Source organism: Mustela erminea, chromosome 14 (assembly GCF_009829155.1).
Source record: "Mustela erminea isolate mMusErm1 chromosome 14, mMusErm1.Pri, whole genome shotgun sequence".
Classification (NCBI taxonomy): domain Eukaryota; kingdom Metazoa; phylum Chordata; class Mammalia; order Carnivora; family Mustelidae; genus Mustela; species Mustela erminea.
Window position 1 is genome coordinate 80,440,683 of NC_045627.1, and position 254,234 is coordinate 80,694,916.

A 254,234-nucleotide genomic window follows, 5' to 3' on the forward strand; every position below is an offset into this window, starting at 1 on the left:
AGTTAGTCCTATCTTTTTGGGTGGGGCCTGTTTAGGCTTGAAGGTGACACTACTTTCTGTCTTCCATTTGTTCATTCTCCTGGGGCTGCCATTCAGCTCCGAGGGTGGTTTCTGTATCCTCCTTGCCCCAAGCTCATTTTAGCCTTGGGAATAATGCATTTTCTTTCCTATTTCGGTTCCTTCTGTGTTGGATGAATTTGCATCAATTAGCAATGGGATTTTAATCAGTTAATAAGCATCTCTGGGGGGAATCATACAGGCCCTCCTCCCCAAGAAGTCCACGTGTATCCAGGGAACATAGAGTAAAGATTGTAGAAAACCAAAAATCCAAGAGCCATCATTTTAAGGAGCATAAGAGGGGCATAAGGTTGAGAGCGGACAGCTGGGGTTCAAACACCAGCTCTGCCATTTAGCTCTTAATTCTTTGGGGGAAGTTACCCCTTGCCTGTTCTTCCATCTGAAAAATGGGAGTCCTGTTAATACCTCCCCCAAGGGTTGTTGGGAGGAATAAGTGAGTTAAATTTTAAAGCGCTTACCATGGTAAACAGGTAGACAGTGAGTATTCTAAGTGCTTGTTATGTTAAATGAGAGAGTCCAGGCAAAGTGCTACGAGAGTTTAGAGAAACAGAGCTCAAGAAGCTTCTCAGAGAGGAAAAAAGTGTTATCAGAATCAAAGGATTCTGTCCTTGAGGGAGGAGTGGGGACGATAAAGGGAAAGATGGCAGATAGCAGTAATTGGTGACCTTTGTCCCTTCGGTCCTAACAATTATTGAGAACTTAATGGGCCAAGATCTAGGCTGAATACAGTAACTGATAGGATCTTCATGCAACCCTGTGAGATAGGTACTGTTGTAAATTCACCATCCCCATTTCAGAGGTGGGGATACTGAGGCTTAGGGAGGTTTAGTAATTTGTTCAGATTCTCACAACTGCAAAGGGACGGAGCCAGGATTTAAACTCCAAAAGCTGACTGCAGAACCCCCTCCCCACACAATGTTGTCTCCCCTCCTGCTGTATCTGTTGGAGCATAAAGTGCTGGATGGTTGCTTCCCAGGAAATGCTTGTAGAAAGGTGGTCTGTGTCAGAGCACGGGCCAGTGCTGGCCATCTATCCTTCAGTGAAATGTCCCCAAATACTCTGCTCCTGAGCCTGACAGGACTTCTCTCCTTTTGTGTTCTGCCCCCCTCCCTTTTTAAAAAAGATTTTATTTATTTGAGAGAGAGAGAGAGAGAGAGAGCACGAGCATGAGTGGAGAGAGGGGCAGAGGGAGACGGAGAAGCAGACTCCCCGCTGAGGACAGAGCCTGATGTGGGGCTGATCCCAGGACCCTGCGATCATGACCTGAGCCAAAGTCGGACGCTTCGCCCACCGAGCCACCCAGCTGCCTCTTTTGGCTCTTTTGTCTGAGCAATTCTAGTTACTCTGCCTGTGCCATTGATGGTTACCACTGTAGGGACTTGCTACTCTATTTTCAGACTTTTTCTTCTAGGTTTTGTCTGTTCCTGTCTTCCTGCAGAACTTATGAGGGAAAGGCACCCACTTAGATGTGACAACCGAAAATGTCTCCCCCGACATTGCCAGATATCACCCAGGGGACTAAATCATCCCCAGTTGAAAAACCACTGCTCTCATGGTTAATGGCACAGGCTTTGCAGCCACCAGGACACGGGATCACATTTTCCTTTTGTCCTTTAGGGTCTTAGAGGGTAGGGCGCGTGTCTTAGGCATCAAGCGTCGCCGGTGGCTAGATCAGTGGCTTAACTTTTCTAGACTTCTGTTTCTGCATCTGCAAAATAAGAATAATCATCACATCTCCCTCAAAGCATTAGCTGTGTGGAGAGAGCCAGTGTAAGCAAAATGCTTAGGGGGGTACCTGGCTCAGGTAGGCTTTAAAAGATATGGGTTATTGTTTTGCCCACAAGCAAACGAGCTCCATTTTCCAACAGCAGGCACAGACTTGGAATACACTTTGTTTTTCTCAAAGTGACGAAGTTGCTCTTCTTCCTTTCATTCCAGAATGAAGAACGAGGCTTTGCACAAGTTCTGATCTCCAAATACCTCACATTAGGCTCTTCTGGACGCTAGAGGGACATGAAGTCAAGGAAGGTAAGAAGGCAAATCACATCCCAGCTAAGTGGGGCTCAATCTTCTCTGCCTAACAGAGTCTCTGCCTAACTCTTACTTGAGGGACCTTGAGTTGTTTATTTATTTATTTATTTATTTTCTTTTAAAGCTAACTCTGAGGAATAAGGGTGACCATAATGGTAAGATACTTATCAGACCCCTGTCTACCTGAAATGAGTTTCAGCTCTGATTAGGAAGAAATCTTGCTCATATCTAAGACTGATGGAGATTTCTGTTTCTTACTTGTTAGATATTCAATAGCTTGGTACAAAACTTTTTTTTAAAAAAAGTTCTCTTTGTCAGATGGAAAGCGTAAATTTCTACTGTATTGACTTATGTGTCTACATTGTGTGAGTGTATGTGTGTGTGTATTTAAGTTTGTTATCTTTTCTTTTTAATATACAGTTGAATTTCCATCTTTGGGATGTACTGCCTTCTAGGTGTCTTTCTTCCTTTTCCCTTAATGTGAATCAAGCTAAGACATTTTGTGATTTGTATCTCCATAAATCTTAGTCATTCCAAAAGTCATGCTTCATGTTGACATCTTAAGGATGCTCAACAACGTATTACTGTTTCCTTCACATTGAGCAGAAGCCCAAAAGAGCAGCACAATTTTTGAGTCTTTGGCCACTGGAGAGGAAGTCCCACTGCTTATGGCTTCTTTTCCGAGCAGAAAGCTGAGGCAGCTGCCTGTGGTTAACGAGCCTTCTTCAAGTTGACAGAGGGATTCATTGGCTGGGGACCATTAGAGTCAAGAATCTTCCAGTGGACATGCTGATCCCCTTGTCTGATGCTGTCTGTCTCAGCCTGATTTCTTTTATCCTAAAGGGAATGAAATACCCTAGAATCTCTGGCCCAGAGGCCCAGAAGGAATTTTATACAAGAGCCTTCCAATGGTCTGTTCAGAACTACAAAGTGAGTGGCTTTCCGTCCATTCCAGGCTACAGCCAGAGACTTCCCCTGAAGCGGTAAGCGGAGTCCTCTAGTCCTTCATTCCATGAAAAGATTACCATGGCCCGTATTTAATCACCAATATCAGTGCTGTCCGGCCAACCTTCCTCCCTCCTCTCCCGCCCATCTCCCAGGCACTGAGAAAGCATCAAGCACAGGCCTTTCTGGTTCTCCTCGCTCTTGTTATATCACAGTGGAATTCTTTGTTGCCTTGTCTAGGTCTTAACCATACTGTGACCTTCTTGAGGATAGATCTGTCTTACTCACCGTTGTGGTCCTAAGGGCCAGGCTAGTGCCTGGTTCATAGCAACTGCTCAAAAAAAATTGTCAAGTGAATAAGCAGTGGCCGGCGTGGTGGCCAGAACGTTCTTTCCACACTCGTTCCGGAAAAAAACATCTTTTTATTTGGCTTTCCCAAGCTGTCACAACAAGGACACAAATTGTTCTGCTAAGGGAGGAAGACAAACTGACCCCATCCGCATCACCAAGAGAGTAGAAAATCACTGAATTTCTCCCTTTTGAGTTTGAGAGAAAAATTTTTGGAACTTTTGGAGGGAAAGGCAAATGAAAAGATAAATGCTATATTCTCTGCTGATTAGGAAAAGACCTCCCTGGAACCACAAGTTACATTCTGGTAGCCGGGGCTACAATTAGAGATGGCAGACAGGACTCTGGGGCTTGCTGAGGTCTTCCTCTTTCCAGGGCAAAAAGCATTCATTTTTGTTTCTTCTTTTCTCATTGACGAGGAGCCCCCAATTCTGGTCTTTCTTGCATTCAGGGAGGATGAAGCCTGAATGCAGAGCCATGTCTCCTAGCAAGGTATTCTCCTTTTGAGCCTTAGCCCCTAGCAGCCCCCACACTGTCCTATGCTGTTCCAGAACGGTCTCTCTGATGCAGGCAGCATCAGAAGGAGGCTGCTGTCCTCACGTTAAACCCCTCATGGACCTTTTCACCTTTCAGAGTCTGGGGGTCTCCACATAAGGACACCCACCTCTCAGGCTTCTTCTTTTTTTTTAAATAGATTTTTTAAAAGATTTTATTTATTTACTAGAGAGAGAGAGACTGAGAGAGAGAGAGAGAGAGCATGAGAGGAGAGAGGTCAGCAGGAGAAGCAGACTCCCTGCAGAGCAGGGAACTTGATGTGGGACTCGATCCTGGGACTCCAGGATCATGACCGAGCCAAAGGCAGTCACTTAACCAACTGCTGAGGTACCCAGGCGCCCACTTCTCAGGCTTCTTGTGCAGAGAGAACATGCCTCCACACAGGAGGCCTGTGGTTAGGTAGTGTTTGTTTGTCCTGGGCACGTCCCTCCTCTGCCCTCTACCTAGCACATCTTTGCTTTCTTCTGAACCTTTCCCTCCTTGTCTTGGTTGCCTATCTTTCTCCTATTCCCCACCCCCCCCCCCCAAAACTTTTTAAAAAGAGATTTTATTCTTTTTTTTAAAGATTTTATTTATTCATTTGACACACAGAGAAAGATCACAAGTAGGCAGAGAGACAGGCAGAGAGAGAGGAGGAAGTAGGCTCCCCGCTGAGCAGACAGCCTGATGCGGGGCTCCATCCCAGGACCCTGAGATCATGACCTGAGACAAAGAGAGAGGCTTTAACCCACTGAGCCACCCAGGCACCCAAGAGATTTTATTCTTTAGAGGAGTTTTAGGTTCACAGCAAAATTGGGTGAACTTTCCAAGAGCACCTTTCTGTGCGCTGACCCCATACTCACACAGCCTACCCACCCTCCACTATCTGCAGCCCACAGGGGATGTTTGTTACAGTGCACAAACCCACACTGATACTTGGGCGATACATTGTTATCATCCAAGGCCATCGAGTACATTACAGTTCACTCTTCTATCTTTTTAAATATTTATTTATTTGACAAAGAGAAAAAGAGAGAGATCACAAATAGGCGGAGAGGCAGGCAGAGGGAGAGGGGGAAGCAGACTCCCTGCTGAGCACAGAGCCTGATGCAGGGCTCTATCCCATGACCCTGAGATCATGACCTGAGCTGAAGGCAGAGGCTTAACCCACTGAGCTACCCAGGTGCCCTTAGGGTTCATTCTTGATGCTGTATATTCCATGGGTCTGGACAAATATGTAAGGTCACACTTCTATTAATTGTTTTACTGGAATAGTTTTGCTGCCCTGACCATCCTCTGTGCTCCCCCTAACCCTGGCCACCTATATTCCCTTTTTGGAGCTGCGTCTCCTGTCCTGCCTACCAACATCTGCCCTCCGATGTTCCTTCCTCCCTGCACACTTAACAAACACGAAGCCAAACTCTTGTTTTCTCTCCTCAAATCTATTCCTTGCTGCCTTCCCTACCCCCAACCAGCACTCAAAGGAGACATTGACTTCTCTCTGTCTCCAGGACTGTCTCCTCCATCCAAGCCTCTATCTGTTCACCCTGGAATTCTCTTCCAGCTTCTCAGGGGCTCTGGGTGGTCAAAAAGTCTTAGTCCCTTTCATCATCTGAGCTTGATTCCAAAAGTGAAAGAAAACACAACTCCGAGTCCAGGCCACTCTGTTACATATCTCTGGGATCCCTCAGACCCTGCCACTTCTTGGGCTCTGAAGATTTCCGACTGTCAACGCTCACATCTCTGTGCTGAGGTCTCTTTTCAGAACTGGGGGAGGCAGTGTGCCCATCCCTGCAGAAAGGCAGAGATGAGAGAGCATTATTAACCCCTTGCCCTGCAGCCCTGCAACACTCTAGTGAAAGGACTTGGCGTAGAGTTATCCCAGCTCCCCTGCAGCTCTGGGGGTGGCCGAGCTGAGCCGTGTTTCCCAGAGTGCGCACACGGATTAAGGATTAAGTTGGAGCTGCCCACGGACGTTACACCCGCTCCCACACCTGCTCTTCCTCCACCTCCCCTGTAAACTACTTACCCTTGAACCCTCCTCTCGGGGTCTAGGAGAACCCAAACTAGAATACAGCACAACAAAAATTGTAATACAAAATGCTGTCCCTAGGCTGGTTCTAGGATTTAGGTGGAAATATTTATTCTGAATATGCTTCAGGCTGGAAGTGCTGGTCATGGGAACTCGGTTGAAGGCAGAGGATGAATGCCATCCTCTCCGGTCCCGTCCGCTCCTCTCTGCGGTGCCAGCTGGAACTGGGTTTGGAGACACCACAGCAGTCCAGTCTGTTTCCCCGCCCTCGCCTCTTCCCTGAGGCCTCCTGCCCCATCTTTCTGCCTTCGCTCTCAGCCTCTTTCCCATTTAGCCTCCGTTCAGCAGCAATAGTGACCCTCCTTCAAACACCAGCCAGGTCATTTCCTCGCCTACTTACAACTCCCCAGTGGCTCCCCACTGCATTAGAGCAAAACCCAAATTCGTGCAAGGGCCCTACAGTCTGAGCCCCTGCCTCCTTTCAGAAAACTCACCTTGGACTCCCCCCCACCTGCCCCCGCTAGGGCCATATTGGTCTACTCCTCCCTCCGCAACACCCCCGCACCCGCAGGCATGGGCTGACTCTTTTAAAGCTTTAAATGCTATTGCTGACCTACAACTTAAAAATGTGAAGTTTGTAGCTTTAACTTTTTGTAATGAAAACTAATAACACTGGCTGAAGGGCTGACTTGAAATGCTATTTTATAAAATTCGGATGTAAATAATCAGTCAAGGTCAGCAGTTTGTATATGTATGAGAGATGGCTTCCTCCCTGCACCCCCCCTTTTTTAAAAAAAATTCGAGGTGCTTCCTGTGTGCTTTTATGTTAGAATTGTTCTCCCTACTTCCTACACATTGCCACCTTTGTTTTAAATAAACTGTCCTTTGGAACACAAAAACTCACATCTGGCTGGCTCCTCCTCCCTACTTAGGTCACAGCTGAGCTGTCATCCTCACCAAGAGGACTTCATTAAAGACTGTGTGTGTTCTTTTTTTTTAAGGTTTTTTTTTTTTTTTTTTTTTTTTAGGATTTTATTTATTTGACAGAGAGCGAGAGAGCGAGCACGAGCACAAGCAGGGGGAGCTGCAGAGGGAGAGGGACGAGCAGGCTCCCCACCAAGCAGGGAGCCCAATGTGGGGCTCCGTCCCAGGACCGTGGGATCATGACTCGAGCTGAAGGCGAACCCTTATACAACTGAACCACCCAGGTGCCCCTTTTTTTAAGGTTTTATCTATTTATCTGATACACAGAGAGAGCACGAGCAGGGGGAGAGACAGACAGAGGGAGAGGGAGAAGCAGGCTCCATGCTGATCAGGGAGCCCAGTGCGAGGACTGGATCCCAGGACCCTGGGACCATGACCTGAGCCAAAGGCAGATGCTTAACTGCTTCATCGACTGACCCACCCAGACGCCCCGTGTGCGTTATTCTGTCTTGGTCCTTGTTTGTATCTTGTGTGCAGAAACTTGTATTTACCATTACTTTATCTGTTTATTGGGTATTTGTCTGGCTCCCCCTGGAGCAGAAGTCCCAAGAGGGCAAAAGCCACTGCCATCTTGTTCATTACTCTGTCCTCAGCACCTAGCACAGTGCCTGGTACTCGGCAAACTCCTCACCAATTTAGAAGAATGTGGCTAAAAAGTCACATACATAGGCTCTTCTGACCTCCCCAGCTGATAGTTCTTTCCCCTAAATGCCTCCAGCAGCCTTCATCAACATAGTTCTTTGGGCAATAAATCCCGTGTGTTTTATCACAAACCTTCTTCTGCCATTGCCTCGAGCTGCTATTTGAATCTCGTGTTGTGTCTTCATCATTCCTGGTGGCTGTCCTAGTTTGCAGATTGAGTGACTGTTGACTTCGCTTTTCTCAAGCCCCTCTTTACTTGAAAGTGGATTTGCTAAAAACAAGGACATTCTTTTACGGAATCATCATGTTACAGCGATCGAAATCAGGGATGTTAACACGGACACACTTATTACCTCATCCCCAGACCATATTCAAATGTCATCAGTTGTCCCAACAGTGTCCTTTGTCGCTAGCCAACAATCTGCCCTGCCCCTCCATGAACCGATCCAAAATCACACTCCACATTTGGTTGTCTGGTCTTTTTAGTTTCCCTTAACGTGGAATAGTTCCTCAGTCTTTATCTTCCTCGACCCTCACAGTGTTGAAGAACACAGGACTCTTTGGTAGGGTGGCCCTCCGTTAGCTTGTCCAAGTATTTCCTCATGACTAGATTTGGGCTCGGCGTTGCTGACAGGGATACCTATGTAATGTTGTTCCAGAATGTACTTAACCAATCTGCTCTTGGTGGAGGTTTGTGTTGTTTCAAATTTTTCCTCATATTATGAACTTTATACATGCTTGTAACCAAACTTTACACATTTTTATCCATGTCTTTAGGATGTATTTCCAGAAGTGAAACTACTATGACTAAGGGTTCTGCGTGTATTTATGATTTTTGTTATGTTTTGCCAAACTGCCTTCCAGAAAGGCTGTGCTAGTTTACACTCCCTCCACAGTGAGTGAAAGTGGTGGTTTCTAGATTTGCCAACACTGGATTCAAAGAGTTTTATTTTTTTTTAAAGATTTTATTTATTTATTTGACAGAGAGAAGGAAATACAGAGGGAGAGAGAGAAGTAAATCTGTGCTGAATGGGGAGCCTGATGAGAGGCTCAATCCCAGGACCCTGAGACCATGACCTGAGGTGAAGGCAGATGCTTCACCCACTGAGCCACCCAGGTGCCCCTGGATCCAAACAGTTATAAAACATCCTTCTTTCAGCAGTTTCTACTGCTGAATTTCTTGTATGTGTGACTGGTTGGTCCCAAGAGCCTAGAAGCTGTTTAAAGGCAGGGCTTGTCTGTGTTGTTCATCTCTGGGTCTCCCACAGTACCTAACTAGGCTTTCTGCTTCACAGTCATTCAGTAAATGCCAGAGGAAGGGAATAACATGATTGAATGATGACGCCTTATGGGATTGTTAGATTCTGCTCTGACGTGCTGGGCTACCAAAAACAGCATTCACACTGGAATCCCAAAGTCTGAGCCCTTTCTAGCCTAGATTAGCGAGTGGTCCAGCCTTTTAGTAGGTTCTGTTCCAGGGGCTCTGAAGAGCCCCAGAGAATCGTAAATTTTGTCCATGTTGATCCCAGGCATACTCTTCACCTGAGACACCCACCCCGCTGCAGACGACTGCACTAGGCTTCTCGGCTCCCTTTTTGCCCTTGCTCCAGAAGCTTCTCGGGGCTGCTGCCGGTCTTCTTGCACAGCCCTCCGGGTCTCAGCATGGTCACCTACCTTTCTTTCAATTCCCCAGCACCAGCTAAGACAAGTGATGGTTTTAAAAGGAAGGCATGGGGATAACAGATGGGAATTACAATGCACACAAAGGCAAAGATCAAACACAGTGTGGGCTGTCCTGTTCATGTGTTCTGTCACCTTTCTAGCTTCATTGGGACCCATTAGAGGCCATTTTCCTCCTTTGCTCTACCCTCCTTCCCTCAGGTTGAGGCCTCTGCTCCCGCAGGAAGCACTAGGGATCTTGCTCTCATCTCTTCCCTCAGCCCAGCCTTCCTGCGCCCCTCCCTGGCTCTAAGCTTCCCCCAGAAAGAGAATGATCCCCAGCCTCGAGCTGCCTCTCTAGGAAGACGTTCTTTCAGAGAATTAGGCAGCACAATAAATCCTCACTCTTCCCAATTTCTCCATGCCAGAGTAGGAAGTGGACTTCATTTTCAAACAACCAAAAGCCCCTCCAAATGTTTTCCCCAAATAAAAGAGCTTTCCTCCCCCTCAGATGAATTTTTCCTCCATCCAGTCCATTACAATGACAACAACAAAAGGACTTACTCTTTGCTTAAAAGGTTTGTGATTCTTTTTAGTCATCAATCTTTCAGAGCAGGTGGTGCCAGGACACAGAGCATGTAGCAAATACACCAACGTTACCATGTCCCAAGCCTTATCATGGGCTCTACCTCTCAGCTCCATTAAGGCTGCTTGGGACTAGGGGCCCCAAATCCTGTGCAAGGAGAAGCTGCTTTTCATTTCTCCAAGGGTTTGAGATGCTGGAGGCAGAGGGTGAGAGGTTGAGCAGAGATGGGACCGGAGACCGTGCAGAACATAAAGACACTGTTCAGGTTTTGCCCTGTCTCTGGTGCCCCCAACCCGCACCGGGAAAACTGACGTCTCTCAGGGAGGAAGGAGGCTGTGAGGGCTGGGGGAGGGGAGCTTGTGGAACCGAATCCCCCAGGTCCGTGGGGGCAGTGCAGCTCCTAGTTTGGAGTTTCCTGATGGGGAGAACCTGACGTGGCTCAACCGTTTTTCCTTCAGAGGAGTCCTGCCCCACACCAAGCCAGGCAGTCTGCCTGTTGTCCGCCCTCGCTCCCCTCATCATCAAGCTTGCTGACCTAAGGTCCTCTCTTTGTATTTCTTCCTCCTCTCCTTTGCCTCTCCCCCTGTCTGTTATCTCCCTGCACCTTCCTGGACTCCTGCCATATTCTCTCTTTCCTACAAGATGGCTGACCCTTCAGAAACATGCCACAGTGTTCCTGTCCTTCAGGAAAACCATGCGGTAGAGTAGAAGCAATGCTGCTTAGAGAATCAGGGACTGGTCTTGGAGTCCCACCCCTGCAGCTTTCTGGTTAGGGGGTCTCTTATTTCTCTGGCCTGTAATGTCCTCGTACTTAAAATTGGACTAATAATATCTACCTACTTTTCAGGTAGTTTGTACCTCATTGTTTGGCACATTAATATTCATCATTTGCTCTGATCCCAGTATTCAACTCTTACTTGGATTAAAAATTTTTTATTCAGGTGAAATTCATGTAACGTAAAGTTAATCATTTTGTTTAAAGAATTTTTTTTCCTAATTTTTAAAAGTAATTTCTACACCCATTGTGGGGTTCGAACTCACAACTCTAAAACCAAGAGTTACATGTTCTACCGATTGGGCCAGCCAGCCGCCTCAAAATGAATCTTTTTTTTTTTTTTTTTAAAGATTTTTAAAATTTCTAAGCAATCTCTACACTCAGTGTGGGGCTTGAATACACAAACTGGAGATACGCTCCACTGACCGAGCCAGCCAGGCACTCCCAAAATTAATCATTTAAAAGTGAACAGTTCAGTGGCATTTAATACATTCACACCACCTCTATTTAGTTCCAAAACATTTTCATCACCCTAAGATAAGACCCAATACCGGTTAGTCAGTTTTCTCATTCCCTCCAGCCTAGCCCCTGACTGTCCCCAATCTGTATTTGTCTCTATGAATTTCCTGGATATGCCACATAAGTGGAGTTATTCACTATTTGTCTTTTCGTGTCTGGCTTCTCTCACTTAGCAAAACGTTTCTGAGATTCAGCCTCCCTGGACACCCTTGTCCATCATTCCTTGCTACGATTAAGTAACATTCCATGGTCTGGGCCCAGCGCGATTTGCCCGTCCATGCATCTGCTGGTGGACCTTCGGGTTGTTGCCACCTTCTGACTGTCGTGATTGTGCTGCTGTGAACGTTTGTGTACAAGTGTTTGTTTTTGTTTTTAAGATTCTATTTATTTAGTTGATTCTATTATTTATTTAGTTGTTTCTATTTATTTGTTATTATTATTATTTATTATTATTCTATTTATTTAGAGAGCACAAGCAGGGGAAGCAGCAGAGGGAGAGGGACAGGCAGACTCCCCGCCAAGCAGGGAGCCTGATGTGGGCCTCCATCCCAGGACTCCAAAATCATGACCTGAGCCGAAGGCAGGTCACGATTAATCAACTGAGCCACCCAGGTGCGCCCCGTACAAGTTTTTGTGAAGACGTGTTTTCTTTCTTTCAGGTACGGACATGGAACTGGGTCTGCTGGACCACGTGTTAATTCTATTCAGCATTTTCAGGAACTCAGGGGTGTTTTTAGGGAAGAAAAAAAGGACTGTTAATAAAACCAGGGCTGGGGCACCTGGGTGGCTCAGTGGGTTAAGCCTCTGGTTTCAGCTCGGGTCGTGATCTCAGTGTCCTGGGATGGAGCCCCACATCGGGCTTTCTGCTCGGCGGGAAGCTTGCTTCCCCATCTCTCTGCCTGCCTCTCTGCCTACTTGTGATCTCTCTGTCAAATAAATAAATAAAATATTTTTTAAAAAATTAAAAAAAAACAAACCCAGGGTGATGGACTAATGCTATATCTGGTTGTGCTGGTAGTAACACAAGCATATGCCTTTGTCTACACTCATAGAACTGAACACCAAAAAAAAAAAAAGCATTTCATTTCCTTGTAAACTTAAAACGTAGATGACAAGAAAATGTTCATAGAGTTTTTAGAAAAACCATTGTTTCATTCTTACAGGAAAAGATTGGTAATAATAAATACATTCATCCATAAATGACAAGTTAGATGAATTATGGTCCAGTCATTCAATGGAATGAATATCCCGAGTCCTTAACAAGAACAAGCTAACCTTTCCCCCCACCTCCCCACAAACAAAGAGGGGCCAGGTTCAGCCTGGAGAGGAGGGGAGTCCTTGGAATCCTAGATGGATCCTGAAGCACAAGAGGGTTGTAGAGCTTGAGATGTGAGTAATGGAAACATTCTATGACCCAGTAACTTCACGAGCAGAATTCCCTTTGTAGTATGTGGGAACGGTTTGCATTACATACCTAGTGGCTCACAACACTCAAGGACAGATTTTAGGCCACAAAACAGGGAACCTGAGGGTAACTTCTGCCGTTTGGAGCTGGCTGCAGCTCTCCAGAGTTCAGGCTAGATGGCATCCTCTCTCTGTGGATGGAGGACACTATCCCCGCTCTGTGGAAAGTGCGCTCTAACCCGCTAGCTCCAGCCCAGCTCATTTTTACAGCACAGTAACCCGTGACTTTGCTTTTACAGGAGGGGACCAAGCTGCTTCAGATCAGTTGGGCTAAATTAGGTCTCATATTCTATTTTATGTAATTGTCAAAAATGCAATCAGTGCAAAACATTACATTAAAAAAAAAAACCTGAGGATTTGATAGATTCCATTTAGCATGTAACTGACTAGCTGTGACTTCAAGGAGGGAGCAAATATGCTCTCTTTTATGGAGTCAATTAAATATTCACATGTCTGCAATGGCTTCTCTTAGGACAGTTAAAGCTTCATACTAATGTCTCAGAGATAATTAGGCCCAGAGTCTCTGGAGCAAGAGAATGTTGATGTTACTACAGCATTAAGGTCGGAACTGCTGGAGCTCCTTCCTCCTGTGAGTCATCTGCTTTAAAGGCCCCTACCGCTGCATTCAATTCATCTTACCTCTTCCTTCTCTCTCTCTCTCTCTTTTTAAGGTTTTATTTATTTATTAGAGAGCACACATGCACAAACAGGTGGTGCATCAGGCAGAGGGAGAGAAAGAGGGAGAAGCAGACTCCCTGCTGAGCAAGCAGCCTGATTGACGTGGGACTTGGTCCGAGGACCCTGGAATCATGACCCAAGCCAAAGGCAGAGGCTTAACGACTGAGCCACCCAGGCACCCCCTTCCCGCCCCGTTCTTCTCATTAAGAAGCAATTGCACCTTTGCTGTCATGATTGTAACCACAGTTCACTGTGGGCATCTGTGCTCAAACAAATGAACCTGGCTTTGGTCCCGTCTTTGCCTGATAGATGCTAGTCATAAAAAGACCAGAAGTGGATTTTTTTTTTTTAATGATGGTTTAGATTCTTTTCTTCTCTGTATTAACAGAAAATCATTGGCATCTAGTAAATTACTAGAAAAGAGGCTGTTCTTCCTCCTCACACTCTGAGTTAATTTTTATGCTTTTGCTGTGCAAGTTCCTTACCAATTTAAACATCCTCCATCTAAATCTGAGTGCTCAGCACTGAACAAAACCAAATGTCCAGGTTTCTGTGCGCCATTTTTAGAGGGAATATCTTGGGTTTCACTCGGTCTGAAAAGTCTGAATTAAAATTGGTTTGCTTAGTTTTTAAAAAAACTTGTGTGATTCGTTTAACTACTGGGTTGATTGCAGAAGACAGCTGGATTTGAGGATGTAGGTACAGTCAGATAGCTTGGAAGATCCCCGGATGGAGATCACCTGTAACATTCTGTGATGCCGACCTCTGATACAAGGGGGGGTGGGTCTCCTCCCTTTCCCTCTGAATCTCTGATCTTGCAGGGATTTGGGGATTTTGATAATTAACTAGAACGGAATAACTAGCATCCCAGAGGTCTTGGTGGGACTGAGGCACGCCATATTTGCTCCAAGTCAACCAATATTGCCATATGCTCACTATGGATAAGGCACGATCTAGGTTCTGTAGAGAAGGGAATCCAAAGATGACATAGACACCTTTCAGGCCTTCAAGTAGGGAAGGCAGACACTTACCTAAATAACTAGTGTCACCATTTACTTATCAGTTGACCTTGGGCAACAGCACTAAATCTCTAAGGTTCAGTTTCTTCTATGTACAATGGAGGCAACAACTTTGTAGCTGTTCAGGGCACAAATTGGTCTGTGGTGGGGATATTCCTAACTGAACATGGTGCGAAGAAGGGGGCCTTTCCTTCCCACTAAAGACCATGTTAAACGGCCCTAGTGCCAGGAGCACAGAGACCACATGTGGCTGGCACCATCAGCAGACCGGCAGTATTAGCAAGAAACTTTTCTGAACATGCATCAGAACCCAGTAGGTAGGTGTTCAGAAGTCTCGAGGTCATAGTCATCTGACAACACCAGGGTGAAGCCTCCCAGAAGATTTATGAAGATCACCTGGTTCATCGTGAAAACAAGGGCTGCTAAGGCCCCACGTGTTGCTTGGGGATAACTTGTATCCTAACTGTGATATTTCTACTACTACCACCATTTCACAAATATTATTGGTTAGGATGAATAAACTTTTTTTTAAGTGGCTTGCTTTTAAAGAAAAATATTAATAGAAGAACGATTGGTGGTCTACAGCATGGCAAATTTTTTAATGTCATATTTGGTGGTGACCACTGGAACTATCAGTGAGGAGCCTTCTCAGGAGGGAATGTAACTGAGAACTTCATACTTCCAATCCCACCTACAGCTCTCATTTCTCCTCTCTTGGAACCTTCCAGATGCCTGAAATCACTCCTCCTCTTTGTTTCCAAAGCCCTGGTGTATGTGTCCAAAATGGTCCTTATTGCATTTCCTCTGGGTAGTTTGTCTTCTAGTTTGCTTTCCTTGCCCGTGGGGAGTTCTCCACTCGCCCTTGTATTCCCTGCAGTGGTTGGCCCATGAAGGTAACCGCTGAAGAAGGAAAGAATAAACAGGAGAATGAGAGCGCTGTCTCCAGCTGTTTCCTGCTGATTAGAAAACTGTGTGGCCAGGAAAGGCTTGAAATCTCCAGATCCAGTGCTTATTCAGAAGGCCAGTTTGATTATTCAGGCAAAAGCAATCTATATTTTAGGGAATGCCTGGGTGGCTCAGTGGGTTAAGACTCTGCCTTCAGCTCAAGTCATGATCTCAGGGTCCTGGGATCAAGCCCTGCATCAGGCTCTCTGCTCAGCAGGGAGCCTGCCCCCCACCCCACCCATCTGCCTGCCTCTCTGCCTACTTGTGATCTCTGTCAAATAAATAAATAAAATCTTAAAAAAAAAAAAAAAAAAAGAACTCTGACTGATCAGCTTTATCTGTGCAATGCAGGTGCCAGCAGAAGAGTAAGACTCCCTGGTTCTTTTTTTGCATTTTTGGTTCAGCGGATTCCGAGTGGATCTGAAGTCAGTGTTTGACATATTCCCATCCCTCTCAAACTCACCCCCTTTTTCATTTGGATTTGCATTCTTGCTTTCAGCCAGCAAGATGCTCTAACTTACCTATTGATATTTAATAGCCTGCTCTTTCTTGAATCAAACCCATTTCTCTAGAGGACTGCTGTTGTTAATGCAGTTAATTGAAAGGAATGAAGCTTTAGTGGTAGAATTATAGGAAGCTATAATGGTGCAGTGGAAAACCCCCTTAAGTCTTAATCACTTAGCCAACTGCCTGCTTTGCTTTCTTACAGTACAATTTAAGTTCACTCTGGCAGCCTAACAGGACAATTGCAGCCAAGTTCTGCTGGCTAGCCTGAGCTAGCCAGAAATTAAGTGCATAGACTCTGAGTCAGACTACTAGGTTCAAATCCCACGTCTTCTACTTCTTCATTGTGTGACCTTAGGCAATTTCTAAAACCTCTTCTAACCTGGTGACTATCTGTGAAACAGGGCTCTGTTCTCTACCTCATCTGGATGTTGTGTTCCATGAAATAGTCCATGTAAAGCACTCAGCACAGGGCCTGGCCCACAGTTGGATCCAGTAAATCTAGCCCTTATCATTCTATTCTCCCATTGGAATGTCCTAGTTTCCTCACAGAGGCACAGATACTGGAAATACAACCATTTATTTTGTAGGCAGGTTGTATCACCATGTAGCTGAGAAAGTAGATAGGTTTTCACTTGCTCAATGACCATGCAGAACGCACTTACTCTCCCTGAGTCTGTTTCAGATCTGTAAAATCAGGTGGACAGGCCAGATTTTCCAGAGTTGCAAACTCAAAATTTGTAGAGATCAATTAGGTAAACTTAGGCAATCACTGGGGACTTGGGCTGGGAGAGAGATCATAGAGTGGTGGGGAGTTATGACTAACTGTAGACCTTTACTACTCAAAAGTGTGGTCCACTGACCCGCAGGATTGACAGAACCTTGGTGTTTGTTAGAAACATCAGAATCTCAGGACCCACCTAGTGGAACAGAATCTGCATTTTAACAAGATCCCCAGGTAATCTATATGTACATAAAGTTTAGGAAGGCTGCCATGAGGCACAAACCACCTAAAAGGCATTCAGCTTTAGTTTTGTTTTGCTTTTATGTTAGCCACAAAAACTTTGGGCTACAGCAGGCCTTAGGCTCCCGGTTAAGTAGCAAGTGACCATTGTAGTTGTCGAGCTCTGATACGCTGCCAGCTCTAGGATTCTCTCTGAGAAATACCCTATCGTTATAAGTTAGGGCTCTGGGTGCATATATAGTCAAGATGAAGCCTGCGTTGCTCAGGACAGTAATTCCTGGAGTGGAAGATTCCTAAAAAGTCATCTGCAGGCAAACTGTGATTGTCCCGGCTCTGCAGACGGGATAAGTCAGGCCCAGGGAGACCCACTGACCTAAATCCACACACCAGGAAGCGGTGGCGGCGGCAGTGGTGAGTATATAGCATCAGGAACAGGACATTTCTGTGCTGTTAAAATCTGCGCCCATTCTGGTTTCCAAGGCTTCGAAAGTATTGGTTTCTGCACATTCTCCCATGTGTAGTAATTGTTCTCCGTTTCTCCCAGCACCTCCCTGGCACTTCCTGGCAGCCCTGGGGACAGAAGGTTTCCTCCTTTTTAGCAGAGAGGGCCCAGAGCCGCTTCTGAGCGGATATCCGGCCCGCAGGATGCAGAGGAGGCAAAGGCCTCATTGTTCCTTGGGGCCAGCCGCCCCTCCCCCACCTCCCGTAGGCCTCGCAGACCTCGGGGGACTCCCCATTTCCCAGGAGTGGGACCTTCAAAGAAAGCAAGCAAGAGAGGCGGAATAGTTCTGAAATCTCATGTTCTGAGCATAGCGCGGAGAGGCGCTCAGAGCCCCAAGATAAATAAACCCGTCATTTGAAAGCGTCTTTCCAACAAGGGCTCCGCGTGGTTACTCATTACCGCTCTCCACGGCCGACCCGGGCGATTCCGGTACCTTCTTCTAACCCGTAATATTTGACTGTAATGAGGGTCGTGAATTCACGGGCCCCGCTTGCCGGAAGGCACTTTATTAGCTGAACGAGCCGCTTCCCACGCCCAGATCCCCCGAGTGCCCGCCAGGCGCGCGGGGGCGGTCCCGAGCCCAGGGGGGCGCGGTCCGCGTGGACCCGCCGCCGCGCAGCCGCCCCCGCGGCCACTAGGGGGCGCTCGGACCGCACGGCCACCAGCGCGGGGAGGCCGCCGACTCGCAGACCCCTTCGCGCCCTCGGAGGAAACAAAGTACACCTTTGTCAGCGTCCCGGCACGTGTGCGTGTGAGACGGCGCACACGGGCCGGCCTCAGCGTGCGCAGCGCCCCCCAGGCTGACCTTCCTCCCACTCGAGCACGCCCCGAGGGGCTGCCAGGACCCGCACCGGCTCCTGCAGGAACGCGGCGCTTCGCCCGCCGCCGCCGTGGCCTGTGGACTTCGCTTTCCCCGCTCTCGGCAAGGCGGGAAACGGGCCAGAGGGAGCCTGGCCCCGGGACTGGGGGCTACGGCTCGGCCGGGCCGCCTTTGATTCGCCCGCTGCCCCTCGCAGCCCGGGCCTCCCCGGGCTACCCCTAGCCTCCCCGGGCCACGTGCGCTTTCAGTCCGGGTGCAAGTCCCCGCCCGGGCAGGTCTCCGAGTCAGGAAGCCCGCGCGCCACTCCGGCTCAGGCGGCGCGCCCGCAAGACTACAAGTCCCAGCAGGCCCCGCGCCACGATCGCCGAGGCAGGAGGCGCGGCCCGCCTGGCGCCTGCGCAGTGCGACCACCCGAGCCTGCTAGTACCACACCCCCGGGAGGGACGGAGGGGAGGCAGAAGCATCCGAAGCATTAAAGCATCGGAGGGAGCCGGAGGGGTGGAGAATGGAGTGACAGAGAAACGCGGAGGGTGGGGGGTGGGGGGGAGACTGTTGAGGGAGGGGGGAGGGGGGACACAGAGGGAGGAAGAAGCGGCGGCGGCGGCTCCTCTTTGCAGAGGGGGAAAACTCCGAGGGATAAGAGCAGGAATAATGCGGTAGGCAAGGCGGGCTGCTCGCTCCCGGCTCCCGGCTCCGGCAGCAGCGGCGGCAGCCCGAGCAGCGGCAGCAGCAGCGGCAGCACCCCCAGCAGCTGACAGCCCCGCCGGCAGGCTCCCTCGCTGACCGCCGACTGTCAATGGAGCTGGAAAACATCGTGGCCAACACGGTCTTGCTGAAAGCCAGGGAAGGTAAGAGGCAGGGCTGGTGCGTGCCTGGCGTATTCGCCGCGGGCCAGGGTGCGGGCGTCGGGCGGCGTGTAGGCTGGGGCTGTGCGTGTGCAGGATGCCCGCAGTGAGTTGGTCGCGAGCAGGACACCTCGGAGGGCTGCTCTGCAAACGCTTCAGGGGTCCTGCCCTTGGGCTCCGAGAATATGGACTCGGGTAGAGAAGCAGAAAGGTCGAGGTTGCAGGGATTAAGATGCTAAAATCTCCCTTAGTTTCCGGCTCTAACCTTACAGACCCTGCCATCTCGGCAGCTGTTGAAAGGTCAGTTGGAAAAGCATTCATTCAGGAAGAGATGGGCAAACATGCAAACAAAATAGCTTTTCGAGTCGGCCCGGGATGGTTCTGTGAGTGTGAATCGGTGTGTGTGTTGGGGCGGGTGTGGGGGGGTGGAATTAGCAGAAGCCAAGTCTTTGCTTGCGCAGGCTGAGTTGATATAGGCTATTGCTGGAAACCATCCGCTGGGAATGTTTCTTAGGGAAATCCCGTCGTGTGGAAGGAAGCCTTTTAAAGGCAAAGTGAGATGTTAAGGAATTAGCCCGTTCATAGAATTACGGGAGATATGGCTGTACAAATCACCTAGAAAATAATTCAGAATTTCAGAGTTGGCTCCCCCCCCCCTTTGGTGATGGGAGGAAGAGATAACTAAACTGTCTGATCTCGGTTCAGTTAAGAAAAGAAAGGTAAGTGTGCTGGGTGCTTAGATGCGTTTTGGGTGCTAATTATTAGATTTCCTGCGTTTAGCTGGCAGGAAATATCGTCAAAACGAAGTGGGTAAGAGCCTAAGTCAAAGCTGTAAACACACATTTTAACTCTTCCATGAGACGGAAAAAAAGAGAGCGAGAGAAAGAAAAGAAAAGTGACCCAGAAACTTAGATGCTTCCTAAAATGATTGCGTGTAAACATACATATTTAGGAACACCTGGAATTTATGTAACATCTCTTTTGCCAAGATTTGAGCTCTGGCGTGCAGCCGTTTTACAAAAAGGGGAAGTGGTTTTTCCCTTTCATGGGAGGAGGCTTTCTTTGACACCCAAGGTAGAAGGCAGCCTAAGTAAGGTCTTGACTTCAGAGGGCTACTCAGGGAGCAGTCCACGAAAATGCCTTACCTACTTAATATTTTCATTCACCCACTTTGATGAATGAAGGAAGAATTTCTGGCCAGCAATAAAACGATTCATGTTTACCCAGGCAGTTCCATCCCCTTGTGGCTATGTACACGCTGTGCCGGTGGGTGATGCGCGGCCCAGTAACTCAAACCAGCGTTCACGTCGTGATTTTGTCGTCACTTGTCGCTCTAAAGCCTCCTGGAAGGTTTGCTTTGAAAACCCCAGCAGAGTTTAAAATATGCTGGTCCGTCCCCCCTCCCTTGCTCAGCTTTAATGTGAACAGATTTGTAGGAGTGGCTGTTACTTGAGGACTTCAGGTTTCTAAGGCCTGAGCTTCTTTCTTTCTACCGAACCTGCCGTTTTAGCGAACTGGATCAAGGTGGGGACGAGTGGACTCTCCCCTGGACAGGGCTGTGCGTCCGGGAGGGAAAGAAGCGGAGAAAACAGCCCCCGCTCTCGCCGCCGCTGCAACCGCCACCTAGTGGTGGGACATGGTTGTACATCTTAGGGCTTGGGGGCTGGGAAAGTTTTCCACCCTCCCTCCATTCTGAAATTATTTCTTGGGAAATCACTGGATATGATAGTGCTGGAGGCTTTGCAAGTTTCACTGGTTACTCCTTTAAGGAGGAATCCTGTTCCTTAGATCTATGCTCTATACGTTCGTTCTCCTGGGTTTTTTCTTCCCTCAGCCTTTGGTTGCTTCTTTTATTATTTTTTAAAAAATTTTATTTATTTATTTGACAGAGAGAGAGATCACAAGTAGGCAGAGAGGCAGAGAGAGAGAGGAGGAAGCAGGCTCCCTGCTGAGCAGAGTTTGATCCCAGGACCCTGAGATCAAGACCTGAGCCTAAGGCAGAGGCTTAACCCATTGAGCCACCCAGGCGCCCCTGGTTGCTTCTTTTAAAATGTTTTGCTTGGAGTTGGCAAAGTGTTGTCAATTTTCTCTCCCCAAATCGGTCTCTCTAGTTTTTCCTCTCTTTCTTTCTTTCTTTCTTTTTTTTTTCACTGCCTGATATTTTTGTTTGGCAGGCTAACAGATTGTTTTTTTTCAGAACTTTAGGGAAGAGAACTGCAGGCTGGAAGCATCTATGGAATGACTGAATTACAGTGATCAAAAGTGCTGGAGAATGTGCCTTTCACTTCCTTTGCCTTTGAAAGTCTTTTCAGTTTCTGTTGGAGAGTTTGGGAATCATCTCATGGTGAGAAAATAGCTTCATGCCTTTGAAATGGAGAGGTCCTTGTCTGTAAGGAAAGGGAGAGACATGAATGAGAAGAATTAATCACTGACATTGACACTTCATTTTCTGAATTTGCGTTTCTCTCCATCTTCCTTTCTTACATTTAAAGAGAATCAACGATTTTATGTGCTTCCACTTTCTTCTTTTGGGTCTTTATTAAATCTTTGAGCACCTATATTCTAGTTAGTATGGAAGATTTTAGAAATAAAATCAGTTTATTTTTCTCTTTTCAGTTATCATATTCTTGAAGTCATTCTTTTAAATTAAGGAACCCCACCCAATCCCATTATCCAGATATTTGGAAATGAAAATATTTCAGTCAGTTTAGTGAAACATCTAATGTAAAATTTATAGTATACTTAATAATCTGAGTTGTTTAGAATGTTTAAAAGCCCTTCTTACATGAAGTCTCTTATGAAAGGTCACAGATGAGAAATATAATGGGCATATGTGAAATTTAATTTACTTCACTTAACAAAATATACTGTAAACAATTTAAAATGTGGCTTTCAAGTAAAAGTCACATTTGTCCTGAACAATAGAGAAACAGGCCTTGAAGAAAGACAGATGCACTTTACAAATGCTGTAAAGGAAATTGTAATTGTCCATGTTGGTGGGTAATTCTGGGTCCTATCTCTCATTATTATTATGCATTCTTAAAGGCAAATGGCTTCTTAGTTCACCGTAAATTCAGATTCTTACCGTAATATGTATAAAGGGAAAACATGAATATATCAATAACATAGGAAATCTGTAAGTGGTTTAGAGTAAAATGAGTCATTGTAAGTAATTATAAAACATAGCAAACAAATCACACCTTTGTGAAAGTTTTTTTTTTTTTTTAAAGATTTTATTTATTTATTTGACAGACAGAGATCGCAAGTAGGCAGAGAGGCAGGCAGAGAGAGAGAGGAGGAAGCAGGCTTCCACAGAGCACAGAGACCCATGCGGGGCTCGATCCAAGGACTCTGGGATTATGACCTGAGCCGAAGGCAGAGGCTTTAACCCACTGAGCCACCCAGATGCCCCTATGAAAGTTGTTTTGAAATAAGAAAAGATAGATCTGATCATCTAAGTTCAGAATATTAAACCTCCCAAATGTACCTTGTGGGCTGTTTGTTTGTCCTGGTCTTATGAGAAAAGTCTCATGACTTGGTCACTCTTAGAAATTTTAGATTACTTTTCTAAAAAGTGATTAAGGAAAAAAAAAGAATATGAGACTGAATTCATGCCAATTTATGGAAATGATCTTAGTGATTAAGCATTTAATGAAAAGAGACCCAGACTATCTATCTATCTATTTACATTTTAGAATCTCAGAAAACTGGCAAGCAACCTGGTGTCGAAATAAGAGGGAGAAAGAGTGTTTGCAGAGTGTCTTTTGTGTGTTTCTTTCTGGTTTTATTGTTGCAGTAAAGGTTTTTATGTTTTTCTCATATTCTAGATGTCTTGCCTCACTCTTGAGTGATCAGTGGTGAAGAAGCAGTTTTGCAAGGGCTCACCTTTCTTCACAGGCGAGCCATAGCCATATCTGATCAATAACGATGACAGAGGGAGTACCTGAGCATGATCCTAGCAGGCACTGAGCCCAGGAAGCCAGAAGTCAGAAATGTAATGACTTTGCCATTGGTCCCAAATTCTGAGAAGCAGAATGTATAGGAACTTTTCTCTCAGAGAACTCTGTGGCTTGTTGGCCTGGATCTTCCTGATGATCAAGATTAGGGGCCTGGTGAAGCTCTTGCCGGCAGAGGTTAGGGAAGGTGGGAGGGGGGTGGGAACCTACATCCAGCTGGTGAAGGGCAGCCTCTGCCAGGACCGACTCCGTATTCCATCACACGGCTGGAAGCCTGTGCTCCCTTCCCTCTCCCTTGTACCCCTGGTTCATGACGATGAAACCGACATGTCAGTGTATTTCATTATGAGAACACTGGAATGTCTCTGAAACTTACCGACTCCTTCCTCACTGTCACCGGCAGGCAGGCATACTTGGTTCTCCCTGGGGCTTCTCCCTTCAGTCTTACCGAGCTGAGAGCTGCAGGGTTCACCCCTGGTAGGAAACTGCCTGCCCTGTTAAGTACAATGCCCTTAAATGAAACCTGCCTTTTATTTTTTCCAAGTGTCTTTTCAGTACTGATGACTTTGAGGTAGAGAAAACAAAAGCGGTGTTTTCAGAATGGCTCGCTCTCTTTCAGAAAGATTTCAAGTGATGATTTTAATTAATCCAGTGGCTTGTTTTAAAAATCATCAGATCAATGCCCACAAGACTCTTCTCTTTCAGTAGCTTAGCTGCTGCTTGTCAGATTCTAAACTCCAAAGTGCCCAAACTCTTCCAGTGCCCAAACTAATCCTTGTTGAAATGATGTCTTCGGAAGCTGTAGCTCTTGTCATGGCTTGGTAAATGATAGCCTTTGGGTCTGGGCTGAAGACTTCAGTAATGTCTAAGAGGATTCAGGGAAGAGCCCAATATACGTCCAAATCTACCTTTACCAAGGGCTATTCAGCCCATACCTGGGAACTTCCAGTGTTCTTGGGAAACCATCCAGGACTGTGGGCAGTATTTGTTTGTATTTTATTTTATTTTTAAAATTTTTTAGAAGATTTTATTTATTTATTTGACAGAGAGAGAGATCACAAGTAGGCAGAACAGCAGGCAGAGAGAGAGGGGGAAGCAGGCTCCCTGCTGAGCAGGGAGATGCATGCGGGGCTTGATCCCAGAAGCCTGAGATCATGACCTGAGCTGAAGGCAGAGGCTCAACCCTTTGAGCCACCCAGGCACCCCTGTCTTTTAAATTTTTTAAGTAGGCTCCATGCCCAGCGTGCAGCCTGAAATGGGGCTTGAACTCAGGACCTGAGATCAAGACCTGAGCTGAGATCAAGAGTCCGATGCTTAGCTGATTATTGCCACCCAGGCACTCCTGTGGGCAGTATTTAAAGTTCATATTTGTTGCCGAGATATTTGTGGCTCAAGGTAAAGCATTATAATATTTAGACTTTTTTTGAAATAAAAACCATCTATGGTTACAAAAGTATATTAACCACAGTCGACCATGCAACTGAGCAGAAACTTGAGAACACCATAGACCGTGACCACAGACAGGTGACCCCACAGAAAAGGAAATCAGGAGGCGCGCCTGGGGGGCTTAGTCCGTTAAGCTTCCGACCTTTGGTTTCTGTTCAGGTCATGATCTCAGGGTCATGGGGTGGAGCCCCTCATCAGGCTCCGTACTCAGTGGGGAGTCTTCTGGAAAGTCTCTCTCTCTGCCTCTCCCTGACTCCTGCTCTCTCTCTCTCTCAAATCAATAAATCTTAAGAGGAAGAAAGAAGGAAAGAAAGACAGAAAGAAACCAACCAAGAAGAGTTTCTCCGGTCCTGCTCCCCCCACCCCCACACCTCACACCAAAATAGAATAGTGAAGAAAAAGGGTTTTAAAATGTGATTTTAAAATGATTAAAATGGATTGTACAGGCTTAGATAGTAGGAGTGATTGCTACTTTAAAACATTCTGGGGGTGGTGGCTCAGTCGTTAAGTGTCTGCCTTTGGCTCAGGTCATCATTCCAGGGTCCTGGGATCGAGCCCCCCCCCACCCCAAATCAGGCTCCCTGCTCAGCGGGAAGCCTGCTTCTCCCTCTCCCACTCCCCCTGCTTGTGTTCCCTCTCTCACCGTCTCTCTTTCTCTGTCAAATAGATAAACACAAATCTTAAAAAAAAAAAAAAAAACCCACATTCTGTATTACTTCAGTGAAAATTTTTATTTAAAAATATCCTAAAGATTGCAAAAATTTTAATCAGTAAATCAAACTTCTTAAAACCGGTCTTTTTGGAGTGAAGACCATGTTGTTCCATTGGTACCATCCAAACACTGGAGGATCCACTCCACTTTGTACCCATCATGCTGTGTTTTAAGAAGAAGGCAGTTGTGGCATCTGGGTGGCTCAGTCAGTTAAACATCTGCCTTCGGCTCAGGTCATGATTCCAGGGTGCTGGGATCAAGCCTGGAGCTGGGTTCCCTGCTCAGTAGGGGAGTCTACTTCTCCCTCTCCCTCTTCTAGCTCAGGCTCTCTCTCTCTCTCTCTCTCAATAAATAAATAGAAGCTTTACAAAAATAAAAAAATAAAATAAGATAAAATAAAAAGAAGGCAGTTACCTCTAAAATTAGATCATAACATCCCCCTCCTCAGTTCCTCGTTTAGAGAAAACCGTTCTCAAATTGTCTTTGGGGATTCTTACAAGGGTGGAACCATTCATTCATTCATTCATTCACTCATTCATTCAACATCTGGCTGTTGAAGGGCCCTGTGGGGGGGGGTGTCAGCCTCACAGAAGTGCCATTGCAGGTGGCTTTGGGCCTGTCAACAGCATCATCATCTCACGCTTTTAAACTGGTAAATCAGATTTGAGTTGAACTAGATTCCCCCCCACCCAAAGCTAAAGTCGACAGTGCTGTGACCTGCTTCGCTAGGTCACCATATTGACTTAGCTGTTCCAAGAACTTGGAAAATAGCCTGAGGGACCAAAAATAGGATTTAAGAATAATCCAAAGGTCACACTTGAGGGATAGGCCCGAAATGTGGAAGACAACCGCTAATTTTCCAAGACATTGTGTTTGATCATGGTCAGCTCCTACAGATGGAAAACACTAAAAACAAGGGCAAGAGGACCATTTAGTGGGGAAATGAGAAGATCTAAGAGGAGAACTGGTGTGCCGGGGGAGCCTTCCAGGTGGAACTTTGGAGGTCTTTCTAGGGCCGTGGCCTGGGTGCGGTTGCTGGGCCACAGTTCTGGAGTGAAGGTGCTGGAGGGCGCCTTCCTTTCTAGCTTTTTGTTGGGATTGATTTGAGGAATGCAGCCTGTCACCGGGAATGACCTGGAAGGGTTAAAGCTCTCTAGTCCTCTAAATCGGTGTGCTGTCCAACGTGGTAGCTACTAGCTACATGTGCTTCTTTATATTTTAATGAATTAAAATGAAAAATTCAGTTCCTTAGGCAGGCTGACCACATTTCAAGTGCGCAGGAGCCTCATGTGGCCAGCGGCTCCCTTGTTGGACTGCACAGATACGGAACATTCCCAGCACAGCCGGAAGTTCATTTGGACATAGCTGCTTCAGAGTTCTACACATTCAATTGAAGAAGAGGGTGATAACCCCCTAAACTTCTGACCTGAAAACAGCGGGGAGGTAAGGGAGGGAAGAGGGAGAAATGGGGCAGGTCTGGAGAAGAGAGAGGGAAAGAGACAGAGGCAGGGTGGGGAGCTGGGCGATGAGGGATTAGGACTGAGTCACTTTGGAGACAAATTTAGTTCAGGGACACTCACAGATACTGGTGGTGGTGAGCCAGCCATATTTTTTCTTTTTTTTTTCATATCTTGTTGGGAAATTTGCCTAGGTTGAGCAACCGACTTTCCTGATTCAAATTAAGTGTGTATTATAGATACCGACAGAGCCCTGTGTTCCTTCTTGAAACTCCTGATGTGAGGATATTTTGAAACAGTCATTTTATTGAGAAAAAGACATTGTATGTATGGTAGATCCACGGAAGGAAGGAAAAAACAAAACAAAAAAAAACCCCCCCAAACAACCCAGCTCTTTCTATGGACTTCAGAAAGTTGTTTTAAAGGAGGGTGGAAATAGGTAAAACAATTTTATGGCTTTCCATGTCTTCTGAACAGCACAGACGGAAATAAAATCATAAAGAGAGTTGTCAAAAACACAGCATCTTTGTGTCCACTTTAAAATGCTTTCTCCTTAAAAACTGTTTCCTGTGAGATTTAAAAGATTTTGAAGATAACCCCATTAGAGCACACTTAGAAAGCGGCATAAGCATTTGAAACACTCAGATAGTTAGTTGCCCTTCTTCGGTGTCTGAAGCAAGGAACTCTATTTGAAGTTGTGCCAAAGAATCAACTGGTAACATCCTCCTGAGAGAAGTCAGTGATAAATTAGGCTAATTTCACAGGGCCTGCTTGGTCCCTAGGAATTTGTAATCTTTGGAGTATCAGTCTTTTTTTAAAAGGCAGCAATGAAATGAAACTCAAAGGACAACTTCCAGGGAATGTGCAGAAAGCCAAAGAAACTCAGATAAACAGATAAGATGATTCCCATGTTGTGAAGTGGCAGAGCCCGGGGGGCACACTGACTGCCCCCAGTCTTCTCAGTTGGTCTACTCTCTGGTCTCCACTTGCTAGAATGGAGATTCCTCTGGTTCACAGTGAGACGGAGATGAAAGGAAGTCACTTGAACTGTGGACTTTCGCAGAGCAACCCTCCAGAGTCCTTTAATGTTCCAAAATAAATCTTTCCCCTCCCGTGTAACGTAAGCCAAAAAACAAACCTGTCGCTCAGCGCAGTATGGTTTCTAAATGTGAATGCCCATGAGGTTGCAATTACAGAAGAGAAAGAGGGTCTCTGTCCCATTTCCTGGGAAAGGGGTGTAATGGGAATGTAATTGTCCTCATGGATCCTGATTTCAGGTCAATGCCAATTTGAGAGCCCTTGGTTGTGCTAATTCTTACTAGGTTGTGAGTGACTATTGATAGATGAATCCTCCCATTAGGTGTTTGCATTTTAAAGTACAACTGTTGGGGCACCTGGGTGGCTCAGTCTGTTAAGTATCTGCCTTTGGCTCAGGTCTTGATTCCTGGGTCTTGGGATCGAGCCCCATGTCAGGACTCGGCTTCTCCCTTTCCCTCTGCTCCTCTCCAGCACTCGTGCTCATGCTTTCTTAAATAAATAAATAAATAAAATCTTAAAAAAAAAAAAAAAAACCCAAACAAACAAGTAGAACTGTTTATCAACTCAAATGAATCTGTGATTGGCTGGTGTGTGTGTGTGTGTGTGTGTGTGTGTCCGCGCGCGCGCGCTCGCACGCACGCACACAAGGCAGCTCTGGTCCTTTCTTTAGCCCCGTTACTGGTGTTCTTCCACCTGCATGGTCTCCCCCATCCCTCGCACATACCAACACATCAAAAGAGACGGTCAGCCTCTTGGCATCTCCTCCTGGCAGGGCTCCGAGAGAATCTTGAGAAGCCGCAGAATTGTCCCCAAGGGACAGGGCATTAAACCAGATGGGTGGTGGTGGGGATATGTCGTTGGCAGCATGTTCCTCCGTTTCCTTGCCAGAGCCCATAGATGGGCTCCAGGCAGGCCAGTTCCTGCTGGCATCAGCATAGCACGTGCAGATCATATCTGCCCCCTGTCCGCCCTTCCTTGGATACCTGCTCCCCCTGGGAAACCCTTGTCATGAGGCGTCTCTGCCTGATGGTACCTTAGGTGTGTGCCCAGATGGTTGCAGTTTTCTTCACTGAATTCAAAAGAATTGGACTAGGGTGGGAGAGGAGGGGGGTACCCACCAGAGTGATTCCTCTGCCCGATTGCAGGGGGTCCCCCTCTCCGTTTCAGAGAGAGTGTGTGAAGCAGCGTTTTCCCCCCAGAGAGGCTTCTCAGTGTTAACCCCTTCCCATTTTTCAGTGGTAAGTTTATAGATGTTTGCACTTAGAGGCCATATTAACGTGTGTGTGTGTGTGTGTGTGTGTGTGTGTGTGTGTGTGTGTATGTATGTCTACGGGATGCATTAACTTAGCAGCTTTCCTTTTCGAGGATCTTTGCCAACCCAGAGTCTCTTCTTAGGGGTCCCTGTCAAAACCGAGGTGCTGGAGGGGAGGCAGCATGGTGTCACTGCCTGGTAGTGAGGGGACAGGAACTCAAGCCTTTGATCTGCTGCTGCGGAGAAGATGAGCCTCCAGACTTCACCACTTCAAGAAGAGAAGAGGGGTGAAGGACAGGGTTGCCCAAGTACAGACCAGAGAGAACCCAGCCAGTGTAATTGGTCAGCCTATCTGATAAAAGGTCTTGTGAAACCTCATTTGAAAATGGAATTCCGTCTTGGCAAAGGTTTTTACACCACTTGTAAAATGAAAACAAGCTGGAGAGGTCAACAAATGGCCCAGGAAAAACAGCTTTGGGAGGGCTGGTGCAGAAACGTGCTCTGCTTCATCTTAATGTTGTCTGTTAATGCATTCAGGAAGAGCTTGTGGGGATGTTCAGATAACATCTGTGGGAAGGAACTCCAACCAAGCTCTAGGAAAACTAGGCGGTGGGGTGGGGACAGAGAATGGGGCTCCAGACTTGACTGGCAAAGGATGTCTCAAGATCCAACTTTTCTCAGGCCTGGTGCTGCCGTGCGTCCCTACCCCCAAGTCTCTAAGTCACAGATTAGGGAGGGTGTCTGTCAGAGGCGTGTGTGCCCCGTGTGTTCAAGAAATGCCGGGCTGATGTTTTACCTAAGTTACGTGGAGGAGAGGAGGAGAACAGAGAAAGTTAGTAAGATCCTCAAGAAATGGCCTTGATGTCACAGTAGATGGTAAATTAGGAAATGATTCAATGTGGTTAAGAAAGATTAACTAAGGGTATAGGGCAAATTGGAAAATGTTTCCCAAATGTTTGTCTTAACTGTGAAAAATGTCTGGCAAACTCCCCCACCCCCATCCCCAATTTGGAAGTGGTTTGTTTTACTTGTTTTGGAAGAAATAAATATTTGCATTAGACCAAAACATTCGGGGCAAACAGTTCTCCTGAATTCTGAGGCTCTGTGTGGGTTGGAGGAGATGTCTCATGCCGGTAACGTCATACCTTTTTTGGCTAAATCGAAGGCACCTTAGGACACAATCTTCACATGTTTTTCACATCACGACTAGAACGGGGTTGAGCAAATGGAAAGAAAATAGGAAGCCAACGATCCTTCCAGACCTAGGAAAGTCTGTCGGCCTGCCGTGCGAGGGATGCGATCGTTATAGAAAAATTGCTTTTCTGCCTATGGCCAAAGAGGCTGGATCCAATTAAGACAAGGAAAATGTATGTTAAGTTGGAGGAAAAAAAAAAAATGTCTAAACAGTCAATTCTGTAATCCTCTCTGGAGAGGAAGAAGCCAGCGTGACGGGGCTTTATGGATGAAGCCAAACCCTGTGATATATAATAATTAGCAACCACTGGTTATTTTGCCACACACTCATTCTGCAGACCACTAACCATTGCTTGGGATGGAATGCACCGAGCCTAGATATTTGCCCCAGATGTCTTCCCATCAGTAGTATCCAATTAGAGGGATTTTTAAAATTAAAGCTTAATTCTCTATAACATATAACAGAATATAAATTAAAGAAGGACAAACCTGATTTCCTCAGTGGTTGCACGGGTTAGGAAGGTGTGGCTTAGTTTCTGGGTACGCTTCGAGTCTACGTCTCGGCTTACATTTTGGTAACTGCTGGGTGGCTGATGGTTTTATATCATCGTGTCTGGTCTTCTCACTCGTCTCTTTGGCAGCTTGAAGACATCTTGGGAGTGAGCGTGAGGGGGTCAAGGATTTCAGAGTCAGGTTCTTCTTGGGCAGGTGTTTAGAAGTGAACGTGTGTCTGCTCATAATTCCATTTGCCCAGGGTGCGGGCCCTTGTGCTCTGAATACCCACTCTCAGTAGGAGAGCTCGGGGACTCCCCAGAAGCAAAATTCTGATGGGAACAGCCTTGGATTGGCTTCTGCATCTTGCCAGAGTCATAAATCCAGCATTGAGTGTATACTTACAGTGTACAGGGCAGGTTCTGATAAGAGAAATGGTGAACAATGGAGTCCCTCCCATTTTTTCTAAAAGAATCACTTAAAAATGATAAAGTCCTTTGTGTCCATGGTTTTCATTGATCTTTGTAATCCTGTGAGTGTGTTTTGCTCTCCCCCATTCTTTTATTTATTTATTTATTTATTTGACAGACAGAGATCACAAGCAGGCAGAGAGGCAGGCAGAGAGAGGAGGAAGCAGGCTCCCTGCTGAGCAGAGAGCCCGATGCGGGGCTTGATCCCAGGACCCTGAGATCACGACCTGAGCTGAAGTCAGAGGCTTAACCCACTGAGCCACCCAGGCGCCCCCTCCCCCATTCTTGTAGGTGAAGAATTGGAGGCTCAGAGGGGTGAGTGACTTCCCATACGGTCCTCTGCTAGCTCCAGAGCCCGGACCCCGCACCCACCCCTCTCCACGCTCTGCCCCAGCTGTCGCCCTCTGCAGCTTTACCAGCTCTTGGGAACATCCATACTGACACACACGAGACGTTTGAAAAAGAATCCAGTGCGCGGCTGGGACTCACAGCTAAATAGGGGTCATTTTCTCTCATTTTTAAGACTAAAAAAATTTCCTCCAGACAGTCTACCTGTTTGCTAGAGAAGCGTTCAAAGAGCAGTGCAAATCAGCAAGAAGAAAGTCAAAAATCTCTGTCCTTCCAGGTGTCTCGGCTGCCGTCCTGCCTCTCAGGGGTAGTCACCGTCCCCATCTAGGGGTCATTCTTCCCGATCTCTGTGTCTCTGCACGTGTGAGCACACTCGTCCGTTTACACGAGTGGCAGACTGTATACATGCTGTTTTGCAGCTGTTTTTAGGCAACTACATGTTGTAGGGCTTCCCCACATCTGTGTGTCTAGTTTCCCTTGAGATGGATGGGTGCTGCGAAAAAATTGTGAAGCACTTTGGAAACCAAGTATCGTTTCAGTGAAATGCTGGGGGTCTTCTGGCATAATCCTGAGGGTTATCCGGTTCCAAAGGGGTCTGTGGTTGCCATTTGTCTTGTTGGCCTGGTTTGATCGTGTATTTAACCAAGCCCCTACAGTGGGCCATTTAGGTCTTACAGTTTACTTATTTGTTTGTTTGTTTATTTATTAAAAGATTTTGTTTCTTTATTTGACGGGGTCGGGGGAAGTAGGCCCCCGCTGAGCAGGGAGCCCGATGCGGGGCTCCATCCCAGGACCCTGAGATCATGACCTGAGCTGAAGGCAGAGGTTCAACTCACTGAGCCACCCAGGCGCCCTTGTTTATTTTTCTTAAGTAGGCTTCATGCCCAGCATGGAGCCCAATGCAGGGCCTGAACTCATGGCCCTGAGATCAAGACCTGAGTTGTGATCAAGTCAGTCGCTCAACCGCTCAACTTACTAAGCCACCCCAGGCCTCTCAGTGTTACAATTTTTAAATATATTGTAAACAGTGTGGGAGTATCCTGTACATTGTGTAATATCTTGATACACTTATTTAAAGATTGAGGTTTTGTTTTTTGCTCTTTTTTTTTTTTTTCCTGAGGTGGTATCTGCCTAATAGCGTTTCCTCACCCCCTACCCCACACTCCACTTTGGGAAAAATAATAATAATTTCTAAAGTGGATCCTCCTCTCTCTCTGCCTGCCTCTCTGCCTACTTGTGATCTCTGTCTGTCAAATAAATAAATAAATAAATAAATAAATAAATAAGAAGGGGCTCCTGGGTGGCTCATTGGGTTAAAGCATCTGCCTTCGGCTCAGGTCATCATCTCAGGGTCCTGGGATTGAGACCCACATCAGGTTCTCTGCTCCGCGGGGAGCCTGCTTCCTCCTCTCTGTCTGTCTCTCTGCCTACTTGTGATCTCTCTCTCTGTCAAATAAATAAATAAATAAAGTGGAGTTAAGTAGCCCTAGGGATGTACAAATACATTTTCTTATGAGAAAGGAGCATGATACACAGGAGGACGTGTGATAAGACGTTTTTGAAAACCTTGGGGTGTAATACCCCTCATCTCTGAGAATACAGTCATCTTTTCTGTGGTATTCAAAGTTTGGATTAGGGAAATCAAGTTCAGTCAAAGACTTCCTTGGCAGCGACCATGTCATGGCCCCTGGGTTTTGCATTTGTGGGCTGGGCAGGGAACATAAGACTCTGATAACAAGCCCACAGCTTTGTAAAAACGGTCTGGTATTTATTTCGTTTGATTATCCCCCCAGCCTAGACTTGGCCAGTCCTTCTCCATCTTTTTCTTTTGGTTTGTGAAAGAGAAATCAAGCTCAGAGAGGTAAAGTGATTTTCCAAGGGCACACAGCAAGGACCTACTTCTCTCCCTTCTCTTCTGGCGCTCACCCAGTGCATCCGTTCCCGGGGTCTTTGTGGACTTGCACAACGTCAGGGAAGTACACTTTAGCTCACGGAGGCCGTAGATCTGTAAGTGTATCTGGGGGTAGGCAGGCTCTTCCCGAATTCCCTCAAAGGTGTCACATGTGCTCCCTTTGGGAGGCCCCTCAATCTCTCTTGCAGGCCTTTTACCCAGTACGGCGTTCTCCTCTGTGGAATTTTCTGGGTTCTTCCTCTAGTAGCTACTTTGACTGAAGGTTTGCATGTGATTTACCTGGCGAGGGTTCTAGGAGTCCCACCTTGAGAATCAAAAGCACAAGTAAAAACAGTCTAATACAAAAACAAGTCACTGGCCCTGCCTCCCCTTTTTGTCTCCCTCCAAGAGAAGCTTGGCATGAAGCCAGCGTCTGAAGCCTTGGGTCTTCAGTATTTTTGTAACCGTTGGAGGGGAGGGTGGCATTTTCCTCCTGGAGGCATCTGTGGATCGTTGGCTCATACTCCAGTGCTCACTGCTGCCTGAGAGCAGCAGAGTGGACCAAACTGAGAAAAACGGCCCGTTAATTGGATGATGAGTCTGATGGTGGCGGTGAACTCACTGTCATCTCCGTGAGCTCCTTTCTTCTGCGTGGAGGGACTAAAGGAAGCTCAGGCAGAGAGTAGTGCCCGTCTCCAGCAGAGGACCAGGCCCCCAGTCAGGACTGTCCTCTGTCCTCTGAGGCAGCTCGGCAGCTCTGATGCCGATTCTCAGGCTGCATTTGTTCCCAATAGGATGACAAAGTGCCATACCACGGGCAACTTAGAACCACAGAAATTTATTGTCTCACAGTTCTGGAGGACAGAAGCCAAAATCAAGTTGTGGGTAGGCCACACTCCGTCTGGAGGTGCTAGGGAAGGATCTGTTCCAGGTCTCACTCCTTCCTTCTGGTAGCTTCAGGCGTTCCTTGGCTTCTAGATGTCTGTCTTCTTGCTATCTCCCTTCACACGGTCTTCCCTCTGTGCCTGCCTGCCTCTGTGTCCTAATTTCCCCTTTTTAGAAGACACCAGTCAAACTGGATTAGGGCCCAGCCTAATAACCTCATTTTAACGTCAAATTATTTATTATTATTATTATTATTATTATTTTAAATTTTATTTATTTATTTGACAGACAGAGATCACAAGTAGGCAGAGAGGCAGGCAGAGAGAGAGGAGGAAGCAGACTCCCTACTGAGCAGAGAGCCCGACTCGGGGCTCGATCCCAGGACCCTGAGATCACGACCAGAGCCGAAGGCAGGGGCTCAACACACTGAGCCACCTGGGTGCCCCTCAAAAATTTTTTTTTTAAATTGAGGTGTAGTTGACATACAATATTATATTAGTTTCAGGTGTACAACATAGGGATTCAACCTTTATGTACCTTAGAAACTGACCTCATTTTCACTTACTCACCTCTGTAAAGACCCTCCTTCCAAATAAGGTTAATGCTGAGGTTAGGGTTTCAACCTATCTTTTTTGCAGGGGTGGTGGGGGGCGTTGGACATAATTCGGCCCATAAGAAAAACCTCTGCCCATGATCTGAATCAGAAGCTCGTGGGCAGTCCCTAGGAATTTGTATCTTACAAACTCCCGAGGATCAGCCAAGCCAGGCATGGGAACCACCGCTCTGAAGATTTTTGTGAGTCTGTTCCGAGATGATGCTGAGCCTCTGTTCCAGCCCAGCTCTCCAAACAGGACTCTGCACCTTCCCTGGGATCTGGTTTCTGTCCTCTGCTCAAATCTTTCTTGGGTTGGGGAACTCACACCCTCTCTCAAGCGGCCCCTCCTATTTTGAACTACTGAAGTAAGAAAAATATTTATTAGACAGGCTTCTTGTTTTACCCACTAAATTGCAACCTCCCGGAGGGCTGGGACTTGGGTTTTTTCTTTCCCTTTATCTCCTTGGGCCTCAAGAAATGCTGATGGTAAACCCAAATCTGCAGTCAAGCCCAGGGACCCCTGGGCCAGTGAGTCCTGCTTCTGCCCTTTGGAGGCATCGAGAATAAATGCAGCACACTTTGCTGGGGGGCGGGGGTCCTTTTTATCCCCGCGCAGTGCAGAAAGTTATTTTGTTTTGTTTTTAAGATTTTATTTATTTATTTGCGAGAGAGAGAGAGAGAGAGAGAGCAGATCATGAGCAGGATGGGAGGCAAAGCAGGCTCCCCGTGGAGCAAGGAGCCAGCCCTAAGGCTTGGTCCCGGGATTCTGGGATCATTACATGAACTGAAGGCAGGCACTTAACCCACTGAGCCACCCAGGCACCCCAAAAGGTGTTTTATTATAGCATGGGGACGGACCTGTGGACAGAAAGAATGCCTGGGGCCCTTCTAATATTAGAAGACAACTGTGCTTCCCACGTTAAAATTGAAACCAGAACCCTGGCTTCTGGATTCCCAGCTCGGTGCTTTCCTTGCCTGTCACGTTCAAGTAACTGACACATTCAGCCTAGGATCAGAATCTATTACCAGCTGAGGAGATTGTGTTGCTCACATCTACAAAGGTCAAGGACATAACCATTAAATAATTTCTTCCTGAGCGGGGGTCAAGACACCCACTTTCTTCCTTTTCGAGGTAATACGGGTATCTTCTCTTGCTCTTAGGTGTCCTGAGCCAAGATGTTTCAGTTCCCCTGAAAGCTCTATTGATGCCTCTAATGAAGAGGTTGAAGGGGAAGGAAGAAGGTGCCACCAACATGCTGTGTGAGCTTTGGCACATTGCTTGACCTCTCTGAGATGTATAAATGTACACCTTGCCCAAGTCATTTCTAGAGCTCTATTCACTTCAGATCTGAGAATTTGCTGCATTTTCCACTGATGGTAATTCATCTGTGGGTGCTTCATAATAAGATTTGATGTTAATTTGAAGAGCAGCCATTACACATTAAAATGAAAATTACCCCAAGGAAAGAATTAGAGCTGGGAGGGGTTACATGTGTAATAGAAACAAACAGGAAAAAACCCTACCACTGCTAATTTAACTGATGCCTGCAATCTAAGAAAGGCAAATGCATGATTCTAGTATTTTCTTTAGTGGATTATAGAAAAGAAAATTAAATCAGAAGTCAAAAATAAACAGTTTGATTGCTCTTTACTGTATTGTCTTAATAAACAGTCTTCCTGGAAAATTTAAAAATACACAGTGTTCTGTCTGGCCAGAGAAAGCAATAAGCAAATATTGTTGAGAAATGTGAGACTTTTCCATCTAGGCACGAGTGACAGCAACATTGCCATGTGGACTTGGAGACATCCCACAAGGAGTTAGAGGTTGATAAGCATTGCCTGCTTTTCAAAGCTTGTGACTGGGGACACAGCTGTCACCCACGGGGTTAGAATAGGAGTGGGCACTGCTGAGCATTCTTGCAGACTCCGGGCAAATCCTGACCCACTTCTTCATTTGCCCACAACATCTGGTCTAGACGTCCGCCTTGTCTTGACTGGCCACACATATTTTACAGTCGAGGGGGCTGCTGAGAAGATTGGCGGTTCTCTTTCCCTTAGGTTTTCTATGGCTGTATGTGGCAAAAAGTGGTATCTCTGTCATCATCACATGGGGTTAATGCCCTCATGATTACAGAAACCCAGTGAAGAATACAAATAAAAGAATGTCGATATAGACCCAAGTGTAGGTAAAAATTTAGTTTATAGTAATAGAAGCATTTCAAATAAAAGGGGAAAGTATGGCTCACTCAGGAACTGGCGCTGAGATAAGGGACTAATGAATCATTGGGGAAGACATAACGTTGGATTCCTACCCCATGCTAACTAAACAAATTACAGAATTGAAGATTTAGATTTGTAAAAAAAAAAAAAAGAAAGAAAGAAACTATAAACATTCTAGAAGAAAGTATAAGTGAATATTATAAGAAAAAAGGCTAACATAGCTGACAATGCAAAAAAAAAAAGAATCTCTGACAAAAGTGATCACAACAAAAATTGAAAGTTGGGTGACAAGACTGGAAAAATTGCCTTAATCTATTAGATACTCTCCTAGAAATCAATCAAAAGGAGGAAATGCTCCATAGAGAAATGTCCAAAGACCATGAGGAGGCATTTCACAAAAGAAAGCATAGCTAGAAAAGAAGCTCTATTAATTAAGCAGCAATCTTGGTCGCAAATGACCGCAATCCAGTTTGAGCTAGCACAGGCAAATGAGAACTCATCTGGGGGGCAACTGGGGTGTCTTGCATGTCAAGGAAGGGTGGGTAGTACAGGGACCCGGATGGCCTCAGAAGCACCGTAACCCAGAACTTGAACACTTCTAGCACTCTCTATCTTCTCTCCCATCTGCTTCGTGTTCTCGCAGCCTCCTGTTTCCTCACCACTTTCTGTGTGTTAGGGGAACATGTCATGGTTTCCTATTTTACAACTTGCACCAGTAGACGGAGACTGGTCTTTTCCTCCCAGTTCTGATTTGAAAAACTAAGGAATGACTCCACTTGACCTGTCTTGTGTTGGTGGATCTCTCTGGAACAATTTATGTAGATTGCAAGCTTCAATTCTTAGATTCTTAGTTTGAAGTCCGTAGGGGTGAAATGGTAACAACACGATGGCTCTGGTTACAGCTAGAGAGGATGGGGTATTAAGTGGAGAGGTAGTTTCCAGGGGAAGAGGAGAGGCATTATATAGGGATTCACTATACAAGAAAAGATATTCAGCCCACCCATAAACCGAATCTTGTGTATATGCAGAATCTTAGAATGGCAAAAATGTAACACATTGATAAGGAAGTGTGGGTAGATAGGTTCTTTCAAACATTACACTCCCTTTGCTGATAGGAGTGCAAATTGATGTCTTTCTCAAGGAGTCTGACAATATATACATCAAAAGGCTTAAAATTATATAACCCTTGACCTTGAAATTCCAATTCTATGATTTCATCTTAAGAAACACAGTGCATGGGTGCTTGGGGGACTCAGTGGTTTAAGCCTCTGCCTTTGGCTCAGGTCATGATCTCCGGGTCCTGGGATCGAGCCCCGCATCAGGCTCTCAGCTCAGTGGGGAGCCTGCTTCTCCCGCTCTCTCTGCCTGCCTCTCTGCCTACTTGAGATCTCTTGTCAAATAAATAAATAAAATCTTTAAAAAAAAAAAAGAAAAAGAAAGAAACAGTGCACAAGGGCGCCTGGGTCGCTCAGTCAGTAAGCATCTGCCTTTGGCTCAGGTCGTGATCCCAGGGTCCTGGGGTTGAGCCCCTCATTGGGCTCCTTGCCCAGTGGGAAGCCTGCTTCTCCCTCTCCTACTCCCCCTACTTGTGTTCTGTCGCTGTCTCTCTGTCAAATTGATGAATAAAATCTTTAAAGGAAAAAAAAAAAAGAAACAGTGCACAAATGGTATATAGAATATTATAAATGGTAGAGGGTATTTTTGACAAAAAGAGGAAACAATTTCACTGACCATTTTAGGGGATTGGTAGTATGAATTTTTGCATATTCAAATAATGGACTGCTATGTAGCCATTAAGAATTAATGGAGATCTAGTCTTACCGACCCAGAGAAATGATCATGACATAGTGAATGGAGGTTGGTATAACCTGGATTTTGTATAGTGAACCTACAACATACAAGTGGAAAAATCAGGTAATCTGGAGAAGGGGGATGGGAATTAGTGCCTTGTAAATGTAAGTTTGCTTGCTGGGACCATAAAGAAATAAAATCTTTCTAAAAGCAAAGCATGTAGGGCGCCTGGGTGGCTCAGTCGTTAAGCGTCTGCCTTCAGCTCTGGTCACGATCCCGGGGTCCAGCCCCACTTCGGGCTCCCTGCGCTGCGGGAAGCCTGCTTCTCCCTCTCCCACTTCCTGTGCTTATGTTCCCTCTCTCGCTCTGTCAAATAAATAAATACAATCTTAAAAACAAACAAAACAAAAAGCATGTTATGCCCTCTGGATCTCACCAAGGGTTGCCCTTAGCATTTCACCATAGGAAGTCATAAGATTAGTCCAGCCATTTTGTTTAAATGATTCTTGAAATTTCTCCTTCAACCCGTTTTTGTTGACTGACTGGCTTGACTGAGTCTGAAATACATATCTTAGCACATTTAGCGCACTTTTTGGACTCTGCTAAATGGCAACACATCTCTTTCAAGTATGAATTTGATTTTTGGGAAAAGCTTATGTTCCATTATTGTTAGCTTTGGTGCATAAAGCAGGTTCCCCGTCTGGGTGACCGTTTTGGAGTTGGTGAGTCCAGGGCGAGAATGAAGACTGGGAGCCTTCCCCGTGCTCTGGCCAGGGTGGGGGTTTATCTGAAATCGCCCAGGCACTGTGTGTTCACTGTTAATGGTAACCGCTGTCGGTTGCTTCTTTTATCCTCACATTACCGTTTGTGGGAAGTGAGTATTTGATTCTTACATGACAAGCTGGGCAGTTTGGTAGAGAGACAGCGTGACAGTCTGGAATCCTGCAACCAGGGACATGCTCAGTGGGTACTGGGTTTCTGTCAGCCCTGTCCAGTGGACTGACGAGCCGGAATATTTCGGGATGCACAAAATCAGAGTCTGTTTCACTGATACGATTCGAGTACCACCTCCTGGGTGTGTGACACTAGCAGGGGTGCTTCTAGAGGGTAAAGATTAAAGAGAGTGCTCTTCCCTTTCAGGGAGTTCTGATCTAGTTGGGCAGCGACAGGCACATGGCCAATGACATTACAAGGTAGAATCTGGCTATAAAGACAGTCCTGATCGGGGGCATTTGGGCTGGGCCATGAAGGCTGGTGGCTGTGGGCATGAAGCCACCATTAAAGTGGCTCCCCTCCTCTGGGTGCCAGGGCTGATCTATAAAGGGGACTTTATAGATCATGTACTGTTTATTACAATCTGATAAGTCACGTATCCCTGTCATTTGCATGCAGCAAACCCACAGAGGCTGAAGTGATTGTCCAGGGTGAGGTAAGCGTTGAAGCTTGGATCTGACCCTAAAGCCAGTGTGGTGGGAATTCCATCACGTGATGTTACCATGTGGAGAGTGGTGAGGCCGGACTCCTGGGAGTGCAGAGGGCAGAGCCAGACGGTGGTGACTGGGGGACTAGAACATGCCCATTGTTCACCTGGAGCATGGAGTGGCTGTAGGGGAGCATGGAACAGGAAGGCTGAGCCAGCATATGGGAAAGCCAGGCTGAGAAACTGGGCGTTACATTTTTAGGCAAAATGGAACCACTGAGAGTTTTTGAGCAGAGGAGGCTGATATTGGCTGAGCCGGGAGACACCGAATCCGGCAGCAGAAGCTGTGAAGCCAAATGGGCAGTGGTTCTGAGAAGTATGTGGTCCTGCAAAGAAGAGGGGTGAGGTGGGTGGGAGTGGCTTTGGGGAGGCTGATTCTACAGAACTCGGCACCTCATGGGACATGGAGATGTGTGGAAGGACCAAACTGTTGAGTCTGAACCCAGGTGACTCGGTAGAGCAGCCAGGAGATGCTGCTGGCTCTGGGAAAAGATGCGGGCGTGGTCTGGGTCTCACGGGGTGGAGGGATGGCCAGCGAGGAGTCGTGGAGGCTGGAGAGAACCTTCCGGCGGGAGGCGAGGGTTGGGGGGGTGGGGGTGTGGGGGTGTGAAGGCACAGCAGCAGCTTCAGAGAACACCGGAGCGGATGGCTTCGTTTTTCCCTGCACAGCACCCTCTTCTTCTAACAGCCCCTCCCTTTGTGCTTTGGGGCTCCACCCCTCTTCGGTATTCAGTCCCTGAGGTTGGGGGGGATGACTTCTCATTGGCTCCATGGGTGAGCATGGGACCCAGCCGTGGCCAATCAGAGCCCTGCTTTCTTTGACCTCCCTCTCCATGGGTTTAGGGACGAGGATGTGATTCACCGTCCAGAAAGGCATGCCCTTCTGCTTCTGGTGTTGCCAGGCTGGTGGAAGGGGAGCCTGGAGCTACTGGTAGTCATTGCCTGAGAATAAAGGCAGCGGGAGAGAAAGAGGGAGAGAGAGAGAGATTGATTGGTCTCCCAATCAATGGTTGGTCTCCAGCTATCCTATGAGCGACATGGACCACCCTGGGCTTCCTGTTGGGGTGAGCCAGTAATATGACACTTACCAGTCGAAGGGTCCTGGGTCATTCAGGATTAGAAGCTATGTCTTTAGGGGATACCTGCCTTAAAGGGCCCAAGAAGGCAGGCCTGGAGGGAGGGGATGTGGATCAAGAGAAGGTGCCCTGAGTCAAGGAAGGCTGGGGAGCATTTATTCCAGGCCTTGCCTGAGCATAGGAGCAGGTGCATTTGACGTTGGCCATACCTAGTACAATTCCCAGTGTGGTTCCCTCTGTGGGACTCTTAACTGTAGGAAAAAAAAAAAAAAAAAGAAATCAGGAAACAAGTAAACAAATAGGCTGGTCACCATGGAAATGGAAACCCAAGGTGTTAGGAACAATAGCCGTGTGTAAGTCCGGAAGTGGACGCTGTCTCCACAGTTGCTTTGACCCCAAACCTGCGTCCCTGTGGGAGCCCGGACATATCCATAAACTCGTTACATAGACAGCTTCCCCTGGAGAGGGAAACGTCTCTGATAAGCCTTGGTTTGATCATCATTAAAATGGCAATAAAATTAATATGGTGCTTGTGCATCCCAGCGCTCTCTTCACAGCTGCTGGTGGGGACTCTCTTTGTCCCAGTCCCTCAGATGAGAAAGATGGAGAGAGATTCCTTAAGTTGCCCAAAGTCACAGCTATTAGTGGAAAAGGCGAGACTTGTACCCAGGCCCCAGTGTCCACGCCCTTTCAGTAGCCATGTTCTGCCACTTCACACTGGTGTTCCAAAATTTTGGTAGAAGCAGTTAATACTGATTTTGCGTGTCTTATTTTATTGAGTCCCGACCACAGACCGATGAGGCAGGCGCAACTGGTTAATCCCACTTCATAATGAAAAGGGAGGCACAGAGGATTTAGGAATCCTGCCCAAGTTCCACAGTCAGTAGGAGGCAGAAATATATTTTGAGGTTATTTTTTCAGATGGATTTGAAATGCTGATGTGCCTGAAAATTATTTTGGAAGCCCAGGATGTGTGTTCACTGTAATTTCTAAATCTGGCTCTCATCAGTTGTGATGTTCTTCATGTGTGGATTTATATTAAATCAGGGGGGTGAACATTGTGGACAGAGGAAAGTAACTTGATTTGTCTATTATCATTAGAAAACCATGTTCAGGAATGCACTAACATGTAAGTAATTGGACAGTGTTAAAGCAAAGGAAAAAGCTTTGAAAACAAAATCACACCTTTAAAATCTATGCAAATTCTTTTTCTTGGTGAAGGAAAAACCAAATGTACTACTGTTTGTGGGCTGGCTGGACGTGTTACAAATGCTGTGGGGTGGGAGTATGTGACAATTTTTTTTCCATTGAGGGCCCATTATAAGACACACTCGGGCTGCTTAAACTCCCCCAAACTCGTGAATTGGTTCAATAACAAAAAGCATGAATCATTTTAATATGAAGGTGCAGGAACATCTGCCTGAGTAATTTCTGACTTTTTTTTTTTTCTTGTTGAAAACGTGTTACATTTGGGATTTATTGTTGGAAATAAAAGTGGATCTGGGGACCGGTGGCCTAGAAGCTTCATGAAGACGGGTCCTTATTATTTACTGCTTATTATTTACCTGCTTATTATTTATGCCCTTTGTCATGTGTCTGTATCCAGTGGGTCTGAATGAATACTTTTTAAATGAATGATGAATTTAGGAAGGCCTGTATTCTGCCCCAGGCTAAGCCCACTCCTCTTGAGGAGGTTCCTTAGACTGGCAGATGGCCAAGGGGTAATAGAAGCTTACGGTAAAGTTCCAGCTGGTTTGGGGGCCCAAGGCGGAGCTCTGGACTGCTAGACAGGGTGGCCCAGTTTGGGAGCCCGAGAACCCCCTTCCTCCTGAGACTCAGGCCTAGTCTCAGCTCTCATCACTCTGTCAGAAAGGGCAAAAGTCCCTCTCCACCAAGGAGGGGATTGGGCCAGGGGAAAACGGGCAAAGATTCAGGAGGCCTCGGGGCCTGGCTTAGAGCTGGCTTAAGCCTCAGCCAGACAGGGGCTCCCGGCCTGGCTGTTCCCAGAGGGTGTGAGGTTGGGCCTTGTGGTGACCTTCCCTGGGTGACCCTGCTTCCACCCTCTGGGACCTCCAGGTGACCTTCAGCCTCAACCCTGGGGAGCCGTCTTAATTAAGAGCTAACTTTGTTCTGGTTACTTAAGGTGTGCTTTGCCCCATGCTAAGGACTGACTGCAGTCTCACTGGTTTTTCCTTTAGCACTTTTGGTTTCTTTTCTTTTTTTAGAGACAGAGCATGAGGAGGGGGTAAAGGAGGGGAGAGGTAGAGGGAGAATCTTTTTTTTTTTTTTTTAAAGATTTTATTTATTTATTTGACAGAGAGAAATCACAAGTAGATGGAGAGGCAGGCAGAGAGAGAGAGAGAGGGAAGCAGGCTCTCTGCTGAGAGAGCCTGATGCGGGACTCGATCCCAGGACTCTCAGATCATGACCTGAGCCGAAGGCAGCGGCTTAACCCACTGAGCCACCCAGGCGCCCCTAGAGAGAGAATCTTAAGCAGGCTCTAAGCCCAGCACGGAAAGAGCCAGACTTGGGGCTCAGTCTCAGGACCGTGAGATCATGACCTGAGCTGAGATCAAAAGTCGGTTCCACGCTCAGCAGCCTGAGCCACCCAAGCGCCCCTCCCTTCAGCAGTTCCTTTTCTTGCTGTTTTCCTGTCTGTTACACAAAACACGTTAGTGCCTGCGTGCAGCGATCTACAGCTCAGAATGGTTTGTCTCCTCCTCCTTACAGGGATCCTGTCTGGATGGGACTGTCGTAATCCCAGTTCACAGCTGAGGAAATTTGAGGCTTAAAGAGTATAAGTACCTTGTCCAGCATCATGTGTCTTCTCAGTCACCTAAAACAAGCAAGGGAATGTGACTCTTAAACCTGTTTTCCTTCTCCACTGGGTCTGGGGCCCAATCCCCTGCGTTGAGTTTCGGAAGGAACGTATAGGCCTTTGTTTTGCAGGATTATTTATTCAAGTGACTGTTTTTTGCTCAGTCACAGGGGACTATGAGCTCGTAAAGGGCTTTACGCTTGATGTATCTTGTATATTTTTATTGGGAAAAGGCCACCGCCCATCATATCTCTCATAGATCTGTTTCAGCAAAGCTGACTGTAAAGTGTTTTTCTGTAAAGTGAGCTCGTGTAAAGTGAATTACAGTGAAGTGAATCCTAGTTCCTGGTCGGTTTCCTTCCTAAAAAAATAAGCTTGCTCCCAGAAGGTGTCCCAGGAGGATGGGAGTCTGGGATCTGCCTTTGGCCACATGCTCACCTCCACGCCTGCTCCTCCCCTACCCCCCCTACCCACCAGGCCCTGGGTGCTGTTCTTTTGTGCAGATAGGAACAGCGCCCAAGAGTGCCAGGGCCCTGGTTGTAGCAGGAGTTATATACCTTCTAGTCTGGGACTGGTCAGTTGTTCAGCCCACACCATATCTTAAAGCCTCTGCCTCCAGCTTGGCTCATGATCCCAGGGTCCTGGGATGGAGCCCCGCATTGGGCTCCCGCTTCCTGCTCTCTCTCTGCCTGCCTCTCTGCCTACTCTCTCTGTCAAATAAATAAAAACTTAAAAAAAAAAAATTAGAAAATTTCATCTCGTGTCCCTGATTTAAGATTTCTTTTAGAAAATTGGAAGTTCTAGCAGTATTAGGTAAGAATTTTTGCATTGCACTGTCTGCCATATTAGTTGTCTGTCTGTCTGGGGGCAAAGTTCCAGGCTTTACATTTCACACAGACCACAGGCTTCCCTCTGGCCTCAGGCGCAGCACCTTTTACTGTGTTATGTCACCTGGCCAACCCCTGGGCTGGGGCCCCTGTCCTTTTCTGTGGTGTATTTGCCTTGCAAACTTTAAGTTATATAATAACAAGTTCCCCCTTAAAAAAAAAAAAAAAAAAAAGAACAGTTTGCAGCACAGGGTTTACTTAACATGCAATTTCAGCAGGCACTGAGTTTGCTCATTTAATGCGGAGACCTGGCCCCCAGAAGGGCCTGGGACTACCCAGCAGCAAGAGTCTGTTGGAAGGAAGGACAGACAGGGAGGGCGCTGTCTGGGTGTCTCCAGCCCCCTAAGTGAAGGGCTTCCTTTAAAGAAGTGACAAGTAATGCACGACACCAAGTGATCAACACAGTATTCAAGGGGGAGACCCTTAAACTTCAGGGGGACTGAAGGAGAGGGAGCTGGGGAGGGGCAGGTGTGCCGTGGGGACATTCCACGACAAAGGAAAAGCAGGAAAGTGAGCTGGGAAATACCCAAGTCCGAGCCTGAATGATGCTGTTTACAAGTTCTTACAGGAAAGACTATTATGAGTGAGCGCTTAATGGGTTGTCTGTCTGTCAAGGGGAGAGAGGGGCTGGGGGTGAGGGGGCGGGGCTGGACTTGAGAAGGAGTGACTCTAAGCGTTGCTTCTTGCATTTCCTGTCTTTCCATTTACAGTCTGCTTGGGGATTAAAAGGGTGGTGGTGGGGGGTGCCTGGCTGCTGAGCGTGGGAGGAAGGAGGTGTGTGTGTTTCTGTTTCGCTTCTGAATATTTTCTGGACCCAGAGAGGGTTTTCTGGTCTGCTGAGGAGAAGACACCCCTTGTAGGCCCTGCAGGCGGAGGTGATGGTGGGCGGAGGGTGAGATGTTATCGGTTTCCTGGGTGGAGTATGGACCGGAAGGAGGGGTGCCTCACCCTGAAAAATCTCAATTAAACTTTGGACCGGCTTACCCAGGGAGGTGGCATGACTTCCTCTGGAGGTCTAAAATAAAGAGCAGAGATTCAGTTCCATCTGGAACGATGGGTGTGGCCCTGGCTGGCGCTGGGATGGACCCAGTGATCTCCCCAGCCTTCTTTGTTCTGAGACTAGACACCCCACCCCTCACCCACCCTAGAGAAATTTCTGGAACTAGGAAGGTTTGGTCTCAGCACATTAGGATTGCTGCTAGAGAATAAAGACCCTTAAAACTGGATCCTTTGGCTTCTTGGGCAACAAGCAGGAAAACACCCACCTTCTGTTAGACCAGGCTCTTGAATTTTAGTGTCAGTGAATAGAGCAAAGAGAGTCTTTTACCCTTATTTAAAAGTGGACTGCACAGTTGTTGACTCTTTCAAGGCCTGACATTAATATACCGTAATTCAGTTTGCTGTCTGGAAGTGGTTTGCCACATTCTTTTGGGCTCCGATGAGAAATGGTGACCCCCACCCCCCCTAAAGAAGGGTGATCTTATGGCTGGTGTCAGGATTTATAGCGTCTTCTGTCATCCTTAAAAGGGTCCCTGTTGGGGCACCTGGGTGGCTCAGTGGGTTAAAGCCTCTGCCTTCGGCTCAGATCATGATCTCAGGGTCCTGGGATCGAGCCCCGCATTGAGCTCTCTGCTCAGCGGAGAGCCTGCTTCCCATCCTCTCTCTCTGCCTGCCTCTCGCCTCTCTGCCTAGTTGTGATCTCTGTCAAATAAATAAATAAAATATTAAAAAAAAAAATGGGGTCCCTGTTTGGGCAATAAATTACATAGTCAGTCTACCATGAAAGAAAAGAAAAAATTCAGTAGAAAACTGTTTTGGGAGGGGGCATGGAAACTAAGGCCTTTGAAATATGTGATTTTCCACTTAAATAAACATATATTATTCTTTTTTGTAACCTAAATGACATTACAGCATTCAGAGCCTGACTTCTTGCTGGAAGGAGAGGAAGGAAGTTTTGTGATTGAGAAAAGCTCATTAAACACACGCATACACACACGCACACACGCACAAAACAACTAAACTAAGAAAACCAAGTAACATAAAATAAAAGAACCAGGAGCTTCCCAGCCAGGGGTTCTACCTGTGCTATGGCTGTGGGGGCTGGAAGAAAGCTTGGGGCCCCCAAGGAGCGCGGCTTTGAAAGGAAAGAGGATGCAGACGGGGCCCTGACCTGACGTTGCACAGCTGGAACATCCCAGAATGCAGACGGGCCCTGAGGTCAGAGGGAGTGGGATGCAGCCAGGCCTCTTAGTGCTTTGCTGGGGCCACTGAGCCCATCCTTGACCATGGTTGATTGCAAGAGTGGGGATTAGGGATTGAAAAAAATGTAAGCCCTAGGCACTTCTGTTAAAGGGGAAACTAAGGCATATGACAGATTTTAAGTTTATTTGAAAATCAATTCAAGTCAGGCAGTGCCAGATGGGAAGTGGTCGGGAGGGATCCTCTCAGAGGAGCCGGCGGAAAGGCTCCCACAGAGAAGGTATGGAGCACCAGGCACTAGGAGACAGTCATTGCACTGGCTGTGGCTGAAAGCCTGGTTGGCTATTTATGATTGGCTGTCCTGAGCATTTTCTTTTCATAATCTTGAGGCATTTCCAGATTTAGGTTTTGGTGTGCTTACTATACTGCCACTCAATCTAATGGCCTCCTCGTTTGATTAGTTTAGCAATTCCTAAGTGGAGTGATCTAAAAGCAAATAGTTCTCCATTTTTAGTCTCAGCGTCCTCCTCTGTAAATTGGGGATGGTACCACCACCTAGCTCCAGGGCTTCTGTGGGAAGCGAACGGAGGAGAGGAGAAGGCATTGGTAAGCTGGGGTAAGGCATGCCAATGCGAGATGATGGCTCTGTGGCCCTTGTGTGGTCACAAGGGCTGGTGTTTCCTATAGGCAAGCGGGAGGAGTGACACTGAGCCACCTTCGTGTCAGGGACACGTGACAGACGGCCTCCAGTGCCGTCTCTTCCCAGCCCTGTCAGCAACTGACAGGTTCAATGAGGCTTTGCCAGAATGTTCAAGTAGCTTTTCCTAACACGTGTCTTTCTTCAAACTCTGTCCCACCCTGCCGACCACAAACTTCGCTGGGAGCATCTTTTGCCAAAACGGAGCTGGCACAGCTGTAGAAAGAGGCAGTGTTCTATATGATTGTGAACGACACAGCGGGCAGCGCGTAGGATATACTCATCCGTTCACCCGGCCTCCCAACAAACAGCTACTGAGCCCTGCTCAGGTCCCAGGCACTGGGGCGATTGGGGTGGCTGGCTGGGTGGGCAGACGTGGTAGCTGCCCTGATCTGGAACTTGCCTCCTTGAGGCAACAACCTGCAAAAACAGCACAAGAAACTTACAATATGTTATAAGTTACAGTGTAAAGTAACTTACGATATGTTATAAGTTACAACGTAAAGTAACTTATAATATGTTATAACTTACAGCGTAAAGTAACTTACAATCTAGTAAAGAAAAAAATGAAGACTAAGAGACCAACAATTGAGCACTAAGCTTACTGCTGGGTGGGGAGCCTGATGGCATAGGGTCTTGGCTGTGAGGGATGAAGTTTAGGCGGCTAGAGAAATGGCATAGGTCTTCCATAGCCAAACCCCCGGGAGCTGTGCATCACTGGCCCTGGGGAAGTACTCTCGCTGAGCGCTGGTGCCTGGCTGGTGATGCCTGGGTTTGTCGGTTATTGGGCACGCGGTTGGCTGGAGGTGGTCTCCAGCGTAACAAGGACTGCCTGTGGCAGTCTGGTCCTCCGTTGTGTCGGCCGCACGCTCGGAAAGGTTTGCCAAGCCAGTATCATGGCACCCAGGGAGCTCTCTGCTGGTGTCAGGAGGCTGGGTGCTAAGGGGGGGGGGCGTTGTCCCATGTAATGGGTTATGTACCCATTAAAGATGAAAATTATTGGGGCACCTAAGGGGGCTCAGTTGGTCGGGCATCTTCTCCCTTCGGCTTAGGTTGGGATTCTGGAGTCCTGGGATCAAGCTCTGTGTCAGGCTCCCTGTGGCCGGGAGTCTGCTTCTCCCTCTCTCTCTGCTTCTCCCCCCACTCATGCTCTCTCTCTTTCTCTCACACTCTCTCTCAAATAAATAAAATCTTAAAAAAAAAAAGGTACAATGTCTTGTTTAAAAAAATGAAAATTACTAAGATTATGTAGAAACATGAAAAATAACATAAACTTTTTTCTTTTTTTTAAAGATTTATTTGTGAGAGAAAGAGAACAAGCTGGGGAATGAGCAGAGGGAGAGGGACAAGCAGACTCTGCACTGAGCACAGAGCCCAATGCAGGGCTCGATCTCATGACCCTGAGATATGACCTGAGCTGAAATCAAGAATCGGATGCTCAGGGTTCCTGGGTGGCTCAGTTGGTTAAACAACTGCCTTCTGCTCAGGTCATGATCCTGGAGTCTGGGATGGAGGCCCACATGAGGCTCTCTGATCGCCAGAGAGTCTGTTTCTCCCACTGTCCTCTCTCTCTCATGCTCTCTCTCTCTCAAATAAATAAATAAAATCTCAAAAAAAAAAAAAAGAATCGGATGCTCAACTGACTGAGCCACCCAGGTCCTCCCACAACACATAAACTCTTGAATACAAGGAGTCCAAAATGCAAAGATGACAATTGCAGTACTCCGAAATCCTGTGGTAGTGAGTGACAGAAATGCAAATGTGTCTGGGAATCTAGGGGTGTTCCTGGATTTCTGGATCCAAAGAATCAAACAAGATCCTGGGGTTTTTCTGTCCCCATCTCTCAGCAATGTTGGTCTCTCCTCTGCTTCATTCTCGGCGGGTCAGGAGGTCTCATAGCTGCTCTCGATGCAGCTTCAGTGCAAAGAGAACCACTTTTCTGAAAAGCAGCAGGAATGCCTTGGAAAAGACTCCCTTTGGTGATACCAGGTCACTTGCCTGTGTGGTGGCTGGAGTTGGAGGGAAGGAAGGATGGTGTGGGCCACACAGGAGGGCTGTTAGAGAAGGAGTGCCAGGCAAGTGAGAGCCACAGTCGTCCACCTCAACCGTGTAAGAATAAGATGCCTCCAGGTACGACCAAAGATTAAACGGTAACTTACATGCCCAGGTGGTATGAGCTTGGATTTTAAAGTTGTCTTCAGTGACAAAAGTCACAGTTTATTTATTTTTTATTTTTTTAAAGATTACTTATTTATTTATTTGACAGACAAAGAGAGAGATCACAAGTAGGCAGAGAGGCAGGCAGAGAGATTGGAGGAAGCAGACTCCCTGCCAAGCAGAGAGCCCGATGTGGGGCTTGATCCCAGGACCCTGAGAACATGACCTGAGCCGAAGGCAGGGGCTTTAACCCACTGAGCCACCCAGGCGCCCCAAAAGTCACAATGTTTAAATGAAAATAATCTGATTCAGAATTGTCCTTCCTGTCATATTTTGATTGGGGCCAAAGTAGACATATGTCTATATACTTTTAAGCCTTGATCCAATAATCCAGGTTTTAGCAAACCTTTTCTTTTCTTTTCTTTTCTTTTCTTTTAAAAGATTTTATTTATTTGACAGGCAGAGATCACAAGCAGGCAGAAAGGCAGGCAGATAGAGAGAGGAGGAAGCAGGCTCCCCGCTGAGCAGAGAGCCTGATGCAGGGCTCCATCCCAGGACCCTGAGATCATGACCTGAGCTGAAGGCAGAGGCTTTAACCAACTGAGCCACCCAGGTGCCCCTAGCAAACCTTTTCTATAAAGAGTAGGTAGTAAATATTTTACTTTAATGGGCTGTGTGGTCTCTGTTGCAATTACTAGACTCAACCATTGCAGATTGAAAGGAGCCATAGCTTATACCTAAACAAATGGCCAGGCTGTATGTCAATAAAACTTTTAATTTTAACAGATATTGGGCCAGATTGCCACACGCATTATCTTGTTGACCCCTCATATAGATATCTGAAACTTTTACTTATTTGTTTATTTTAAAGATTTTATTTATTTATTTGACATAGAGAGAGAGCACAAGTAGGCAGAAAGGCAGGCAAAGAGAGAGGGGGAAGGAGGCTCCCTGCTGAGTAGAGAGCCCGATGCGGGGCTCAATCCCAGGACCCTGAGATCATGATCTGAGTCAAAGGCAGAGGCTTAACCCACTGAGCCACCCAGGTGCCCCTATCTGAAACTTTTATGTTCCAGGAGGCCATAAGACACTCCTATAATCTGTATATTTGCAAACCACATATCTGTAAGGGATTAATATACAAAATACAGAAGGAACTCCTATAACTCAATAGGAAAAAAACAAATAATCTATTTAAAAAGCAGATAGTGGACAATAGACATTTCATCAAAGAAAGACATACAGATAGACAACAGGTACATGGAAAGATGCTTGACATCACTAATCGTCAGGAAAATGCAAATCAAAACCAAAATGGTATGTCACTTCATACCTGTTGGGATGGCCATTATCAAAAACAAAAAATAACAAGCGTTGGCAAGAATTTGGAGAAACTGGAACTCTTGTGTGTTGTTGGTAGGAACGTAAAATGGTGTAGCCATTACGGAAATATGGAAAGTAGAGTGGCGGTTCTTTTTTCTCCTTTTTTTTCCCCCATAAAATTAAAATTGGAATCACCTGATGATCTAGCAATCCCGCTTCTGGGTATTTATCCAAAAGAATTGAAATCAGGATCTCAAAGAGATACTTATACTCCTGTGTTTATTACAGTGTTATTCCCAATAGTCAATAGATGGAAACAAACTAAATGTTCTTCAAATGATGACTAGATTAAGAAAATGTCATATATATAGGGAGGCCTTGTGGCTCAGTCAGTTAAGTGTGTGACTCTTGATTTCAGTTTGCGTCATGATCTCAGGGTCCTGAGGTCAAGCCCTCTGTTGGGCTCCATGCTCAGCACGGGGTCGGCTTGTCCCTCTCCCTCCACTCCTCTCCTTAGTCTTTCTCTTTCTCTCAAATAAATAAATGAATGAATAAAATCTTAAAAAAAAAAGAGAGAGAAAATCTCATATATACATGCAATGGAATATTATTTGGCCTTAAGAAAGAAAGAAATTCTGCTACATGTAACAGCCTACCTAGCTTTCGAGGATATCGTGCTAAGTGAAATAAGCCAGGCGCAGAAGGATAAACACGGCATGATCCCACCTATATGAGGAATCTAAAGTAGTCAAATTCATAGAAACAGGAAGGAGACCGGTGGTTACGAGGAGCTGGGAGGAAAAGGGAAATGAAAAGTTGGTATTCAATTGGAATAGAGTTTCAGTTATGCAAGATGGGAAAGTTCTAGAAATATTCTGACAGCACTGTGCCTATTTTATAGTACTGGGTTGTATACTTAAAAAATTAAGAGGGTAGATCTCATGTTATTTATTTATTTGAGATTTTACCTATTTATTTGAGAGAGAGCGCATGAGTTGTGGGGGTGGGGGTTGCCAGAGGGAGAGGTAGAGCATCCACAAGCAGACTCCTGGCTGAGCCAGAGGCTTGATGTGGGGCTCGATCCCAGGATCCCGAGATCTTGACCTGAGCTGAAGGCAGATGCTTCACCGACAGAGCCACCCCAGGTGCCCCTCATGTTATTTTTTTAAATCACAAAAATGTATATAAACTGAATTGTGTTAACGGTTTATTTTTTGTTCCTCATGTGGCTGGGAACATTTGGAAAACATAATATTGATCCCATCACGAAAGCAAAGGATTAGAATTGCCCTGTCCGAGGCGGGGTGAGTAATGTTCTATCACGAACTAAGCAACTGGAGAGGTCACTTGTGGTCACAACGAAGACAGGGCAGCTAGAGGCCATGACAAGGTGGCTTGGTTCAAACACCGGCCAGGATAGCTTTGTCTTGCCAGTTTGGGCAGTGCATGCCATTCTGTCACGAATTTGGGATTAGAGCGGCGTGTGGAGTTGATGTTTAAAGCTCCCTCCTGTGCCCTCCAAACCAGGTGGTGCTTGGGATTAAAAACATTCATTGTTTGGTCAACAGAAGGCCCTTACAGCTCTGACGGGAGCGCCACCTGAGAAGGACCTTCTCCTGCATCTGCATTTTAGCATCTCAGGCTCTGCTGCATCCAGGTGCTGTTTTAGTGGGCACAGAGGGCCCCCCTGCGGTCTGCTCCAGATCTGAGAAAGAGTCTGGGGTCCTGGGGCCAGAGATGGGATTTTGGACCCACTTATTTTCTGCACATGGGATCATATGGTGCGTGGAAGCAGCCTGGAGCGCGGGGTCTGTGTGACCCTCTGAGGCCTCCACTCCTGGGCTCTCTAACTCATGAGAGGCGGAAACTCTGAGAACATTCCATTTGAATAAGATGCATTTTTAATAAAAAGCAATGGAAAATGGTCAACCTGGCTTGAGGAAAGGGAATGTACTCTTTCATGTAAAACAAACAAACAAAAAATGTGACTATGGGAAGCATCCAAGAAAATAAGATGACCTGAAGGCTGGATTTAAAAATTGGCACCGAGGGAGATCTCATTTTCCCAGTCGATGACTCCCCTTCAGCTGCACTCGCGGCCGTGGAGCAAACTGAAACAACTTCATAAATTAAAGTCTATGCAGGCAAGAAACGACGCCTGGACTATCACACAGCAGATGAAAACCTTGAAGCCTTTGTGTTCGGCTGACATCCTTGGTTTGAAGGTTAATGGTGTCTAGAGAAGGTCAGGTTATACACACACGCAATTGAAAAGAAAATCCCCGTGGATAGTCAGAGAGAGATCTAGCTGTGTTTGCTTGCTGTCCTTCAGGCCACTTTTGTTTGCTTGTTTGTTTTTCCCTCTAGAAATCATGTCTTTGTCCTGCCGTGATTAATTTAAGCAGCTTTTGTTTAGATGGGGTTCATGGAAACTTCTCCGAGAGCTCAAAGTATGTTGGCAAGTGATGCCTTGTAACCAGCACCTCATTTTTTTTTCTTTTATTACGTAAGAAATAGAAGGATGTGTTTGGGATGGAAAAGATTCCAGTTGTGTGTGGAGCAGTGTACGTACCCTTGATAGCTCTACCTTACCTCCTTCCTGGCTGCTTAATGCTTCCTGCTCGTTTTATTTTATTTTATTTATTTATTTATTAAAATATTTTATTTATTTATTTGATAGGCAGAGATCACAAGTAGGCAGAGAGGCAGGCAGAGAGAGACGAAGGGAAGTAGGCTCCCCGCTGAGCAAAGAGCCCGATGTGGGGCTCAGTCCCAGGACCCTGGGATCATGACCTGAGCTGAAGGCAGAGGCTTTAACCTACTGAGCCACCCAGGTGCCCTTCCTGCTCGTTTTAGATCTTTATCTTACGTTCACTGTTTATGTGGCTGTGAACACGTGTGTGTACATGTACACGTGCACATGTACATACTTAGTTTTAATTTAGTACACTGGGTCATGATGTGTGTATTCATGGACAGCTTGCATTTTTTGCTTACCATGCCCAGACCTGCTCCGGTCAGTGTGTATGTGTATGACTTTTTTTTTTTTTTTAAGATTATTTATTTATTTATTTATTTGACAGAGAGAGATCACAAGTAGACAGAGAGGCAGGCAGAGAGAGAGAGAGAGAGGAGGAAGCAGGCTCCCTGCTGAGCAGAGAGCCCGATGCGGGACTCGATCCCAGGACCCGGAGATCATGACCTGAGCGGAAGGCAGTGGCTTAACCCACTGAGCCACCCAGGCGCCCTGTGTATGACTTTTTAATGTGGCAGAGCGTCCCATGTTATAAATGCATAATGTATCAAACTATTTGGCTACTCTTCCTTTTTGCTATTAAAAGAGGTAATGACAGTGTGAGATCATGAATGTGCCTCTGGAGCTGATTTGGTGTCTGTCAAGTGTGTGACTTGGACACAGGACTTCATGGACTCGCGGAAATGACCTAGGGCAAGGGGTTGGCAAACTACCACCCTTGGACCAAACACCCCCTCCCCCCATTTCTTCTATGGCCTGCAAGCCAAGAATAATTTTCTTATTTTTAAATGATCAAAAAAAAATCAGTAAACAGTATTTCCTGATACATGAAAATCACACGAGATTCAAAGTTCAGCGTCCATAAATAAAGTTTTGTTGGAACACAGCCATGCGCATTTGTTTACCTATTGTCTGGGGCTGTTTTACTGCTACAATGGCAGAGTTGAGTAGTTGTGACAGAGACCATCTGGCCCACCTAAAATATTTACCATCTGGCCTCTTACAGAAAACATTGGCTGACCCTTGACCTAGGGCAAATAACTAACGTCTTCATGTCTCAACTTTCTTTTCTGTGCGATGGAGAGAACAGTCATAATACCCACCTTATAAGGCTAAGTTACTTCTTACATATATCAAAGAAAGATCCCACGTCGTGTAAACCAGATGTGTTGCTTGTGTAGGAGACGTACATACGTAAATTACATGTAAAATACTTAGGACTTTTTAAGTGCTCAGTGAAGGTTAGCTGCTATGTTTGGTATTTTCCTAACTCTTTATCCACGTATGCGGGGATAGCCCAGCTGCCCAGGAGTGGGCTGGATGGTGAAGAGCATTTTAATAAGTGCTACCTAACCTCCTTCCAGACGCTTCTCCAAGGTTTGTCCTAGAAGCGGAGTCTCTGTCTTCCCACGTGCCTGACACTGCTGGACACAGGGGCTCATGGAGTAGATAAGGAAGCTGAATCTGGGAAGAGCTCTTCGGAGGCAGACCTGCCCCTCAGAGCACTGTGCCCAGACCTCTGGGCTGTGGTCATCGCTGGGAAGGTGTCTCCTCAGATCCGCCCACGCTCACTGTCCTTTGAGTGAGGGTCTCTTCTGGGCTGAGCCCTGAGCCTGTAAATTCTCATTTTTAGTTCTCACTCCCACCTCTGTGTCGCACAGAGGAAGAAGCTGGGGGGCTCAGGGAAGTGCAGTAACTTGATCCACATCCCAAAGCTGCTAGTATGGAAGTGGGGTTTGAAACCAGTTGTAGGAGGTGTAGACGCCAGCAAACTTGCTACTCGATTCCTCCGCTTCCGGGAAGGGAGGAGGAGAGGGAAGACGCACCGCATCTTCTCTCCCCGCTTTTCCAAATCAGCATCTCAGAAATGGGTAAGAGCTACGGGAAAGATCTGCCGCGAGCCTTGCAGGAGGAGCCTTAGTCGCGGCCGACGTCATCTCCTTTCAAGCTAAGTGAAGAGGATTGGTAACAGGGCATCAGTGTTGTTCACGCTCCGATGTGCGAGTCTCTGCTGCTCGGTCGTGCTGAGAATGATGTAGTTCTAACGGATAACCCTCCTTTGGGTGAAAATGTCTATTTTTAGGCGTCTCCCTGTGCTCCTGTCAAGGGCCTTTGCCCCAGCATTTCTCATGACCCGTTAGCACGCCTGCGAAACATGAAGCGGATTTACCCAGATATTCTTGACCTTGTGCACTAGGGAGATGTTTCTGGCTTTGTGTGTGTTTTCAGTGACGAACATTTGCATTCTTTCCTCCCTGCGCATTTTTTTTTTTCCCCTCACATCGACATTAAAAAACAAGAAAATGTGGCTCACCCCAAAATGTAGAACTTGGGATCTTAACTCGCATGGACAGTAGTTCTCTATGAGGAATGCGAAACATTTGACAGAATTTCCTGAAGGAACAAAGAGCCACGATTCCATGATTAAAACCACATTAAAACAAAAAGCAGACTACAACCAAAAGACCCGGTAAGAGCGCTTCTTATTTAATCAAAAAGGCAGCCCAAGTGGGTTGTTTATGGCCTCACCGAGGCCTTTCTTTGATGCTTAAACTTTTTAAGAACACACTCAGAACTTCCTCTTTAGCCTGTCTTTACTCTGAGTTATTTTCCCAAAAGGCAGCCTTCCTTTCTGCAGCCTGGTTACGAATGGTCATTGGAACAGATGAAAAGGCAGAGCTTCCACTCTGATAGGCTGTGAGCATTTATCTGAAGTGGTAATTGTCAGGTTCCCTTGTTATTCCCTTGCTATCTGATGCAGCCATGATGAAAGGGGTCTCCAGGGAACAGGAAATAAAAGGAAAAACCTTCTTTTAGAAGCTATGTGCTCAAAGCGGGGTTCGCCAGCCTCGACCCCACTGACATTTGTGACTAGACAGTCCTTTGGCATGGGGGGCTGTCGCGGGCATGGGAGAAGTTGAACAGCATCCCTCGATGCCCGGAAGTGCCAGGAGCACCCCCATCGTGATAACCAGAACCGTCTCCAGACACTGCCCCGTATCCCAGTGTCGAAAGCCACTGGCTTAGATCCTGGTCGTCTTGAACTCGCTTCTGCTTCTGTCTGTGCACCCTCCGCTCTCCCCCGAGGGAGCTTTGTTTTCTTCTTCTTCTCCCACCCTCGCTGCCTGGAGGTACTGCTACATGTGGTGCGCCAAGCTCGTCCCAGGCCCAGGTAACTGAAATAAGGCGTAAGACCTGGAGTGCGGCAAGTTCTCTCCCTGGGGCTTCCTCTTGCCGCTGGTCTGCTGGGTGTGAGGTCCTGCCAGGAGCAGGTGTGTGCAGAGCGAGATGCTCCGGGGACAGGTGTGCAGAAGGGAAACGTCAGGTTGCCGTGGAGTGGAGCCCGGCAGCTCCGGCCTCTGGTTCTGGTGACATGGGCAGCTGATGGGTGCTCTGACCCCCAGCAGCCCAGGCCCGGCATGGGCAGAGAGCTGCCTTACTGTTTCCCCTTTTGGAGACGAAGGGCAGATATGGTGAAGTTCCCAGGAGGGGCTTGGCTGGATCTCAGTAAGCAGGAACACAGCCCTTTCCTGGGTCCAGGGTGTAGGGAAGCTCTAGAAATCTCTCTCCCTGGGACATGTGGCTCCTCCAGCCTCCAGAACACGGAGACCTAGTGCAGGGGGCTACATTGGCAGGGCAGGCAGAACGTGAGGCCTGAATTTGGGTTCAGTTCTACCCTCAGTAGCAACATGACCTTGAGCAACCTTCCCTTGTTCCTGTAGTACTCTCCACATTTCGATTATTCTCCTGTCTTACAGGCAAAGGTGATACTACGAAGAGACAGAATTGTGACCTTCCTGAACTTGCTTTTTTTTTTTTTTAAAGATTTTATTTATTTATTTGGGGAGCACATGAGCCGGAGGAGGTACAGAGAGAGAGAGAGCAAGAGGGCGGGCGAGCATCTCCAGCAGACTCCACGCTGAGTGCAGAGCCCAATGCAGGGCTCGCTCTCAACTCTGAGACCATGACCTGAGACAAAAATCGTCAGATGCTTAACTGACGGAGCCATCCAGGCTCTTCTGAATTTGCTTTTAGTTGTGAGTTCCTAATTAAGGGGGTGTATGTAAGGGGCTTGGGGGTCTTTTGGTGGGTTTTACCTTATGTTTATGGGGGTCATAGAGACCCCAATAAATAGCGTATCTCTTCCTGAACAAACTGATTGAAGGTTTGAACCTTGGAGCTTACCCAGATTTATTTATCAGGCAAGTCATCCTCCTCCCCTGGGGCCAGTAAGTACTGTCCCCAAGGCCAAGAGTCCTTAGGGAACAGGACCAACAATGGAGGGCAAGGGTCAAGGTCAGTGTAGACTGCAGAGGCCCCGCCCCATGCCCAGTAGAGGATGTTGGCCTGCCTTTCCTTGACTCTGGCTGTCATTGCTGCAGGCTGGCCACAAACCCTTGTTGTCCCAACCTCCAGGGAGGGAGCTCTGAGCCTAGCAGTGCCTTGGGGTGACAGCCCAGGGATGGCACCGTGGTGTCCCCAGCACCCAGGGCCCTCTCAGCTTCATAGGAGTCCTCAGCTATAGAGAGATTTCATACAGCCCTTGTTGGAATCCTTAGATTCCAAGGAAAAGGGGGAGTGGTGGTGGCCGCGGGGGTGGATGGGAGCCACCGTGAGCTAGCACCAATTCAGCATTGCTTCAGGAAATAAGTCACCTCAGGTCACTGATGTCTACTTCTCCAGCCTCAGTGGTCTCCTGAGCCCCCTGAACTGGACCCACAGCAGGCCTGTGGAGAAGAGGGACAAGCCTGCCCCCTTGTCACCCTTTTAATCAGAAGCTTGGAGTCTGCAGCGTAGCCTGTCTACCGTATGTGCTCAGTTGACTGAGTCGAAGCCCCGCACAGACCTGTTCCCTGTTGTGTGCAGAGGGCAGAAGGCACAGCCTCTCCGAGCTGGACCGGCCGCCTGGGCTCCAGCCCCCGCACACACCCAGCTCATCTGGAGGTCAGAGCTCACCAGAAAAATGGTGTGAGTGGCCAGTTCTCTCTTCGCTGTGGCTCGAGGCAGCCCAGCCCAGCTCTAGGCTGGATGTGAGACCTGAGAGTGAACTCCTCTATGAATAATGACACAATTCTACAAAAATGCAGCATCTCCCGGATACAACTTCTGGAGCTTTGCCTGGGGGAGGAGGGCCCGGAGGGTGTTTTGCATTCTGGTTATTGGTGGTTCTTTGCCCCAGGGATGTGGGCCTGTGTGGTATGCATGCTTTTTCACAGGGCACACATTTTCAGATGCTCGCATTGACCATTTCTGGGAGTCTCCTGGGGAAAAGGAGAAAACACAGGATGAATGCTGTGACACCTAATGGAAAATATTACGCCTTTGTCAGCGGGCTTGCGTGCCTCCTCTGACTCTCTTGCCTTTAGACCAAACCAAAGCCCAGCTGGAGAGCATGAGCCCACATGAGCCTGCTGGGCTGGTGGCCGTCCCCTTTCAATGACACTCTCTTAATTCTAAGTGCCTTTGGAAAGATGCTTTCAGAATTGTACAGTGTTTCAGTTTGGGGTCAGGGGAAGGGACTCTGAAGGTCATCTTGGCCAAATGGCCTGTTTTACAGGAAGATGAAACTGAACTTGAAATCACTCCATTCACAGCGCCGCTGTCTCACTGGGCTCTCTGATGCGTGTTTGGAAGTTGATTCTCATTTCTCTAATGGAAACTTCGGTCGACATTCTCCACTTTAGGCTGGTTATCTTGGACACATTGTCCAAGAGACCTGAAGGAGAAGCTAAGGCGGTGATTCTGAAATGGGAAGGAGAGGCTCCTCTGCCCCAGCTCGCCAGAGCTGATAGAACTCCTCTGGGTCACTGGTAAGCCTGGGAGGATGGCACATCTCAAGTGGCCGAGTCCACTGGAAAGGCTGCTGTGGACAGGATGGGCTGTCTGACCGACTTGCATGTGTCTTGGTTTACATGCTGCCTGGGACTCCTGGAAGATGGGCTGTGGCACAGTCAGTCCCAGAGCATGTCTGGGGCCCCTGGAGAGAGTATCCCCTTCATTGGCTTTTATTTTCCCCACTGATTTCATTCGAATGTAATTTATATACTATAGAATTCGCCCTTTCAAAGTTCACAATTCTGCACATTTGAGCCAAGGTAGGCAGTCATGTAACTGCTCCCACAATCAAGAACGTTTTTTCTTACCCACTGAAACTCCCCCCACTCCTTTCTGGTCACCTCCTTCCCCACCCCCAGCCCCTGGCCACTATTGACTTGTTTTCTGTCCCTGTGTCTTGTCTTTATAAGAATGTCATTTAATGGAATCACATGGAATGTAGCCTTCCAAACTGTCTTCTCTCACTTGGTGTAAGGCATTCAGAGTCGTCCGTGTTGCTCTGTGTATCGGTTCCCTTATATTTCTGAGTATTATTCCATTGTTTGTTTATCTCTTCCCCAGTTGAAGGACGTTTGGGTTGTTTCCAATTTTTGGCGATTATGAATAAAGCCACTATAAACATCCATGAACAGCTTTTTGTGTGAACATAAGTTTTTATTTCCCTTGGGTAAATATCTAGGAGGGGGATGGCTGGGTCATATGGTGAGTGTATGTTTAATTTTAAAAGAAACTTCTAAGGTGTTTCCCAAAGAGCGGTAGCATTTTGCATTTTCACTGGTGATATGTGAATATTGATTATGTGTTATTATGTTCTAGTCTCCCAAACTCATCAGAACCAGTGTGTGCTTGCCTTTAGGTGTCGAGGAACAAGGGCTCACTCTGCTTACCTTATCTGTTTTAGTTTGGGCTCCCCCGGAGGTAGACTTTGAGGCCGTGATTGGAGTGTAAGTGGGTTATTTGGGGGGTGGTCCCAGAAAACACCAGGGGTGTGGAGGAATGAGGAAAAGGAAGGAAGCAACCCAATAAAGGGCATGTTCCTCAAGCAAGTCACCATTTTGGGCAGCTCGCTCTCCATTCCACTGGGAACTCTGAGACACAGTAGAGAGCCTGACTTCTCTCCCACTCAAAGAGCCAGGCCCGCGCCCCACGCTCCCTCTTTCAACATGACTGTCTCCTTGGGACTTCCTTCTCCGCTTCATAACTTCTGCTGTTGTGTGTCTCAGGTTCCCACTCACAACTAAGTCTGTGGAGCTCGCCTTCCCCAAAGAGAGAGCTTGGTTGAGAGTTAGTCACTGCCTTTCTCGGGCAAAGTCCTCCATGTAGGTAATGCCATGGAGACTCTGGCTGTCCTTTGGCTGCCCTAGGGTCAGGTGGCCTAGTCTGTCTGTGACCAGGGAGATGTGTCAGAAAGTTTGGAGCCCCTGTCAGGTAGAACCTCTTGCACTGATGGAAATGTTCTCTATGTCTGTTCTGTACTATACTAGCTGCTAGCCCTGTGTGGCTATTGAAATGTAGCTAGTCCTCCTGAAGAATGGAACTTTTCATTTAGTTAAATTTTGATTAATCAATTTTAGTTAAATTTAACCAATTAATTAAGTTAATTAAATTCAGTGAATTAATCAGTCCATTAAGTTTACTTAATTCATTAAATTTAATTAATGAATTCATATGGTAGCTGGTGGCTATTCTATGGGGCAGCACAGTTCTAGAACATGGGCCTAGAAGGGGTGTTGGCCTCTCCTCTTGAACATACAATGTGATGCAACATTCTTTTTGAAAGCTAATTAAGACCTGATTCAGATCTTTATGATTTTTTAAAAATTTAATTTATTTGATAGAGAGAGAGAAAGAGAGAGAGAGAGTACAAGCAAGGGGAGCAGTAGAGGCAGTGGGAGAGGGAGAAGCAGACTCTTTGCTGAACAGGGAGCCTGATACTGGGACTCGATCCCAGGACCCTGGGATTGTGACCTGAGCTGAAGGCAGATGCTTAACTGACTGAGCCACCCAGGCACCCCAGAATCTTTATGATTCTGATTATGAATCTTTTTTTTTTAATCTTTTTTTGCTGTCTGCTTCAAAAATTGGGAATACTGTCGTTGCAGGCAATGAAGTCAAACCTGACCCAATGATACGTTGGTATGAATTCTGTTCTGCGGCTGCCTTTGATATATTTACATTTTATTCTCAGAAGCTCACTTTAGGGACACCTGGGTGGCTCAGTGGATTAAGCCTCTGCCTTTGCCTCAGGTCATGGTCCCAGGGTCTTGGGATCGAGCCCCGCTTCGGGCTCTCTGCTCAGCAGGGAGCCTGCTCACCCCCCCCCCCCCCCCCCCCCCCCGCCTCTCTGCCTTCTTGTGATCTCTCTCTCTGTCAAATAAATAAATAAAAATCTTTAAAAAAAAAAAAGCTCACTTGGGCACCTGTGTGGCTCAGTGGGTTAAGGCCTCTGCCTTCCCCCTCTCTCTCGCCTGCCTCTCTGCCTACTTGTGATCTCTCTCTCTCTCTGTCAAAATAAATAAATAAAATCTTTAAAAAAAAAAAAAAAAAAAGCTCACTTTAATTCTGTAACTCACTCTCACATTTGTACTATACCTAGTTTGTGTTGTCAAACATGTGTGTGTGACTGATATTCCTTCTCACACACACGGAGACGCTTGGCAGTTGATCAGGCCCACCAGGAAGTAGGGCTGTAGTTGTTGGAATTCGGAAGCATGAGTTGTATTCCTGACAGCAACCAAGGTGTGAATTTGTGAAGTCAGAGCCAAATTAGGTTCTGTACCATCTGAAGATTATATATGAGTGTCTTAACCTTTTGTTTTAATGTTACTTTGCCTTAGCTTCAGGAAATGACCAAGAAACGCCTGATTTAAATTCTTTTGGGGCCATTATATAATGAGATGGAGCTTCCAAGGAACTCTGGACAGGGAGTCAAGGAACCAGGGTTCTTACTCAAGCTGTACAACTGATCTGCTTGCTTCGTGACCTTTAACAAGTAACTGCATTTTCCTGAGCCTTGCTTTCTTCATCTCTGTAAATACAGAATTTTGAGTAGATATACATTTTATAAATGTTCCATGGCACAGCACTGCAGGAAATGTTAATAAGCATACCTGAGAATTAGAGTTCTATGGTCAAGTATTTGGGAAATACTGCTTCCTATGTCTTTTTGGATATTCCCAATGCAATTCTTATATCTAAGGCTCTGACAAGTCCTGCAGAGGAATAAAATATTCTCTTTCATTGTATAAACCTGGTATTCCAAGGTTATTTGAGCTTGTTAATGTTGTTTTATTTTTGTGGACCAACTCTTGGCATCTCCTAGATACTGTTCTATAGATCCATCAGTTTGGGAAACAGGAATAGGTGATTCTTAACACTGTTCTGGCCTAAAAGTCTGAGCCCTTGGCTAAAGAGGAAGTTGTCTTTTCCATCATGCTCTCAGCATTTCTTTTTCTTTTTCTTTTTTTAAAAGATTTTATTTATTTGACAGAGAGAGTACGCAGAGAGGCAGGCAGAGAGAGAGGAGGAAGCAGGCTCCCCGCTGAGCAGAGAGCCTGATGCAGGGCTCGATCCCAGGACCCTGAGATCATGACCTGAGCCAAAGGCAGAGGCTTAACCCACTGAGCTACCCAGGCGCCCGATCTCTCAGCATTTCTTATCCAATCTTCATTTCTTGATCCCTTCTCTACCCCTTCTTCTCCCAAGTATTAAAAACCTCATTGATTACTAATTGTAGGTCTTTTCTTTGTTCCTTTATTTCTAATACTCATTCTGAGAAAGATGGGGCAGCTCATTGGGAAGAGACTCACAGAACAGCATTGCTTTTCTCAAATGGGACATGCTCCGAGAGGCTCTTTTTTTTTTTTTTTTTAAATCAAACTCAGCTGTTTGCGGGCCACGTCGAGTGCTCTCTATTGGTGCTTTCAGTTTGTTTCTGTGTCCTGGTGCAGCTTGGATCTTCTGAATTTTGGCACGATGACTGAGGTTGGGTCCATCTCTTTGTGTTATAAGCGACAGAAGCTCAACTCCAGGTAGCTTAAGTGAAACAAACCAACCACCAACCAGTCAACCAGTCCACCCCAGGGAATTCGTTGGCACACGTGTCTGGGAAGTTGAGTCCCAGATGGGGTTCACGTTCTGTCATCTAGTAGTTGCTTGTTTCTTATCTCCCCACTTCCAAAGCTCTGTACGGGTGCTGCTTCTCTCTGACAGTTGGCCTCTTTCTTTGCTGCAGTAGCTTATCTCTTTCCCCATCATGGGAAGGATGGCCTGCTGCTGTATGTTCTTTGAGACTTGCCCCCCATCTCCCAAGCAAAGACCCCCCCAACCCTGTCCCAACAACACCCATGTATCAGTCTTCATTGAAGCATGCTGATCAGCTTTGCTTGGGTTTCGTGTCCATACCCAGAATTGATCCCTGGGTCATGGTTTGGGATTCTAGGAGTCCTGTGCAGGTGGTCGGGCAGTGGGTGGCCATGTAGCATAGCTAGTTCAGGACAGGACAGTTTTTTAGCCAAGAGAGGGTCCTTGGATGGACTTGTTTCAGTCCACCCAAGGACTCCCCCTCGAGGCCAAGGGCACCGTGAGCAGCCATGGTGTGGTGGGCCTCTTTGATCTCCAGTTTTTGCTATTGGGCTTTGAAACTACAAACCTGATCAGACAGACAGGGGGTCTTCAGGTTTGAGTCTGCTCTTGAGTGAGAGGCCGGAGCTCGACCACATGTGTCGTGGCTGTGAGGCCATTGGTGTGTCCAACATTTAACAGCAGCTTTCTGGAAATAAAAATGTGCTGACTTACAGCTTTTGCCTCTTTTCCATGGTGTCATTATTCCCTCTGTGGCCTAGTTCAAGCTACCAACCTGACCTCACTCAACAGGGACACGGGAAAAGATGCTCACAGTTGGCCTGGGTGGGTGCGAGCCAGGTGCAGGCCCACCCGGGACATTACCAGGCAGTTTAGAAGAGATTGTCGTTCATAGCTCGGGCTGTTGAGGGAAAAGATAGAGCAGGACCAAAACAGAAGAGGTAAAGCAGAAAACCCGTATGCATTCAGCCGATGGTGGAGTGGAGGCCAACAGTGGATGCTCCTCTTGAAGGTGCTCTGGGGAATCAGATGACCTGGGTTGAATTTCCACCCACCACTTAATAGCTGTCTGATCTTGAATAATTGCCGTAACCACTCTGTGCTCAGTTTGCCCATCTGCAAAATGGGGAGAATATTGAGGTTCCATTGAGATGATGCGTGGGATGCCTTTGGCAGAGGGTCTAGCTCCCACCAAGTACTTAACTATTAATGTTGCTACTACCGACTATAAACAGTCATCTGTACAGGATCCTACAGATCTACAGAGAAAGTTGCAGGTATGTCCTAGGGAGCTCCGTGTCTAGTTGGGAAGGCAGACTGAAACACCTACCCTCCTGTTGGACTACTCCGTGTTAGGCTAGCGGGGGCTCACAGCTGCCTCTTGGGGAAATCAGCAGCCTTTACCCATCTTACCCTCCCTGCCGGCACCCCAGGACTTCTCCTGTCGAATCAGGCGTGCATGTTTGGTCCCAAAGTGCTCCCCTCCTAGCCTGTAATTTGGGGGGCCCTCCTCATGTGCCAGGCTCTGTCCTTCCTGCTCTCTGTTCTTCAGTTTCTTTTGACCTGTTAACTCTTCTGTGAGCTGGACATCACAGCCTGGTTTTGCAGGTGCAGGAATTGAGGCTCAGGATAGAGCCGGCCTTTGCGGAGGCTCCTGGACAAGTGAAGCAACAGAGAAGGGATTTTGATCCAAAGTTGGTGGTACGGACTGAATATGTGTGTCCTCCCAAATGCATATATTGAAGCCCTAAGCTCCGATGGGATGATATCGGGAAGTGAGCCTTTGGGAGGCAATTAGGTTTGAATGAGGTCATGTAAGCAGGACCCCGTGATGAAACCAGCATCCTTCCAGGAAGAAGAAAGAGAGACCAGAGCTTTTTCTTTCTACCATGTGAGAACATAGTGAGAAGTCAGTTGCCAGCAAGACAGGGAGAGACCCTCACCAGGGAGCCACGTTGGCTGGCTACTGGATGTGGGATTTGCCAGGCTCCTGAATTGTGCAAAATAAATTCTGGCTGTTTAAGCCCTGCCCAGTCTGTGTACTTTTTATGGCAGCCTGAGCTGACTGAGGCCACTGGGTTCAACCCCCATCAGAGTAACCGGGTTCCACTGCGGCGGAAGTAAGGAGTCCCTCCTCTGGAAAGGCATGTGTATTTCCAGGCATTCCAGATCCTCTAGCAAATCCCTGGGCTTTGCTGGTCCCATCTAGAACCACTAGCTGGTCCCTTGGAGCTGCCTTTAATTCGAGATGGCCTCTGAAGCTGCTCAGGCCAGGTCTAAGTGGCCCCTGCCCCACCAACCGAGCCACCAACCTCCACCAAATGGAGAGGTTCTCTCCCATCCCCAGCTGACCTTGGGACCACCTGGAGACAGGGCACCCCTGGCTTCTCCTAGAGGACATTCTGAGGTGAAACAGTTGTGCCCAATGTCTTGGGGAAGTTTATTTGCGGCTGCTGTGGGCTTGAGCAGTCTGAGGCCTTAACCTACTTCTAGAAACAATGCTGGTTGTTTGTGCCTGGGAGAGCCCTTCCCAAGTGCTCAGCTGCCATCCAATGGGCTTTCCCTCCCTTCCTAACTTGTTGGTTTTTAAAGGTAAAGCAGTTTAAACAGTAAAGCTGTAGGGCCGGCCAAGGGAACGCGCTAGCTCCAATCCTGTGGTGGCTGGGGTAGGAGGCCGTGAGGGTGGTTAGGGATGGAGCCAATGAGGCCTAGAGGCTGTTTCTTGCCGGGCAGCTCATTGAGAAACCAGAGGGCCTTTTCTTTCTTTCTTTTCTTTCTTTTTTTTTTTTTTTTGTAAAAATTTTTATTTTTTTTTATTTTTTTTTTTTTAAGATTTTATTTATTTGACAGACAGAGATCACAAGTAGGCAGAGGCAGGCAGAGAGAGAAGAGGAAGCAGGCTCCCTGCTGAGCAGAGAGCCTGATGCGGGGCTCGATCCCAGGATCCTGAGACCATGACCCCAGCTGAAGGCAGAGGCTTTAACCCACTGAGCCACCCAGGTGCCCCGCAGAGGGCCTTTTCTGCGTCTTTCCTGTGAGGCCTGGATTGGCCAGTTTTGCAGGGGTTTGGGGTAGGGGTGGGGAGATGTGTTTTATTATGTAGGTCTGGTTTCCAGGGCCCATCCCACCAGTTTACCAGTCTGGGAGCTAGGTTCATAACTGCTGGCTACGCTGGCTGCCGGCCTTCTCATCCTGGCCAGACAAGGGGTTCTCACCTGGGGTTGGACAGCCCTCCCCACAGGTTGGCAAGAGGCTGGAGGCCGAGCTGACGTCTGACTGAGGGATTGAGGGTGGTGGTAGGTCAAGAGGCAAAGTTTTAGACCAGGTCACCTGAGGGTGGCCTTTGTGCTGTCTCTTTGGATGCGGAGTGACAGAGCAAGGCTGTTCAGGGACCTTCAGGCTGCTGCGGGTGGCTAGTGTCAGGTGGGAAAGGAGGGGTTTAGTTGGCTGGCGGAAGCCCAAGCCACGGCCTGCCTGCCTCAGTGAAGAAGTAGGGCTTTAGCACTAGGGAGCCATAGAAGGTTTTAATGTAAGAGCAACGAGTGGTTCAGAAAGCTGACCCTGTGGCCCTATGTAGCTTCACAGGCTACAAGAGATTGGACCCGCACCCTGCAAAACCGGAGCCGGTCTTTTTCTTCCTTTCTGTGGCACCCGGCTTCTATTCCAGCATTTCTCAAAACTTCTGTCTCCTGTCTAGTCTGGGTCTAGGTACAACATCCATGCTCCAGACCTTCTTGTTGGCGATTCCTCTAGAGCGGCTGTGCTTGGGATGTGACTCTGACCTGCAGGGATCATGTGTACATTTTTCAGCTCAACTTTCTGCTCTGCCCACCACGTTGAGCTCCCCCGAGGGCTTTTATGCACCAGGATGGAATGAGTTCCATTTTGGCTGGGGCTGGTCTGGTCTCAGGAGGGAGTCCTCATCAGAGCCCAAATCAGTCAAATGGAGTTTCCTGCACAGGTACATCAGACGTCTCAAGACAAGCTCCATGAGAACTCAACATGGGCCAGAAAATAAGGGGCCAGGGCTGGGATTTCCCATATTTCAGGGGCTGCTTACTGACTTAGCACGTGCCCCAATACGGCAGCCTCATTCCCCAGGCGTGTGACCCCGTGGCTCTCATATCCCCACAGCTGAGCGCCATGAGCTCTTGGAGTCCCTGGGACAGAGAGCGCACCTGTCCTGTCCAGGCTGTGGAACTCTCTGGGGTCAGGGGGCTATCCCTGTCCCAGCAGACACATGATTGGCGCTGCTAACTGACGAGTCAAGATGGGCGCAAGTGGAGGTGAGGGGAAGGGGGGATGGCTTAGGCCACGGTCTTTCAGCTGCTGTTTGTAGAACCTTTCAAATTCACCCTAGTGCTCTTAGAGGCGGCCTTTGCAGCATAGGGAGAAAATGCGTTTGACTTGGGTTCCACAGCAAGTAGGTCCAGTAATGACTCCTGGGGGCCTGAGTTTTATCCTCCATGAAATGAAGAGGTCAGATGAAATGGCCTCTGGGAATGTTCTCAGAGCTGTGGTTTCGATGGGGAGCTTTGCCTTGGCTCTGTCACACAGACAGCTGCATGGGCCAGGGAGGCCATTTGAGCATCAGAAAGCAGATCGCCTCTCCCCTCAGCCAGGTCCCAAACCCTAGATGTGGCCTTGCCTGGCAGGAAACGGGGCTCCCTGGGGAGATGGATAAAATCTGACTGAATTTCTGCAGACAGGAGGAAGAGGGGACAAGGTGCCCTCGTTTGTGCTGACCCCCAGGTGAGTGTCGTCCTCTCTGAAGCCCGCCAGGTTCTGGGGCCGGCAGGGTGTGTTACGAGGTGGCAAAGAACAAGGCAGAGGTAACAGGTGCCAACGCCGCCCCCGTTCTGCTCACTGGCCTTGCCCACACTCCCATGCGCCTTCCCAGATGGAGAAATTCTATTTGTTGTTTTTCTCCCGCCCACGCCGAAGCAACAGATGGAAACACAGCATTAGCAAAGTCAACTTCCAAACAACCTTTGTGTTAATTAGGTAGAAATAATAGGATTATTTAAAAAACAAAATCCAACGTAGTGCTTTTCTAGTTTTTGGATGCAATATGTTTCTGTGCCAAGAAGTGAATTCACTGTCGGGAAGTCCGGCTGGGCTTCCCTCCATCTCTAGGCAGACCCCCTGTGTGGACCTGCCTTATTTAGTGCAGCCCATTCATGAACTATCCCCAGCCCCACTGCTGCTTTCATTGCCCGAGACGGGGTGTGACGTTATGGCCAGAAGGCCAGAAGGACTGGGCGCGGATCCTAGTTCTTTTGCCAATTCGGACGTGACTTCAGGTGATTTGGTTAATTACTCTGAGCCTTGTTGTTACTTCTGTGAAATGGGGATACTAATAGGGTTGCTGAGATTTAAATCAGTAAGGCATGGCACCTGATATATGCTGAGTGTGGGCCGATATCATCCGAGTTGTGTGGCAGTAGCTGTCACTGACATCATGTCAGCGTCTCAGGACAGGGAGGAGAGGTGAGGGCTTGATGGGTCACACTGCCTCTGTGATCCCTGTGGAATGCTGTCTTGGATCCGTTTCCAGGCTTGGAGGTTGAAAGTGGGACTCCTCAATTTTCCTCAGAGGCCTGGGCCCCAGCTGGCCTCATGCCTGGGTGACTGGGAGCTGGTAACAAAGGGGGTGCTTTCCTCTGGTGGCTCAGCCTTTATGGACCCAGGAGACCATCCTGCAGAGGGATAGGGGGGTCTGGCTTCTCTTCAGGCCAGAAGTGGGACCTTGGTCCTAACATTACCTCACTCCACACTCTTCCGGGCGAGTGTCTGTTTGTTCTCTCATGGAAACACAGAAACAAGCTGGCATCATTTCCCAGCAAGGAGGGACTTTTCAGAGGAAGTTTGTAGGCCTGACACCTTCTCCTGCTCGCTGTGGCGTGTGGCCTCTTCTCTGACAATGCGGTGCACTTGCTTGAGAACAATAGACAATGGTCGAGGCCTGCTTCCTGTGAGCAGGAAGAACGGGCACAGGTGGGTGTCCGGAGGCCCCAGTCCCCAAGGAAGGGATTTCCTGAGAGTGTCCCGCAGCTCCTACCGCATGGCCAGGGATCCCTGTGCGACGGCCCTGTTGTGTGAGTGTAAGGGCCCATAGGATCCAGGGGCCCTGTGCTGAGACTTCACGAGCTTTGACCCTGTCACAGTGACAAGGACTGGAGCGGGCCTCTTCCTGGGAACCATCTTGGAAGAGGCTGTCCAGCGCCAGGGCTGGGATGTCGACCTTTGGCAGGGAGGGGGCTCGCCCTGCCCCGCCTGCTCTGCCGGCTACATCTCAGGCCAATTTCCCTTCCTTTTCATTCCTTGAGTGTGACTTCCTGGGTGCTGGTCCCACCACCTGGAACCCCTTCCTTCCTCTCCCTGCCCTTCCTGCCCCGGGTTCCTCACTGACCTTCAGAGTCTGGTGTCAACTCTCCAGAGGCCCCGTTTGCTGTCCTAGGTAGCTGGGTTCCTTTGTGGACCACTGGTTCTTAATCACAGCCCTTACTCCTTCCTTCTCCCCCCAGTACCCAGCGGCATTGGTCATGGTGCGTTTGTTGTTTGGCTTCGCGAATTGTCTGCCTCCACGGCGGGTCCCTGAGCTGCCCGCTGCTTGCTCTGTGCCAGCACCAGCTGGGCTCACAGGAGCCCTGCAAGCTTCATGGGAAGGCGTGAATTAGTGGGAATAGGGGTCTCTAGGAGATTCTCAGAGGTTTCTTCTGAGAGGTATGAGGTGGAGAGTTAAGTATGGTTTTTCTAACTCAAACCAGAGGCGTTTTCCTCCCAGCAGCTCAGACTGCAGTGTGCCTGGTACATTAGTTCAGATGAAAAAAAAAATTCACTTGGTGCTTAGGAAGGCTCTGGAAATTTCATCTGCGTCTGGGCGAATTGGCACGCTAGACCTCTGGAGCAGGACAAAAGTGGAGTTTGAACTCTACCCGCCCTCAGAGAGGGAGGCTGAAGTGATAGGACAAAATGCATTTAAATGTCAGGAGTGTTATTATTAGTTGTAATCTTATCTTTGTTAATAATAATAACAGGACCCGCCTAGAAGTTGCTGAATAGCAGATAGGCGCCTTTCTAAGCTCGGGCTGTCTGATAGGACTGTGGGCCCTGGGGAGGCGCCGACTTGGTTAACACCACAGAGGGACGCAGTGTGGCCCGGAAGCCCCACCCTGGCCACATCCTCCACGCCCGGTGGGGACGCCGGCCATTCAGAGCGGCGCGGGGAGGCCTGTGGCCTCTCAGACCCTGGCCTTGCCTCTTAGAGGCTCTCAGCCCCTTGCCTCCAGCTCCAGCCCAAGCAGAGGGTCTGCGAGGCAGGTCTCTGTCGGAGATCTCTGCCTGGGCTGTCCCTTCCATTCCCTTCTATTGTTTGCCACCCCCGTGACTTGCCCAAACAATGTGTTTCCTACAGATTTTGTTAGCCGGCGTTGACTTCTTTGTGTTGCTTCGGTAAACAGACACGGAGCATATACAGATCCGTGCGCTCGACAAAGAAAAATATCTGTGGAGTCCTGGACCAGCAGCTGCTCTGAGTCACCACTCCTGGAGCGGGAGGGCCTTGGGGAGCCCAGCAAGCCGTCTCGCGCCATCCCCACTGGCCCCTGTGGGCAGCGGTTACGCAGCCAGCCGAGATGATGGCGGGGAGTTTTGGGTCTCCCATTGGTCAGGGAGAATCTGTGTCCCAGAAGTAAGTCAGTCAAGCTGGAGTCCCCACACCAGCACTTCTCTCAGCTGTGTGCCTTATGGGAAGCTGCTCCCCCCCAATACACGTGTTTCCTCATCTGTGAAAACAGTGCCTACCTCAAGGTCATCGGGGGCTCAAGGAAGTTCATGTTTGGGGACCATCTGGTGCAGAGCCTGGTGCTGCTGTGTGCTGGCTGCTCTTGTGGGTCTGTTGGAGCCTGTTTTGTTGTCTCTCCTCAGAGAGGGAAGGGCTTCCTGCGGACCCACTTGACCTGGAAGTGGAATCACAGAGTCCATCATGGTGGCTGATGTTTTCCTTCTGGATGTCATGGTGGTGGTCTTTTTGCCAGAAACTGTTTAGAATGTTCTGCACTGGGCGCCTGGGTGGCTCAGTCAGTCGGTGAAGCATCTGCCTTCAGCTCAGGTCATGATGCCGGGGTCCTGGGACTGAGCCCTTTGTTGGGCTCCCTCCTAGGCAGAGTCTGCTTGAGTTTTGCTTTCCTTCTGCCCCTCCCCCTGCTCTCACTGTCTCTCTCAAATAAATAAATAAATCTAAAAAAAACCCCTAAAACCCAAAACTTCTCAAGGCCTGACCCTATCTGTGTCCTTTGTGGTCCAGCTCATAGGACAGAGTAGCAGGAGGCAAGACCCTTCTGGAGGGACCTGGTGGGAAAGTGGCTGGGCCATATACATAGGTATTTTGTTTGGTTTTGCTTTTTATTTTTTTTTAAAGATTTTATTTATTTTATTTGACAAACAGAGATTACAAGTAGGCAGAGAGGCAGGCAGAGAGAGAGAGAGAGAGAGAGAGAGGAGGAAGCAGGCTCCCTGCTGAGCAGAGAGCCCGATGCGGGACTCGATCCCAGGACCCTGAGATCATGACCTGAGCTGAAGGCAGCGGCTTATCCCACTGAGCCACCCAGGCGCCCTGGTTTTGCTTTTTTAAGACTTAATTTTTTTAGAGCAGTTTTAGGTTCCCATCTTGAGAGGAAGCAACACAGAGCTCCCATGTACCCTTGGCCCACAAATGTGCACAGCCTCCCCATATCAACGTTCCCCAGCAGAGTGCTGTATTTGTTAGCAGGTGAGGAACCTACACTGACGCATCATAGTGATACAAAATCTGTCATTCTCCTTAGGGTTCGATCTGGGTATTGCGTATTCTCCGGGTTTGAACAAATGCACAATGACATGTCTCCAACATTAGAGTGTCATGCCGGGTATTTTCACTGCCCTAAAAATCCTTCAAGCTCCACCTGTTCATCCCTGCCTTCCCCCAACCCCTGGCAACCACTGATCTTTTCACTGTCTCCATAGTTGTGCCTTCTCCGGGATGTCATGTCATCGGAGCCGTGAGATGCGCAGCCTTTTCCGCATTGGCTTCTGTGACTTAGTAATAGGCATGTAAGTTTCCTCCATGAGTTTTCATGGCTTGCTAGCCTATTTCTTTTTAGTGCGGACTCAGCATTTCATTGTCTGGACAAAGCACAGTTTCTTTATCCATTCACCCACTGAAGGAGGTCTTGGTTGCTTCCAAGATTGGCAATTATGAATGGAGCTTCTGAAAACATCGGCAGGCAGGTTTTTGTGTGGACGTAAGTTTTCAGCTTCTTTGAGCAAACACCAGAGTATGATTACCGGATTGTAGGTAAGTAAGAGTTTGCTTAGTTTTATAAGAAACTGCTGAGCTGTCTTCCAAAGTGACCTCCCCAACGGCGCTGCATGTCCTCCCCAGCATTGGGCGTTGTCCAGGGTCCTGGATTTCCGCCATTCCAGCTAGTGGGTAACGGTAGCTCATTGTCGTTTTAATTCAGATCTCCCTGATGATTTAGGATGTGGAGCATCTTTTTTCTGTGTTTCTTTATCATCTGTATATCTTCTTCAGTGACTGGTCTATTAAGGTTTTGGCCTAGTTTCTAATCAAATTGTTCATTTTCTTACTGTTGAGTTGAAGAGTTTTTGTATATTTTGGAGAGCAGTCCTTTATCAGATGTGTCTTTTGAAAATATTTTCTCCGAGTCTGTGGCTTGTCTTCTCATTGTCTTGATACTATCTTTCATAGAGCAGAAGTTTTTAGTTTTAGTGACGTCTGGCTTCTCAGTTCTTTCTTTCATGGATCAGGCCTTTGGTGTTGTATCTCAAAAGTCATCGCCATACATGAGGTCATGTAGGTTTTCTCCTGATGCTTAGAGGTTTTCATTGGCGTCACCATCATCCCCGGTTGGGATTTTTGAGTAGTCTTCGCTCAATCCCATATATTCGCTTTTCCTTCAGCTAGTCGAGCCGGGCGAATGTCACCCACGAGAGAGCACTGAGGTGCTTGGTGTAAAGTGAGGCTTGGGTTGCCATTGACATCTGGTCGGGGACTGGTTCCAACACAGCCAATGGCTCCAAGGAGTGGGTCCCAGGCACTGGCTGGTGCCCAGATGGTACAGGAGGCCAGTGGGTTCCCTTGGGGCACAGGAACACAAACCACATTTATCTTTGAGACATCCGACCCTGACAAGGCTGGAAGATAGGATCCAGCAAGTGATAATCGTGCCGGGGTGGGGTAGCACATCAAGGGGAAAAGAACTTGTGTGGAGAGATATTCCAGACGGGACGCCGGTATTGGTTTCGTGGCTTCATTAGGCATCTAGCCCACTGTGCTCCGCTCAGAAGGTGATCAGTGCATTGATTCCGTAAGGGGTGCCTGGGTCCTTAGGAACCAGAGAGACTCAGGACAGGTCTCTTTATGTGGCTGTTCTCTGATGGCTCCGTCTCCTTCAGTGACACCAGCCTGCCTCCTTAGCACAGGCTGGGTGGGTCCTCTCCAGAGTGCTGGCTGTCACAGGAAGTTGTAATTTTTGGTTTCGATGTCCCCTTGGCTGAGAGGCTCTTGCAGCCTTTAAAGGAGCTGGCGCTCTCTGGGTGGGCGCTGAGGCCTGGGCTGCAGCTCCAAGAACACAGACAGAGGAGTCAGCACCCAAGGGTTCTTGCCTTGGCCCCCCGGCTCTTGCTAGGTGCAACCTTGGACAAATCTGGCTTCTGTAGGCTGCACGTTTTTTTTTTACAAGGAAGTTGCTATAGAAAAGCAAAAACTTTTTTTTTTTTTTAAGATTTTCTTTATTTGACAGACAGAGATCGTGAGTAGGCAGAGAGACAGGCAGAGAGGGAGGAGGAAGCAGACTCCCCTCCAAGCAGACAGCCTGATGTGGGGCTTGATCCCAGGACCCTGAGGTCATGACCCAAGCCGAAGGCAGAGGCCTTAGCCCACTGAGCCACCCAGGTGCCCCAGCAAAAACTCTTTTAACATAAAACTTCTTGGAGAGAGAACCTGGGATTTGAATTATGGTTCAGCCACGTGCTAGCTTCCTAAGGTGCTCTGCTTCCTCACCTGTAACATGGGCTAACGACAGTCCCTGGCGAAGGTGAACCGAGATGGACACAGCTGCTGGTGCCATTGGTTAAGACTCAGGTGGTGGCTCTTCCCATTACCAACGTCGGGGGTGTGACCATCACTCAGTGCAGAGCGAGGCTCCTGATGGTCCCTGAGGTTACAGCCCAGATAAGCACCCAGAGCTGAGTTAGAAGGGCTCACGGGTGATCAGCATCGTTGGTTTCCCTTCTGCAAGTCGTGGTCTGGACTGGTTGTGGGTGACATGACCTGCACCTGACCTGTTCGGGGCAGCCTGGGAGAGGCTCCTTTACACTGGGCTGCAGTTGGATCTGTGACCACTGATCATGTTACTACTTCCTGGAGACGGCCAGTCCTTTCAATTTTGTGTTTCATTTATTTAAACTTTCCTGTGAAGGAGATTTGATACAGAGGAAGAAAACATGCGGTGAACCCCTTATTTCCTGTGATAAATGATGATCTTTGGAACTGGGGTCAAGTCTGAATTTTCCAAGACAGGATGGTTGGTTGTTGTGTTTTTTTTTTTTTTTTTCCCCCTGCTGTGGTTTTAAAGTCACAACGTGCTATTCTTTTGGCTGCTGTTCTTTCTGGCTGCTGATCCAAGGAGATGCCAAGAAATTAGATGGGTGCTGTTGGAAGGCATCCAGAAATTACTCATTGGAGTAAAAATGCAACATCTGTTGGGGGACAGGGCTGAGCATATGTAAAAATGGGCCTTATACACTTAGGATCCACATCAGATAGGAGAAGAAGGCCTCCTGGCACACTGCTGGGTAGTCCTTAAGATGCGGACAGGAATCAGATTGTCCACAGCTGTCCCAGCATCGACGCTGGTTGAGGATGCCCCTGGCTGGGGTTCGAAGGAAGTCTTGGTGGTCTTCTTTCTCTCTTTGCTAGGTTAACACTGAAGACGCATTTAGCTCCAGAGATGGGATATGCTGGGCTTTGGCTGGGAAGGTGAGCCGCTGAGAGCCCGTAGCAGAGGAAGCAGTTTTAGAGTGGAATTGGAGGGTGGTTTGGGTTTTATTGAAGGTGCTTTGACATTTTAGAGGCGCAGCTGGCGGAGCACAGTAGGAAACTCCAACGGGATGTGAGATCAGCTGCAGACTGTCAAAGTCAAAGCAAGGGGAGGGACTTCTGGGAGGAGAAGTTCTCCTTTTACATGTGAGGAAACCAAGACCCAGAGAGGGTGAGTGGAAGGTCTCACAGCACACAGCTAGTAAGGGCCAAGCTGAGACCTGAACCCAACTCTCATTAACGTGTAATCTTGGACTCTCCCGTGAACGGCCTGGAGCTTGTTGCAGCTCACAAGATGCTTACAGTGACCGATTGCTATTATGCCGTTTGTCACTTCTGTTCCAGTTTTTATTCACAAATAAAGGTAATACCATATGATGTGTGTTTTTTTCCTAAAGGACATAATCACATTACAGGAATGTTTTTTACAAAGAGCCAAGTCGACCCACCGTTAGCATTTCGGCCCATTTCTTGTCTGTCTTCGTTTGTGCCTGGGCAAGTGCGTGAGAAGAGCGAGAAACAAAGGCCCATAAAGTACATATACAAGCAGATATAACTGTAGTGTTATCAGACCTGTTATTTAGCATGACCTGGAAGTTTATTAGAAATTGAGTTTGGAGTCTCCTGATGGCCCGTATTTCCTGCCTTGTCCTTGTGACTTGGGGAGATTGATGTTCCTCGGCCAAACCTCTGGATTATATGACCAGGTTTTCGCCTCATCTGGTGAATAAATTTTTAACCTAAATGTCCTCACGTGAAGAATAAGGTGGGGATCCTGAAGGTGGCTTGGTTGGAAGCCTCTCGCTGGACACTGTCCATGGGTTACTGACATCCGGATCGGCTTACCCAGACCCACAGGCGAGCTCCCAGACCAGCGCACCATGGTGTAGAGATCAAACAAGTGGCTGGCTAGGAGCGCTTTCTACTTAGCAGTGGTTCTGCACACTAGTTGTGGAGAACACGAGGGAGCTGCCAGACCCGAAAATAAAAATACTGATGTCCATTACGCTTTCCTAGGAAGGGTAATTGATGATGTTGAAATTTGATCCCTGTGAATATTCTGGAAACAAACAGAAGTGACAAGGGGGAGGTGGCAGCCTGGGGTCCCCCCGTGGCTGGTTCTCATCTCTCTGCTCCAGGGTGTTGGGGAAGGCCTTCACTATACCCCCACTTTTCTCTCTTCTGTGACTGAATCCACCATGACTAACTTCCGCTCTCCAGACTGGCATTCAGGAATCTGTATTCTCTTAAAATCACTTTACTGAGGTATAATTGATAGAGAATAAATCATACATACTCATATTCCACAATTTGAGAAGCATGGGTCAAATGCTCACACCTGTGAATCCATGACCGCAAACAAGCTGGTGAACACGTCCATCACCCCTAAGGGTTTCCTGATGCCCCCCTGACCCCTCTCTCCCCTCTCATTGTCCTATTTTCTGTTATCTTGCTTTCTGATATTTTTTGGGATTTCTAGAAATGGAATCAGACAATAAGTACTTTTTTGAGGTCTGACTTCTTTCACGCAGCCTAAGTGTTTTGAGATTTATCTACGTCATTGTGTGAATCAATGGTCCATTCCTTTTCTTTGCTGAGTAGTAGTCCATGGATGGGTGTACCACCATTAGCTTAGCCCCTCATCTGCTAGGATGTTTGGGTCGTTGCCAGTTTTTTTTCTTATTATAAATCAAGCGACTGGGAACACTGTATATAATTCTTTCTGTGGACATAAATTTCCTTTTTGCTTGGCTTCCTGAGGTAGCATGGCTGGGTCATATGGTACACATTCAGCTTTTCCAGAAATTGGCAAACTGTTCTCAAAGCAATTGTACCACTGTGCAAGGAATCCTCTTTTTTTAAAATAAGCTTCCCCAGTGATTGTCCTATAGTCTTTTCCTTCCTGAGGTCATCTATGTCATGGCCGTGGGGTTGGCCCTGGTCGGCAGGGCTTGGACGCCTGTCTCTCCCACCTGTTCTGTCAGGGACAGCTTAGCCTCGGCACCCCCGTGCAGGCTGCCCCTCTGCGTGGGGGCGCTGACAAAGCAGAGGGGGAAACTCAGACTCTTCTCGTCCACACAGGCCTTCAACCCACCCACACCCCAGGAGATGCATTGGCTATCCATGGGGTTGACAAGCCGTGTGGCAAGGAACTGCCGTATGCACTGCCGTAGTGTCTCACACAGAGGCCTTAAGGAGGAGGCCAACGTGGGTGGCCTCCTTGTGAATGCTTGGATCTCTCAAGGGTCGTTTCTCAGATGACTTCCGGAGGCACGGGAGCCGCCGAAGGGACAGTCTGTAATCTGATAGGCCTGAAGAGGTGGGTGTTCTTCGGAGAGCTCCTCTTTCCTTTCCCCCTCCCCTGCCTCCTCCCAGTGCTTCTACCATCACCCAACACTAATTGGCCTCCTTGGGTGCCAGACCTTGAGCTATGTGCTCATCGGAGAAGGATGAACATGGTGGCTTTGTCCCAGGTGGGGCTCAGCATCCAGGGAAAGAGGACAGGAGGGGCAGATTTTCTGATGAGAGGAGGCCCAGAAGGGAGCAGGCGTGGTGCCGCCTGTGGGGGTGGCGGCGGGACGGTTAAGTTAGACTTGACTCTGGTGGCAAGAGCAAAGGCTCCTTGTCCCCGGGGATGCAGACCCTTCACAGAGTGCCATGATTCCTGAGGAGTGACGCATGGCGGCCTGCAGCCCCCCGGCATTCTGCGGCTGGTGCTGGCTCATGCCTGGGGGTGAGGATCGTGTTCCAGGCCAGGAGCCCATGCTGACACACGTGTCAGTGCTGCTTGGTGTTTCCTGGCACCATATTGTGGGGGGACAGTGAAGGGGAAGGAAGGCTGTGTACTTTATTCCTTTTTATGGCTGAATCCTAGTCTGTTATGCACCATGTTTTGTTGACCCCTTCATCCATCAACGGACGCTTGGCTTGTTTCTACCTTTGGGCTCCTGTGAGTGATGCTGTGGATACGAACGTGGGTGTGCAAGGATCTGGGTCCCTGCTTTCAGTTCTCTGGGGAGAAGTGGAATTGCTGGATGATAGGGATGTTCTGTGTTTAATTTTTTGAGGCAATGCTGACCCGTTTTCCTCACAGATGCTCTGGAGGCCGTGGGTGGCTTCCCGTCACCCGCAGGGTGAAGCCTCCGGGCCTGCCTCCTGCCCTGAGGACTCTTCTCAAGGAGTGATTTGGATTTGGTCCCTTGGACCAGGTCTCTCCTCTCCCCCGAGACGCCCCCTCACCTCGTCCTGGACCTACTGCACATCCTGCCCTCGCTGCCCCCTTTGGAGGAACATGACCCTCGCTGCTGCTCCTGGGGCCGTTCTGGGATCCATGATCCCAACTGACTGGAGAGCTCGGGTTGGGAATCTCTGCCCTGAGATCGCTCTTCCGCTCCTCTTCCCTTGCTCTCCCGCTCCCGCGGGGGTTCAAGCCCACGGAGAGCAACCACGGACTGTTCCCTGTGGCCCTGCCCGGGCCTGGCTCATCCGGATGTCTTGTGCCCGGCCCGAGCCTCCTGGCTTGTGTGCAGGCCACTGCTCTGCCGTCAGCCTCCCTCACGTGGCGTCCTTGTCACACGGAGGAATCTGGCTGGCCACAGCCTGAGCGCGCTGAGCTGAGCCTTCCGTGCTGGCAGGCCGCCCCGGGTTCCCAGGCTGGTGACTGGCTGCCTCCCCTCCTGGGTCCCTGCCCATCTGGAAGCATGCCCCCGAGCCCTGCCATCCCTGAACCGGGCCGTCAGGCCACCCAATCTCCCGCGCTGCCGTGGCTCCAAAGCCGGCTGAGCGCTCCAGGTGGGAGCCAGTGACAAAGGAGCAAGCAGCCACTTACTGAGCTTCCGGGGGGCCGCTGCTCCTTAGGGGCTGTTTTGGGGTGCAGAGAGCAGCCTGAGTGGCCTCCCACCCAAGCCAGAAGCCTAGCGTCCTCTGGCAAGCCCGCTCAGCTTCTCACTCATGCCGCCCACTCTTCCTTGGAAACTCGTGGCCGTGCCTCTGGCTTAGGTGATTGTGGGGGCTTTGCGTGGTCCCCGCATGTCTGCTCAGCTCCCACCACAGGCGGCCTACCCACGCTGCAGCCTTCCCAGAGTGACAGCTGAGCTGCTCCCTCCAAGATGCTGATTCACTCCCTGGTACCCCTGCCCCCCCCAATTGGGCCCCCAGCTCTCCCTTTCCCTGTCCTGTTTGCCCTGCGCTGTTTGCAGGGCCTGGAATAAGCCTTCCATCCCGGGAGGCATTCTCTGACTCCGGCCCTGATATCCCCACAACTTGTGCACCTGCTTCCCTTGACAGCCCTACGCACCAGACTGCCTTACAATGAATGGTCTATTCTCCTGTCTCCTTCGCCGACCTCACCACGAATTGTCTCGTGTCCCCAGCTCTGAGGCCGGGCCCTGGGCACGGTGGGGGCTGGAGGAATGCACGCCGAGGGTGGATACACTGAGAAACAGATGGACGGAGGGGCGGAGGGTTTGCCTGGTGGATGGGCTCTTGCGTGGATGGACTTATGGGCAGATGGACAGGCAGACAGTGGGTGGGCTGAGGCCCTCTGTGGGTACAGTTTTCCCCTGGGAATGGGAAGGGTGGGCCCAGAGGATCTGTGACCAGGTCCTGCTCTCACATGCAGCAGCTGGGCACAGAGCTGTCAGTAGGATCGAGGGTTGGTGAAGGCCTTTGAGGCTTTTACAAGGCTTTCTGGAAGCATTTGAGCTGCTTTTTTTGAGCAAACAAGACTGTCTAATCTTAAAGACAAATTCTTTTTTTTTAAAGATTTTATTTATTCATTTGACAGAAAGTGAGAGCACAAATAGGGGGGAGCAGCAGGCAGAGAGAGAGGGAGAAGCAGGTTCCCCACTGAGCAGGGAGCCCGATGTGGGGCTCGATCCCAGGACTCTGGAATCATGACCCAAGCTGAAGGCTGATGCTTAACTGAATGAGCCACGCAGGTGCCTGTAAAGGCAAGTTCTTGTAAGCAGGCAGGTCTTGGGTGGGGGGGCTAGGAGGGGCCAGCATTTATTCCAGTTGGCCAGGTCTGGCCAGGTCTACTGAGCCAGGCTGCTGACCTGGGTCCATCTGTCCACTAGGCCGGGACAGACACAAATACCCACTGGGGAGGGTCCTTCTCCAGGAGGGGCATATCTTGGGGCCTTTCAAGGTTGACAAGAGGCCTGGCCTACTTCCAGTTTTTGTTTTGTTCTGAGTCTCCCAGTTCAGTAAAAAAAATAATTCTAAACGAACATTACAAACCTGGGTGCCTGGGTGGCTCAGTGGGTTAAGCCTCTGCCTTCGGCTCAGGTCATGATCTCAGGGTCCTGGGATCGAGCCCCGCATAGGGCTCTCTGCTCAGCAGGGAGCCTGCTTCCTCTTCTCTCTCTGCCTGCCTCTCTGCCTACTTGTGATCTCTGTTAAATAAATAAATAAAATACTTGATAAATAAATAAAAGAATCTAAACTATCTTACTCATAGTTTTATATGGATTACGTGCTAAAATGGTAATATTTTGCAGATATTAAATAGAATATATCATTTAATCTAATATCTGCAAAATATTATCAAGTAATTTGAGCTGTTTCTCTTTTTCTTTAAAGTTTCAATTTCACAGAAGGCCCATGTGATTTTTTTTTTTTTTTAGATTTTATTTATTTATTTGACACAGAGAGAGAGAGATCACAAGTAGGCAGAGCAGCCGCCAGAGACAGAGGGGAAGCAGGCTCCCTGCTGAGCAGAGAGCCCAATGCGGGGCTCAATCCCAGGACCCTGAGATCATGACCTGAGCCGAAGGCAGAGGCTTTATTTAACCCACTGAGCCACGCAGGTGCCCCCCATGTGATTTTTTGATTGGCCAGTGCTGGTCAAGGCCCTGGCTCTGATCCACTATCTGGGTCCAAACCTCTACTCCATTTACTAGTTATCTGAGGCTGAGCAGTCTTCTGTTCTCTGTGGGCCGCAGCTTCCCCCGGGGTGAGGTACTGCTGGGGGAGGAGCCAGTGAAATCACACAGACGTAACTCCAGCAGTTCTAGCACTTGGTACATGTTGGCTGCCGTTGCTCATTCAACAGAGAATTCCTGATCTTTCTCTGACAGGCTGGGGTGTGTGCTGAGCCTGAGAGACACAGATTTGAACCCGAAACGTGCCCCCACCAGGCGCATCCGCAGCTCAGGCCGTGAAGAAGCAGGTTTACACCTGAGCTTTGCTACTATGTGATCCTGAGTCAGTCATGTTGCAGGGAGGGGGGACACATGGTCCCATCTGCAGAGGGAAAGGTGAGACGTCCAGCTCAGAGAGACCGTGATGACTCTGAGGCCATTGGCACAACTGTGCCACAACAGGGCAGGCACTGTTTCCAGAAGGCAGGCCTTAGAGCTCAGAGCAGCCGCCCTGGATAATGGCATTTGTAACCCCAGCCCCAACAGCACTTGACCAGGGAGCCCAGGGACAGGATTCTGAAGACTGGCCACTCCTAGCCCTAGGAGTGTGTGTGGCTCGCTCCCTCTCCCAGGCTCCAGCCTCTCTCCTCATTTCCCAGCCCGAGAGAAGGACCTAAAGGGCTGGGGGTGGGAGTGGGAAAGAGGGGATGAGGATGGGAGGGGGGCCTTGGCCTCCCTTTCACGGAAGCCTCAAGGTCAAGTACACTGTATCATCTCCAAATGGGACTGTGCTCAGCCACAGGGATGGGGGACTCTGTCATCACAGCCCCCCCCTGCCTGGAGCACATGATGAATCAGTCGTTCTTATAAATTTTGTCTTTACCCTCTGACGAGAACTGCTAGGCAGTTTTTGTTCAAAAAACACCATCTTGGGGGCCTGCGTGGCTCAGTCCGTTAAGTGGCTGACTCTTGGTTTCGGTTCATGTCATGATCTCAGGGTCCTGGGAATGAGCCCGTGTCAGGGTCTGCTCTCAGCAAGGAGTCTGCTTGAGAGCCTCCCCATCTCACTCTGTGCTTCCCGCCCCCGCCCTTTCGGGTACTCTCTCTTACTCTCTAAAATAAATACATCTTTTTTTTTTTTTTTTTTTAAAGCACCATCTTTTTTTGTAAGATGTAATGTTCTTTGTTCTTTGTAAGGTTTGTAATGTTCTTTTTTCTTTCTTTCTTTCTTTTTTTTAAAAGATTTTATTTATTTATTTGACAGATCACAAGTAGGCAGAGAGGCAGGCAGAGAGAGAGGAGGAAGCAGGCTCCCTGCTGAGCAGAGAGCCCTATGCGGGGCTGGATCCCAGAACCCTGGGCTCGATCCCAGGACCCCAGGATTACGACCTGAGCCAAAGACGGAGGCTTCAACCCTTGAGCCACCCAGGTGCCCCTAGATTCTTTTTTTTCCCTGCGAAGCGTTCCAAATCCGGCGTTATTTTAACTTACAGCCCATCTCCATTTGGACCAGTCACATTCTGAGTGCTCGGTGCCTATCTCTGTCCACGGGCTTGTGTGTTGGGCATTGCAGTTCTGGACCACTCTGCCAGCCAATGAATGAATGCTGGGAGTGGCCATTTGGAGCCCAGGGAAGCGTGAGGGTGTGGTAAAGGGGCATAACAGAGATCGAATGGACCCAAGCCTGTGTAGTGGGTTCCAGAAAGCACTTGCTGGGTCTCTCTCCCCAGTGTGAGTCCTGGATTAGAGCTGCCTACCTGCCTTGGCAAAGGAGTGTCTCCCTGGGGGCTGCCCCTGAGAAGTCCAGCATCCTGCCCACTTTCTGGGAGGGGAGGGGCAGGGCTTTGCAGAACGCAGACATCCCGGGCTTTCGGCCTCTGAGCTACGAGGAGGCCTTGCTTGTCTGCGTGGGGATCTGGCTCCAAGCAGTGTTGCTTTTGGCCAAAGGCGGTTGCAAAACTCCTGGAGCACAGACCAGGTACGATGTGTTCTTCAGAAAAGGTTATGAGGTTTCAGACATAACAGAGGTCCTGAGTATACAAATAGAGGACGTCCCAGGGCCGGTGTCAGAAGTGGAGTCATCAGACCCATACATCACGGGGTCAGCTTTGGCTGACGCATTTAGGGCACCTTGGGCTTGGAGGTGGCCTGTGGGGGGGTGGGGTGGAGACTAGAAATTTCTGAGCTTAGAGGGGAGGTGTGTGGCGGGGGCAGTAGTGAACTAGTGTCTTCTCAAATGGGTCTCCAATGAACAGGGTTAGGACTATCACTTCAAGCATTTTCTGGGTTGGTCCTAAGGTACAGTGCGAAGAGGGTCGAGGTGAGAAGAACTGCCTGCACCCCCACCCCCTGATGCCCCGCCCCCCCAGGCTGATTTCTGCCTTGGGGGCCAAAATTGGAGGAATCTATGGCCAGTCTCTGCCCACATGGGGTTTCTGAAAAGTGAGTCTGTGTTGGAACAGTTAAGGCTGGCCAGGGGCAGCTTTCCTTCTGGTGATTTATGTTGCTGGGAACATTTTCTACAGAGGACCCTCCACTGGCCAAACAAGCGTTTGGTTGAAAGGTCCAGCCAGGAGGATGGGACACTGGGCCCGGGGAGCCCTGGGGAGCCACTGAATGCCCCAGGCCGTGTGGCTTGTGGGGGCCACGACATAATTCTTGAAATCCTGCACAGGGATGGGGCAGTAGGGTGGCAGCGTGGGAAATGGAGTGGTGGCGGGCCAAATATTTGAGCATTAAGAAAAACCCTGCCAAGGTTGTTTGATAACAGCCACATTCCTGGAGGTAGGAGTAGGGCAGCAGGAAGCTGTGTTGGGCTGAGGCAGAGTCAGAAGCAATCCATGTACCGTCCCTGTGTTCACGTCCTCACGGCTTGGCTTCCTGGTAGAAAGTCCTAGGGTAAGCCTGAGTGTCAGCTTCTCGGTCTGCAAAACGGGGCTAATAATAACCCCTCCCTTCCTTGAAAGTTCAGTTTCCATGCCACCCAGGTGGAAGCACTTTGGGGAGCAAAGCACCCCACAAATCCGGGGGCTCCCCGTGTGGGTGTTTTGTTTTTATTCATGCCACAGCTTTAAGTTACCATGTTGTTGGTTTATCAGGACTTTTAAAATGTTTCATTATGATAAATTTCAGAAGTGCTCAGAGATGGAGAGGCCAGGGTACAGAATCCCCGTGCCCTTGTGCTTCAACGATTCTTAATATTTCATCAGTGCGATTTCGAGCTCATATAATAATAATCCCTTTCATTAATTGAGTTCCCAAAAGTGCTTGAAGTCCTTTGAGCTAAAATCTCACTGGCCCAATAACAAAAAAAAAAAAAAAAAAAAAAATCTGCCCCCTCTTGGGAAAAAAGACTGTTTTTGTCTGTTAGGTGTTTTGGACTAACTGCAGCCTATGATTGACTCTTCTGTGATGTCTAGCTGTTGGGTGGACAGTGTGGAATCACATGCAGGGCCTGGACAGCCCCGTGGTCCCCTCACCCTCCCTTAAACCACGAGGGCAAGGCCCATTCTCTCAGGAGTTTGGGGGCCTCTGTTGACGCCGCTTTCCAACTGGCTGTAATTTGAAGGGAAAATGTTGTTCTGGAGTCTAAATGATTATTTACTAGAGAACCTTGGGAGTGGCTGGCGGGAGTAATGAAGGAGCTGGGGAGTCTGTTGTGTCGGTTGGCCTGCCGCGCAGGCGCCCCCCACCCCCACCCCCCAGCCCCGCCTCCAGAAGTGGTCACTTTGGGGGAGGATCGAGCATGTCCTTGCCTGGGTGTGAAGGGTTTGGGGGGAAAGGTTGGGAGGCGGGGAGTCAGAGGGGAAGGCTGATTGGGCTTGCTCTTGTCTGTTCTGGCTCAAAGTGCCTGCGGGTAATTGAGGCTTCTTAACCTGTGGTTCCTTTTCTCATCTATAAAGTGGGGTTGATGATGTACTTGGCCACCCTTACTCTGGGTGGGTGTGAGGGTCAAATGTAAGCTCCAGGAGATGACCGTCTGTTTCGTTCACTGATCTGTCCCCTGTGCCTAGATCAGCATCTGGTACATAGTAAGTTCTCAATAAATTCATGTTGACTAGGAGGGAGAGAGGGAACAGAGCAAGGGAAGGAAAAAAAACTACAGCCATTGATCTGTTCCTCACAGATCTTTTATTTCAGAACAAGGAAATGTTATTAAAAGGCCCCTGAGAAAAAAAATGCCTGTTTCTTCTGGGCTTGGAATGCCTTCTTTACTTTTTCTTTTTTTTGTAGAAATTATGTTCCCCCCCCCTTTTTTTTTTAAAGATTTTATTTATTTATTTGAAAGACAGAGATCACAAGTAGGCAGAGAGGCAGGCAGAGAGAGAGGAGGAAGCAGGCTCCCCGCTGAGCGGAGAGCCCGATTCGGGCCTTGATCCCAGGACTCTGAGATCATGACCTGAGCCGAAGGCAGAGCCTTTAACCCACTGAGCCACCCAGTTGCCCCAGGAAATTATGTTCTTATCCCAGGTTTTTCTCCAGTGACATTTCATCTTTTAATTCAAATGTTTTGCATTTTCTCTGGCAAAATCCGCAGCCGCCTCCCCTGTGTTCCCACACCGTTGTTCACACTTCTGTAAGGCCCAGAGAGGACACCATCGTTCTGCTTTGCCAATGCTGGTGGCAAGCTGGTCCTTAGATGCGTACCTGCGTGGCTGGCAAGGTCATCTCCACGTCGCTGTAGGGGACCCTGATACTCAGAAAGGGGGAAGTGACTCTCCCAGTGGGTGGCCCTAGTGAATGGTTGGATTTAGATCTAGACCAAGCCTTGTCTAATTCCAAAGTGCCGCTCAGGGCCGCCCTTCCCGGCTCTGAGCCGTCCGTCCCTGCGGTTGCTAGGTGCGTCCTTGTCCTTTGCTTTTGGTTCTCCCTCTCCAGGCTTGGCGCACCCTGTAGGTGGGAATGGAGCCCGTGGCTGTGTCGGCTGCTCCCCGGGTTAGCTCAGAGCTAGGGATGTGCTAGGGGTATAGTAATCGAATGGGGCTGCCTCTCTGTGGATGGCCTGCAGCACTCCAGGCTCTGGACAGCTGTGTGGGGTCTTTTCCCTTCCCCACCCCGACTTCCCCAGGAGTTTATGAGCCCCGTGGGGGAGGGGCATGGCCTCCTGGAGCCCATGGGCAAGAGGGTTCAGCACACGGTAGTAAGATTCCCATGGGACCGGCAGGTCCGCCAGGGTTGGGAGGGGAAGGAAAGAGTGGAGGGGCTCCGAGCACCCCAGCGTCAACTCTGCAGACGAGGAGGGCTTTGTCTAGCTGTCTGTTGTAGTTGTAGTGTCCGTTGCAGGATCCAGGACAAAGTAGGATTAGTAAACACGTACTGAGTGCGTGAGTGACCGCTGGGCCCTGCTTCCTGACTTCCTCCAGGGCTGGCTGGGTTCTCTGGCTACTGAGGGGCAGGTAGGCCGGGCTGAGGCACTACCCGGTGTGACCCCATCCCCTGAGTGGACAGCAGCCCTCCTGCTCCTCACTGGTGTCACAGTTCTGCCCGCCTGGAGCGTGTCCCCATCACCCGGCTTGCTCAGCTAAGCATATCCCCTCGTCCACCCCCAGCTGCTGGAGCCCTCGCTGGCCCCGGGATTGTTTCCCAGGGTGGCTGGGCTATCTGCTCTGCGTTCCCCTTTCTCTTCTCACGAACCCGCCTCAGCTTCTCAGCTCCTGGATACCCCTGTCCCAAGTGGCCAGCAGGCTGGTCCTCTGGGGAGGGGGACACAGTGGACAAGCCACTAATCCCCGGCCTCGGGCATGCCCTAGAGCTTCCCTTTAAATGGCGTTCCGACCCCCAGCAGCACCACAGGTCACATTCCCAGAGAGCCTGCACATGAGGGCTGAGTCTGTTTATTTTCCGAGATTTCAAAAAACTTGACTTCTTTTTTTCCCTTTGACCTTAAACAAAACTTTTTTTCCTCCAACACTTACTTGTATTTTTAACTCCATGAGAAAATATGGTAAGGGAGCATATTTTCTTTTTAAAACTATCATTTTGAAAGATTTTTTTTCATTAAAAAATAATCTTTGGGAGTTGGAGAAAGAAAGGTGTGTTTTTTGTTTTTGTTTTTCATTAAAAAAAAATAGTCTTTGGGGGATGGAGAAAGAAAGGTGTGTTTTTGTTGTTGTTGTTGTTGGTGGTGGTGGTAGTGGTGGCTGTGGGGGCTGCTGGGGGCTGTTCTGTGCCCAGAGTTCTGGGTCTGCGCCGTTCCAGGGACCCTGCCCCAAGCCTCCGAAGGGGCTCTGCAGGACCAGCCTACAGCTGTTTTGGTCATTGTTGTGATCAAGGATTTCTGGGCGCCTTTCCTCCCCTGAAGGCCTGGGGCTGGACCCAAGGAGGGCTGTGAACAGGCACTTCCCTCCTGTGGCAGGAAGTGCTTAATGTCTTTGCTTTTTGAGATCCGGTGCTCCCAGCTGGGCAGGGCTTGTGCTCAGCTCCCACCGAGGGGGTCAAGGATGGCAGTAGCCCATGGCGTGTTCACATCTCTGGATTCTCTTCTAGGGGTTGTAGGATCAGAGTTCCGGAGAGGGTCGATGACTTGGCCACGGTCTCACAGCCACCTGGGTGAGGATGGACGGAGTCCTGGACGGGAGCGGCTTCCCTGCTTCCTTGGTCCCTGTGCTGCCTGCCTCCCCCTCCCAAATCTCCCTGCGGCCCAGCCTTGGTTTGTTATTTGACTTCCTGGAGGTGTTTTGCTTTAAATAGAGAGCCAAGCTTTGGTCTCGCTGGGATAGCCTCGGTGTGGTTCTCTAGTTTTTAGTTTGTACCGCTATGTTCTTTGTTTAGCCACTATCAGGGTCAGGGAGGTCAAGCACATCTTTTCAGAAATATTTCTAGAATTTGAAACTGAGTCCAGTGATTACTTAACGATTGAGAAGCTGCTGTGTGCTTGAATAAAACAGAAGAGCTGGTCTCTGCTCACAAGGAATGCTTATTAGCAGAGGAGTTTGGATTAGGATAACCCCAAAGTGCTGCACGGCTTCCAGAAGATTGTTTCCTGCCTCTTCTCAGACCTCGGTCTCCTTCTGTCACCTCTGCTGCCACTTTGCTGGTTCAGTCTCATTCCTTCTCTCTCCTGCACCTTTGTAGTAGCCCCTGACATGCCTCCTGGTCTTGACAAGATTGTGATAGTTCTGAAGCCCGCATCTGACGTGCCTCCCTTCCACAAGCTGGCTCCTGCTTCTCCCCAGACTCCTCTCCCTCCCAGGTACCCCGAGATCCAGCCAGCCCCAGGGGTCCCTCTCTGCTTGGAGCGCTCTCCCACCCTCTGCTTGACGGGCACCTGCCTGTCCTTCTGTGTTTCTATAGGCTTCTGTTCGCGCAGGTCCCGTAGATCTCCTTGTTGGGCATAACCCTCTGCTCCGGTGTCTGTCTTGTCTTCTGAACTGGGCTCCTGTAAGGAGGCAGGGGGCTTTCATCCCTGTTCTCCTGGCAGCAAGCCCAGGGCTGTGTGAGTCTAAGATGGGAGTGTGTTTATTTAGTAAGTGCACCCGGGATAGATGGGGAGGGTTGTTGCAAAGCAAGAGGGACAGGAAAGGTGGTCCCTGGCATGGGTAGAGGGAGAAGCTTTGAGAAAGTGAGACTTGAGTTGGCCCTTAAGGGGTGAGTTGACATTAGATTGGTGGTTGGGTTTGGGGTGCAGGGTCTTGGGGGGTGGGAACAACATGACGGGGGCTGCCGGAGCCACCTGTGGCAGGTGGAGACCTGGAGGAGCAGCCGCAGTGGTGAGCAGCTCTGGGCGGTGATCTGACGGGGACTTTTTCTCCGTCATCTGTACATTTCCTGTGGATCGCTCTCTTCCACTTCTGTGAGCTGGCATCAGAGGCAAAGGAGGGATCCTTTGGACTTCCCAGGTGGCACCCAATTCAGCAGGATGCCCAGTGAAGCCTGTGCACCCTGTTAGCTACGTCTCTGGCATCCTTGGAAAGACAGGTGTCTGGATATGAGCCCCTTTTGGGATCGGCCGTTTCGGTTGTACTGGGTGAGTGGGTGTGAGTGAAGGCCTCAGCTGCCCAGGGTGTGACCGTGGCTTCTGTGGGCGCTGGTGGGCCCAGAGCCGCTTTGCCGAGCCAGGAAGGAACCGTCTTTGAGGACCTCTTCCTTCTTCCTTGCCTTTCACAGGTGCCTGGTGCCTTTGCTCAGCGCTTATCCGCTCATTGTTTTCAGGCTGTGCCTCGGGCCGGTCGCTATGCTGGGGGTCTTTCAGAGAGTTCTAAAAAAAATAAATAAGCCCCAAACTTAGTTTTTACCCTCAGGGAATAAGTGGGTTTGAAGTTGTGCACAAACTGAAGGATGCGATGTGCCAGGATGGGGTGGGGCTCTCCAATCATTTTGACTTGATGGTGGTGAGAGGACATTGCACAGACCCAGTTCGAGACTCCGCTGGTGTTTATTGAGCACCTGCTGTGTACGCGTGATCTCTTGTTGGACCCTCACAGCGCAGCCCCCTGAGGTCAGTGCTCTGCTCATCTGCTCACTCACTTGCTGGTCGGGATTCTGGGGCTCCGCCCGCTGAGGAAGCAGACTCTTCCCCCAGGAGCTTGCATCCCAGTGGGTCCGTGAGAGGCCGTGGAAAGCAGCAGAGAGCTGTTCTTTCCTACGAGGGCCACGGCTCCAGTGAGCCGAGGAGCTCCGGCAGAGGCCAAGACGCCGATCCCAGTGGTGGTCTTTCGGACCACATCACACTATGTTCTTCCAGTTCAAGAGTTTCCGGACTTGTTTTTCAGTGTCTTAGAAACATGTTGTTCAGGCAGAATTACTCACTGGAATGGTTCCTAAGGGATGCCAGGGGCAGCCTGTGGGGCCCTTGTGAAGCCATTTGGAAACCGTGGTCTAGCCCAGCTCTCGTGTGGTCAGTGAGTCTGGAGGAGAGAAGGTGCCTCCGGCCTCATGATGACATTGTGACGGAGTGCCTTCCTGTGTGCCACTGCCCATCCCTCCGCCCCTGGCTGAGCAGCCCCTTCCTCTCCCAGTGCGCCCAGCTCCAGTGACAGCGAGCAGCCCAGTGCACATGCTCCCATGTCAGGACTGTGGATTTCTCCTCCACCTCCAAGTGGCGTTCTCCCTAAAGCAAAATGCCACCCAGGAGTGAAAAATCCGCCTGCCCTCCGAGCCCAGCCACCAGGAGTGCTTGCGAGTTGGCAGCTGGGTTTTTTAAATTGTGAGGTGCACAGGAAGTAGGCCTGGGAGGGAGGAGAAAACAAATACTCTGCTTTGTAGCACACACCACGGATGCTTAATTGAAGATGCGCATGTCACCTTCTAGAGGGCAAGCTCCACGATTCACCCCCGAGTCCGGGGTCGGCACTGCTGGCGGCTGCTCCAGCAAGAGGCAGGAGCCTGCACCCCAGAAGAGCAAGGACACACGTGTATAGTGGGGAGGGAGAGGAGGACCGGCAGTCCTGTCTGGAGAGAGACATCAGGGTGCAGTTAGCCAAGGGCAGAGGCTGCCTTACTGACCCCTACACAGTGGCTCAGCTTAGAAACTCACAGTGCCAGAAAGGGAACAAGTTTCCCGCAGCTTCCTCCCCATCATGGGATGAAATAGCCCATCAGGAGATCGTCTCACCTGCCTTCTGTCCCGAGGAGGTCCGTAGCACCCGTGTTCTAGAACACTCTCCCTTAAATTACTGTATTGACAAGAGATTTACAAAAGCCTCCCGGGCAGTTTTTCTGGGCAAGCTTCTCATTGAGGCGTGTGGTCCGTGTAGAAAAGTACAGAAGCCATAATGAACTGGGTTTTCCCCAAGGCGCACACATCCTGGACACAGACCCCCCAGAGCCTTCTCCAGTCGCCGTCCACCCCAAGGGGGTTCTGGCACCGGGGGTTGATCTTGCCACCTTTGAATGCGAGAGCGGTGGAGACTTCTCGTGACCGCTGTCCCACATCTGGCTTCTTTCACTCACCCCAGTGTTTGAGTTTTGGCCCCGGGGTGACATGGAGCTGCAGTTGGCTTGTGCCGCATAGTACCCCACTGTCTTGCACGCACATTGGATGTTCACGGCAACCCCAAGGGCAACACGGGGTGGGGAGGGTCCTTCCCGTCCTGTAGAGAAGGAAGCTCCCAGCTGGGGAGGGGAGGCTGCCTGGTGAGGTCACGCAGTTCTTTGGAGGTAAGCTGGGGCTCCCCAGGTATCTCTTCCCCTCATCTCCACACCCCGTAACAGTACAGTGAGAACCTCCTCCTCTAATTTGATGGAGTATATTCTGGAACGTGTCCCCACACACCCACCCCCCCGCCAACCCCCGGTCTCACGTAAATCCTCTGGTTGCGGTAGGAGTTCAGTTCCACGTAGTCTTTTGTTCTATAGAGATGGAGACTGTCCTTTGCTCCTCTGCGAACTAACTCACATTCCCTCGAAGTCACCCCTGGATGGCTGGCTGAGGGATGCTGGCCTCCTTGAACTCACCCTCCCTCCAACCCTGTAATTACCCATGTTGCTCACCTCAAGTCCTTCCTTAGTTAGCTATGATTCTCAAACTGGGAACCCAGCTAGAAAACCTCCCGGGGTTGGCTTTCCTGGGAAGGCTGCCTCCGGCGGTCATGTTGGGAACCTTTTCCTTGGGCCCTGTGTTGAGGTGGAAACAGGCAGAAGTACCTACTTTGTCCTAAAAAAACACTGATGGTGCTCTGCTACGAGGACCTGTCATTTTCTCCTGCTGCGAACGCCATTCCTGCAAAGCCCTGACTCCTGGAAGCCTGCTCAGGGAACGTTCTGTGCTCCAGCTGCTCCTTGTTCCTTGTCTTTAAATGGGATGTCTGTTGTCAGGGAGACCCGCCCCACCACGGCCTCCCCATCACAGCAGCGAACTGTGTTCATAACGCTGGCTATTTATTTCTGGGCCCTAAAGGTCAAACACCCTTTCATTTCCTGGAGAAGTCTGGAATTGTGTCCCTCTGAGGAGCTGAGGCAGGATTGTAGGTTGAGCAATGGCCCAGATGGGAGCGGCTCTGGGATACATCCCATCTGACAGCTGCTAAGGAAGTGACTTGATCTTTCTGGGAGTGATTTGTCCCTTTGCCCTAGAAATTTTGCTATTGGCTCTTTGGTGCTCCAAAAGCCCCTGGCTCTCCTTTGGGTTACTTTGACCATGTTTCCTTGCCATTTGAAGTCTGGGTTTTCTGAATTCCCATTCTGGTTTTGCTTCTTAGCCAAACCTAAATAGTAAATGTGTAGTGTGCACAGCACTGTTCCCCCTGCCTGTGCCAGTGGCAGACGTTGCTAATCAATTATGGCACTCCTGTCCACTGAGCCCAAGGCTTGTATTACGTCCTGGCATTCCAGGCAGCCACCACCATCTATTTGGAGCTCCCAGGCTTCATGAAATCTTTTTGCCATTGTAGCTCCAAGTGGTACAAACAGAAATCCTGCTTTCTGCCAAGGAAACTTGATTTCCTATGAAAGGCTCACAAATGAATGAAAGATGCCCTTTTTCTTTTTCTTTCTTTCTTTCTTTTTTTTTTTATTTTTTTTTAAGATTTTACTTACTTATTTGACTGGGAGGGAGATCACAAGCAGGCAGAGAGGCAGGCAGAGCGAGAGGGGGAAGCAGGATCCCTGCTGAGCAGAGAGCCTGATGCGGGGCTCAATCCCAGAGATCATGACCTGAGCTAAAGGCAGAGGCTTCACCCACTGAACCACCCAGGCACCCCAAAGATGCCTTTTTGAAGGGTTTGTTATTCCCTGGACATTTCCCCTTTCCGGGTGAGGGGGCAGGGAGTGGGTGGTGAGGCAGGTCTTGGCTAGTGGGCATTTTGAATTCAGGAGTACACATTCCTTTGGGATGTCACTGCCTCCGGAATCACACTTTCAAGGAGGTGAGAAGATAGTGGCATCCATACGTGGGCTCAGTCCCAGCCTCCTGGGGTCTCATAACCATAGACGGTTAGTGGAGTCCTTAGAATACCTCAGAGATAAACATGTGACTTGTTGCAAGTCCCCAGTTTGGAACAGACTCACTTCTGTTTCCTGGGTGAGGCACCACGTGGTGGAAGGGAGGCTCTTACTGGGAGCAGGGGCAGCCTGAGGGTAGCGGTCACTCTCTGAGTGGCATTGGTCTGAGTGCCTTGTGCTCCTTGCCCTGCATGTTTGTTTCCAAGGCAGAACTCCAGGCCCCCCGGAGTCCTTCGCGGCTCTGCTCAGGAGAGCTGGTTGTCCTTTCTCTCTGGCGGCTGAGGGCGGCATTGGGGGCCCCTTGGAACGCTGGCAATTCCTCCCCCGGTCCCACCTTTGTTACCTGCCCCCCCAAATCCCCACCCGGTGTGCTGTGTTTTTACAGCTGGACTGGCTGGGGTGCGTCGGCCTCCAGCCAACCCACCTGGTGGTTTAAAACCAGACTTAATCAAAACGTAAATACTTCTTGGGGCCAGAAAGCAGGTCTTTCCAGGTGTTTGAGCAGAGGCAGCAGAGTTCAGGAGCCCGAGAAGTGGGTGGGACCTGCCAGGCTCCTTCTCCACAGAGGTCTGGGGTTCCCTGGGGCCTCTGTCAGGGGCCTCTAGAGGAGCCACCGGTCACCGCGGCGACCAGTGTCCCACCTGCCCACTGCGACTTGTGGATGCTGTCACTAGGGCAAAGGTGGTTCTGGTGGTGACAGTATCTGCTCCCTTCCTCCTTCCCTGATGCCCCCTCCCTCTCCCCACTCTCCCTCGGAGTCAGTGACAGGAGGCAGCATTTTACAAGGAGGAACTCAGAGAGGCTCAGAGGTGACCATCTCAGGATGGCTCTGTGAGTAGGAGGACAGTTGCATGCATTTATGGAGGGCTAACTTTTCACCTAGTCTGGACTCTGAGGATCAGCAGTGACCAAGGCAGATGCCATCCCTGCCCTTGGGCAGAGGTAGATGGACAGTGGACCAGGAAGCACATAAGGTCATGTCATGTGGAAAGAAACAATGTATAAATACATAAACAGGAATAATTCCCGATAGTGATGAATACTGTGGAGTTGATGAGATGTGGCAGGATTCGTTGGGGTCGGGGGGAGGCGGGGGGCGGTCTCTGCAAGGGGAGGTGTTCCCGTAGAGCGGGGCGGGGGGGCCTCCGTGGGGGGCATGTGAGAACAGGTGTCAGAAAGGAGTCATCGTGGGAGATGGGCTGGAGCAGGAGCTCAGAGCTGGGCAAAGGAGGACATTGGACTGTCCCATGGCCTGCGGGTTTGGGGGTGGCAGGGGCCCAGCAGAGAGGCAGGGGGTGCAGGTTGCGGGAGGCGTTTGGATGCCGGAGGTCATTGGAGGACTGTAAGTGAGGGAATTCCGTGACTTGATTTGGGTCTGGCCAGGTCTGGCCGCTGGGTGGAGACGGTCTAAAGGGGCGAGAACAGGGAGGTGGCAGAGCAGGAAGGCGGCCAGTCCAGGTGAGGGGCAAGAGAGGATGCCAGCCTGGTCCAGGTAGCAGCGGGGCAGACAGAGGGAAGGTGCAGCTGCGTGCTCTGCGTGAACCCCACACGCTTATGGATAGACTTGGTGCTGCATGTAAGGCAAGGAGGGGAAAGTGAAGATCTGAGGACCAGCACCCAGCACTGGTCCTCAGTGTCCCCAGCTGTCTGCTCTGGGCCTGCTTCGGGCCCCGTCCCTGTCCCCGTCCAGGGGTGGGGGCCTGACCACCGCCACCCGAAGTGCTCCCTCCGCACAGGCAGATGAGACTGCAGGGAATTTGCAGACGGAGCAGTTCTCTTAATGAGAGTCGCTTGGGCAGCTCCTTCCTTCTCCCCCCCCCCCCCCTCTCCTTCCTTTCCCGGAAGACTTGCTGCCAGGCGCAGGTCTGGTGGCAGTTACAGGGAGGCGAGACCTTTGGGCCTGGGATGGAGCTCTGCCAGCCCTGCCTTTTAGGGCAGCTGGGCCTTCACAGCTGCCACCTCCGGGGACCCACCTGAGCGACTTCATGGCCTCTGCCACCGGCCTCTGCCTGCTAGTTTTGGGGGGCTGGGGATCTCTTGCATCAGGTCTGGACAAATGCGAAGGATTCCCTTAGGGTCTGAGGATGAAAATGATATCAGGAAGTCATGTTGCCAAGTTTCCTTCAGCAAGGAGGGCAAGTGGTTATGATTCGGGTGTCCAGGAGAGGAGGGCGTGACGTGCCTGCATTTTCCAAACCTCAGTTCGGGGCGCTGGCCCTGAAAGGTGACCATCCGTGTCCTTATGGGGGACAGGATGCGAAACTCTGGGACTGAGCCAGTGGGGCGTGGTGTCCTTTCTGTGTCTGCCCTCGTCCCCGTGTGAAGTCACGGATGCAGGGCTGGCTTCTGCCTCCGGGTCTGCTGCGGGCGCGCGGCGAGTGTGAGTAGGTAGGGGAGGGAGTGCATGAGTTGCCCCTGGTTCTCCGCACGTCTCTGTGCCTGCATGGGTACTAGTCAGGTGCTCAGCCCCTCACCGTGTACAGCCACGGAGCCCTCGAAATGTGGCCAGTTTGTACTGGGATGTGCCATAAGCATATAATATACACTGGAATTCCAAGACCTAGGATGAAGAAAGTAAAATGTCCCATTAACACTTTTTTAATGCTGATTACATGTTGCAGTGGTAACATTTTGGATTTATGGAGTTAAGTAATGTACGTTATTAAAATTAATTTCACTTGTTTCACTTTCCCTTCTAAGGTGGCTCCCAGCCAGTTTAAAATTGCCCACGTGACTTGCCTTGTTTCAGTCGGAGCCTCTGACCTTCTGGCTCCAAGGCCTTGGCTGAGGGGTTTGGTTTTTTTTTGAAAGAACTGGGTTGGAATCCCGACTCTACCATTCCTGACGGTTACCAAAAGCAGGACCCCGAGTCTCAGTTTCCTCACCTCTGAAATGGGGCCGGGCAGCCAGACCTCAGGAGCTGGCGTCGGAATTGAAAGGAGGAGACAGGAAGTACCTCGCGTCTGTGGGCCCGAGATGTTTCTCGGGGAGGCGGGCTCTGATTCCAGGGGGTTTTAGCCAGGCTCTGACTGACCCCCGCTCCTGGGACTTAGGTTACAGGCTGTAATGATGAACTGGAGGGGGCGTGAAGTAAAAAGGCAGATAAAATCGCGGCTCACCCATTCCTCAATTTTCCTCCTCCATCAGAGCCGGACCTGCCTTGTCTAGTCACGGGGTGGACACGGGGTGGAGACAGGTCGGCCTGTGAAGAACATCCCCCAGGAGTAGCAGCGAATGGCTGTTATTCATGTCATTTTCTTGGCCACTCCCCAAGCTTTCTGCATCCAGCACTTTCTCCAGAAGCTTTGGAAACAGAGACTTTAGGTGATGGGTAGCAAGTGAAGGCACATTGCCTGGACGTGCTCTTTGGCCTGACCCCAAGGTCAGGTGCGGCCAGCGGTGAGGGCTGGCCCGTTCCAGCCTGCACAGGGACGCAAATGATGAGGTTCAGACTCTGGCCTGGAAGCGTGTTCCCCAATCCTGCCATGCTTGGAGCAGCACCCAGAGCCTCGCAGGGAGCTGGGGCTCCCTGCTTCCAGGCCCAGGGCTCTCAGAAGCAGCAGGAACCCCCCTGGGCAGAGCGGGGAGCAGGTGGAAGAAGGGTCAGGCTCATCTCTGAGTCCTGAGTGGAAAGAAGCATAGCACGACCTGCTTCTGGGGTGACACCTCTGCTCGATCATTCCTGCAAACACTTATCTAGTTATGTGCCAAGCAATGTCCCTGACACCGGTCCCTGGTGAGCAGGAGGGATGCGGTCCCTGTCCTCTTGGATGGGAACCTAGTGAACACATAAGTTATAGCATCGCCTTTAAGGGTAAGACTGGGGAACAGTGGGAGAGAAAAGTGGAGATGTGACTCTTGGACTGATTGCACTAGGGTTCAGGAAATGCTGTGACACTAATTGAGATGTGACCACTCGGCCAGTGAAGTGGGGGTGACTTGGGTCAGGGTGTTCAGAGCAGCCTTATTTGTAATGGTAGAAATTTGGAAATAATAACCTATGTGTCTCCCTGTGCAGACTGGTTGAATTGTTTTGACAAAACCCGTGAGGATACATATTAAAAAAATGTTACTCTCTTTAAGCTTGAAATGTGTCATTAAAAGCAATGATACTGGGACACCTGGGTTGCTCCGTCGGTTAAGTGTCTGCCTTTGGCTCACTTCAGGATCTCAGGATGCTGGGATCCAATGCTGTGTCAGGCTCCCAGCTCAGAGGGGAGTCAGCCTCTCCCTTTGTTCCACCTGCTTCTGCTCTCTCTCTCTCTCAAATAAATAAATAAAATCTTTAAAAAATAAATAATGATACTGGGTATATATCTGGCAGAAGGATGGTATCTGCAAAGGCCCTGGGGCAGGAAGAAATACGTTTCTCAACGAGGAAATAAGTGAAGACCTGGCTTTGGCCCAGAGGCCACCCCACTTTGGGCATCTTTCTGTTCAAAAGTCTTCTGCCTCTGGGCTGGGGAGAGGCCTGTACAGAGCCTCGGGAAGGCCTTTCTAGGAGTCCTTGGTGTGAGTTCAAGGACGGTGTGATGGTGGGGGAAATTGAACTGTTGGGGCAGTGCCTGCCTAGGCCAGATTTATGGGAGGGGAAAGCCTTTGGGGTGAGTCAGCCCTCTGGTTGGAAGAAAGAAAGCCTAACTGAGCTTCTGCCAAGGATCCATGGTGATTCCTTTCTCCTTTTGTGGAGGAATTTGCCTGCTAAACAGGCCGTCAGAGTGGAGTGAATCACTGTTTCCCCCTCTTTGTTAATCACAAACACCTCTGAGCAGGTCTGTTCAGCCCAAACTGCACGCACTGATGGGCTTGGATGCCTGGACGAGCAAGCCAGGCAGGTCCCTCAGCTCCGTGTCCATGTGTGCCTCTTCCAGAACTCACCGAATTGGGTCAGGGGCTCTTGGGCCCTGGGAACCAGGATTGCAGACAGAGGACCACAGACCTGTCTGGCACCTTGCTCTTCTGAGATAGAAATGGAGGCCCTAAGGTGTCCAGTCTGAGGTCGCACAGAGAAACAAGGGGCCTGGCTGACATCTGCCCTCTGGACCGCTTTGTCTTGACCCTGATCTTGGGTCTCTGTGTCCCTAGCCAAGATGAGTCCTGCTGACCTCTTCTGGGGAAAGATGCACTGTGTCTGACTCTGGCCGCTGAGCCTGGTGGGTGGGGTGGGAAGCGGGCATGTGAGGTTCTGGCTGGGGCCACCCCCTGCAGGTGCTTCCTGCCAATGGTCCGCTGGGGAGCACTTCCCCCCTCCTCCGTGTGACTCGCCGGCTGCCATGGCCTCCAGCCTGTATTGGGTGCAGGGCAGGGTGCTGGGGGCCGTGACCTCCACCCTGCCAATCCCTCCTGCAGGCGTCTGTGCCAGGTGGTGGTTAGAGGGTAATGGGGAGCTGTCTGAGAAAATGCTGTATGACCTGTGTGACTCACTCCTCCCCTCTGGGCCTCTTTGTCCCTAGCCGCTCAGTGAGGGGCCCCTCCCAGCTCTGACATCCATTAGTTCTGAGTCTGGTGGAGAGAAGGGGATAATTACAGCCCTCTTTCACTGAGCTGTCTTCACTTTGCCAAAGGCTTTACACGCATCATCTCGGGACTTCTGTCTGTGAGGCACAAAGGAGTCAGTTGCAATGAAGAGGGGTTGGGTAATATGCCCAGAGTGGCACAGCTAGGAAAGGACACAGCTGGAATCTGAAGCCAAGCAGTCTGGCTCTGGAACAGATGGTCTTTAAAAAAAATAAATCACCTATTTGAGAGAGAGAGAGAGAGAGAGAGGATTTGCTAATGAGGAGAGGGGCAAACAGAGAGGGACAAGCAGACTCTGTGCTGGGTGTGGAGCCTGACTTGGGGCTCGATCTCACGACCCTGAGATCATGACCTGAGCCAAAATCAACAGTCAGACACAACTGACTGAGCCGCCCAGGTGCCCCTGGAACGTAGGATCTTAATCACCAGTGTGTTAGGCTGAATAAGGATCCTTCAAAGATGGTGACACCCACGCACCACCTGTGAGTACGTTGCCTCTGCATGGTGAAAGGGACTTTTCAGGAGTTACGGATCTTGAGATGGGGAGGTTATCCTGGGTTATCCAGATGGGCCAAGGTCATCACAATCCTTATAATAGGGAGGTTGAGGGAGATTTGATGGCAGAGTAAGAGGTTAGTGATGAGGCTGCTGGCTTTGAAGACCAAAAAAGGGACCACGAGCCAAGGAATGTAGAGAAGCTTCTAGAAGCTGGAAAAGGCGAGGGGACAGAGTGTCCTCCAGAAGGAACCAGTCCTGCACACATCAGGAATTAAGCCCAGTTTCAGACTTCTGACTTCCGGAAATTTTGCATCATAAATTCATTTTATTTGAAGCTACTAGATTTGTGGTAATTTGTTAGAGCATCGATAGGAGGCTCAGACCATCATATTTGATGCACTGTCTCCAAGTGGCAATCTCTGGTTTTTGCATTCAAATTTGATTCTAAATTCCTAAGAGTAGAAATCTAATCGGCCAGATAGAGCTCTCCTTGGCCATTTCACAATTACTGAAGCATTTCAGAGGAAGACTTTGTAAGGCCAGCTGCCTCATCGCTGCAGAATAGTAATCTGCCGTGAATGGAATTAGGAGGAGGAGGCAGAGAGGGAAAGTAGTCATGGGGGCGTGGGACCCCAGCATAGACTCTGCCCTCTGTAAGTCCCCACCTGAACACTCCCCTTCCCCAGACATCGTCTTTAGTCTCCTGGGAGTGGTCACCTACAGCGGGGTCTGTACCGTATGCCCAGCCCATCTTGGTGGGCCGCACACTTTCCTAGCTGGGGCCACAGTGCGAGGCAGCAGGTGGCTGTGCCCCAGACCCTTGCAGGGAATGCAGATGCTATGGCTCACTCCCAGTACCAGTGTGCTCGTGGGAGAAGTAGCCCAGGAGCTTGGCTGGGTCAGGAATTTAAAGGAGGCAGTTCTTTCTGCAGAGCTGCTGCCTTGAGCTGATCTTTAAGGACCCCTAGAACCCAAGGTGAAGCCATCTAGTTGCTTCCAGGAGCGCACAGCACCAGGTCCCTTTACCTTCACTGGAATGTGGCTAAACTGCTTATAGACCCATCGTAAGGATGCCTAGGACCGGAGAGCTCCTCCACCCAGCTCCTTGTCTGGAGAAACTGAGGCCCAGAAAAGGGAAGGCACACTCAGGCAAATGTGGCCAGGATTCCTTAATGGGAATTCCAAGATCTGAACCGATAGGGGATCTTTCTTGCTCACATTAAGACAGGAAATTCACTCGTTCCTTCCTTCAACAACATTTTATTGTGGACTTGCTTGGTGCCAGGCACTGGGTACTGTCACGGTCCTGGCTTCCAGAAAATAACCTAATGGGTCAAGAAGAGTGGATGGTAATAAGCAGGACTAATAGATAAATGAATAAAACTATTTCAGGTTGTTAGAGTTTATAAAGTGAATCCACAAGATGTGGTGATGGGATAATGAAAGTGCCCAGGAGACAGAGTGATCAATGAAGGCCTTAAGAGGAGGTGACTTCTCAGTTGGAAACCAGAGGTAGAGTCATGGGAAGAGTGTTTCAGGCAGAAGGAACAGCCAGGAGATAGCTCGGAGTAGGAAGAGCTGGTGTATATAAGAAACAAAAGACAGCCCAGTGCAGCTGGAGCAGAGTGAACCCAGAGATGAGGCCGGAGGAGGACAGGTGGGCTCAGCCTGCAGGGCCTTCTAGCTCATGGCCAAGAGTTCAGGGCCATGGGGAGCTACTGGGGGGACTGGAAGTCATTTGCATTCTTAGAATGCCACAGGCTGTAATGGACAGAAAGCAGATGGAGGCAAGGAGGCTGCTGCTATTACCCTGTGAGGTGTGATGGTGGCTTGGCCCAGGTCCATGGCCACGGAGGAGAAGGGAGATGGCAGAGTCAATGTGTCCATGCTGGACATGATGGGACTTAATGGATGGTTGCAGGTAGAAGGCAGCATTAGTTAGCTATAGCTGTGTAACAAATTACCGCAAACTTAGTAGCTTAGAATGACAACAGATGTTTGTTGTCTCATGGTTTTGGTGGGTCAGGAATTCAGGGGTGACTTACCTGGGTGGTTCTGGCTCAGGGTCTTTCATGAGCTTGTAGTCAAGATGTTGGCAGGGGCTGCTATCATCTGAAGGCTTGACTGGGGCTGGAGGCTCCACTTCCAAGGGGCTCATTCACATGCTTGGCAAACGAATGCTGGCTGTTCGCAGGAGCTCTCAGCTCCTCCCTCCCCAAGCCTCTTCATAGGTCTGCACGAGAGCCCTTCAAGCAAATGATCCAAGAGAGAGCTGGGCAGAAGGCACAATGACTTTCATGACATAGCCTCAAAGTTCTACTCCGTCACTTCCACCAACATCCTGTTGGTCATATGGGTTCAGTGTGGGAGGGGACCAGGGAGGCTGTGACTACCAGAAGGCAAGAATCACTGGGCTATCTTGGAAGGCTGCTTACCGTAGAGACCAGGAAGAAGATTGGATCAGGGATGACACCTAGGATTTTGGCCCACGTGGCTGGTGCCACTCACCGAGAAAGAGAGGCTGCAGGAGAAGCACATTTTGGGTGTCGGTAGAGGGGGTCAAGAACTCTCTTCTGCACTCCGGTTTGGGAGACTTCGGCCTCGGCAACTGGAAACTCTTCTCTCTCTCTAATGGCCTCTGTGCTGCACTGGTTTGTGCTACACTGGTTTGGGGCTTATGTGGTCTCAGGCTTTGGGGAAACTTTCTGAGGGCCCAGTTCTCATGCGTCGCTTGAGCTAACTCCATGTCAGCCTCACGGACTGGGAGTTATGACCCAGGCATTCTTAGGTTCAAATCCCCGCTTAGCCACTTAGTGGCTGTGTGGCCCTGGGCCAGATACTTGTCTTCTCTGGGCTTGTTTCCTCATGTGCACAGTATATGTACTTTGCTCTGGCATCCTGAACCTCAGAGGAAATGGAGCTGAAACACTCAGCTCAGGGCCGGGCTCTCCCTTTCCTATCTGTACCCCAGAGCTCCCAGCCCTCCTGTGGGCTGTCATATCTTCATCATCACATACCCAGGTCGCTGGGTGGGTTTTGATTGGGAAGGATTTCTAAAGAGTCTCTTCAGCTTCTTTTAGGTGGGTGATGCAGACATTCTGGGGGCAGCAGAAGGAATTATTACTCATAGGGAAATGCAAATATTTTTACGAATATCCTATGAAAAATCAGGGCATTTTTTTTTCCTGAGCAAATAGTCCTGTTTATTTCTCCAACAAAATAGCCACAGCTGGGCTGCAGGGGCCAGCTTCCGCTGCCAGTGGCTTTTCTCAGGGGTCAGCTTGGCCCTCCTCCCCCACCCAGCCTTGCTCTTCTGTAACCAAGAGAAAACACACTGAAGACAAAAGTGACCAAATTTGGGCTTTGCTGAGAGAAGAGGATAACTTTTGCAGTGAAAAGTTAGTTTTTGTGGCCAAACTTTTTCAACTGTGAAAACCGGTGTGGACAAAGTATAGTAAGCCCCAACACACATTTGAAATATGGTTTTCCTTGGAAAGGACGTTTTAAAGAAGGTCATCAGTGTTTGCAAGAGGATGAGGTGTCTGCCTTCCCCGAAAGGAAATTGCTCTAAACTCCTAAAGAGACATAGAGGAGTAGAGAAGAAGATGATAAGCCCCAGCATGAGGCAGCGCGGGGAACCAGGATGGGGAGCAACAGGGTTTAAATCGTGTTAGTGCCCTCCTGCTGCCTGGTGCGGCTTTAGACACAGGCTCTGTCTGACCCTCACAGTGGGCATCTGGATATTCTTTAAACCAATCGTGAAACTGGCCCAGAGAGGTTGGCGAGGTGGCCTGTGGTCACTCAGCTCAGGGACAGAAGAGCCAGGAGCCCAGCCCTCCCTGTTGGATGGGAGCCCCGACCTTTTCTTTCCACGCTGTCCAGGGAGAAGGGGTCTAATTTCAGGGTTGGGCCAGCGGATGCTGGGATGGGGGGAGACCTGAGGGGAGGGGCAGGGGAGACGGTCTGCGCCCTGCCCCTCCCAGGGAAGACTGTTGTGTTTCCATTTTGTTTTTATGTTTTTTTTTTTTTTAAAAGATTTTATTTATTTATTTGACAGACAGAGATCACAAGTAGGCAGAGAGGCAGGCAGAGATAGAGGAGGAAGCAGGCTCCCTGCCGAGCAGAGAGCCCGATGCAGGGCTCGATCCCAGGACCCTGGGATCATGACCCGAGCTGAAAGCAGAGGCTTTAACTCACTTTGTTTTTTTAAAGATTTTATTTGTTTATTTGAGAGAGAGAGAAGGAGAGCAGAGCGCGGGGTGGGGCGGGGGGGGGGGGGCAGAGAGAGAAACAGGCTCCCAGGTGAACAGGGAGCCTGACACGGAGCTCCATCCCAGGACCCTGAGGTCATGACCTGAGCCGAAGATAGACACTTAACGGACTGAGCCGCCCAGGCGACTCCTGCGTTCCCATTTTGAGGGAGGAAAATACAGGCTCAGAAAAGACTATGTGCGTGATGAGTTTTTTGATGTGTGTGTTTATTTTAAAGTCCATTTGGAAACCATCTCTGCTCTTTGGGCCTGTCTCTCTATCTGTTGTTCTGTCCACTCATCCGTGATGTGCTCTGTGTCAGGCATCGCTCTGGGTGCTCGGGGGATAGCAGGGGAGGGGACAAGATCCCTAACCTCCTGAAGCCCACATTCGTGTGGAAGGGAGGGGCAGAGACAGGGAAGAAGCAAGGAGCAGAATAAACAAGCCACGCAGAATGTTACAAGGTGGTGCGTACAAGAGAAATGAAAAAGCAACAGAAAGGGAGGGTTGAGGAGAGGTGGGCACAGGTCGTAGCACTAAAGAGGGTGATTGGTGAGTGTTACTTTGGAGGGAAAGAAAAGTTTTGGAATGAGATAGAGGTGGTGGTAGAACAACATTGTGAATGTTCTAGATTCCACTTCATTATTCATCTAAAACTGGTTAATTTCTTACTATATTTATTTCACTTCTGATTATTAGGAAAAAAAAAAAAAAGGCAGTCAGGGTCGACCTCATGGAGAAAGCGAGATCTGTGCAAAAACTTGAAGGAGGCATAGGGCTTAACCCCGAAGGTGTTTTCTTCCCAGGAGCGGGAGGAGAGTTCTGGGCAGATCAGCTCAGGCAACCACAGACCAGTGCGCCAAATCCAGCCCGCTGGCTGCTTTGGTAATAAAGTTTTATTGGAATACAGCCCATGTGTTTACATATTGTCTGTGACCCAGAGACTTCATCTGGCCCTTACAGAAAATGTTTGCTGATTCCTGAGCTGGAGCAGAGGGCCTCAGTGGGGACGGCGCCCGGGGTGTTTGAGGACTTCAAGGAGAGTGTAGTGGGAGTGAGGGACCAAGCCAGGGAGTCGGGGCTGCTGAGGTCAGAGAGGGAACGGATCCAAATCATGTAGCCCCTGCCTGCTTCTCTGTGGCGTCCTCCAACGAACACTGGACAGACGCTGACATCATGCTGATGGGAAAGTTGTATGTGTGTGCATTGGGGGGAGTCGTGGTTGGATAGAGAGATGGCTGAACTCAGATTCAGAAGATCTGGGCTTGAGACCTGCTGTCTGTTCTCAGCTCTCTTATGTGTAAGAGTCGTGTGGCAATACTGGGAATAGAGTGATGACGGTGGTGGTGATGGTATTGTGAGTGGTGGTAGCGGGGGAGATGGTGGTGGTGATGGTGGTGGTGGTGGCAGGGTTGGTGGTCATGGTGATGGTATTTTTAGTGGTGATCACGGTAGTAGGGAAGATGGTGGTGGCGATGGTGGTGATGTTGATGGTAGTGATGGTGGTGGTGGGGATGGGGATGGTGTTGATGGTGATGATGGTGGTTGTGGGGATGGCAGGGGTGGTGATGGTGGTGACGGTGATAATGGTGGTGGGGTGGTGGTGGTCGTGGTAGTGCTGGTGGGGCGGATGGTAGTGGTAGTGATGATGCTAGGGGGATGGCAGTGGGATGGTTGGTGCGGATGGTGGTGATGGTGACGTTGATGGCAGCAATGATGGTGATGGAGATGGTAGTGGGGCTGGTGTTCTGGCGGATGGTCATGCTCGTGAAGACAATGGCTGCACTTAGTCAGCCCCTACTGTATGCTAAGAGCTTTGTACACTTGGCTCTAATTCTGAAGCCAGCAAGACAAATTGGGTAGCAGCAGCAGCCTTGACTTAGCAAGACCACACGGCGGGTGTGTCACGTGGCTCACGTGGAGGGGTTACGCCTGGAGATGGCAGTGAAGAGGCCTCCAGGCAGTGGGCAGGAGAGCCCCGGGGAAGTAGCCCAGCTGTCACTCAAGGGCAGCAGCCTTTGGTCAAGGCGGCCCAGCCTTAGCTTAGCGCTGCCGTCAGCAGCAAGCCTTCGTAGGAGGGACGATCTCCCAGCCTCTCTGCCCGGCAGCCTCCTTGCTCTCGGGCTTAGCATGCTGGAGAGAGGCCATGTCTCCCTGTCCCCATGGCGACCACTTACCAGGCCTGGTGTTGGTTTGGGTTTTCCTAATTTGAGGTTGCGGGATCCTTCTGGTTGTGGCTGAAGTTCTTCTGCTCTGGAAACCCGACTGTGGTGAGGCCATGAGGGGGGCCCAGAGGTGCTGGGACCTGCCCACAGGCCACAGGCCCCACAGGCCCGGTGCGGGCCCCCAGGCTTCATACCACTTCAACACCGCATTTCCTTGTGAGAGCACAGTGGAGGTTTCAGGTTCTCCAGGCAGCGGCCCTGAAACATCCTGGGGTCGGGATAACGGTGAGTCTTTGCCTCCCCTTGTCCTCCAGGCCCGGGGTGTGCTAATGCTGCACTCCCGTGTGCCCACCACCTTGGTTTTTGCCTGGCTTCGTGGTGGGGGCTCTCCTTGAACAAAGGGAGCCTCCAACAAAGCAGCTGAGTTCAGCGCCCAGGCAGGTTACCGGCGCCTGGAACAGCCCGCGGGCGCTCCCCATCTCCTCTGCCGCCCTGTTGTACGGACTCGGGCAGGTCGCTCGCTGGCCTGGCTGCACCTGCCCCAGACGGGCAACTTTTCGAACAGAGCCTGGGCTTCAGCTGCATTCTGGGCCTATCCCTTAGGTCTCCAACGTGGTTAGAAGGGCCAGTGTCTACCTGGGGTGAGGTTGGTGGTTGTGTCAGGCTGTGGGAAGTGGGCGGCCTGGGGTGGGGAGAGACTCAGCTTCCCTCGCTGGCCCACCCTGGGGGTCCCGTGCCAGTAGGATGGCACTGAACACACTTGAAGACTAAGCTACGTCATGCTTCCTGGTCCAAGGTACCTCGGGCTCGGCCCAGCATGAGCGGCACAGCCCCCAGGTCAGGACATCCTGGGCCCCGGGTGCCTTTGGTGGCCCCTCCTGTGCTGTTTCCGTCAACATGTTTCCAGCGGCTTGTAGTTATGGGGGCGTCTCCTCCTGGCCCCACCACACCCTGACTGCCCAGTGTGAGCCCTTTGGGCCAGTGTGGTCAGGGAGAAACTGAGGGCAGGAGTCGTTTTGATCCAGAGGCATCTAGAAACTTCACAGAGGGGGGTACCCCGAGGCAGAGACTGCGCTGGTCTCTGGGGAGATGGGGAGGGCCGTGGACAACAACGGGGTCCTGTAATTGGACTCTTGCCTTGTTCGGGGCTGGATGAGGGGAGACTTTGAGCCAGGGAGATGGCGCACACCTACCTCATCAGCTTGGGCGCCCTGCGGGTGGTGGCAGAGTTGGCAGAGCCTGGGGGGATGGGACAGAAGTGTCAGTGGTGTGGAGGGCAAGGGGTGGGGGCAGCAGGCACAGAGGTAACCCACCTCATCAGAAAAACTGGCCGCCTCCGCTTTGCCTGTGACCTCTGAGAACACTGCCAGCCTCCCCGTGGTGGTATTTTCTGGAAAGCTCGCCTGCTGGCAGCACTTTGGAAACCAACTCCTGAAAGCTCACCTGGGTGGAAGGGAGTTGAACAGATTCTTTAGCCCCACAGACGTCACAGGCAAAATTGTAACACCACCTTCCACTCGACCGGCCAGGGGCGGTGAGTCACCAGGCTCTTGTGGCTGGGAACACAGAGAGACGTCCTACCCACGTACAGTCTCCAGGATACTCGAGAACTTCCCAGACCTTGATCAAGGTTAAGAGAGAGGCTCCTCCAGTTTTCATGCTCCCCTCGCCCCACGAGTGTCAGAAAGACCTGCTTTACAACAGCATTTGGATTTCTAACAAGGTCGGGCCCTTGTGTTACTGTAACGCGGACCTTTCTGAGCCTCGCGGCTCCCAGCAATCCACAGGCCGTTCTGTGGAGGGTGGGCCTAAGGCAGCAGGAGGAAGGGGTCCTGTGGGAATCCTGGGGCTGCTGTAGTCTGTGCCCCTTCCCCCCACCTCCTGTGCCTTTGACCAGCAGGCAACACCCCAAACTATTCTAGAAGTGCTAGTAGTTGTTTCTGTGGTCTTGCTCGTGCTGCCTCTGGTGCTGTCTGGCCCTGCCCTGGGGGCTCCTGCTCCGAGGGAGCTCGAGGCCAGCGAGGCTGGGTGCTTGCTTGCTGTATCACCCCAGGCCTCTCCTCTGCAAAGGCCACAACTGAGTGGATTGTGCAGAATCTGGGCTGGCCCGTGACTTGCGGCCTGGAGAGAAGAGATGAGTTGGCCAATCAGATTTGCTCCTTGGGCCTTTAGAATCAGGGCTCTGGCAGGCAGGTGGTAAGCTGGGCCAGACAGTCCTGAGGACTTGGGGATCCTTGACAGCTGTGATGCATTTCTTTCTTTCTTTCTTTCTTTCTTTCTTTCTTTCTTTCTTTCTTTCTTTCTTCCTTTTTTAAAGATTTTATTCATTTATTTGATAGAGATCACAAGTAGGCAGAGAGGCAGGCAGAGAGAGAGGGGGAAGCAGGCTCCCTGCTGAGCAGAGAGCCTGATGCGGGGCTCCATCACAGGACTCTGAGATCACGACCTGAGCCGAAGGCAGAGGCTTTAACCCACTGAGCCGCCCAGGCGCCCCTGTGATGCATTTCTGATACTAACTATCCTGGAATGAACACGGACCCCACAGATGAGGGGTGCAGTCCCACAGTCTGCCTTCCCTCCAGACTCCGGCTACAAGTTTGGGGGGTGGGGTGGGGGTCCCAGGTCGCATGTACTTTAGACAAACTGGCTACAAATTCAGGAATTCACCCACTCAGGTCTGATCATTCACTAGAATGACTCACAGAACTCAGAGCACTTTTCTTGCAATTTTATCAGTGCATAAGGACACAAAGCCAAACCAGCAAAACAGAGAGACGCCTAGGGCGTGCGAGGGATGTGTTACCCTCCTGGCAGCAGCCAGCAAATTGTCCAAGCCTGGTGCCCACAGTTTTTATTGGGGTTTCAGGACTTAGGCATGAGTGACTGGATCGTTGGCCACGTGCATGAGCTCAGTCTCCAGCCACCCCATGGCTCCTCAAAGGTCAGGATACCATCACCAGGTTCAGACCCTGCCCAATCATAGGGGTGGCATTCTGGCATGGCCAGTCCCATCTTGGGCCATCTCATTAGCATAAACTCGGGTGCATTTTGGGGAACCCACCATGAGTAAAATCAACACTCTATCACTTGGAAAATTCCAAGGACTTAAAGGACTTGGCGGTCACCTCCCAGGAACCAAGGACAAAGGCCAGTCAAATTTCCTCACGGTATACCCATGGCCAACTGGGCCTGAGTGAGCCCGGTATGGTCTGGAGAGGGGGCACGTGGCGGCGTGAGGGGCAGACACCCCAGCCCCAGCTTCTCTGTGGTCCACGGCCTTCTGACTTCCCCAAGTCCAGCTGCTCTTAGCAGCCTTTGCTTGGATTCTTAGAGACCTCTGCGGCCCCGAGAGCAGTGCCCTTCCTTGCAGGTCACCTCAAGTGAGTCTCTCTTCCTGCTGCCCGTGGCTAGAACTGCACCGCCGATACCGTTTTTGTTTTGAGCCGACAAGTCTATCCTAGAGGAACACGCTCTGTGAGAAAATGTCCTCCGTCCTCAGGGCCCACACAGCGTCTCAGGTCCTCTGTGGAGACCCTGGCAGGCCCATCTCATAGATGGTTCTTTCCTCTCCGGGATCTGTAGAACAATCAAGGTCCAGGGGCCATCAGAAGGCAGAGACGCCCAGTAGAGGGAGTGTGCACTCCTGATAGAGGAGTGGTTTGAGGGAGGTCCTGCCTAGCCTACTAGGGAGCCAGGCCAGGGCCTAAGGGCACAGAGTGGGGTTCCCTGAGGCCCGCTTATGGACCCTTAGAGGCCAGCACTGAGCATGTTGGAAATAGGAGGGCTTTTATACCGTTTGCTCCTCGCCCTGGCTGGTGGCCCATAGCTGATGCTGTCAAGTGTCTGTGGGAGAAGAAACTCAACTCAAGTCAGGCAGGAGCTTGTCAGTCAGATCCCAGGATCCCTGCATTGGGGGTGGCTGGAGGGACCAGTCTGTCCCAATCCCACTGTTTCTTCTAATCCTTTTTAGAAGTCGGCAGGGCAGAAATCTCGGATCAGAGAGAGACGTTCCCAGAGCGAGAGGAGTCCCATCTTCTGTTTCCCGGGTGATGTTCAGGAACTTTCTCTTACTTTAGGGCAGTGGTTCTCAGGCTTGAGTGAGCATCAGAATCACCTGGAAGGCTGTTAATACACAGGTGGCTGGGGGCCACTCCCAGAGTTTCGGAGTCAACAGGTCCACAGTGAGGCCTGAGAATCTGCATTTCTAACAAGTTACCCAGTGACGCTGATGCTGCTGATCCGAGGACCACTGTGACCCTCTGATCCAGGGCTGTGAAGGAAGGTTTTCTGAACAAATGCAGGGAGGCTTCCTCTGCTTCTCCCAAGGACCCTTCCTCTGATCAGTGGCTCATTTGCCAGGAGGGAAGAAAGAACTTTAGACTAAGAGTCCAACCCCAGGGCTCTGGCTCAGGTTGTGATGTGCTGCTTGAGTCATTTGTGGCAAGGTTCTTGCCCCTCTGAGACTATGTTCTCATCAACAAAATGGGTTCAGGGACAAGACCTGCCTTCTGGACTTGATGTGAGAATTAACTGTGATGTTGTCCTCACCGATTGTCCCCGGACCCTCAGAATATAGGAAGGGTTGTGTTTCTGGAATTTCCAGATCAAATGTATCATACCATAAGGTTAGTGAGAGTCCCAGGGTCAATTGCTTGGCAAAGGTCGGTCCCGCTTCCTTCTGAGGATGGAAAGAGAAGGCCCAGGGCTCAAGGGAGTCCAGCCAACAAGAGCACAGGCTGTCAGGGTGCCGGCTGTTGCTGGTTTGGTCAGTGTCCTTTGAAGGAGGGGCCTCTGTGGGCAGCTCCACTCCTCCCGGCCAGTCTGGCCACAGTCCCTGGGGGGGCCGGAGGCTTCTCCATGCTCAGAGCCCCTTATCACTGGGATGCAGCTGCCATGGAGCCTGCACCCTGGAGGAGCTCAGCCCTTCCCCCACCAGCACTGTCCCCCACAGTAGGCGTGGGTCCGCCTCGCTCTGCTCCTTCTGTCCTCAGAGCACGAACCCCCTCCCTCGAGCCCAGTACAAGCAACAAGAATAACCGTAAGCCAGTTCCTCCCCCACAGTGACGGCTTTCTCATGGCAGCTTTTTCAGAGCGATCATTTTATTCCTCCCTGGGGGCATGCACGGGAGCAAAAGGAATGCCAGGGTACAAAAGCGCTTGGCCCATGCAGAAGAAATGGTAGCTACCTCTTACTTTTCCTTTTGTCCCCACACTCTAGTCCCTGCTAGGACTTGCCCTCCTGCCAGAGGAGCCCCCAGTCCTCTCTGTTGGCTACTCTGCCTCCTGCCCTGCCACCCCTGTATCACACTTGCCTTAGTCCTCCTGGGGTACACCTGTAAGAGGCCATTGCCGGTGGCCCAGGGTGGGAGAAAGCAGAAACGTTTGCTAAACAATTTCCTTCTTGGAAACTGCCCTCTTCTTCTTATGGGGCCAGCCGGGGCTGAGGCCCCAAGTCAGGGAACACTCGTATCTCCCAGTTGGCCCCCTTTCTGCGGGTTTCGCCTTGGACTCATTCCCATTCCAGGAGCAAGGCTTGCCACCTTGATCCCATGGTGACTTTCCTCGGAGTGGTGAGCCGGCAGAGTTTAGCCCGTGTCCCTGGCATCTCGGCCTCGTCCCTCCTTGAGCAGGACAGACCCCTTCTTGTCTAGCCCCCCGGCCTCTGTTGCTGCCATCCCCTCCCTGGTTGGAGCTGCCCCTCCTCCGTGCGTCCCCCCAGCCCCTACCAGGCCACACTCGGAGCAGCAGACTTGCTCATCTCTGCTCTTTGAAGCCTGGACTGAGCTGGATGTCCCTGAGGGCAGGGATCATGTCACCGACTCGTTTCCGGCCCATGAAAAGATAAACTATGAGCGGCAGTGGGTCAGATGGTGAAGCAAATAAAACCCAAAGCTGCTCAAGACGAGAAACGGCTGGGAGTCAGTGCAGGGGGGGCCCCCGTTCATCTGCATTAATTCCTCTCCTGAGCCTCCGGCTTCTCATCTGTGAAATGGGTTAATGCCACTTTAATGAGCACCAAACAGGTAGCGCCCAGTTTGGGGCTAACCTCCAACGGTTGGGCTGGGCCGGGGCGGAGGTTGTCAGTGGTTCCGGCAAATGTTCGTTTACCCAGTCAGTCATCCTGACTTAATGAAAGCTTGTGATTAACTGGACAATGTGTGGGCTGCCCCCGCCCCGCCGCCGGGAGGGACACGGAGAAGGTCTGGCTGGAGCAGGGAGCAGGCCGGGTGGGCTTGACAAGGGAGCTCTGCCCCTCCAGGGCAGCCCCAAAAGAGGCATTAAGTGGGGGCTTGAGGAAGCAGCAGGGCTCCTGCAGGCGGAAGGTCAGGGATTTCTTCCGTGGGGTCATGGGGTGGGGGAGGGGAGAGGATGATGCATACGGAGGTCAGAGGGACGACACTTGCATCCGCTTGGAGAATGCTGCTCCAGCATCTGCAGTGGGCCAAGGAGAGAGCAACAGAGAGCACAGAAAGTCAGGTCCCTGCAGCCATGTCGAGCAGGGAGACTGAGGCTGGACACGTAAAGCACTAGATCGGAAGCTGTCAGGTGCTGATGAGAGCTGGGGCTCGTGCTGGGAATCTGCTAGTGACTTCACATGTAGAGGTTGGACACGTCTGTGAAAATGGGCTGAATGTGTTGGGAGAATGGATAAGTGAATCTGTCAGGTGTGTGTGCAAGAGAGAGACAGACTGCTCATCTGCCCAGGGCCTCCCCGATGCTGTTTGGTGGCAGTGGAGAAGGCAGAGAATGGGGCCCCCTTCAGCTGCTCAGGTCGGAGAAGGCCCTCTGGGGTGGCCTTCATACAGGACATGGGACAGTCTTAAAGCTGGATGCTGGTGTTAGACTTGAAGCATGGGGGAGAAACACTCTCACTGGGTCGGCAGAAGATGCTCCTGCCAGAGGGCGCCATCAGTGCAAAGGCCCTGAGAGCAATGGCAGGGAGGGAAATAAAGCTTGAGGGGATGGTGACCGCATGGCAGAGGGCTTTGAACCTGACCAATGAGCATGGGTAGTGGAGGGGCAGACCTGGGAACTGGCCGTCCCAATGGCTGGGGCCTCCCTGAGTGGTGGAGAGGTGCTGGCTGTAGCCCCCTTCCCAAGCGGGGGGTGGGGTGGGGCTGGGGCAGTTGGGGCTACAGGGCGGGGACACGTAAGGAACTTCTGCAGCAGGATGGTGGCCCTTGCTACCTCAGACAATGACATCCGGTAAAACTACTAACCCAGCAGCAGACTCCAGAGGCTGGTATCTGTCTGGAGGTGGTGACCTCTTGGAGGAGGTCATGGTGAAGACAGGGGACCTTGCTCCAACCTGTCCGAGTTATGGAGGGGCAGGGTTTATGTCATGTTCCTTTTCAAGGAACTGGAGGCCAGGTGAGTGGGGAGGCCATTCAGGATCCCTGTGGTCATTTGGGGGGTCACCCTGCTGGGAGTGTCCCTGTGTTAGTTTCCTATCGCTGCTGGAACACGTACCGCGAGCCCAGTGGATTAAAGGAACACACATCACTGAGTTACGGAAGTCTGCCGTGGGTTGCAATGGGTAAAACTAGGGTGTTGGCAGGGCTCTGTTCTTTCTGGAGGCTCTCAGGGAGAATCTGTTTTCTTGCCTTTTCTGGTTTCCAGAGGTTGCCGTCTTTCTCGCAGCTCTTTCCACCTTCAAAGCCAGCGGTGGCTGTCTGGTCTTTCTCACCCAGCATCGCTCTAAACTGACTCTTCTACTCCTTCCCCACGTAAGGATGCTAATGGATACGCTGGTCGACAGAGACCATCTGGGATAATGTTTCGCCGTTATCCCTACTTCCATCTGCAAGAGTCATTCCCCTTTGTCATGTGTCCTAACATATCCACAAGCTCCAGGGAGTAGGACGGGGACACTCTGGGAGCATTGTCCTGCCTACCACAGTTTCTGCCGTGTTCTGGGGGCTGAGGCGGTGAGGAGGAGGAGGCAAGAAGCCCCAGGAGGGCTGGGAAGTCTGCCTTCTCACCCTGGGGCAGCACCCGGCTGGCTGTGTGGGACCCTCTCCCTCTCTTCCTAACTCCAGCTGCAGTGACGCATCGCTCCAGTACGAACATCTCCCCCAAACCCTGCACCTCTGAGTGGTCGAAATGCTTGTGAAATAGAGCGACGTTTCTCCTCCTCGGCACTGGTGTTTCAAATCAGATCACTCTGTGCGGTGGGGGGCTGTCCCATGCATTGTGGAGTGTGTGACCACATCCCTGGGCCCACCCTTCTCATGGCCCGTGGCACCCCCAGCCTGGCTATGACAACCAAAAATATCTCTAGATGTTGCCAAATGGCCCCCAAAGGACAAATTGCCCTGGTTGAGAACCACTGACATAAAGCCTTTGATGTCTGTCTTCTTGCTAGATTGGAAGCCCCCGGAATGGCGACACCTCGTGTCTCTTGCCTTCCGCTGTGTCCCCAGCACCTGCGGAGAGCTTGGCATTTCATAGATGCTCAGCATGTTTTGGTTGAGTGAATTCATGAGTCGACGTTAATTTCCCTAATGGATAAATTAATCCATAAAAAGTTTGCACAAATTAGACCCCTGGTTTGTGTAGACTGGCCACTTGGGAATCACCTGGGGAGACTTTTCAAAAGTCAAATCCCTGGGTTTTGATCCCGGAGAGTTGCGGGACAGCCTGGTGGTTTCATCTGTTCCACAGAAAGATGGAACTGCTGTGTGATCCAGCGAGTCCCCTCCTGGGCATGGACCCACAAGAAGGGAAAGCAGGGACTCAGATATCCATAGCAGCATCCACCACGAAAATCAATTGGTGGGAAACCCAAGTGTCCATCAAGAAATGAATGGATAAACTACATGTGGTTCCCGCACACAGGGACTATTATTTGGGCTTAAAAATGGGATGAAATCGGATAGACGCTGCAACAAGAATGACCCTTGAGGACCTTATGAAAGTGCAGTGAGCTGGTCAGAAGACACACACTGCGATTTCACTTACTTTCCCTCCAGTAGCGAAATTCACGGAGACGGAAAGTAGAACGGTGGCTGCCGGGGGCTGGGGGAGATGAGGGAATTAGTGTTGAATAGGTGCAGAGTTCCAGTCTGGGGTGATGAAGAAGTTCTGGAGGTGGATGGTGGTGATGGTTGTACAAGATGAATATACTGATTGCCCCTGAACTGTGTGCCTAGTAACGGGTAATATGGTAGATTTCATGTTGTATATGTTTTATCACACACACACACACACACACACACACACACAAGTGCTTTCTTCTAGCCAGATCTGGGAGCAAATAATGTGGGAATGGGAGGGGACAAGGACTTAGATGTGTGTGTGTGTGTGTGTGTGTGTGTGTGTGTTTAAGACTTTTTATTTATTTATTTATTTATTTTTAATTAATTTATTTTTTTAAGATTTTATTTATTTATTTGACAGAGAGAGATCACAAGTAGGCAGAGAGCTAGGCAGAGAGAGAAGGGGAAGCAGGCTCCCCGCTGAGCAGAGAGCCCAATGCGGGGCTCAGTCCCAGGACACTGAGATCACGACCTGAGCCGAAGGCAGCAGCTTAATCCACAGAGCCACCCAGGCGCCCCTTATTTATTTATTTGACAGAGAGCACAAGCAGGCAGAGAGAGAGGGAGAAGCAGGCTCCCCTCTGAGCAAGGAGCCCAATATGGGGCATCCCAGGACCCTAGGATCATGACCTGAGCCACAATCAGTCCCCCAAGCTACTGAGCCCGCCAGGCGCCCCGACTGAGATGTGTTCTGATGGCTGTTCTTGACCTCCCTGCCTGGTGGAGGCTGAGACAGCAGCATCTGACTTTGCCTGTGTCTCTAGAGGGCAGCCCTTTTCTGGAGGGTGCATATTTTAATCCCACTGGAGGCCAGGCAGGCTGGCTGCATGGAGGCCACAGTGCCTGTCCACAGGAGCAGCTCCTCCCCAGCTCCTGCTGATGCTTGCCACGCAGGATGCCTGGTTATGGAGAGAAGTCTGAAATCTGGATTTATATGGGAAGTTTCCTTGTGGCTTCCGACCTGGACAGCTGGTTCAGTGAACCGGCAAACAAGCTACGTGTGGGTCAAGCAGAACAAGTCTCCCGGCGTCTGGGGTGGTGTCTTCTCTTGGAGCCTGTGGGCTGGGGCCCCATCTAGAGAGATCCCCGTTCCTCCTCCTCTTACTCAACACTCCGTCACTTCTGTGGCCTGACAACAGTTGTTTTTTTTTTTTTTAATCCCTGAGAATTTCCCTGGGTTTCAGTGAACCTCAAAGGAAGGTCTATACACAGGCCTAGGGTCTAGAGTCCACTCAAGTTGGGGTCTTGGCTCTGCCATTAATGAGCCTTTGAAGAAAGCCACTTGCTTCTTTCTTCCCCATGCCTCAGTTTCCTTTTCTGTCAAGGGGGAGTAGTCATAGTTCCGCTTTGTAGACTAAGAGGGCTCCAGGGAGTGCACGTGAGTGGCTTGGCTCAGGCCAGGGTTCGGGGAAGACCTCTGCTCTGCATGCCTGTGTGTTGGCCCTGGCTAGAGGAAAGAGCAAATATGGAACCGGACAGGCCATCAGCGGGCGAGTTGCTCAACTTTGGACATTTGTTTCTTCATCTGCAACGTTGGTTCGGTGATCTGTTCCTCAAAGAGTCATTCTGAGGATTAAATAAGATAATGTTCTAATGGACCTGGCCATAGCAAGTGCCCAGCGTACCCTCGTTCTGCCCCTGGAGTCTGAGGCCTTTGCCTTCTGCCAATACTGGAGAGAAAGGAAGGCAGGATGAGCAAAGAGCAGAGAAAGGACTGCCTCTCCCAACCCCCATCAGCTCTTCTCTCTCCTACTTCCCCACCTCCCAGGGTGGGGGTTCTGGTCCTGGCCTCAGAAGCTAACCAAACTCGCTGATGGGGACCCTGCCTGAGCTCCCCAGGGCGGCAGGGTTGAGAGTGAGGACCCACGGAGACCAGCTTCCTGCCAGGCCCGGGGCGTGCACTGGGCCAGTGTGGGTACAGACTAAGCTCTTCCTGCATCCCTCAGTTTGCTGGCTGGAGACAGGGGCCCAGGCCTGCTCTGGGAGGGTTAGAGACCAGAGGCACTGCACACCCACCCAGAGCGGGGATCAGGCCCATGGTGCCCAGGCTCTGCCCCAGATCCTGCATCTCTAAGTAGGGTCCCAACCCCACAGGGGTTGAGGTGTTGACTGCGTGAAGGAACGTAAAAGGCCCTTAATATCCCAAGATACTGAGGGGCCTAAAGGGCTACATGTCCTTTAGCAAGATGGTATCTAAGGCCGCTCTGGGGGTGGGGGTGGGTGATGGCATCTCCGTCCCTTGAGATCCCAGCTATGCAACACAGAGGGGCCTGTGGGTCTGAGGTCCAAGCACTCGGTGGGCTCAGGGACATGGGCCAGAATGGACGTTTCCCCTCGCTGTTTTGACGTCTGTCCATGGTCCCATGGCTAAGGAGGAGCATTGGTGACAGCAGTGTCCCGTGTGTGTACCTTATTCAGCTTTGCTGTTCACCGCATGGCCACTGTGTGTGCAGGACTTCCAAATGTGTGTGCCTTCATCGCATGTGTGTTCATCATATGTGCATGGACATTACACATGCGTGTCCCTAGCATGTGTGTGCCCATCACACGTGCACACCGAGGAGGACGTGAGGCAGGATGGGGCCCTTCCCGAGTCCTTCCAGCCTTGAGAAGGCATCCTCCATGACCCTGGGGTTTGTGGGGAGGGAGAAGAAGGGGGTACAGGAGACGACTGGAAATTGAAGTGTCTGCTCCTGACATCCGGCCTCCAGTTGGGGAAGGGGACTCTCCACGGGAAACGGGGGGACAAAATGAGGCAATGAGGGGGCTGCAGTCTACTTACTTGTATATCCATTCTGCGAGGACTTCCTGAGCCCGAAGGCAATTTTAAGTCCAGCCGCTCTGGCCCCTGCCGTGGGCAGGTTGGAGTCTGGTCTGGGGCCAGAGGCTGGGCACCCAGTGGGTCTGAACGGCAGTGGGAGATGATGACGAAGAACAGGGCACCCGGTGTGCTCAAGCCTGGATGACTCGAGGGGCTTGTCTGCTCCTGCTGGTTGAGGGGCCCAGGCCCGATCGTGTGGGGAGAACAGAGGCTTGATGCTGGCCCGGAAGGAATGTGTGTGCCTGCTGGGGCTTGGGCTGTGTCACTGACTTGACCTTGAGCTCCCTGGCTGTCTCCCAGCCCCCGAAGCTGGTAGACAGACTCTCTGGGGATGGAAACAGGCTCTGGAGCCTTGGACAAGACCAACATCAGCCCAACATCTTTTCCCCCATTTCTGCAGGGGGTGGAGGAAAGCGCAAGGGGAAAAGCAAGAAGTGGAAGGAAATCCTGAAGTTTCCTCACATTAGCCAGTGCGAAGACCTCCGAAGGACCATAGGTAAGCTGTCCTCCTGGGGTGGGGGGTGCGGGAAGGGGCTGGGAGAGGAGCAAGAAGCCCGTTGGCCAACAAACTGTTTATACGGTGAGTCGGATACCAACCCGTCGATGCAGCAAAGTGATTCCACATAGGAGCTGCAGGCTGACGTCCTCGCTGATGGACGTAAAGATGAAACTAACCGGGTGCCTGGGTGGCTCAGCTGGCTAAGCGTCCGACTCTGGATGCCGGCTCAGGTCGTGAACTCAGGGTTGTGGGATCGAGCCCCGAGCTGGGCTCTGCTCTAGTCATGGAACCTGCTTAGGATTCTTTCTCTCCCCCTCCCTTTACCCTCCCCCCAAGATCCCCCTTTAAAGAAAAAAGAAAAGGAAAGTAACGTTCATTGAATATTTGGTATGTGCTGGGCAGGATTATCTCCCAGTTACCCTTGGAGGCAAGTACTGGTTTTTTCACTCCATCTTTCAGATGGGGAAACTGAGGATCTGTAAGTGGCCTGAAGTTGCACAGCTCATGGCAGGGTGGTGGAGGTGGGCCAGGCCTGGCACTGAGCGCCCTCACAGCCTCCTATCCTTCTTGCCCAGAGCTCGTGGGCTCTGCCCTCACCAAGCAGGCTTTGGGTGCTGAGGGTGGGGTGAATATCTGGGTTCCCTTTCCTCTCGCTGGGCATGCTGGTGCTCACGGAGGGGCCCCCTTTTCGGTGGGACAGCCCAGTCCTCTTTATTGGGCACCCACACAACGGAGGGGCCTTGTTTCTCATGGGGCCAGCACAGCCAGGGCTCCCAGGGAGGGGGTGGACATGCCCCATACCAGAGGGGGTCCTGGCCCTTCTCCCCGTATGCTGTGTATGTGCCCCTTGCCGTATGAAGGCTTCTTATCTGCTCCTGACCATTGGAGGTCGTGGACATGTTAACTGCTTCTTATTATATGGACATGCTTTGAGGACTGGACATAGGGTGGCCTTCTCCAGAACTCTGTGGGCCTAGCTGCTCTTGGGACTTCTTCCTGGGGATGTGGGTGGACTGCCCAGTGCCTGCCGTGAAATGTGAGACCACTTGTGACCGCTAGTTTTTCTGAATGGCTTTCCCAGGTGGCCTGGCCTCCTCCTGCAGTTTTCTAGGGGGCAGGACTTAATGGTGTCCCACACCTGCTCAGTCCTGGCCACTTGGCCCACCCTCCGGATTCTGCTGCTTTGCTATGACAGCAGGTGACAACTGTTTGCTCTGTGTGCCCCACATGCCGACCTTGGAGCTCCCTTAATTAGAATTTATGAAATGAGGGGAAGCCACCTGTACCTTGTGAAGGCGGATGTGAGCAGGTAAAAAGACGGAGAAATGTCTTCAAGATCCACCTTTCACCTTAACACCTCAGATCAGGTCCCCCACCGTGTTCTGGGGGCAAGTGGAGCCGGCCTAAGGGATCAGGTCAATGCGTTTAGACAGACTTGGGTTCAGATCCCACCTGACAAGTCACTTAATCTTACTGACCCTCCATTTCCTCAGTTGAAAGAAGTGATGATGAACCCAGTCCAGTGAGATCATGTGTAAATGGGGCTTCACTGGAAATTTCCCCAGGAGCCCAGGGCACCCTTCCCTTAGCACTAAAGCTTTCCTTCTGGAATGCCCAACAGCCACCACTCTGCTGGGCCCTTCCCATGCTGGGGGTATCATGGTCACTCTTGTTGTTGGGGATCCCTGGGGCAGGGTAAGAGAGAAGAAGGGCACATGTCCTGGGCCTGGGAGCATTTTACCAAGCTAAGCTCCAAGTAGCTTTCAGAGAGAAGAGAGGAAGAGCCCCTTTGGAGTCTGGCCATTATTTCCCTAGGGCCATTTTGTTCTTCATGCTAATTTAGACTTGGAGAGAAGAGGGTCTAGGGGTCGGGACTTCAGTTGCCATGTTTTCATACACCCTTGGGGAGACAGGCCCTCTCTTGTCTGGGGTGAACAAGTTCACTGGAGACCAGGATGCCTGTTCTGGGTGCTGAGCCCGGTTTTCCTCAATGGGCCCAGGGAATGGCTCCCACTCACGCTTGCAGCCAAAGGATTGATGCAAGAGACCTCTCTGGGGTGCTGATTTGGAGGAGAGCGCTTGAAATAGGAGGAAAGACCCCCTCCCTGAAGTGGGGAGCTGTGCAGAGAAGTGGGGTAATTGTGTGAGACCCAGCTTACTTGAGAGGGGCCTCGCCCACAAAGCTCGTTCTTGGGAAGCCATTTGCTTCTCTGCCTTTGGGTCGACCGCCCACAGGCGGCCATCCCAGGAATGCCCTGGGGGCACATGGGCCCAAGGACCACTTCTCAGAGCGGTCAGACTTCGTCAGACTTAGCCTCCTGGCCAGGGTCTTTCAGAGCACACTGTCCTCTGCTGTGGGAGCACCCTGCCTCAGCTGTTGGTTGCTGTGTGCTTACCCCAAGTGTGAAAGGCTCTCCCAGAAGGATCTTTTCAATTCGCCACCGTATAGCTGGTGCCGGGAGGTACACAGCAGAGGTTGGGAGAGTGAGTGCACACAGAAGGAAGGGGTGTGCGGGGTGTGCATAACACCGAATTTATACAATGTTTCCAATAAAAGGAAGAGTTTTGAAAGCTGTGTAAGGGCTTTTCCATAACTGCCAGACAGGTTAAGGACATTGGAGTATTCTGCTATATTTGATTCATGTGTTCCTTAAAAATATAAAACATAGAGGTGCCCGGGTGGCTCAGTCAGTTAAGCGTCTGCCTTCAGCTCAGGTTATGGTCCCTGGGTCCTGGGATGGAGCCCCAGTTTGGGGGAGTCTGCTTCTCCCTTTCCCTCTGTGTGCTCGCGCGCTCTCTCTCTCTTTCAATTAAGTAAATCTTTAAAAATATATGTATAAAGCATAACAATATGAAATGTAGGACTTCAGTTCCAGACACAATGGAGTAGGTACACTGTCCCTTACCCTCCCTCCAAGGACAGGCAAAAGCTCTGGACATTATATGTGAAACAAGTAGAGGAAACTGATGAAAAGTGGAGCGATGAAGGCAGACTGGCTGGGGACTGGGGACCGCGAGGACTGACAGGCCAGCAAGCCCCTGGGTTCTCCTTACCGCCTTCCACCTTGGAGGCTGGAGAAACTCCCAACCCAGAAATGCCAATGGGTACAAATAAAAACGAACCCCCTCCCAAGAAAAACAAAACCCAGCCTGTTCTTTCTAACCGGAGACCTGGGAAGGAGGCATGGGGCTGAACAGGCAGCGGTGGGTGCCGCTGGCCCCTGGAGCAGTCACTCTTCTGCGCTGGTCCTCGCCAGCGGCGCGGCTGCCTCGCTTTCCCGTTCGGCAGCTCGCTTAGCCCGGTTCCAAAGACCCGCGGGTTCCTCTCCACTCCACTCCTATTCTGATCCTTCGAGGTGAACCAGCCCTGCGCCTTCCAGCTCCCTCCTTCCAAAGCCAGACCCTCCACACCCCACACGGCATCCCTGTCCCCCCACGAGGCTCCCAGGCATTGCCCGAGAAGAGCCACAAATGTCCCTCAGCTCCCAGTTGGCCTGGCCCCGCTCTCACTTCCGGTCTGGGGCGTCTGGGAGCATAGGATTCAGCCCTCAGCCTGGCTCGGTCGGAGGACCCCACCCCACGGGCCCCATCCCCGCCTGTCCCCGTATGTCCATAAACAGGCCTCTTGGCAGGGCCCGCTCCCCGGGGAAGGTGGGGGAAACGTGCGTGCCGGCGTGTGCAAATGGATTCTTCTGTTCTCCTGGAGGGCATTGAAAAGACTCTGTGTGTGAGGGAGCAGCGCGAAGAGGGGCCTGGGGAAAACAGGAAGGGGGCCGTAAACGGCGGGGCTGCCGCTCGTGGCAGTGGGTTCCAGTGTTGGGCCTCCCTGAGCAGTCACGGTCCATCCCCCCCAGCGTTTGCCCGGCCTCCGCTGGGGTCCTGATGGAAGGCTTTTCTAAAATAAAAATCTCATTTCTTTGCTAGACCAATAGACACACCGAACAGTGGCAAATGCCGCATTTATTTTTCTTGGGAACACATGAGCTCACTTTCAGAAGCTCTTTGGGAGGTTGCCCCGGCGGGGCCTTCGGGCCAAGGGACAGGGTTCCTTTGGGCCCAGAGGTGAGTGTGAAGTGGGGTGGTAGGCAGGCTCCTGGTCAGGGGCAAGAGTGTGAGGATCCAGGACGCTGCCCACTCTCGACGGCCCAGGACAGTGGTCAGGGAAGGCTGTGCCTTCTCCTGCCCTTGGCACTGCTCCGCACAACCACAGGCCCCACAAGCCAGGGGGGCCTTTGATGCACAGAAAGTGTAGCCCACGAAACCTGTTGGAATGGCAGCTCTCGGTCCCGCCTGGAGTAGGAGTCAGACTCCCTACCATGGCTTGTGAGCACCTGGGCCATCAGGCGAGGCCTGGGGACCCCGTCTTAGAGCAGTGCTCTTTCTCGTCTACAACAAAACCCATGGGATTACAAGGGAAACCGGTACATTCAGATTCAGTCCTTAGATACTTTTCAAATTTTACCATATTGGAATATGTGTCCTTCTTTGTTAAGACTTTAAATCATAATGGCCAACCGCTGGCCTCTCAGCTCCTGTGACTTTGCACTTGTGCCGAGCAGCAGTGCCGTCTCCAGAGGTCTGCAACGGTGGTGTTAGGGATGGACGAGCAGTTTCTGTCGTCGTCCCGGGCGCCCCTAATGTCACTGTTGGTTGTTGTCAACATTCGGGACTGGAGGAAGTGCTGGTTTTCAGGTAGAGGTTGGTGAAAAGAGAGATGACGTTTTTCTCCATCCAAACCCCTGTATTCATGTCCGTGGGTTTCTTGGCCTTGACCGTTCCACCCTGCCCTCCGTGAGTCGGCCATCGCCTTTTTTCCCAGTCATTCCCTCCTGCCCTCGAGCCGCACAGCTCACCTTTCTGCTCTCCAGATGCCCGCCATGTGGTTTCAGCCCAGAGTCTTTGCACCTGCCCTTCCCTCCCCCTGGAATGCTCTTCCCTACATTTTTCCAGGGAGCCGTTAGGTCTCAGCTCAGATAGAAGCCTTTGCAACCAGCTTTTAGAAAGGAGCCCCACTCTCCCTCTCACGTGTGCAATTTCTTGATGTTCTTTGCCTGTAACTATATCTGAAATCAACTTTTGTTTAGTCGTTGACGTGTGTATTTTCTGTCTCCCCAAAGAGACTGGGCGCCCCATGACAGTAGTGACTGGGTCTTGTCTGGTTCACCACCAGAGCGGTGCCTGGCACACAGTAGGGGCTCACTAAATATTGGGTGAATCAAGGAATGAATGAAGTGTGTGCAATATTGGAAACCGGGGCTCTTTTGAGAAGATGTGTGACATGTGCGTACCGTGCCCAAATTTAATCTATCCAGCATTTTCCACTGAGAATACTAGAAGTCCAGACTTAGGAAGCACCCACTGTAGCACCCCTGCCCCAGCCCTTACTCTGTAGATGAGGAAATTTCATACACTTACGAGCCCAGGCCATGGTCTCACATCTACTTGGCGGGGGAGGCCAGCCACCGTTACCCAGGCCCCTGTCCCCCGAGGCTACAAATCATCATAGGGATGTGAGGTTTTCATAGAGTCCCAATGTCAGAGAACTCAAAGCATCTTATGCAACCACACACTTTAGACCTGAGTAAGTAGGCTCCAAGAGTAGAAGTGACCTGCCCAGGACAGTCTGGGCTCCCGGCCCTGAGCTACGGCTTTCCACTCCCCAGCGTCTGAACAACCCATAAACATTTTAGGCCTCAGCATCCAGCCAGTATTTAAAGCAGAGAGAACCTTTTGGCACCCAGAGGGATAGACATTTCTGTTGGTCTTTTTCTGTCTTTATTTCAGGTGAATGGGCTGCATGTTCTTTTTCTTTTTTTTTTTTTTCCAGCCAGTATTTACTGAGCAGTTATTACCTGCCACCCGCTGGGGAGCCAGACCTGGTTTGTCCTCTCCGGGAGCTCACTCACAGAGCTGATAACAATTCGGGAGACTTGCCTGATGGAGGACAGGATGCTGAGCTGGAGAACAGAGTTGAGAGTCTCTACCCATCAGGAACATGCCTGGAGGAGGTGGCCTCACTCTGAGCCTCCTAGGGCATCTCTTAGTGGGGTCATGTCCTTTCTATCTTAAGATCTCCATGGCTGGCATAGTGAATGGATAGATAAAGTGGCTGTGGCTGGACGTTGTCCCCCTTACCCAGCCCGGAAACCAGCCCTGTGACTGTCAGCGATGACTGCTAAGACACACAATCCTTGCCAGACAAATCTGCTGGCAATGTGAGCCTGGACACGAGTAGCTGACTTCACACAGTCCCGGTGGACAGTAGACAGAGCACAGGAGGAGGAAGGGGTTCTCTAATGTCTGCTCTAAGCAACATCAAATAATGACATTATTAGTTAATAAGCTAATTGTTCTCATAAGATAATTAGGGAGCCCAAATCAAAGAAGTTCTCAGAACATCCAAAACGGAGAGGGCTGGAACGTCATTGTGAAGATAAAAGATTGTTGAGGTCTGCAAATATTCCTCAGTGACGCAGAAAGTTCTGTTGGGCAAAAGTGTGGCATTTTTATTTATTTAGTTCAGGCTCATTGCGTACTTTATTCTTTCATTAAAAAAAAAAAAAGTATGAGGGGCTTGAGTGAAAGAGTTGATTATTCTACCGTTTGGCAGTATTTCTGGAGGAACTGTCCAAAAGCCATATAATAAATCAAGGCCCCCTCCCCACCCCCTGGCGGGACTGACGTCCACGAGGAGGCCATTCACAGAAAGTGGCTGCTGTGCTGCCCTGTGCTCTCACAGACGGATGGGGGACATTTGGTTTGCCTTGTGGGACAGCCTCTTGCCAAAGCCTTAACTCTTTCCAGGAGCAGAAGCTCGAGGCTGTAGGGGGGCGTTCCTAGAAGAAAATTTAGATCCTTAACTTAAAAAACAAAACAAAACAAATACCAACAACACACCCCCCTAAGCCCTGTAATAGCATGAAGATGGCCTCGGATTACCTAGTGCTTGATTATTGACTCAACATTGCCCATGGTCTTGGACTAAGACACCAGCCTACAGATACTTGTGGAGGCCCTCCTGTGTGCTAGGCATTGTCGTAGGCACAAGAACTGTACCATTGGCCACAGAAGCAGGGTGGCCTCGTGGAGCCCCCATCATTGACACCGTGGTCAGTGGTGGCTCTGTCACCCCCAGCTGTGGGACACTAAGCACATTGTTGAATTTCCCTGGGCTGTAGTGGTGTTGTCTGGAAAATGGAAACACTGATCCCAGTGCCGTAGAACTGTTGTTAGGGCCGGCAGAGTGCCCAGCACATGCAACTATTTCATTGTCATTGTCATTGTCATCGTCATCGTCATCCTCGTCACGTGCTAGTGGTATGAGGGCAAAGGTGAGGACCCTTTGAGAAGGCTTTAGAATTTCCCAGAGACGCGGAATTGACTACAAATGATGAATAGGGCTAGCTGTTTCTGAGCTGATTATCACCTGGGTCCAGTCCCCAGGGACCCCTGCCTTGGGGTCATCTGAATCCTACCTTTCCTTGAGCCCTTGCCTCCACACTCCTTTTCCTGGAGGCCCACCCTGATTCCTACAGCCCTCAACCACTCTCTCCTCGCCTTGGCCCCACTACACTCCTTGGGAAGTCACACCCTGCCCTGACCCCTGGCCTGCTGGGTCTCTTTGAAAGGACATGTGGATGTTCTGGAAGGTTCCACCTCAGAGTCCTAACGATGGTTACCCCAGGGGAAGGCATGGAGGTCAGAGAGGATGTCAGCTTTGTCTGTAAGGTGGTTTTTTAAAAAGGAGAATGTATTGGCATGTTCTCTGTGTACTTAAAAGTTGAACGAATACTGAATCCCCCACCTGATTCCACAGTGGGGCATGGGGACAGTGACACCATTTCCTTCTTTCCTGTTGACTTTATGTCCCCTAATGAGTCTGTGGGCTCTGGGAGGATGGGCAGAGCCTCCTCCTCTTCGCAGATCTGCGGGACTGTGGCGGAGGGGCTCCAGCTCTGTTCTGCTTGGGAGCCGGTGCGCAGGAAACACCCCATAGCCTAGAGTCCAGCCTCCTCCTGGGTTGCTCAGCTCTGCCCTGTGACCCGCAGGGGCCTCTTAGTCCGGTCTCCGGTGGTCGGCCTGCACACGGGTCCTCAGGAGCATTTTCTTTCTGCCTCTCCTGTGTGGAATGGGGTGCTTTGGGTCTCCACTCCATGGGGATGCAACAGGGACTTGTCCTTCCCTGCAAACAGCCTCCCCTTCTGTGCGCCCTTCCTCAGGGGCAGCAGCTCCCTCTACTCTGCCCCAGGGACACAGAAGCGTCTGGAAAGGAATCTGGACTCCTGGGCTGGGTCCCACCCCACCTGAGGGCCTGCGTGACCCAGTCCCCTTCAGGTCTGCTGGCACGTGAGCTCTTGATTTCACCGTCAGGGAGACCAAGTCTTTCTGCAGACGTCATTCTTGTCCTTGGGGGTGATAAGGGCTCGTCACGTCTGTCGTTCTGCCACTTACCATGCTCTGATAAGGCACAGCATCTGCTCGTCCTTGGAGGGCAAGATAAATTTAGATGTGGCGGATTTAGAACATCAGGTGACCTGTTTGCAGCTGTAGCTCTCAGGAGGGAGAGGGCAGCCTGGCTTGTCTGCCCACTGCATTCCTGGTATTAGTCTCACCTCTCCACCAAGACCAGCCGCCTCTTGAAGGCAAGGGGTCAGGTCTCCTGTGTCCAGCACAAGCTTGGGTACATGTGAGAGGTTCAGTGATCCTAGCTGGTGGGCTTCACGTTTGGTGAGGCTTAGACTAGGGTACCGATCAAGGTTTTAACAATCTGGGATTGTTCTCAAAAGCTGTTCTGCTGGGGTTGGGGCGGGGAGGTGGGTATGATCCATAGCAGGTTCTAACTGATCAGGGTTTCTTTTTACATCTTGTGTTTGAGCCTCTTTGTAAGATTTTATTCCAGGGTTAAAACCAAGTTCAAAACCCACTGCTCTAGGCCAGGCCTCCCATTTTCCAGATAAGTAAACTGAGTCCTGGAGAGAGAAGAGATTTGCCAAGTTCTCCCTGTGACCTGACTCCATGGCAGGCTTTCCCTTGCTGTCTTGGTTTGCTTTTGTTACCATAACCAAGTGCCACAGACTGGGTGGTTTAAACAACAGATGGGCTGTCTCCTAGTTCTGGAGGCTGGGTCTGGGATCTGGGATAAGCCTCTCTCCTAGCTTCTGGTGGTTGTTGGCAATCTTTGGCTTTCCTTGGTTTGTAGAGGCATCACTTTGATCTCTGCTTTCACCCTCATGTGGCCTTCTCTGTGTATGTGTTGCATGTCCGTGTTTCCCCTTTTTATAAGGACACCAGTCACTCTGGATTAGGGCCCACCCTAATGACCTCATTTTAACTCGATTACTTCTATAAAGACCCTATTCCCAAATAAGGTCACATTCTGAAGTACTAGAGGTTAGGAATCTTTACTGGGGAATACAATTCAGCCCCTAAAACCCACTTTCTTAATGATCTGTGGAGATCAAGTTCAAGGGGCCAGAGGACCCCAGTTCCCACCAGGTCTGAGTGTAGACCCACCTCTCCCTGGCCAAGCCCACCCAGGCCGACCGCTCCCCCACAGGCCACAGGACTGCCTAGGGAGGATCGACAGCTTTTGGAACCAAGGATGTGGCACTTTTTAATTCCTTCTATTCTTGTTGCTGTTATTGTTCAAGTCATCCTAACTGGTAAATTACTTTGCTTAAAAACACACAGAAAATTTTAAGGAAAGGTCACCCATAATTTTACCACTCAGCCAGCTGTAGTCACAGCCAGCACTTTCATGTAATTCCTTCTAGCATTTTCCGCATGCACATACACTACAGGTTTTTTTTTTTTTTACCTTTTTTCTTAATGCAATTTCAAAAGTATTTTCCCACATCATTAACATTCCGCATAAATGTGATTTATGTTTTTCCATTTGGTGCCTATTTATTGAGCGTCAGGCACTGGGGATATATTTGTAAGCAAAACACAGAAATTCCTATCCTTGTGGGCTGCCCTCCTCTGGGGGAGTGGGCACACCAGGGGACAATGGGGAACCGGCCTGTTGCCCTCCAGCCGGCACTGGTCCAGACCCCCACTGTATCCCTCCCGATGGCTTTATTTATTTCTCGTGGGCAGAGGCTTCCTTTAAGCTATCTAGAAAATAAGCCCTTGCCCCTCTGCCCAGCATAAACCTGATTTTTAAAAGCTTCATATTGATTTTATATATATAGGCGTATCTACACGTGTACATACAGATCCAGAGAGAGAGTGAGAACTATTTGTTTCTGTTTTCTCTAGTTTTTGCCACTCCCAGTTGGCGTTCAGATTAACATCTTCATACTTCATTGTGGCATTTTGATCTCAGGCTCAGAGGTGAGAAAGCCCACGCTGTCTTTTCAAAGGCCGGACACATGAGCCTAGTGGCCTCTCCGCCTCCTTTGCTTCCTCTGGAATGTTCCATTTGCATTCTGCGCTTACATCTGCTGACGCCATTAACCTGAAATGTGCCTGTGATGGACAAAGCACATGAGGTCCGTGGAGCACCCGCGGCCCCGCTGCCCAGCCCTGAGTGATGGCAGTCACAGGCCTGAGAAGGGCTTTTCTGTCTGTTTCAAGGCCCGTCGCCGAAAATGGGAAAAACAAGCTAGTTTATACAGCAACGGGGGACCTCAAACCAGCACAAGAGTCCAGCTGACCCGCGGCCGCCTGAGCAGGACAGCGTTCTGCCCCATAAAGAGACACTAGGACAACACTTTTAATGGTCTCTGCCCAGACTCTATTTACAGAATTTATTTCCCGGGCTCCGTCTGTTCAGCAACGCCTTGGCAGCACGTCCCCCGGTGTCCGCCTCAGTGCATTAAACACCCCTTGTTCGGGGCACCTTGGAGCTAGCACCCAAGAGAGGGAGAAGAAAAAAATGTGGGTAGAAGGGTATTTGGGGCCAGGATAAACGTTTAAATTAAAAAAAAATTAAAATAACCAAAGAACAACAACAAAAAATTTATCCCTTCAAGAGCTCCTGTGGGTCTGGGTTGCTGCCGGCCCCGAGCTGTGGCCCTTTCCAGCCCATGTCAGAGAGGAACATGCAAAATCGAGAAGCATTTGGAGCACCGCTGGCAGGTGTTTCTGTGTTCCACAGTTGTGCTGTCCTTTTATCATCTTTAAAAATTGTTTTTAGAATTATCTCTTTTTTTAAAGATTTTATTTTATTTATTTGACAGAGAGAGAGATCACAAGCAGACAGAGAGGCAGGCAGAGAGAGGGAGAAGCAGGCTCCCCACTGAGCAGAGAGCCCAATGTAGGGCTCGATCCCAGGACCCTGAGACCACAACGCAAGCCGAAGGCAGAGGCTCAACCCACTGAGCCCCCAGGCGCCCCATTCCTTACAAAGTAAAATACATCCATTGATAAAACTGCCAAAATGTAATCTAAAAAGTGGAAAATAAAAATTGCCAGTAAGTTCACCGCCGTGAGCATTTTGGTCTGCGGCCCTGTCATGGTCTGTTCTGCTTACGGAGAGAGAGTTGTCCCCCCTGTCATGGGTCTCCCTGCCCCGAAACCAGACATCTTTAAAAACTGACATAGACGGCTATAGGATCCCCCACGGGACTGGGAGGCAGAAGACTGAGGTGTTCAGGCCTCCCCCACTGGTGCTTTTCAGTGTGGTCATGTGACCCTTCAGGAAGACAAGTGCGTAAAGGAATTTTCCTGTCGCCCTGAAGAGCGGCGATCCGTTCTTCTAAAGCTGCCCCTGTATCTGGTCTTGGTGAAAATCACTGCCTTCCCTCCTATGGCCCAGAGACCTGGGAGCTTCCCTTTCCCTGCCTGCCCTCTCCTGCCCAGCACACATGGTTAATCCCTTTCCAAGGCAACTCTGCATACATACTATCTCTGGAGGTGGCTCCTCTCTCCCTACCCCTACTGCTTCCCTCACCCTGGCCACCTTCCTCTCCTGCCTGAACTCCCGGGTCTCCCCTGCCCTCAACTCCATCCAGACTCACCCGTGTCCAACCAGGCTCCACACAACAGCCAGGAAGCTCATTCTAGAACGTCCATCTGATCGTGCCACCACCTGCGGCAGTGACTTTCTGTGGTGGTCAAGTTGGAGCCCTAAGGTCTTACTGAAGCGGACCACGCCCTGCCTTACCTGCCCTTGCTTACTGCTCCAGCTTCCCCGGCTCCTACCTGTCCCCCTACCCAGCCACTCCCTCGCATTTCCTCCCTTCTCCAAGCCTTTCCCAAACGCACTTCCCTAATTCTGCCTGGTAAACCACTCAACCTTGCAGGTTACTTCCTCCAGGAAGCCTTCTCTGCGGACCTCCCCAGCAGCAGTCTGATGACTCCTTACCCTTGCAGCAGTCTGATGACTCCTTACCCTTGCAGCAGTCTGATGACTCCTTACCCTTGCAGCAGTCTGATGACTCCTTACCCTTGCAGCAGTCTGATGACTGGCTTCCATCATCCACTGCCATGTCCGGCCCCCAACACCAGTGTCTCTGTGCCAGGCCCTTTTACAATCTTAATTTTCTTTCATTGATTGCTCAGATGTTTTTGTTCTCCTCTGGGGATGGAATACAAACAATCTTAATCTTCCCAAGTCCTAGAATGATGGCTGATGGGTCTTCTTTTTCTCTCTGAGTCCTTTTAAACGGGCCCTGTCCTCTCCCCTGCTGTGCCCTGGCAGACATGAGGGGGAGGCACGGGAGAGGTAAGAGGGGGTTCATGACTCCAGCCACCATGCTGGCCCCTCCGGCTGTCAGAGCCTGACTGGCCAGGCAGAGATGGGCCAAGAAGTGCTGCTCCAGGACTCTGGCTGAGCTCAGCTTGGGGCAGAGCAGGGCACAGAGAATGGCTTTGCCGGAAGACTCCCTCATCAGGTCTTGGAGTGCGGGGGCTGTAGGCCCTGTGCTAATGCCTCAGGGACAAAGCTACTGAAGGGCTAACCCAGCTCCGTTAAGTTGGGGTGGGGACAACAGTGAAGTGCATGAGCTCTGGTGTCAGAGGGAGCTGGGTTTGGACCAGCCTCTATTCCTTACTGATTGTGACTTTGGACAAATGCTTTACCTTCTCAGTCCTCAGTCTCCTTACCTGCAAAATGGGAATAGGCCTGTCGCAAGGATCAAATGAGGAATTGCACAGGGAGGGTCTTGCTGAGGGCCTGGCATGCAGTGAGCCCTCCAGCGTGGCCACTGCTTCGTCATCACTGCTGTTCGTCATTGTCCCTGTCAGCAAGAGTCCTGCTCAGTTCAGAGCTCTGTTTCTTGGTTTCCCTGTGAGTGGCGGTTGCCAGGTCCTGCTGGGTTTAAGTTTATCTGTTCATTCATTTGTTCATTCATTCTGTTATGTGCGTGCTCTGTGCCAGGGATCTGGGGAGCTGCCAGGTGGTGGAGAACTGCTTTCAGGAGTGGCTCTTGGCAACACGGGCTGGGCCACATTTATTGCTTTATGTAACCCGGATATGACCCTTTCCCCCTTAGTCCCACTTCTATCCCTCAAAGCTCTACTGACTAACTCCCTGCAGACCTAGAAGATCAGGATGGGACCCTCTCCCCACAACAAAGGCCATGTGACCCGTCCCCCTGCCTCTGGGCAGGAGGGACTCTAATGAACTCAGACACGTGGGGTGATAGCCAATCCCAACCATGAACCCCTGTTCAGCCTTCACTCTGGGCAAGGCCCCCCAGGGGACCCCCAAGGGGGTTGTAAGGACAGTTAGGTCTCTTCAGGGAAGGGAAGTTGGGAAGACAGGGCAGAAAGCACACACATGATGCTGAGTGACAGCCATGTGAAAGTGGGCAGCTGTCACATGTTCTTCCTCAGTGGCAAGGGCCCAGAGGCGGGGTAGGGAAGGGAAACAGAGGCATCTGTGCAGGATGGAAAGGTTCACGTGAGCAAGTGGGAGAAAAAGTCCGCAGTGAAGCATCAGACAACCAGCAAGCATTTCCTAGGCACTTACTATGGCTGGGAACTGGACTCTTGGCTTTACAGACGCACACTCATTGAATCGTTATAAAACCCTGTGGACTGGCGGCCACTTCCTCCACCCTCTACTCTATGGATGGAGATGCAGAGACTCAGAGAGATTTGTAAATTGCTCGCACTTACAGAGCTCTGGAAGCAGCAGAGTCCAGATTCAGACCTGGGCCTGTGGATTTCCACCACGGTTGCCGTGCCTTCCCCATGAAGATAGGACAACACGGGGCATGTTTGGGAAGTGATGTGCACACTTGATGGGCTTTGTGCAGCAAAGTCATGAGGGAAGAGGTCCAGGGGAGGCTGGCTCAGGTCCAAGACACCTTCTGTGCCTCTGGCCCAAAAGGTTAAGTCTTTGTGCCACAGGTAGTTGGGAGCCACTGAATGTTCCTCTGAGAGCCCCCATAGCAGTCCTCAGGGTGAGAACAGAGAGCAAAGGGAAGCCATGGACAGACAGAGAAGGCTGGGCTTTGGGAATGGTAGGTAAGTCATTCACTTCTCCAGATACTTATCATTTCCTGTGTGCCAGGAAGAAATGAGACAGTGTTTCTCAAGGACCCAGCCCGGGACCTGGAATGTGCCATAAAGGGCCTCCACTCCTGATGACGCTGTGCCCTAGGAAGCAGGGGCTGCTGGAGCTTCTGTCATCTGCGGCGTCAGGCTGCGAGCAGGTTTCTCTTTGTGACGCTGGGTCACGGGATGCCTTTCACACCACCCATGAGGTCTCTGAGTTGACAGCTGTTCCTGCCGCCCACCTGTCTCTCCCCTCCCCTCTTTTTGGGGGTGGTTTCTCACACCCCTGCTGTCTGTCCTCTCTCCACAGGGCCTTTCTGAAGTCGGCAGATGGGCAGGAATGTCACCCTGGCTGTCTCTGAGAGACCACCTCAGGTGTCACCCAGGTGGGGCTTGGTGGCCGGGCTACCTGAGGGTCAGGATGCGAGTGTGGAGTGCAGAGGGAGCTCTCCACCCTGACTGTCCCCTGGCTGCCTCCTCTGGCCAGCCAGCCATGAGACTTACTCTCTTCAGGCTTTTTCTACCCTCTGTCCCCATTTGGCTTTAACACGAAAGGAATCATTCTCAGCCATACTCGCCTGTTGCTGTGTTAACTTCTCACCCATTCCCAATCTGCACTCCTCCTGGATAAAGGGATAAAGTCCCACAGTGGCTTTATCAGCCTCGCCAGGTGGAAACCTCAGATTTCCTAAGCCCACTTGGTTGGATCAGCACCCTCTTCTCCAACCCACTGGTTTGACACGCATCACCCTGCTAGGACTGATGCAGTAGCCTCTTTGTTGGTCCACTATTGATGGCTGGTTTCTTCTTCCTTCTTGCCCATCCAGTCTAGCCTTCTTGTTTGTTGTTCTTAGCACTTAGACGTTCCTTGACTTTTCTAAAGACATCAAAGTTGAGACTTCTAGCAGATATAAAGGGCCTATCCACTGCCCATAGGACAGAGTCCAAACCACACAGCCCTAAGGCGGGGCCTCTTATCAAGTCTGTCCTCTGCCCCTCTGAAATTGGTCTCTGACTTGCTGTATAAAGCCACCCAGAGTGGTCCTCTCCCCGTAACCCTCCACCCCTGGAAACCTTTGGGCTTCTCGTGGTCTTGAGTAAACTTCTACCGGCATGGTAGTTTTCAGCACAGTGCCAAATCCTTGCTCTTTATTTCGAAGCTGTGCAAATTTGGACACTTCGCTTCACCTCTCTGAGCTACAGACATAGAACAAAAATGATAGTAATAGCTGTCACTGGTCAGGTTCTTATTATGTTTGCCTCTTTGTACCTACCCCATAATCCTAAGAGAGAGTCACTGTTTCTAGGCTTACTTGGCGTATAAGGAAATGAGGGTTTGGGGCAGTAAAGCCCATTGCCTGAGGTCACACAACACAAAGAGGCAGAGCCAGACTCAGATCTGTCTGAGCCTCGTCCTTGCCTATAGATATGCGGACCATGTCACTCAACTTCTCAGAGTTGCTGGAGAGTTTAAATCGCATTGGTGTACTTAGAAGCACCTGCCCAGGGCCGAGCCCCTGGGGCCTTGGTAGACAGCTTTTCTTCCTGCTTCTCGTTTTTGCTCAGGCCACATTCTCTGTCCTCCTCCCTACCTGGCCAGGCCCTACCCCCAAAGTCAATGGACCCCTGCCTGAAACAACCACCCACCCCCTTCACCCAGGCCCTAGAATATTCCACACGTGCCACCACCGGACCCCAGCTACAGGGAACAGCAGTAGGCCTTGGGTGTCTGACTGCTTACCTAGAGGGCGTGTGACACCGTTGTAAGCCCCGCCTCTCCGCTAGGGCCCGGTCCTCTGTGGGAGCTGGGAAGGGGTCCCCAGAACCAGCCAGTGAGTGGAGGAACCCGTGAGGGAAGGGAAGGGTGAGTGATGAGAGGCCAGTGTCGCGGCGGGACCCGAGGGGTTGTCCCTCTGGAGCCATGCAGCTGGACCCGGAGCTGCTCACCCCCCGGCCTGGCAGCCCTGTCCTCACACCTCCACGATCTGCAGTTTGGGGCCTTTTCTTCTCTTATTTCCTGACCTTGACCTCCTGGCTCAGAGTTATCATCTCCTGGGACAGGGAGGAATAACCCCATGGGGCTGGCGTTATGGAGGGTGACCAGTCTCCTGCTGCCACTGGTGTCCTGCTTATGGGACCTGATTCCGAGCCTTGGCCTGGGGGTCCTGACTGCTCCACTCCGGGAGTGGCCTTGAGTCCCTGTGAGCTGCGTGGGCTGCAGTGACAAGGCTGTGGCACGTCAGCTAGATGGCTGACTCGTGGGCTCCGTGGGGGTTCCTTGCTGCCCACCTGATCCCCGGGCCCTGGTGGGGGGCAGGGGGCCTGATGGAACCCATTCACCAGAAATCCACATAGAATGAGCTAGCCTTGCCTGTTCTCTGTGCCCCTCTGAGGACAGAGCTGGCCGGGCCTTCTCTCAGGCTTACACAGGGGGTGTTGGCTAGAATCTTCCACCCAGGACTAGAAGGAAATTAGCCTGAGCTACTGTCTATGGGACTCATTCTCCCCACTTTGGCATCAAGGGGGCAGTCATGATCTCTGGGAGCCATTTCATTTCTTTGACGGCCTAGTCCAGAGGGCTGAGGTATGGCTACCTCCCGGCTTACCTGAGCAGAGCCTGTTTGTGGGCTCTCTGTTGCTGTCCAGCCTTCTGGAAGAGTCTGCAGGGCTTCCCTCCTGTTGATAGGACCCAGCCTGACATGTGTGACCCCCTTCTGTATTATGTGCATGTCCGTGCATGTGTGTGTGTGTGTGTGTGTGTGTGTGTGTGTGTGGTGGTCTGTCACCAGATGGAGTATCCTGAAGGTAGGCTCCCGGGTGTCTTGGAGCCCTCCCACCTCGACGGATATCAGGGAAAAGAAATGACTCAAACCTGGAGACGCTGACCTGGCAAGAGAAGGCAGTGGTTAGAGTGTGGAGTCTCCCAGGCCAGAAGCTAGACCTTCCAAATTCTTCGTGGGCTCTGATTATCAGTCACGCTACCTCTCTCAGGCTCAGAGAGAAGGGACTTGTCAGGGCCCCTGGGTGCTGAGTGGGAGAGCCTAACCCTACAGTCCAAAGAGGCCTTGTGTGTGCAGGGGGAGGGCGAGCTGCCTCTGCTTCTGTCTCCTGCTGAGTGGGACCCAAGGGGTGTAAGGCCTTTCTAGGGGGGTGGAGAGTCTCCCCAGGAGCAGCTTTGACCTCTGCCATGTTGCTTTGCAGCAGGAAGTGAGCTCGCCCCTCCCAGTGGCCACTGAGTTCACATGTCTGTCCTGGTGGCTCCTTTCTGGTGGGGGTGCCAGGGCCTGGTGCTGGGGATCTGAGTTCTGGTCCAGTTTCCCTGCTAACAAGTTAGAAGTTTTCTGTAACATTAGAGCTGCAAGGCCTCCGCCCTGTGCTAGCCCCACTCCCTCACTTGGCCGGTGGGGAATCTGAGACCCTGCAAAGGGACGGCTAGAGCAGGCTGGGGCTGAGGATGGCAGGAAACAAGGAGGGACCAGGTCTGTTGGCTTCGTGGCCAGGCCCCGTGGACCTGGAGGCACCCTGGCTGAGGAGCCTGGAGGGCCCCAGCAGTGGCATCTCAGTGCCTGGGGGGTTGGGTTGGAGTTGGGAGAACTCCTGGGCCTGTAGCAGGAAGGAACACGCTGCTGGTGCCTGATATCCTGATGTCCTCACACCGTGCCTTCCATGTAACCGCTGGGCAGGTAGGCGCGGCCACACGCTCTGGTGGGAGCAGCCTCCGATTTAGAGAAGGCCTTTCTCCTGGCTCTAAACCTAGGGGACAGGGACAGCTTGGCGAGTGGAGACGGCAGCCTCACTTGCCCCTGTGAGCGCAGCCCGGAAATGCCCGGTGTGTCTATCCCTTGCCCCATCGCCTTCCAGCATCCACCATCCCTGCTCTGGTCGGGAGGGCAGAGTGACGCCCCACCAGTGTGCCCTTCGCTCACCCGCCAGACTTTGCTTGCCCACCCGCACGGACAGGGGCTGAATCTCAGTTCTTCCCCAACATGTGGCCAAAGCCTGCACACAGTAGGTGCTTGTTGTCTGTCTATTTCCCAAGTCAGCCTGAAGCCTGGCTGTCATCTATCCCCACCACCACCCACCCGCCTGTCCCTCTCTTAGTTCAGACTACTGGGAAGCCCACAGGCGAGTTTCAAGCTGAAAGCACAGCTCTCCCTCCTCAGAGGTCCTAGAGGGGCTCCTCTAGTCTCCCTTCCCGCTTCACTGCGGGACAAAGAAGTCTTGTCTTTCATGGAACAATTGAAACGTGCTTTTATTGGGAAAGGCTGTGGATCCTTTGGGGATGGAAGCAAGCCATCAGTAACTCCGTACATTAGAAGTGAGAAAGTGAAAAGGCTTCCTGCGCCCCCCGGGAAGCAGGTGTGTCTGAGTTCTGTTCCTCCTGTCCGCAGAGTGGGCCCACGGGCGGCCGCCCCGCTGGCCTCGAGGAATGCAGGAGAGGAAGGTGATGTGAGTGGCCAGTGTGCTGAGCAGCGCCAGGCCCGGGTCCCCCCCAGGGCTCTGCAAGGTGGGGTGACTCAGGCAGGAAGGTGGAAAGCGCCTCCATGGATTTGGCTGGAGGACAACCAGCCCGGAGGGGGCCTGAGCTTGCCCGGCTGGGCACTGCCCCATGGTGGAGAAGCTGGCCGAGCGCTTGGCTAGACAGACCATCGGAAGGTGCCCCGGAGGGGAATCAGACGCCATCCGTTAGAGCCCTGGTGGCCCGCCAAGTACGTTTGTAGCTTTGCTGTGCTTCTCCCTTCCTGGTAAAGAGATGCCATGACTGAGCAGGCACAGTGAGCCAAAACGGCGACATTGTCCAAAAAAGGAGATGGTTCGATTGAGGGGTATAAATAGGCGTGTGTGTGTGTGTGGGTGTGTGTGTGTGTGTGTGTGTTGGGGGCGGAATGGTGGGCGGGGGCAGGGGGGAAGATGACAGGGCGGCTCTGCTCACGCCCTTGGCCACCACAGGAGGGCTGCTCTTGAAGTCCCGGCCACCAGCAGGAGACAGATTTGTTGAGAGTTGGCAAGAGATGAGAGGTGAGCAGTCCCCCACCTCCTCCACGCTCCTCCCCCCGCCCCCTGCCCTGCACCATCAAAAGAGAGAATTTAAGAGAATGAGCTCTAGGCGGAGAGGTCAAACACAGTCCGTTTGCGGAGTTCAGAGAGGCGGAGAGGTCAAACACAGCCCGTTTGCGGAGTTCAGAGAGGAGCTCTTGCTGGAAGGGCGCGAGGAGGGAGCCGGCTCGGCTAGCAGCGGGCCGGGGCTGGTCCTCTCTGGGCTTCAGCTTGATAAAGCTGTAGACAAAAAAGGACAGCAGCTACAGGCAGGGGCATGGCTCTGGGAGGTGGGCTGAGGGGATGCTATGTCAGGCTGTATTTCCAATGGTTCTGGAAGGAAAGAGTGTCTTTAAAACCAGACTAGGCTCCTTCTTGGCTCTTCCGCTTAACTTGCTGAATGGCCTTGGGCAAATCTATCACCTTCATGAAGCAGTTCCTCACCTGGACCCTGGTCTAAATCAGTAACACCTCCTGGGGGCTCCATGAACGTCCACTCAGACCCCTCTCAGGACCCCTGGCGTGCAGAGATGGTCATCAGCGGTGTGCGTGGGCTCTCTCTCTACCCAGTTCTGCTGACAGGCTTTCTGGGGTCTTCGGCCAGCAGCCAGTCATTTCCCCAGTTAGGTCTGAATGGTGAGAGCTGGCGCTTCCTCCCGGGACTGATTCAGCTGCCAGCTCCTCCTATGCCTCTGAGTTCCAGGGTGTCCCGTGATCCTCAAAACCACCACCTGCCTGTGGGGCTCGCTCGGGCCACATGCCACTGGCTGTTGGCTCGGAGTGCACCTGTCTCACTCCCCGCGGAGGCTGGAGGCTGCTGTGAGCTTGCAAAGCTCTCTTCACACTCCCTGAGCGCACGTCATCACCCAGCAGTCCTGCGGGAAGTGGTATTTTTGTTCTCATCTTACAGATTGGGCTTCTAGAACTTGCCTGAGTCACCTATTTACAGGCAAAGCCTAAACATGCGTGCTTAATGGCTGCCTCTCAGACTTGATGCATGGTTGTGACCACCACCACCCCCCAGCCTCTCACCTGGGATGGGGTGAGGACACAGTGCTAACGGGGCTGGAGGGTCAAGCTCATTCCTGCTGGATGCACTTCCTGCCAAGCAGGGATCCTCCAGCTCCAGAACTTTCTGCATGTAGGTCTCTGGCCCCCTGGTCTCAAGCAGCCGGCTGCCTACACCTGTCTTTTTTTTTTCTTCTTCAGTCTGCCATTTGGCCATGGAAGGTTGAGGTGGTAGGAGAAGTGAGTTACCTTCCAGTCCGAATTGACATGAATTTGCCAAGTAAAACATTTTACTTATGCCCCAAAACATTTTGCTTGGTTACTTCCTAACAGGCCAAGTGCACCATTTTCCATCAAAACATTTCCATCATAAAAAAGTGTCTCTGACCCAGAAGCTGGGTCCCGCTGCATCCTTGTCACAGCTCACATTTTATTTGGGATGCAGTGTTTCCAGAAAGTCACCGCCTCTTGCCTTGCATAAGGACTGAATTCCCTGATGGAAATAATTTGCAAGAATGTCTTCAGCTGTCGAGGTGGTGCAGAACTCCTTCAGAAGGTCTTCTTTGTCCAGCTCAGAGAAGGACCCCTTTTCTGTGAAGTCTGTGCCACGTTTTCACTGTTCTGTCCAGGTCTCTCCAGGGTGCCTTGAGAGGAATCAAATCCCATTACAGCAAAAGCCATTTCAGGTTCATGGAAATGTTTGTGGAAACAGTTGCAGACTCCTTTGCTGACAGCCACTTCTTACGTGTACTTTTTTTTTTTATGGAACATGCACCCAGCACAGTGGAAGAATTTGGACGAGGCTCAGAATATGCTAGAATGGAATTTGGCTGTGCCCTCTGTCCAGGTCTCAGATACGGCTACTCGAGAATGTTCTCCTGCTCACGAGGCAGATACTCAATGGGCTTCGTTGATGTCCCAGATGCTGGGTTAATCAGAGACAACCCAGGTCCCATCCTCAAGGAGCCTGGTGCATGGGATCAGAGGGCGTATGTGCATTTCTTTTCTTCAGAGAATCAGAACGCTATCAGGAAGGGGGACAGGCAAGCCTCTTCATGCGTGTGATGTAGCACGCTGAACTGTGGTTATGCATTTTTTAAATGTTTTTAATGTATATCCTAAAAAAATTAACTGTAACCATAGCAGTAATTTCTCCACAGGTGGGAGGGAGAGTCAGTTAACACCCAGGTTAAAGAAAAATATCAACTAAATACTATCATGGTGGCAACTATTGCCATTGATAGAATATGGCGACAAAATTCGTGGCTCATGAAAGGCTGATGGTCATGTTTGTCCTGTGCTGATGGAATGCCAGGGGCTTGGCCTCTATTGTCTTCCAAGCCTCAGGAAACTCTGGAAGGTGGTAGTGTTACCATCCCAACTGACAGCCGATGAAACTGGGTCTGAATGAGGTGAAATGATTTGCCAAAAGTCGTGTGACTAGTAAATGGAAGAACTTGGATTTGCACTCCGAGCTATCTGACTCCTGATAATAAATTCTTAACCGCTGTGCCATATGATAAAGTTCTGCAGTTGGTCAAATAAAGAAGTGATTGTTTCCTCGCTAGGGTGGGAGGAGGGTGGCCTCGACTGGGGGTAGGATGTAGCAAAGGAAGTTTTGGTGATAAGACAGAGTATCCCATGGATTAGATACTCATGATAGTTGGCTGATAGTTTGAACCCCATATTTTTTTTCTCACATAAATGAAGTCTTGAAGTAGGCTGTGGGTTGGCTGTTCTGTGTCATCAAGGACCCAGGCTCCTTCTATCCCTCTGCGCTACCCAATACCTCATGGCCTAAAATGGCTGTTGCAGGTCCAGCTATCACATTCGTATTCCAGGCAGTTAAAAAAAAAAAAAAAGAATAGAAGGAAAAGAATAAATGTATGATTCTCTCAATGCAAGAAAGGACTTTAAGGAGCTTTCTGGAAGCTGAACCTAAGAGCTTATCTTCATCTCATTGGCCAGCTCTGGTTATGAGGGAGGCTGCCTCCTGTGACCTGGGCATATGTGAGTGGAGGACAAAAGTCCTGTCTTCAAGGTGCTTCCAGTAGAGTAAGCTGCCTCCAGTTTGAGGCGCTGGAGGAGATAGAAGCTGGGTGGAGAAGAAAAAGACACCTCCAAACTAGAACTTGCTTTTGGAGTGGACCCCGTAAGCTTGGATTGGATTGTTTGGGGGCTGTTTTGGATTGTTCAGTACGTTTATTTGGTGTTTATTTGGAGTGTAGAGTTGCAGCGATCAGGCTGCCTGAGGCGGCTCCTGCCTGCCGTCCCATCAGCCCCTCCAGAAATAACAAGAACCACTCCTGAGTACAAACTAGTTCAGCTCCCCAGCCTTCTGCCCTGCGGTGCAATCAGGACTGGAGCCACAGAGCCGGCTTTTCCCTGCAGCCCAGGACTGAATCCTGGGCTGTGATTTACAGCCCAGAGGGGTGCTCACAAGCCCCAGGGTGAGCGTGGGGTGTTCGCGCAGCTCACGGGCAAGTGTGAGACCTGGAGACCGTGGCCTGTCCTCCTGCCTCTTCGCCTGCCTGCAGGCCCTGGGGCTGTGAGAGACCTGGAGACCGTGGCCTGTCCTCCTGCCTCTTCGCCTGCCTGCAGGCCCTGGGGCTGTGAGTTGGCTTTTTCCCCTTCTCAGCTCGCAGGAGTGCAGGCTGGCTGGTTGCCAGGAATATCAGGTTTGGAGAGCTCTTTAAAAATCACTGATGCTCTTGCGAGTTGCCGGAGTTGTTCTGGGACTTGTTCATAGGTCAATCCTTGTTCATGGGAAGCCCTCTCTGCTGGACTTTGGGTTCTGGAATGTTCTGTTTTCACTTTTTGGAAATCAGGTTGTCAGACCGTGGAAAGAAGCTTAGGGCTAAAATGGGGTGCGAGGGGTGGCATGAGCCCTCGCACCCCCATGCCTCCATGTTCTTGATCTGGAAACTTGGCCACGGCCAGTTGGAGGCAGAACTGGGGAGAGCCGGCTTCTGTACTCCTGTGCTCTCTGTTCTGTAATTACCTCCAAGCAGATAGTATTGTAAAGAGGCTGGAGAGATGCTTTCATATGGCGTTAGAAAATCAAACAGCTATTAATATGCTAATTACAACCATTCATATGTACCATTAAAGCAGGTCCTGGAGAGCTTCTCCTTGGCAACACTATTAGATATTCTGTTCTTGAAATAGAAAGCCCATATTACTTTTTTATGAAAACTCTAAATCCAGAGCTTCCTTAAATTCAGCCTTTTCCTTGAATTTAGTAGGTCTAGCCCTGGGCTCCTGAAATGAAGGCCAGATGGGAGAGAGAGAGAGAGAGAGAGAGAGAGCCGATGGATCCTCCGTGGAAAGCAGGCAGGAGCTCAAGATGTTGGTAGACACTGGGGCCCTGTAGGTCCCAGGTTGGTTACCTGCTGATGTCATTATATGTGTAAGCATTATTTTTAGCAGTGGCATCACTCCTAAAACCAGTTATACTAGATTTACTTTTAGGTTGGATGATGTAGGTGCTCTTTGTAAATGTCTTTTTCTCCCCACACCACTTTTGTGCTAGAAGTACCCAGTTTAGGAGGAAAACAAAATGGCACCCACAGTCAAGGACAATGCAAATATTTGCTTGGGAAACAGAGGGCTGAGTGCCTTATTTGCTTTGAGGGTGCATCCCAGGGAATCTGTACTCCTTGACTTTCTGAAGAGCTGTGTGGGACAGAAGCCCTCTCTGATCTGGGGGCTTTCATTCACTGGCAAACGAGATAGTGAGCTCTTGTTCCAGTCATGGATTAAAGATATCCAGTGAAGGTAGTGGGACTTTTCTGAAGAGTAGGCTAGAGATTGTAGAAGAATAATATGTTTTTATAATGTATTTTATAAATCTCAAAAATATTTAAGCATCTACTAAATTAGGCACCAGAAATACATTGGGGGAATGTCCCAGTTATCACCACTGAGTGATGCAGTAACATAAACATTACGCTCATGGATTCTGTAGGTCCAGAATTCAAAGAGAGTAAAGCAGGGATGGTTTGTTTCTACTTCATGTTGTTCAAGGCCTGAGTGGAAGACTTGCAGGTTGGAAGACTAATGGGTCCCCAGCGTCCCTCCCCACGTGGCTTCACCATGTGGCCTGGGCTTCCTCACAGCATGGTGTCTGGTTCCATGGGTAAGCTTCCCAGAGATGGAGAGCTAGCCAGGAGCTGTGTCCCTTTTGTGATCTAGCCTCAGAAGTGACAAAGAATCACCTTCCCCACATTCTATTGGTTGGAATAGTGACAAGCCCCTACCCAGATACAAAGAGAGGGAACACCCACCCCAGCTCTGGGGTGGGGTGGGGGAGGGTGTCAGTCAAATTGTTTGAAGAGCATATGGGATGTAGTTATATTTCAAAAAGTAAAGGAGAGACTTGGAATATGAGCAAGCAAGAAGAGGCTATAAAGAATGGCAAAGCAGATTTTAAAAATGGAAGAAAACTTAAAAATAAAGATGTAGGGGCACCTGAGTGGCTCAGTGGGTTAAAGCCTCTGCCTTCAGCTTGGGTCCTGATCACAGGGTCCTGGGATCGACCCCTGCGTCGGGCTCTCTGCTCAGCAGGGAGCCTGCTGCCCCCTCTCTCTGCCTGCCTTTCTGCCTACTTGTGATCTCTGTCTGTCAAATTAAAAAAAAAAAAATCTTTAAAAATAAAGATGTAGTCATCAGAATTAAAGTGTTTGAAGCTCCTTCTCTCTTTTTCAGAAGGAAAGTAAAGATGTTGATTGACCTGATTTGTTAAGAACAGACACAGTCCCTGAGACTCTTTTAACAAAGTCAGAACTGTTTTCATAATAATCCAATACATAATAATCCGTAACAATGTTATTCTCCCTTCTCACTCATATTCTCTCACAAGCGTAGAGTTTTCTAGAGTCTATATGACACGTGATGAGTCATCACTCTGACAATTAACAGAATATGTGCTTGCGTATTCCTGTGTTGTAGATTTTTCTCAATTTTGTTTCCTAATATGGAAACTATTGATGTAACCCACGTAAACAAAAGCAGTTGGTGGTGGGAGGGGGGCTCGATAATTTCTGGAGGTGTCAAGATGTCCTGAGTCCCTAAAGTTTGAGTTGCATCGTTGTAGGAGAGGGGACAGAAGGAGAAGAGAACCAGTGAGAATCCCTGTGAAATCACATTTCCTGAGCTCTGAGAAACAAGTGGCGGTGGATGGTTGTTCTTCATTTTAAGATAATTCAAGATAGAAACTTTTAAATCTAGAGGACTGGGGTGCCTGGGTGGCTAAGTGTCCACCTTTGACTGAGGTCATGGTCCTGAGGTCCTGGGATTGAGCCCTGCATTGGGCTCCCTGCTTGACAGAGAGCCTGCCTCTCCCTCTCCCTCAGCTTCTCCCTCTGCTTGTGCTTGCTGTCTCTCTCTCTCTGTCAAATGAATAAATATAATCTTTAAAAATAAATAAATAAATCCAGAACACTGATGAAGAAAGGTGCTAATGTGTTGGTGCAAGGCAAGAACACAGATGGGGAATTTCAGGACTGGGTCGTGGTCGCCCTGTTTTTTAACGACACCTACTGAACAACAGCGGTATTACAACCCAGCTCTATGGACCAAAGTATGAGCAAGAGTCCATACTGTCTTAAGACCAAAATGGACGTAGAGGAGGGCAAATCCTGTCGGGCAGAGTAGGAGATTATGATAGGCTTAGGCAAAACAAATTCTTAGGCAAAACAGAGGACAACTGAAAAAAGACATAATGACAATTCCATTGCCTATGCATCCTCTTCCTCGGTTTGGTGGAAAATTAGTGGTTTCAACAGGGCGAGCCTAGAGTAGAGCCTAATGTCAGAATCACCTTGAAGCTTTTAAGAAGTAAATAGTTCTAAGGCTTTACAGACTCAGAGTCTCTGGGCCCAGACCTTTATAATTTTAAAATTTCTCCAGGAACATAGTCATGTCTACAATATCTGGTCCAGAAATTGTCCAGACCATGTTCATGGCTCATACCTTCTTGATTTCTGGGGTCCTGTCTGATTTTCCAGGTTGGGATATCTAGAGTCCTGTTTGCCTGATGCCTTGTGAGAGCAGCCCCCTAACCATGGCCACATGTCTCCTCTCTGCGCTGCATGGATCCAACTTGTGAAAACTTTGGGCTCTTCCAACTCCTTCTCGCTCCTCTGATCCCAGGCTTATTTCCATTTGCACCCCAGAACCATCAAGAGGGAAGCACCTGAAATAGAACTACCAAAAGACAAACAAACAACAAAACAGAACCGCAACCCTCTGTGTGCCAAGGCTTAGCCTAACCCACCACTGACCCCTTTTGTCACAAGTTTTCAGCACCATCTATGGGAGGATTTGTCTTCTCATGGGAGAACCCTTCTCAAAACGGACAAAAGGAAAAAGGCTTTGCTTTCCTGAAATTTGCATGGCCGGCCCTCCCTTTAGCAACCTGCCAGTTCTGGGCTGTCTCGGGATACCTCTATGGCATTGTCAACAAAGACCCAGCCCCAGGACAAGGAGCTTCCACGCCCACAAAGAACAGCATGTGGGTGAGACCTGGCTAGGGAAGGGAAAATTCTTAATAACCAGTGGGGTGTGAAAGGAGTGGGGGCCAACCAGAGCCTAGAGCCCAGGCGGAGTGAAGTGATGCCAAGCGCTTTGCCCTATCCAAGGTAATGAAAGTGATCTGTAAGTGGTGTTTTTTTTTTTCCTTTTAAATGACAGAGCAGGGCTGGCTGAGGAATAGGATTTGACCAATTTAACCATAAATGTAGGCGAAGCTTGTTTATGCTGCAAAGATAAAGCAACAAATGGGAGACGGGGTGGGCTCTGGCCTTCCACTGCATTTGGAAGCTGTTCCCTTTCTCTGGGCAAATTCCCTGAAGTCTGAGACCCTCAGCACGAAGGAGAAGTGTGTCTAGAGGGACCTGTGTCGTGTCTACAAATTGGCCCCCAGGAGATGGAGGCTGAGGCCCACATGGGAGTGTCCTGTGCTAGGTGGTACTTGGGGTCAGGGAGACGTTGGGAGAGCTATGGCCAATAACAGGGAGGGGGTCCCTCCAGCCCTGGTGTGGAATGTTCCATTCTGGTGCACTATTCTTGGCTGTTCTCCAGAGACCTGTGTCCAGGGGCCAGAGACTGACTGAAACTCGTTCAGTGTTAGCAATGGCAGCTCAAACACCGTCCTCCTCTGCTGGCCCCCACCATTTACAGCATGTGTTTCTTTCCATGCAAGCAAGGGACCCCACCACTCAGCTCCCTGCCTGCCATCGTGGCCACGTGGCCTATCAGGCCTCCTGTCCTTAGGGGCCATCAGCATGGTGATGGGTGCCTGGGGGTGCACTTCTTGACTCCTACCTCAGTCCCATGGGGACTGGATTTTGGACAGGTGTTGAGGGAGCCTCCTGAGCCAGGCTGGGAAGTGTCTGCTGAGCAGATTCCCATCCTCCCGGGGTGGCTGTGTCAGTGACACCCCAAAGGAGAGAGGCTTCGGTGTGGAAAGTGTGTAAGTCTTGGATAGTGCCACAGGTGGCCTGGAATGGTTTGGCCCCTTGTTTCCAAGGCCCCAGCTGATGTCCCCATCGTGCAGTAGGAAGGAGCAAAGGGCCAGCTTTCCCCAGTTCCGGGAGCACCAGCCGGTGTCCCGCGGCCAGCAGTGGTGAGGGCTGGGAGGCAGCCTACTGGGGAGGCTGCCCAGAAGGCATGGCTGGCCCTGCCTTGGAGGCTGTGCCTACGGTAGTGTGTGGCTGTCACTCCCACGAACAGCAGTATTCACACTCCCAGTGCTGTACCTTGCACACAGCAAATGCTCAGCTTATGCAAGCCGCTCAGATTGTGCGACTTGTCTGGGGTCACCCAGATGGTGAGTGGGGGGGCCAGGATTGAGCTGCTGTCCCTCTCATGCCCCAGCCCTCCTACCCTGCGGTCTGGCCACCTTTTCCCAGGGCCTCCACAGGCCTCTTAGGAAGGCAGGCAGGATAGACGGTTAGTAGCCCCCATTTCACAGCCCAGGAAACTGAGGCCAAGTGATTTGTCACAGATCACTGAGCTTATAAATGGCCAGTACTGAGCCACAGACCTTGCTCTTTTGATCACCCGCCTGCTATCGGCCAGCTCAGGCTGCCGGAACAAAATGACAAGGGCTTACTGGCTTAGACAACGGGATTTATTTTCTCACAGTTCTTGGGGCTGGGAGTCTGAGGTCAGGGTACTGACAGGATGGATTTCTGGCGAGAACTCTTTTCCTGGCTTGCAGATGGCTGCCTTCTTGTTGTGTCCTCATAGGCCCTTTGCTCTGTGTGCACAGAGAGGGGAGAGCAATCTCTGGTGTCTCTTTATCTTCTCCTAAGGACACCACCCCTCTGAGGAGGGCCCTACCTTATAACCGGGTTTAACCGTTGTTATTTCCATAAAGGCCAGGTCTCCAAATATAGTTGTACTGAGGGTTAGGACTTCAACATGGGATTTTTTTTTTTTTTTTTGGTGGGGAGGTACAACTTGGCCCACAATATACCCTGAGCTCCTTTCACTGTTTTGGGCCCCCCAGGCCATAGCAAGAGACAACTGCTACTACGCATCAAGGAAATCATTTTGGAGGGATTGTGTAGGAGCCTAGAAATGGGGCTGGGGCAATCCAAGAAGGCTTCCTGGAGGAGGTATATGCACACACATATGTTGGACTTGGGTAGCATGTGTGCTTAGGGAGAATCTGGCCCATTTCAGGCCACCCCATATGCAGTCCCTCCCAGTAACTGAGATGAGCTGTGGCTGTTTTCCGGGAGCTGCTTTCTCTCTGCGGCTGTGGTAAGAGGGGACCCTCTGGTTCCTCCTTGGCCCAGCAAGGGAACTATAGCTTGATGCAGTCATTCAAGTAGGAGGGCCCGCTGGTCTTTAACGTGGAGGGAAATGGGGGAATGGAATTCCAGGTAAGCAGGGAGGGGCTTAGGCAGGCCAAAGCATGGCTGAGGACCCGGGTGGCCCTCCTGTAGCAGAGAGACATCTGCAGAGCCGGGTGGCCGCACGTGGTGGCTAGCCCCACTGCCATGGCCCCACTGCCAGGGAGGCCAGTCTTTCCGTCAAGATGGACTGTGATAGGACAGGATTGTGCGGACAGGTCCTTGCTGTCGATTTTATTGCCTTCCTCACCTTGCATCTGTCCCCCTCTTTTAGACTCACATGCCAGATTCAACTGAGGAAGGGAATGCTCGCTGCCAGGTTTAGAAAATTTGAGTTTCTGCCGTGTCTTTGTTTCTAGAATGAGGACAGTGTTCCCAGCGCAGGGGTTTGGGTTCATGCACCAAGTCCAGAAGAGACATGGGTTCCAGGCAGGGTTGCAAGGAGGCTTGGCAAGGCTGGGGGAGGCTGGGGGAGAACGGGGGGTTGGGGAGGCTGGAGAGGCTGGGGAGGCTGAGAGAGGTTGGGGGAGGCTGAGAGAGGTTGGGGAGGCTGAGAGAGGTTGGGGGAGGCTGGAGAGGCTGGGGAGGCTGAGAGAGGTTGGGGAGGCTGGAGAGGCTGGGGAGGCTGAGAGAGGTTGGGGGAGGCTGAGAGAGGTTGGGGAGGCTGAGAGAGGTTGGGGAGGCTGAGAGAGGTTGGGGGAGGCTGAGAGAGGTTGGGGGAGGCTGAGAGAGGCTGGGGAGGCTGAGAGAGGCTGGGGGAGGCTGAGAGAGGCTGGGGAGGCTGAGAGAGGTTGGGGAGGCTGAGAGAGGCTGGGGAAGCTGAGAGAGGTTGGGGAGGCTGAGAGAGGTTGGGGAGGCTGGGCGGAGCTGCTCCTGTGGTGGAACTTGATGTTTCTCCGCAGTGCTCGGGCCTCCCCCAAAGAAGTCTGTGAGCCCATCCACTTGAGCGGTGCAGAACCTGTCTTTGGCCTCTCTTGTGCCTGTCCCTCAGCCTGGCTCACCTGGGCCCCTGGTGGGCTCCAAAGGTGTTCAGGAAGTTGCTCTTCAGAGTGTAAACCCCAGGCTGAAGGAGAAGGAGAAGCCCCTCCTGTAGTTCCATGCTGAAGGACTTAAAGTGGTTGCAGCCGTCTGGTTCCGAGCATATGTACCCTCCCGGCATCTCCCACCCCTGTCTTCTTCCTCTGCACCTGGCCCAGAGCCCTTTGCTTGGGGTCATCCTCTGTTCCCTGTTCCCAGGCCCCATGTCACTCTGAGTCTCCCCTCCTCCATGGTGGACGTCCTGAGGGTGTCTGAGCCTGGGGCTCGCCTCTTTCTCTGCTGGGAAACGGTGGCTTCCTCTTAAGGGAAGAGCAAATTGCTGCCTTCCCTTCAGTTCCCAAGGGTGAGCCTCTCCACTGCCGCTTTATGACCTTGGGCAAGTCCCTTAGACTGGCTGTGCTAGAGGGAAGTACTCTCCACCCCACAGGGTAGCATTAAGTGAGAGAAGGGAGTCTTAAAGCATTTGGCTCCTAATAGATGCCAGATACATGTGCACTTACTACAGCAGGCGTGTGCCCATGCCCGGGTGGCTGCATGTGGGCAGGTGACCCCACACGTTTGTCGGCGGACGGTCTTTGCTGCTCTCTGGCTGCCTAGATGGGGAGGCCTCATCTTCATCAGGATCAAAGTCATTCCCGTATTCAGCAAACCCTGGTCACCATTCATCCATCCTCCCATTTCTGAGAACCTGCTTCGCACCAGGCCTCGCTCTGGGGAGCACAGCCCTGAACCCAACGAGCAGGGCTTGGGCTCCATTTCCAGGCAGAAGGTGGGGAGGGAAGGAAGTCATCAAGCGATCTTACCCCGGGCAGATTTCGAAGATCCCCTGTGTTGAGTGCCTTGGAGGGGCAGTGATAGGAGCCCAGACTCGGGGCCCATGCTGGTGCCTAGCCCTGGGTGAGGCTCAGCGGGGGTTCCGACTGGAAAGGCGGCTCCTGGAAGTGTGAGCCCCAACTCTAGGCCACCCCCACTCTGTGCTGTGACCACTGGAGGCAGTGATACTACAAGAAGGAAATCCATATTTAAAGACAGGAATGTCAGTTCTCAGGAAGCCCTTGGTTGCCCTGTATACAGTCTGGTGGTTAGCCACTTACACAGAGCCTGGGGTCAGAGCCTGCATGGGCTTCTGCCCCTCGGGTGCTTGTAGCTCACCCACCTTCCCAGCCCTCCTAAGTAAATGCAGTATCAGCCCAGGGGCTGGTGTGGTCAGCTTGGGATTGCCCCTCGCCTGTGCCCTTTGGGGACCCTAGAGACACACGAGTGACCACAACACTTGCATCTTGGGAAAACAAATGTGGTTCTCAGTGCACTCCCTTGAGTTCCTGGAACCAGAGTGTTTATTTTATGTAATATACAGCAAAACCAGTTCTGTTGACTTCAGAACCTTCCAGCATCTGAACTGTAACTCTTAATAAAATATTCTTTCAATGTGGATGACCCAGGATTTTTAGGGGAGGAAGACTGAATTGTGTTCAGCAGGGAGGAATAACATTCTGCCTTTCGAGTCACCATCTTTATTTTTTTTTTTTTAAGATTTTATTTATTTATTTATTTGACAGAGACCACAAGTAGGCAGAGAGGCAGGCAGAGAGAGAGAGGCGGAAGCAGGCTCCTTGCTGCGCAGAGAGCCCAATCTGGGACTCGATCCCAGCACTCTGGGATCATGACCTGAGCCAAAGGCAGAGGCTTTAACCCACTGAGCCACCCAGGCACCCCTCGAGTCACCATCTTCAGAAAAGAACACAAGTGTTTTGAGACATGGGTGCTGTTACTCTGTCAGGAAATAGTCCTCTCTCTGCTTACGTGTAGGGGCTGTCAGAGGAGCCCGGGGCCCTTAGAACCACACGGGGAGTCGGGTGGGTGCGTTGTGTTTGAAGCGACACAGCGGTCTCCCGCTCTGTGGCAAAGGAGCGTGTGAAACGGCGCCTGATTTGTTAGACAAGGCTGGGCGGTGAGCAGCGGTTCGGGTTCACCCTCTCAGTGGCAGGGTGTGCTCACACGCTCTCCTGGTTGAGCAGCGAAGGGGCCGGGCGCAGGGGAGTAGGTTGGGAATGGCCAGCAGCTGCCCCTTATGATAACAGTGGCTGGACAGTATTTACTGGGGGCCTAGGACGTGCCAGGCTCCATGCTAGGCGCCTTGATGGAGGTAGGTCATTTTACCATGATCTCCGTTTGAGGACCAAGAAAATGCGTCTCGGAAAAGGCCAGACGGTGGGTACATGGTTGGTCGGATCAAGTAGAGTTTTGGCTGCTGTACCAAAGATGCAGACTAAGCCAGTGTAAACGAGGGAGAAGCCTATTTCTCTCTCCTGGAACAGGGCGTGGGTAGGGGTCTAGGGCAGCGATGGAACTTCTGTGTGACCATTCCTTTCCAGTCTCCTCTGTCCCTCAGGTGTTGCCCTCTTCCTTCTGGTCCCAGATGGCAGCCCACTGTGTCTGCTTTCTAGAGGCACGTCTGGCTGTAGGAAGGGGGATGCTGAAGGAAAAGGCACATACCCTTTCCCTTTAAGGGCATAATTTCTAACTTGGAGCCATGATTTCTGGGCACATTCCTTTGCAAGCTTGGTCACTGAGCCACACCTAGCAGCAAAGGTGGCTAGGAGATGAGTTCATCCTTCTGCCTGTCACCCTTCCGCTGCTTCTCATCCTGGAGGACTTCTGGGGTAGCGCCAAGGGAAAGAGCCAAAAGCTGGACCGGCTTCTTGGGTGCTTGGGATGCTAGGTATTTCTGGTGATCTCTTGATCCTCTGGCCTAACACAGCCCGGGCACCAAGTAGCTGCTCAGTCAGTCTTAAAGGAAGGGTGAGAGGGGGGGTCCTGGCTTATCAGATCCAGCCCAGCTAATGTGCTGAACAAATGTGGCTGTAAAGATAAGGGCACTGGAGACTTCTGTGGCCAACCACCAGAAGGCAGCCAGGTCCAGAAGGATTCCCTTTGAGGGTGGAGCTCTGCAGCTGTTTTGGTCTGGACTAGAGCTTCAGGGTATCCTGTTGGCTTAACCCCAACCATGAATGACGTCTGTGAGCTGTGCTTCCATTAGAAATGTGATTCTGAGCCCCTTTTGGAAGGAACTGGATTCTCTCCTAGTTGTGGGTCCCTTGGGCTATGCAACATACATTCCTGATTGGGTTCCAACTACGCGTGGGTCTGGTTTGTCTGCCACTGGCCCCCATGCAGCCCCTGTCTGCAAGGAAAAGGTCTCTGCCTTCCTCCTGTGATGCTCTGGTCACCTCCTGGCCCTGACTCAGAGCAAAATGCAGTCCCAGCCTGGCCGGTCAAAGCCCAGGTCCCCCCAGTAAGACGTCCTCAAAGGCATTCTGGTCCAGCGTGCTGAACAGGAGCTGTTGTGAGTTCCCCATCCCTTTTTACTGGTTACATTTTCTGAACAAAGCTGCTTTTCCATGCAGGTGCTCAGAATGAAAAATAAGTAAGCATTGGAGGTTCCAGTGTGGAATTTTTCTATCATCCGAACATTGTTCTTGGCAAGGAGCAATTTAAAACAAACAGCCATTGTGGGTTACATTTTCAGACCATTTAGAAATAGGGGTGTTCTCTGATCATCCCAATCTTTTTTTTTTCTTTTTCTTTTCTGTTCCCGGCTATCTGTCTTGTGCTGAGTAGCTGAGGAGGATACCTCTGAGGCTTAGCGTCGGATAAATATTTGTCGAAATGTCTACTACGAGCCAGGAGCCAAAGGGAAGAGAAAAAGCATTAACAGAGGGCTGTGCTCCAGGCTGAGCCGGAACTTGGGCGGTCTAGACAGCTACAAGATATGTGGGGCTCTTAAGAAAGAAAGAAGGAATGACGGGACCAAAGAAAAGCATGTGTCTTTGGGGCCTGTGTGCTTTGGTTCTGTACTTGGATGGCTGAGAAAGCTTTAGTTTAAAATAAGTGGGTTTTGGCAAGAGGTGGTACGGCACACTGGCAAACTGATTGTTCCCTTCTACTTAGATAAAAATGAAAACGCATGAGGTCTTTTGCTTTTTTTCTTCTTGACAATTAAAAGCGTCTAGTTGGCTGCACACAGAGACACAGCCCCTGACGACCTGCGTGAGGCCTCCGTCCAGCCTCGCCTCCAGGTCTCCAGGCTGACGGAAGCAGCTACACTTCACGGCACTCAAAGTGCCACATTCCAGGAGGGAGTTTTGAGAGGCTTGACTGGGTCTCTCTCTGTGCCAGACCTGGGGGTGGGCTCTTGGGTGGGGGTCTTTGAGTTTTACTAGAGGACTTTGGCTCCCTTTTGACACTATTCTAGGGCCTGTGAGCGACTGAGGCAGCCGAGCAAGTCCTGGGGTGATGAATAAGTTGAGACCCTTTCCCCACCCGGGCCTCAGTTTCCCCATCTGGGAGGGGAGAGTGTCGGACTGGCTTTTCTTCGGGTTTTCTGCCAGGTCTCAGAGCATGCTCTGTGACGTGTCCTTTCTCCAGCTGTGATACTACTGCATGGTGAAGAGTGGGGGGCGATATCAGTGCTGGAAAGGGGCTTCATTTCCCATGGGCAGACCCATTCATGGACTTGACACAGCACAGGGCAGAATTTGGATATAAGTGTGTTAGCGTATCACCACGAGCAAGCGAATGGACAGGTTAGGTCGCTAATGTATTCTCTCCATTCGCTCGTGCAATGTCACTGTGTGCTAGCTGCACGCCAGGCTTCGTGCTCAGCGCTGGGGTTCTCGGGGAACCAGGCGGCCTGGGCCCTGTCTGCCCCGGGTTGGGTCCTGCTCTGCTTGGAGTTCTGTCCTGTTGACTGAAAGACTTGCCTCCATGTAGGTCCGCGCCCAGGAATGTGCTATGAAATGCAGTTCCAACCCCCTCTTAAAAGCCAAGCATTTACTTCTAGACACCGAGGACTTAAAGACTTCTATCTTCAAGGAGCAAAGGATTTGTTTTGACAAAAGAAGTGTAAACAGGATCCTAGTGAATGACTTTTCTCATGGCTGCTCCTGCTTTAATCAGTCGTATATTTATTGGTGACCTCATAGTGTCCACACTGTCCCAGACTCTGCAGAAGGTGCAGAGGGGGTGGCAGTGGAGAAAGAATTTGCAGCTCTACAGAGGAGCCAAGGCCAAGTCTGAGGACAGCAGCCAGAGGAATGAGACAGCGCAGAAGTTACGTGATCACAGGTGTCCCACAGGCGTCAGAGCTGTAGGAGCTCAGAGCCAGGGAGGGGACAGCACACTTGGATCAGGTGTTCTGGAGGAGGAGGGGGTGGGGGGAAAAGAGAGCATTCCAAATAATTCTCCTGCGCCCGCCCAGCCTGTGGAGGGTAACTGTCCGGCTGATCGCCAGCCACTGAGTTGTCACGGCTTTTCTAGTCCTTAGTATGTGGCTGGAGCTCCCAGATACGGTACACAGCAGTCCCGGACCCACGGAAGTGGAATGACCACCGGTCAGGGTATGTCTATGTTACAAGGGTGCGCCCTCCCCCGTGGGCTCCCACAGGTCGCCAAATGGTGTCATTGGTGAGATGTCATCCACCTCTCAGGGTCCCAGGTCCTTACGGGGTCCTTACCTGCTGCTCCGGGTCCCTAGAAACTCAAAGTTCCAGAACAGTTGTTCTAGTATCAGAAGGAGCTGAGTTCAGATCCTATCTCTGTCATTTGCTGCTCTGAAGGCCTAATCCTTCTCACTGCCTCATTGTTTGGCTTCATCTGAAAATTCTGAGGCCTGCAGGAGACAAGCATGTAAAATGTCTAGCCAGGGGCCTGGTATACAGCAAGTGCCCCATTTGTGTTAGCTCTTACTGTTTCTGTGATTATCACTATACATCAGGTGGCAAAGTGGGAAAGCCACTGTCTGGCCCGAAGGTCATTTCTTTCTGAAAACAAGCTCTGCCAAATACTATAAAAAATCCATATTTAAAATCCAGACACCCCTGACCTATAACACAGCTGAGCAAAGTCTGAATTGAGACTCTAGCTTTGTCTGTGTTTGTTTCTGCAGAAGCAGCGTGCCTCTTCCATCTCTTATCTGCAACACGGGCATTGGGGGAGCTCTGTGCACCTGCAAACATGCCTGTCTCCGCCACCATAGCCCCTCTTGGGTCTGGGGCTGACTTAGGCAAAGACGGCTTGGTGGGAGTTGTTGACATGGTCTCATGTTTAATTACCAAAAACCTGGATCAGTTTCTAGTGGCCCAAGGCCTCCCAGCTCTGTTCCTCGGGGAAACAGACTTTGGGTGTGTCGGGTGACTGGTATTATAGGTTCATGAGAAAGCAGCTGGGGGAAAACAGAGGTTTACCTGAGAGAAAAGTCCAGAAGCAGAGAGTATCTGTCACCTAACATTTGTCCTCTGTGTCCCAAGAATGAGGGCCAGGGAACAGGTCTTACGGGAGGACAGGTCTGGTCTCAAATTAAGAATGGACTCTTGGGGCGCCTGGGTGGCTCAGTGGGTTAAGGCCTCTGAGACCTTCAGCTCAGGTCATGGTCCCAGGGTCCTGGGATCGAGCCCCGCATCGGGCTCTCTGCTCAGCAGGGAGCCTGCTTCCTCCTCTCTCTCTCTGCCTGCCTCTCTGCCTACTTGTGATCACTGTCTGTCAAATAAATAAATAAAATCTTTAAAAAAAAAAAAAATGGACTCTCAACGTGATGCTGGTAAAGAGCGCTGGACACTTGGCAGGTGCTGTGCTTTCATTCCCCAGGAGGACACCGACTAAGGTTGGCAGAGTCCCTACTGGGGCTCACTAGAGCTGGGGTCTTCAGACCCCGAGACATCTGGACCTTCGGGAGATTGTCAGTTGCCTTCACCTTCCCGGACATTCATTTCTCAAGTGCCTTTGGCCAGCACAGCTGTGAGCCTCACTGGGCCCTGGCCTATGGCCCAGGAAGAAGCAGGGCCGCCTCTCTGCGCGGAGGCTGCTGTTTGCCTTGGCCTGCGCTGGCCCCGCCACTTCCTGGCCCCGCCCTCCTGCGGCTCTAGCTTCATTAGCTCATAGCTCCAGGTGAAGCCAGTCCCCAGGGCCCTGGATGGCCCCGCCGCTGCCCTCACCTTCCAGGCCACGGCAGCTCACAGTAGGGCTGGGTCAGGCGTTGCTACTCAGGGGTAAACTGGAAGAGCCCTCGAGAGAGACTGAGATACAGAGAAGGGGACTAACAACCCCAGGGCCTCCCAGCAAATGGTGGCAGGCTGCTACAGAAGCCAGGGCTTCCTGGAAGCCCGGGTTCCTGGCCCTCAGACATCACCTTCCTGGGCCTTCTAGAAATACTACCTTTAAGCTCATGCTTTCTCTGTTCCTGCTCTGGCCACAGTGCAGGTGTGGGTGGGAAGGCAGCTTTGTGGGCTGAAGGACTCCAAAGGTTATGTACTCTACTTGGAGTTCTGATGTTGGAGAAAGGCCCAATTCTGTGGTGTCTCCACCCCACCAGGCTCCTCACAGTCTCCCTGGGGAGCTACCAAGTTGGGAGGTGGGACATTGAAGCTCCTGTCATTCATCGGGCTCATTCTGGAAAAGGGGAAACCAAGGTCCAGGGACAATGATGGGTCTGAGGTCATGCAGGGATCAGAGGAGAAGCTGGAGGCAAAGTCCAGTCCCCCGGCTCCATTCCCATGGCCCTGGCCGAGCTTTCTGGAAAGCAGCAAGTCAGGCAGCGCCCCACATTCAGGCCCACCTCACATCTGGGGCCTCTGGACCCACCACGGCTTCCCCTCCAAGTGCAGCTCACAGCCTGGCCAACGTCACCTCGGGCCCAGGCACCGCAAGCCCCTTTGTTTCCTTTGGACTGAAGCCCCGCTAGGAACAACTCTATCATCTGGTGACACAGGGAGACCTTCATTTGTGGCAGATTCAGCGCTGGGGGTGTGTCAAGGGAGTGTGGGCCTGAGACTTCTCCCCCGTTGGGAAGCCAATGGCCTCCACATGACATTGACTCATTTTTTCGCTTGTTCCATCACTGGTTCATTACCACTGCACCTGCGCCCTGCTCCAGCCAGGCTCTGACCCGGGGGCTGGGGATGAAAGGTGAGCTAGACTGTGAGCGAACACAGAGCTGGAATCACCCTGGGAGCTTTAACACCCCGACACCATCTCCAGAGATCTGATGCAGTTGGCCTGGGTATTTCAGTTTCTAAAACTGCCTGTATCTGTATGGAAATGTCTTTTCAAGGAGAAAAAAGCTTGTAGAAAGACTGTGGCTGTAGAATATAGCGTCCTCAGGATGGTTATGAGCATAGTGGAGCCACGGAGGGCATTGGGTCACCAAGAAGGGAGAGCACCATTGATGGAACTGTCCCAGTGGCTGGTACCACTGCAGGCCTGGTCCCAGCTCTCCAGAAGGTTCCATCACAGGCCACTCAGGGTGAACACAGAGTGCTGAGAACCTGGCTTATGACCTAGGCCCCGCACCCTAACCGGGGTCATGTCTGGTGGCTCAGTGGTTTTGCAGCTGTGTTTTTAGAATAGTTGCGTTCCTCCCATTTGTGCAAATACTGAAAATCTAGAGAAATAGAAAGGACCAGAGGCCACATGTTGGTGTATCTCCTTCCTGCCTGAACTTTTCCAGAGCCCGCACTGCTGATGGAGCAGGTGCCCTTCTGCCGACCTCTCGGTCGTCACGCTCACCTGGTGCTGGCGTGGAAGGAAGGCTTCCGGTCCCCGGGCGGTGGGCTTGCAGTGTAGGAGAGGGCTCAGAGTGCAGGGGTTCAGGCCTCTCATCTGCAGATGGTGGGTAAAAGAGCCAGGTCTGGAGCTGGCTTTCCTCTGGGCCCCCAACTCATTCTAGCTATTGCCTGCAGTTCCTCTGTCTGCCTGGGTCCACTGAGGCCACCGGCTCCTCCACTTATCCACCCGATTCTTAGTTTCATTACCACTGCAAGGGAATTTCTAAATTGTTTGCTTTTCTTGGCCTTGAGGATGAGGGAGAGGTCACTGCCTGACTCTGGGGCCCCATTATTGCCCAGAGGGCCCCGCGGTGACAGCATATGCTCTGTGTCCTGTCCAGCTCAGCCCCCACCCCGCTCCTTCCCAGACTCTCAGTAAAACTCGAGACCAGAATGAGGGGGACAAAAGGCACAGGAAGATGGGGCTTGGCTTGGGTGTGTTTGTGTAATGTGCCATATGTCATTTTCTTTTCACATGAAAACATCTCTCTTGAAGCACTAGGAGCCCACTCAGCTGTTGCTAACCAAATACCAAATGTTTCCCTTCTCCTCCCTTGCTCCTTCCAAGAGGTGGGCTGGGAAGAATTGCCATTATCCGTGATGCTATCTTGCCTTTCAAACGTCAGAGAGCTTTTTCCTTAGAGCAAACACTCAATTGTTTTTTCCAGCTTTGGCAGGAATTTTTAAGAGAAAGCTGTTTTCAAATCACTTTTCTGTTTATTGTTTTAGACCTGGAGTACAGCAAAGTGAAGGGCTCATGGGCCCTGCCTAATCCAGTCTCCTCACATCTGTTTTGCTAAATTGCCTTAGGACCTATCAGCCCCTCCCCACCCTTCGAAAAAAATGAGAACCAAAAAAAAACAAAAAGAAAAAGAAAGAAAGAAAGAAAGAACAACAGCAATAGCCGACCCCTGGTACGTTGGAAAAACAATGTTAAAATAAAATGAAAATGAAACAGCACAAACTAATATAAACCTCCAGTTGGTAGAAAGATGGTTCCAGAAATCGCTTTTGGACCCCCCCACCCCCCATGTACAATAAACATGTGGTTTCATTTCCAAGGGCTCCGGTGTGAGCCGTGTTAGCGTTTCCATTTCCTCAGGAAGCCGCCTTTCTTGCTCTTACTTCTGCAATGGAACGTGCATTTTCATTGGCCCCAGTTCAAGGAGTGCCTGGGGCAACAATGAAATCCGTCCCAAGCAGGTTCCAGTCAGCGACACCCCAGCCCCCAAGCCAGAACTTCTCCTTGCTCCCCATCCGCAAGCAGGGGACTGACGCCAACTCTCCCGGCCGGGGGAGGGGGTGGCGGCCTCGCTCACTTGGGTTTGTGGCCTTCTGAGGGGAGCCACGCTGTCCTCGCCGCCTGTGTTCTGGCCTTCAGTTGGGAAAATCTGGTTGCCCTCCAAGCGTCCGCATACCACAGCTCTTAATTAAGAAAGTATGTTCCCATTTCATGTCACTCGAAAAGAATGAAAACAGTGACAGCATTTATTTCTCTTCACTATCGATAACATTCCTGTTTCTGAGTCCACCGGGGGTTGGGAGTCGTGAAGGAGTTGACTGGGTTGTGAGAGTCTAACCTCAGCCATGTGCTGTGGGGACATGTGGCTTCTCTGTGAGAGGGAGACTCCCCAGCAGAGCCCTGGCCCCTGCCCTATCCGAGCTGGGAGGCCATGGCTCCGCGCAGGAGGGGCGGCTTTTGCCTTCTTTGGTGATGTGGAGTCAAGTCCCCTTTCACTAGCTACCTCCCATTTTCTTCCTGAACCTTCGGAGAAGTAAAAGCCACCATTTCTTGCATCTTCTAGAGGAGCTAAGATCGGGCCTAGGGGCTACAGCTTACGTGGGGCCTGCTGAGTGCTGAGACTGGGCAGGCGCACTCCTGTGGTGCTCATCCATGGCAGCCATGGACAGCCTCACCCGGAGTGCCCGCCTGCGGGAGACGAGAGGCGGCTGGGCCCCACAGAATACCACAGACTGGGTATTTTAAACAATGAACATGTATTTCTCACAGTTCCGGATGCCGGGAGTCCAAGATCAAGGTCCTGGCAGATTTGCCGTCTGGTGAAAGTCTGCCTTCTGCTTCATAAATGACCATCTTCTTGCCATGTCCTCACTTGTCAGGAGGGGTGAGGGAGCTCTCAGGAATCTCTTCTATATGGGCATGAATCCCACTCGTGAGCGCTCTACCCCCATGACCTAATCACCCCCAAAGGCCCCGGCCTCAGTGACCATCACAGCGGGGATTAGGTTTCTTTGTATGAATTTGGGGAGACACAAACATTTAGTCTATAGCAGGTATCCATTCCAGTAGTCCTGAGGTAGTGGTGCCATGAGAACAGGCCGGGAGACAAGGAGAGGCTCTCAGCACAGCACCCAACACCATGAGGTGGCAGCGGTGAGGACAGGGCCCTTGTCTTGTAACTTGGTGTCGTGCCCGACTATGTGGGGTAAAACCGAAAGTGACTTGGCTGTGCCTAGACCTTCAGGACATGCTTGTAGCAGATCTACGTGCACATGCCCGCGTGCTTGCCTGTGTATTCCCAGGCAGTTATGTTCATTACCAAGTACATTTATTTGCTGACACCCTCAGTCAACACTACATTCTGATTCCTGTCCCTTCTTGCCTCATCTCCCATCCCCAAGCAACTATCACTTTCTGTTTATTTTTTTAAGCCATTCTCTCTCTCTCTCTCTCTCTCTTTTTAAGATTTTATTTATTTACTTGACAGACAAGAGATCACAAGTAGGCAGAGAGTCAGGTAGAGAGAGAGTGGAGGACCCAGGTTCCCTACCCATTCTCTTTTTAAAAAATTTTTGTAAGAACATTTAACAGGGGATCTATCCTGTTAAAATTTAAAATTTTAAGTGCAAATACACTGTTGTTAACTAGGCATGACATGGTACAGCAGAGCTCTAGAATTTAATCATCTTGTGGGACTAAAACTTTATACCCATCAAGCAACCTGTCCCCATGGCCCCATCCCCTAGCCCCTGGCAATCACCATTTTCCCTTGTTTCTAAGAGTTTGTGTATTTTAGATACACATAAAAGTATATGTGGAATCATGAAGTATGTCCTTCCATGGTGGGCTTATTTGGCTTGGCACCTCAAGGTCCTTTCTAGTTGTCCCGTATGGCAGAATTTCCTTCCTTTTTAAGGCTGAATAATATTCCATGGAATGTTTATGCCACCTTTAAAAAAAATCATCTATTGGTCCATGAACATTTAGATTGTTTCCACATCTTGGCCATTGTGACGTGTGTCGCAATGAGCATGGAGTGAGTGCAGGCATCTCTGAAATCTTGGTTTCCATTCTTTTGGATAAATATCTAGAAGTGGTAATGCTGGATCCTCTGGTCATTCTATTTGTAATTTGTTGAGGAAACTTTGAATACTTTAAGCCATTCTTGAAGGTCTACTCACTTGCTCCTTGTGGTGGTCACAGACCTAGCCCTGAATTCTTTCCCTAAACACACCTTCCACACTGCTTGGCCATGCCCTCCTGGCCTTCCTGGCTTCTCACATGGGGACTTGCCTCCTCTGTAGCTTCTCCTTTCCCTCCCCGCCCCCCAACTTCTGGCCCCATTTCTCAGGCTTTGACCTTCCTCCTCCTTCTTCCCCAGCACTCGGCCTCTGCTCGCATTGCTCTCAGCAAGGTGGTCAACTCCCAGTCCATGCTCCAGGGTGCTTTCCTATGGGTACCACCTCTGCCATGCGCCCACCATCACCAGAGCATTCTGTGCCGTCTATGCTGAGACATCTTCCTGACCATTCCCAGCAGGCCTGCCTTATGCAATTTTGTTTCATGTCCATGAAACTAGCCCTGTCTGTGAACATGCCTCCTTCCTGTCTTGACTGCTAAGCAGACTTCTTAGGACAACAACAAAGTGTGTGGTGCCTTGGCTGCTCTAAGGGATGCTCATAACAAGGCCCAGAACACAGTGCCCATTAAGGGTTCAGCAAGCAGCTGCCAATTTGCTAAAGGGATTATCTCCTAGGAAGAAATGGTTCTATCTGAAGACATGGCTAGAATTCAGTTCAGTGTTAGAGGAAAGTGTGGCGATCCTGCCTTCCTGTTCATGGGCATGCTGAGGAGGTGTCAAACCCACACCAATGACATACGTGGTTTTCTTAAAGTCAGTTCAGTCTAGGTCATCACCAAAGCAGGAGTCCTACCAAAGGGACTGTGCCCTCCCTATCCATACATCAATGGCTCCCCAACCAGTGACCTCCTCTTGGCATGTCTCAGGCTCTCTGCTCTCCACCCCATTGTCATCCACCTTTCTGTGGACTACTTGAATCACATGTGCTCTAAAATCAATAATCCCTGATGGGACATTGAATCCATCCAGTCTCCTTGACCTTGGAGCCCGGCTATTTCCTGGGCCCAGTTTGCCTTTGCAACATGTTACCTCCCACTATGCTCCTGTGTGCACGGTGAACCCAACCCCTCCTTGGGGCACTCTTCCTTTTGATCAAGAGCACAGCTCAGTGTCCTAGAGCTTACGAGGGGCTTCATAGACCCTTCCCTATTTCTAGTCACTTTTGTCTAAATATGCTTCAGTTTGCTGTGTCCACTAGACCTCTGTTACCATGGCCAAGGTCAAATGTCACATCACAAAGGCCACACCCCAATTCTTGGTCCTAACTGACCACCAGCTGTTAACTCTAAGCCTCTTACTGGATCATTAACCTGCCAGTAAATATAAGGTGTGCTTCCTCCCACTCATATAGACCCACACCCCCCAGGTGATGAATTCAAGAAGAAAGTCTTAAAGTTGAAGAAACCTTCTTATATCAAAAATCAGGAGACCTCAGGAAACAGTTTGTTAAATGATGGACCCAGAAAAGTCAAATAATTACATGATTGGTGGATACTTTGGGATAGAGGAGACTGATTCCCCCCTCATAACTTATATGACAGTTTCTTTCTGGCTTAGAGAGAAGGGCCAATGAAGCACATAGCCCAAAGCAGGGTTCTCATGTTCTAGAAGAGCTGGAGTGTGTGTGTGCGTGAGTGTGTGTGTGTGTGTGTGTGTGTACAGTGCATGCATGGCTGTGTGCATAATATCTCAGGGTTCCCCTGGCCTGAGAGAGACATTCAGAGACAGAGACAAAGCTCTGCCCTTCTTTCCGGGATGGCCCTCCCCACCACACCCAACAGATCACACTTCAGAGAGGGATGTGGGGGGGGGGCTGCAAGCTGGATTTAAACGATAGGAAGGCTTCGGTAGGAACCAAGAAAAAAGGGTCTGCTCTGAAGATGTACTGGAGACCTCCCCAAGCTTCCAACTTGTGTCATCTCACTTTGTAGAAGCGACCCACACCTTGGGTTTGCACATGGCAATGTGCATCTCCTCCCATCACGCTGATCAACTTCCAGATTCCTAGTCTCCCTTCTGTGCCCTCGTTCTTCATTTCTAAAGGAACTGCAAACGTCGCACTCTGATTTTGTTGTTGGTGGCGGTGACGATGCTGCCTCAGAAGATAGGCCCATTTATCTTGATAGAAGCCCGGAAGAAAAGAATCCAGAGAGATGATTACTGACTCTTTTATCTCTTTCTGGGCTTCCCGTGAGTGGCTTTCTTGCCTGGGATCCTCTGTACAGCTGGGAGAGGCGCGGAACTGAGGTGCTGACAGCTTGTGTTGGAATCACATGGTGTTTACTGTGCTGTGAGTTTATAACGGCCTTGTTTCCATACTGACAGCAAATGCCATATGGAGAGAAAAAATCCTGTCAGATGAACCCGTAAGGAATCACAAGATGGTACATGAAATCTCTTAATTGCTTTTGGAAATGGGGAGGGGCGCATGGCTCAAATCACATAAGCCGAGTGGGTCTGTCTGCCATAATTGAATAAAACTGGAGGTTGACGCTGGGTAATGTGCTTCCATTCTGTGTTTGTGCTGGGGAGGTTCAGCTGACTGGGAGAGCGTGAGGAGGTTTGTTTTCCTCACCTGGGGTGGGGGGGGGGGGAGGGCAGGAATCAGGTCGAGTGGGAGGCAGTGAGAACGCAGGCTCCATCTACCCGCATCACGCTCACAGGTGCGGGCTACAGACCTGTCACCTCTCGGCTCCCTCCTCCCAGATTCCCTGCTGTGGCTGACGATAACACTCATCTGACGTGACATTTTATTACTGTCACTTGGGATCTTGTCTGCTCACCCACACACTCTACCCTTTCCAGCGGAATCCAAGCTCCCTGAGGGCTGGCACTGCAGCCCGTTCCCCGCCGCCCCGCCGATTCTGGCCCACGCTGAGGTGGGTTCAAGGTCCGAGGGAACGGCTCTCTGGGAACCGTCTGCGCGGGGAGAGGTCACCGAGTTAAGGCAACAGTCCCGACCACTCGGGGAGCGGAGCAAGATGGGAACCCGAAGGCGGCTCTCCGTGTTGACCGAAGTGTCGGTTCGGGAGAGGACGAGATGTTTGGGAGCCGCCTCACACGCATGGTACTTAGGACTGCTGAATCCCACAGAAAGTGGCTGCCCTCAGGCCGTCCACCCCTGAGAGGAGAAGCGGGCTGCAGAGCTCTCCGGCCTGGACGCCTCCTCCCTTGCTGTCCGAGTTGCCGCGGACACGAGCCCAAGCCAGCTGACTCCCCACTCTGTCGGCGAAACGAAAGGGCCGGCACCAGGCTGGCCTCGCTGAGGCGGGCTTCAGGGGCTCCTGCCATGTCGCAGCGCCGGGTTTCCTTCTTCTGCGTTCAGCCTCGCCTTCCCGTTTCACTCGCTGTGCGTTCTCCCTGCCTCGCGGGAAACACAGCTGTGGCAGCACTTGGCTGACTGAGCCTAACACTCGGGCATCCCAGGGAAGAACAGGCATCTCTCCTTTAACCTCTAGAAGACTCCGACTCACTCAGGTCATGTGCCTTGAACCTATCATGGTGGCCTGGATACAGAAGGGGGCTCTGATTGGCTGGGAGCCAAGTCACATGTCTGTTTCTGAACCTATCACTGTGATAAAAATAGGGACTTCCGATTGGCTAGGGCTGAATCATGTGCCCATCCTCACCCTATCATATGGCTGGGAGATGAAGGCTCTGGTTGGCTAGAACTGGGTCACATGCCCATCGTGTGTCACCCTTAGAGCCTAAGGCTGGATTTTTATGGTCACGGCGACGGAGGTTTCCTTGAAGGAATGGGAATGGAGACCAAGAGACTCGCCAACTCCATGATAGCACGTGGTGTTTAGTAAGCATTTTCTGTAGGTTAAGTTCTGTTCTGAGTCTTTTCTATGCATTGTCTTATTTAATCCTCAGGATCGTCCTAGAAGGTAGGTATGATTAGTGTCCCCAGTTTACAGATGCGGAGACTGAGGGATGTAGGTGTTAAGTCAGATGCCTCAGGACACACAGGCACACAGTGAGGCTGGCGTTTGAACCCAGGCATTTAGCTCCAGAGCCCATGCTCACAGCCACCACTCTCCCTACAAGTCACAGCTTTACTTGCTGTGGATAAACTCTTCGGGTGTGAAAGTGAGTGGACCTTATGGTTGTGGTCCTCTCTTCTTGTTGTGTTCCTTGTCTTCAGAGAAATCCCCTCTCCGGGGATGATTGTCCTTGTTCCTCCTCTTCACTGGGCGAGGATATCGTCGTTCCTTTTGTTCGGGTGGCTCTCCTGAGGTCTAACTCACCCTCTTCCTGGTTTGCCCACGAGGACAGCTGACTGTTCCTAGTGCAGCTATGCAATCAAGCGAGGAGTGCTGGAGAGGGTTCGAGGTAACATGACTCAGTCCATTGAGCATCTTTCTGGCCAGAGAAACCTGCAGAGGCTTTAGCATCATTGCAGGAAGAGCCAGAAGGTACCACCTGCAGCACCCTCCCCACCCCCCATCTTACCTCCAACAGGCACCTTTATTGTCCAGAGGAAGACTAAGGCCCAGAGAGAGCAAATGAGTTGCCTGAAGTCACATAGCAAGTCATTGGCCAGCACCTGGTCTCCAGGCCTCCAGGCTTGCAGTCTTGCACTGCATTTCCTCTTTGGAGCTCTCTTGGCTGCTGTGTGGCTGAGGGCTGGTCACTTCTTGTTTCCATGCCTCTAGCTGCTCAGCTGGAAAATGCAGGGTTTTCATAATTTGAAGTGCTTTGAATTACAAGTAATTTTTAAATCTTTTCAAACTGCTCTAAACAAAGCTCATAAATAAACTTTTCAGATGTGGTTTGAGCTGCAGGCACGGCTTGATCCAGAGATTCGTGACACCGTGAGGACACCAACTTTACTTTTCGTCATTTTCCCACCTCGACCCCCTGTGTGTGTGAGCCTCATCATCATGACAGCTTCCCTTGTAGTATCAAGGGCACTGCAGCTGACCTTGGTCTCACACCCATGCACCCCAGCCCTCAGAGGAAAAGAGCATTTCTGCTCAGTGTGTCCAAGCACAGAGTGTGGTCCACTCCAGTTGGAACTGGTTTGGATTACATGCCTGCCGCCCTTATCCAGTCACTAAGTGGGCAGTGTGACATGGTGATCAGCCATCCAGGTGGTAGCGTCACTGTCCCCGGAACTGCTGGCATCTGGCATACAGGAATCAGGGCATCGGAGAGGGGGAATGAGCTAAGACTAGAGATTGGGGCATCACTGGTCCAATCCTCTAAAATACCCTTGTCCCCTCTGAGTCTGCACAGCTTGGAGAGAAATGAGGGGTCCTGAGAGTTTGCCAGTTGTCTTGCTCCATCCCTCTGGGGCTCTGGATCCAGGTGTGGGTTGCCTGGACGGCCCTGCCTGCCTCTTGCCTGCATCTCACCACATTCTTCTTTTCTTGTTTCCAGACAGAGATTACTGCAGTTTATGTGACAAGCAGCCAATTGGGAGACTGCTTTTCCGGCAGTTCTGCGAAACCAGACCTGGGCTGGAGTGTTACATTCAGTTCCTGGACTCAGTGGTAAGTCCCTGCTCCTGGGGAGGTCCTTTGGTCCTCTGTGATCAGTGATTGTTTTTGTCCAGAGGAAAAAATAGGCCACATCATTTAGAAGGGTGAAGAATGAAGTTGTTGCTCAAGAAATTTCCAGTGCAGACTTTGAGAATGCTGACTTGTCTGCAAGTCTGCACCCACTGGGTGACTATGGAGAGGTCACCTCCGTCTCTGAGCCTCAGTTACTGCTGCTTTAAAGGGAAGTGTTGTCATTTTTCTGATTCTGGGAGCCTGGGTTAGTATGCAAGGTGGCGCCTGGGGAAGTTGGATAACACCCCAAGGTAACAGTCAGATTCCTTGGTCCCTTCTTCCAGCTGAAAACCCATTTTCTAAAATTCCAAACCTTGTGTTTGTTTGCTTATTTACTGTCTACTTTTCCACTAGAATGTAAGTTCCCTGAGGCCAGGACCCTGGGCTTCCCTTTCACCCCTGTGTAGCACAGAGCATGGCACATACCGGCTTTAAGTAAACGTTTGTGGAATGAACATGTGTTGGCCATTGGAAGCCAATCTGACCTTTGCTGCCTCCAGCAAGTCCTGCATGTATGGACGTGTTTGATGCCGAATGAGACTTCCATCACATTTACCAGTCATTGATCTGTTAAACAAACGGTGCCTCGTCTGCATGGGTTGTTAGGACAGGACGTAGGACTATGCAGGAATTCCTCAGCACTTGTGCAGGAAGGCAGGGCACCCCAGCCTGGCAGACTGCCTTCTGGGTGTCTGCCCAGGGAAGGTGGACAGTGGGTGGGAGGGCAAGGAATGGAAACCAGCCATGAAGGAATGGGGTATTTCCAGGAGTTCCTTCCCAGGGCAGGGGACCAAGATGCTGCTGTTTCCTAGAGGCCCTGATGCCACTCTTGGCTGTGGCCATCCCAACCTCTGTCTAGGTTTAGGGGGCAGTCCAGTGGGGCCCAGGATTCTGTGTCTGCTTCAGGGTCTCAGTGTGAATCTCTAGATTTACAAACCAAATTGCCCACTGAGTAGCTCCCCAGAAGTCACCTTCCCCTCAATCCCCAAACCCACTAGGCCTGACATGTGCCTGAATCCAGTGACCAGCACCTGTAGTCACCTAAGCCTAAAAACTTTGGAATGTCCTTGACCCCTTTCTCTTCATCATCCCTTCCCCCATCTAATCCAGAACTATATGCTTGATTCCTTGACCCCTCACAGACCAGTTCCCTCCACTGCCTCTGTCTTGGTTTTGGTGGAGGCTCTCAGCATGTCTCACAGAGTGACTACAAGAGTTTTCAACCTTGGCTGAGTAATAGAAACACCTGGGGAGCCTTAATAATTACCAGTGCCTGAAGCTGAAGCTGAAGCCCAGACTCATTAACCCGAATCTCAGAGGGGGTGGGGGTGGGGGCTAGTAGTTTCATAACTTCTCATAATTTCAAATGGTTAAAAGTGAAGTCAGAGAGCAGTATATGCACCGCTCACCCCACTTGAACCATTATGAACTCACGGCCAGTCTTGTTTCGCCAGGTCCTGCCCCCCTGTAGTGTTTCATAGCAGATCTCACACATAGGATCTCATCTGTGAGCATTTCCTTTCAGTATTCCTGAACGATAAGGGCTCTTTCTCACACAAAAAAAAATCACCACAATACCCTTCGTGCGGCTCTAAGAAAAGTAATTATTATCATCAAATATTAGTGGTTAAATGTCCAACTTTCTCACTTTTTGTAAATGCATGTTTTAACAGGTTAGAACCATCTCTCCTTGCTCATCCTTAGGAGTGTCCCATAATGTGAATTTGCTGCCATCCCACGTGTCGTGTAACGGGTGTCTCTGAATTGCTTGCAAATTGCTGATTGAATCAAGAAACTTGACCAGATTCAGTTTCAGTTGGGTTTTTTGGTGGTTGTTGTTTTTTGGCAGGGGCAGGGTGACTTCATAAGTGGTTTCTTATTCTTCCATCAGGGGACGTTACTCTCTGCTTGCCTTTCTGTCAGAGATGGCGGCCGATTTAGGCGGTACCCAAATGTGTTGATTAAGTAGGGGTTGCAGCGCGGCAACATTCTCATTTTGTCATTCCTTTTTCATTTGTTAACTGGGGCACTTCCTTTTGATTACTATTTGGTTACCCGGTGGCAAAGTTCATGGAGGAGTTGCTTCATTCTTTCCCTGTATTTATGTTTTCTAAATACCAGCTCAGTTCACTGGCACCTTCCAGTAGTAGTAATCAGTTTGTTTTAAAGGCATGGATTTACACGTGGATGCATTTCAGTGTGTGGTGGTCATTATCCTTCCTTATGCTCTGGGATGTCATTGTTGGCCACCAGGTTGGATTCTCAGCCCTTGAGAGGATGCAGTAGTCACGGGCAGCTGTTTGCTATCCTGTAGGATGCGATGTTACAGCTCATCTTGTATCTTTCCTGCCCTAGATTTAGAGTCCTTTGTATCTCCAAGGAGCCCTGGTTCCTCTCCTGGGAAATGGTACTTGGAGACCACAGTTTGCTCATCACCCATGGTTTGGGCCTGATTTCTAATAGACATCGGCATTTTTCAAGTTGCCCCTGGCTATATTGTGTATCCAGGGTTGGGAAGCATTGAGACCTACGATAAAGTCCCAAGTTCTGAGGCTGAGTACCAGGACTTCCACGGCCAGGCCTCCACCTGCACTATTCATCCTTGACCTTCACCCGGGTCTTTCTTGAGCCCAGGGTTTTTGGACTTGCCACCACCGAGGTTGAAGTCTCTCGGCCCTGGCTTCCTCACTTCTGATTTCTGAAATGCCCCCATGTAGCCCTCAGGAGAATGCCTGCTTGTTCCTTCTTCTCTCATATTCTACTCTCAGAAGCCTTCCCCAGCCCCGCCCTGTTGTGCCCTCTGCTCTAGGTGCTGGCTCCAAACCGTACCTGAGCCTCACTATCGGGCCGTGCCAGCAGAATAGCGTTGTTAGTCAGGCATGCAGCCTCCACAGACAGACCAAAGGAGCGATGCTGGCTCTGGGTGGGTGCTGGACCCCTCTGTGAGAGTTTGCCAGGGGAGTATGTGGTGGAAGGGCAAGGCAAGCCGGGCAACAGCCAGTGCAAAGGCCTACAGGCCCAGCATCTGTGGCTGGAATGGAGGGAGCAAGGGCAGAGAGGGGTCTAGGGGACTTGTTGGTTATGCAAGACCTTGTGCCATTAAAGAACTTTGAGTGAAACGGGGAGCCAGTGGAGGGCTCTGAACAGAGCAGTGGCATGGTCTGACAGGATTCTTAGGGATCCCTCTGGCTCCTGTATTGGAGGGGAAAGGGTGGGCACAGGAGCTCTGATAGGAGGCTACTGTAGCAGTCCAGGCGAGGGCCGATGGTTGCTCAAGCCAGCGCAGAAGCTTTTGGCGGTGGTGAGAGCGGATGAATTTGGGGCATGTTTTGGAGGCAGAGTGAACAGTATTTTTGGATGCCTTGTGGGTAGATAGAAGAGTTAAGGATGACTTCAGTGCGTTGACCTGAACAGATGGAAGGGTAGAGGAAGGCAAGGGCTGTGGGAGGTGTGTTTGGGAGAAGACCAGGAGCTCCGTCTTAGGCTCGCTCAGCCGGAGGGTCTCGCGGACATCCAAATGGAGATGATTGAGGGGAGATGGATGTTCGAGTTGGCGTCTGCAAGAAACGTCTGGGCTAGATACGGAAGATGGAGAGTTGTCAACATAGAGCTGGTATTAGGGCCATGGGCTGGGTGAGCTGACCCAGGAGACGAATGTGGAAGGAGAGGTGAGGACCAAAGCCCGAGCCGTGGACCAAGGCTGCTCCCCATTTGGAAAAGATGAGGCATTGCCAGCTTTGAGACTCGTCTAGAGAGTTGATGAGGCAGAGCAGGGCAAGGCTAAACCCAGGAGCCAGTGGAATTTTCCAGCCACGTGTCTTGTTAGACGCTTATAGTCAGTTGGAGAAGAAGAAAAAAAAAATCCAATGGATGCCCATTTTCATTCTAGTCGTGCAGACGTTCCCTTTTGCTGGGCCAGTACCAAGAGCTCTTTTTCTGGAAAGGAAATGTGAGTCTGGCTCCCCGCGTTGATGCGACAAATGGTCTTTACATTTGCCTTAACGCCGTCGCTGCTCGGAGAGGCCAGCCCCGCCCCTCGCATTTTGTCTGCATCTCTGGGAACTAGCAGGGCCTTTTCATCACCCATCTTGACGTCAAATGACCAGGCTTTGGAACACCTCTTTTACGCAGGAAGGCTTTATTGAGTTTTCCAGGGCTGGTGCAGCCCTCGCCCGAAATGGGTTTTTTCCTTCCACCCTGACTGGAACTCCAAGGAGGCCGCATACAGCCCTGGTGCTCCTTGGCTCAGCCGGCACCATCTACACCGTTCCCACCTCTATGTTGAATTTCTCCCAAGTAGGGTTTATTAAAAATAACCCCTCCTCGTCAGGCTCTGACATAGTCCCCAGGAAACGCTGCTGTCCTGCACAGTCCCAGTGTTTGAGTTTCTCGAGTTAAGCAGGAGACCCGTGGCCGTTTTGAAGCGGGGACTGAGTAACGGAGGGGCAGCAGAACTGCCGCGTGTCATTCAGCAGGCCGCAGGGCTAATGCACCCCTCAGTTTTAGTTGTCAAGGGCCTCTTGGGATCCTGAGAAGAACTCCCTCATTGCCCTTCTCACAGAGAGACGGGATCAGAGACTAAAGTCAAAGCCGTGATTGATTTGACCTCAAAGAGGATTTGCCCACCTGGTTGGGACCAGAAGGGGCTCCAGGGTCAACCTCCACAGGCCAGTATGGCCTTTCCACAGACTTCGTCAAGATCGATGTACTTCTTCTCTCCCCTGTTTTCTGGGAGCGTTGGTGGCATGCCAGCTCATTTAGACCCCTCCTGTCCCGTCACTTGGGTGGCATGACTGAAAGTTCTCAGGTCCCTTCTCTTTGGGGCTGGGGAGATATGTGGCACGTACCCAGTCAGCTGGTTAGCACGTATTTCCTGGATGTCTGTAGTATATCATCCTCTGTTCTAGCAGCTGGAGACTATACGCTGAGGAGGAGAAGGAAGTTCTTGCCCTCATGGAACTTGCTTTCTGATTAAATGAAGGATTGAGAAATGAATAAATGAGAGCTTTCAATAAAGTAAGCGATACTAGCTATGAGTTCACATATGTAAGCATTCGTTACCTCTTGCTGTATAAGAAATAACCTCAAAATGCAGCAGCTTGAACCAACAAGAAACCTATCTTGTGGCTTTCGTGGGTCAGGAATTTCTGGATGATTTACCAAGATGCTACTGGCTTTTCTCAAAAGGTTCTCAAAAGGTTCTATTAAGATGTTGGCTGGGGCTGCAGTCGTTGAAGGCTTGATCTGCTTTGAAGTCTGTGTGCTTGGCTGGCAGGTGAGTGGTGGCTGTTGGTTGGAGTCCCCAGTTGCTGTCCATGTGAACTGCTTGAGTGTCCTTGTCCATGGCTGGCTTTCCCCACAGTAGTGATTCCAGAGAGCATGCTAGAAGCTGCAGTGACTGTTACGACCTAGCCTGAGAGGCTCCATACTGTCCTGTGCTCAGTATTTTGATGTTTACATACGTTAGCTCTTTCCAGTATGAAAGAGACTTCTCCAGAGGCAAGGATTGTTACAGTCCCCATCTTAGAGACTGGCAGCTCTAGATAGGGGGATACAACAAATGAAGTCTTATATCAGGAAATGCTAAAAGGCACTTCAAGCCATTCATTAGCCTAGAACTGTAGGAAATTACTTGAAATCAGTGGGCTATCACTTAGCATTAAATATGCCCGCTTATCCTGAAATTATTTGTAAAATGAAACGATTTGCTGGGCCTCACCAGAGGAGTCAAGGATTCTACTTCTCTTATTGATGAGTCATACCCAGTAGTTGTCTTGTCTTTCTATCACTTCTGTGCTCTCGCCAAAGAGGGAGGGGGTGTAAGGGGAGTAATCATTCTTCAGATGGACATGGAGACCCTGAGAACAGTTGATAAAGCCAGACCCTGGGAACAGGGTCATCTTGAAGAAGTACCACTTATACAGTGGGTCCATCTGGTATACCTCTGTGAGGTTGTTCAGTCTCCTGGGTACCCCACCCATAGTCCTGAACAGCATGGCTCTCCTAGGAGCTGCCATGTTCCTAATGAGTGTAACCACCCCCCTGCCCCCATTCACAGTCAAGTAGCATAGGGGTGAGCCTGTGAGCCAATGTAGGCCAGTGATTTCTTTCTCTGGGATGTATAAACTTGAGTGGAGGTCCTTCTCTGGTAGAGAAAGCTTAACATAAAAAGCCTGGGAGCTGCTGACTACCATGTTCCACTGGAGCAAGCCAGTCAGCACTGAGAGAGAATGAGGCACGTGTACGTGCCTACACATGTGCACACGCACACACAAAGTGGGTTCCAGAAGTGCTCCTGTTTCTGGTTCCTGAATCTGGTTCCTGATAATTGGGGCCTGGCTGCATTTCATTTCTCCCACAATTTGGTTGTTCAGTCCATCCTTGAATTCTAAAAGCTAAGAGATAACGGTTTTTGCCTGAACTAGGCTAGAATGGGATTCTTTTTTTTTTTTTTTAATATTTTATTTACTTATTTGACAGAGAGATCACAAGTAGGCAGAGAGGCAGGCACAGAGAGAGAGAGAGAGAGGGAAGCAGGCTCCCCGCCAAGCAGAGAGCCCAATGTGGGGCTTGATCCGAGGAGCCTGGGATCATGACCTGAGCCGAAGGCAGAGGCTTTAACCCACTGAGCTACCCAGGCGCCCCGGGGATTCTTTTTTTTAAGAATTTATTTATTTGACAAAGAAAGATCACAAGTAGGCAGAGAGGCAGGCAGAGAGAGAGAGAGGAGGAAGCAGGCTCTCTGCCGAGCTGAGAGCCCGATGTGGGACTCGATCCCAGGACCCTGAGATCATGACCTGAGCCAAAGACAGTGGCTTAACCCACTGAGCCACCCAGGCGCCCATGGAACGGGATTCTTTTCACTTAGAACTGAAAGACTAACCGGGAGAGTCAAAGACCTGTCCATGGCAGCCTTATGAGCCTTGTTGGAGAGTGAAGACAGAGAAATAATTCTGGGACGGGGGAGGAGGAGAAGGAGCTAGGGGGTCCAGGGGTGTTGGAGAGGGTGAGGAAGAGCCACTCAGGGCTGAGGCTCTTGGGAGAGTGTGATGGGGTAGGCAAGAGGGGACAGCATGACCCCTCTGCAAAGGACTCTGACAGCTGCTGGTGGATTTGTCACCTCCCCCAAGGGAAAAGTGTGACACCCCCTTCCTCCTGCCTTCTTTTAAGCCTTTGCCCCAGCCAGGCTATTTTGCACAAGCTGGTGTCTGCAGAGCTATCGGTATGGTCTGGGGTCCCCCTGGAGTCACTCCTCCCACTCCCAGGCTGTACTCCAACATGGCCAGGGGTCGGCTCCTCCCTCTCTTCTTTCTCTGGTCTCATCCCATCTGTTGACCCGAGGGGGGCCAGGGACTCTGTTCCTGATGCAGGCGCCTCATGCCAGCTAGAGACTGCAGAATAGTCTGCCAAGGTAGATACAAGCTTTGGGACTGACTAGACCCACCCGGTCCTGGGACTCCTGGGCGATGCGCCCCGCCCCCCCCCTGCAGTGCTGCTTCATTCTAGCTGGGGAGCAGAAAGGGGGCAAGGTCCAGGCCCAGCCATCTGAAGGATTGCTCAGTCCTGACAGGAGATGGACAGCCTGCCCACGAACGAGTGCAGGGCTGTTGATGGAGTGCTTAGCAGGATGGGGAAGTCAGTAGCACTGACGCAGTAAGTGGGAGCCTTTCCTGCCTCTGCGTCCGCAGGGACAAGGGGAGGGACTGACGCAGGTCAGCATACGCAAGCTGGGTCTTCAGAAGAGGGGGCAGGGAACCGTGATGCCCAGGTGGCAGGGGGTAATTGCCCATCCTGATTCTCGCCTGCCCCACACCCGGGTAGAGAGTGACTCCAGAGGGACAGACAGAGACCTCCAGCCCTCAGGGGCAGCACAGGCAAGGCGCCGAGGCCGGTGTGGGTGGAGCTGGGTGTTTCTCCAGAAAGGGCCATGCTGAGCAGCACTGCCAGCCAAGCGCGTCACTTGTCCCTGCCGCGAGGACTTTGGAAAAGCTGACCACATTCGGTAATTACAGAAGCCGGAGGTGGCAAGACCTCATAGCATCTCTGACTTCATCTTCTTGTCAGGGCCGGAGAAGGTCTCCCAGGAGGAGGAGGTGGCATCTGGAGTGAGTCAGAGGCCGAGAGGAATCCGGCTATAACTCTGCTCTGCCCAACGGGGGCCGCTTCGAAAACGTGGCAGGTCCCCTTTCACTGGCTGTGGTCTTCGTGTTTTTAAAAATCATCAGAGGGAAGTGTGTTTTAATAGAGAGGACATATTTTCACCGGCATTTTCTGAGATTGATGATGAAATTAGAGCAGACCAAGAGGATGAAATACTAAGTTTATAAACTAGGATGTACACCAGTGTTTATACTCTTTGACAGGCAGAGGTCTAGAAATAATTCGTTTTGCCTTAAACTCAATGTAGCATTTTGCTCTTTGTGTTGTAACAGCATCTCATCCCCAAAGGCCATTTCTGCATTTGGCGTAAATCACAGTCGGAGGCAAGGCTCATGAAATGGGCGACTCGGCCTGGCGGTATCTGGGGAGAGGGATCCTCTGAGTGGATTAGCGTAGGTGGCCGTTGGTGCTCTGGCTGTTAGGGCTGAGCTCCGAGGTTTCAAATAGGCCTTAAAGCAGAGAGGACGGCACATGTCCCCTCTGTTGGGGGACGAGGATAAGACCTAGCACCGTCTCCGGTTGGAGAGAACTCCCTTACTGATGGAGGCCGTGGGGGCATTCCTCGCGTGTGGTTTTCTCTCTTTCCATTGAAGTCTTTGTCCGGCTGCCATTTCCCAAGCCAACGCTAATTGTAAAATTCTGGGCTATTGGCCCAACCTCTTGTTTGCTGCTTATGTTTTCTGGTCGCAGCTGATTTCAGCAGCTTTTGCCCACTACCTGAGCAAGGGTATTCCCCTAGCACTGGGTTCCCCAGGTGGTCCCCTGCCTCGGGTGGTGTGATCTGCCTGAGCTCTGCCCACCCAGCTGAAGCACCGTGGCACCTTCTCTCCATAGGAGGCCTCTCGGGGGTCACTGTGGAGACATGGCCTGTCACTCCAGGTGACTTAATCAGTGTGGAAAGCCCAGCTGGAAGCCTTCTGTTGGTTTTCTGCCTCCCAACACAAATGCTCTTCAAGTGGTGGTGACCTGACATGGACTCTCAAAGAAAGGCCTTTTGATCCTGGGCTGGGGATGCCTGTCCCCGCGTGCTCCCGGCTGCCTCCCTGTGGAACCGTGGCGCCCAGCCGCCCAGCCGGGCCTCTGCTGGGAGGCAGCTGACCTGAAAGTGATGTTATTTTTTTAACGTGGGTTTTAGTACCCAGAGCAATAATATTTTCAGCTGGTTATTGAGGCTGATTAATGAGCTTCAAGCCTCCATTTGGTTAAATAGAGCCGCCTTCACAGATGTATTTTGGGACAGTGCAAATCCAGGGTTCTGCATGGGATCGAGTTACCCCAAAAGGTGGTCGGCCATTTGCCCGGGGTCTGGGTCCTGCAAAGCAGTCTGGGTAGATTCCCATGGTGCCAGACCACTAGGCGGGTTTCCAGAGTGGCAGGACACTAGGTGCTTCTCTCCTCACCCTAGAAAAAGAGTGGTCAGACGTGCTGTAGTAGTCTGAGCCCCTCTGGAGACATAGCTTCCAGCCCACTCACGTGCTCGCTTGGCTGCATTTGAACTGGTTATTTGTGCTCTTGGAGCCTCAGTTTCTTTATCTGTTAATTGGGAATAATAATACCTACCTTGAGGGTGAGGCTCCATACTGTGTCGGGTGTGCACACGTGTGTGTTAGTTTGGGGGGATTGTCGGGGAGCAGCGGGGAAAAAATAACAGGAAAAACTCAAGCGGAAAGAGCCACCTTCTCCCCATAAATAGTCTCAGGAAATCATCAATCAAATCAATTCAGCAAGAAACGATGAGCCCCACAAGGCTAGTCGTAATGGTGTGGAGGCACTGAGGCGGGCGATGCACCGAGGCCAGTGGCCCGTGGAAGTCAGGAGGCTTGTGCTCCTCTCCTGGCTCTGCCACCACCAGCTGTGTGGTATTGGGCCCAGTCTTGGCTTCTCTGAGCCTTGGTGTCCAGCTCTGTAAGTTGAGGGGGTTGGGTTCTTTCCAGAATGACTCCATAGCCCTGTGATCCAAATGACTGAAGCATTAACATTTTTCTTTGGAGAAATATCACTGAGTCTTGATTCTCTATTAGAAGAGAAATGGTAACACAGGAAAACTCACTGCTGTTGGATGGAAAAGTGCCTGACTGCAGCCGCAGGCGCTCCACGTGCTGCCTCGCTTCCTTTCTGGAGGGGCTTCTGGACTGGCCTGGGGGAGATTGGGCCCTAGACACTGGGTTGTGGGGTTGCCGTGAACTGGGTCCAGAGGGCCGGGCACCTACCTCCATGGTGTTTCAGCCTGTGTTGATGTCATTTCCTCTCTCTTTTGAAATAGCTACATTTTTGGACCGAGGTTGACAAATCCTTGGGTGGTGGATTTTGAAATGGTTATAAACAATTTGCAATTAGTTCTCTTGTCTAAATGAGAAAGGCAGGCTTACCCAGGCTTCTTGCTAACTTGAGGCCTTTTATCCTCTTGGCAAGTACGTCAGATGTGAGTGAAGGAGCCCCTCTTGAGGTCAAAGAAAATAAAAAGGTTTGTCTTCTGGAGGTCCCGCTGACTTGGCCAGCGATCTGGAGTCCTAAGTTCCTCGGAGTTGTTGAGAAAGAGCTCCAGTTTGGAGATGGAAGCCTCAGCCCGGCTTTTCCTCTGCGTGACTCTGGCCAAGTCGGCTGAGCCCCCTGCTCGTCATATGCAGACGGAGGAGTGTAGTGGGAGATCCGACCCTCCCGAATCATTGCCTGTGCTTTTTTGAGGTTCAGATAAGAACATCTGAAAAGGGGCACTTGGGTGGTTCAGTCGGTTAAGCGCCTGTCTTCGGCTCAGGTCGTGATCCCAGGGTCCTGGATCAAGCCCCGCCTTGGGCTCCCTGCTCAGCGGGGCGTCTGCCTCTCCCTCTCCCTCTGTGTGTGTGTGCACCCTCTGAACATCTGAAAAATTTCTGTATACTCTTTCTATCAGCTGAAAAGCTGCAAAAGGTGAGGCATCCTTAATAGCGTTTTGTCTTACAAGGCACGATAGTGACAACGGTGATAATCAGGCAACTGTTCATCGAGTTACTGTGTGCCTGGCTCCGGGCTGAGAGCGCGGTCACACTCTGTCTGCACAGTTGCCCTGTAGCGGGGCCTTCTTCAGTCCTTGCTTCATGGCGGTGAAGGAAATCATCTAAGGTCATGAAGCCGTGAGGTCTGAGTGACCCGAGGCAGCCTCTCAGGGACCTTGTAGTTTGGTGGCTCGTTATTTTCCAGTGGCTTCCTGTGATTTATCGGAGTCAGTGGTTCTCAACCCAGCTGCCCAGAGCCCTGCCCTCCTGGCCAGAGGGTCGGAGTCTGTGGGGTGGGTGGTTGGGGTGGGGCCCGAGCACCGGTGTTTGCTTCAGTGAACCTCACGGGCAGCCCAAGAGGAGAGCGCCTGTGCTAACGAGCACGTGCCCGCACATGGTGCGGAGAAGGCTGGCCTTGAACATTGGGGCTCCTTGGCCAGGTCTTCTCCCCAGTCTGGGCCTCAGCTTCCTGCTCTGTGGGGGAGGGGGCGGTCACTTGACTTCCATGGTGTCCTCTCCAGGGGCCATGAAGCTTGTGTAACTAGAAGCAGCCCAGGAGCAGATCTGTTATTATTCTTCTCCTTCTTCTGTTTCAGGCAGAATATGAAGTTACTCCAGATGAAAAACTGGGGGAAAAGGGGAAGGAAGTTATGACCAAGTACCTCACTCCAAAGGTAAGAGGCCACCACCCAAACCCCACAGTACGAGGAATATGGGCCCCAGATCCCGGCCAGGCCGTATGGGGAGCTGTAAAGCCCCCAGCTAGAGGCTGCTCGTGGTTTCCAGGGATCCAGCGTTCTCATCCTCCATCAGAGAGTACCCGGGACGGGCAAGGCCAAGGCAGGTGGGCCAGGCTGCACCCAGGGTGGGGTGGGGAGGCCTGCTTGCTGGGGCCCAGGCCCTCCAGGACCCTTACGCTGCCCGTGGCCCACACCCAAGTGTCTGTAGCTGGACCTGGGCGGCCCGGCCAAAAGAAAGGGCATAGCAGGGGCGGTTTGGAGAGGTTGGTGCAGAGCGTCAGGGTCTGGGGGTGATCAAGAGGGAGAGGAAGTGGCTGAGGCTGTGCCGGCGGGGGCAGCAGTGGTTGATACACAGAGAATGCAGAGTACCGGGAGCACATTCTGCAGTCTCCTGAAGGGCAAGGGCCTCCAGGACCCAACTTGAGGGGCACACCCACCCCAGTGCTGAAGGCAGAGAGTGAGCGCCACCCCCCGGGGCCTGGAGACCTTGCTTCCCTGGAGCCTGTTCCTCCTCATCTCCAACCTGACAGACAAACATGGTCTCCCTCCAGTTCACAACTTGGCCTCAGGAGCCTAGGGTTCTAGTTCCAGCTTTTCTGCCCAAACAATTGAGTCATGTTCCCTCCCTGGGCCTCAGTTTCTGTTTCTTAAAAGTGGTCCCCCCCGCCAGACCTATCTCCTAGAGGCCTTAGGATCCTGAGATGTGACCTGCATCTGGGTGTGTCCTGGACCCTGTGAACCAGCGGTGGCTCTGTCCTTACCCAGCATCGGGGCACACCCTCTGTCCCAGGCTGCCAGGGAACTGGGGCTACCACAGCCACTGTGACAGGATCCTGTTGGTCCGTCCTCACAGAGTGTGGCAGGGCGCGGCAACACATAGGCATGTGGGTCAGGAAATGGCTTCACCCCTAATTTACCACATGACCTTGGTCTTCATCTCCCTGGGCCTCAGTGTTCTCTGCTATAAAATGGGGGGAGGCTTGACAAGATAATGTCACTGGGTCCCTGCAAACAGACTTCACAAACTCCGTTCTCTCCAAGCCTACACTGAGGGAATGACAAGTGAGTCCCAAGATAAGAACCAAACAATGAGGAAGATGAGAGACGCTTTGGTCAGAGAGAGAGGTGTTGCCAACGGGATGTAGAGACCCCCTGGACGTGACATTGAGCCCTGGGATAAAAGGCAGCCCCTGCTCTGCCAGTCTGCCTTCTTGGGGTGCTGTCACCTAGCGGGGTCCCTTCACAGTGGCACTGAGGCAGAATGCAGTCACAGAGGTCTGCCACCACTGCTCGGAGACAGGGTTGTGGACACAAGGAATCTGGGTCAGGGGGTTTCTGACAGCGTGTGACCCCCTAGCAAGGGCATCCAGGGTGACCTAACACCTTTACACTCACGGTAACTCCTTCAGAGTTTAAAATCAGGCCTCCTCTCCCCTGCACATACAGACCATCTCTACAGATTTGTATGTTTTATTGACGAAGCGTGGAAATCCCTTGAGGCCTGTAACTCCCACCTTGATGTTTTCAGCAAGGGTCCCAGGGGTCCTCGGTAGGTCTGGTTCCCCCCACACCCTCGCTGCCCCCTCGGGAGTTATGGAGGCCGAGGGGGCCCTGAGCATCTGGGGTCCCCCCTACCCTGGAGTCTCCCGTGCCACACCGGGTCTCTTCTGGAGCAGGTGTGCTCATGTCTAGCATCTGCAGGCGGCCAGGGCCGTCTCAGGGCTGCCTGTTCAGCCTCGTACCCAGAGAGGTCGCCTGTCACTTCTTCCCACTCCCCCCAAGTGACCCCCCTCAACTTGTTCTCACACTGCTTCCCCTTGGTGTCTCTCTGCTTTTACTTCCTTTGTAAGCGTACCCTTCTCTGCACATGAGAGGTAAGCGGTCCCAGTCCTTCTGCACATTTCAGAAAAGCCCCAGATGCTGGTCAGGGCCAGGAGCTGCCCTGGGCACACCGGCTGGCCCGCTCCAGAGGGGCTGTCACTGTCCCAAGTTCTGCAGCCAGGACTTGAGCCTCCCCTGCCCTAACCCCGTGGTGTCCTGATTCCCACACCTGGTCCCTCACTGCCTTCCTGCTGCCCCCGGCCCGGCTGTGGTCCACAGTAAGGATGACGTGGTTCCTTTGTCCAGCCTTGTTGGCGCCTTCGGCCCATCCAGGGGCCGCTGCAGGGGGCTGTTCCACTGTCTCCCTGCCTGGCCAGCCTCACCCAGAAACCTGGCGACCCCCGTCCAGCTCTCCGGGGCTCTCCGGGCCTCCCTGCCCCTGCTCAGCACTGCCTCCATCTCCTGGAGGGACGCGGCCCAGACTCTTCATCACCTCAGACGGTTTTACAAGTGCCTCCAAGCCTGCCAACATTTTTTCCTTAAGTACTCCTCAATTTAAAAAATTTAAACCACACCATATGTTGTGGCCCAGGGGCCTGGGGGAGGTGGTCGAAGCAGTCCCATGGGGTGACTGTTTTCCTACAATAAATTTCGCACTGCCTCCCAGTCCTTCCTGTAGACAATCGCTCCAGAGCTGTTTTCGCCTCTTAGTGCTGCAGCCGCTCCAGGGCTGGGGAGCCAGGGGCTGGGAGAGGGTTCGAGCTAGTGGCTGAGGCCCCAGTGTTGGCCTTGAGGTCTTTGAAGAACTCCCAGAGCTGTCCCCAAACCCACATTGTCCTTACCTTGAGCTCTTATTCACGTCGCAACTCCTGTGTCTCAGCTCCAAACAGCATTTCCAAAGGGCAGGCTGAAGGATGCTGATCATTTGAGAGGCTCTGTAGTCAGTTCCGTGTGGGCGGCACAACGTGCTACATCTTCTGCTTGTAAAGATTCATCTGGCATGTGAGCTTACTGAAGGCTCTGAGAAGTCCTGCAGTAGAGAAAGTTGTTTGCAGACAAAGCATTTCCCAAACTTGTTTGACCATAAAATCTTTCCCCCTTAAATTTTACATCCTGCTGGATACCTCTGTGGCTGCAGAAGACCTCTGAAGGTCTTCAGGACCCGGTTTCCTTCTGCTTTAAAATCCTTTCTCCTGATACCTCTCCCTCAAGCCCCACCCTGGGCTCTGGCCACGTCATTCCCAGCCTCATCTCGCAGACCACACCGTGTAGCCTTTGTTCAGGCTCTTCCTGCAAGGCCCTTCACCTAGACCCTGCTCTGTTGTTTTCCCTTCTGTGTACCTCAGCCAGCAGGCAGCAGCTGCACACAGCCTCTTGTGTCTGGTCAGATGCTACCGCAGCTACCTGGGGGGATCTCTGCGCGCTACCCTGTTGTGCTTACCCAGGGACCCGCGGCCAGTGCTCCTGTGCCCTCGCGGGGATTCCGAGGAGCCCGCCTTGCAGATGGGGTGATGGCACATCCGTGGGTCAGTCCACCGCTGTGTGACCGGAGCAGGGACAGCAGTGTGCGCAGGGAAGCTGCCCTCCATCAGCCTGAGGGAGCCAGGGAGGCTTCTGGGAGGTGCTGCCGCTGAATCAGAGGTTAACGTGGTGAGGAGAAGGCCAGACAGGAATGAGAGGAAAGAAGGGCCCTTCATGGCAAAGGTACAGAGCAGTGCTTTTCAGCTGGGGTTGTCCTGCCTCGCCGGGAGACAGCCGGCAGCGTCCAGAGATGGCCTTGACCGGCACGGTTGGGAGCGTGTGCTCGGCCTTGGATGGGCAGGGCCTGGGTGCTGATGAGTGCCTTTCGATGCGCAGGACGGTCCCTGAAAAAGGATTCCTGGCGCCAGAAGGCCATCTAGGGAGCTGCTGCAGGCACTGTGGGAGTGTCCGTGCCCCATGTTGGGGGCCACACCACCCTAGGGATATGGTGGCACAAGGGTCTGCAGAAAGGTTAGGAAGAGGGAACTCCTAGGGGACGGCCGGTGTAGGGCATGAAGGAGAATGGGCGGAAGGAGTCCTAGGTAACTCCCTGGTTTTCCTCTTGAGCTCCTGAGTGGCTGCCCTGCCCCCACACCCGAGAGAGACAGAGAGCGTGCAGAGGATGAAGGTCATGGCTACAGGTGGCCGGCTTATTAGTTCACGGGGCAGAGGTGACGGCATTGCTCTCTGCGGGGGTCCCCTGCACTGGCGCCGTGCTGGACTCCTGGCTCTCAATCCTCGTGAGCTGTTTTTTTTTTTTTTTTTTTAAGATTTTATTTATTTATCGGGGGTGGGGGTGGGGAGAGCGAGCACAGGCAGACAGAATGGCAGGCAGAGGCAGCGGGAGAAGCAGGCTCCCTGCCGAGCAAGGAGCCCGATGTGGGACTTGATCCCAGGACGCTGGGATCATGACCTGAGCCGAAGGCAGCTGCTTAACCAACTGAGCCATGGAGTCCCTCCCGAAGCTGCGCGCTCGGTCGAAGAGGACGACCTTCCCCGATAGAGGAGAGGACCGTTCTTCGGTCAAGGGTATACGAGTAGCTGCGCTCCCCTGCTAGAACCTCCAAACAAGCTCTCAAGGTCCTCGTGAGCTGGTTTGAATGAGACAGTGAGAGGGCCCTGGGAAGCTTCCTTCTGTGGGCCCCTCACCTTGCCTGCCTCATGTCTTTTCCTGGGGAGCTGCCACTTGGCTGGCCTGTGTTCCCCGGTGTCTGACACGGTGTGTTTGCTGAGAGTCTGGCTGGAAAGTCCCTGCTTGAAGCCAGAGCTTTATGCCGGGAGCTGAGTTCTCATTCCTTGTGTGATGAGGCTCTTCCAGCCCTGGTGAGAAGCTTCCTTCCTAGGGGGCAAAGCCCACTCCTTGGACACTGCCCAGATTTTGCATCAGTTGCCCAAACGTGGCCAGCTTCGCTCTGTTAGAGACACCAGTCCTGGGCGGGCTTTGGAGCGCACCAGAAGTGTTGGGGCTCTAACATGGAGGCAGCAGAGCGCTTTGAGAAGGCGTTTTAGAACGAGGTAGACCTGGGTTGGAAGCCAGACTTGGTTTGCTTTAGCTGCACGGCCTTGGGAAAGTTAATTAGCCTTCCAGTGCCTCGGGCGGTTCGTCTGTCAAGTGGGCAGGGTGGCTGTAAGGGTCACAGATACACCAGCAAGTACAGAACTTAGGAGCTGGTCCGTGTGAGATACTCGGTGGTGGCTAGCATCTGACTTTCCCCTCCTCTCTGTGCTTTCAAAATTAGGCTGTTGAATGAGGAAATCATTCAGACATGAACTCCAGCTGTGGAGTTGAGAGAGGCCAAGGAGGGGTCTGGAGGGCCCCCAGCCACAGAGGCTGGCCAGAGAGCCCAGGCTCATTAGAAGGCGGCTCATTCGTCAGGATGATTAATCCTAGCTGCCACAAGAAACAACCCCCAAATCCCAGGGGCATCCCACAGCAGAGATTCTGTCTTTCTTACGCACAGTCTGATCGGGTCTTCAACTCTCGTGGGTGAAGACCAGGGGTCCTGGCTGCTTTTCCGGCCCCATCATCTTGAAGATGTTGCCTTGTGGTCACTGCCAAAGGGGAGGAGGGGAGTGCAGGAAGGGCATGAGCATTAACTGCCTTGTTGGAGGTCCTGGTCACAAGGGAGGCTGAAGGATTCGGGGCGGCATACGGCGTGTACAGCTTCCTACCTGCCTTCTCAGCCCCCAAACCCCAAACCGAAAACATTGTATGACAGGCTGGTCCTCTGGTGCTGGTGAGACAGCCATGCCCTAGAAATACTCAAAGGTGTGAGGCCCCTTGGTGGGCTCTGTGGCCATCTGGGCAGTTCACCTTCCAGGTACCCAGACCAGGGGTGTTTGGGGCTGCGTGTGGGGTGGGGAGGGGGCAGGCTTGCTCTGAGCTGGGGTGGGCTGGGCAGTATTTTTAATTACAGTAATAAATAATAATAGGTGATAATAAAAAGCAGTGTGATATATCATCCATCACTTCGGACTTTAAAATATTAATATTATAGAGATACCATTCATTCGCCTACCATAAAATCCATCCTTTTGAGGTATATTGTTCAGTTGGCCTAAAATATGCAGAGTTGTACAACCACCACCACTGTCTGCTTCCAGGATGCTTTATGAGCCCCAGTAGCAACTCTGTACTCATTAGCAGTCACTCCCTATTTCCATGCCTCCCAGCTCCAGGCACCCACTAATCTGCTTCCTGTCTCCGTGGATTTGCCTGTTCTGGACATCTCGTCTACATGGAATCATACACTGTGTGGCCTTTTGTATCTTCTTCCACTGAACATAATGTTTCCAGGGTGTATCCGTGTTCTAACACATGTGTGTACTTCAGTCTTTTCTGGTGAGATGATATCCCGCTGTATGGATAGATCCTACTGTTACGAATCTTGTCATCAGTTGATGGACACTTGGATTGTTTCCACTTTTAGGCTAGAATTAATAATACCGCTGTGAACATTCATGTACAAGTTTCCACCTGGATGTAGGTTTTCATCTCCCTTGGGAGTGGAGTAGCTGGGTCATAACTAACTCGGTGTTCAGTCCTCTGAAGACCTGCCACACTGCTTTTGAAGGGGCCACACCATTCTCCATTCCCACCAGCAGTGCCTAAGCTTCCCAGTTCTCTGCATCCTCACCAGCACTTGGCATTTTCTGTCTTCTTTATTGTGTTCATCTTTGAGGACATGAAGTGGTATCTCATCGTGGTTTTGATTTGCATTTTCCTAATGGCTAATGGTGCTCAGCATCTTTTCACGTCCTTATTGGCCATTTCTAGATCGTCTTTGGAGAAATGTCTATTCAGATCCTTTGCTCATTTTTAAATTAGGCTGTTCGTCTTCTTAATGCCGAATCCGAACCCTTCCTGTATGTTCTGCATGTAACTCTTCCATCAGATACATGATTTGCAAATATTTTCTCCCATTCTCTGAGCTGTCCTTTTACTTTTGTGATGGTGTCCTTTGAAGCACAGTGGTTTTTAATTTTGATAAGATTCAGATTCATTTTCAGTACTTGTTTTTAAATGACTTGCTTTCATTTTGTCTTATCGTTCCTTGTCAGAAGGCCTCAGGGTTTGGGGGAACAGAGTGCATATAGGGACAAAGTAAACAAATAGCACATTTTAGGCCCACGGATCTGTCTTCCTCTGGAGAATCCAAGCCCCCTTGCCTGTTGGGAAAAGCAGGGCCAGGCCTGGTCCTTCCCAATTATTCCAGTCTTCCCGGTTGACATAACAATATCCTGTCCTTTAGGCCATCTATGTCCAACACTGCAGTGATATCATACTGATCTGCTCTTTGATTTTCCGTAGCAACTCTCCAAGCTGGGCGTTAGTGTACCCATTTTACAGATCAGGCAACTAAGGTCTGGGAAGGGAAGAGGCTGGTTTCAAATCGTGGAGGCAGGGCTTCAAGTGAGGCCCTGCGTATCCTGCTTTGGCAGTGTGGTTTGTAGCCCATCATGGACCTGTGTTCACTGGGTCCATGAGCAGTGGTGCCGAGTCTCTGTCTTCGAGCTGCACCACCCCAGGCACTCAGACCTGGTGGGTAGCTCCCAGTTTTAATATATTATCAGCAGACTCCAGGGGCTGCTCAGACCTGATGGAGGGTCCTGTTGAAGGGGGCAGGGACACCTAAGGTGCGGTGGTGGGTCGGGGCAGACTTCTGACTTGAACCGGCTTGGCAGCCTCTGCGGGATGCTGGAAAAGGCCGGGGGCAGGCAGCTTTTGGAGGGCATTTCTTGCTGGAGGTCTGCTGGCAGGATGTTGTTCTCTGGGCCCCACACAGACACAGGCCTCTTTGCTTCTGTAAACAATGATAGGGTAAGGCAGGGAAGTTTGTTCTTGTTAAGGGGAAGTTACCCATCAGCCTGAGTTTTTGCACAAAAGAAATCTATTCCTAGTGCTGGTGTGGCTCTCCGGAAAACATCCACCTTGTAAAAAGTAAAGAGCTTGAATGAAAGGAAATAATAATTATTCCAAGTTCCTCTTTCTCCGGCCCCCAGCCCCCTGCTCACTTCACCGGCACCTCCCCCTTCCCGGCCCGGGCAGCCGATTAGGAGTCTGAGCTAGTTAAGTCTTGGCGTTAAGTCCTCCCGGAGCCTCTTTTGCCTGCTTACGGCTCTAAGCCTAAAGCCACCTTTCTCTTTGTTTGGAAGAGACTAAGTGAGTACTGGAGATGTGTTAACAAGACGGTGCCCCACACTGAGGCTTTCTTCTTGATGACAGGAGACTCAAAGGAGAACTGAACAGGGAATACCTTTTTCACTGAGTGATTCATTGTCATTTAACTGTGTCCCTGCACCCCCCATGACCATCCCATCATCTTCGGAAAATGCTGGGCTAACTACCTCCCAACTGTGATGCACTTTACAAACGTTGGCTTGTTGCTGGAGAGAGCGTGGCCTGGAGCCAGGAGCACCGGACTAGGAGTCAGGCTCATTACTCATCTCCCTTCCTGGGTTCTGCGGACCAGCTGGGAGCTGGCCTAGAGAGTCTGCCAATGGCTAACCACTCCTCGGTCTCCACGGCAACCCGGGGCATGGGATATGGGTAGTTGGGACAGATCACTCCCTTCCCAGGGCCTGCCCCATCTTCCATGGGGTTTGGGCTTCCAGACGCTGGCCCTGGACCCACATTTCATCTCTGCTAGCTTGCTTAGCCCTCATCTGTCTCCCAGAAGATGCCTAGAAGAGCATCTCCATCCTGTTATCAGTGAATCCAGTGAGCTCGGAGGTCGGAGGTCACCTTCACTTGGGCCCCTCCTTGCAGTATCTCGCAAGGCAGGATTCCTGCAGGCAGCGGGGCTGGGAGGGGGCAGCCGGGCCCACACCCTGGCTTCTCCCACTTCGCCACAGCCCTGCCAAATGACTCCGTGGAAGAGGACTGAAAAGAAAACTTAAGAGAGGAACTTCCTGAGTTTTCTCCAGCAGCAGTGGGGAAGGGGAGGCTGGACATCTTCCTCTTCCATTCTGGGGAGCAGCAGAGAGCAGAATGCAAAACAAATAAAGGCACAGTTGCACTTACTAGCTATGCTGGGGCAAGACGGAAAGGAGCTAGCATCTATTGAGCAACTGCTGCATGCCTGGAACTTCGTGTTCCCTGTTTCACTCGGTCCTTGTGGCGGTTGTCTGAACGGATGAGAAGCAAGGGCTCAGGGGGTTTAAGTAATTGCCCAAGGACACCAAGCTTGGGCTGAGTGGGGAATTGAAGCCAGGCCTGAGCCCCAAAGCCTGCCTATTCTCCTTCCCCTCACAGGCAGATGCCTGGTCTCCCTAGGCCTCAGTTTCCATCTGTAGAGTGAGGAGGTTGGCCCGGTTGCCGTCTGAGACACCCCTGCGGTCCCAGAAGCAGTTCTTACTGTGTGCCAGACAGGATTCTGAGGGCTCTAAATGACTCACTTTGGCCTCATATCTACCCCATGGGTTGTTGTCTCCATTTTAAAAATGAAGAGATGGACACAGAGAGGTTAAGTAACTCACTTAAGGTCACATAGCTGGGATGGGGAAGCTGAGACTTTGTGCTCTTGACCCTACCCCATCCTGTTCTCTTAAGATGACCTAACCTGGCTCCCTGCCTTGGACTCTGCCTAAGTCTCTTCTTGATTGAGGGTTTCTTAATGACCCAGGAGCACTCACCAGGGAGCTAGAGTACTGCTTGGAGAACAGAAGGGCCTCTGAGGGCTCCTCGGTCCCTTCAAGTTCGCCCCAGTGCCCAGCACAGTACCCCTCCCCATGAAGGTCCCCTGCTGCGTAAGCCACCTTCTCAACGGAGGTTTCAGCCTCTGGGAGTCCTGGTACATTGGGAGAGGAGCCGAGAGCCCATCCTGGGGGATCATTCCTCCCATATACCCTGAAGGGATAGAGGATACCTCCTGGGGTGGGCCCAGGCACCCAGGCTGCCTCAGGCTGCGGTGCCCAGTCCAGGGCCTTGTGGATATCTTTAGCTCCATATTTCTAGTATGCAGACACAGAGACCAGCCACGGTTGAGCAGCCTGGAGGCTGGACCCCCTTGTGCCTCCCTCCTGCTCCCCAGATCCTGGCTTTTAAAGAACATTCGTGGCTTGGTGGAACCCAGCTTTAAAACCTGAGCGAAGCCCAACTGCTCATTCCCTATGTGAGGGAACTGAGGCCCAGAGAGGGGCTGCACCCCTCCCCTCCAAGGTTTGCATGGTTTGGGAGAGGAGGCAGGACCGTTCCTTGCCAGGCTTTCCACAACCCTATACTGGAAGCTTGGAGAGAAGGCACTAGAAGGAACTGACTTTGTTTTCTGATTTCTACTGTCTTTGGCCTACAACTGGTCTTCAGTTCTCCCAAGGCTCTTATTTTGGGGGTTTATTGTGTCTAAATACTGCAACGTTTGGAGCATCCGGGCAAAGCAGAAAAGCTGCTGGTGCTGAAAGTTACATCATTTAGCACCCGTGCTTTTTAAATGGAGACCCTTGAAGGGGAATCTTGTTAGCTCTTTCCTTTACTAAGGGTGGATTCTCATGGGGCAGGTGTGAGCGGGTCAGGTTAATTTAGCACCTACCATATGCTCTATGTTCTACACCTCTCTCTTGTTCCATCTTCCTGAGCATGCTGTGTAGGAGACACACTTGGCCTTCTATGCTTGGCAGAGGTCCGTAGCTGTTGAGGGGGCAGGCTGGGAGAAGTGACAGCAGGGACCCCAGCAGATGCATGTATGTCAACATTCCCAGCAGCCTATCCAGAGTTGCCGGAAGGTTGAAGGAACCCAGTGCTCATCAACAGATGAACGGATAAACAGAATGTGGCCTGTCCACTCAATGGAATATTATTCATCCGTAAATAAGAACAAAATCCTGACACAGGCTGCCACGTGGGTGAACCCTGAAAACATTACGCAAAGTGAAAGAAGCCAAACGTAAAAGACCACACATTGTGTAATTGCACTGATACGAAATGTCAGCATAGGCAAATCTGTGAAGACAGAAGTAGACTACGGTTTACCAGGGGCTCCTGGGAGGGAGAGATGGGGTGTTACTGCTTAATAGGGTGATGAGAAAATTTTGGAAAAAGATGGTGGTGATGGTTGTCATTATAAATATATTTATTACCAGTGAACTGTACACTTGAAAATTGTTGAAATGGCAATTTTTATGTTACAAATATTTTACAATAAAAGGAAAAGTACAGAAAGAGAGTGAAGCTGAGCTAAAAGCCCAGTCTGTCTGATTCAGAGCCTGTGCTCTGTCTCCTCCACTGCGTTGTCCTCTCTAAAGTTAGCCAGAGACAGAACTCCCCCCGCCCGGATCAGCTTCCCAGGTGCCGCAGGGACGAGCAGGTCTGGGAGGACACGGTGCTGCCGTCTGTAAGTTGTACACGCTGGCTGCCGCCTCCCGGCCCTTTCCGGCTGCTGGCCCTGCTCAGGGCCAACCTGGGGCTCGGCTTCCACTTCGTACCATGTCATTTGCATGGTCTCATGTCACAGTCTCTCTGCACGGCATTTTTAAGAACTGAGTCTTAGTCCTTCGAAGAGACACACTTATTCTCTTCCGTGACTTTCCTGGAAAACAAATTCTCGTCGCCCACAGCCTGACTTCTTTTCTGCTCCTTGTGACATCCCTGAGGCTGCTGTGTCAGCAGGGGCTCCTCTCAGCATGCCCGTCTGGGTCCCTTTCCTTTCTCCTGACCTTCCAGGTCAGAAACTGGGACGCTTCTTTGATGCTGGTGGAGCCAGCTCTGCCTCTGATCCCCATTTCTGTGTGTGTGTGTGTGTGTGTATGTGTGTGTGTATGTGTGTGTAGTATTTCCTGCTCAGCATTCCTCTCTTTAGAGTGGCTGGAGACAGAGAAATCAGCCTTAGGCTTCCTGAGGACATACGTAGTCCCTCCCCACCCCACCCCCCCAGATCTACCCTGGGTGGGCAGCCATGCTGGGGCCTCATTGGGCCTTGGGCAGAACAATGACATCATGGGGGGTAGGAGGTGGGGGGTTTCAGTTCAGTTCCCTGGATCTTTGGAGAGACCTGCCCCTCCTTCATTCCCAAGCCCCATGGAATGAAATCTTCACTGGAGAAAAATCTTCCAAGGCCAAGATATTTCCAACACAATTTCAAGCCGGTTTGGAAGCCGAGGAACAGGAGGGAGGGTGTTCTGGCAGATGGAAAGTTGGCTTGCTGTGCCGTGGCCTCTCACGCACAAGGAATGAGGGACACTCCCGGCCGTGAGTGTCCTGCAACAGGCCCCTTCTGACCAGAGCTCCGCTCCGAGTTACCTGCCCACAGCTGCACTCACCCAGAGCACAGAGGGCTGGATTCAAGCAACGTGCCAGGAAAAAAGTCACCCTCCTGAGGGTCCCAACAGCCAGGGCAGCCTGGGTAAACAGCACGTCATCTCCCATCCAGTGCTTTGGGCCCACAGGTCATGGCCAGGGATTATCAAATTGACAGAGCCTGGCTGGCCCCTCACTCGCGTAGTTTTGTTTTGTTAATTATTGGTTCTAGCTTTTGACGTAAAGAGTTGAGGCCTGGGTCAGGGTCACTCATGTATTTTCCTTTCTTTCTCATTAAAATTGCCTAGTGCTCTGGGCCCCTGGCTAAGTTCTGCCAATGTTTAAAAATGTCCCTTTCTCTTTCCGACCCCTAAAACTCCTTCCTCCTGATTTCTGCAAAGCCACTTGAATAGCAAAGGAAATACGGGTCAAGACCCGTTAGGCCCTAATCTGCTTTTCCTTCTTGAAGAGTTGTGGCTATTTCTCACGGGCTGTGTTTCTCCACTTTGCTGACCCCGGAAATGTGACGCCCTATGACTTGGGGGTGGCCAGGTCAGCGGGGCACCATCGCACAGGGCTGGAGCCAAGCACTTCCTGGCCTCTGGGCCCCTCACTCGGCTGGTGACCTTTGTGACACTGCTGGTTGGGGTCCTCACAGGTGACCCTGCCATCCTAAGTTTGTCCAGAAAAGTGTCAGGAAAAGACTGATTCCCTGAGAGCCATGGACTTCTCAGAATACTTCTCAGTATGCAAATCTCAGCAGCTAAAAACACGAAGGGTCCTCCTTGTTGCTCAGCCAAACCCCCTTCCTCCTTCGGGCCTGAGTCAGACCTTCCCCCCCGCCACAAAGCCGCTCTTGTCTGATGAGGTTGCTTCTGGGGGTGAGAGGCTGCGTCACTCAGCCACCCTTTGTCCCCACCGGTCTTAAACTCCTTCGTGCCCTTGGCCAAGCAAGGTGGTCTATGAGGTCCTTGGGTGGAGCTCATGCCGCGAGCACAGAATGGACCATCAGGGAGCCCGCGTGGCCGAGGGACTAAAGCAGCCTGGATCCCGTCGGGAGAAGCAGCAGGCTCCTGGCTGTCCGACATCTGCGCCGCCTCTGCTCTGCTTGCGAAGATCACTCCCGCCCCTGCAGAGTCTTCCCAGCCTGGCGGGGTGACCAGCTATCTCCACAGCGGTGCCAGCGGTTGTTGCCCAAAGACAGGGAGAGTGCCAGGGTGGTCGCGTGTATGTGTGTCCCAATGGGATCGTGGGCCTCGCAGAGGATGCCGGGTTACTTCCCAGCACCGTGTCTGGGTGTTGGCTTCCGCACCCTCTCCTCCTGCCACGGGAAGCTCCAGGGAGCCCCCAGGAGCTCCTCGGACTCTGGGTCTTTGGCTGTTCGTCATGGAAAGATAAAGGTGAAGATCTGGCTCCTGACAGTTTGGTGGCAGGCAGGTGGTGGGGGTTCCTCTGGAGAAGACCCCTCTGAGACGTGCTGTCTGTTGGAGACGGAGGATCTAGGTCTGGAGGGGGCTTGAAGCATAAATAACCTGGAGACCGTCCTCTTAAAAAATGGAAGAGTAGAGAAGTACAAAAGTGTTTCCTGAGAATGAGAAAAGAAATCCCAACCAATGACTAGAGCCTTGGAGATTCGGGCCTTTTACCTGAGATCTCAGTTTACCAGAAGTGCCGTTGTAGGAATGCTTCCCGCACCCCCCCCCCGACTTAGAGCTCTCTGTAGCCCCCAGGACTGCAGGTAAAGCGCCCCGAAGCTTGAGCTTTCTCTGCTCCAGTGACTCGCTTCTGACTGGAGTCTGTGCCCACCTGGAGGGGAAGCGATAAGCTTCTTCAGAACTCGAAAGAGGCACCGTCATTTCTCGTGCCCCTTTCTTCACGATTTCTTCACAATCCATTTCTGGCCTTCTACCCCGAGGACCTGTGGCCACCAGCTGCCTGTCCAGCCTTGCGTCTCTGCCCAGCGGGGCTGCATCTGGCACGGCGCCCAGGCCACGAGTCAGGCTGACCACGCAGACACTCCGGGAGGACCTGGGGGCGTTTCGGCTGAGAGCGGGAGGGCACAGACATGAGATCTTGCATGGAGACAGCCTCAGCTCACGGCACTGCTCACAAGCTTCTGTCTGGGCTGATTTATTTTTCCCGGTGACCAAGAAAACAAAACCCCGACTTTGCCCTTCAGTTCGGCTCTTCTTTGGGGCTCGTGGATCATGTCTGCTGCCTGGCCGTGGTGGGAGAGAGGAACTGCCCCAGACGGACCCAGAGTGCACGGCAGTGGCTTTTCCACATGCCGTGGAAGGTTTTGATTAAAAAGGTGGAAGAATGGTGCTTTCTCTTCCTGTCAGCCAGACCTTAAACCAGCCCTTGAGTGAGGAAAACTCTGTCCAAGGCTGCCGTTCCATAAACTCCCTCCTTTGTCTCCTGGTCGTGATTGGACAAGCAGGTCTTATTTCAAGCCAGGATTTGGGGTTGAAACGAGCCCCCATCACCCTCCTCCTGCTAGTCCCAGGGCCTGTCCTTAGAGTCAGGCAGGCTGGGCCGAGTTGCTCCCCAGAACTCAGAACCAGCCAATCAGAGGGGTGGCAAGGAGGGAAAATTGAGGAGAGAGGAAGCCTCCGGTGCTTTGGGTCGTGTTTGGAGGGTCCTCCTAGTCCCCTGCCCTACCTCCTAATTTTACAGGTAGTGAATTAGTCTGGATTATTGGCAGCAAGTGGCAAATACTTAACTCCCAGTTGCTCAAACAAAGGAGGAATTTACTGGAAGGGTGGGGATATGATGAAATGAAACTGGAGAGCGCCCCCCGCTGTACATGGGCTGGGGGAAGCTGGCACCAGGACACTTCCCCCAAGGGCAGCTCCAGGTTCTCCTCCAAGCCTCCAGCCCGCAATGTCTGCCTGAGACAGGCCCTCCAACCCTTTGTAACTAAGAACACCCCAAGAACTCTGGCCCAGTTGTCGTGAAATTAGAGTGGACCGGAGGGTGAGGGTGCTTCTGGGGGGTAAGCACGCCTGCCCTCCGCTTCCCTCTGCCCTGCGGTGAATGCGAATGTGCGCGCACGTTTCTTCAGTAGATACTTTGAGCGCCTGCTATGTGCCATCATCGGTTCTCATCAGCGAAGCAGAGCAGAGAAATTAGAGCTTGTGGAGCCGGGCAGGCTTGGATTTGAATCTCAGGTCCCCCCCTTTACTGACTGTTCTGGCCAGGCGCACATGTGGAGTCCTGGCTGCTCGCTGAGCATCGTAGCCAGTTCGGAGGAGACGGGAACCAGCAGCTTTCCTGCCCTTCAAGGAGCTGTCTGGAGCTCAGTTTCCACGTCCATGACCCTAAATCACCAACTCCACCAGCTGCCCTTGTTCTGGGGAGCAAGAGATGTATACATTTGTGGGAAAACTCACATAGAGGGGCCAGTAACTATCGGGCCGGCCCCCCTCGCAGGCGCCCACAACCGCCTCTGGCCTTGGCTCCTGCTGGAGGCCTGATTCCCACCCCTGCCCCCGCCCCCAGCCAGGCCCTGGCGGCTCCATATGAGGGCTTCCCACGGCTGACGCAGATCCCTTGTGAAGGGTCAAGGGGAAGCCGGGGTATGGCTGTGGGAGTGCCCCTCCCCTGTTCCTGTCCTGGAGGAGAAGTGGGAAATGGGGGTGGCCCCCCCAAGAAACAGCTGCCTCCACTCTGGCATGGGCCAGACAGGCGAACCTCTAAGCAGCCCTTTTTGGAAGGCAGGGGGCCCTCCAGATCCCCCTATCCTGCTCAGCTTTTCCTGAAAGCGGAGTCTGTCCACATTGGGAAATTACAAATAGTTTACATGGGGAATGTCAGCTGCCCACATATGAAAATATACACATCATTAAGCCCTAAGTGCTTGCGTCTGGAGATAGAGCGGACAGTCTCCTGGGCTGACCTTTTGTTCACTGATGCAACCGTGGCTAATGAGCACGGAGCTCTTCGGAGGGATGTTTTCATATGGTGAAGCGAAGCATATGTTGGCCATTAGCCTGCGTGTGTGTGTGCGTGTGTGCGTGCGCGTGTGGTACGTCCAACACCACTATACAAATAGCGTTTACCTGAACACACAGAGTCCATTTCGTCTTATCCTCCAGCCCCCATGGGCCTCCAAGACCAAAGTCCCAACCTCACAAGATCTGAGAAGGACGGTGACGTTCTTGGAGAACATGGTGGTGCCTAGTGATAAGGCTCTCTGACTCGATTACCTGGGTTTGAATCCTGTCTTTGCTCCCGTGCTAGCTGCGTGAGCTTGGGCAAGTTACTTAACTTCTCTGAGCCTATTTCTGCATCTCTAAAATGGAGATTGTAATGGTTAAAACTTACTTGAGAGGGTCAAAAAAGATAACCCCACGTAAAGCTTCTAGGACTTAACATACAGTAGATGCTCAAGAGACGGCAGTGATGGTGTCAGTGACACTTGCACGGGGAGGCGGGACTGGGTGGAAGGTCTTTCCTGCTCAGAAAATCAGCTTGGATGAGGTTGTATTAGAAGTGGGTCTTGGAGACTGGGTGGAATTTGGACATGCCCTGATGGGGCAGGAAGGGCTTCTTCCAAGGGAACAAGCAAAGGTCCAGCAGCTAGAGAGCTAGAGCTTCCCAGGAAGAGACGAGTGTGGGGTGAATGTCCATGAGCAGAAGGCTGGAAGGAAAAACAGATTGAGAAGGGCATTTGGGGCCAGGGTCAAGAGGGCAGTGGGCTCTGTCCTTTGGAGTGGAGACCATCTGTGCTGTGTGGTGCGGAAACATTCCCTTGGCGGCCATTGTGTCACTGCAAGAGGAAGTGGCAGCAGATGAGAGAAGAGAATCCTTGAATGCAGGGCGGTGAGGGGGGGACAGAGGGGAGCGGTGGGTGAGAGAGATACGAGGGTGAGGCTTGCTGTGTGTGCATGTCCCGTCTGTGAGGTGGGCACAAGCTGGATTTGAGTGGGACCCACGAAACCAAAGCCATGTCCTTCCCCTAGAGCTGGCCCAGGACACCTGGTTCAGGGCCATGGCAGCTCAGATCTGCTCAGCCCTGCCATGGACCCTCTCCAGGTGTTAATCCTCGCTGCACCATGGGCCACATTGTGACCTTGGAGGGGTCCCTTCCCTTCTTGGTCCTTTGTCTCAGGTAACCCATCTGTGCTATGAGTGACTGGAACCAGCTGAGCCCTCTGTGATCTCTTCCTCCTGCTCCACGTGGGGTCCTGAATCTGTGAACAAGTGTAGGGAATGTGTTTCCAGAAGGTTCTGAGGGTGACCCCACGGGCACTTGCTTCGGGATTACTGACGACTACTAAAGAGGTGTGGGAGGTGGTTCCGAAGAGCCTTTCACAGCCCAGCCATGCCTCCATCCCCGGGTGACTCTAGAGACATCAGCCACATACAGCGGATCCCCTCTCCAGCCTGACGTCTTTAAACCAGACACTTTGAAGCCAGCAGATGTTTCAGCAGCAAGGTTTTCAGACATGTGGGGTTCCTCACTCAGGCAGGAAATGACGTCCCTGCCTACTGCCCGTCGTCCCAGTGCAGAGGGAGACAGCAGTGCCCAGGGGACCAGACCAGCATCGCCCTCTCGATGCCAGAGGTCCATGAGAACCAGCCACACAGAGATGGCAGCACCCGTGTCGGCTGCTTGTTTAACATCTTCTAGATGAGTCCTCCTCTCTGTGTGCACCCCCTCCCCGCTTTCTCCAGCCTCCTGGCCTTTGCCGTGCCATGCTGGCCTCCTCCACCTGTGTCAATCCCTCAAGGTCCCCCGCTCGCCTTCCCTCCCAGGCCGATTTCTCATTTTCCCCCTCAACTGTTACTGCAAAGGTCACGCTCCCAGGTCTGAGATGAATCACTTGGTAATTATTTCAGGTGCGCCATCTGGCCTCCCTACTCCCGGGCCCAGGAGGCTGAGCCGCCTGTGGGGAGTGTGCGCAAGAAGCGCTGTGAGGGGCTCCGTAGCGCCACCTTGTGGGCGTGCTGCCGGGCGGTGGAGGCCGAGCTGGGCCTGGGCTATCGCCGCCCTGGGGCTTCCTGTCTCTGGTGGTGAAGTCAGTGAGCGAGGCCATCGGAGCACCCTCAGGGCAGAGCCTCGGGTGGGGCGGGTCATCACCTGCTTCCTGGTTGAGTACCAAGGCACAGACTCAGAGTGGACAAAGCACCCCCGAGAGTTACTGTCCCCTCTGTTCCCCTTAGCCAAAGAGGGGAGCAGGGTGCAGGTTCGCTTGCTCCGGGTGTGATTTCAGGGGCTCGACAGATGCTCCCTGCAGCCAACAGCTCCTCAGGGAAGCGGGGTTCGTTCTTGTCAGTCTGGCCAGAAGGGAGACAGCGGCCCCCAGAAAGCACAGCCATGTCCCCAAGACACGTCGGGCTGTCCCGGAAGTTGGCCACGGAGCAATCCTTAAGAGCAGCTGGGGGTCATCCTGTCATCAGAGTGGACTTTCGGGCTGGGCTGGGCATATGATCTCATGGAGGCTGGCCAGCTGCTGAGCTTCCGTGCCCCAGACCATCAGGAGGCCATTTGTGATGGCCTCCAGCAGAGAAACCCTGTCCCCAATTCTTCCTGTCCTCAGAAGCGGTACCACCAAGAGCTAATTCCACACATTTCGGAGGAAACTTGGTGCCTAAATTCACACTGTGGTATTAAAAGTCAAGGCCTGATGGCTGGAGCTGCTTGAGACCATCTGGTGACCAAAAAAATAAAGTGTCACTTCAAAATACTGCTGACCTAAGAGGTTCCCAGACCCCAGGGCAACTTGTAGCAGAGACCTCCACCAAGACCTATTCTCCTGGCCACGTTCAGCCCTGCCAATATCTAAGGGCCTTAGGGCTTTTTGTGTTTGATTAGAAATTAGGGTATGTTTTTAGCATGGAGGAGGACAGTCCCCAACCTTCTCCCCACCCTGACCCTCAGCTTCCCCCCAGAGGGACAGTTCCTGCTAGAAAGAGCCGCAGAGCTAACCACAGTTCTCCTGGCATTCCTGAGCCCTCTCACGTGACAGTCCCGTCCAGAGCCCACCTGGCCCCAAGGTTACCCCTCCCTTCCCTAGCCCACCTCACAGGCCTCCTGGGACCAGAAGGGATTAGCTTCCTGGAATGAGATCTGAAACTGGAATTCTGCGTTCAAGCCGCAGGCATGGTGTGCAGCGGCTGCGGCTGCGGCTGCTGGGACCCCAGAGCACGCTGAGTGTCTAGGGGCACTTTATCTTCCATGAGGTGCTAGACTCGGGCTAGGGAGAGTCGCCTTCATGGGCTTCCCTTGGAAACTGACTTCTCTGACTTGGAGGAAAAAGACCAATACCTTCCAGCATGCCCACAGTTCCGTCGATGCAAATCACAAATGTCCCGTGGAAATGTCCCCTTGGGCAGCTGCTCCTCTCACCCCCCTGGCAAGTTCGGGTTTCAGTTCCTAACTTAAACAGGCCGACAGCTTCTTATTCCCTTACTGGCAGAGGCGCTACTCTCTGGAGTCACTTGAAAGGGGGTTTGCTTGGAATCGTTTCATCTCTTCATGTTGAGCCAGGGACTGATTTAAACCCATGGTCGTCAAACCAAATGCACTACTACCCGCTCATTAAGTCCTATTAGGGCTTTTACCGTGGTCAGCATCCCCAGAGCCCTCCCGCCAACCCGCCGCGGAGAATGCGAGCAGTGGGACTCCATGCACACGGCTGGATTCCCCCTCAGACCCTGGGCTGCCCCTCCCATTGGCTGGGGAGGAAGCAGAGTACGGTCCTCCGTGGGAAGGCCCAGGAGGGGTGGAAGTCTGAGCCCAGATTCCGCTTTGCTCTGATCCTGTCCTCCACGAAGCCTTTCCCGGATGACCCTGCCTGGTAATGCTCTCCCTCTCTGAGCGCGGGGGGCTCATGGCGTTGAGCCACATTGTCTTCCTTTTCAGTTCTTCCTGCCTCTGCTGGAGGGCTGCACAGTGCCCTGCCCACCTTGAGGCCTGAGGGGCTCCTGGGAGCTGGGGAATGGGTGAGAGGGGCACAGGGGGCCCAGACGCCCCACCGTCTTCAGCCAGACTCCCTCCAGACCCACCCTCCCAACCTCTGTCCTGTCCCCTGTCTGCCACTCCTTGGCTGGGTGACCTGGTATCCAATGGCTGAAATTTTTGGACCTCCGTTTCCTCGTCTGTGAAGTGAACATTATAGCGAAGGTTAGATGACTTGGCGCATCTGTGTTTCTCACAGTGCTGGACCACAGCTGGCCTTCGGCAGAGGCAAACCTGGGCTACCTGTTGGTTTTAAATAGTGGGTCTATAGATAAAGTCCATTTGGAGGAGGAAAAAAGAAGTTTGCTGGTTTAAAAAAAATCTGTCAGTGGGCCCCTTTTATACATGACCACATGCAGCCTGCAGAGGCAAGAGAGATTCCCATGAGGGTATTACCTGATTTCTTTCCCATCTTCCTGGAGAAAAAGTGCTCAGTCAGGGCCACACTGGCTTCACCTTTTAACACCCCTGCAACGTGCATGATGCCAGGTTCGGTCCACTCCGGGTAAGGGCGGGTCTTCCCAGGGCGGCATCTGATGGCAAAACGGGTGCAGCGGGGTGCGTACAGGTGGGCGACCCAGCTGCCTCTTCTGAGGTCCAAGAACTGGGGGTTTCTCCCCATGACTTCCCTGCCCAGCATGTGTGTTTGGTCTTTGCTGACTCCTCCCAGATTCGGGTTACATCTTGGCACCACGCACAGCTTCAGGTGGCTCCTTACTGTACGTACCGTGGACTCCGTTCTGTGGCTGGCATGGGCCCTTCAAACCGAGGTTGCCCGGCCATCGGCTCTCATGGTGCAAATTTGCCCATGGCCTCTGGGTTTGTGTTAGGATTTGATTGCTCTCAAAGAGCCCAGCGTTACCCCAAGAGATTCTGCTGCCAGGTTCCCTAGAAAGTTCCCCAAGTCTTAGAAGCAGCCTCCCCACCCCAGCAGCCAACCATCTCCGCAGAAGCTTCTGCGTGTAACAGAGGCAGAGATGGAGGCACACAGTGACCCCAGAGGGGGGACCAGTGCTCGGGCTTTCAGTTTCTTGGTTGGGGGTCTCCTTCTGCAACCTTGAGCATCTTTTCTACAGTCTTGCTCATATGGGTTTTTAGGGAGGGAGGAACGGGAGCCACCACCGCCCAGGGCAGTCTATCAAAGCTGTGCCCACGGAGTGCAGCCCCCCCACCCTGCTGCTGAGCTGTGCTTTTGCTGGCCTTTCCACCCATTTCAGACCCTCTCGTGCAGGACTTTGAGGCTTGCCCTCTGTGCAGACAGGCCCATTCTGGGAAGGGGCATCTGCAAGCTGCCAGGGGCTGACTGACCAACTCGTCCATGCGGGACAGTTCCATACATGCATCTCATTTGGGTCTGACCCCAAGCCAAGGACACAGGGACATCATTCTCAGTGTGCCACAGATGAGGGCCACAAGGCTCAGAGGAACCTAGCGACCTCCACGAGGTCACACAGACTCAAAGTGGCAGAGCCAGAAACCTGGCCTTAAGTCTAGGCTCGTTCACCGCCTTTCACCCCAGCCACCTTTGCGTGCCCCTCAATGTGGCATGTGGCTCAGGGCCTGGAGTGGGCAGGAGGGGGGGAGGAGCCCGCGCCTGCCCCTCACGGACATGTCCTCTTCTCTTCCTCCAGTCCCCAGTTTGCATTGCCCAGGTTGGCCGGGACCTGGTTTCCCAGACAGAGGAGAAGCTCCTACAGAGGCCCTCCAAGGAACTCTTCTCTGCCTGCGCACAGTAAGTGCTCCCTTCCTGCCCAGGCCGGGCCTCCACGCGGCCCTGGAGAGGGGCTACCCCTGCTGTCCACCTGGAGCACTGGCCCCGGGGCAGGTCTGCCATGCCCGGGGCCCCAGCCAAGCCGCGCAGCTGTTTGTATACTTCTTACCATCGGAAGAGATACCAAAGGGCCAAGTCCAAACAAAACATCTGCCTCAAAGGGCGTTGAAAGCAAGTGGCTCTCCAGGCTGTTGAGACAGAGGAATGTGCAAAAACTTGACCCTGTCTGGGTGGTTTGGGAATCCTTCCCGGCGCCCACACCCCACTGCTGCCAGCAGCCGGAGCCAGGTAGCGCTGCTGCAGGAAGGGGGCTGGAGGCCACCTTAGCCGTACCCCGTTACCTTGTCTGCAGGCCATACGGCCATCCTGATGGAATAGGAGACAAGTCGGTGGGTGTGCTGCTGGCCAGACACCAGGGAAGCCCTGACCTGTCCCTTGCACACACTGTGAAGGCGCGAGCCAGTAGATACACGCATATGCCTGAGCCACCCAGGTGCCCTGCCTCATAAGCTGACACGTGCCTGCACGCCAAAACCCTTCCACAGCCTGATCGCCCCGCACAGCTTGCTGTGCGCTCCCGTTCAGCCTTTGCCCCACAGACAGTGGGGAGCTTGCTGTGTGCCTGGCACCGTGCCAGGTGCTTCACCTGCCGTGGTGAGCAAGAACCCGGGCCTGGCTTCCATCGGGCTTGACATCCAGGCAGGGAGGACATGAAAACCAGTGGCCCTGTGCCCTGTGGGAAGAGCTGGAGCCCATGCTGAGAACGGACATTGAGGGAGGGCCAGCTTGGCGCCCAGCCCTGTTAGGTGCCGAGGAGAGAACCCCCCACCACAACACACCAGCAGAAATAAACCTGGTTGCTGTCCTCTTGGAGCTGGCTGAGAGTCAGATCTGACAGCAGGTGAAGCCCCTGGGCTGTCCTTGTGGTCCTGAGGGAAATGGACATCCCAGTCCCCTACACCGGCCCCGCCCTCATGTTTGGCAGGAGACAGGGTCCAACATGGCCCCCACTGTGCCTACGGCTCCCCACCCCCACCCACACGTCCTAAGTGCCTGGGCTGCGTTGGTCAGCGTCATGGCTTTTCAAAGGAAAGAAGCCCATCTGCCCTAACCACAGCCAGCTTCCGGGGCCTGGCCCACAGCAGGCGACTGGTGAACTCTGCTGCGGTGATGGAAAGCTCCCAGTGGCTTCTCTGGTCCTGGACCAAATCCAGAGCCTGGGCCCTCCAGACGCTGCATCCCTACTCTGCCCACCCCTGCACACACACTCCCCTGCACCCGCTTAAGTATTCTCCTGTCCTCACAGCAGCTCAAGAGTCCCTTCATGAGAAAGGGAGCGCTACCCGAGCCCCCCAGGGGCCTCACTTAACTCTCCGTCATGATAACACGCTTCTGTGGGTCTCTCTCTGACGGTTGTCCCACGTACAACACCGACCTCACGCTCACAGCTCTAGCCCGCGCCTAGAGCCATGCCGTGGCGGGGCCCCAGTAAGTGCCCACGGGGTCAGGCGGTCACTCTGGTAGGAAGACGGGCCTCTGAGGCAAGGTGTTCCCCTGCGGATACGAATACATGGCTTGGCCCGTCAGCTTCAGGCCAGGATTGTAAAATGTTCATTTCTTCCCTCCGAGCCAGGTCTGTCCACGACTACCTGAAGGGGGAGCCCTTCCATGAGTATCTGGACAGCATGTACTTTGATCGCTTTCTACAGTGGAAGTGGTTGGAAAGGTGAGTGCCCCCGGCACACCCCATCTGCAGGCGTGTACCCGCGTGCGCGTGGGAGGGGTGGGTGACGGGCTTTCCAGCTGAGAGCCCAGAAGAATCAGCTGCCTCCGTGGCTCCATGGTCCAAGTAAAATTAGCCATCCTCCTGTTGATTAAGTTCTTGGCTCTTCTAGAAATGTTCTGTGCTTATTAAAGGGTACACGCGCACTCACACTCATAAATATATATGTACTTACCCTTACTTGTTTGGTTCACTGGTTTGGGGAATCTTCTCTCTGTCCGCAGATAAAGAGCTGCTGTATTCTCTGAGTGAGTCGCAGAGTGACTCATGAACGAGTTTAGCTCAGTCCTCTGTTGATGGACATAGAGGTTGCTCTCAGTTTTGTGTACAATCTTCCCTAAATAACGAATAGCTTTGTAGATACATCTTCATGTGCTTTCAGAAGTACATGAAGAAATCCATAGAAATCCCCACAGAAGGGTTTTGGCCAAAGTGGACCGCTAAGCTACCCTCCCAGACGGCGGCCCCCCATTTCCAGTCCCGCCAGTGTCTCGGTGCCTGCTTCCCCTCAGCCTCACCCACTCTGTTCCCGTGCTTTCCTGGCCAGCGTGTGAGCAGCAAGAAGCTTTCCTTCTTGTTTATCTTTTCATCTCTAATAATGGATAAAACTGAGCATCTTTTCCTGTTTCGTTTACTGCCTTTTCTCTGCAAAGTGCTCTCACAGACATGGCGGTGACTCGGCCTCCGTGTGACTGCAGAGGAAGGAGAGCCGCAGAGAGGGTGTGGGCTGGTCACACAGCAGGCCAGCGGTGCAGCTGGGGCGAGGCCCCGGCCCAGGACCCCAGCACAGGGCCCTGCCCACCACACTGTTCAGAATTGGCAGAACAGGGCATTGCCTGCGTTAAATCCGTGCTGGGCTGCGCTGCTAGACAAGGGCAGGAGCAGCCTCTTCCACAGCCCAGGGGTCCATGTGCCTGAGGCCTGCCCCCCACAGGCATCTGGGCACCCTCTGGGCAGAGAGCCAGGAGCCACTTTGCTTCTGCCTGTCCCCACCTCTGCTGGCTGAGTGCCCTGCAGATGCACAGGAAGCTGTAGGACAAGTTGCCCGAAGAGCCCATCCATGGCTCTCCCCTGCCCACTTCAGGAAGCCCAGAGGGAAACAACCACCTCTGTACCACGGGGGGTTCGTTTCTGTCCACCCCGACTGGTGGGAATGACAGTTGAGCAGGGGTCAGTCTTCTCTGTGGGCCACTAGCTGCCACTGGCCCCCTTGCACGTGCATACAGTGGCTCCAGGAGAGCCAAGGAAGTGAGGGTCAGGGCAGACATCCTGGGAGGGCCCTGGGGTCCACAGCCTGGGTCTGCGTCCTGGCTCTACCTTTGCAGGGACCTCAGCAAGGGCTGCTCACCCCTCCCCACCTCAGTTTTCTTATCTGTGAGATGGGGATCATAACAGTGCGTGCCTTCGTAGGCCTGGGTGCGGACGAGCTGAGGTAAGCGTGGTCCATTCCTACAATAAGGCAGGTGTTCAGCAGAGGTCAGCTGTCTGGGCCCGGAAGTCAAAGGCAGGATACAGTTGTGGTTGTCAGTGAGATCATCAGTGCCACTGTGTCTGTCACCCTCAAGTGTCTGGTATGGGAAGGAATGGCTGGCCCTTGTGTTCCTGATGATCCCAGGACAGTGTGGTGGGGATGTATTTGCCACCCCCTGCCCCCCAATCCCAAGCCAAGGCTGTGTGCCACACACCTTGACCTCTGCCCACCTTCCTGGGGCGGCAGTGCGGGCTTGAGACACCGGATGTGGGCTCTGCAGCAGGCTTCCTGGGATCCCAGCCCCAGAGCCTCCACTTACCGTCATGACCTTGGGCACCTCATGTCCCCTCTCAGAGCCTAAACATTCTCAGCTGCACGGGGGGACCGTCCCACCTCCTAATGCAGTTGTGCGGAATACACTGTGCCTGTGCGAGGTGCCTCACGCAGTGGGGACTGTTACCCTAAAGACTCCGGAAGGGAGGTGTCCTTTGTTCCTAGAGTTCTTTTTTTTTTTTAAAGATTTTGTTTATTTGACAGCACATTAGTGCACAAAAGCACGGGGAGCACTGAAGGCAGACGCTGAACCGACCGAGCCACCAGGGGCCCTTGTTCCTAGAGTTCTAATAACGATATCTGACACTCACACAGCAGCTTACAAAGAGCCCTGGGATACAGATGCCTTTTCAGAGTCATTTTACTGAAGATACAAGGCTCAGAGAGGTTGATCGATCAGTCCTGGGTCACACAGCAAGGGCCTGGCAAGGCTGGAACCTGAAGCCAAGGCCGTTTGATCAAGTCCTTCCCGCTTACTCCACCCAGCATCTGTTCAGTAGAATGTGGCCATTGGCTTTGATTTTACTTGTCTCTCCTGGCCACTTGAAATGGAGAAACAGGCTTTTTAAATCTGTGTTAACTGTGAAGAAGTTAGGCCCTTTTGTGGACATTAAGTTGTTGAAGCCACTAGGGCAGGAGCCTGGCCCAGAAATGCCCCTAAATGACTGACAGCACCCCACTTCCTCCCTTCCCTTTTTTTTTTCCTTTCTTTCTTTCTTTCTTTTTTTTTTTTTTTGCTAACAAGATCATGGCCTGTTCGTGCTGTACTGTTGAAATATTAAAGGGATTTTCTCCCTCCCAAGGTTAACCAAGAAATTCCTCGGAGACTGTATTACACTCATTTCCCCTCGCAGAGGAGCTCTGTGGTAACGCCGACCGACTGTTTGTTCTCCATGTATCGTAAACTGTTAGGCCCGGGCGCCTTCATGTGGTTTCAAGGGCGGCTGTAGGGACGCTGCCCAGGGCCGCATGGCCCACGCAGCCGCATGGAGGCTTTGCTGTCGCGGGCCGCTCACGGGCAGGAGGACCCGGAGCCGTGGAGAGTCCACTGGGGGGAGGCCCTGTGCTCCCAGCGGGGACGTAATCCGTGTGTCGAACCCCCCTCCCCCACAAAGAAACAGAAGAGAGAGTCAGGGTTCATGAGCTCCAGACAGGCCTTCCAGAGAGAACCACTAGGGGGCGGGGGTTTTGGGGCTGTCCTGTGAGAGGTGTGGCGTGAGGACCTTTGGGACCCGGTGGCAAGAAGGGTTGCAACAGAGGGTTCATTCAGGAGCTGCTGGGTGACCAGAGGCTCCCCGGTCTTTCTCAAGCTTACTCACTTATATGGGGCAGCTCAGGCATACTCCAGAGTGTGCCCTGGTCCAGCCCCTATGGTGGGGTTGGGGATGCTCAGAAATAGTCCTGGAGGTCCAAGAGCTAAGTTTGACCTCCTAAAAGTGGATTGTTCTTTATCGGTTCATGGTCTAAGGACACTTGGGTTGTTTCCATCTCTTAGCCCTTGTGAGTAATGCTGCAGTGAGCATGGGAGGGAAAACATGGTAGATACGTACAACGGAATATTACTGAGCCTGGAAAAAGAAGGAAATCCTGCCATTTGTGATAACATTGAGAAACCTGGAGGACGTTCTGCTAAGTGACATAAGCCAGACACGGACAGATCCTGCATGTCTCACTTAGATGTGGAATCTCGGATGATGTCCCAGTCCTAGGAGCAGAGAGTGGCTGGTGACTGCCAGCGGCCCGGGTTGGTGGGGGGAGGTCATGGGGGATGGAGGTCGAGGGATGCAAGGTTTCAGTTCGGGGGACGGATAAGCTCTGGAGAGCTGACGTACAGTGACGTGACCCTAGTTCATGGTCCTGTACCTCGAAGTCGGCTAAGACAGGAGATCTTAAGTGTTCTTACCAGTGAGAGGGGAAGAGGGAACATGGTACCATGGGAGGTGACAGTTAGCTTGATTGCGGTGATCCTTTCACAGTGTGTCCCTGTATCAAAGCAGCAGTTGGGTACCATTTGTCAGTTATACCTCAGAAAAGCTGACTATTTTCAGCCAAACAGGCCAGTGATGACCAAGCCCAGACTGTCTGCACCCTGGAGTTCTTCAAGGTGATCTTAGAGGACTGTTTGTTTACTCCATGAGGTCCCACCCTTGCCTCAAGATCAGATTAGACATAAATGGCTTTTAGCTAATTAAAACGGGGGCCAGTGGGGCTCCTGGGTGGCTCAGTGGGTTAAGCCTCTGCCTTCGGCTCAGGTCATGATCCCAGGGTTCTGGGATCAAGTCCCGCATAGGGCTCTCTGCTCAGCAGGGAGCCTGCTTCCTCCTCTCTCTCTCTCTCTCTCTGCCTGCCTCTCTGCCTACTTGTGATCTCTGTCTGTCAAATAAATAAAATCTTTTTAACAAAATGGGGGCGAGGAGATACAAAGCAATGATTACTTCGTAAATAGTGCTTTGGGCAGATCGGAGCTTCTAGTGTTGCAGAGCTGTGGGGGAATTGTGATGAAGGGGCCCTTGGTGGAGGTGGAGGCAGGGCTGGAGACCTGCAGTTAAAGGTGACCAGCACCCTTTCCCCCTGGGGCCAAGAGGTGGGCAGGTGGACCAGATGTGCAGGTGTGGGGAGGGCTGTTGTGTCCTCCCTGGCACACCGAACTGTGCAGCTCGTGGCGCCCTCCCTTCTCCCTGCAGAGAGCGCAGCTGCTTTCTGAGCTTAGCCACCGCATTTTCATTTGGAGAGATAGGGAGCCCCACAGAAAGTGCGCGAAGCAGCCCCTTCACGCCTCTGCTCTTCCCTCCAAGCAAGCGAGCGAGCGAGGATTGCTTGGGTCCCAAGCCGCAGGGGGCCAAGGGCGGGTGGCCTGGGATTTGAACCCCCAGCCCCAGAACAAGTCCTCGAGGGACCCGTCTGCAGCGATGATCCGGAAGGCACGCAGGGATGCAGTCGACTGTTTTTTGTGGATTCTGCATCTCAGCACCATGAGACCAGTGTTGGATTCTTGCTTTTTTTCAGGCAACCGGTAACCAAAAACACCTTCAGGCAGTACCGAGTACTAGGCAAAGGGGGCTTTGGGGAGGTGAGTGAACATCCGCGTCTTCAGTGGGAAGTTCCCCTACTCCTGTCCCTGTTTCTGTCCCTTCTGGATGGGCTAAGGTGTCCTGCGCCCCCTGGCGGGGAGGGAAGGTGAGGCGTGGGCCTGGGAACAGGAGATGCTGCAGGGGTGGGAAAGGCGGCTGGCCGCAGGGCCCGTAGGGTGGAAGTGCACTTGGAGCCAGCCTCAGGGCTGGCATCTGGAGGGAGAAGTGGGCGTTCTTGGCTGTCTTTGGACGGAGGAGTGAGGGCATGAGGGGCCCCAGCATCTTGGCCCCATGCTGCCATTAATATGTGCTGTTGCCCTTCATCTGATCGTCCCAGTCTGTGAGGCAAGCCTTGGTATGCCCATTTTAGAGATGAGGAAAACTGAGGGTCAGAATGGTTGATGACCCAGCCAAGGTCACACAACCAAAAAAGGGGGGGAACCAAGAAGACAAGAACCTAAATGGCTTGGCTCCTATTCCGCTGAATTGTAAAGTCAGGGTTGTTAGGGATCTCACACCCAAATAAGCCTCTCTTCCCAGCAGCTGGTGCTGTGAAGTCCCCAGTTAGCAATGGCCACATCTGGGTGGAAGCTTGGGACAGAGAAACTCTAGTTGCCTCTGAGAGAGGGACAGCACTTGAGGCTTTGGCCGGTTATGTAAACAGCGGCATGAATGTTTGGTTGTGCACCTTGAAAAGCTTGGATTCCCCGAAGCCTAGAGGGAGGGAACCAACACGCACTGAAGCCAGTGCTTGAGGGCAGGGCCGGGCGCAGCCGTGGGCCCAAGGCCAGGCATCCTTGGGTCCTGTGACTGGGAGCACGCTCAGGCCAGGCTTCTGGCACATCAGTTCCCAGCCCTACCCACCCAGCGTCCTGGCCTTGGAGGAGCCTGGGGTTGGCCTTCACCTGTCCCATACCCTTGGCTTCTCTCTTGCACCTCAGGTCTGTGCCTGCCAGGTTCGGGCCACGGGGAAAATGTATGCCTGCAAGCGCTTGGAGAAGAAGAGGATCAAGAAAAGGAAAGGGGAGTCCATGGCACTCAACGAGAAGCAGATCCTAGAGAAGGTCAACAGCCGCTTCGTGGTGAGTGTCCAGGGCCCAGCGCCAGGCCCCCCTTCTAGTGACCAGGGCTCCCATCCCTTGGGAAGAGGGGGTCCTCCAGAGTGGCAGGTCCCCAGCCTGTAGGGAAGTGGACCGCCGTGGAGAGGGTGAAGCAGTGGAAAGGCGACCGGGCCTTCCCTCCATCACGAGGCTCCCCGTGGCCAACCGTGGCTGACTTGTTCCAGTCACTCAAACTGGCCTGGCTCCCCTCTGTGTGTGGGACCAAGGCCTCTGTTCTCCAGAACCACCTTGTAAACTCCTCAGTGGAAAAAGCAGCCCGCCCCGGGCCCAGCCAAGGAGCTGTGTTCCCACAGACCCCCGTAGGCTGGTTTCCCCATGGGGGAGACCCGAGTGTCGATATCCTGCAGGAGTGCCGTCTAGTTTGTGTTCATTTTGTTACCATGTCTTGGCCGGGCTCTGCTGCTGCGGTAACACACCAGCCCCAGCGCCAAGTAGCTGGACGCAAGAAGGACCGTTGTCACGCACACAGAGCCCAGCCACATCTAGCCGCCCTTCTCTACCTTACGGCTGCCCCACCTAGAGTCTTACAAGTGTGCGCTGGCGGGTTTGCCCAGGGACCCTCGCTGCCTCAGCCGCCAGGACATTCCTCACCCCGCCCACAGCCCGTGGGCCAGAACTAGTCACTGCCAGCGCCCGGCCAGCTGCAGGGGAATGTGGAAGAGCATGTGGGTGTTTGGTCACTCTCAATCCCTCTGCCACATGTCACTATAAAAAAACATGTACAGGGTGAAACCCCCACAGCACAGAGAGGTCTGAGATACAAACAAAAGCCTCCCTCTTCGGGTAACCGTCCGAGCCTGGGGGAGTCACGAAGGGGCTTTCTGATGTTTTTGGCCGGTGGAGTCCTACCAGACGCCCCAAGCTGCAGTGCTCTCCCCTTGAATCGAGGTCCTTTCCTGTGGCCAGACCTACAGCCGTAGCTCTGTTTTTGATGCTGTGCACCCCCCTCCCTGCCATGCAGCATGGAGATAACCCGTCGTCTGCACAACCGGTCCCCACGGACCCCCGCGCGCAGGTCACACTGCCAATGAGGCTGCCGTGTCCAGCCTTGAACGTCCCTTTGGCGCACGTCCAGGAGCGTGTCCGTAGGATGGGTTCCTGGTGGAGGAACTGTGGCATCAGAGGCCATGTGCCTTTCCCATTTGGTAGCAGTTCCCGAACGGCTCTCCGTCAGTGTCGTCAGTGTCGTGCCGGTCGAACGCCCACCAGCTGTGTGAGAGCAGGAGGTGCTGGCAGCCTAATGTTTTTGTCATTCCCCAGAGGGGGTGGTTTTCTAAGGCACCGCTCAAAGCCAACAGGAGCGTGCATCTCCGGGCCTCCTCTCAGGTCGGCCCCAGCCCCCAGCCTCCCTCTGTGCTGCCAGCCCCTTTCAGTGGGGACCACAGGTCACCCCCTCGATGCTGCCCGTGGAGCCCTCATCATTGCAGAAAGGGGCAGCGCCGGCTCTCACCGGGGTTGGTGACAGCGGGTGCTACTCAGAGGGGAAGAGGGTGGTCTGCCTGATAAACGGGGTGGCACATCTTCGAGGGCCTGGACCACCCTCGACTGGGCCCCGTCCACTGCCCCCAGCAGGGAGTTCACCCAGCGCCCTCCAGGAGCCCCTCCTTGGTCTGTGTGAGCAGGTGTGGGAGGGAGGGCCGGCCTGGCAGCTGGCACTGAGCACCGTCCCCAGAGCCCTCCTGCTCAGCTCCCGTTCTGTCCTTTCCTCAGAAATAACTGCCATTGTTCCTGGCCTTTGCCCCCAAGTTTTATGGCCCCGCTTGTGCCCAGCCTGGTCCATAGTGGCCAGCTTTCATTTGGATTGGCTCCCGATGTGGAGAAGGACAAGTACCACCAGCGGACCTTACCCTGGACCCAGCCCTGCTGTGTCTCCCACAACCCCATGGTCCTCCGTGCATCCTTGAGCTGGTCTCCATCAGCAGGGAACTAAGTGCTTCCTGTTCATGGTCCCTTTGACCAGATGTATCCTGCAGGCGGAGGCAGACTTTGCCGAACTGAGTTCCCCTTCACAGAGTCCCTCTGGCCACCTCTCGAGCCCACTGCCAACGTCCCTATGGTAATGAGACCCCAGCCCAAAAGGCACCTGGGCCCTGCTTTTCTTGGATGGCCAGCAAGGCCACCCAGTCTTCACTGAATGACACATGCAGGCTTTTTTGTCTGTGCAAACACACAGACCCCATCCCGTCAGGCCTTCTGAAAGGGCAGAGTACCGGCCTGCGCTCCGCACTTTGTCTCCTCGCCTGGAACCACAGTATCCGGACGTGTGTCCTGCTTCGGGCAAGAGGGGCAGTGGGCAGGGGCGCCATGAGGCTGGCGGGGTGCGGGGCAGTGGCATGGAGCTGCTGAGGACCCCGCTCACCCGTCCCCCCACCCCCCGCCCCGGCTTCACAGACCCTGAGGAGGACAAGCGGAAGTGGGTGGCGGTCGCTGGGACCTCACCTTCGTGCTGTCTTGTGCTCCCAGGTCAACCTTGCCTATGCCTACGAGACCAAGGACGCGCTGTGCTTGGTCCTAACCATCATGAACGGGGGTGACCTCAAGTTCCACATCTACAACATGGGTAACCCTGGCTTCGAGGAGGAGCGGGCCTTGTTTTACGCGGCAGAGATCCTCTGTGGCTTGGAAGACCTCCACCGGGAGAACACGGTGTACAGGTGAGCCGCTGGCTCCCCGTCCGGTCCTGCCACCGGGGACCCACCCCATCCTCGGTCAGGCGGGCACCCTGCCCTGGGACTCGGGGCCTGGCCATTGCCATAGAGACTTCACCCTGGACTGCTTGGGGGCCAAGTGTAGGAGGCGATGTTCCCTCAGAATGGGTGAGTCGGGCCAAACCCCGCGTCCCTTCCAGCCCAGTCGGTCCCTCTCCGTCCCGCCGGATGGATTCCACGAGTAGTGGTCTTCAGCCTTTTCTCACTGCCCCTCTCCAGAAAATTTGAATATCTGTGTGCCCTTATACATTACGGAAACATCTGAAATAGTTTATTATCTGTTAAAATAGGGGCTGGTATTCTGAAACTGAACAGTTCCGTCACACTTTTAAAGGTATTCAGTAGAATCTGATCGCTCTGGCAAAGTGATTTCCACCATTATGCATTTTAAAAATGCGTGAAAATTCTTCAAAGGCAAGGGATTCCCTATCATCCTTTTTTCCATCCTCACAGAATGTTATTATAATGTCATTTTCTCCCAGAGTCTGTCATTGATCAGCGCGCAGCCCTGCAATACGGGGATGGATAAGATTTTTTTTTTTTTTTTAATTTCCTTTGACCACAGGCTCTAAGTGTTAAAATAACATCCGCTGAGTTGCCGCTGTAATGGTTATTAGTAGAACCCTTTTCTAATTGGGATCCTGGGGGATTTCACACCATGGAGCCGGGCGCCAAGGTCACAGAGCGGGAAGGACCCTGCTTTTCTTCTGTCACTTGGAGTCTGTGCCACGGAGAAAGGGCAAGTGGGAGGGGAGATCGCAGGGAATGCCGGGACAGGGCTTTCAGGTCTTGAGGATCTAGAAAGGCAGAAGATTCTTGAATTTTCTTCTTTCGGGATTCTTGAAAATGGCAGCACACGGAAGCCCTCTGGATGGTTCCCGCAGACCCAGCGGGCACGCACTCCCCAACGTGAAGACCTTTGCTGCAGAGCTCTTGGCAAAGATGATCTTGGGAAGTCTAAGACAGTTTTGAAAACAAGAAGGAACGGTCTTGATGACTGGCTCTCCCCCACGCACCACCCCCACCATCTCTCCATTTAGGCTCTTGTTCTGTTTTCATTCAAGTGAGAAGAGAAAAAATTCCCTATGGGCTGAAAAAAGAACTCCCCACTTGATTGCTTTTCACTTAAAACAAAAAGAAAGGCGGGCCTCCAGCTTCTAGTCCTTGTTCTCGTGAAGAAGAGAACCACAGCGCCTCCCTGGCCTCCACTGCCTGCCGCGGGCTCTCCGCAGGTTTGGGTTCTGGCCCATGCCCACTAGCCGGCTAGCTATTTTTTCAACCCTGTGGCTGCTGGCTTGCTGAGGTGATGGCTCTTGCCCTTATTTGGAATTGTTAGCACATCAACAGAATGCCAATTAAACAGGGGCGAAGTATTTTGTAATGAATAACTATGTACAAACCCATTATCACCTAGTGAGGCTGCCCCGCTGGATTTGAACACAGTAACCATTCCCCATGAGGACAGCTGCCATCAGTTAAATAAGCAAAGCCTGTTGGTTGAGAATTGCATCCTCAATCCAGATGCTAATGGCTAACTGAGTTGCACACGCTATCCCACTGGCTGTTCTTTCACCCACAGAGAGGACCTGCTAGTAAAACTAGTAAAACCAGACACTTCTGCTGCCTCCCACCCTCCGTGGAGGAGGGGCGCACAGTCTTATGAACAGTGATGAGGTCATCAAAGAGAAGAGACAGCAGGGACAGAAGGATAGGGGCCCACCTCCAGCTGTGCCTTGCTGCTGCACTTTCTCCCAGGCTTGTGTCACTGCTGGACTGGGAGATGTACCAGGCTCCAGGTGTCTCCTTCCCAGAGGGGGTCCCTCCTGGACAATTCTCTGCCCCAGATCTGCAGCTGGTCCAGTCTTCTCAGTAAATTCTCTTCACTAACTCCCAGGCCCTGCTCTGCCTTCATCCCAGGGCATCCTGAGACCTCCAGGTGATCCCAGCCCTGGAGGGGTCTCTCACCATGCCAGCCAGAACCACACTCTGCCCTGGGGCCATCAGTATGCAGATGGGAGCCAGGGCAGGCCTTTGCCTAACCCCTTCCCAGTCATCGCCAGGGTCGAGAAGATGCCTGGCAACAGTGGCATTTGTTCTAGATAGCGAGAGGAGGGAAATTAGTCCAGGATTGTCTGGATCCGGAGGGAGACCAGACAGCGTGAGCCAAGAGGTAGGAAGGAGACACAGAAAGAGGCCAACCCAGGTGGCCATGCCCTGCTGCTCAGAATGCCCACACTCACACGCTTGCCATCTTTCCCTTTCAGAGATTTGAAACCTGAAAATATCCTGCTCGATGATTATGGTAAGTTGGGGAGCAACTTGAGAGACCCCTTTCCTGCTGTGTAGTCAAGATAAGCTTCACAACCCAAAGGCAACAGCAGGCCTTCCGGCAGAGCCTCTCGGAGGCACAGCCCTGGGACTGTGGGAGGGCAGTGGGCAAGTAGGGGGAGTAGGGAGTACCCACCCCTTTCCCCCACTCCTGGGAGCATGAGGAAGGTAGGGGCACAGAAAAAGCTCCTCCTTTTTGAAGAAGTAGCATGGCTTGGCCAAAAGAGAGGAGGAGAGAGACAGGGAGAAAGAGGGCACTGACGGAGGGTCTGGAATTTCAGAGAACCTGGGCAAGTACTTAACTCTACACGACTTCCCTGCGCCTTGTCTTCCTCGCCTGTGAACTGGAAGCCGTGGGCCCTGCTCTGCCCGCTTCAGAGGGTGGGGGTGGCGGTGGGGCTCCAGGATGACTTGAAGGGAAACTTTCACCAGCTACAACCCGCTCCAGACATGTTCAGTATTATTCGTGCATGACCATTGCTTTTTTGCTTGTGCGTGCGTGTGTGTGCGCACACATGTACACACCCACTGGTAACCAGAGCAGCTACAGTAACCGCTCACAGCTTTTCAACCTTGCACAGCAGGGAAATAGTGTTCACACCTGTTACCTGACTCGATCTTCCCCTGTCTGCAGAGGGGGCAGGGCCAGCATCCCTGGGCCCCTTTGACAAATGACAAGATTAAAGCTTAGAGGAGCCAACCTGCCAAGGTCACCCAGCAGTATCAGTAGGGACCTGAGACCAGAAACCAGGGCCTCCCCCCATAGCTGCCCCGGATACCAGGCAGCCCCAGGCAGAGGGGAGGGAGGAAGGGAGGCAGGTCGTTGGTGACCTGGAGGGAGGTCTGAGTGTGGTGCTGCCATGTGGAGGAGTGGGCAGAGGGCCCCGGGCCTGCCTTGGATGAGCCCCGTGCACACTGGGGTTCGTGTTCCCTGCTGGTGTCAGAACCGCGCCCTGTCTCAGAACCCGGTCTGCAGCCCAATGGCTGGAACCTGTGTGTTCTCTTCTCCCCCCGCCACCGTCTGTTGGAGGCTGCCAAGCCAGGGAATCCACACAGCTCTGGCCTGGTGCGGAGGGTCCTTGATGTTCGGCCTTGCTGGGGTCCAGGCTGTGGGGCCCTGGCAGGCATAGACAAGGAAGAGGGGGCAGACGTGGCCATGACCTGGCCTGGGTGGGTCGCCGAACAAGACACAACAGCGAGACCGAGCTCTGTCCCAGCCCTGTGTGGTCTCAGCCTGTGGGCGTCAGTCCCCGACTCTGTTCCATCTCTCAGTCTTCCCAAGGCCCGGACGACTTCACTCTGTTTCTCCAAAGATCAACAAGACAGGACAGGGAGTTGCCTCCCAAACTGCTTTATAATTTTTCCTCTTAGGCAAATCGTAAAATTTCAGGAAAATCTCCCATTTTCCCCACGAAGCAATCCCAGAATCAGGCCGAGGTGTGTTACACTTGGTGATCTCAGCCTTCCCCAAAGCCCACGAGGGCATTTTATGAGGGAGTTGGCCACTGTCCAGCCAAGTCCAGCCATCCTTTCCTAGTTTATGTTTTCTTCCTGAAAACTAATGACTGACCCACGTGCTCTGATGCCTGGATTCTCCCAGGAGCCTGCGGTCACCCCGAGGGGCTGATGGTGATGCCCCTCCTTGCAGACAGACAAAAACTCAAGAGTCCGTGAGCCTTGCCCAGGGGCACACGGCAGGTGTGTGGCCCTGCCCAGAGCGGTCCACACAGCCACCCCCGGGACCTGCTGACGCTGCTCTCCTCACTCAGGCCACATCCGGATCTCGGACCTGGGCCTGGCTGTGAAGATCCCTGAGGGAGACCTGATCCGTGGCCGCGTGGGCACCGTCGGCTACATGGGTGAGTGTGGGTGTGGCCCCTCCCAAGCCCACCGCTTGGGCCGCCAGCCTCTTTGTGCAACTCTGAGCAGCAGTGGAGGCACAGTGGGCAGTGGGAGGTCCTAGCCAGGGTGGGGTTGTGTTGGGGCCGAGGGTTCAGCCTTCCTGAACTGAGCTCTCTGAACCCCTCACCCCAGCCCTGCCTGCGCCTCAAAGCCAAGCCGCTCTCCATGTCAGAGGTCAGTGCTGGCATACTGTGCCGCTCAAGGGAGGCCGAGCTCAAGGTGGGGGGCTGGTGAGCTGGCAGGCAGACTCTCAGAGAGGCTCTGAGAGGAAGGGAGTCACTCAGAAAGGCCCAGAAAGGAGTGCACCATGTGCCGTGTCACTAAGCAAGATGCTAAGTAGAGACCAGCCTTAGGCTCCCTGCCCTGCCCCAAGCCCCTCACCTCGCATGCTTACTCCCGGACCATCGTCCTGAGGGCTACAGGAAGAGACCCGAGCTCCCTCTGGTCCTCTGGAATCCCCCTTCCCAGTGAAGGACATCCCTGGGCTGCCTCCTGCGCATGGTCATCTGGGAGCCTGTGGGGGGTGTACCTCCATATACGCAGCGGTGAGCACCCCCATGCCGCTGCTGATGGATGGGAGGATGGTTGGACGGGTGACACAGCAGTCGGTGTTTGTGGACACCTGTGTCTGTCTCCCAATGCTTGGGGCATTGCCTGCGGCCTCCCACAGGGCCTCTGGTGTACGCTCACGGGCTCACAGGCTTTTGCCTCTCAATGTCTGAGAGCTGCCTGATGACATGAAGCTTATCTTTTTCACACTTGGATGGTTAATCTAGAATATTTTCATCGAAGTAGTAGGGAAGCCATAGCGAGAGGCAGTTTTAATTCCGGGTAAACTTAAAATCATCTTTACTTTGGGTGGACACACCCTCGTTTCTAGAAATAAATATGGCTGTGGCACCTACTCCGTGTCAGGTGTCACACCCCTTGCTGGGACACAGCAGTGAATAAGGAAGCTCAGATTCTCGAGGGAGGGACATTTCCGTCTGCTGTGGTCAGGCTTCTAAAGCCACAGTCTGAGCCTTTCAGGAGCACTGAGGAGAGCAGTCAGGGCAGGCTCCCTGGGGGAGGTGGTGTTTATGGCCGTTGGCGAGTAGGAGTCAGCAGGGGCAAGTGTGTCCCTGCCATGAAGCTTCAGGCCTTCGTGAGCAGCACCGTCACTGCTGGGTGCAGGACAGCTGAGGCTCCGTCGGTGTGCCTGGCAGCCCTGGCCCCTTGTGCCCCAGCTCTGTGCTGCCACCCGCTGTCTCTTACCCCTCCTGGCTCTGCTCCTCTGCCCACAGCTCCAGAGGTCCTGAACAACCAGAGATACGGCCTGAGCCCTGACTACTGGGGTCTGGGCTGCCTCATCTACGAGATGATCGAGGGCCAGTCGCCATTCCGGGGCCGCAAAGAGAAGGTGAAGCGGGAGGAAGTGGACCGCCGGGTCCTGGAGACAGAGGAGGTGTACTCCCAAAAGTTCTCGGAGGAGGCCAAGTCCATCTGCAAAATGGTGAGCTCCTGGTGAGCCAGTCGCTCCCCCTGGGCCGGGTGTCTAGTAGCCTCTCCCCTCCTGCCCCAGCCGAGAGCAGCAAACAGGGCTGAAGCAGGCAGGGTCAGGACACACAAGTCAGGAAGCCCCCAGGCCAGAGGAGCGAGCAGTCCTCGTTGTGGACCGAGGTTGTCGCAGGAAGACTCCATGACAAGGGCAGGGGACTGAGGGGAACTGCATAAGACACCCTCCGTCCAGCTTTGTTGGGGGAAATCATCATGGAGGAGAAGGGAGGTGATTGCAGCCAGTTCCCCAAGACACAAAGGTATCTTGGGGTATCCCTTACCCTTGACCTTGGCCCCCTACAGCCTCAAACTCTGGGTCCCTGGGCACTGGCTAAGGCCAGCAGGTACAGCACAGGTGGTGAGGTGGTGGTGTTTTCAGTCTTTGAACATCTTACCACAGAGTTTTCCTTCTACTACTTGGAATGCTGGTCACACTGGCTTAGGTCCCATACGACAGGAATCTATGGGTAGTGGGATTTGACCGTCCACAGGGAGGGCGCAGGCAGTCAGGGCCAGATAGCAGGGCCCGGGAAGCTGGTTAGAGGAAGCCGTGATAGGAGCCGTCAGAAGCGAAGCTGGCAGTGAGCGCACCCCTGGCCTGCTGCCCTTCCCCTCAGCCCGGGTGGGCCCACCCCTGGCCAGAGGCTTTGGGGGTTGGGGGTGGGTGGCCAGATTCCATTCTCGCCTGGCTCTCAGGCTCCCAAGTTCTGCCTGCGTCCACTTGGGGTCCTCCTCCCTCTGATGCCGGGCCCGGTGTGCTGTACCCCCACCGCAGGCCACTGCCCACCCAGTGCTGGTGTCATGGGGACAGGAGGGGCCTGAGCTCCGGGGACCCATGAGCCCATGGACTTCCTCTCCCTGGGGCACTGCTGCCCCTGGAACAGCAGATGAGCAGGGCTGAGGCTGGAGGCTGCCCTCCCTGCCTCCTCTCTGACCCGTGGACATAAACCACCAAGCTGGAGTATGGAGAACAGGCCTGAGGAGCTGATGAATGCAGCAAAGCTTCTGCTTCCAGAAAAACCAAGGCTGCCCTGTTAGTGGCCCAGAACTATGGGCCATAGCTCCCTGCCCTGAGGAGGCACCTCTCCTGGGGCCGTCTGTCTGCTGTTTGACCACTTCCTCCTACCGGCTTAGGTCTGATGTCAGAGCCGCGGGAAGAAGGCTTTGGGGCAAGAGCTACCGTTTGATCACTTCCAAGGAGAGGAGTCTAGATCTGCCACTTAGGTGTGTGGGAGACCTACGGAGGGATGGCGCGTGTGCCTGCAGACAGCCACCCGAACCACAGGGCCAGGGGCTGGCCCACAGCCGGGCACCTGCCCGCACGCGCAGGGCTCCCAGAAATCCAGGGAGTCACAGCAGCCGGAGTCGGGGAGGGGGACAGGAGGAGTGAGGCAGAAGTCAGGTAGGTGGAATTTCGGGGTCCTAAGGGTGTTTGAAAACTGGGGTTGGGGGCTGCCAGTAATACTTGGTTATGGAGGCAAGGTGTCTCTCCAGTGGGACCAAACTGGGAGGAGGGAAGAAGAAAGTCATCAGCCATGGTCAGAGCATCACCAAATGTCCCAGGTCAGGGTTGGGGACTCAGAGAAGCAGAGCAGCCCCAGCAGGACATGAGACATGACATAGAGGGCAGAGACTTGGAGAGGGCCCCCTCCCTGCCCGCTGTCATCGTCCTTGGTGCCCAGCTTTGGGGCTCCAGGACCAGGGGCACTGCTGGCCCTCTGCTGCCCCCTGGTGGCCGCCAAGGGAAAGGCGGTGAGCTGAGCCTGAGGCCCATGGGTGTCAAGTGTCAAACCAGTGTCCCCTCATCTTTCTCTGCTGGAAGAACAGACAAGGACCCCTGGCCTTGCTTCCTCTTATTACAAATGCCCATCAGGTCTTAGGATTCTAGCCTTGGGGCTTCCGGCACCCCTCTCCACAGCCTGTCTGGCAGCTAGGGTGGCCCTGTCCCCTCCAGGAGGTGCCAGCTCAGGACAGGGCCTGACTCTGAGGAAACCATGAAGGACCAGTTTCCAGACTCTGGCAGCTCCAGCCCAGCCTGTCTGAGAAGGCTACTCCACAGACCACAAGGAAGCTGGTCCCTGGCTGCCAGCTCCTTCCCCCATTCCATCTTGGCAGCCACAAGATCCTTTCCATTGCCCCTGATGTCCAGAAATTCATGCGTGTCACTGCCCTGGCCCTTGGTCCAGTCCCTAGGCCCAGACCTCCTGTAGGTCCCTGCTGAGTCCCAGAACTGGCCCTTCAGCCATCTCAGCCTCACCGGCCTCCCAGCTTACCCCTTCTCCTCCTCCAGGAAGCCCGCCCTGCCTGTGCCACTTGCCCAGCTCCCCCCACCTCTCCCACTTGCTTCTCCTGGTGTCCACTTGATACCAGAGTTGCAAACGGGCAGCGTGTTGGTGGATGTTCAGCCTGTGTGGTGTTGTAGAAAGAGGTGAATAGTGGGTTCGTTGCCAAGATTTAAAACTGGAGAGATTTCACATAAAAACTTGGATTTCAGCCCTGGGCCTTAGCAGGAACTGATGGGTAGCTTGGCACAGCCCACCCAGCCCACTCGGCCTCTAGCGTCCTTATTTGTGTCTTCTGTCTGGCCCGTGCGGGCTCTGGGGTCTACAGCTGGGAGGTCCAGCCTCTACCCAAGGAGACTCGCCTCTTTGGGATTTCTCAGAACAAGGAGGAGCCTGGCCCAGCAGAGCTGATTCCTGGAGCCTTTGTGTAAAGGAAGAAAGCCTAGCGAAGAGAGGCTGAGGCCTCGAGCCACCACTCTCTGGGCAGAACCGGCCTGGGGTGAGGGTGGGGGGTCGCTGGACCACAGCTGACAGTAGCTCTCAGGGCTCCGTCCTTTCTAGGCTGTGACCTAGTGCTTGCCCTCCTGCCACCTTTGACTCCTTTGTTTGAAGGGGAGTGGGGGGCCGGGGAATGGTTCTTGCAAGTCTCTCCCTCTGGACCACGAGCCCCGGGAGGCCCACCTGCGCACTGGCTGTCCACCACAGCCCAGCCCACACGGCGGGCAGCAAATGCGTGCGGACGGAAAGCACACAGCGGGTGCCAGGGTCCTGGAGGAGGAGAGGGCTGGACCCCCTCTGGGGTGCAGGCCGTCCGCCTTGATTTCAGTCTCAAAGCAAGCAGGGGTTTCCAACAGCATACAGGCGCCGTGCTCAGTGAGGCAGGGAAGAGAGAAGCACAGGTGGGGTCACCTGACCACTGGATGCCTGCTGGTCGGTGGTGGTCCCCCGGCTTCACGGCCGGCCCCATCTTACCCCTTTCCCAGCACCCCCAGCACCCCCTTTGCTCCTGCCAGCCTCCCGGCCTCATTCACACCTTTAGGCCTGGGGCCTGGCTGGTGGCTTCTGCAGCCGCCTCCTCTCCTAGGAACCTTCCCACCTCTGGGTTCTGACGAGGACACTTCCACCCTGACTGTCCGTCTCCCCACCACCTCCAGATCAAAACCCTCCTGACCTGGCCTTCAGGACCCTCCCGCAGCCTCCCCAGCCCGCCCCCGGCCCGCCCCCTTCGCCCTGAGCCGCCCCCACGTCCTCGTCCTTCACCCAGACTCACAGGCCTGCCCTGCCCTTGCCGGCACAGACCCTCCCCTGATGCCTTCCCCACCCCCCCACTCTGGGAAGCCTGTTGCAAACACCCTTTCCCTGGGAAGCCTCCAGCCAGCCCCCCCCCCACCACCAAACTGGCCGCCAGGTTGTGTTCCCCTGCCGCCGTGGTGTCGTCCCTGTATTGTCCTGATCGGTGCCCCTCCTCCCTCTCGGCGCAGTGGTGTGCGCCAACCAGGAACACGTCTGCAGAGTACTTAGGAGTTGAGTAAATGAGCAAGGGAGGCCTGCAGAGACGGGCATGCCGCCTTGGGGAGAGCGGACGGGACTCCTGCTGTCCCGCAGGCCCCAGGCACCCGAGCCCAGCGCCAGTGTGAGACCACCCTGGGTGCCTGGGGTGATGTGGGCACTGCAGAGCCTGGAGGGGGAACACTCGTGAAAGACATGGCCACAGTGCTCGAAGCCCCAAGCTCCTTGTGGCCTTCAGCAGGAGGAAAGGCCCACCAGGCATGACCCTCTCCGGGCTCTCTTGTCACAGCTGCTCACCAAGGATGCAAAGCAGAGATTGGGCTGCCAGGAGGAGGGGGCTTCGGAGGTCAAGAGACACCCCTTCTTCAGGAACATGAATTTCAAGCGCTTAGAAGCCGGGATGTTGGACCCTCCCTTCATCCCAGACGTGAGTAGCCCCCCACCCCAAGCCTAGGCTGAGCCTGTGCACCCACTCACGACCTTGACTGCGTGAATCCTTGAGCTCCAGGAGGACAGGGCCAGGGGGCGAGGGAGGATGGCGGGTGTGCGTGCTGTACCCGCGGCAGCTCGCGCTTCTGGGGCCCGGCTCCATGGCAGGCACTGCCGTCAGCCGCACGCATAGGTACGTGCGTGTGTGTGTGTGTGTGTGTGTGTGTGTGTGTCTATTGTCCCCACTTTGCAGGTGAGGAGACTGAGGCCTACAAGGGGGTGTGTGACTTTCCCAGAGTTTCCAAGCACCACAGCTGGGAGCCCAGGCCAGGACTGTCCAGCCGTAGAGCCCAGGTGCCCAGCGGTGTGCGAAGGGCGGGAGGTCCTCCCTGGGCCACGTGGCTCTGTGGCCCTGAGCCCCTGGCTTCCCTTCTGTCTGTGGAGGATGGGCCAGAGGCCCCAGTTGTGGCTGCCCTCATTCCCATGGAGATGCCTGGAAATCCTGAGCCTGTGGGCTCGGGGGAAACAATCTGCTGGGGGAGTGGGCATCCCCGGAGGTGCGGAGGAATGTGAGGTCAGAGGCCGTGTTCCGTCACCGTCTGGAGAGAGGGGTGACCAGCAGCCGGCATGCGGGTGACAGCAGGAAGGAGCCCCTTGGCAGATCTGTGAGAGCAGGACAGTCCCCGGAAAGGCGCCCCCCTGCCCCGCCTCAGAACCCGAGGCTGGGGCCACCAGGTGTGACTAAGCGAGCGCTCTGCCCGCAGCCCCGCGCCGTGTACTGCAAGGACGTGCTGGACATCGAGCAGTTCTCCACCGTGAAAGGCGTCAACCTGGACCACACGGACGATGACTTCTACTCCAAGTTCTCCACGGGCTCCGTGCCCATCCCATGGCAGAGCGAGGTGAGCAGGGTGGTGGCCGTCAGCACCCTGCAGGGGGCCACTGGGCCGGGAGGACAAGGCCCGACCACGGCGCCGTTGGCGTGGGCTTCGGAAGAGGGATAGGAGGCGGGACGGACGTGGCTGCCCAGCTGACTGTCGTGGGAGGTCTGGCTGGAGAGAGAACGGGGACTGGGGCCGGAGCGGAGGGAAGCCCGTGTGCTTCCACGGGATGGACGTCGTGGGGCAGGGGAGGGCAGGGGACCCCACAAGGGAAGGGCGCAGAGCACGTGGGTGACCTGGGCTTGGAGGGGGTGAAGAGGGACATGAGGCGTGGGTTTGGCGGCTGGACGGTGAGACACCCCCGTCGGTGGAGGCAGCTGGGGGAGGCCGACGGGGCACAGGCCGTGGCAGGCGGGGAGCGGTCTGGACCTGGGCCCCTGAAGGACGCGGGGCAGGTGGAGGCCTATTGGGCGCAGGCTCAGGGCCAGTGGCGGTCGCTGGGACTCTCGTCCAGCCCCGGTGACTAACGTGGCCCCTCACGCGCCTTGCCCCTGCTTCCCCAGATGATAGAAACTGAGTGCTTTAAGGAGTTGAATGTGTTTGGACCCAACGGTACCCTCTCAGCGGACCTGAACAGAAGCCACCCTCCAGAGCCGCCGAAGAAAGGGCTGCTCCAGAGACTCTTCAAGCGTCAGGTGAGAGTCGCCCCCTCCGCGCCCGGCTGGCCTGCATCGGGCCCTGGACAGCCTGGGCCCAGGTACCTCCCTGACACTGGACCCGCGGCCTCCCTACGTGTGGGGCCCCGCCCAGTGAGGGGATCCGCGGGGTGGAAGGGGCAGGGCCAGCCCAAAGCTCACCGCTCACCAAGGGGCCTGGGCCTCGGCACTGCGGATGACCAGGGTACGTTCTCGTTGTGGGGGCTGCCTCCGTGGCCTGTGCCCACCAGGCATCAGTAGCCTCCCCCCAACCCGACTAATCAGAAATGTCTCCAGACCTGGCCCCATGTCCTCTGGGAGCGAATTCTCCCCAACGGAGAACTGCTGCCCTCTCCGGCCCTTGTAAAGACTCAAGTTCTGTAGGTGACAATGGTACGTGACAACGGGAAGGCAGAACGGGTCTCAGAGAGGAGGTCCCTGCAGAACCTCATGGCTCCTGTGACAGGACCCCCAAGGTGGACACTGTGGCCTCCAGCTGGCAGCCCCAGGAGACTTTGCCCTTAGGAAAAGGCATTCTTCCTCAGAGCGTGTCCCTGGATTGAGGGTTCCGCGTAGGCCAGATGGAAGAAATGTCCCCGCAGGCCTGTGAGAGCCCACTGAGGCCCTCACCTCATCCCCCTTGCCCAAGGCAGCCAGAACAGCGCCCCCTCCTGGCCTGGGCCATGGAGAAGGCTTGGCCCCACTGTGTCCATCCAGCTGGCTGGGAGTCTCCATTATTTACCCCCCCCCAATCTGGCCCTGACCCCAACGCCCAAGGAGCCGACCCTCTCCCCAGGACGGTGAAGGAGGAGAGGCAGTACCGCTCGGGTCCCCAGGCCCCCAGCCTCATACAGGTTGGGGGTGACTGTTGCTGGTGCTCTGCTGTGGACCTCCCTCTGCGCCGAGTGCTTTCTGAGGGCTTCTCTTACTCTCCACAAAAGCCTGGGCCTTAATTCAGCCGTCCAGTCGATCAGCCAGTATGGAGCGAGTGCCCCCGCGTGCAAGGCTGTTTCCTTAGGGTCTGAGATGCACCGGCAAGCCAGACCGGGATCCTGCCCTTTGAGCGTCCTAGTGCAGCACGAGCCCAGGATGGGCTCCCTTTACCCCACTTCACAGATAGGGAAACTGAGGCTGAGGAGGGTCAAGGAACTTGCCCAAGGTCACACGGCTGGTAAGCCCATATGAAGGATCTGGGGATAATGGCAGGGAGCACGGATCGGCACATGGAGAGAAAAGGCAGACGGAGGGCAAGTTTGGGGTTTGATCTGAAAGCATCATGTGAGTTTCACATCCCATTCCAAAACAGACTCCTGTCTGTAGACTATAAAAATATAACTTGTGAATGCTTCCACCGAGTAAAATTGAAGCTCCCCAAAGAAAGGACTGTCCCCTTCCACACGGCTGGGTCCCTACCACGTACTTGCTGCTGAGACTCACAGACCCGAGGTTCAGATCTGGCCCCGCCACTTCCTGCCACTTGGGTGGTGCCGTGCTCACCCGCCCCATCGTCTGTGGGCCCTCCTGAAAGGTCAGCACCCGGGGCCAGCAGGAGGTCTGTAAGAACCCGCAGCTCCTGGTTCTCGGGTCCGGTGCTCGCTGAGCCCTCTCTGTGCCCTGCCTCCTGTCACACTCCACCCGCCCTGTACAGAAGCACCTTGTATCCCACGGGGCACTCAAGGCAGCCAAGAGATTGAGGATCTTGCTCAAGGTCACGCAGCTGAGCAACAGGTTTCAGACCCTGGGTCTACAGTAATGAACCCATAGATATTCTAGGAGGGGCCGCCCTCTCCCTGCCTTGGGGTCCTCTTAACCCCATAGCTGTCCCCCGCCCCAAGGGGTGGCCCCTGGCTTTGAGTCTGTAGTGGAAGAAGGCACAAAGCAGCAGCTCCTGACCGTGACCCTGTTTTCAGATTCAGAGGCCCCGGTGCGTCCACCAGGACTGACTCTCTCTCTCTCTCTCTCTCCCCCACCACCCGCTCTTTCCTCCAGCATCAAAACAATTCCAAGAGTTCACCCAATCCCAAGACCAGTTTTAACCACCACATAAATTCAAACCATGTCAGTTCAAACTCCACCGGAAGCAGCTAGTTGGAGCTCTGGCCTTGAAGTCCGCGGTGGGACCAGCCTAGACCCTTGTCCTTAGAAGCAGAACTGGTGGACGGGGGGAGCTCTCCAGGAGCCGGGGAAGGAGGCCGCCCACCTCCTCGACGCAGAGCCTCCAGGTTTCTCAAAGAGATTTCCACTCAGGTCTGTCTCCAGAGGTGGCCCTCAAGCCGACGTGGAACATTGCAATAGAAATCCAGCCGGATACGACAACTTGCACGTAGTTCGATAGCGTCATACCTAGAACTGAATTTTGTCTTTATTATTTTTAAAGAAAAGTTTTGTAAATTTCTCTATCGTCTCAGTTTACATTTTGTATATTTGTATTTAAATGAAAGTCAGACTCGGAGGGTGTATATTTTCTGTGCAGCCACTGTTAAGCCATGTGTTTTAAGACATTTTAGAGTGGGCAGGGTGGGGGGCGGGGAGGGGTTACCAAAAAAAAATGTGACTCAAGACTTCCAGAGCCTCAAATGAGAAATGTTTTTATTAAATGTAGAAAATGATTCACACTCCACCTTTAACGGATTGGTTGTATCCATCTCTGTAGCCTTGCCCTCACGTTGATGTCACCATGCTGTTGGCTTAGAACAACCCGAATTAGGTGCTCCAGACACACTGGGGACTTCGGCCCCATCAGAGTGTTCCCCATGGGGTCTCTGGAGTCACCTGGGGCCAATGCTCATGTTTCCTTTAGAGGCACACGGTGCCTGTGTTTCTCTGGCCTTGGCCTCCTCTTCCTTCTGGAAGGCGCACAGAGCTGGGCCTCTTTCTTTCAAACAGGTTCTGATGGCTAAAACCTGTATGTTCTCAAGACGCTTGCTTTTGGGGATTTTTGTTTTATTCTATTTTTAAAGGGATGCATCTCGATGACAAGGAGTAGTCAGGGAACCCCAGCTCTCCTGAATCCCGTGGCCCAGGGAGGCATCAGTGAGAGGGGGTCAGGGGTTCCTGTTGAATGAGTCCGTAGAGGGGGAGGGAGGCTTGCCCAGGGACTCCAAGTGCATTCCTTAGGCGTTAACAGGGTCACAGGGTCTGGAGAGCGTCCCAAGGCCCCACAGATTCCCTGGCCTAGGAGGCATGGGTGGGATTGGCTCTCCAAGCAATGGCATGGCTGAGGAGAGGGCCGGGGTACCACAGAAGCCCAAGACACACTCACTGTCCCTTCTTGGGAGAGGTGGGACAATGGCGAGCTCTAACAGGGCATCTCAAAACTGCAGGCGCAAATAGCCCCCAGGAGGACTGGGTGGCCTTCCCAGACCAGGGTCTTCTGAGGGCAGTCCCCAGGCCCTCGGAGCATGGCCAACCAGCACCAAGGAGCCACTGGCCTGTTGGCTCCACAAAGTGTCACCTCCCCCCAGCCCTAGCGGAGGGGGAGTGGTTGACACCCCTGCTCCCCTGCCTGGCTGAGTCCGTGGCAATCGAGTCAGCCTCACTCAGAGCAGGTGTCGGCTGCCCACCATTGCCAGGGCTCCTCCCAGTGTGGGTCCTGCACTACTTGCACTGGTCAAAATGCTGATTCCTGGCTTCCACCCCAGACCTATGGAATGGATTCTCTGGGAGTAGGGCCCAGGAATCTGCATCTTTAAGAAACACTCCAGAACATTCTAACATACTCTCAAGGAAGGGCACTGCTGCCTTAGCTTCACTGGGGCTTTGGATGCAACTCTCCCCAAACGATTTCTTCCTGTGACCTGGGCAGCTTGGAGCACGAGCTTTGAGGGAGGAGAGCATAGCTGGCGTGGCAGCCTCCTGTCCTGTGTCCGTGCTCCTCCCTCGGGCGGCCACTGGGGCCTGGAGCTCACCGCCGGAGAGGGGCCGCCTTTGGGACCGACTGTTTTAGGTCACTCGACAAACACACGGCAGAGAAACAACAGCTGGGCTCCCCGAGGATCCTTCCAACGTGCAGAATTCGTTTCTTCAAGACCAGCTCTGGCCTCACGAGGCTGCTTCTGTTTCCTTTCCCGGACTGCGTACGAGGTAAACGCAAACAGCCATACTCGTTTTTGCCAAGAAAGTGGAAAGCTCCTTGACCAGTATTTTAAGATCAAGCTCCTGCTGACCCTCCTTTCTCGATGGAAAGGACAGTCATCTTCCTGGGACGGTCACCAGCCCAAGCTCCCACCCTTCCTCCTTCCTTTTGCCCAACTCACAGCAGCTGCGCGCTTACCGAATGGCGTTGAGAAGCGTCTCTCTTCGCGCCTCCGAGCCCCACGCTGGCCGTCGGCAGCGCAGAATCCTCAAGGAGCAAGAAGGAAAACATCAGACCGTTCCGTGTGTTTCTGCACCCCGGAGCTGGAACGAGGCTGACGCACAGGCCTTCGTGGGCCCCTTAAATGACAAGGGTCTTCCTTTGCCTTTGCGGCCCGTCCCCAGCACATGCCCTAGGCTGGGGTGCCGAAGCCCCCGTCTCGCTGTTCCCTCCCGTTCCTTTTGGACCCATTCCTTTTGGACCTTCATTTCCTGCAAGAGAAGGGAAGTCATTATTTAAAACAATGCCTGAAAATCAGCCTCCTTTGCACCAAGTGCCCCAGTCCCCGAGACTCCCGAGGTCCTGCCCCCGCCCCAGCTTCTCCTCTAACTTGTTTCCTACAGCTGCATTTTTAAAAGATATTTTTAAATTAGGAAAACAACCAAATAAACCCCACCTTTCTCCCTATCCTCTTGTCTGGGATGAGGCATGTTTGGGCAGTGAATGGATCTTTTTTTTTTCTCCCCAGCATTTGAGCTCTTCACAGAAGGGCCTCTCTTTCTCCAAGTGTGACGTTTCCCTCACCGGATGTTCGCTGACCTTGTGCCTTTGAGGGGAGAGGCAGGGCCCTACAGAAACATCTCTGCTTCCACTTTTCAGGAGACAAGCTGCTGTCTCCAGTGGGACAGGAGTGATCTCTGCCACAAGCACCGTGACGACAAATGTTTATAGAGTCCCCCCGGGGGGGGGGCACTCCCATAAGATCACCTACAGTATCACCAACGCCTGAGCCCTGCCTTCAGGGGAAGGCCTCCCCATCCCATGTCACCCATTCTCGACTCTTCTAGGCCGGGAAAATCACTCTTTAAACCGTGAACTTTCGAGAACTGCTCACGGGCATAGCTGCTGAGTTTCGCTGCGTCTCGAGAGACCCCAGGAGGCTCGGGCCCTGCAATACGCTGCTCTTTGCAAATCCTCAGTCTTGAGGGGCAAGCCGCGTGGGAGAGAGTAGGGTATCTGGGTTTTATGCACACTTGACAGTAGCCTTCCGCAACACAGGCGTTCTGGGGACACATGTGGACGCCGCCTTGGCATCAAAGTCACGACCGGCTGCGGCCAGCTGCCCGCGAGCCCAGGGAGCCGCAACGACGTGCAGGGCATGCCCTTGGAGTGGCCAAGGTCTCCGTGCCCCCGAAGGAGCCTGGCCCACCATCGAAGCTCCTTGCCACTCTTCTACACCCCGTCCATTCCTGGAAGGCTCGGGGCATCGGCTTCCCACCGACCCTCCCAAGTGAGCCGCTGACCCAGACCTCGCTTTGGAGGGAGCACCACTGCCTCCTTGTGCCTGGCATCCCAGGCTGGGCCAAAGGGACTGGCGGCCTCATGGACAACCAAGAGGCTCCCACCCTCCCCCTGACCCCAGATGAAGAGGAAGGGCTACTTGGGGGACATCGGCCCTCCTCTTGGGCTGCTGCATGCTCCCAGGTCCCTGCGATCACCTGCACCGTCCAAGGACAACCTCGGGGTCTCCTGCCCTCCCAGCCCCACCCTCTGAGACAGGACGTCCTCACCTCACAGCCTCTGTTGGAAAGAGAAGGAGTGTGACCTCGCGGTGCATTCTGAAGCAACAGAGTTGAGTCCTGACCGGCAGAGAGTTCACTTCTGTCACAAGGGACCAGGACAGGGCAGCCTCGCCCCCAGGGGCCCCTCGCCCATGGGCTTTGGAAGACCGGGCTGTGCCTGTTAGAGCCTGCTCTGTGCGGGCCGGGTTCTCCGCTGGTCTCGTGCTGCGGACAGTGGTCCAAACACTTGAAAAGCTAGCTCTCCCCAGGACAGAAAGACACTTCCTAAAAGAAGAATCTAGAGGTCTTTCTCCAGTCCGTCAATAAGTCATTTTTGTAATAGATCAAAAGCAAATGTTCTCAAGTAGAAGAGCTTAGTGGCTGTTGGTAGTGTTACAGTAATAATCCTAGTATCCAAAGGTTTCTATTTTTTTTTTTTTCAGGGAAATTTTCACACTGATGCTGAAAGAAAATAGTTCCATTTTGGAGGTCATTCCTGAAGATAGCGGCTTTTGTTCTGCTGCTCTGAATCTTTGTACGTTCCGTCTAATAGGTCACTGTGCTGCTGTATCTAGATCAAACCACTGTTGTTGTTTTTTTTAAGAGAAATAAATTCCTTAATGAAAATAGCGTTGCATGCCTTTCTGTCTGCGCACGGCTGTTTTCCCCAGGAGATCAGCACTCACTGTCCTGCTTAACCTTTTACGGTTTGGCCCCACCCGAAGCCCCCCGGACCTCCCCCTGACCACGAGAGAGAGTTCACTGGGGGAAAAGTTGAGCTCCAAACCTCTGACCCGGGGGTCCCATCACAGGGGCTCTCTCCAGGACCGTCTCCCTGCCTTCCAGAAACCTCCACTGCCTGAGCCAGCCTGCCCGGCAGGTAGAAGCCACCATCCTCCTGGCACGTACGGTCTGAGAAATTCCAGCCCCATATCACCAGCCCACCCACCATTTACACAGCTCTGCCCGGCAACTTTGAGCTCTTCCCAGGCCGCAGGGGGCAGGGGCAGGGGGCAGGGGGCAGGGGGCGCCCTCCCTTCACTGCGTCCACCTCTCCAGCCCCTTCCCTCCTGTCACTCCAGGCCGCTGTGGATTTGGTAAGGGCAGGCACCGAAACGGTCTCCAACTCTCATTTCCAGGAAAGGTCCAAGGCGGGCATCCGCAGGGCACCAAGGAGGTTCAGGCCGCTATCCCTCCTCCAGAAGGGGCGTCCATGGGGTGTCAGGATCTAACTGCCCTCCCCGGAGACCGTGAAGACAAGAGAAAGTCGGGGCCTTGGGAACAGGCACTCAGGGTGGGGTCGGCCAGGACTCCCGGTCCCGCCTCACTGCCGGCCCGGCCAGCTGTCAGGGCCTTGCTCCACGGCCTGGGGCGGGGGCAGCAGGGAACAGGCCCGTCCGGGCGGCTAGCGGCTGAGTCCTCCTCCTGACTCACTCACCGGTGTTTGTTGAACTCCTGCTTTACCCACGGCCCTCAGAACCAAATCGGATGAAGTCCCTGCCCTCCCGGACGTTGTATCCCAGGGTCACTGGCCACCACCAGCCGATAAACCACCAGGCACAGAGCGTGTCACACCGGGAGGAGCGCAGACTCACCTGGGCCGTGTGATAAGACACAGATCCTGACTCAGGAGGTCGGAGTCTGCGTCTGCGCTTCTGACCCGCTCCCAGGAGAAGCTGCTGGCCCAAGGCCCACGCCCTCACGTCCGGCCGAGGTCTGCGGTGCCAGCAGGACCCACGTTCCCACCGCTGCCCTCCAGCCGCTGCATTCAGAAGTGGGCGTGTCTTGTTCATCTCCCCATTTGCTCAGAACCTCAGCAGCGGTTCTCAAACTCCGGCCCCTGGACCGGCAGCGGCCGCCACCCCCAGGGCTTTCTCAACCTCCCGCCCGCACCTGATGGGGCGCTCCGGGGTGGGAGCGGGCACAGGCCTGCAGGTGATGCTGGTCTACACCGCGCTTTCCTCGCCTGGAGACCTCGTTGCGCTCCCCGCCCGCAGCCTTGCGAGAGGACCGCGGGCGCAGGTGGCGAGGCTCTTACTGTAAACGGGAAATGCTGGGCATCGCTGGCCGCCTTTGATCTTTACAAATAAGAGCCAGGACACGAGGGTATATAAGCGCACGGCCGCGCGCTTCTAAAAGCGAGAGGAGGGGCTCCTGGGGGGTTCACTCAGTCGGGGGAGCGTCTGCCTTCAGCCCGTGGAGTCCTGGGGCGGAGGCCCACGTCGGGCTCCCTGCTCAGCAGGAGTCTGCTTCTCCCTCTCACTCTGTCGGCCGCTCACCCCCGGCTCGCTCGCTCGCTCTCTTTCTCTCTCGCTCTCTCTCTTTCAAATAACTAAAATCTTAAAAAAAAAAAAAAAAAGCCAAAACTGAAAAGTCAGGTTACCTCTAGGGAAAGATGGCCGGCAGGGGACAGGGTGAGGGGCAGCTGGAGAAGCCAGACTTCGCCGCATGTGCTTCGTCTTGCAGACTTGACTTTGGAAGCAAGTACCAAATGAAAAACAAATCAAGCTTTAGTGAGGAGAGGCCGTTGTTTGAAAGCAGCTGTCGCAGCAGGGGGGTAGAGCTACTGCGGGAGGGAGACATTTGACCCTCAGGGCTGCAGGGTCTTGGGGTCAGGCCGAAAGGGGTCTGCTTCATGGAGAGGAGGGACAAGGCTCCTCAAAGTCCCACTTCCCCACACCCAGATATTTCTAGAAGATCCTGGAGCAAGGAGAGAAGCTGACCCAAAGTTTGGTTACCAAGCACTTCGTGTGGAAGGATCAGTGGGAAACGGAGGTTCAGCTAATCAGCTAATCATTTCAGGCAAAGGATGGGAATTTGGAGGGCCTGGGTCGGGGCCTGGTCATGGATAAACAAGTAGGAGGGGCATCCTCAGGAGCTTCTGAGTCCACTAGCTGTGGACTCCTGAGGAGAGTCTGGGTAAACTAAGGACGCACAGCTGTGGACTGAAGTTAATTTCGACCCAGGTATTATTCCATTGTTTGTACCATAACCTACTTCAAAGTAAATTACACACAAGACAACACTGGGCGGGGGGCGGGGGGTGGAGGCCAAACTTCAGACCCCCAGTATCGTGGAGCTTATCGACGTCTGGAAAAACTGAACTTGACTTTTGCCCAGACTTGGAAATAGGTCTTCAAAGCAAATAGATTTTTCAGCTACTGGGAGAAAATACACGAGGAAGGGAGTCTTGCTGTTTGTAACCGTGGACGGAGCTAGAGTGTGTTATACTAAGTGAAAAAGACAAGACCAATATCACTGGAAGGACATTGAAAAAGACAAATATCCTATGACCTCCCTGCGTGTGGAGTTTAAGAAAACAGGTGAACAAAGGGGGAAAAGGCGTCAGCCAAGAAACCGATTCCTAACTGCAGACTGCAAACTGCCGGTGACCAAGGGGAGGCGGGTGGGGGACGGGGGAGATGGTGATGGAGATTGAGGAGGGCACATGTGACCAGCACCAGGTGTTGTATCAAAGTGTTGGGTCAATCTGTCCTACACCTGAAACCAGCATTAACCGTATGTTAACTAACCTAAAAGCTTTAATACTACGGGTGGACAAAAATCTCCCATCTCATTAGCTCTCTTCTATATGTTCCCTTCTTTCTTGGCTTCTCTTTTCCTCTTTTTCTGTCTTCTGTGGGTCTAAGTGAGCATGTTTTAGGATTTCTTATAACTCCTCTATTGGATTATCTGTGCCTTTTTTCAAAGACAGGTGGGGGCTGTGTGTGTATGACCGGGGGAGGGGAAGGGTGCCTTCCACTAGATGCACCAGGATGAGGAGAAATGATCTTCTCCCTAAGCCTGCCTCCTTCTAATTTATTCTCAAAAAGGCAGCCAAGACAGAAAACTTACTCCTCTACTGGGTGTCCCCCTATAATGTGGCAGGAATAAGCATTTGCCCCCAAGTGGAGTGGTCTCCAGCAGAGCGAATGGGAGGGCGAGGGATGCTGCAGACAAACTGACTAGCAAACTAATCAACAAACTTGTTAAGGACAGACAAGCTGCCTCGCTTCTGCTAGTCTGGGTAACCAGCGGGGCAGGGATGAGATGCTCGGCATCCTCACGTGGACTCCCCGTCAGGAGTCTGGACAGATGATTCTAATTTTGCATTTGCAGAAGGTCCCCTTTCCAGATAGAGATGGGGGTGGCCCTGGCTCTGAGGCTTGCTCTCTGGGACATGGGGCATGGTCAGCGATCCATTACTAGTGTCACACCTGAAGTTTGGGAGAAGTTCTGGAGGCTTCCACGGAGGGGATTTGGTGAAAACCCACTGGGTGGCGGTGCTGATGCCACCTCCTGCTGCCCGCCCCACCCCCCGGCAGAGAATGTTCTGAGGAACTCGGGACCCTGTCTAGGTGCTAAGATCTTGAGCCGCACTAATGGGCAAAAGCGGCCAGTTGGAAAACAAGACCAATCTTCCAGGCGACTCAACGTTTGGGAAGTGGGTGGGAGAGGTAGGTTGGCTCTGGAGCTGCTCCCAGCGAAGGGTCAACCTTGAGACAAGGCTTGGACCTGGGATGTGTCCTTGGGAAGCAACTGGGAAGCGCTGACTCTTGACGTCTTGGTGATGAAGTTTTAGAATATGAGTGAGGTTCGGCAGGGTGAGGTCCAGAGCTGACGACCAAGAAAGAATTCTTGAGACCTCTTTGGTACAAAATGGTGGTTTATTAAAGCACAGGGACAGGACCCATGGGACAGAAAGTGTGGCTGCCCCGGGGTTGTGAGGAGTGGTCCGTTATATACTTACAAGTTGGGAGGGGGTCAGGGATGGTGTAAGTCTCTAAGGGATTTTGGAAGCAAGGTTTCCAGGACCTTGAGGGGCTAGCTGTTGTTGGGAAAAGGTCATTTATTACTGTCTAATAAAACCTTAGTCATGAAACCCTTCAGATGTATGTCGGTGGGCCCTATGCTTGGGGATGATTGCCAGCACGTATCTTGGAGGTTTTAGAGATAAAGTTTCCAAAGGAATTTTTATGTTAACGTAGACTTACAGGATCCTGGTAGGGGTCGGTCAGGCTAGGATTGCCCTTTGCCCTTAGCAAAGTGTTGAGGAGGCAGTTGAGTCCCCAGAGGAATGTCACTCTGCCTGTTTCAAGGACTGGTCAGTGGGCTCTAGGTAGTAAGGAAATTTAATAACTTTTTTTCTGCCTGTTTCCCAGATCTTCTGGGTCATGGGCATGTGTGTTAGGCCCAGGATCAAGCTGGGTCCCCCCCACCCTGTGATGTAATTCCTCCCGTGTCCCACCTTCAGGAGCGTCTATTACAGACGCAGGGCCTCCTGCTGGGGAGGAGGTGGGGACTGAAGGCCTGGGGCCCTCCTCACCAGGCCCCACTGCCGGGTTCGGGTGGCTCTGGAGAAGAGGCAGCAGGAGCCTGTGGCTAAGGGGCCCGGGCCCAGACAAGGGCAAGTGAGCCAGGGAGGGGTCTCACGCCCGAAGCAGCTGCTCTGTGGCTGACCACCTCGGCTTTGCTCTTAGTATACGGGGTGAAGATGAGCTTCCAAGAGAGGCCGAGGGTTACAGACAGAACCCTCCTTCCAGAGCACACGCTGACCATGTTTCCCCTGGGCAAAACCCTCTGTACGCCATTACCGCCTCTCGCCACTCACTTCCCGGCCTTTGCACGTGCTGTGCCGCGGCTTGCACCGCCCTCTGACTGACCCCTACTTGCCATTCGGGTCCTCCGTCGGCCGCCCTTCTCTGGGGAGCGATACCCTGCCTGCGAGGGTCGGCTGTCCTCCCTAGGCGCTCTCACCCACGCGGTGTTGAACTTAGCAGTCGATAAGCCTCTCTCTCCCGTTAGAGCATGAGCTCCTTGAGGGAGTGTGGCAGGCAGGACAGGGGTCCCGGGAACCCACATGTGTTCCATCGTGTGGCCAGGCGGAGTTAAGGCTGGGAGGGAATGAAGGTTGCCAGGCAGCTAACCTGAAAATCGGCAAGCTGCTCTGAGTTCCCAGGGGTGAGGGGCGGGCAATAGGACCTCGAGGGTCCTTCAGAGTGAAAGGGGAAGGACATCTGGGTGACTCAGTCAGTTAAGCATCTGCCTCCAGCTCCAGTCAGGGGACCAAGCCCCACATGGCACTCCCTGCTCTGCGGGGAGCCTGCTTCTCCCTCTCCCTCTGCTGTGCCCCCTGCTCGTGCTCTCCCGCTCTCGAATGAATAAAATCTTAGGAAGCGTGTAAGAGGAGGGGGCGCCTGGGTGGCTCAGTCCGTTGTGTGTCCAGCTCTTGGTTTCAGCTCCGGTCACAATCTCAGGGTCGTGGGATCAAGCCCTGCTTCCGGCTCTGGGTGGGGGGTTCCGTGTGAGATTCTCTCCCTCCCTCTGCCCTGCCCCACCCCCTCCCCACCCACGCACATGCTTTCTCTCTCAAATCTCTAAAAAGGGAAAAAAGCGTGGAAGAGAAGGCCGAACAGTCGGTATCAGCTGTAAGGAACACTTGACTGGCCATTGCTGGCCTTGGAGATAGAGGAAGGGGCCCCGAGCGAAGGAAGGCGGCAGCCTTTAGAAGCCAGAAGAGGCCTGAAAACCGATTCTCCTCTGGGGTCCCCAGAAGGAAGGTAACTGGGCCGACACCAGATATTAACCCAGTGACACCCGTGCCAGCTTCTGAGCTCCAGGGCCAACTGCCTATCTCTCCGAGCCGCTGAGCCTCTGTTAGGCGCCATAGGGAACTACCACAGGGATTTTCCCCAGAGGGCAGTGCTGGGATCAAAGAGTGATGCAGGAGGATGGCAGGGCCACCGTCCCGGGGGCCATCTGTAGCCTCTGTGACACCAGCAGCAGCCGTCATCCCTGACTCCACCGGGGGGAGCCGTGCTAGGGGACATCAGCATGGCTGGGTCACTGGGCTCTGGCTGAGGTCAGACTGCCCCTGCCTGGCGATCTCTAGCTCCCAGGGTCCTGACCAGCCATCACGGCACCTCCAGAGCTGCACCTGGGTCTCAAGGCTGTCCTGGGGATGCCTGGCAGAGGCGGCTCCCTAGGTCCCTTAGGGACCCCTGGGTTGGGCCTCCTGCCCTCAGGGCTCCTGATGGCTGCCAACTGCATGCCGAAATAGCCCAGCAGATTGTATCTGAAAATCTCCATTCATCTTTGCACAACTCCCTGTGGGAGGAGCTTCTGATGGTTTGGGCTCACATAGGACCAGATCCTTTCCCTAAACACCTGGGGGTTGGGGTCCGTTCCCAGAGCACTAGGAGTCCCTAATGCTGTGGCTCAGGCGGGAGGACAAGAGAACGGACTACAGGGCCAAATGGAGAAGTGTCCGGGACTCCTGCGCCCTCCCCAAAACTTCGGCGTAGACCAGAGCAGCAAGGGCTTCAAGGTCAGGCTGTTGAACAAGCCCTTCTGAGAATGACTTTCGTTGGCTTGATCATCACATAATCACATACAATGAAATTTAACAATCGTAAGTGTACAGTGCAGTGAGTTTTAACAAACGTCTACGGTCACTTATCTACCAGTCAAGATAACAGGACACTTCGTTCACCCTCACAAGGTCCCCTGTGTTGCTTTGCTGTCAAGGGCCTCCCATCCCCCAATGCTTCCTACCTGCCATCTGGGAGCTGGGGGCTAGAACTGAATGGAGTAGCCTGGAGTCCAGAGTCCAGGAGGTCTCTTAAAATGAAACTTATTTTCCTTTATGGTTTTCATTCCTATTATTAGGATTAAAAAAAACATTTTAGCAACGTACTCCAGACTGGTAGAGGTCCCAGAGCACTGAGTGTTGGGAGCTTCCAACTGCCCCTCCCCACCTGCCAGGGACACCTGACCGCCCAGCCAAACCACTCTCGGCTTCTGCCCTCCAGGATGAGAGACCCTAAACGTGTGTTGTTGGCAGCTCCGAAGTTTGTGGTAATTTGTTACAGCAGAAATGGGGAACAAATGCAGTCACGGAAATGAACGTAGCCCTTGTATTAAGTGTCTTACGCCCCGGATATGCCTCACTCAATACCAAGCCCATTTACCTCTTTGTCTGCCCGGCTAGATGACAAATTCCTGAAGGGTCTGAATTGCTTTTGTGCTCGTGCGCGGCAGCAGTACCTAGCGTTGCTTTAGGCACGTAGGGAAGGAGGAGCGAGGAGAGAAGGGCAGCGTTCGCTCCGCGTACGCTCTGCCCCAGCTCTATCCGAGCATTTTCTATGCTTCCTCTCATTCACTCTTCACACTCTTTAAAAAAAAAAAATTTCACAAGATCAACACTTCATCAGTTCTCCCGTTTCCCTTGTTTATTTCCCTTTGGCTTTGAGGGTCGTCTGCAAAGTTCCAGTTTGAAAACCCCTGCCGCTGTCCTTTAAGCCGGGGAAACCGAGATGGGAACCACTCTGCCCATGCTCGGCCAGAGAGAAGACGGAGCAGGGCCCAGCGTGGGGCCACGGCTGGGGCTCTGAGCCAAGGTCACTGGTGTGAGACCCAGCCTGGCAGCCCACTGGCTCCAGGATGTTAGGCAGGTCTCTTACGGTCCGTACCTCTAAATCTTTTCCTCTTAAAACCCAGGCAACATTCCCTCTGCAAACGATTACTGACCTTCTCAGCAGGCCCAGCCCGGCTGCCAGCCCTAAAAATATGACAACGAAAGAGGAGGAAGCCCCAGCGTTAAGGGGGCTTACCTTCCAGACAGGGTACAGAGACTAAATAAAAGCAGAAATATATGCAAAGTCTGTCAAATATGCTCAGGATAAAATCATAAAGCAGGGAAACCAGTGGCCTTTGATAAATGCGTGGTTACATCATCGTACGTCTGCCATCGTGGACCACCACTCAGCAGTAGGAGGGACAGGTGTATTGAGACTCATAACCTGGGTGGAGCTCATTCTCCAGTTACAGAGCTGGGGACAGGTAGGAGGCTTCCAGAGCCTGGGTTGGGGGCGACTGCAGCACGGGAGAGATCTTGGTGTTGACAGAAGAGTTCCGGAACTTGGTAGCAGTGGTGGTCACGCAAATCTACATACGTACAAAAATGGCATAAACTACACACACACCTCGGACCAACGTCCATTGCCTGGCTTTGCTGCTGTCCCGTCATGATGTGAGAGGCAGCCATTGGGGGAAACTGAGTAAAGGCTGTGAGAGAGCCCTCCATGGTCTTTACCACTTGCTGGGACTCTAGAATTATTTCAAAATTCAAAGTTTGTATTTAACCTGTAGGGAAATGTAAACTAAAGGCGGGCAGAAGTACAGGCACTCCACAGAGGAGCCAGTGTGGAAGTCCGGGGCAGAGCATGTGATCCCCCAACTGCCGCAGAGGGCTGGTAGGTGGCTTCAGTGAAGGAGAACATGAGTCCAGAATGCTGCGAACAGGGGCGCCTGGCTGGCTTCATTGATATCTGCCTTCGGCTCAGGTCATGATCCCAGGGTCCTGGGATGGAGCCCCGCATCAGGCTCTGCTCAGTGAGGAGCCTGCTTCTCCCTTAGCTGGTGCCCTCTTGCCCTCTCTCAAATATTTTTAAAATTTTAAAAATAAAAACTATTCATGTGGGTGTATATATGGCAATATTGCTATAGTCCTGTTTTTTTAAAAGTCCCTAATGTGGGGCCCTCGGGTGGCTCAGTGGGTTAAGCCTCTGCCTTCAGCTCCGGTCCTTGATCCTTGATCTCAGGGTCCTGGGATCCGGTCCCACGTGGGCTCTCTGCTCAGCAGGGAGCCTGCTTCCCCTTCTGTCTGCCTGCCTCGCTGCCTACTTGTGATCTCTCTCTCTCTGTCAAATAATTAAATAAAAAATCTAAAAGTCCCTAACGTTTGGAGCTGCACACTGAAATCTTTACAGATGACATGATATGTGATCTGTGATTTCAAAATAAAAGAAGACCTAGAAGTGGCTGGAGGCTGGATGCATGGGGCTGCCCAGGGTTTGGGGAAGACAGTGGTGATGTCCCTTGAATTCCGTCACGAGGTCGCAGTGGCCTCCCTTGGACAGAATCCAAGCACAGCGGTGAGTCCTGTCTCCCGCAAGTCTCCGAGATCAGCACCAGGCTCCTCTCCGGCTGCCAGTTGTTACAGAGGTATGGTGCCCCACATGCTTGTAGGGGATCTGTAAGACCAGCTGGGGCCATTTCCTGTTTTGCTCTTTGGAACTTGTTGGTTTCATCCCTGTTTTTGGTTTTAATGATCTGTTCCCCAGGAAGCCAGGGTGTGAGGGGAGGCAGTCAAGCAGGACATGTGGTTTCCCCAAACTTGTTCTAGCAACAGAGCCTTTACCCCCCAAACAAATCCTTAGGAGTCCTCCAAAAGCCTGAAACAGACAACCTTTCAACATGTTTGCTGTGTGATCTTGGGGAAAGCGCTTCCTCTGGGCGCCAGTGTCTTTTACAAAGAATTTCATAGTTCGGTTCCAGCTCTAGAGACCTGCTCAGCTCCAAGGGGTGGGCCAGCTAGGAGGTCATTGCCATCTTGGAGCAAGGAAACCGGGCACAGAGGGTGTGTTGTTTGTGCCGAACCACACAGAGGATGATGGTGGAGACACTCTCCTCCCTGTATCCTCGGCTATGCCTGCACCATGGAAGGTGGGTGGGTGGTCTCATCCCTGCGGCCCCAGATGGCGAGTCCAGGGACCTGCGGGTGTCCCACCTCAAGGCAGTCAGAGCCCAACAGCCCCCAAGTGGAGAGAACCACCCGGTTTCAGACTTGTCTGCCCACTGGCCACCCGGGGGACATTCACAGTTCCCCAACCAAGTTTCATAGAAAAAAGGGGTTCTCCACTTCCTTCGGGTCTGTAAGGAACAGTGGCCTCTATGAGAGGTCTTTATTAATAAAGATAAAGGTAGCCATACTTAGGGGGTCATGCACCATACTTAGTGCATTTCTTACTTAATTCTCCCAACTACCCATCTCCCTGTCAATCATTGTGATTATTATCCCTATTTCATAGCTGGGGACAGTGAGATGTGGAGAAGGAAAAGCATCCACCCCAAATCCGCCCACCAGGACTCAAAACCAGTCTGAGTCCGTGGACTCTCTGTTCCTTTTATTGTTCTTACTATCTTTTTTTTCCTTTTGTATTTTTGGGGGTTTTTTGTTTTATTTTTTTGTAAAAACTGTCCCTTTTACCAGTGGAAGAGTTTTTATTTCCTGTGAAGCTTTGGAGACAGGCTCTGCATATATATACATTCCTCTCTGTCTTACTGGAAATGAGGTCTACATAGACCACGTGCCCCCTGGCTGTCTTCAGGCAGCCATGTGTCATGAAGTCGGTCCGTCCCAGCGCACCTAGATTTGCCTCTGCACGTTTTATCTACGTGGCGTTTGTAGGTGTGGCCCCACAGATCTCTTCAATTCATCTCTTATAAATGATCACTTAGGGGGGTTCCAGAGCTTTCTTACCCCAAACACCACTAATGCCAGCGCCCACGCTCTGCCTACACACCACAGAGGCCTCTTGTCAAACAAGGAGAGCCACCTCCTCTCCGTGGGCCCAGTGTCAAACCGTCCTTTTGGTCCTGGGACCAGAGCTTCTCACGACCACTCTTTCCATCTTTGTAACGTCAGGTCCCCTTGCCTTATGTTCCCTCTGCAGAGGGCTGGTGCCGTCCCAGCGTGGAGCTGGTGGCGATCAGTTTTCCAGGGTCGGTGCTGCCTCTCCTGGGAGGTGGCCCTCGGATGGCTTGGGGGCTCTGCAGCGGGCGGCGTGAGCCTGGGGTCTGAGATGCGAGCCGCCTGGGCACGAAGCAATGGCAGGACAACGAGGCCACAAGCAGGTTGGCAAGTCACCCCAAACCCAGAAGGGCCTCCCCCTCGCCCTAACCAAATCAACTAAGCATACACGGAAGCTCTCAGTCCCCCTGCCCCCTGCTCTCAGTCCCCCCGCCCCCTGCTCTCAGTCCCCCCCCCGCCCCCCGTTCCTACAAAGCTTGAGAAGCAGGAAAGGGAAGAACAGGAGCATCTTTCTCCGCGTGGTTCTAAGGAGGGTACACCGGGGGGGTAAGGAGAACTGGCTTGGAGAAAGATGGGCTCCTGAACCCCCAGGGAGGTTCTCCAGGTAGTCCCGGACCTGCAGGGGGCTTCGAGAACTGGGCAGGGCCTGGAGGGTCACACATCCCTGCTGACCCAGTGGGAGGGACTAGGGTGGCCGCCCAGATTTGCTTCCCTCTGGGGACCACCAAGGAGTAGGGAGAGGGAGTGAATGTAGTGGGGGGTGTGCGGCTGGGCTGGAGGTGCCCCGGGGCGCCCGAGCCTCTAGGGGCCCTACATGCCTCCCCAGGCCCCACTCGGGAGAAGGGGCGGCTCTGTTCATTCTCCAAACTGCCCTCCAGGGTCAGTGACTCCAGAGACTCCTGTCAGCTGCTGGAATGGCCACTGTTGAGAGGGGCGGGGCCAATTGGAGAACAGCGTCAGCGGTCTGTCCGTCCTGCTCTCCTTGTCTGTGTGTCTGTCTGTCTCTGCTCCTTTTCTTTCATATCTGAGTGGTTCTTCGGACTGTGTTCCTGGCTTGGCTTCTCCTCCATCCCTGTCACTTCCTGTCTCTGGGCCCATCTCCCAAGGTCCCTGTGTGTGTGTCCCTGTCTGTGTGTGAGGGACGCTCCCATCTCGCCCAACCCCCCCCAGCCTGCCCCTCACTCCTAGGCTTTTCTCTCTCTGAAGGGAAGCCCATTCCCTGTGCACCAAAACCCCAACCCTCTGAGGTTTCAGGAAGGTGGGGTTTGTGGACTCAAACCAAGCCCCCAGAAGCCAAGCAGGGAAAGCAGTCGGCAGCCCCTCAAAACAGCAGCTTTGGCCCCCCCCTTCATCTGGCCTATTAAACTTCCTTCTAAGGCATCCCACATGGAGTAACCACCGAGCTGCACATCCTCTCCCCAGGGCCCCTTCCTTCCAAGGCCCTTTGTCATCCAAGCGCTGCTTGTCGCCCAAGCAGGGAGGGCTGAAGCAGCCTGATCCCAGCCGGCAGGGTCGAGGGTGGCGAGCTGGGCTTTCTGGGTGTTTCCCGCAGGCCGTCCGGCCCACCTCGGTGTGCAATCAGCCAAGTTTGTCACACACCGGGGCTAGAATGGACCATGTGCAGAAAATGCGCGGGGCCAGGAGGCAGAGTTGGTAGGAGACCCTCGTCTAGCAGGAACCTGTCTGACACCCAGGCGTTCACTGAGAATGGGGACAAACATGACGCCCAGCAGGAGGTGCTGCTGGGCCCTGGGTCCCCGGTTGACAGCACAGCTGGTCTCAGATCCAGTGGGCAGGATCGGGTCCTGTCCATTGTCTCTACGTCGCCCCATGGTATCCGGCACCAGCTGGCACAGTGGCCCCGGGCCCCAGGCGCCTTCATCAGCTGGCCGAGATCGTCCAAGTTCACTCCTTTGCAACGTCCAGGCCTCCAGCTGTCCACCCCACTTTGACTGGAAGGAGGTTGGCACAGAGCTAGCCGACGGCCCTCTGCCAACCTCCTCACCACCAAGCTTTGGATCCTGCAGCCCGACTTACGCCGGTTGCACAAAAGGTCCAAACCAGCAGCAACAAAAGGACAAGAGAACAGTAAGAGGGCGATGGACTCCAACACCAGCTGTCCGGAGGTCAGAGAGGTCTGGCGGGTCAGAGAGGTCCGGCGGGTCAGAGAGGTCCTTCTGTGCAGCCCGGCCTGCGCCTGAGACGAGGCCTGAGCATCTGGGCCGCGTCACTGGCCCAGCTACAAAGGCCACCCTTCCCAGTAGCCCGGGCCTCTCTGAGGATGCCCAAAACAAGTGGGTTTGAGGCTGGAAAGTGTAGTTCAGGGATCTCACTCGTGTTTTTGTAAATGATACCCCAGTATTCAGCCGAGTGAATGGGAAAAGCTGAGGTGCTTTAAACATAATGCAGTGGGGCACCTGGGTGGCTCGGTGGGCTGGGCCTCTGCCTTCGGCTCGGGTTGTGATCTCGGGGTCCTGGGATCGAGTCCCGCATCGGGCTCTCCGCTCGGTGAGGAGCCTGCTTCCCCACCCCCCGCCGCCGCCGCCTGCCTCTCTGCCTACTTCTGATCTGTCAAATCTTAAAAAAAAAAAATTAGAAAAAAAATTTTAAAAAATAAACAATGTAGCAAGCTACAGCAAGGCAGTGGGGCAGCTGGCCGGGTTCGATCCCTCTTGGGGACCAGGCTGTGGGCGGTGCTTTCAGAAAAGGCCTTGTCCTCTCGGCGGCTGGCCCAGAAGTGGGGAGTTGGGGCCCTTTCTGGAGGACTGGAAGGCGTCAGGGACATCACACCTCCCTGCAACCTACCTTGTGGAAAATTCTGAAAAGCTCTTGAAGAAAGAGTGAGTTTTAAGAATAATCTTTATTTTCTAAAGAAGAATCCATCTGAATGTTCTCTGTCTTCCTGAATCTGCTTCATACGGGTTTCTCCGTTCCTGCCCCCCAGCGTCCGCATTCCCCACCGCCCGGGGCTGAGTTCCCCGTGAGCCCCTTTTCTCCCATCTGCGCCGCGCCCAGCAGAGGATGTGTTTCTGCTCCTGCCGACGAGCCCCCGCTGGCCCCAGGAATTAGGTAGCTAGACAGGTGTCACTGTCGGCGATAGAGACTCCTGTGCCCGGGAGTGCTCAGCGGCGTGCTGATAAAGGTTTGACAACCGGCGCTTAGGGGAGGGGAGTCCCGATGGCCGCACGGGCCGTTCCTGGGGTCGGGTGTTCCCATCGTGGCTGATGGCGCGTTACCGACGTGATGTTACTGAATGGGCCATCAGAAGAGATGCATATGATCGGCTCTCCTGAGAGCATTTGCTGCCTCCAGACACCACGTGGGCCGTCCCTGTGGGGTGGACACAAATGGCCTCTAGGGCCGGAAGTGCCCCCGAGTCCCTCTTCCGTCCACTCCAGCCCCCAGGGGTTTGGAGACACTTTCCGCACGATTCCTGTTCCACCTTGGGCGCCCTTCCTCCTCCCCCAGCAAGGACAGACCACAGGCTCAACAGCCCCTATCAGTCTGGGGACAGCAGCCAGCCAGAATAGCATGTTTTTATTGTTTAAAAACAGCTGTAAACCAAACCAAATAAGTGTATTGTTTTTCTCCAGACAGGTACAAGAAAATAGATTGTTGTTGCTGCAAGCGGAGAGTGAGGGAGAAGAACTGGGAGGCGGCCGCTGGAGGAACAGTCCCCCTCCCCCGCCACTGAAACGTCATCGCTCAAGGGACCCCAGCCCCAGAAGGCCATGGCCTCTCTGTGCAGCTTCTGGTTCGTGGGGTGGGGATGGCCTTGGGAAAGGAAGAGGGAGGCCTATCTGGACTGAAGCACGTCAACTCGGAGCCCTAGGAGGGGGGCGGGGGGCAGGGAATAGATGTATGCGGGGTCAGGGCTCAGGGACAGGGACCCTGACACCACTGAGAGCCTCCGAGTACAAGGAGGTCACATGACTTAATGTCGCCCTTCAACTCCACTAACCCAAGAGTGAGAAATGACCATTTTAACCACCGAGGCAATCCCACACCCCATGCCACGCAGGGAGCCTCTCCCCCAGAGTAAGAACAAGGGGGACGCGTGGGTCTGATCAGCTTGTCCCCCTGCCCCACTCGGCGAGGTCCTCGCGCGCCTGCGTGTAACTCCAGTGTTTCAGGAGGCCTCGTCTTCACCAGGCCTGGGCCCTCCTTCAAGGCCGATCACTAAGCGGGGCACTCGTCCTCAGACCCGGGAATCTGTCCCACCCTGGCAGGAAGCATGACCTGTTGGTCTTCAACTTCGTGCCTTCTCCGGGGCCTCCCACGGGGAATTCTGACCAAGCATGATTTTCACCTGACACACAGGAGCGGGGAGACAGGGACGATGAGCCTCCTGGAACCAAAGGCGGGTCTTTGGGACTTAGGGTGTCTGTTGGGTCTCGGGGAACTTGAGAGAATAAAGCTCCATCCCGACTGACCGGAGTGGCCTCAGACGGACCTTGCCGTGACCGTGGGAGGCTGGGCAATGCTGGCGGCCAGCAGGCCCTCTTGGGGATTCTTGGATGAATCTTGGGCATTTCCCGGGGTGGGCCGCCCACTCCACCTCCCCCTCACCGAGGCCTTAGCCCCCCCGCCCACTTTATGGCCTTACATAAGCCTCTGGTGAAATGGGGACTAAAGATCCCCCTAGAAAATTCGGGGGCCCTGGATTAGATGCGCACCCCTCCCCCGAAACACGAGACGCTCGGGGGTGGTGTTCAGACCCAGCGTTAATGTAAATTGGCATCTGAGGAAAAGAATTTCCTTGCCATTTATTTTTAAGTTTTTCTGGCCACAAGGAAAGCCTGTCTGAGGGCGGTCACCGAGTCCCGTGGAGCAGGGGCTTAAGCAACCGAGATTTCTTTTCTCACAGTCTGGAGGTCGGAAGGCCCAGACTGAGTGTTAGCGGGGCTGGTTTCTGAGGCCGCTTCCCAACTCGAAGGCGGCCGTCTCCCCCTCTGTCCTCACTGTGGTTCCGCGTCTTCATCTCCCCCTTTCCGGGGGACACCAGCCAGACTGGATTAGGTCGGTGACCCTCGTGACCTCATTTCCACCGAATCCCTTCCCTAAGATCCCCGTCTCCAAACACGGTCACACGCGGGTTGGAACTTGACCCTCTGAATTTTCGGGAGAGACCCCAACATTCCGACCACAGCATTTAGAAAGCGGGGTCTAACGAGTGTGGGCTGCGACACACCGGGCACGATTCCCGAATGCCGTGTGCTCGCGCTCTCTCGGGAGTTCTAAGGACCAAGCGAGCTAATCCCCACGGAGCCCTTAGCCGAGTAGCATGTCCCCACTGAGTCCTTGATTCACGTTCGCTGTTGTAACGACCAGAAAAAGAATCCCGAAAGGGCTGAATCCCACGCGTATGTGCTCGTTTATTTACTGTGCATGGGCGTGGGTGCTCAGGTGGGTGTGTATTTATCTTTTTTAAATCTAGAAACTAACAACCCGTACAACTCCTGCATGGGGACGCGCTCACTCTGGGGAAGGAAATGAACTGGGAAACAGTCAATGAGCAAGCGGCCTCCGTGGGCTCCTCCTGGGGCCATGTTTAAATGCAGGTTCCCGGGCCCCTCCCAGCCCAGGGAACTTTCAGGACGAAGCGTGGGCATCTGCTCTAATTCTAGGTAATTCCGAGGAGCTCTGCATGTAAGAACCACTGCCCCAGAGCCAAGCTTGTCTTCCTAAAGGGCCTGGGGCTGGTTAGCCTCTATGCGGGCCCATCGTGGCTCTCCGCTAGCGTCTAGCTGAAGCAGCCTTTCTCGAGAATGTACGTGGTCAGAAGTATCCTGCCATAACTGACTAATACAAAAATGCAAAGGTTTTGTGGCTGCTTTGCTCTGTTTGGGTTTTAAGCCAACCTTTATTCTGAGATCACAGCAGATTCATACGCAGTGGTGAGAGACCGAGCAAGGTCCCAAGTACCCCTCCCCTGTCTCCCCCAACGGTGACATCCAGGCCATCCTAATGCAGCAGCACAAGGGGCCCTTCTGCTGCCGTTCTGGAGCCACCCCCTTCTTCCTGGCCTCGGCCTCCTCACCCGCTCACGTAGCCCCCACAGAAGAGGCAGGCTTGAAATGGAACTACGGGTCCAGGAGTAGAAGAGCCCCGGGGCTTGGCAGCATGAGCCAAAGGGACTCGTTGTTTTAGGAAAATACTCCAGAGACAAATCTGTTCCACAGACCAGTGCAGATTTATGGAAGCCCTAAAGGCGGCGTGCGTGAACTTGCAGTCTACAAGGACCCAGAGGTCGAGTGGAAAGGACGCAGGCCTGGACAGCGGGGCCTCACACTCTCTGCCAACCTCTGTTGGGGGCCTGGGGGCACTGCCCATGGTGGGGGGTCACAGGCTTCCTGCCTCTCAGCGTCTGAACTGAAGGAGAAAAGTCACCGCTCAGCCCCTTCCCCCTCTAGACCTCTGTGACACTTGAAGCAAGCTCTTTGGGCTGAAGAGCATCTTGGAACCTGTGTCTGCTCCATGAAAATAAAAACTAGGCCAGTGAACTCGTTCTACCTCTGAGGACACCGTGTGGTTTCTGCAGCCTGAACTTGAGCAACGCTGGGACATCAGGAAATTCTTTCCTTCTGTTGGATCTCATAAAACCTTCTGATGTGGCCTCTACTCCAGCATGCCCCCCTTCAATTTCACGTAGAAGTGGTCCAACGAGTTGTCTCAGAAAACTCATGTTATTGTACCTCGTTCTTGTCCCTCTGCCCCCTGCCGGCACCCTCGCCTCCTTGGGGACCCCCCGAAGGAGGTTCTTGGGGGAGGGGGGCTGTGCAGAGTCCTCTGAGACGAGCTGCCAAGCGGTTTGTTTGCTTTTCTTTTTCATCCAAACTCCAAATGCCTCCAACCCAGCACCTGCAAATTTTCCTGGCGTATCCTTTGAACTTGCCGCAAGGGACTCAGTGGACCATTCCATGTCTCGGTGGCCGCGTATGTGGCCTTCCCCCAACCCATTTGTGTCAGAGGCCCCCTGTTCCCCTCTCCTACCCCACCCTCAACAGCAACAACAACAAAATGGAAATGAGAACTTCCACCGTGCATGCTTGGCTATCTGCAAACACCCGGGAGAGCTTATAAGGCCCCGGCTCCCTGGTGTCTGTCCCTGTCACCACTGAGCTGAGCACACCAGCAGCAGTCACCGTGCCGAGGGGCACATCCGGGCGGGAGCGATGTAATTAGCAGCATCGTCTGTCTCTTTGTGCCGAATAGACAGCAAGATGTCACCACCCACATAATGCTTTGGCAAACGTACTGTCACTCATTTCACAAACAATTCGATGGTTTTAAAAAACCTTTTTAAAAAACTCTTTGCCGGGTGCCTGGGTGGCTCAGTGGGTTAAGCCTCTGCCTTCAGCTCAGGTCATGATCTCAGGGTCCTGGGGTCGAGTCCCGCATCGGGCTCTCTGCTTGGCAGGGAGCCTGCTTCCTCCTCTCTCTCTCTGCCTGCCTCTCCACCTATCTGTGATCTTGCTCTCTCAAATAAATAAATCTTAAAAAAAAATAAAATAAAAAACTCTTTGCCTACAACCAGCAAAGAAAAGGCTGGGGGTGGGGGTGGGGGGGAACCAGGGTGAGAATTCAGTCTGTGTTCCAAAGTTACTTGAGAGTTGTTCTGGGGACAGAGAAACCAGACCAGCCTGGTGACTCTTCAGGCCAAAGTCTGGCAGATAGTCTCGTGCCCAAAGGGCTGGCAGCAGGAGAAGCAAGCACCAGGTTCACGGGGAGTAAAAGTGAGCTTAAATACTCAGGTGTTTATGCAGCTGTGACATCTGCCTCTGAGTCTTATTTTTGCCATCTGCTTAATGGGCACAGGGACCCTGTGTGTTCTCTCCAGACTTGCAGTGAGGCTCAAAGGAGAGCGCTTGGAGGAGTGAGCGCTTTGTGACCTGTGGGGTGCGAGCTGTTGTTTAGGGAACTCGGAAGACGGTATTATTGCTAAGGTAAAGCAAGTGACCAGCGCCTTCCTGACCATACCCCACAGCACCGAGCACTAACCCTTCCAAGGGTTTAGTCCCACAAACCCAGAATCCACACGGTCCAGTCTCAGAGCCCTGAAGAGCCACAGCCCAACGTGTTTTCCTTTTGTTCCCCCCAAATCCTGAAGGAGATCAAGATGCTGAAGTCCAGAAACTTCCTAAAATCCCTGTTTCTCTTCTACCCCTTCCCTCACGCCCTCCCCCCCCCCCTCGCCTGCACCTCCCCCTGCCTCTCCCTCCCTCCCTCTTCACCCTTCTGGGTTATGTGGCTCTATCCAACCTCTTTGGGCCAGAAAGAGCCCTTCCTCTGTGTGGGGGGGGGATGTGACCCGACTGGCAGGAATGGGATTCTCGCAGGCAGCTGGCAACAGAGGAAGGCTCCCGGGTTAATATTTATTATCCCACTGAAATTGTTTCGTTGGATGGTGTCCTCTAAGCTCTCCGGAGTCCAGACTTAAGAGCTTACAGAAATGTTGAAACAAATCTTGCCTCTCGGGATATTCCTTCTGTCTTAAATCTCCTTTAAGCTCACTTCCTGCTTTCCCTCTGGATGGAGATGAAGATGTGAGTTCTTGTCTTTGTTAAGAAGCATCTTCCAGAACGTGAACCCACAGCTTCTCAGAGTTGCAAGAGGCTTCAAGGGTCAGTACAATCGCAAGTGATGTCTGCCCATCGCCGGGCCGGCCCCATCCCACTGGTGTGTGCCAGGCCTCTGCCGGAGTGTCTCTGGAGTGGGGGGACGCTCCTCCTGCCGCTGGAGCCCAGGATGCTTGGCTTCTTCCCAGCAAACCCTACTGAAGGGCACCCTGGCCTTCGTTCCCCGGGGTCTGCCTCTTCTGCCCCACGTGGCCGGCTCCCTGTGGCGGGCTGGAGAAAGTCAAAAGAAATGGCCCACCAGTGTCCACCCAGTGCCTAGTGTAAAAGACGTGCCCGGGATGTTTGAGCAGATGAATGTTTTTAAGGCACACGACTGAACCTTGACCGATCAGAGTTCCGATGGCTTCTTGTCGGATTTGCAGCCGCAACTGTTCCGGAGCAGGGGACGGGGAAGTCGCTGCAGTGAGGAGGGAGAAGGAGCGGGGTCCCTGACTGCAGCTGCTGCCGAGGGCAGGTCCCAGGCACAGCCGGCCACGTACCATGGGGGCCGCGTGGCCTCGCCGGGTACACTTCATGTCCGTGGAGATGATGTAGGTGTGAGCTGGAAAGATCTGCATAAACTTAGGGGATACAGGGGCGCCTGGGTGGCTCAATGGGTTAAAGCCTCTGCCTTCAGCTCAGGTCATGATCCCAGGGTCCTGGGATCGAGCCCCACGTCGGACTCTCTGCTCCACAGGGAGCCTGCTTCCTCCCCTCTCTCTCTCTGCCTGCCTCTCTGCCTACTTGTGATTTCTCTCTCTCTCTGTCAAATAAATAAAATCTTAAAAAAAAAAAAAAAAAACTTGGGGGATACAAACTTACGAAGGAATGAAGAAAGAAACCCTAGAAAGACCCCCAACACTTCCATTTAGAATTTTAAATAATTCACTCTGGGAATGTTGATAATTGCATAGAAAAAGAGCCCCCGATTCCCCCGTCCCCACCCCCAGTGAGATTTGGGGACATTGTCTTATTTGCTATGGAATGGGAAGGAGAAAACTAGGCGGTAGGATCACTCAGCAGCCCTGGAACACTGTGCCGGCCCCATTAAGTTAGACCTCCCTCAACCCTAAGTGGTGCCTTGAAGATCCATTGTTTGCACCCCTTTCCTCCTACCCCGTGGGCAGAACTCAAGAGCTGGGCAGGACTTCTTCATCTCTGGGTGCCACGCACCCCAGCACTTGGGGACTGTCACATGAGCTGCGCTTACCCAGTGCTGGGTTCGAGAGATCAGAGGAGTGTGAGGCAGTCCCGAAGCCAGCAAACTCCCTCCCCTGGCTGGAGCAAGACCCAGTCTCTACTGGCAGAGACGCTGTTTTCCTGTCTTTCCCCATTTTCTTCTGACAGTGAACTCTGTCAGATGAGCTAGAAGGCTTGTCGCAGCACAAGCTGGTTAAATGGGGGGACAGGGGCAGGGTGCTCAGGAGTGTCCATTTTGATACGCTTCCAAGATGTTTCTGAAGCAAAGCAGGCTTAGGAAGTGCAGCTCTAGATCAGAAGGCAGTGTTTCTGTCCATCCGACCATCTGTCCTTGTTCACGTGACCTTCAAACAACTGGGAATCCTTACAGAGGAAGCTACCAGAAACCACATTCGCCGTCCCCAGCTGCCCACGGAGGCCCCCAGATGCCAGAGCAAACCAACAGGAGTACCCCAGAACGCTCTCAATTTTCAAGGGAAAGACAGTGACAACGAACGTTGTGAATTCGCATGTTCACAATGCCAACGTTAGATCGTGCTACATTCCTTTCCATGGAGTCCTATCTTTGCAAAACTGGTTTTGGGTTGTTTCTGCGACAAAAAGTCAGTCCCACACAGAAACCACTGTGGGACTGGACATAAGCCTGGTGGCATCGATCTGATTCCAAGGTCTGAGAAGCTGTGTGGGGCCCACAAGTCCTCACATGTCATTAATAAGTATTCTTGGTTATTTTTGAATGAAACAAACATTCTTGTAAATTTTCAGTTTGTGTTAGGTTTTCCTTTCTGGTTTCCCCCCCTCCCAATCAGCTGCTAAGTTATTAAGCAAAAATAATTATGAAGTTGTTTGGACATTTTAAATAAATGGAATAGTTAAACTTTTGTTTGTTTAACTTAGGGATGCTGTGAAATTTCCTGAGACACCAGTGGCACTGTGAACTGAGAAAATTCAGGAGCCTCTGGGCTCACGGGAAAGGTCAGGAGAGGCCAAGTTATCTCATCCTCGGAAGTAAAGGAAATACAAGTTGGATGACACCAGGAAGAGACAAAAAATGAAATGTAGGGCATTTAAAACTACATTTAGTCTGATTTCTTCATTCTGTAAAAACTTAAAAAGATGGGGAGGCCGGTCTGAGAGACATTGCAATATCTGCTCTTTGATTGGATCCTGGTTTGGAAAAAGGATGTTTCCAAGTGTTCTCTAGCTTGGAAACTTTGAATACGGAGTAGGTATTAGATGATACCAAGAATAATTGTTCATTTTATGAAGTGTAATAAATGCTCTTTTAGGTGAACCATCTTGTCTAATTTTTTAAATCCTTCAGGGAAAAAATATGAACAGATAGAGGAAACATGTCAGAATGTCAACAATTATTAAGTGTAGACAATTTTATTATAATCACAATTAAACTTTTATAAATATTTTGAAATTATTCCTATAAAATGTTTTTAAATCATGGTTTTGCGGTGAGTTGAGCAAGACAACTTGTCGGCCCTGAAGAAGCAGGGATGAAGAGACAGGGCCAAGTCCCGTGAAAATCTCTCCCAAATTGGCCACCACGTTATCCGAAGGCAAAATGGCGCCTTGACTGCTAAAGACTTTTGCCACGTGATTGGTTTCCCTAATGGTAAAAACGTCAGAAGAAGGTCTGAAGGAGCTCTGTGCAAGTCCTCGCTCTGCGTAGCTAGACAAGGAGTTGGGGACAGGGCAGAAACACTCTCCATCTGCTGAGAGACGAACACATGGAAGCTGGGAAGGAGGAGAAGCAGAGTGGGGACCCTGGCTTCCTCGGCTCCCCTGGTCCCAGGGCTCAGGTCAGTGTTCCTGTGGGACGGACTTCTTGAAGTCGCCCTAAACACTCTACCCCAGTTGCTGCTGGTGCTTCCATATCCACTGAGCCCCTACTTAAGATTTGTCTACTGAACATTCGTTTTATCTCAATACCCCCCCCCAATAATAATGCATCCCAGAGAACAGGGGAAGAAAGAGTAAAATTTTAGCCTCTTATCTTGGAAGCTTCAGAAATAATAATTACATCTTAGAACAAACACCAGAGCTGAAAGACGGGGATTTGGAGATATATTTAAAATCCAGCCATGGGAGAGGGAGAGAGACTTAATATCTCCATTTTTAAACCTTTAAGCCTCTGTGCACACGGCAGTTAGTTCCGGATCTCGTTGTTAATGTAACTTTAAGTAGCGGGCCGTTTATCCCACCAAGTCCTAGAGTCCTTTAAGTAATAAACTTGCATCAAAATATTCTTACCAAGGGTTTAAAGAAAAAAAATATATATTAGCGGTGACTTTAGAAATGAATGAAATGAAGAAAACCGTCTCCCACTGATAGCCCGGGGGGTTATCTGGAGTCTCTAGAACCAGCAGAGGCCAAGGTGAGGGCATGGGGGACAGGTGGGCGGAGGTCATCATCATCCTGCCTGATCAGCCATGGGACTGTGGGAGCCAAGAAGGGTAGAGCAGCTGCCCTATCTTCCTGCCCAGTCCCAGTCTTGGTGACACACCTGGATGCCCAAGGTGGTGACCTTGGTCAGAGGGCACAGATCCAGTATTTCCAGGGCGGCCTCACCCCTGCGTCTGTGCTCTCTGAAGCTCTGGCACAGAAACCCCTTTATATCTGGGCCTGGGGAGGAAGGAGTGCAGTGTACGTGCCAAGGTAGTGGTAGGGGGTGGAGGTTGGTGCCCAGGGCCTCAGAGGGCACTCCAGGGGCAGGGACGCAGCCCGCTCACTCCCTCCACAGCTCACCAGCTCCCCCGTGAGCCCAAGCCAGGAACTTCAGAAAGGCTGTCCTGCTGGGTTCCTCTGCCCGGAGGACTCCGGGGGCGCGCTGGCCATCCTGCAAAGCACCAGGCAGCTCCTCCCTGGCATGCACGCCAAGGGGAAGTCACCGAGGCTACAAGAGGCTCCCCAAAGGATACCTGGACTCCATTCCCCATCCTCCTGATGCAAAAGGCCTCCGGAGGAGACTACTGGCTCCCTATTCACTGCGTTCCCCTTGTGGAATGCCAAACCCTGCTGGCAGTGACCCTCCCACGGTCTTCCTTCCCTTGCACTTGGCCACTTGGCAGGACTAGGAACCTGGCTCCAGGCAGACAATGGAGCTATCTCCTGGCCTTGTTACTGAATCCCAGGCCCACTCAGGTCTCTCCTCACTCTCCTGGCTGCCCTCTGCTGGGGCTTCTTCCTGAGGCCTCACCCTCTCCAGCTTAGAGATCCACCTGCTTTCAGCTTCTGTCACGTTAAGGACATGCAGATCCAACTTCCTGGCCCGCATTTATTGGATCACTAATATTTATTGACCTGTTAAGGACCAGGTACCGGCTAAGCACATTACATGAATTATCTCCTTGAATCTTACATTTGGGACTGATGCTTCCCCATCAAACAGGTGCAGACACAGGCTTGGAAAGATTTACGACTTGTCCAAGATCACACAGCTAAAAAGGGATGGGCTCGGGCTAGAATTAAGGCACTCAAACTCCATGACATGATCTTAACTCCTCCTGCTAACCAATCATAAAATAATAACAACAAAAATAATAATAATAGAGATCATTGAGTTTCTTCTACTGCTTAGATTCTAGAGGAAGCTACAAGTTTTAGTAAAAACGGACCCACATTTTCCTATCTCCAGATCATGGACAGTGACCTCATCCATCTAAAAAAAATTCAGAGAAATACTCCCTCAGGGAGGGGCAGAATCAACTTGTCTTGGGGGACCAGGGTCTCGCCTCTACCATCACCAGGCTCTGTGAACACAGATATTTACTGAACAGACTTCAGCACTGGATTTCTTCCCCCCTTCTTTTTAGGAGGGTTGGTGGGCGGGGGGAGCATGTGGCCCAAAAGCCACATATCCGCAAAGGCATCCTTCCTCTGGAGACCAAGAAGCAGCAAATTCTTTTCCTGGGAACATCTCTATCAAGCAGACATCTGTTACTCTTAGGCTATCTGTATGCCATAACAGTTTAAAAAACAGTGTTTAAATGCTTAAATAAGAAGAAAACAGTTTGCCCGTGTTGCAAAACAGCATATAAACTGTACTGGAATTAGCTCAAGGGAAACATTTATCTTCCCTAGATAATCTTGAAACTGGACTTTTGGGGCGGGGGATGGTGTATAATTATGTTTACTGGCATAGAAAGATGGTCATGATGTATCCCTAATGGAAAAAAGACAAAGTTGGTGACAAATACAAAACCAGTCCACTGAAAGGAGCGTTTGACTTGACCTTCCTCGCTGCGGCAAAGCCCCTTCTGCACATCCTGCAGAAGGAAAGGGAGAATCGGCCAAGAGCAGCCGGGTGGCGACCTGCTCCCTGGGAGAACAGGGAGGAGGCTCTTTTCTCTAGTTGGAATAGCCAGAGACTGGCCTGAACTGAAATCTGGTCCCACTCGGGACAGTGACAGGTGGTGCCCCGGGTGGGGAGGAGGGGGGTGTCTGAAAGACCCATGTTCGAATCCCACCACTATCGGCCATGAGCTGTGGTCCAGGTTCCACGTCTCTGAAGAGCATTTCCCCCGGGATACAGTGGAGGTGTCCTACCATCCAGTAGGCCTCACCCCAGCCTGTGCGAGGTGCCCAGGAAATGGTGGGTCTCTCCGACCCTACCAATTCTGCATTTTTATGACAATCATGAGAGTCGGCCATTAGCAAGGGCAACACCAAGGCACCAGACTGTGCAGGAAGTCAACCAAATGTCAAGATGCTCCTCCATTTGGCGTTCCTTTGCTCATTCAGGAAGCACTTACGGAGGGCCTGCTGCTCTGCGGCTGCTCTGGGCCAGGCACTGGTGAAACACACTGGGTCCTGGTCCTTCGGGAGAGAGAGCACACTCCTGTAACAGGTAAACAGTCATGTCCCAGGCTCCGAAGGGTTTGGGAATGGGCCTGCGGGGGAAGGATGGCTTAGCGGGGTCCTCAGGAAAGTCCCCTCCC

At 52.2% G+C, this 254,234-nt stretch overlaps 1 protein-coding gene across 4 annotated transcripts; it reads left to right on the plus strand.

Moving 5' to 3' along the window:
• Positions 1 to 18,480: 18,480 nt before the first annotated feature.
• GRK5 (G protein-coupled receptor kinase 5) lies at positions 18,481 to 228,588 on the plus strand. 4 transcript variants are annotated; one of them, XM_032312593.1, is made up of 16 exons: positions 18,482 to 18,877; positions 118,469 to 118,564; positions 166,331 to 166,443; positions 178,232 to 178,309; positions 200,046 to 200,146; positions 201,819 to 201,911; positions 206,779 to 206,842; positions 207,785 to 207,925; positions 210,428 to 210,618; positions 212,937 to 212,974; positions 214,770 to 214,859; positions 216,186 to 216,394; positions 220,519 to 220,656; positions 221,423 to 221,560; positions 222,103 to 222,234; positions 224,224 to 228,588. In XM_032312593.1, exons 1-16 carry the CDS (start codon positions 18,826 to 18,828, stop codon positions 224,320 to 224,322), a joined length of 1,773 nt encoding a protein of 590 aa, XP_032168484.1. In that variant the 5' UTR covers positions 18,482 to 18,825; the 3' UTR covers positions 224,323 to 228,588. The 4 variants fall into 4 exon arrangements, with proteins under 4 accessions (XP_032168487.1, XP_032168484.1, XP_032168485.1 ...); XM_032312594.1 differs by lacking the exons at positions 18,482 to 18,877; positions 118,469 to 118,564 and adding an exon at positions 164,692 to 164,743; XM_032312596.1 differs by lacking the exons at positions 200,046 to 200,146; positions 201,819 to 201,911; positions 206,779 to 206,842 and having other exon boundaries at positions 18,481 to 18,877.
• Positions 228,589 to 254,234: the final 25,646 nt, after the last annotated feature.

Excerpts from the sequence above, each read along its gene's own strand:
- GRK5 (XM_032312593.1), top strand. The coding sequence starts at position 18,826 with ATGGAGCTGGAAAACATCGTGGCCAACACGGTCTTGCTGAAAGCCAGG. Across the intron at positions 18,878-118,468 it reads CTTGCTGAAAGCCAGGGAAG|GGGGTGGAGGAAAGCGCAAG; the intron begins GTAAGAGGCAGG and ends CCATTTCTGCAG. Across the intron at positions 178,310-200,045 it reads CCAAGTACCTCACTCCAAAG|TCCCCAGTTTGCATTGCCCA; the intron begins GTAAGAGGCCAC and ends CTCTTCCTCCAG.